The sequence below is a fragment of the Gopherus flavomarginatus genome, chromosome 6, assembly GCF_025201925.1.
Source record: "Gopherus flavomarginatus isolate rGopFla2 chromosome 6, rGopFla2.mat.asm, whole genome shotgun sequence".
NCBI lineage: Eukaryota > Metazoa > Chordata > Testudines > Testudinidae > Gopherus > Gopherus flavomarginatus.
This window is the reverse complement of record NC_066622.1, coordinates 35,317,037-35,605,394: the sequence shown is the minus strand read 5'-3', so window position 1 is coordinate 35,605,394 and position 288,358 is coordinate 35,317,037. Positions and strand designations below refer to the sequence as shown.

General features: G+C 42.1%; 4 protein-coding genes across 11 annotated transcripts; 1 reads left to right on the top strand and 3 right to left on the bottom strand.

Moving 5' to 3' along the window:
* Positions 1–70,993: 70,993 nt before the first annotated feature.
* On the bottom strand, positions 70,994–187,476 carry WNT7A (Wnt family member 7A). Of its 4 annotated transcripts, none has more exons than XM_050957884.1 (4): positions 187,361–187,476; positions 121,485–121,711; positions 104,870–105,141; positions 70,994–71,873 (listed from the first exon to the last, which is right to left on the bottom strand). In XM_050957884.1, the coding sequence occupies exons 2-4, from the start codon at positions 121,579–121,581 to the stop codon at positions 71,394–71,396; spliced, it is 849 nt and encodes a 282-aa protein (XP_050813841.1). In that variant the 5' UTR covers positions 121,582–121,711; positions 187,361–187,476; the 3' UTR covers positions 70,994–71,393. The 4 variants fall into 4 exon arrangements, with proteins under 4 accessions (XP_050813841.1, XP_050813840.1, XP_050813839.1 ...); XM_050957883.1 differs by lacking the exon at positions 187,361–187,476 and adding an exon at positions 174,037–174,105; XM_050957882.1 differs by lacking the exon at positions 187,361–187,476 and adding an exon at positions 123,245–124,238.
* On the top strand, positions 154,267–171,383 carry FBXW12 (F-box and WD repeat domain containing 12). The gene is made up of 11 exons (XM_050957847.1): positions 154,267–155,465; positions 158,492–158,529; positions 160,399–160,562; positions 161,837–161,958; positions 164,011–164,220; positions 165,716–165,880; positions 168,324–168,531; positions 169,460–169,641; positions 169,722–169,849; positions 170,706–170,809; positions 170,844–171,383. Exons 1-10 carry the CDS (start codon positions 155,373–155,375, stop codon positions 170,803–170,805), a joined length of 1,410 nt encoding a protein of 469 aa, XP_050813804.1. The 5' UTR covers positions 154,267–155,372; the 3' UTR covers positions 170,806–170,809; positions 170,844–171,383.
* A 13,648-nt stretch (positions 187,477–201,124) lies between the features above and the next one.
* LOC127053842 (E3 ubiquitin-protein ligase TRIM63-like) lies at positions 201,125–209,064 on the bottom strand. Its single transcript, XM_050959161.1, has 4 exons — positions 208,891–209,064; positions 207,526–207,684; positions 205,058–205,228; positions 201,125–201,718 (listed from the first exon to the last, which is right to left on the bottom strand). The coding sequence occupies exons 1-4, from the start codon at positions 209,062–209,064 to the stop codon at positions 201,125–201,127; spliced, it is 1,098 nt and encodes a 365-aa protein (XP_050815118.1).
* Positions 209,065–242,566: 33,502 nt separating this feature from the next.
* On the bottom strand, positions 242,567–287,483 carry PTPDC1 (protein tyrosine phosphatase domain containing 1). Of its 5 annotated transcripts, XM_050957773.1 has the most exons (11): positions 287,401–287,483; positions 286,418–286,498; positions 263,391–263,483; positions 260,012–260,183; positions 259,128–259,208; positions 258,785–258,903; positions 257,890–258,027; positions 254,583–255,787; positions 252,936–253,121; positions 249,704–249,814; positions 242,567–243,630 (listed from the first exon to the last, which is right to left on the bottom strand). In XM_050957773.1, exons 3-11 carry the CDS (start codon positions 263,473–263,475, stop codon positions 243,514–243,516), a joined length of 2,214 nt encoding a protein of 737 aa, XP_050813730.1. In that variant the 5' UTR covers positions 263,476–263,483; positions 286,418–286,498; positions 287,401–287,483; the 3' UTR covers positions 242,567–243,513. The 5 variants fall into 5 exon arrangements, with proteins under 5 accessions (XP_050813730.1, XP_050813729.1, XP_050813727.1 ...); XM_050957770.1 differs by lacking the exon at positions 242,567–243,630 and having other exon boundaries at positions 246,930–249,814; positions 286,418–286,494; positions 287,401–287,447; XM_050957772.1 differs by lacking the exons at positions 263,391–263,483; positions 286,418–286,498; positions 287,401–287,483 and adding an exon at positions 260,790–261,113.
* Between the last annotated feature and the right edge of the window lie 875 nt (positions 287,484–288,358).

The window sequence follows — 288,358 nt, the reverse complement described above, 5'->3', positions numbered from 1 at the left end:
TCTTTCTCTTGCTCCTAATACATTTATGGAACTTCTTCGTATTTCCCCTTATATCCCATGCTAGGTGTAACTCATTCTGTGCCTTAGCCTTTCTGATCTTATCCCTACATGCTTGTGGCATTCTTTTGTATTCATCCTTAGCAGTTTGTCTAAGTTTCCATATTTTGTAAGATTCCTTTTTGATTTTCAGGTCACTAAAGAGCTCCTTATGGATCCATATTGACCTCTTACTATTCTTCTAATCTTTCTTTTGCTTCAGGATAGTTTGCTGTTGTGCCCTTTAATATTGTCTCTCTAGTAAACTGCCACCTCTCCTGAACTACTTTTTCACTTTAGGGTTGTTCCCCAAGGGACCTTACTTGCCAGTTCTGAGTTTTAGTCTGCTTTTCCTGAAGTCCACTACAGAATTCATACAGTTCAAAACAGCACTTAACTCCCTGCAAATCCCTTTGGCAGCTACTGAACAAGTAGAAAGGGACCCACCCAATGGTATCCTGGGTCTCAATAAAGCCATGGAAGAAGAGAGGAATCAGTGAAGCAAGGATCTTTTATACCAGAGATTTGCAACCTTTGGCATGCAGCCATCAGGGAAATCCGCTGGCGGGCTGAGATGGTTTGTTTACCCAAGGATATAACACCTGCAGCGTCTGCAAGTTCGGCCAATCACAGCTCCCACTGGCTGTAGTTTGCTGTTCCACGCCAATGAGGGCTGTGGGAAGTTGTGTGGGACGAGGGATGTGCTACCTGCCACTTCCTGCAGCCTCCATTGGCCTGGAACAGCGAACCATGGCCAGTGGGAGCTGCAATTAGCTGAACCTGCAGACGCTGCAGGTAAATAAACTGTCCCAGCCAACCAACGGATTTCCCTGATGGGCTGTGTGCCACAGGTTGCCGATCCCTGATTTAAACTATGAAGCCTAAGGGCTAATATCACTTGCAAAACTTCAGCGTCGTTATAACAAGTATTAAAATTATAATGTTCTTATTATCCATGTGAAGTGCCCAATCACTCTTTGACTCATATTAAGTGATTGGTCTCAATAACATCACGTGGCGATAAGTTCCACAGTCTAATTATATGTTGTGTGAAAGTTTTTTGTTTTTTGTTTTCTTTTATTAATGGTTTTGAATCTTCTATCTTTCAGTTTCTTGGCTGTCATCCCCTTGGTTTTGCATTATAAGACTGGGAAAATAGACTGGGAATTTCTGTCATGTCTGTGCTGTTTGTTATTTTATATGCTTTTATCATATCTCCTTTTATATGTCCCCGGTAAAGTAAATTACAATCTTTTCAATCTCCTCTGCATGAGAGTTGTTCCCTGCCCCTAATCATTCTCATTGTCCTTTTCTGAATTCTGTCCAATTTGTGGAGCTATATACCTGCTAGACAGAATCTGAGAGCATCTGCCAAGATTCTCTATAGGGAGAACTACTCAGATGTGTGCTGGCTTCTGATCTGATTAGACCTTGTAAAACTTTGGGACTTGTATTCAGCATGTAATAAAAGTGCAGCATTTTATGTAAGAAATCCAATTTTGGATCTTCTGATTCTTCAACGCATAAGAGGTTCTACCACAAAACATTCCTGGAATTCCTGGTCTCATTCCAGAAATACCACACCCCAAACAGACCTAGCTTTTTATAGGCCATTTTGGGACCCTGTATGAGATAAATATGGGATATAGATCTCCTGTACATCTTTCTAAGAGACACTGCTATGATGAAACCATGCACAAACATAATGGATGCCAAGTGGATGCTCTACTAAGTGTATTAAAAGCCCTAAACTTGTTGTCATTGCAAGTGCTTGACTCCTTAACAGCACAAAAACTGATCCATAACTCTGTGTACATGCAGTAGAATAAGTCTAAATTCTTACTAAACTTCCATCATTGTGCACTATAGAATGGTGTCCAACCTTAACTTTCTTACTCTAGGGGGAAAAAATAGCACTATGGACATTTGAAATAAAAATAATTAATCCCATTAAATACTGTGCAGCCTTGGTAACACCATATAAATGTCCTGTTAAAAATCTCAAAACCTTACACAACTAAGATGTCATCAAAATCATAAAGTAATTTGGATAAGTGACATCAGCATGTGGAAAGGGCTTTGGAGTACATATTAACCAGATGTAAATAAATACCATGTGGCACTTTTGGCACATGATTTCAGCTAGTGATACTATACAACAATGTATGGAAGTTATAACTTGGCTCTATTTCTGACAATCAGTTTTCTGCTACTGCAACTCCTTTACTGGAATGTTACTACAACTACATCTTTTCTGCAAAAAAAGATAAAACACAAGTAATTTTTACCTTGACGTAGCTAATTGAAGTAAACCCCAGGGTGGGTAAAGTTGGGGTCAGACCTTGACCAGCTAAATTGAGGTAAATCTGCCTATGCTTTATCTCTACTAGGATTTTACATCGAGTGACCTATCTATCTCCATGTAAAACCACACCTTTTCTGAAGGGAGATATAGCTTTCAACACCTTTGCTGAAGTGTCATGTCCAGGTGGGTTAGAAGGTATACCTGCTTTGCAGGAGGATGAACCTTATATTGCACTTACACTCTTAAATGAAGTTGTATTAAAATTTTGGAACTTCCTTGACAATTTTGAATGCCCTCCTGTTGTTCTCCATTCAGATGCTCCACTGAATTTTCCAATCCAGAATCTGTCCTTAGATCCATGTAAATTCAGTGGCACCGAGGCTGTGTTATGAGATTGGACTGCCTGCTGAGAAGTGTTGGTAAAATGGCAGCTCCCACTGAGAGTGTCACCAGCACAGCACAGAGCAGTCTATTGAAACAGTGACACTTATCTTTAAAATCTATGTTGAGTTAATGTTGTATTATCATGTCACTGGGTGATGCTCCCCTTTAGGATGGAGCAGGGTCCAGTGCACCTAGACTGCCTGCTGCCAAAGTAGTCTTAAGGGAAGGCAGCTAGGCCTTAAAAAAGGGGAGACAGCTGCATGTGGTTATTAGCAGACTCCTGAGTCAGCAGGGAAGGCCAGTGGACAAAGCCAAACTCCAGGCCAAGCTCCTGGAAGAGCAGTAGACAGATTCTCAGCAGAGAGAGGCCATGCCTAGGTTTTGAATTCTGCAGGGATTCAAACCCTTGGGAGGAGGGGCTGTACCCAGCTTGGGACTCACGTAAAACAAAGAAACTTTAAAGAGAGAACAGACCCTTCAGAAGGAGGGCTGAACCAACCAAAACTGGGGTGAAGACTTTGTCGGTTTGAGTTCTATTTTTAAAAATGGTACGGGACTTAATTAAGTTGGACTCCAGAATGGAAATGTTTTGAATATCTGGACTGTGTGGATTTTTTTAAGGGACTTCCAGTAGAAGGGAAAACTGAGGCTGAGTTTTGCAGGGGCGGCTCTGCAATACCTGGCCAGTTGGTGGTACTACAGAGCAGGCATGCCCTTTTGATATACAGCTACTCAGTAAGTGTGCAGATAGATTCAGTCTATTTTTTAGCTATCTCAGGTAGTATAGATAGATGCTTCAGGCTTCTTTTTTTAAAAAAAAAAAGCTGATACAAAATAGGGCCAATAGGACTAGACATGGAAATTCCTTCTGATAACATGGTAGCATCTCTTATCCTCTGCATGTTTTCAAAGTCTACATTTGAGCCTTTGAAAGAATAATGGAGCCCCTTTCATATCGTCGTCTCTGTGATGATTAGGTATCTTAAGTGAACTAATTAAAGTCAGTGCATGGCAACAGCTTCTTATGATGCTTTTCCTAGTTCTGCTTCAGTAACTGAATGCTCCAGGACAACAGAATCTGTTCTGACTTTTGACATAGTAAAGATGTCTCACCAGAGAAAGATAACTATACACTGCCCTCTTCTTAGCCATATACAAAAAATTGCCAGCAGGTGGCATGCGGAGGGTGCAATTTTTTTTCTTTTTTGAGTGAGATAGAAATCTGAGATCAAAAGACTCTGAAGGGGAAATGCCTCCTTTGCTGACAGACTGATTATCAATAATTCATCGTGAATAAGTAGAATGCTGCTTTCTTACTACTTTCCAACATAGGTTTACATAACATTTTATATTTCAGGAACTCATCACAAAATTCTGGAGAGGCTGTAACTGAAACATACTTGGCTTTGGCCTTTTGGGTGCTTTGCAAATTGTCAGCAGTGTTGATTTCTGTGTAATGGCCAGCAAGAATGACAAAAAGTAAAAGGCACTTTGTTTTGCTGTGCCATTCCAATTTTTTCTGTGACAACAGGTCAACAAGTGGGCCTACTGCCATTGGGAATTATGCTTGACTGAAAAAGAAATAGTATTTTTTTTGTTTGAAGCCTTATTACAAATGTCTGGGTTTAAGAAACCTTTGCTTCTCCCACATTAGCACTCTAGACAAATCTTGAACTACCTTTGTGGCAAGCCCTAACAAACTCTGTCACTTTGACCTAATCCAGTTTTCTGCACAGCTGTGCTAAAGTCACCTTTAGTTTTATCACATTTTAATGCAAACAAGGCCGGAAGGGTGCTTGTTTGGATTGAAGAAGCTGTGACAATTCATCTGAATGGGAGCTTCAGTAACTGGGAAGAAAAATGTGACAGGGAGCTTTATCACTGCATTGTACACAACAATCTGAAAATTATTGCTTCTTTAGGGGCCTATTCTCTTATTGAGGCCTAGCTCAGTCTATGCTAAGCAGCTAGACAGAACTTTGAATGGTTTGCCAGTCCTAAAGAGAGATTTTTAATTCTATTGTTTGTGGGTATTCCTGACTTTCCTAAGAGGATTCAAAGACAGACTGCAGAACAAGGCAGCTAACACAGGACTTCACTAGGTCTGGGATGTACGTTAAAATTCAAAAGGCAAAGTGCACGTCCCTCAGTACTTTGAAATGATCAAACGCATATCGTGTTTGCTTTCAAAATTTGTAGAATTTATTGAGCATAAAATGAACTTTCAAAACATGTTTCTGAGCTGTTTTGAGTGTTCTCACATCACTAACTTCCTGCAAAATTGTATATAAAGCAGATCAGAAAAAAAATTACAGCATTGAAATGACTGTATAAAAGTAGCTCTGTAGCAAAAATATATATAGTAAAATGTAAATTTTATATGTACACAATGTACTTGTCCTAATTCTATATATATTGAACTGTAATTTCCAAATGAAACCCAATAAGTATTTTAAATGTTGAAATTTGACATCATCGCAAAATTGGATGAAGCCATTGGAAACTAATTTAATATTCAAACTATTTGCAATGCACTGTTGAATGGATCCTCCTTCCTGAGGCTGCGCTATAAAATCCAGGTACTGGGAGAATAAGGAATTAAATCTCCTAGGAGACAGCAGTTTAGTGGGATCATGGCATCTCAGCACTGTTTGACTGGCTGACTTTGCTGTCTCATAGCTGTGAGCTGAATCGGCAAAGCAGCACATAATGTGAAGAGTTCACTGTCTAATATACAAGTATAAAGTGCTGTGTAGGCACTGAAATACCTGCTTTGACCTAGAAGGACTTTAAATGACCCTTGGTGTTGAACAGCTCCACCTATCAAATGCATGCAAGAGTTGGGAGCAATGGATGGTAACATTTTTAATATGTATATCAGAACCCTGCTTCTCTGAACCTATTAGGAAGAGCAGCAGTAGGATTACATAAGGGAGTAGCTACCCCTCCTCCCCTCCACCCACACATGGGCATTGTACAATAGAGTATAAACAAATGTAGTATAATAGAGACATAGTAAAATATCTCCCTCTTAAAATGCAAACACACATCAACAAATGAGGGCTTCTAAGTGAAAAGGAAAAGGAGAAGAGTGTCATAGAATCGAGTGGTGGTTCTACCACCATCTTTGAGTGTATTGGAAGGGGTCCCTCACGGTGGTTTTAGGAGAGAGGAGGAACAAAAATGAGATATGTAAGAGGGAGCAAATTCTGCAGCAAAGATCTCACCAGATGTGACCAGAGTTCTAGTGAGGAGCCAGCTGAGGTCACTCAATTAGAGTGAACTGCAAAGCATGGGGCAGACAAACCTCTAAACAGGTGGATAATTTAATACTTAGATTTACCAAGCCAGCACTAAACAGCTTCTGTATTACCTTACTGGTTACTCAGAAGTCCAAACAACACAGTTCCCTTGAAGAAACCCAACCTCTGGTCTCCATCCAGGTACCCAAGTCACATATGATGGAGATTTCTGTAAATCTTATTTCATCACATAAAAGAAAAAGTTCTACCAATCCCAAAGGATTGGGCACATTACCTCCCAGGTTAATGAATATTTCAGATCAGGGATTGGCAACCTTTGGCATGTGGCCCGTCAGGGAAATCTGCTGGCGGGCTGGGAAGGTTTGTTTACCTGCAACGTCTGCAGGTTTGGCTGATCACAGCTCCCACTGGCTGCGGTTCACCGTTCCAGGCCAATGGGGGCTGCTGGAAGTGGCGCGGGATGATGGATGTGCTGGCTGCCACTTCCCGCAGCCCCCATTGGCCTGGAATGGTGAACCATGGCCAGTGGGAGCTGCGATCGGCCAAACCTGTGGACGCTGCAGGTAAACAAACTGTCCCGGCCCACCAGCGGATTTCCCTGATGGGCTGCATGCCAAAGGTTGCCGATCCCTGTTCCAGATCTTACCCAAATAGACGCATATAGCCAATTTTTATTAATTAAACTAAAATTCATTTCAAAAGAAAAGAGAGAGAGTATGGTGTGATGTTCCCCGCTGGTGTTGTATAGACTGGTGATCTGCTAGGTCTCTCCAATCCTTGACTCTGGAAGCCAGCCTTATCCTGCTCTGTTGTGAGAACCCCCACTCTTGGGCTGTTCACGCACAGCTTCTGGCATGTAAACTGCTCCTTAGATTGTGCAACCAAATGACACTAGCCAATATCCCCAATCCCAGACACAACCCTAGGAACCTCTGTCTTGCAGTGTCCAGTTATGCCCATTAGATGCTAAAAACATATGAGTTCATCAATTTAATAAAGAAATTGATATGTACCAGGCTTGTTATCCCAAGGAGAGTTTCTGACATGCTTCAAACCAAAAGCTCTGCTTCAGGTAGAATAAACAAACAAATTTATTAACTATAAAGATAGATTTTAAGTGATTAAAAGTCAAAAGAATAAATCAGATTTGGTCAAATGAAATAAAAGCAAAACACATTCTAAGCTGATCTTAACACTTTCAATGTCCTTACAAATTTAGATGCTTCTCACTGCAGGCTGACTGGTTGCTCTTCAGCCAGGCTCTCCCATTTGATCAGTGTTTCATTCACTTGGTGTGGTGTCTGTAGATGTAGGTGGAAGGGAGAGAGAGAGAGAGCATGGCTAATGTCTCTCCCTTTTATCATGTCCTTTCTTTCCTTTTGGCTTTGCCCTTCCCCTTCAGAGTCAGGTGAGCATTACCTCATCACAGTTCCAAACTGATCAAAGGAAGGGGGGTGACTCCCTCTAGAGTTTAACAGATTCTTTTGTTGCTGCCTAGGCCAGCGTCCTTTGTTCCTGTGACGCTGGGCTGGGTTTGTCTCATACCTGCCCTGATGAGGTGTGAACTGCCTCTCTGTTCTTGGAGAGTTTTTGCCTGGGCTTGCTTTAAGCCATGAGGATACCTTTTCAGCCTCATAACTATATACATGAAATTATAACCTGTAACATTACTGTAACAATTATTATAACAACATTATAACTACCATGCTCAGTGCACCATGAGCCTTCCGAAGACACCTAACATGACAAACTTTGCATTGGATACCATAAAATCATTTTATAAAGATGAACATGGCGGGGGGGGGGAGATGTAGGGTGTTCTTTCAAGGTACAGAGAGTCACATACAGTTAAAAGATCAGTGTACATACACACGAGTTCAGTTCTTGAGGTTCAGATTCATAGCAGAGATGGAGAGATTTGTAGTTGCATAGAGTTCTTTCAGAAATAGTTCATAGGTTATAGTCCAATATTTATATTTCTGTATGATCCAGCTAGAACTGGGATCTCAGTCCTTGTGTCTTAGGCTTCCCCTGCATGAATCCTCAAGCAGATCCGAGATAAAAGTATCAGGATCCAATGGTCTTTTATACATTTTTCTAGCCTTCATTTTACACACCGTCCTGGGTAAACAATAGGTTTTTTGATGTAACCTTCTGTTTTCTAAACATCACCAGTAATTAGTTACACAAATTAACATAGGCTGCCTAATGGAAAAAATTGCCCTATCACAAAATTCAAAGACACATATAGACAATGACATTACTATACCCGAGTTTCATCTAAATGTCAATATTCTCTTTTGATCTCTGAATTAATAGTTACAGTGACAGAGAGAAACTGCCTGTTTACATGGCTAGCAACAAAGATACATACAATTAGTATATCTTCTAACTTCTAACAATATAGAACATTTCAAAGTTCTAGCCTATCTACCATGAATGGCCTTAATTACCATTCGAATACCTTTCTAACATGACTTGAAAGGTAGGCTCTAGGTCATTCAGGCCTGGTCTACACTATGTGTTTAAACCGATTTTAGCAGCGTTAAACCGATTTAACGCTGTACCCGTCCACACAACGAGGCCCTTTAAATCGATATAAAGGGCTCTTTAAATCAGTTTCTGTACTCCTCCCCAACGAGAGGAGTAGCACTAAAATCGGTATTACCATATTGGATTAGGGTTAGTGTGGCCGCAAATCGACGGTATTGGCCTCTGGGCGGTATCCCACAGTGCACCATTGTGACCGCTCTGGACTGCAATCTCAACTTGGATTCACTGGCCAGGTATACAGGAAAAGCCCCACGAACTTTTGAATTTCATTTCCTGTTTGGCCTGCGTGGAGCTCTGATCAGCACAGGTAACTATGCAGAGCTCATCAGCACAGGTAAAAATGCAGTCTCCTGAGAATCGAAAAAGAGCTCCAGCATGGACCGCACGGGAGGTACTGGATCTGATCACTATATGGGGAGAGGATTCTGTGCTAACAGAACTACGTTCCAAAAGATGAAATGAAAAAATATTTGAAAAAATTTCCAAGGCTATGATGGAGAAAGACCACACCAGGGACTCAGTGCAGTGCAGAGTGAAAGTTAAGGAGCTCAGACAAGCCTACCAGAAAACCAAAGAAGCAAACGGAAGGTCCGGGGCAGAGCCGAAAACATGCCGCTTCTACGCTGAGCTGCATGCAATTCTAGGGGGATCCCTCACCACTACCTCACCCCTGTCCCTAGATTCCGAAGTGGGGGTGGTAATCTGAGCCATGGCTGAGGATTCTGTGGATGGGGAAGTGGAGGAGGAGGAAGAAGAGGATGAGCTTGCAGAGGGCACACAGCACTCTGTTAGCCCCAACAGCCAGGAGCTTTTTCTCACCCAGACGGAATTGCCCTCCCAGCCCTCCCAAGCCACTAGCCCAGACAGTGAAGCCATGGAAGCGACCTCTGGTGAGTGCACCTTTGTAAATATAAAACATGATTTAAAAGCAAGCATTTTTTAATGATTGAGTTGCCCTGAGGACTTTGGATGCATTCTCGGCCAGTACAGTTATTGGAAACGTTTGTTAACATGTCTGGGGATGGAGCAGAAATCCTCCAGGGACATCTCCATGAAGCGCTCCTGGAGGTACTCCAAAAGCCTTTGCAGAAGGTTTCTGGGCAAGGCAGCCTTATTCCGTCCACCATGGTAGGACACTTTACCATGCCATGCATGTAGCAAGTAATCGGGTATCATTGCATGACAAAGCATAGCTGCATGTGGTCCCGGTGATTGCTGGCATTCAAGAAACATCAATTCTTTATCTCGCTGTGTTATGCTCAGGAGAGCTATATTGTTCATGGTAACCTGGTTGAAATACGGGAATTTAATTAAGGGGACATTCAAAGGTGGCTGTTCCTACTGGGCTGTTTGCCTGTGGCTTAAAAGAAATCCTTCCTTGCACGTAGCCAAGCAAGGGGAGGGGAATAGCGCTGAGCTTTTTCGCGTTTGGCTATCAGGGATCTTCCCTGCTACCAGCCACGTGGTGCGGGGGGGGGGGGGAAGAGGGGTGATTAGCAGTCATCTTCCATGATCTTCCATGATACCAGCCATGCGACCTTGTAGTGAAATCACATGTGCTATGTAAGGTGAATAGTGTTGTTCACTGTGAAAGAGTATAACCATTGTTCCGAAAATGTATCTTTTTAAATACTTCTCTCCCTTTTTTTCCCTCCCTCATGCAGCTGCACATTTTTCAAGTCTCCCTACTCCATCCCAAAGGCTATCTCAGATAAGGCGGAGGAAAAAGAAGATGCGAGACGAAATGTTCTTGGAAATCATGGAAGTGAACCGCAATGAAAGAGCTCATCTGAATGAGTGGAAGGACGTGGTATCAAATTACAGGAAAGATGTCAGTGAACGTGAGGACAGAAGGGACCAACGTGAGGATAGGAGAGATGCTCGAGATGAGAGGTGGCGGCAGGAAGATCAGCGGTGGCGGGATGCAATGCTGGGGCTGCTGTGTAATCAAACTGATATCCTCCGATGTCTGGTGGAGCTTCAGGAAGAGCAGCGGGGTCGCAGAGTGCCACTGCAGCCCCTGTGTAACCACCCTCACCACTCACCATGTTCCAAATCTTCCTCACCCAGATGTGTAAGAACACGTGGGGGAAGGCTTCGTGCACCCGCCCACTCCACCCCCGTGGACAGCCCAACCAAAAGGCGGTCATTACATTGAAATGTGCTTAATGGCCTTTTCCTTCCCTCCTATCCTCCTCCCAAACCACACCCGGGATACCTTGTCAGTTCTCTCCCTCTTTTTATCATGACTTTTTAATAAAGAATACATGATTTTTAAACTATAGTGACTTTATTTCCTTAAGCAAGCTGTAATCAAAGGGGGAGGGTGGGTTGCTTACAGGGAATGAGTCAATTGGAGGGGGGAGTTCATCCAGGGGAAACAAACACAACAGTTACACTGTACCCTGGCCCGTGATGAAACTCATTTTCAAAGCTTCTCTGATGCGCACCACTTCCTGGTGTGCTCTTTTGATCGCCCTGGTGTCTGGCTGCGCGTAATCAGCGGCCAGGTGATTTGCCTCAGCCTCCCACCCCGCCATAAAGGTCTCCCACTTACTCTCACAGAGATTGTGGAGCACACAGCAAGCAGCAATAACAAAGGGGACATTGGTTTGGCTAAGGTCTGAGCGAGTCAGTAATGAGTGCCAGCGCGCCTTTAAACGGCCAAATGCACATTCTACCACCATTCTGCACTTGCTCAGCCTGTAGTTGAACAGCTCCTGACCACTGTCCAGGCTGCGTGTGTATGGCTTCATGAGCCATGGCATCAAGGGGTAGGTTGGGTCCCCCAGGATAACTACAGGCATTTCAACATCCCCAACTGTTATTTTCTGGGCTGGGAAGTAATTCCCTTGCTGCAGCCGTTTAAACAGAGTAGTGTTCCTGAAGACGCGAGCATCATGAACCCTTCCTGGCCATCCCACGTGGATGTTGGTGAAACGTCCCTTGTGATCCACCAGTGCTTGCAGCACCATTGAAAAGTACCCCTTGCGGCTTATGTACTGGGTGCCCTTGTGCTCCAGTGCCAAGATAGGGATATGGGTTCCATCTATCGCCCCCCCCACAGTTAGGGAATCCCATTGCAGCAAAGCCATCCACAGTGGTCTGCACGTTTCCCAGAGTCACAATCTTTCGTAGCCTACTTGCATCACAGCAGCCCCCACAGTAGATTTTCCCACTCCAAATTGATTCCCGACTGACCAGTAGCTGTCTGGCGTTGCAAGCTTCCAGAAGGCTATTGCCACTCACTTCTCAACTGTGAGGGCTGCTCTCATCTTGGTATTCTGGTGTTTCAGGGCAGGGGAAAGCAAGTCACAAAGTTCCATGAAAGTGCCCTTACACATGAGAAGGTTTCGCAGCCACTGCGAATCGTCCCACACCTGCAAAACTATGCTGTCCGACCAGTCTGTGCTTGTTTCCCGAGCTCAAAATCAGCTTTCAATAGTTAGAACCTGCCCCATTAGCAGCAGGATCTCCAAAGTGCAGGGGCCTGCGGTCTGAGAGAATTCTGTGTCCATGTCCTCATCACTCTTGTCGCTGCGCTGCTGTAGCTGCCTCCTCTTCCTCACCTGGCTTTGCAGGTCCCTGTTCAGCATAGACTGCACAAGAATGCGCGAGGTGTTTATAACGTCCACGATTGCGGTATTGATCTGAGCAGGGTCCATGCTTGCCGTGCTATGGCGTCTGCACAGTTCACCCAGGAAAAAAGGCGTGAAACAGTTGTCTGCTGCTTTCAGGGAGGGAGGGGTGAGGCTGTACCCAGAACCACCTGCGACAATGATTTTTGCCCCATCAGGCACTGGGATCTCAATCCCGAATTCCAAGGGGCGGGGGAGACTGCGGGAACTATGGGATAGCTATGGGATAGCTACCCACAGTGCAATGCTCCAGAAATGGACGCTAGCCTCGGACCATGGACGCACACCGCCGAATTAATGTGCCTAGTGTGGCCATGTGCACTCGACTTTATACAATCTGTTTTACAAAACCGGTTTATGTAAAATCAGAATAATCCCGTAGTGTAGACGTACCCTCAGCCTGCAAACTGCCTAACCCTTTCTGGCTATGTGTTATAATTTGTATATGATTTGCTGCAATTATATAGCCGTGGTAGTAACAATAGTTTGCATAATTATATTTTAATTAGACAACATCGCACTGGAGCAGAAGTGTGATCACCTGCTGATGTCAGATGTAATGATGGGATCTTTAAACAGTGGACAATATGTGATCAAAGATACATGTCAGGGAAAGACTGAAGGAGTAGGTCTCAAATGTAGCCTAGGCCAGCTCCACAAAGAGATTTAAAAAATAGGCAGCCAATGTAAAGAATGTAGAGTAGGCCTAAAATGATTAGAATATTTCAAACGAGCCAACAGATTTAGTACTGTATTCGGAACCAGCTGCAGGTGATAACACTGCTCAGCCAAGAAGGAATTGTATTTAAGCTTCATGGCTGCAAGGCCATTAAGATGTCTCTTTCAGTGCAGCAAATGCAAACTGTGCAACTGAAAGACACTTTAATGCCACAATAGAGGGTATTGCTTGCCACAGAAAGGACAGGATCAGATGTAACATCCACGTTCTCTTACCCTGACTCACCACTTGTGAATGAATATACGTAGGAAACAGGGACGCTGAGGAGGAGGAGGAAGTGTCTCATAGATTAACTCCTGTCTTCTCAGGATTGAGGACCATGTAGCCACTAAGCATTCAGCTGACAATATTGCTTAAGCATTTTTTCAGTGCAGAGACTGAACTTGAAGGTCCATGGAGCAAGATACATGGTTATATATGACCGGCATACTGATGATGATTTGCCTTGTATTTCCAAATTACCTTACTGGAAGGCTTAATGTATACATAGAACAACATGAGATAAAGAATAGAACCACAAGGGACATCAAATTTCAAATCATTTTTGGTAATGACACACAATTACCTAACACCACTGATTGTCTCATATTCTGGATATGGATAGAACCACTGGAGAACAGCATTGCCTCTCAGTGACCAAGTCAGCAAACCATGGTGAATTATATTAAAAGTTCCTGAAAACTCGACCCAGGCAATTCTGGGCCCCAGGCCAGAACAGTCAATGGGTCCCCAGGCCCAGGGTGGCGTCACCACATGAGCGCAGAGCTGGACCATGTGCGGCAGCTGGTGCACACACATACAAGCTACACCTGCACAGACACGGTCTGCCTGACATTTGGGTGGTGCTGCACCTGTGCTGGCTAGTGCCCAGTGAGCTGCCACCAGCTGCACTGCTGTGCGTGCTCTTCCTGCATGGCCAGGGCTTCCACATGTCTGCCCAGCTGGCTTCACCACTGCCAGTACCATCCCACGCGTGCCTTGAGGCCCTGCGGCCTGCCCGGGCTATTTAAAAGGGCCTGGGGCCCCCTTTTAAATTGCCCAGGCCCCGGGGCAATTCCCCCATTTGCCCTCCCTCCCCGCCCCGTCGGCAGGCCTGACTCCACCAACACTAACATGGCCCATTGACCCCCACACTAAACCCATGGAGATCATGCATGACTTTGAGAAGCACAATGTCCGTGTCAAAGGAAGACTGAAACCTGCCTGGTATGTCTGATGCCCAAGTATGCTTTGAAATCAACATTCCCCAGCTGGTCTGTCACTTTTCCCTGAATGGAAAGCTTCAGACTAAGCAGTAACTGGCAGGCATTCCAGTGTGAAGAGATGATTGTTCTTCAAGTGCTGGTTCCTAGGGGTATTCACTGTGGCTGCCCATGCACTTCATGCACATAGGGCTAGAAACTCTTTAACAGTGTCCGTTGGTCTGTGCTCATGCCTTCTGGCTCCTTGTGCTTTCAGCAGAGGACATAAAAGATGGCATGCACTGATCACCTCTCCAGTTCCTTTTCTTCCTCTAGTGGTCTGAGTTGGAACCTTCTGTGTCCATTGTTCTCTTCTTCATTACTCCTGAATAGAATCTGTAAATACTGTGAATAATTTAGTTTTATTGCTAATTATTTAGTTGGAGAATGGCGGTCCCCCTCCCCTTCCTTTTGTTTGGGGTACTTATTATCCCCCACATGTACCAGGCTTTAAGCCTGGCCTGGCCTGCCCCTGGCTCTTCCCAGTGAGTGACACCTGTTTCTAGTGCCTTGGAGAGACCCACATCTCCTTGAGGTGCAGCATCTGCAGTGCTTTCCATCTATGTACCTAGAAGTCTCGTGAACTTAAGCTCCAAAAATACCTTGTGGGTTTCTCCATGAGATTCTGTTTGGATCCTGAGCCCTCCTGCTCCCTTTCCACCCATGTGGAGCCACTGGGCAGCAATACACTGGCATTTGACACCAGCTATTCAGAGTCCTCAACCAAGCACAGAGACTCCTGGAAAAGGAAGCATGAGGAGGACAAGGGCAAACACAAGAAGAGGGACAAGTCTGCACTCAGATCCTTGAAAAAGGATCCTCTCCCCATCTCTGGCACCAGCCAAGACTCCACACTCTGGAATGGGACCACAAAGAGCTCATAGAGGAAAGGTGGCATCAATGGCACCAGGAGCTTCTAGTGTCCTGAAACCACACGCTGAAGGATGGTTAGCACCAGTACTGCATAAGGTCAAAGTGTTCTCTTTGATGGTATGGCCTGTGCTCAGATTTGCCACCTCAGAGATTGCACTGAGGGTCCAGACAAAGCCCAAGACATTGGGCAGTTCATCTCAGAGGGGCCTTGCTATGTTCCTCTGGAGGACTTAGCTATATATGAGGACCTGGAGTCTCTGATTCTCTCAGAATTAATCCTGCTGCAGGAGGTCCCAACCCAATCAAGCCATTATTCATTATTCACTGGTTCTGGAACCCATCAGGGAACTGGAGGACCAGCTTCATCCCTTTTGCTTCCCATCCCTCCACACTCCCAATCAGCTGGATCTAGATCCCGTGTGACTCCTAGCCCCACCATTGGACAATAGTTGTAGCCTTGTCGGTCCCAGGATATTAGAGATATGAGGTGGGCGAGGTAATATATTTTATTGGACCAACTTCTGTTGGTGAGAGAGACAAGCTTTCAAGTCACACAGAGCTCTTCTTCAGGTCAAGGAAAATACAAGGTGGAACAGATTGTTTAGCATTAGTAGGTAGCACCTATTGTAAGGGTCCATTCAAGGTAGAGTGGCCCATTTGCACTTCTGCAGTCATAGGACAAAAAAAGTGTCTGTTCAGTCCATGATTTTTGGTGTCCAGCAGAGTAATAAATTTAAGCTCTCAGGCTCATCTCTTAAAATGTTGTGCAGGTTTCCTCTGAGGATAAGGACTGTCAGGTCAGATATAGAGTAATTGCTTTGTGAAAAGTGCTCACCCACGGGTGATACTCAGTCTTGCCTCTTCCTACAACTACAAAGTTCCTGAAGGGCATTATAAGGATAGTACCTTCAGTTTCAAAACTAGTCCCTGCTTGAGATCTGAACCTCGTCCTCTCCACTCTAATAGGACCACTGTTTGAACACTTGGCTCCTGTTCCTTCCTTCACCATTCTTTGAAAGTCACCTTCTTAACAACAATTACCTCTGCTAGAAGGATTAGAGAGCTAGGGGTCCTTGTGGCACATCTGCTGGGTACAGTTTTTCATGAGGATGAGGTTTTATTATAACTGCATAACTAAAGTGCCTTCTGAGTTTCACCTTAACCAGACTGTTCACCTTCTGGTGTTTTTACCCTAAGCCCCACCACAGCTTGGAGGAAACAAGGCTCCATTCCCTGGGTGTGTGTATGGCTCTAGCCTGCTACCTGCACAGAATGTCACCCTTTTGGAATTATCCAAGGTTGTTTGTCACTATTGGCAAAAGAATGAAGGAGATAGATTGCAATCTCTTCCCAAAGACTACATGGATTTCTTCCTGCATCATCCTTTGCTATGATCTTATTTTGAAAATCCCCTCCTTCTCAAACTGTTGAGGCCTATTCAATGAGAGCCCAGGTGGTGAAACAACATACTTCATCCCACCTTCCTCCTCCAATGAGCACTGCTTGGGAGTCACCCACAGTGAATACCTACAGGGACCAGCACTCGAAGAAGAAAGGAAGGTTACTTACTTTGTAGAAACTAGTGTTCTACGAGATGTATGGTTCCTGTGGGCGTTAACGACCCATCCTCCTTATACTCTGCTCAGATCATCATGTGGTGCTCTGTAGAGTTGGAACTGGAGAGGTGGTCACATACACACCCTTTTGTGCCCTCAGTTGAAAGCATGAGGAGGAGCAAGTGCAAGCCCAGACTAAAGACACTACTATTGAAGAGTTTCCAGTCCTGGCTGCATGGAAAACATTTGCACTCACAATGAATTCCTGTAGGACCACACTGTGATGTTATATGATTAACATATGACCATGTAGGTCATTGTTGCTACTACAGTTATATTATCACAACAAATCTTGTACAAAGTGTGTCAAGTAAAGTGTCAATGGAAAAGTTACGGTTTGCTGAATATGAATATCCTATTTGTATGCAAGTATCATTACCCACAGGGTAATTCGCATCCAGTCTGGCCAGCACATTGTGAATGGAGTATTCAAGTTCATGGCTCATCAATGAACACAGTAGACCTGGAAGAAGCCCATCCACTCCTAATGGACTTTCATGTGAATGTTCTAACTAGAGTATGTGTAATGGCCTCTGCTATGACTCAGCGAAGCATGCAAGGGCATGTGACTGACTCATGTGACCCTAAACTCCATTTTGTTACCTGTATTTTTCCACAAGCTGTGCTGAGGGCTTTGTTTGAAACAATGGGTTTTCCTTCACATGGCAGAAACTATGAATGGCCCCAGAAACATCTCCATTTTGCTTCTTTCCTGCTCTAATCTCTGGACTATGAATTTATACTAATGGGAGCATTCTAACCAAGGAACTGAGGACCTTGCAAATCATTTGGAAGCAACCAGAGACTTAACAAGCCAGCAGTTTATTTTGTCATTGCTTTAAGCCTGATCCAAGAACTTTGCAATTATTGTATGTATTGGTAACAGCATGAGTATTGGGTAAGATCTGAGTTATATATTGACCTTGGTATGTGGCTGGTCCTTTGGGATCAGAAACCCTTTGGTTGATGAAATTGGTTTTAAATAACCACTCATCATTAAGTCTAGTGTTTTGGGGGGGTGATACAAGGACTGGAATACTTAAGAAGCCTGCTTTTCTGACTTCTTGTTAGCCAGTGTGGTGAAACAGAAGTTTACTTTTGTTGCTGGTCTAGTATATCTTATGGGAGAATAACCTACAGTTTTGGGGGGTGTCTGCCCTATTTCTCAGTAGTTTGTCCTGAATTTGGTATTCTCTTTTGTGACCCACTGAGGCACAATGACATACACATCTCAGAGAACTCAAATTACTGTAAGGTAAGTAACCTTTCTTTTCTTGAGGAAGGGTGTACTTTGACGGATGATCGGCATCTTGCCATTGCTAACTGAGGTCTATGGTAATGACTGTCGTAATAACAGCACAGCTACCCTACTTATCTTAAGCAGCCAGGATATAGTAGGGACAGAGCCATAGAGCAGTGGACTTTGGGGACCTCGGAGGACATTTAGCAGCTTCACCTGGAATTCAATCAAATGCAGCCACTGGATGACATTCCAGTGAAAACCTGCAGCTCTTATCATGAAGGCTGGAGAAAAGCAGCCCAGAGTTTATCTTTTTATTTGCAAAGAATGTCACAAGTTCATCACAATAATCAGCTGAAGGAAGTACTGCTGGAACAAGACCGTTCAGAGTGTCAGGCTGTTCATTAGCAGAAAGAGTTCAGGTGGACAGTTCCTTGCAGTACCCTCGGCTGATAGGTGACCAGATAGCAAGTGTGAAAAATCGGGATGGGGATGGGGGATAGTAGGTCCCTATATAAGAAAAATCCCTGAATATCGGGACTGTCTCTATAAAATCAGGACATCTGGTCACCTTGTTGGCTGAGAACAGCAACTTTTTGCCTTAGTCATACCTCTTCAGTACATCTGGACAAATTCCCTGTTAAATCATAATGGCCTCTGCTCATCAAAGGCAAGGAGGGCGTGGTGAAGAGCCCACCTTTAACGGGTGATAACTGTTGGTGAACTGACTGACACGTTGGATGCAAAAAGACAGTTAGATATGTTTCAGAGAATGCGGAGAATACAAAATTTGATTTTTGAAAGTCTCCAAGCCTGTGATCTAATATCCTAGCTCTGTGAGAACACCCAAAGGAAGTGATCATCTGAGCACCCAGTAGGAGTGACCCAAATATCTGAAATAGCTAAACCCAGAGCCACAGACCATGATGGGAATCTGCAGGAGCTCTCTTTGATCCTCTGCCTAAAACCCAGATGGTCCATCAGTTTCAGGAGGCCAAGTGCCAGCCAAGCTGAGCTCATGTTGGAACACACAGTAAAATGCCCTTGAACATTAGTGCCAGCCATCATTTACAGATTTAATGTCAACTGAATGAAATCAACTGAGAGTTTTCACCCTGCTAACGCTGGTGGTCTGTGAATCCTCAGAACCATAAATCTGATTCTGTCCCAGAGTCAAACTCGTGAGCCGCGTGCTTGAATAACTTATCTCCATGGCTATCCAGTTCACACAGGATGAAAAATAAAACCAATTATCTTTCCCTCGTTTGTTATACATGAGGCTGATGGATTGCCATCTGGAACCAACTATACCAAAACTATGCATCATCTGACCAGGTCACAATGATATTTGTCAGATATTGGTGACACCACGTGATAGAATTCAGAAATGGTTCTACCTTAGTCACAACAATCTCTTAACCCAGCTAAAACCTTGTTGTGATGGCATCCATCATATCTGTTTCATCTTGGCCATGTGAATTTTTTTTTCAGGGCAGCCAAAGGAATTTGCCAAAGAAACCTAAAACTTATTGCCTGCTTCTATTCTCAAGGTTCACCTTTATCTATAGAGAATTGTACTGACAGTATTATCAAACCCACTAACTCAGTTTCTTTACCCACCCACCTCACCCTTTCCATAGCTTCCCAACAAGGAGACATCTTCCACCTTTAACAATCATAGATAATACTATAAAAGTGGAAATATGGGAAATAAATAAAATGGGTACACAAATCACAACAGTGGGAAATTCTCACTTTCTCTCACAACTTGTCTAATCACTAAATCTAAATAAATCTAACAGAAGCCAATTGTCAAATAATACAACCTCACTAACCCCACACCTATTTTTTTTAAAAAAGATTGTTTTCAACACAGATGCGCAGAATAAAAATTAACAAAGATTAACCCAATCATACTTGTAGTTGCTTCAAAAACATAAGCACTCTAAAGGAGAGGGAAAAGAATGTAAGGTTGAGTCTTCCTTGCACAATAACTGACTTCAGTTAGGAGATGAGGCTACCACAAATATGAGCTTTCACTGAACCTGTGACATGCAGTTTGCCCACTTGAAGGTGTCTTGTCTCCCCTATACCTGCCTAACATTCTCCCTGTGTAACACACATCACTGCTTTAAATTGGTATTTCCTAAAATCCCACTATGACATTCCATAGTGCAATGCATCAAAGGCAAGGAGGGCGTGGTGAAGTTGTACTCCTTGCCAACATGCATCTGACGAAGTGGGTATTCACCCACGAAAGCTCATGCTCCAAAACATCTGTTAGTCTGTAAGGTGCCACAGGATTCTTTGCTGCTTTTACAAGGAGATAGGATTTTAAGTGAGTATAAGGCATTAAAGTCAGAAATGGTTACAAGAGAAATAAAGATAAAACACTTCCTAGTACTAAATTTACCAAACTAGACTTGATTCAAGGTGAAGGCCCTTACCACATGTTTCCATGACCAATCTCTCAGGTCAGGATCTGCTCCCAGAGTCTAACTGCTGTTTCCTGTGTCATCTTAGGTGTAAAGGAAAAAGTGGCTAGAGAGAATGGAGGGATAGCTCAGTGGTTTGAGCATTGGCCTGCTAAAGCCACGGTTGTGAGTTCAATCCTTGAAGGGGCCATTTGGGAAACTGGGGTAAAAATCTGGGGATTGGTCCTGCTTTGAGCAGGGGGTTGGGCTAGATGACCTCCTGAGGTCCCTTCCATTCTATGAGAAAACTTGAGATATTTTCCCCCTCACTTTCATAATTCAATAGCCCTTTGAAATGTATTTTCCTGAGGGTTACCCCTAGATAAAGTTAATTCCTGCTGTGAGATTGGAGTCAAGGAGTCTAGTGATGAAAGAAGTTGTAGAACTGTTTGTTCCTGCCCCCCTTCCATGCCAAAGAATGGCCACATGACACACGATGGCCCATCAACTTTGATGATACCTGACTTAGAGGCATCAGCATGTCCTTTGTCTTTGAGAAGCAGATTTACCCACTCCCCAGGCTTGTCTGGTAAACACACTTCAGTCATGATTTTGGCTTATGTTCATATCTTTACATATAATGTTACATACATGTCACCATGACATTATTGATAGCAAATTAGTTTTCAAATGATGCCTTACAAAGCATATTTTGTTCAAAGATTATTACACTGGTATGTGGGGAGTGAATACAAAGGTACATTCTGCCATATAGACATTTTCAGAAAACTTCCTTCTCAAAACTCTCAGCTCATCATTTGCAAATTAAAACGATTCACTATATGGAAAATGGACAAACGGTAAGGAGAGATCAATACCTGGGGACAGGTAGGTCTGATGGATTAGGTAAAGGCCCCTAAAATGACCAATCTGCGGAACTGTATCCTTGAAATACAGGAACTTAGGGTTGTTCTAATATTAGCACCATCCATTTACATTTTGATCATTTTCCAGGAGAAAAATGCATCTCTCCCCAAGTTCTGACTAATTATATTGGGTAGATTGGCAGTTACCTAAGCATAGGCTTGTATTCCCATGCTCAGTGAGACCTTAACAAATTTGGTTATAGCCACAATATCGCTTTACAGAAACCACTGTTATGGACACTACAGTGAGATAATTGACCACAAAATGAGTTATGTGTCCCAAGCCAAAAGCATAATGAAAATCAAGGGTCAATTACCTTGCAGTAGGAGACTGGAAGGAGTCTTTTGCAAGGGAGTCTATATTATAAGTCTTACCCTTTTAAAAAGATTTCTATTTTTAATATTGCAGAAGATTAAGTCTTTTTAACAGTATGTTTTATATCAGTTGACTTATTGTTGTGATAGAGGCAAGAAGGGTGAGGTAATATCTTTTATTGGACCAATTTCTATTGGTGGAAGGTACAAGTTTTGAGCTAGACAGACCTCTTCAGATCTGGGAAAGGAAGCAGTCCTATAAGCAGATCTGGGGAAGGACACAGACCTATGGAAATGAGGAGCCTAAATATCTTTGAGGGTCTGGGTCAGGGTCTTACAAGTTGCTGGGCATCTCCTGTGAGTCTAAGTGTGTAAGTATTCACCAGCCTTCTGCAGGAGATGCTCAACACTTCAGAGGATTGGGCTATTAGACAATACCAGATCCCATAGGCCCGACTCGTCAAAACTCTCACCGATTTCAAGGGGACATTTTGTTTGTGTAAAAACAGAGGTTTCTGGCTACAGATCCATAGAGATAAGACTGATCATAATAGTGTGTATTTGTGATTTATAATAATTAATATAATTTATTAATTTAATATTTTATTTAATATAACAGTAGATCAAACAAACTGAGGAGCTGCAGAGGATTATATACACATAAAGATTGCATTTTGAAAAATGTCTTTATTTCAGTAACAGGTCACTGTTTCTCTGAAAATGGACAGTTTATTTTCTTCTTGTGACTTTAGAAATTTTAACTTTTTTTAAAGGAAAGAAAACAAGCTGCTATTTAGATTAAAGACCTAAATATTGTATATGGCTTTGCTTTAATAATATATACATAAATACACTATTTTTCAAAGATACTGGTACTTTAATACTAATCTGTCTATAAGGAGCTACGTAAACTAATGAAAGTGATGCCATATAGTAGGGATTGAAACTCACTCACCTACTGGTGACATTTAGGAAGCTTTCTCTCACATGTGGGACACTGATATATTTAGTCCTCAAATTAAAGGTTGAAATCTTCCCATGGTCTTGTGAACCATGGGCTGCAGAATAGACCCCCAGAAATGTGAGCTAGGAATGTGGAGGGGGAATTTCTTTTAACTTCTGATGGAAAAGGAGAAAGCATTCATACCAGGGGAAAGTTTGCTTGGGCAGTACTTGGGGTTTACTGGGGTTGTGGACAAATAATGGCCACTATGTGGTTAAAACACATATAAATGTTAATATTAGAGAGTGAATTGGGGGGATATAGCAGTAGTGGGTCTTGAGATATTTCTGCAGAGTGATCGATGGTACCATAAATCATTGCTGCATGGGTGTTGTGGCGTTAGAATTGTGGACTGGCTGATGCTTTGTTGGCTTTCTGGGAATTGCTTGTGCATACTGGCCAGTACTGGAAATTCAGTTACAAATGTTCCATGTTCAATGTGTGAGCAGTAACCGAGTTAAGGGGGTCAAAGAGAGAGAGACGCTTCAGATTTAAACTGGGCTCTGACTGGCTAAAGAGGTTTTCATTGTGTGTAATTATCTCCCAATCACCACACGTGCTGGGATTATAAAGCCTCTGCACTCACTAGATCACTATACCTTGTCCAGACAGTTTTCTCTTGAATATTCATATAGGAACCAAAACAAGTTCTGAAATCTTAAGAAATTTCTTCTCTATAGCTCTCCTTTCTTCCCACTATCTCTTTCCCTCATGCACTCTTCCTTCTCTGCAATCCTTCCCTGTAGCAGTGCTTCAAACAACTAGCCTGCTACTGGCCTGAAGTCACTAAGGGTACATCTACACTGTAATGTAAGACTAGGGTTTGAACTCAGGCTGAAGCATAACCCTCCCTCCTTCCATCTACACACAAATCATGCTAACCTAGGCTTAGACCCAGGGTCCCAGAACCCCAGGGGGCTGGAAGGACTGAGCCTGAGACAAGCCAGGATCCAGGGTTCAAGTCTTATTGCTTTGCAGTGTAGATACAGCATCACTGGACTTGTGCTCTGGGAATATTCCACAATCTCATGGGATGACTTAGTTGGTTTGGGATTCGTTAGCCCTGAAAACTCAACCTGAGATCAGAGAGGTGAGCCGTTTCTGATTGCTCCTGCCTTATGCACCACAGTCTAAATAGATTCTTCAGTAAGGATTCAGCCCTCAGTTACACAACTCCATTTTCTTCTGTGGTCCTAAACAGGTTTAACTGAGGGCAGAATTTGGGTCTGCCATTGGAATTTAATTAAACATTTAGTTGATCCTGAGTAAACCAGAATGAAATCTAGATCTTACTCTCTTAGCTCTGGTGACTGTATGGAGTAAAATGCTGTATTTAAAAAACAAAACAAAAAAAACTTTTTTCTCCAGTAAAACAAGCAGATACAACACTGGTTGAACATCAGGAGAAGATCTGTTGAGTAAGGAATTGAAAAGTGACTATGTAAAATGTCAAAGTTGAACCATACATCAGGCTACTGTCTATTCTTTAGGCACCTAAGGGTCAGTTAGGGTGTGAGAGTTATTGAATGAAGCCCTGTAGCAGAAGAAAAGGCTGCAAGAGAGGAGGAGAGGGAAAGCAGAGAAATGTAAGGAAGGTAATTATAAAAAAATGTTAATTAAGTGTAACCGTTGTAAAAATTCTGTGTATTCTAGTTGATTGCACATCCTGGAATATGTTATGGGTTACTACTTTCTATTGCTGAAAATGTCAAGTTGACTATAAATAGGATCCTGAAATACAATTTTTTTTGAAAGAATTTATTTTTCCTTGAGGGATGCAATGAGGATGCATATGAAAAATGAAATGGAATCAAAATGTCTCCCTTGGAAATACATTTGATTAGTCTTTAAAAAAAAATGTAAGGCTGGAAATCAGGAGATGAAGCAGAGGTTAGTTTAGTTATGCATGTGATCTTTGGCCTTTGTATGATATTTACTGCAATATCAGTCAGTGCCTATATAGGAGGATTTTAATACATATGCCAATGGATGTAATAAAGGCTTTATGTTGATAAACCTCCTAACATTATTCTGATATACAACGTGAAAGAGCACGACTCTTCTGGTCATAGTCATAACTGAAATCTATAGCTGTATGAGAAAGCTGACAACACTGAAATAGAAACTGTCAAATATTTTAGAATATGGACACTGGGAATGGGAAGGGTTGGCTAGGTGTTCTAGGAACTTCAACCATAGTGATTTCAACTTCCATGATATCCTTTGCTAGACCAGTGGGGCTGAACCTGGTTGTGGACTTCAGTCACAGCAGCATCATACATATTTAATAATTTATTATTAAACCTTCACTGCCTCTCATTTGCCACTTCACTTGACCTGCAATACTGGACCATGCTCTCCCAAACAGCCACTCACCAAACCTTGTCTTAACTAAGCACTGCTCTGTCTCTGGTGTCTACATCACTGAATTCTAGATCGTTGACCACCAACTTATCTCCTTCAACATTGCCGTCTTCCCAATATCCCACCACCTAGTCTTTCTATGACCTCCAATCCATCAATGTTCACAATTTCTCATCCCTCCCTTCTCTCTCCCTTTTTTTCTGTTGACTGTCTCCACTGTGTACTTCCCACCACTCTCTGCTCCTTTGTCCTTCTCTCCCACTGCAGTCTGTCCCACTAAATCTAGCTTTATCCCCAATATCTACATTCTCTCCACTTCTACTTCAATGCTGTTGAATGAGTGCCTCTAGAAAAAGTCGTGTGGACTTGCTGCACTATACATTTGTTTTCTCTTCCTCTTCCTTGACAAATAGCTGTACTTCTCTATTCTTATTGACTCCTACAGCTGCTGTCCCAGATGCCTATCTGCCACTTTGGACTCTCACTTCAAATCCTCCCCTTCCTTCTCTTCACAGGATCTTGCTGAATTTTTCAAAGACAAGTTCATCAAGATCCAGCATAACCTCCCCTTTCCTACTTACCTCTCTGTTTTACTCCTCTCCTGTCCCTGACTCTGAGACCCCTCACCTGTCCTCCCCCTTATCAAGTGATCCCATCCTTTCCCACTCCTTGACCTCCTTTGCTCCTACTCATACCACTCGCTCATCTTTCTCCTCAATCTCTTGCTTCCTTAGATTTCATACAATATGATCATGCTTTGTTCTCATCCATTTTAAAACAATCCACCCTTGACCTCGGGGGGAAGATAATAAACCTTGAATATTTTGTAACTCACTAGCAAATGGAAAATATAAATATCAATCTTAGCCATTGGACTACTTAAGTCCCACTTCAGTATGGCACCACTTTACTGTATAAAGAACAATTGCGTGCTGTGTGTAACTTCACTGTGAACAAATTGTTCTTGTCCTATACAAAAATGCATTGGGGAAGAGACAAACTAATACAGAAACTCTGGGCATTCTCCCACGCTGTTCAATCATTTATCTCTCACACCATTGCAAACTTGCAGGAAGAAACAGAAGGGCATTTTTAAGTGCAGATGAGATGACTGTGGTTGTGCATATTCCATATTCTGACTGATAGTAAGTATTCAGCTAACATAATTGGGAATGTCCTGGATATTCCTAATGGTAAATAGAACCCAAGGTGGAAATGTTTGAGGACTCTTACACTATAACCAAATAGAATTAATTTTAGCTAAGGTGCTGGAAGCAGCTGATGTTCCAAGGAGCTAAGTATTTGAGAAACTGTGTATGAGCTCTCTACTGGAGGTTAGCCCAGAGTTGTGAAGTTGTGTGTCCTAAAAAGATACTGTGTAGAGTATGTCCACATAGCAACTAGGGCAGATGTATACACACTAGCTCTGCTCAAGCTAATCCACTAAAAATAGCAGTGGACCCATGGTGACTTAGCTTAATTGCTCATCTGGCACCATTAGTATGTACTCAGGTGGCTAGTCCAGGCTTCTATCATGGCCACGCTGTTAGTGCACATATGTCAAGCTGGGAATTGCATCTACCAGCTGCTATGTATATGTACCCTTAGTTACAGGAAATGCAGTTCAGCATAGGATGGAGTATATCAACCCCACAAGGGTTAACAAGCTGCTGTGAGCCTGCTACTCTCACACTCGCTGTCAGGTGATAAAGAGGCAGTTAAAAAGAGAAGTAACTGACTGACTAGGGAGGAGAACAGACCTCCTGTTCCTCACTTCCTGAGGAAAGGACTGGCTCAGAACCTCTGCAGAGACTGCTGATTGCCAGGGCCCCCTGAGAGGAAGGTAGTAGGCCTGGTGCAGGGCTATTACGTTTTTCTTCATGAGATTCTTTCTTTGCCTACTATAAAGAGATTATTGGGTAGTCTGTGCTGGCTGGGAGAGGCCTGAGGGTCTAACAATGCTGTTGCGAGGAACCCTTGCCATAGGTATGAGGGAGAACTGCCTCAATAAATTCTGTGGACTTTTACACCCTACTTGCATCTGCTCTGTGGTTTGTCTTCGACCCTGAATGGCATGGTCATGCAGCACTGTGGTGATTATAAATGAAGTTTTTCCGCAGTTTTGAAACTGGTTCTATTCTGCTTGCTATTTACTAATGCATTACTGATTAGTGTCCTGGTGAAATCAGTCAGGGAAAACTTTTCCCTACACTAGCCAACTGACGTACTCATATCATATGGTATATGCATTTTTTTCAATTCTGCAGTTAGTTTCATGTAACTGTTATCAAACACCTTAACAGACCTAGAACAGTTCAGTTTTAGGAATACGTTGGTCTCTGCAGTTCTATAATGTTGTTTGTGAAACTTTTAACAAATAATTACAATATACATGCAACATGTCAGCCTTCATTTGTCTTCGCTAGTTCTCCAAAAGTAGTCCTTTTGAAATAAAATCAATTAATCTGGTAAGAGACTTTCACTGTCTCACTGTTCATGTAAATATGAGAAGCATTTTAATGGTTTCAAAAACCCAGTTGTACTTGTGTGACTCTGTGATTTTGTGTGTTTTTCATAGATATGAAAATGTTTATTTCAGTCATCTGGTGTAATAGAGATAAAATATCTTTGTGTTTGAGTGCATGTATTGAATTTCATGCAAGCAGTTCAAGTCAATTGAGTATTAAAAGGATTTGGATTGATCTAAACGTGCAAAGTAGTTTTCCATTTGAAGGCCATGTCCTATGATAGATGTGTTCTTTTGTTTTGTATTGGTGCAATGAGAATTTGTTGATGAAAAGTGTTTGTCTGTGATTGGTTTTACAGACCAAATTTAAAGATAGTTTTCAGAGTTAATTTTTCAATATGAAACTTATAAATGAATGGGAATCGGTTCTCATCGGCAACTTCATCTCAGCATTTCTCATAAATAGGGCAGAGGATTTGAGAAACTTGGGCTTTATTCCTTATTCTGCCATTGACTCACTGTATGACTTCTTGGACAAGTCAGTTCAACCTTTTCTTGCCTCAGTTTCCCCACCTGTAGAATGTGGTTTTGTAAAATGCTTTGAGATGTGTGGATGAGAAGTGTTGTGTAAGTCCTAAGTAGTATTATTTTGGCCAAGGACAATTAGCAAAATGTCATTGTATCTTAAATGTTCTTTCTGAACAGACAGAACTTTGGGTTTTAATGTCTTATCAGAAATGCATTGTAAACTGTTTAAACAGCATTGTAGTATATGAGCCAGATCCTGAGTTCTTACTCCATTTTTAATCTGTCCTTATTCTAGGAAAACTCTTGTTGCTATCAGTGGGAGTATAGCCAACGTAAGGACTCTAGCATTTGACCTTATGGGATACAAGCACTAAATGTATGCTGTCCTCTGCAAAGTGAAACTGGTACTGTATTAAACTGTCACTTCTTCTCTGATTTACATGTAAAAAAAAAAACCCTTCTGAAATCTCAAAGTAAAGCAGTAAATTGCAGCAGTTTTATCTAGGGGACTACCTTTATATCTACACTACATGTTTGCATGGTGTAACCAGAGATTAATATTCTGGAAAACCACAATTTATGATAGCTGCGATCGCACAAGTATCAGCTGACGATACTGTGTCACACTTTATTTCAAAGAAGTAGCGGTAACAATGGCTTATAGTAATAACAGTAATGCTCCTTCCCCTTAGGGAAAAGCAGAGAATGCTGTCTTGCCACATGATCTCATTTCTTTTAAGCTTTGCACTAACTGCTGACATATCACATAAATGCCTCCTTTATTACCTGCCAGTGATTGTCTTCTGTATTGAGAATAGCCTCCAGAACCTACGTCCACATGCCAGCAAAGCGCTTCACTTACTCCATGTGAATTTCTCTCTGTCTAGTGTTCCATGAGGCCGCTTTATACACCTGACCATTCTTACTAAGTCAGGTAGCCTAAATTACATTCCCTGTGAAAAGCCTTTGTTCAATTGCCTTAGTAGGCTTGGGACTGGGAGTTGGCACGAGCTTGGGCTATGTTTCTATATTTGCCAAGTAAGTAATTTGCCATTTTAGTTAGTTTTTAGTTGTGTCCAGCTAGTAATGTAGCTTGGCCACATCTCTCTGTAAGGTTTGGTTCTTATCACTTCAAATTCTTTTAAACAAAAGCCACATTCAGTCCCCGCACTCTACTTAGCCCACTGGCAGATAAAATGATGCACAGTTATTTCAGATTGTTCCCCAGTCCCAATTTAAATACAGTCTTGTAAGTATTTTTATTAGTTTCAGACCGGTAGATGTTGTTTATTTGTGCAGGTCCAAAACTTGACATGCTGTTTTACACAGCTGTCATAGTCACATGATAAAGCAAATAAAAGTTCAGCTTTTGCTCAGCTGTGCCCTGGTGCTGCAAACACTTTAGCACGTGCTTAACTTGATGAACAAGTAGTACCTTTGTTTGTGGGATCAGGACCGTCTTTTAAAACCTGCTAATTGCCATTTGTCATGAACAGCTATTTCTCATCCTAATGCTAAATCAGACATATTTAACGATGCCTTTATATTTGCCACATTGACTACATATATAATCATATATATATGGAGGATTACATCACCACACTAGGAAATACCTGTCTGATGTTAAAGACTTTATTTATAGATTGCATATTATTTTTGCGTATTTATCATGCGTGCAAAGACTTGTCTATTTCAGAAATAATGTCTAAATAGACACTCTTGCTCAGAGGTCTATGCTGTCAGGAAATCTTTTAAACCAAAATAGAAATGACAGCATTATAGAAGAAAACTATAAAAGAAATGTGATGTTTCTCCAGTTATGCTTTTCAAATTTGACCTCTGACTTAGCCAATCTTACATATACTAGAATCACAGAATTTATCATACTGGATCATCCTTTTGATCCATCAATCTGATATCACAGAATCAGGACTGGAAGTGTCCTCAATAAATCATCTAGTCCAGTCCCTTTCACTGAGGCAGGATTAGGTGTTATCTAGACTATTCCTGATAGGTGTTTGTCTAACCTGTTCTTAAAAACCTCTAATGACAGATTCCACCATCCCCCTAAGTAATTTGTTCCAGTGCTTAACTACACTGAGTTAGGAAGTTTTTACTAATGCATAACTTAAATCTTCCTTGCTGCAATTTAAGCCCACTACTTCTTCTCTTGTCCTCAGTGGTTAAGGAGAACAATTTATCACCCTTCTCTTTATAATAACCTCTTATGTACTTAAGACTGTTATCATGTCCCCGTCACCCTTTAGTCTTCTCTTCTCCAGACTAAACAAACCAAACTTTTTCAATCTTTCCTCATAGGTCACATTTTCTAGACCTTGAATCATTTTGGTTGATCTCCTCTGGACTTTCTTCAGTTAGTCCACATCTTTCCCAAAGTATGGTGCCCCAAACTGTGGGCACAATACTCCAGTTGAGGCCTTACCAGTACTGAGTAGAGTAGAAGAATTACTTCTTGTGTCTTTCTTACAACACTCCTGCTAATACATCCCAGAATGATGTTCACTTTTTTGCACCAGGGTTACATTGTTGAATCATATTTAGTTTGTGATGCACTATGACCCCCAGATCCTTTTCTGCAGTACTCCTTCCTCAGCAGTCACTCCCCATTTTATATTTGTGCAATTGATTATTCCTTCCAAAATGTAGTATTTTGCATTTGTCCTCCCTGAATTTCATCCTATTTATTTCAGACCATTTCTCCAGTTTGTCGAGATCATTTTGAATTCTAATCCTTTCCTCCACAGTGCTTGCAATTCCGTCCAGCTTGGTGTCATGCACAAACTTTGTAAGTGTTCTCTTTATGCCATTATTCAAATCATTTACAATGATATTGAATAGAACCAGACCCAGTACAGGGCCCCACTCAATATGCCCTTCCAGCTTGACTGTGAACCATTGATAACTGCTCTCTAAATATGCTTTTCCAACCAGTTGGGCACCTACCTTATAGTAGATTCATCTAGACTATATTTCCCTAATTTCTTTATGAGAATGGCATGTAAGACAATATCAAAGCCTTACTAAACCTGAAATATATCACATCTACTGCTTCCCTCCCATCCACAAGGCTTGTTATCCTGTCAAAGAAGGATATGACATTGGTTTGACATTATTTGTTTTTGACAAATCCATGTTGACTGTTACTTATCACCTTATTATCATCTAGGTACTTACAAATTGATTATTTATTTGCTCCTTTATTTTTCTGAGTACTGAAGTTAAGATGACTGGTCTATAATTCCCTGGGCTTTCCTTATTTCCTTTTCATTGCTGCCAGTACCTACTATTTCCAGCTACCTATAAGTGCAGAAGTACAGAGAGATAATGGCTCTTCACAGACTGTTTTACTGACAGCTCATTACACATCAGCCCACCTGCTCTTGATGCCCCCTGGCCCATCTTGGAATTCCCCCTGTTCTGTGGAGAAGGGACAGCAAGAGTGGGACATTCTAGCCCAGTGGTTCTCAAACTGGGGGTCAGGACCCTCAGGGGGTTATTACATGGGAGGTTGCAAGCTGTCAGCCTCCACCCCAAACCCCGCTTTGCCTCCAGCATTTATAATGGTGTTAAACATATTAAAAAGTGTTTTTAATTTATAAGGGGGGATCGCACTAAGAGGCTTGCTATGTGAAAGGGGTCACCAGTACAGAAGTTTGAGAACCACTGTTCTAGCCCTATGCTACCTGGGGATCCTTCTGCACTAAGGAAATCCTCAACTTCTGGCTTACGGCAGTTTTAAGTCCCATTTGTACTGCAGTATTTGACTGAAAGATACTTTCTTGAAGATACCTTATTTGGACCCAAACCCACTGTCCTTTCTTGGGCAAAATTCCCAGTTGAAGACATTGGCAACTTAGTCGCTAGTCCAGGTTTTCCCAAGATTGTCCCCTGTTTTTTGAGTAGCAGTCCCAGGAAATCAGTAACAGTGTTCAGTATATACTGCCAACTGTCCAGTTTTATGAGCTCAATCTGTGCTGGGGGCCCCAGACCCCAACTTCTGCTGCCTACCCACTCCACCCTTCTGCCTGGAGGCAGGATACTGTGGCTCAGTATTGGAGTTAATTTATTCCCTTCCATGCTCACGATGGAAAATCTGCAGAAAAATCTGAGAGCCTCTGGATTAAATTTAGAAGTGTGAGCAACAATGGTGATGTCGTGGTGGGAGTCTGCAATAGACCACCAGACCAGGGGGATGAGTTGGATGAGGCTTTCTTCCGGCAACTAACAGAAGTTACTAGATCTCAGGCCCTGGTTCTCATGGAGGACTTCAATCACCCCAATATATACTGGGAGAGCAATACAGCGGTGCACAGACAATCCAGGACGTTTTTGGAAAGTGTAGGGAACAATTTCCTGGTGCAAGTGCTGGAGGAACCAACTAGGGGCAGAGCTCTTCTTGACCTGCTGCTCACAAACAGGGAAGAATTAGTAGGGGAAGCAAAAGTGGATGGAAACCTAGGAGGCAGTGACCATGAGATGGTTGAGTTCAGGATCCTGACACAAGGATGAGCAGGAGAGCAGCAAAATACAGACCCTGGATTTCAGAAAAGCAGACTTTGACTCCCTCAGTGAACTGATGGGCAGGCTCCCCTGGGAGAATAACATGAGGGGAAAAGGAGTCCAGGAGAACTGGCTGTATTTTAAAGAATCCTTATTGAGGTTGCAGGAACAAACCATCCCGAAGTGTAGAAAGAATAGTAAATAGTAAATATAGCAGGCGGCCAGCTTGGCTTAACACAAAAAAGAAGCTTACAAGAAGTGGAAGATTGGACAAATGACCAGGGAAGAGTATAAAAATATTGCTCAGGCATGCAGGAGTAAAATCAGGAAGGCCAAATCACACTTGGAATTGCAGCTAGCAAGAGATGTTGAGAGTAACAAGAAGGGTTTCTCAGGTATGTTAGCAACAAGAAGAAAATCAAGGGAAGTGTGGGCTCCTTACTAAATGAGGAAAGAAACCTAGTGACAGAGGATGTGGAAAAAGCTAATGTACTCAATACTTTTTTTGCCTTTGTCTTTACAAACAAGGTCAGCTCCCAGACGACTACACTGGGCACCACAGCATGGGAAGGAGGTGACCAGCCCTCTGTGGAGAAAAAAGTGGTTCAGAACTATTTAGAAAAGCTGGATGAGCACAAGTCCATGGGGCCGGATGCGCTGCAGCTGAGGGTGCTAAAGGAGTTAGCGGATGTGATTGCAGAGTCATTGGCCATTATCTTTGAAAACTCGTGGCAATCGGGGAAGGTCCCGGATGACTGAAAAAAGGCTAATGTAGTGCCCATCTTTTAAAAAGAGAAGGAGGAGGATCTGGGGAACTGCAGGCTTGTCAGCCTCACCTCAGTCCCTGGAAAAATCATGGAGCAGGGCATCAAGGAATCAATTCTGATGCATTTAGAGGAGAGAAAAGTGATCAGGAATAGTCAGCATGGATTCACCAAGGGCAAGTCATGCCTGACTAACCTAATTGCCTTCTATGATGAGATAACTGTCTCTGTGGATGAGGGGAAAGAAGTGGATGTGTTATTCCTTGGTTTTAGCAAATCTTTTGATATGTTCTCCCACAGTATTCTTGCCAGCAAATTAAAAAAGTATGGGCTGGATGAATGTACAATAGAGTGGATAGAAATCTGGCTAGATCTTTGGGCTCAATGGATAGTGATCAGTGGCTCCATGTCTAGTTAGCAGCCAGTATCAAGTGGAGTGCCCCAAGGAGTGCCTGAGGCTGGTTTTGTTCAATATCTTCATTAATGATCTGGAGGATGGCATGGACTGCACCCTCAGCAAGTTTGCAGATGATGCTAAACTGAGAGAGGTGGTAGATACGCTAAAGGGTAGGGATAAGATACAAAGGAACCTAGACAAGTTAGAGGATTGGGCCAAAAGAAATCTGATGAGTTTCAACAAGGACAAGTGCAGAGTCCTGTACTTAGGATGGAATAATTCCATGCACTGCTACAGACTAGGGACGGAGTGATTAGGCAGCAGTTCTGCAGAAAAGGAACTAGGGGTCAGAGTGGACGAGAAGCTGGATATGAGTCAACAGTGTGCCCTTGTTGCCAAGAAGGCTAACAGCATTTTGGGCTGTATAAGTAGAGGCATTGCCAGCAGATCGAGGGACGTGATCATTCCCCTCTATTTGGCATTGATGAGGCCTCAGCTGGAGTACTGTGTCCAGTTTTGGGCCCCACCTCACAAGAAGGATGTGAAAAAATTGGACCTAGTCCAATGAAAGGTAACAAAAATGATTAGGGGGCTGGATCATATGACTTATGAGGAGAGGCTGAGGGAACTGAGACTGTTTAGTCTGCAGAAGAGAACAATGAGGGGAAATTTGATAGCTGCTTTCAACTACCTGAAAGGGGATTCCAAAGAGAATGGATCTAGGCAGTTCTCAGTGGTACCAGATGACAGAACAAAGAGTAACGGTCTCAAGTTGCAGTGGGAGAGGTTTAGATTGGATATTAGGAAAAACTTTTTCACTAGGAGGGTGGTGAAGCATTGGAATGGGTTACCTGGGGAGATAGTGGAATCTCCTTCCTTAGATGTTTTTAAGGTCAGGCTTGACAAAGCCCTGGCTGGGATGATTTAGTTGGGGATTGGTCCTGCTTTGAGCAGGGGATTGGACTAGATGACCTCCTGAGGTCCCTTCCAACCCTGATATTCTATGATTCTGTGAAGCACGTAAACCAGAGTCTGACCATAGTTTTTGTCCTTGTGTTGCAATGATGGGCACTGCAGCTTATGTTACTATAAAATACATCTACATTAGAACCTTTATTCTGAATATAACAGGGTTTAAATGAACAATACTTTGTTGTTCTTGAAACAATTACAATAGTTTTCCCCAGAAACACTTAAATTATATTCTTCCTCCCTCTCTCCTCCAAGAACCCTAGAGATGGATTGATGCTCTTCCAATTCTTGCTGTCACTCCCTCTGCCATATAGAACCTATTTCAGCCAGATGCAGCTTCTTCCAGAGCTCTTCAATATAGCTCTTGAAATGGCTGGAAGGAAAGATACAAGGTGTCATGCTTGCCCCTAAGCTTGCTCCCACGGAAGTCCATGACAGTTTCTCTACTGGCTTCCATAATAGTTTGGAGAGGCCCCCTCAGTTCCCCCTCAGGAACTTAGCATGACATCTATGAAACCCACGTGCCCCGAGAGCAATGCACTAGATCCCACATTCTTGCATGGTAGAGCATTGTGTCATCGGCAGAGCAGCACAAATGCTTTTTGACCCCTGAAAACCCCCTTCTTTGCATTCTACTTTAGAATTGAACCATGTATAAGGTATGTATCACACATTAGCCTTTTGTTACCCTTCAGTTATGCACTATAATGTGTATGCTATTGGAACTCACTGTAACAAACTATGCATCTAAACCAAATGAGTTAACAGAACAAAAGTATATAGCTAAAGTACTACTTGCTATGTTGGGACAGAAAATTTGATTAACTTAAAACTGGACATATATATATATAGAGAGAGAGAGAGAGTAAATTCACTTCATAATGCAATCTTTTATAGCAACAGCTTCTTGCTTTAAAAATTGGGACCAAGGATGCACTTCTATGCTGCAGTCCTGACTGCATAAATATCTTCTTTACTTCCGTTGCCACTGCTCAAGCTGTCTAAACAATGGCTGTGAAGAACGGTAACAACTTACATGGAATAGCCCTGGGAAAGTATAATAATGTGAACTTTGAATGGGAATGGGGGAAATTACCTTATTTTCTTTTCTTCAGAAATATGAACTTATTTCTCTCATTTGTTTGCTTTAATTTGCTGATTTGCCAGGTGCAAAGAGCCATTAGGCCAGGATGCACCCAAGGCATTTGCCTGGATGCTTTTCTTTCTGTTTACATTGCTCTTCAAATCCTGTTGCATAAATTAACACGTCATCTTCCCACGCCTGGCAATAAATGGTTAGTGGTTAAACATTTTTTCATTTTCTAACACATTTGTATTGACTCAACAGTGCACAATTTTGGGAGAGCAAAGGAGCTAAATCATGATGAAGTTTACCAATGAATATTCAAGCTTCCACAAGCATTATGCCTAAAGAATATTATTGCTTGCCTCATAAGCACAATGGTAAAGTTGAGATTGGTCAGGTGCTTGCATTCCTATTTTGTTGGATTCCCACAGCTTGAAGTTTTGCTCTGATCAGCTGATGCATTTTGTATTTTGATCAGAGTTCTCCAAAGCATAGTTACCATGAATTAATTTTTTCAGCCTTCTTTCCTTGATGAAATAAAGGTGTGAAAAAGTAAGATAATTTACATTAATTTCAATGGGAACAGAATCAGTCACAGATAGTCTGAGTGATTAAAGCAAGGAACCAAGAGTCAGGCCTCCTAAATTCTATTCCTGATTCTGACTTCTTAGCATATGGTCTGATCTTGGGCAAGTTACTGAACCTTTCTGTGCTCAGTTTTTGTGTCTGTAAAATGTTTATAATAGCTACTTGAGGTTTAATTATTTTTATAAAGTTTTTATGCAATTCTCTCAAAGGCTCCATGCAAAATGGTGACATAAGCATTGTCAACACTGCAACTTAAATCTCTTGCAAAAAGTTCTCCTTCAGAAAAAGTTCACAGCCGCTGTTCCTGAACACCACAGTGGTTTTAGTTTGTCTGCAGTGGAGGATGAAGAGCTAGAAGATTAGAATGTTTGTCCTTTTTTGCTTTCAAAAAGAATTTTCATTCAGCTATTAGCTAAAGCTAGTGAACAGATGGCTTTAAAAATCCCTTTAACTAATACATGTTGTGAGCCCTATGTTCTCTCCTCTGTTAAACATTTCATTCATTATGCAGTCTTGAGAAATGGTGGGAACCAAGTTGTTTTGCCAGTCCCTCTCCCCAGCTTCCCATTTTCAATTCCTTGTAAGTTTGCGCTAAATCCATTCAGCCGTTTCTGAGTTATTTAAAGCTGGGGTTGAGGGAACCTCTTTTCTCCATTTTAAGTAAATTTTAAGACTTTTTATCTCAGATGCAATTTAAAAACCACATTAAATGTTCAGAGTGGCTAGTCCCCAGTGAGAATTAGGCCATTTCGTTGTTCAAAAAAGATTTAATATTAACAAATACCTTCGTTATAAGCATTTTAAAAACTAGGGTTTATGAATGCAGGACAGTAATGTTTGCTAACATTGGGGGCTATGAGACCATTTAGTGTCACTCAGGAGCGGTTCCAGGGTTTTTGGCGCCCTAGGCGGGGGTCCTTCCGCGCTCCCGGTCTTCGGGGCACTTCAGCAGCGGGTCCCGGAGCGAGTGAAGGACCCGCCGCAGAATTGCCACAGAAGACCCGGAGCGTGGAAGACCCCCCCCACCGCCGAAATGCCGCTGAAGAAATGGATCACGGAAGGACCCCCCCGCCGCCGAATTGCCACCGAGGGCCGCAAAATGCCTCCCTCTCAAATACTGGTGCCCTAGGCGACCGCATAGGTTGCCTAAATGGAAGCGCCGGCCCTGGTGTCACTGCTGGTTAGCGCTGTAAAAACGTCTTTCACAGACAGATTTGTAAATGCAGTATCAAAAAACTGAAGCTCACAGTAAAATCAGTGAAAACTTTGGCTTACGTGATGAGCTTAAGATTATATGGGAGCAGCATAATGGAGCGGAAATCAACTTGGATCTTCTGACTCCTAAATCTGTGGTTTAGGCACAAGACCTTCCTTAACCTTTTGCTATTGCTTATATCCACAATGATTGACTCCTCTTCTCAGCCCTTTTCCTCAGGAGTAGTGGTTGTAGTGGAAGCTCTGTAAATCTTAAAATTTCTAAGGCTGCCTTCATTTATATGTGTATGTGTGAAATGTAAGAACATCGTCATTCTCCTTGGAAGAAATTCACATATGCTGACAGGTGACTACAAAAGTAGCTGGAATGAAAAAGAAAGATGAAGTTCATTAAAGCAGAATTAGTGTAATAGTTTGCAGACCTTAAAATTAAAGGGAAAAAGAAACTGTTCATCTCTGATATGCAGGATTATAAAATGACTACATACTAATGTCAGGAAGATTAACAAAAACTATCCATTTGTATAAACTAAACAGCTGGGTTTTTTCCTTATAGAAACCAAAAGATGAGTTTGTTCCAGATTCAAGTAATAAGCCAGCTATGATAAATGGAGAGAAGCTTAATACAATCCATAGGTCTTACTAACCAGAGGAGGTAAAATTGTTGCATTTGCAATACTTTTGAGGTGGTGATTAAATAGGGGATAGCAAGCGACTATTAAAGACAACTATCTTACAGCTGGAAGAAATAGGTAATTAACTTAAAGAATAATGGATTTTGACTTTTTTTTAGGAATATGCAATAGGAAAATCAGGCGGCGTTTAAGGAATTTAATAAAGAGAACAAAATGAATATGGATATCCCATAAAGTTCAAGAGGGAGCGGTTTGTTTCATAACATACTGTGTTTGCCATCTCTGTGTCTGCCATCTCTGTAGTGTTTCAGCCTGAACCATGAAAGGCAATTTTGCAGTGTTATCGGAAATTCTTTGTTCTGTAACTTTGGGCTTGGAGTTTCACAACAGCTTCTGATAACTTCCATTGCCATTCTCAACTAGATTCAAGCAGTACAGATGAAAAGTTAACCAGTCGATTCTGAATTTCAGATACAGGTCAATTTGAGGCATAGATGAGGGTTCAGATAATCCAGTCCTTCATCTAAATCAGTTTGTCCAAACCTCCTCAGAATAGATACCTCTCCCTTAGAAACTCTGACTGTGCCATATTGGTAATATAGGAGATGGAAGAACTGAGCACTGAAGGCTCAAATTACAAGTACTAGAGTGGCTTTGCAAATGAGATGAAGCCATGTTAGTTTGGCAGCAACTAAGCTAATGCAAGGGTTAAGCCAGTGAGCATACTTAGGCCTGGTCTACACTAGCCTATTTTGGAATTAGCTGAGTTATTTCGAAAAAAAAAAAAAGATTCTGTCCACATGACCAAATGTGTGTTTTCTATTTAAAGGGCTCTTTAATTCGATTTCTGTACTCCTCCTTGGCAAGTGGAATAGCACTTAAATCGAGATCACAATCCCAGGTTAAAGGTATTGTGGACGCAATTTGATGTTATTGGCCTCCGGGAGCTATCCCAGGATGCTCCCTTGTGACTGCTCTGGATAACACTCTCAACTCCAATGCACTAGCCAGGTGGGCAGGAAAAGCCCTGGGAACTTTTGAATTTCATTTCCTGTTTGGTCACCAGCAGCACAGTCCACCATCACAGGTAACCATGCAGAGTCCACCATCACAAGAGATCATGCCGTCCTGGATTCACAGACGAGCTCCAGCATGGTCTGAATGGGAGGTACTGGATCTCATCGCATGTTGGGGAGATGAGTCTGTTATGGCAGAATTGCATTCCAAAAAAAGGAACGCAAATATGTATGCTAAAGTCTCCAGGGCCATGATGGAAAAAGGGTACTCCAGGGACACAGAACAGTGTCGTACAAAAATCAAGGAGCTCAGACAAGCATACCAAAAAGCCAGGGAGGCAAACGGGCGCTGTGGGTCACAGCCTCATACATTCCGCTTTTACTGTGAGCTCCATGCAATTATGGGGGGTGATCCCACCACTGTCCGCAAGGGGGGAGTTACACAGAGTGGGGAGGAAGAGAGATTAGAGGACAAAGAGAAGGAGAAGGAGGAGGACAGTGCACAGGCAGTAAGTGGGGAATCCGTTTCCCCCCCTAGCCAGGAACTAATCTTAACACTGGATCCAATAGCCTCCCCTCACTCCCAAGGCGGGCTCCTGTTCCATGACCCTGGAGAAGATACTTCTGGTGAGTGAGAGCCTGATTGGAGCCACGTGGTGAGGGGCGGGGGGGGGGGGAACCCAGCTGAGCAGGTTTGTTCACATTTGGAGTAAATGGCTCATCCCTGCTCTGAGCCTGATTGGAGCCATGTGGTGGTTGTTGTGTGCAGTGATCATCCCAGAGAGCCTGCAGGCCCTCCTTTTATATGGCAAACCCACCAGGCATTGCTTGCTGTGGGAAAGGGGGCCCAGCTGTTTGAAAGCATTGAAATAAATATAGAAGACGCAGAACCCCGTGTGTCCCTAGGGATGCCTGCAAGATGAATTTTGTTGCCCGACCGTGTGTGATGGCTTACTCATACCAAAGTGCCCCCTTTGTTCTCTGCAGTGTATTTTTTAAAATACTACCCTCCCTTTTTCTCCTCCCGCAGGTGCAAATGTTTCAACACGGCCCCTATCTACTCCGTCCCAGAGGCTGGTCCAGATTAGAAGGCAGAAAAAACTAACTCGGAAAGACATGTTCACTGAGCTCATGCGGTCCTCCCACACTTATAGGGCCCAGCTGAATGCATGGAGGCAAACAATTGCAGAGTCTCGTAAAGCATTACAGGAACACGAAGAGAGGAGGGACGCGCGTGATGAGAGCAGGCAGGATGCTATACTCTAGCTCATGGGGGAGCAAACTGATATGCTGTATGGTGGATCTAATGAGGGAAAAGCAGCAAGACCACAGACTTCCACTGCAGCCCCTGTATAATCAAACTCCCTCCTCCCCAAGTTCCACAGCCTCCTCACCCAGATGCCCAAGAACACGATGGGGGAGGCTACGGGGATCCACACACTCAACCCCAGAGGATCTCCCAAGCACCAGAAAGCTGGCATATGCAAACTTTTGATTTGGTTTCTGGACTTTTCCTTCCCTCCTCCTGTAGCCCCCTAACCCTCCCCTCCCCTCAGTCTACCTTCTAATTTCTCTCAATGCATGGTGCATCAAATAATATAAAGAACAGTTTTTAAACAATTTTGACTTTATTTCCTTACATATATATATAGGGTGTGGGTAACTTCAAGAAAAACAAACACAACTGTCACACCGTACTCTGGTCAGTCATGAAACTGGCTTTCAGAGCTTCTTTGATGCTCAGCGCGCCCTGCTGTGCTCTTCTAATCGCCCTGTTGTCTGGCTGTGTGAAACTGGCAGCCAGGCAAGTTGCCTCAACCTCCCACCCTGCCATAAATGTCTCCCCCTTACTCTCACAGATATTGTGGAGCACACAACAAGCAGCAATTATAATTGGAATATAGATTGTGCTGAGATCTAACCGAGTCAGTAAACTGTGCCAGTGCCCTTTCAAATGTCCAAAAGCACATTCTACCACCATTCTGCACTTGCTCAGCCTGTAGTTGAACTGCTCCTTACTACTGTCCAGGGTGCCTGTGTACAGCTTCATGAGCCATGGCATTGAGGGGTAGGTTAGGTCCCCGAGGATAACTATAGGCACTTCAACATCCCCAACAGTAATTTTCTGATCTGGGAAGTAAGTCCTTTCCTGCAGCTGTTCAAACAGACCAGAGTGCCTGAAGATGTGAGCGTCATGCACCTTTCCCGGCCATCCCACATTGATGTTGATGAAACGTCCCTTGCGATCCACCAGTGCTTGCAGCACCATGGAAAAGTAGCCCTTGTGGTTTAGGTACTGGCTGCCACGGTGTGCCAGGGCCAAGATGGGGATATGTGTTCCGTCTATCGCTCCGCCGCAGTTAAGGAACCCCAGCGCATTAAAGCCATCCACAGTGGTCTGCACATTTCCCAAAGTCACTACCCTTGATAGAAGCTGCTCAATCATTGCATTGGCTACTTGCAGCACAGCAGCCCCTACAGTAGATTTGCCCACTCCAAATTAATTCCCGACTGACTGGTAGCTGTCGGGCATTGCAAGCTTCCACAGTGCTATGGCCACCCACTTCTCAACTGTGAGGGCTGCTCCATGAAAGTGGCCCTACGCATACAAAAGTTCGCAGCCACTGGGAATCATCCCAGACCTGCAACACTATGCGTTCCCACCAGTCTGTGCTTGTTTCCTGGGCCCAGAATTGGTGTTCCATTGCATGAACCTGGCCCAATGCCACCATGATCTCCCAATTGCCACATGCTGTGCATCTAGGAACGTCTGTGTCCATGTCCTCATCAGTATAGTAATCGCACTGTCGTCACTTCCTCACTCAGTTTTGCAGGTACTGAACATACTGCTGGATTATGCGCGAGGTATTTACAATGGTCAAAACTGAAGCAGAGATCTGAGCGGGCTCCATGTTTGCCATGCCATGGCGCCTGCATGGGTAATCCTTGAAAAAGGGCAGGAAATGAGCTGTTTGGTTCATGATGGCCAACAAAAGGCGGTAAATGGTTGTCTTCTGTAGCTTCCACAGGAGCCCAGGACAGCTTCCGCCACTTTCTCCAGATTGTCTGTGCGGCTCTGTTCACAGTGAGCAAGAAATAGTAGGGAATTGTTGCCTTCTGTAGCTTCCATGGGAGCCCAGGACCAACAACATAGAAAAAGTGGCGAGAGCAGAGTTTGCAGTGGAAGTGTGAGCAAAGTGTGCTGCGGAAGCTGTGCAGCTCTGTTCATGATGACCGAGAAATGGTGGGGAATTGTTGTCTTCTGTAGCTTCCATGGAAGCCCAGGACAGACAAAATGGAAAAAGCAGTGGAAGCTGTGTGGCTCTGTTCACGATGACTGAGAAATGTCAGGAAATGGTTAGATGAAAGAGTAAATAGAAAGAGGAGAGGACTTTTGAAGTGGATTCAACATACCAAGAGACAGGCAGTGCACCGTGCTGCACCATCTGCTGGCAGCATGATGTCTGCCGTAGCTTTTATGGAGGGAGGAGCGAGTGATGGCACACACCCAGAAAAACTCGTGAGAATGTTTTTGCCCCATCATTCACTGGCAGCTTAACCCAAAATTCCAATGAGAGGCGGAGACTGCGGGAACTGTGGCATAGCTACCACAGTGCAACGCTCTGCCATTCGATGCTAGCCCCAGTACTGTGGATGCACACCACCGAATTCACGCGCTTTAGTGGGGACACATAACATCGAATGTATGAACTCGATTCTGGAAATTCAAATAAAATAACTTCGAATTAATTTCATACTGTAGACATACCCTTAGAGTGAAACATGTTTCTAAAGCATGAGCAAAGTCAGAGCCATCAGCGTGCTTGTGTAGTTAAAGTGCTGTGCTGTCCCTTCTGAGATACCTGCTCCATGAATATTTATCAAAAAGTACATTGGCCACTGGATGTTCTTATATGGGACACTGGTAGTTTTTTAATATCCCACAGAGATTTGTTTTTATAAGAAATATATATTTTTCATGGAAATATATTTTTGTGGGAGTTAAATAACTTTTTTATAAAATGCATATTTAGTAACCTGAATAAATAATATAATAGATTCAGTTGATCTTGGTGTGCATGTTAACATTTCCACTCCTTCCTGCACGGATGTACAGTTCTTCACTTGTGCTTGCTTGCTAGCAAAGTTTTTTTTCACTTCAGAACTAGAAGGCCCTTTTGGCAAATTCCATTTGGACTGCTTTATAGTTTAAAGAAAAAGACAGTGTACTTTAAATCATGAAACTATAAGCCCCTCACAAGCTTTGACTCTAACTAGATGAAGGTATTGTAATTATCATATAACAACATTTTGGCTAAATGCTTGCTGGAAGGACAAACTTCCGGTATAATATATGCATTGAACTTTCCTTTTGTAACTTGTTTTTCCATGCATTCTATTTTGTATGGGTTTTTTTAATTCATTGTAACTTCACACACAATGCAAATGTAGCACAGCACCAGTTGACTGGTTTCTATAACTATTAAAGCTGGTCTGGGATTCAAGTCCATCTTACTTGGTGAGTTGCTTGTGTGTGTGTGTTAAGGGGTGAACAGTTTAATATAAAGGTGGCAGATCTAGATATTCCAAGAATGTAGAGGTGGAATGATTTACTCTTCACTGCTAGGTGTGTAAGGAGGTGAGAGAGAGGAAGAGGGAGATAAGTGGTTGGGAAGCCCCACAGGGATGATAAGTTTTAAGACACTGGATTGGTTCCATAAGAAGGATTACTGGTGCTTCTAGCATCTATCCTCTGTGTCAGACTCATTGGGGCTAGTAAGTTCCACAGCTGCCCCCACAAAGAATCCTTCCCATATTGTGGGTGCAAGCCAACCCCAACACTCGAGGGATTTGGAGGTCAGGAAGGGAGAATTAATAATTTTCAAACTTTCATCCAATTTTTAGGCCATGCCTCATTTATCCTACTGCGTTTCTCATCCCTGCTGGCTTCAAATCTTCCCTTAAATCACAGTTGGAAAAATAGGGTGGGGACAGTTTTCCCCCACCCACATCACCCCCAGTGCTGAATGGCTGTTGCATTCTGAAAACACCGCACACATTTTGCACCACTAGCAGTCTCCACATGGAGAAGCACAGGACTGGAGATACGTTCACCTTACATTGGGTTTCAACTGCACCTGTGCAATCCTGTTAACTGGCAGTATAGTTTGGCCCAGTGTGTTTAAAAGATTATTACTTTTCTAAACTACATTAAGTGCATAATAAAATATTTCCAGGAAACACACAAAGGAGAAGAATCTCACACAACAGAATCACTTGTCTGAGGGAGTGCACATTCTGCAGTGTGTGTCCATTACAGTTTAGATTTGTTTAAATGTTGATTTGGATATATATTGTGCAGAATTTAATAGCAAGAGATCCCTATCATCTGCTAGTGCCTTTTACTTTAGTAATGGGAAGAGAATGCATCACACACACACTGGTAAATCTCTTTTAAAAGACTTAGAGCTATTTGAATACTCGGATTTTTTCTGACATACTAGTTGCAGGGCTTATTTGCTTATAAGATTTATAAGAATGATTATACGGATTGTAATGAAAATTAGCATCATTCTGGACTATGTTTTACTAAGCACAGAACACTGAAATTGGATGCAACCAGTGGTTACCATGCTCCGTTCTTTTTTTGTCCTGTATGGATCTGACAAGCAAGCTTTAGCAAGTTCTGTGCCAGATACTTGGAAATACTTTCAACAGCCTCCTCTAATCTTTGGGTTCTGAATCTACAGGGAATTCAGCTTAAAAAGTCATAAACCTAAAAAAATCATAAACATGTCAATAAATGTATGGGTATCACTCTAGAAAGATCTGTTAACTAAATAACTGAACCTTTTAAAGCAGACCTGGAACAAATCACCTACTAGACCTAGGACTGTCTACACTGAGGCTTAGGTCAGCTTAATTATATTGCTCAGGAGTATGGATTTTTCACACCCCTAAGTGATGTTTCTCGGTCAACCTAATGTTTTAGTATAAGTCAGGCCTTAGGATTTCATCTCCTTCAAACCAGTAACATTTTGCAAAATAGAAAAAAGAAACTCTTTAAGTGCACTGTTGACCATATATATAAATGTGGACTACATGACAGTGTCATTATTGTGTCACTCATGAGTCACTCATGCCAGCCATGCTAAACTCATTCTGACAAATGCATTATGGCACATCAGGCTATAACGTATTCTCTGTATGCCACACACATTATAAAGCAAACAGTTGTGGCAACATTTGAGTTTTTGAAAACTAGACTAGGGATAAAATTTTCAAAACCACCTAAATGGCTTGGAAGCCTATGTCCCATTTTCAAAAGTGAGTTAGGAGCCTACGTCTTATGGCTTTTCAGTGGGACTTAGCTCCTAAGTCACTTTTGAAAATGGGACATAGGATCTCAAGCCACGTAGGTGCTTTGGAAAATTTTACCCTAGGATAAGTTTTTTTGTATCAGCCCTTCCACTCAAAAGTCACATGCCTTAGTTACCTTGGGTATCACTATACAGGGCTCAGGGCCAGCTCCAGGCACCAGCAAAACAAGCAGGTGCTTGGGGCAGCACATTTCTAGGGGCAGCATTCTGGCATTGGCCATCATAGCTGCTGACTCTGGAGCATGGGGAAAAAGTGCCCCCGCCGCCCCAGCTCCCTGCCCCAGCTCGCCTCTGCTCCGCCTCCGCCTGCTCCCCTGAGCGCACTGCCGCCGCTTTGCTTCTCCCCCCTCCCTCCCAGCCTTGCTCTGTGCGAAACAGCTGTTTTGCACAGCAAGTCTGGGAAGGAGGAGAAACCAAGCGGCGGGGCCCTCGGGGGAGGTGGTGGTGGTGAAGCGGAGGTGAGCTGGAGCAGGAAGCGGTTCCTCTACCCTCCATTACTTCCTGTGCCCTACCACCCTAGCTCACTTCTGCTCCACCTGCTCCCCTGAATGCACCGCCGCTCTGCTTTTCCACCCTCCCTCGCCTGAGAGGGAGGGAGGGGAAGTGGAGTGGCAGCACGCCCGGGGGAGCAGGTGGAGCGGAGGTGAGCTAGGGCGGGAGGTTGTGGGAGGCCCCCAGGAAGCAATGGGGGAGGGAAATGCGGCACGCCCAGGGGAGGAGGCGGGGCTGGGGATTTGGGGAAGGGGTTCAGAAGGGATGGAGTTGGGGTGGGGCCTGGGGTTGGGGGGCACAAAAAAAGGTGGGGGAACCAAAATTTTTTTTGCTTGGGGTGGCAAAAATCCTAGAGCTGGCCCTGACAGGGCTCAGAGGGAGTTTAACTCATTTGCTGCCATTATATATTTAAACTTTGGTGCCAGTCCTGCAAACTGATCTATGTGGATGAACCTCTTATTCCATAGACTTTAAGGCCAGAAGGGATCATCGTGATCATCTTATCTGACCTCCTGTGCGTAGCACTATTATTCTTCTGTTCATAGTCCTATAAATTTCAATGAGGCTCTGGGTGGCTATAAAGATCTATGTGCATAGATCAGCTTGTAGGACTTGGCACTGAGATTTTAAGTTTTTTGGGACAGGGACCATATCTTTTCAGCATTCTCTAACTTGCCTAGCACACTTTTGTTTTTATATAAATAATCAATGCATTAGTCAATTTTTTTGATATAACTGGCATTTCTTATATTATTTTAGGTTAGTTTTTGTTTCTCTTCAGTTTCAAGAATAGATTTCCATTTAACATTGAACTTTTCCCTCTTTCTATCAAAGGCATTTGGTCCCTTCTGGCTCCATGTCGACATTAGTTGTCACTGATGTAGACTGTTGTATCCAGAATTGCAGACATGAACAACATCTGTCTGAGGTTTTGAGGAAGTTTGAGTCTGAATCTGAATTTTGCATATCAGCTGTATTTCTATATTGAAGTTGATATATAAGATCATAATTTCAACTGATCCTCTAAATTTGTGTCTGCAGGTTTGAATTTTTGCTATTTGTGTGAGCAAATATGGGTTTTTCAATGCATGTACAAATTATAGGTACAAAGTAGGGGGTAGCTTTTGAAAATTTGTCCCGCAAGATACAAGGATGATGATTCCGTTATTTGAAATGTAATGTTTAACTGCACATGTGTCTCAAATACAAAAGAGCATTGATGCCTAGTGAAAAGGCATACTCTGTATAATTTTGTGGCACATACTGAAAACAAATGAAACAGATAATTAACCACACTAATTAGGAATTACAGTTTCTGTGGCAAATGTTTTGTTTTGAAATAACTAGTTACTTCAGTCACCTTAAACTTCAAAGCTGCAGACATTTACCATTTCCATCAATGGGATAGAGTTCCACCTCTGCAGACCTTACGTGGTTCGGGCAAACTTCCGCTTCGCTGTAAAGAAGAAAAAAGCAATGTTTTAATGTTTTGCAATACTTGCATGTCTTGTAATTAATCTGCTTTCATTTGTTCTCAAGTAATGGGGAAAGGGGACCATAAAGGGTTTGAAGTCTTTTTAAAGGTTGGAACCCTACACAACTCACATCCGAAAATAGTTGAACAGGGAATGAAGTGCTCTTCATGCCTTCACTTAGAAAGGACACAGTGGCACAGCCTTAAAAGGTTAAGAACAGCTCATTTAATTGCAATGTATTTATCTTCCAGCTCAGATCACTTCTGACGGCATTTAACATTCACATCCATTACTTTAAAAAGGAACCTTTCCAAAATTGACCTCAATTCTATTTTCTTGGTAAATTTGTAGTTCTTTTCACTGATCACCATCAGCACCCATGGGGTTGGTATGTATGAATCAATCTGTGGTGCTTCTCTATTCCAGCAAGAGGACAATACTGCCCTTTTCATGTTTTAGTAATTAAATCTTTAAGGCATGATAGTCCTGATCTTGAGGTTTATCAGTCTCTTTAACCCTGCTACTCTTATTTCAGACCAATACATTGCAAGAGCTCATCAGATATTTCACATTTCCAAGTTAATTTTTCGTATAGAGAAGAATTTTGCAGAAGGGAGACTATTTCTAGTGAAAAACACATAGCTAGCTGTAGCAAACAGTGGTGTCACTTGCTGTTGTAAAACTTGCAAAACAGTTACCATTATAACTCTATTGTAATATACACCTAACATTTTGAAGGATTTGCCTTTTGGGTTAAAAATATCCATACTTGCTGAATTTTATCTATTTTCCCTTTCAGGTGTTCTTGAGTTGTCAAACATTTATTTTATAGAAGCCATCAGGATGGGGTCTCTATTGTGCTGGGAACTATACACACAGAGATACAGTCTCTGCAAAGGAGAGATTGAAATGTAAGGTCTTGATCCTGCAACATGCAGTGTGCAGGTGAACTGTCACTCTGATGTGGAGCTTCATTCACTTCAGAGAGATTTGTACTGAACAGAACTTATTTGAGAAACTATTGGCCATTAACTTCAATAGAAGCAGAACGAAGCCCCCCATAGGGAAAGACTGTAAGGAATATTTTTTTTTTAAATCCTGTGATAACATGTCAGTTTCAGAAAAAATACAGCAATATGCCAGGCTGCAAGAAATGAGCTTCATTTGGCCTTCGTGTCAAAGTGGAATTTGCCACAATCATCTAGTGTTATGTATTATGTAATAGTATCTACTTATGGAAATATCTAGTTCAAAGAGATGTATACTGAATTTAACGCTTTTGATAAACAGTTGACCAAAAAAGGTAGTGTGTAACTTAACTGTACTAAATGGACATGTTATTGTACTTGACTTACCAGCTTCTATTTCTGGGATTTTTCCGATTTAGATTATACTCTTTCATTCACCATTTATAAGTACATATCAGAGTGCTAGATGACAGCAGCAATCTGGTGATTCTGAATGTATTGATGCAGTTGGATGTGAACCCAAATATTAGAAATTGAAGCTCATGCTATATAATATGTCAGAGGAAAGGTAACTTCCCCCCGATTCAGCTTCTTGGATTTGACCCATGACCTTAATGTCATGAGGTTATGACAAATCTTAACACAACAGGTTTCTCAAATAGCTATGTCCATTCAGAACTTACGATAGCAGTTGATATTAAAAAAGCAGTTTTGTTCCCACTGATATCTAGAAACAAATATATACCAGAATAGTTTAGTTAAGGAAATAAGTGCTGAATACCCCCACTCACTAGACTGTAAAGCCATTCAATGCAGAAATTACTTTCTAGTTTACCTTTAATGAGATCCCTTTCACTCAACATGTCCCAAAATGCATTATTATGTGATGCCACAAGCCCCATTGTAGCATTCGTTTCACTATACTTACGGGACACGTATTTATGATGTCCCATTGTGGGATATTGTCAAGATACAATGAGGTCTCAAGAGGATTTTAGAGATAGTAAAAAATATTTGTAAGAGGCTATTGGATACCTTCTTTTTGGGCTAAATGCCCTCCAGTTTGGTTAGTAGAAAAATCTGTTTGACTCTATTTATGCTAATGCAGTTCAACTTAACTCCTCTCAGTGTGGTAGGGAAAATCCCAAGCAAATGTAAGCAAGTTGTGATCAGATATTTGCTTATCACATCAGCAGTTTGTCCATTTTTGCCATTTTCAATCCTCCCTTTCTTAGGGAACATGATTGAGAAGGTGATGTTGGAACAACACATTTCTTGGATCACTGTATATTTGGTTTCAGGTCTGGGTATGAAACAAAGGCTATCTTACCCCCAGTGATTGAGTTCCTTCTAGCAGTGGATAAGGATAATATTCCTACACTAACTTTTATCAGATCTTTGTTTTGTTAGATGCTTTATTGGACGGCATTTATTGATCACAAGGTATTGCTGACTTGTCTATGGGATGTTGCAGAGGCAGGTGGAATAGGCTTTCAGGAGGCTAATGCTGAACAATCGCTCATCCCTCCACTCCAAAGCTTTTACATGTGGAGCATTGCAGAATTCTGTCTCATCATCCATCCTGTCCAATGTCCAGTTAAGATTGAGATGTTCCAGGTTGCAGAGCAATTAAATCCACTGATGATACTTGGCTTTTGTTCATCAAAGCTAGGTTCTTCAGTCTCATTACTTCCTTAGTGTCTGACCAGGAAAGGAATTGGGATAAGGTCACAATGGTTTTGACTTAACCCAGTAGGGATGAAGGTGATACTTGCTGGTAGGGGGAAGCATTTGTTGTTTTAAGAGGAAGCACCATGTAATGCCTCTCCAAGTTTTGCTGAAATGTTTTGAAACCTCAGGTTCTTGATGCATCCAACACTATTCCTAGGTTCTCAGATAGCAATGATACCCTTTAATGCCTTTTTTCATCTACAACTAGTCCAAATGGTATAACATTTCCTTTCTAACGCACACGGTGTGAGTCTTTTCATATCTTTGTTACTTCCAGGATAAATTATTGGAATATACTCTAGTGCTACCCTTGAAGCCAATTCAGAAACAGTGAATATGTAACTTTTCTAAAAATTATTTCCTGGCTTCCAACTGCTGGTTTCAGTTTTTAACTGTGTTACCTTTAGAGAATCGCTCACTTTATACTCCAACATGGCAGTCAAGATCAGTGGGGATGCTTTTTTGATTGTTCCTAGGACTGAAGTTTCCAGGGGTTACATCATAGGTTTCTCAGTGTGAGGTGCTGAACTTTGAAACCTGAATGTGTGTAGACTGGTTTGGCGATCTTCAGAGTATGATTGGGGACCTTTGTATACTTAGGTTTTTGTCTAATTTTCCCTCTTCATACTGACAATAAGAGGACAATCTAGCTGCAGGAGGTTGCTTGGTTGCAAGATTCTGAAACTCTTTCATTCTTAAAGATCAGAATCTTGGACCCAATCCTACTAACCCTTAAGTAATAGCCTTTACTCACCCAGCTAGTGCCACTGAGTCAATGCATGAGTAATGGTTCACCACATAAGACTTTGTCACTAGGCCCTCTTCAGCTACCCCATGAGCATCACTACGTGACCTGTTTTCATGGTTTCAGTCACACAGTCTGTTTCTTTTCCACCACATCTACCTTTAATCCTCCATTTCCAAACAGGACAGAATGTAGCACAGGTATATGACAGAAAGAGCCTTTCACACAGCTTCTCTCCTCCACCTGGCTCACACTTTTCTTCGTGTTCTCTCCCCTCCCCCAACCCCGTTATATATCCTCCCAGTTACTGAACCAATTGCCTAATTAGCCCAGCAATTACCACCCATGTGTCAATAATTCCCCTACCGCAACTGGTTAGTTAACTTCATTCAAGTTTGTAGTCCTCAGTGTTGCAGCTATTTCAGCTACAGATAATGCCCTGTCACAGGCCTGTGTTTGTTTTCCATTCTGTGCACAGATCACTTCAGAAGATTCATGAGGGACAGAAAAAATTACTGTTAGGATCACTGTGTAGTGCAACTAATCTGAAAACATTATGCCAAAATGTGCACACCCTGGGAAATGTCCATTTCTCAATCTTCTGAAGATGATCTCAAAGTATTTGCAATGAGTAGACTTGTTAAAGCAGAACAAATACATGAAACTCAGTGCTGAAAACTCAGTTCATGAAAGAGAGAGATTACTGGCCAGATTTCAATAGAAGAAACTCTGAAATGCCTTTGTAACATAACCCTTTATCAAAGATAGAAAGGGGATAAAAGGAAGCTATTGCAAGCCACAGAAGGTAACCAATATGCCACTTAAATACAAATGTAGTTTGTGTTATCTGTAACTGAATAATGTCATGGAATCTATGACTTGCATTGTGAGCTTCCAGTACCAACAATCAAAAACCCTGGCTTGGCATACAGAGAAGAGCAATAACTAGAATCTCTGAAAACGGCTCAACAGAGCTGCAAAGCCCCTTCAAGCTTATGATCTTACTGTCCTTTATTACAGCAGCCTGGCTCCTTGTCACAAGCCTCAATGTTACTAGAAACAGTCACCTCAGCCTTAAAAACAACCACCAAAAATAGTGATGCCCAACCAGTTAGTGGGAAACTGCACCCGTGCAAAGTGCAGACATCGACAGAGCTGCTGAAATGAATGGTAACACGCTGAATGAATTCATGATGGTGTCATTGCATTTAGATTCTCATTTTGTTTTTAGGGGGAGGGAAAGAGTGAAGGGACCCAACGGTCCTTCCTCCTTTTGAGGGAAACTGAAAGGACAGAAAGAGAACCAGCACACAGAGAGCAGCAGCTGTGAGGGCTTTTTTCCCCCCGAGTCGAGGAACTGAGGGGGGGTGAAAAGGAAAGAGTTTGCATGAGCTTTTTGTGTGTGAAACTGAATGAAACAGAGAGGAGAAAAAAGGTGGAGGCTGAGCCCCAAAATGTTCAACTAGTCATCCACCATCCACAAGTAACTGAATGTTTCATATACTAAAGTACAGTTGATGAATCCCAAAGCATGCTATTAAATCTATAGGGTTTTCCCACCTTTGGATAGAATTAAATTTGCCCTAATTAATTAATTAATTGTTTATAATCCTGTTAAATATTGTGCAGTGCTGAGCACAGTGTCAGGATAGAGGGGAAGACCTAGCCCTTCCTCAGGTAGTTCAGTCGTGGAACTTTATTGGCATAATCCACTGAAGGTGGTGCCAAACCACATATGGAGCATTGGGAGGCAGAGACTGGCTACTTACACTTATTATGCGGATCAGTTTACCCCCTGCGCCATCTGGCTGGTGCCTGTGAGACGGAATCATTGCCCCAACTTCTGTCTGCCCCTTTTTGGAGTAGGGGAGGAGCTGTCACCAGAGCTCAATGGACCAGGATTCTGCTTAGTCCTGATGTGTCCTTTAATCTTTATGTACATTCACACACTGTACTCCTATGGAGGTGGAGTCTGGCCCTCAGTCACTTGTTTTTTCATTTGAAGAATTTAAACTATTTCTGTTTTCCTGGCTATTTTCCCCAAGATCAACCAAATCTTAGGGGGGAAAAAAAGCCCTCTATGTGTTTGGTATTCAGATCTGACTTGGAAAGGAAAAAAAAATTAAAAGAGGGATCAGGTCTCAGTGCCATATTTATGTCTGCCACTGTATACTTATCAGGAACCAGATATGAGCTACCTTAATAACAACATTCTATTGCCTATTGACATGCACAGCAGTTCTTTGATGACAGTGCAATTGATACAAGCAGGACCTGTTAAAGTAAATCAAATAAAAACTGGATTTCCATAATCTCATATTGGAATAAAAAGGATTGCTGTAAGTGAGATTCAGTAGTTTCATGAACATGTGAGTCTGACCTAAAAAACACCTCATAAGTTCTGTTATTTTCATATAAATGTAGGATAACATGAAATATTAGAAATTAAGATAATTTTTGAAATTAAGATCATGGAACTAAGTCAGACTACTCAATGACTGATGAGCTATTTAACTTTGTGTATTTAACATACAGGTTCAAAATTATTTTTAGCTATGGGGAAAGGGGTAAATGTATGTTTTGATAGTAATCCCAAATGGTCACTTTGGCCATGGTATCAAATTTACAGTTACTTTCAGACTCTCCATGAACGTTTCTTTTAGTCAGTTTTCAAGAGCACTGTAGTTTACAGCACACATTTGTGTATTTTGCATTTCCATTAATGTTATCTAGTGTATTTTAAACTTGAAATTCATCCCTATGCAGAGGGCTACCACAAGAGCTATACTCTCAAACATCTCACTCATGCTCTCTGCGCTTAGTTACCGCTATCATCATCAAAATATGGCTTCAGTGTGAGTAGAGCGTCGCATTGGTCTTGTGTTGGCATTCCTCACAGGGATGACTTTTACCCTAAGCCAACTATATTTAGAATGTAATGGGCCTGCTCTCATAAAAGACAAATGTGACTTGTGCCATTGATCTCAATTAGAGCAGGGTCTGCTCTTCTGTTGTCTTCTATATTGGGTACAGCTAATGTCTCTGGTGTGCCAAGAATATGGTATTTTGAAAACAGTTTAAAACATATGTGCCACACTGCATGGTTTGTGAATACAGAAATCTAAAATTGTTGACATTGGAGATACTGTTTCATCTTTTGTAAGTCTGTTGAATCAACCACAGAATGGCCTATTGACCATACATTATCTAACTGAAAAAGAGTTTATCTTCATAATGCATTTCTTCATTGTGTATTTCCTCTAAATTATAAATAATGTGAGGCATGAAATCATGCTTGCTCACAGCAATTTATTGGAGTTATCAATATCACTAATCAAATTCTATTATCAAATATAACTTAAAGTGTCATCTGTGACCTGGGGGAGATTTTCACCCTAGAGTCATTTTATGTGAATACAGTGAGAACTTTAATGTAAATTCCATTCCCATGATGTTTCATTTTACATTTACTATGTGGGTTTTGTATATTCTCTCCAGAACTTTTAATTAGCTGGAACACAGGGAAAACGGTTGATAAAATCCATTTTATGGTTCTGGATGGTGATTTTTGCCTTATTTGGGGAAACAAACGGTAACTCAGAATTATGCTTAGTGGATTCATCTGGTCAAGATGTGGTGCACAGGACTACATTTCTGCACTTTACGGTCTGATTGTAAACACTATTAGCTGCTGAAATAGAAACATCAGAATGACATGTGGGGTAATGATGACCCTAGTGAGGTTTCTTTGGGGCTTTGGTGATCCTAAGGAAATTCTTCAGGGTACTGATGAGCTTTAAAAAGTTCAGCAACCTGCTGGTTCAGCTACGCTGCCCCAAAGAATCCATTAAGCTGCACAGTTAAGTCTGCACACCCAAAACACTGATCGTTTCCCAGGCACTGGAGACACCAATCATCCTTCTAAGAGTATGTCTACACTACGGGATTGTTCCGATTTTACATAAACCGGTTTTGTAAAACAGATTGTATAAAGTCAAGTGCACGCGGCCACACTAAGCACATTAATTCGGCGGTGTGCATCCATGTACGGAGGCTAGCGTCGATTTCTGGAGCGTTGCACTGTGGGTAGCTATCCCGTAGCTATCCCATAGTTCCCCCAGTCCCCTCCCCCATTGGAATTCTGGGTTGAGATCTCAATGCAAAAACAGTGTTGCAGGTGATTCTGGGTAAATATCATCACTCAATCCTTCCTCTGTGAAAGCAACGGTAGACAATCATTTCGCACCCTTTTTCCCTGGATTGCCCTGGCAGATGCCATAGCATGGCAACCATGGAACCCGTTTTGCCTTTTGTCACTGTCACCGTATCTGTATTGGATGCTGCTGACAGATGTGGTACTGCAGTGCTACACAGCAGCAGTCATTTGCCTTTGCAAGGTAGCAGATGGTTACCATCCCTACTGCACCGTCTGCCATGCCATTGTAAATTGGCGATGAGATGACGGTTATCAGTTGTTCTGTATCGTCTGCTGCTGTCATGAGTGCTCCTGACTGGCCTCGCTGAGGTCGGCTGGGGGTGCGTGGACAAAAATGGGAATGACTCCATGTGTCATTCCCTTTTTTATGTTTTGTCAAAAAGTAGAGTCAGTCCTGCCTAGAATATGGGGCAAGTGTACTAGAGAACCAGAGACCACAGCCGCTCCGTGTCAGAGTCCCAGAGATCCCACAGAAATGACGAGCTGCATGCCATTCTAGGAGGTACCCCTGCAACAACCTCACCCGTTGCTTCCCTCCTCCCCCAGCCCTCCTGGGCTACCGTGGCAGTGTCCCCCCATTTGTGTGATGAAGTCATAAAGAATGTAGGAATAAGAAACACTGACTTTTTAGTGAGATAAAATGAGGGGAAGGCAGCCTCCAGCAGCTATGATAGTCCAGGCAATACAGAATCTTTTCTTTAGACATGAAAAGGGGGGGCTGATAGAGCTCAGCCTCCAGTTGCTATGATGAGGACTGTTACCAGCCATTCCGTGCCATCTGCTGGGAATGACCGGGAGTCATTCCCATTTTTACCCAGGCGCCCCCGGCCGACCTTACCGAAGCCAGCCAGGAGCACTCATGGGCTGATTATGACAATGGCAGAAGGTACAATATGACTGCTATCCATCGGGAAGGGGATGCTGGTGTTCAGCGCTGCAGCACCCCGTCTACCAGCAGCAAGCAGTAGACCTAGGGTGACACTGAAAAATGCGAGAAACATTTTTTTCCCTTTTCTATTTTTTTGGGGGGAGGGGTGTAAATTGACAACATATACCCTGAAATACCCGGGAAAATGTTTTTGACCCTTCAGGCATTGGGAGCTCAGCCAAGAATGCAAATGCTTTTTGGAGACTGCGGGGACTGTGGGATAGCTGGAGTCCTCAGTACCCCTCCCTTCCTCCATGAGCATCCATTTGATTCTTTGGCTTTTCGTTACACTTGTCACACAGCACTGTGCTGTGGCCTCTGTCTATCATAGCCTGGAGATTTTTTTCAAATGCTTTGTCATTTTGTCTTCTGTAATGGAGCTCTGATAGAACAGATTTGTCTCCCCATACAGCAATCAGATCCAGTATCTCCCATATGGTCCATGCTGGAGCTTTTTTTGGATTTGGGACTGCATCTCCACCCGTGCTGATCAGTTCTCCAAGCTGGGCAAACAGGAAATGAAATTCAAAAGTTCGCAGGCTTTTCCTGTCTACCTGGCCAGTGCATCCGAGTTCAGATTGCTTTCCAGAGCGGTCACAATGGTGCACTGTGGGATACTGCCTGGAGGCCAATACCGTCAATTTGTGACCACACTAATCCTAATCTGACATGGCAATACCGATTTCAGCGCTACTCCTCTCGTCGGGGAGCAGTACAGAAACCAGTTTAAAGAGCCCTTTATAGCGATATAAAGGGCATTGTTGTGTGGACGGGTGCAGGGTTAAATCGGTTTAATGTTGCTAAATTCGGTTTAAACGTGTAGTGTAGACCAGGCCTAAGGCACTGCATACCTTTCCCTCTCATATATCCTTCAGGCAGTGATAACCTCCTTTGCAGGAGTGGACCCCAAACTGATAGAGGAACAAATGGATGTGTCAAGGTCTTTGTTGTTGCATTCAGGCTAGGTAGATTTTCTGGACACACCCCAGAGCAGTGTAAAAGACACAAAGGGCTCTATTATGAACATATTATATAGCCCAGCGTGCAACCTGTGTAATTTTATTTGTGTGTGAAGAACTTGTAGAGGGAGGTAGAGGCATCCTCCTCTATGACACTTTTTGGAAATGCCTGGCATTTGGTCCAAACTGATCCCTTCTTAAAGGGGGAAGAAAATTACTCTTCCAAATGAATTTTATAAGCCCCCTGAAATTAAGATGTCTCTGACAAGTATAAATGAGCAGTATCTGGAGAGGTGTGCCATCCATCTGAGAGAAAAATCACTCCAACACCCCTTTCCTTAGTGTCCCAAATTTAAGTAACAAAGGACCCTGAGAAGCACTCAAAAATTTTCTCTCTAGCTTGTCACTTTCCCCCACTGATGCAAGCCAACTTCCTATTAGTTTAACATCCTATTACTACTACACATTGGACCAATAATTTAAAGTTTGGGTTCATCAGTCTGCCTAGATCTGTTTCCATGACTCTATTAACTAATTAAATGCCATTTAAACTATTCTTAGCTCTGGCATTATTTCTGTTCAAGTGAACTGTGTCCGAGTCTGAACCTATCCTTCTGTTTTTGTATCAAAGGTGATGATCATACTTGTTGTCTGAATTGCTAATACAAGTTTAGAGTATCCAATCTTAAGTACAACTCTGTGGGACTCTGCTTCTCACCAGACTCCATGAAGATCTCTCACTTCTAGATCCCAACTTTCTGCATCACTTCTCTCATATGGAAACATCAAACTCCTCCACTGCTTCAAAACTGGTGTGTAGAGAAAGGTCATGATGTTGAGATCTTATTCTTCACATACCATGAGCAGTATCAAGCTCCGCTGTCTCCAATCCTTGGAGAGATTTAACTTTCCCAGTGGCTGAGCAGTTTGGTTTTTAGCAGATTCATTAGACTCATTTTATATCATGAGTCTAATGGGCAAACCACAACGTCTAGGCTTGGTGGGGCTTGTTCACTAGAATCAGAATTTTGGGGAACAACTACACTGCAGCTTTAATTTAAACCCAGTTAATATTCAGCCTTCCAGAAAAACAAAGAGCATCCCAGACAAGTGATACAAGGGGAACATTGGCTCAAGGAAGTAATTACATATGAGGTGGAAAAAGTAAATTTAAGTGCTCAATAATTTACTTAAGTGGTTTACTTGACTGATGTATTGTCTTGACCCAACAGGGCATAGTAGTAGACACTAAGTTATGGCATAGTTCCAGTAAAAACAGCCGTCATCACTGTCCAACATAAATTATTAACTACTGTCTCGTTCCAGGTGTACACAGGTGCTGTTTTTAAAAAAAGGTGATACAATTTATGTTTGTAAACACAACTCTGTCAAAACTAATCCTGTTCCTTGCAGATTAAGATGTTATCCATACCTCTTTGGTAAGGGCATACACATATTTTCAGGAAATAATATTCCAAGTATATAATTAGGTTTAAAATGGCAAACTGTAAGATAGCAGGGTTAGGTTTTCCTTTTTTAAACTCAGCAGCCATGAAACGAACTACCTGCTGGCTGAAATCCTTACGCTCTGTTCATGCAAATCAGAGATAACACAAGGAACCTATGTTGGTGGAGAGCAAGCAGATACTGATAGAGCATGCTACCCACTGACACTAATCCATAGTGCAAAAAGGCTCTGGGCCTGTGCCAGCTCCACCATATTGACTCTGGGTCACTATCAGATGTTAGTTGCTTCTTACAGATATTATTTCAACTCTTACCAGATTACATGCTGTATACTTGCAAGACAGAGAGATATCAGTTTGTACCCACGATGACAAGGAGCACCCGCCTTCTCCTGCCTACTATACTTGTGATAAACAGAGCCTTTTTGACTTAGTCATAAGAACGGTCAAAGGTCCATCTAGCCCAGTATCCTGTCTTCCAACAGTGGCCAATGCCAAGTGTCCCAGAGGGAAAGAACAGAACAGATAATCATCAAGTGATCCATCCCCCTAGTCCAGGGTTTCTCAAACAGGGGTTGCCGCATGTGTAGGGAAAACCCCTGACAGGCCAGGCCGGTGTGTTTACCTGCCCCATCCACAGGTCCGGCCGATCATGGCTCCCACTGGCCGCAGATCGCTGCTCTGGGCCAATGGCAGCTGCTGGAAGTGGCACGAGCCAAGGGACATACTGGCCGCCACTTCCAGCAGCTCCCATTGGCCCAGAGCAGCGATCCGCGGCCAATGGGAGCTGTGATCGGCCGGACCTGCGGACAGGGCAGGTAAACACACCAGCCCAGCCCGCCGGAGGCTTTTCCTACACAACCGGCAACCCCTGTTTGAGAAATCCTGCCCTAGTCTTTTGTTCTACGTGCCTTTTTAAATTGTGAGTGAATTGCTTCTCAGGAAAGTAAAGCACTGATAGGACATTGGGCCAAATTGTGTTCTCACTTACTGTGGATTTACACCCATGTAACTTAATTAAAGTAAATACTTATTCCAGATTCACACAAGTGTAAAGAGACCAGAATTTAGCCCACTGCATAGTTACCCTAATATATCTGCCAATATTCCTGAATCCTGACCTGCAATAACTCTATATCGTTACCAGCTTTGGCTGAGCTCAGACTTTCAGTTGTAGGAAAGCTCATGGTGGTTTTATTAATTGCCCGAATGTGATCTATGTTGAGAGCTACAAAGTAATAATTCGAACCCAGGAATCTGTAAGTGATAGGCAATAACATAGTAAGCTGCCCATTTCCCTGATCTTATATTTACATATTCTCTTGTAATTGTGATTTGATAGGTGGGTATGGTGTTCTGCCCTTCAAACTTCAAAAATAGATTACAGGTGGAATCTAAATGGGAACTATTTTGAATAGGAATTCCAAATATGGGCATAAGGAGTTTTCTTACAACCATATCTGGCAGGAACAAAAACTTCCACCACTACTTCTGAAACGTGAGCAATATTTTAAGCTCCAAGAAGAGAAAATATTTCCAAGTGTATCTTCCCTCTAGTAAGGGTCAAAGAATAGAATTTATGCTGTGCTAATATCCAAAGTCATGTTCCCATTTTCAGGTGCCTGTACAGTTACAGGGCTAACATTAATACTGGAGAGCATCAAGACAAGTCAAGAAGCCCCTTCCCTTTAAGATGAGATTGAGCAGTCTAAAGCTTTGTGGGCTACAACATGACTTCCCATCCAAACAATGTATGGGGAGTGTAGATCCCCTACCAATCCAGGATGTGATCCATTTTATCCCATCAAGCTTCCAGATGCCCCCTATTCAGATGATGTTGAGGAACTGCCATCATTTCCATTGACCCACTGGCACTTTTCTTAAATACACCTCTACCCCAACACAACTCGATATAACACGAATTCAGATATAACGCAGTAAAGCAGTGCTCCGGGGGCGCGGGGCTGTGCATTCTGGTGGATCACAGCAAGTTTGATATAACGCAGTTTCACCTATAACGCAGTAAGATTTTTTGGCTCCCGAGGACAGCGTTATATCAGGGTAGAGGGGTATCTTTTTACAAATATAAACAATGTGGTGGTGAAAAGGATAATATTAACGTACATTGTCTATTTTTTATTTCAGCAGTGATGGTTGGAAGCTCTGGATTGAAACACCTCTAAGAGATGGAAATCCCAAACTGGGGAAGAAGAGCATATACAGAGAAAACTTCAAAAGATGCCAGGGACAGGGTTGAAAAACAACATAAAAAACCAGGTATGTTCTTCATTGTAGAACGCTTGTTCTGTTAAATACTACAACTGTACTGATTTATCTAGTCAGCTGACCTTGGCGTAAGTAAATTGCTTAATATGTAACTATTTTTGTAGCTGTTTTCTCTATTATTATTTTCTTCTTCCTCAAACAAGGTATTAACACTGTCTCGCTATCTGGTATGTAGGATTTCTGTGACTTCCTGAGCTTCAATGGCTTCTGGCAGTTTTTTGGCCAGATACCACCTCCCCTTTTTTCTTTCTCCCAGTGGTGATGAGTATCATCTCCCATCTGCCCTGATCTCAGATCTTGGAATGAGCTTTAGATCTACTAGTTCAAAACTTCAATGACATACTTTTTTAAAAGTACTATTATATTTATGACTTTTAGAGTTAAGTGTTGAAATTAGTTGCTTAGAAATTATTGGATAATTATGTCAATAAAGCTGTTAAACTTTTTACTTCTGTAACACGAATGTAAATCCTTTCTGGCAGTTCCTTCATACCACATTTGGCCTGTAAATGAACACAGCAGACTTACATTAATATTACCTTAATACTTTTAAAATCCAATAAGGTTAAATTTGAAGAATCATGCAGACCTTGCTGATGGAATAAAACAAGGGGAGGAGAGTGGTTCATGAGTCATTTGGAAGGTGTGCATGATAAAAATAATTAGGAATAAAATTTTATTCTTTGGAAAATACCGAGAATGTATCTGGGTAATAAATATAGCGAAGTTACTTGCTTTTAAACAAGAAGAGTGCTCTGTGCCCTCAATGCCTGTTCTGTGAGTGGTGGGTGCTGTATATTAGTTCTCAGTGGCAATGGGGTGCGGACTAAACCTTATTCCGTGAAGATAAAATGGTGAACAACGTTTTTTCTGGTTTAGGGAAAATCAGATCCAAATTTTGTTGCTCAGGCCCCATCTCCTATGACTGTAGTTGCTGTCCATACTAGATGTATCAGTATATTTGCCCATTGTCCAAACAGTGAGTGAGTTTTCACTAAACTATTCATAGCTGGTTGCCCATTGGATCATTCTCCTACCCCTCAAGCATCACTCCTCTCTCACTGGGCACAGCATTCACCCTCCAGTAGGAGTACCCCTATCCCTCTCAAGCACCACAGCAGCATTCTCTGGCTGGGAGAAAAAGACACCCTCTTCCAGATGCCTGTGAATACTTTTCTATAATTTGGTCCTTTGTAGGGACTGGTATATAGGAAGACAAAAGTTCCCTTACCTCCCATGGGAGCTGGAAGCAAGGGACTTTATCTGGCATCCAAATCAGATTTCCCACGGTGTTTAGCAGCATTTGGCATCTTTTGAAAATGTTAAGTGTTAAATAAATAAATAAAACCCTTATAAGCAAAGAATTGCTGTTAAAATCCAAAACGGTACACGGGAAAGTGGAGGGCAATGTACATGTCTGAATGCTGCAGACACCAAGCTGTTCAGTGGAAAGTGCATTTGTTCTTTCTGTTTAAATCTCATTATTTATTTTCTCTATTCTGTGGACTTAATGGAGGGGTGGAATCATGGTGATATCATGGGTTAAACCCCCTCTCTACTTTTTGAATGTAAATTCTTTTTGACATTCTTACTTATTGCAGAGCGTTGACTTTTTTCCAACAACAAAACCGAACGCTATTTGGTTTTGCATAGTTAACATTTTGCTAATGGGTAGCCAAGATTCTCTCAGCAGCTCAACAACATTTTCTAAAGCACACTGGCGTTGTTGTAGCAACTGGTGGCTGATCTGTGAATAAAGCAGATGTCATTGTAGCAGGATAAAGAAAGAACAATCTATCACCCAGCTACTACCACTCTTTCTGCTCAAACAAGTCATCAAAATGACAACTTTGGTGCCGTAGTCATCAATTCAAGTCGGTGTATCACCTTTACTCATCTTGTTATTAAATAAACTGATGTTATAAGTGCTAAGAATTTCTCAGCTCTCTGCCACTGGCTTTCTCATGTAGGAAGTGAAGATCTGCTAAAGCACTGACTGCCAGCTTCCTTTTAGGCCTTGATTGATTTTGTACTTTCATACAAACTGGTCGGCCTAAATAAACACAATATATGTTCTGAGAAGTTGTTTCTCTTTAGTGTTTAATTTGAATTCAGTTCATTAGAAATGCAATTAGAGATGGGCAAGCGTTGAAATAATCTGACTGGTACCCAAACTTAGTACAAAGAGAGAGACAGAAGCAGATAAATTGCCTTTCTAACTTTTCAAAAAGGCTCCAATCAATTTTTTGTACTTATTCTCCAAGTCTCACCATGCGTACTTAGTATGAGCACAGCTTCTCATCTACATTGAGTCACCTCACATCTCCCTCTTCAGGTGGCAGGCCATACTGTGCAGACTTTAAATATAGAAGTGATAGAATTTACCACTTCCAAACTGTTTCATAGCCCTTTCTTGATTAAGTATCACAGTACTCCTTGAGAGGTGGAATTCCCGTTTTACATATGGAAAACTTGATCTATTATATGTTTGCTTTTGATTTGCCCAAGCTCATTTACTGCTAATACTGGGATTAGAACCCAGGTCTTCTGACTTCTAGGCCTATTCTCTATCACTTTCCTTTTTAAAGCTAGCGTTAAAAATGTATTTAAATGTGAAATTGTTAGACAAACCCCGAGGTCAGGTTTTGTCTAAGTTCCACCTCAATATCACTAATAATTAAGCAATGTGAAGGTTCTATTTATTAATTATTCATTATTATTCAGGAATTGGTGAAGTCACTGTAGCAGAAGAAAGAGGCAATCTCTCTTCTCAGTTATTGACACATACAGTAAGAGGAAAGAGAGCTGATTTTCAAAAGACTTCTTTAAAAAATAAATGTTGTCATTAAATCTCAACATGTATTTTGTTTGTTGTTGTTATCTTTAGAGACCAGACATTAATCTAGTTCTTAAAATAACATCCTGGAAGTCAGGAGACTTGGTTTCTATTCCTGACTTTTCCACAGACTTCCTATGTGCCTTTGGACAGGTCTCTCAACTTCTCCATGCCTCAGTTTCCCTTCATTATATGGGGATAATAATGCTGAATAATCAAACCAGAGTAGCATGATGGTTAATACTATACAGGTTGCAGAACACTTTCACCGCTTGACTGGTAAGTGCTACAAAAGTGCAAAGAATAATTATCCTAACGGGGGAAACCCTACACATTTTAGTTTATTTGTACAAGATATAATTTAAGTAAAATATTTTGGTTCAGTCATTCCCATCACAATTGTACTTCCTTCTCTCACTATATATCTGGTTAAATCCAAAACTTCTGGACAAATGTGCTCTCCGATAGCTTAAGCCAGCATTTAACTTTCCCTGTTGCTTAAACCAGATCTGTCTATCTTTATACCAATGAAAGATTGTAAATGAACAACATATTTGCAGAACAAATTGTCCATATGTGCATGCACATCTATAATCTGATGTGTATATGTGAAGTTATTGGATATAAACTGAAACTGAGGAACCTACTCACAAAAGAGATTTATTGCTGTCTCAATGCAATTGATAAAGGGCTGTTAACAGCTAGAAATGTTTTCCTGCTTGTTCAAGCTTTTCCTCCTTCGTCATGTATCCAATGGGTGCTAGACTCCAGTGCACCACACCAATAAATATTATTTTTAAGTTTGAGAAGAGGACATGGGCCAGATGAAATTATCTTGTGGGCTAATTATGACCCATGGGCCATCAGCTGGACAGCACTAACTTAGGCTACAAAGCAAGTCAGTTTAGTCAAGCTACCAATATCCCTCCCTCCTTTCCCCCAATGAATCCAATAATCTTCTTTCTCTGTCTTCCTTAATGGTTTTCAGTGACCTTCCTTTATTTCTTTCCTCCATTCCAACACATCTCTGGGCTTCATTTTATTAGGTCATTTCTTTCTTTCTCTGTGATGGGCTATAATGTTCTTTTCACTACTTCTTAGGATGTTGCTTGTTTCTTGACCTGCCTTCCCCTGCCTAAAGCCACTTCCCAAACACTCCAACCCCCAGCAGCTCTGGCTGCTTTTCTGCAAAGTCTTGATACCATTGCTTTAAAAAAACCCTTGCAATGATGCCGAGACTACACCAAAGTACTTGAGATTTTAAAGTTACAGCATTGGAGGGCTCCACAAAACTCCCCAACAGATTTTGACTATACAAGGAAGGATGGCCATTTGCAGAATCTTATAAGTCCATCTTATAATCAGTTTGCATTGCAACAGTTTAGACTGTGTGTAGTTGTGGTGAGTTCAAAACTAGCTGCATGAGAATAAGGAAACATACGCATGAAGAAAGGGGTGCAAACAATATGAGTAAATACTTTCAACAGATCTTCTTAGGCACCATCCACTGCATTTTGCTCTTTGTCATACCTATGCGATCTCATTGAAATCAGTGAGTGTGCATGGCTGAGGTCAGAATTTAGCACTATTCTTTCACATTTTTCACTACAACAGAATCCAATAGGCCAGATGGAAGTGGAAATTTGATTACTAGTGAATGTTTAAATTCTTCCTGTATATAACAATTAAAGAAACTGACCTTCTCCATTATGCTGATAATGCTGAAATAACCTTCAAACAGTCTGACTTTTCATCCTAGACCTGAATTGGTCTACTAGCTGGATATCATGCTGTAGGTAAAGACTATGTCCAGACTTCTCATACCATACTATAGAATGATAGGTGCACATCAAGATTGGACAGACATTTTTGTTTTATGCCATATCCCTTTCTGTTTTACTGTATTCCTACATCTAGCTGCTATGATAATTGGCAAACCATCAGTAATTTAGGGAGGTAGACTAGATCGCTAAATGTAAGCTCATCCCCCCCAAAATTAATTTCCCTCCCAGTGCAAGAAGGAAATAAAATACTAGCTAAACTATAGAGCAGGTAGTGCATCCATTCTGCAAACTTGCACATTGGCTCCAAGTAGAGGTGAACATGTGACAGTGAAGGATTTTCATAATAGGATTTTGTGCACAATGCATTGACCCCAAGGTACACTTGTGCATCTCTCTTTTTAAAAAATAAGATTATGACCTGTAACTAGTAGTGTTAGGTTTATGTGGCACATGGCTTGTGAATTGTCAGTTAACCTGGGACTATGAAGTGGTATGTAAGATAAACAGAGCCGATTGAGGGGAAAATGGATGATTGAGTATAGCAGGCATAAAAACTAGGGTTGGGCTTATCCATTTGGAGAAAATTCAGGAGCATCTAAATATGAAGGTGCTCATAGGAGAAGTGAAAATTTTGATTGTATCCTTTCTTACCATCCCACTTACTTTCTGTCTCGTGCATGCAGACATATCAGGAATCCTTTCCCTCAGAAAAAAATAATAGCTTCTTCCAGTGGAGTTGTTTTGCTGAAGAAGGTGGTAATACAGTGGCTTCACTGCCCAAAAAACAGCCATCAGAGGAGATATATAGACAGCCATTGGAGAAAAAAGGCAATGTCGAGTGCCATACTTCACAGAACGAGAAGTGTGATCTCGCTTGTAAGATACGCAAGAGCATTTTGTAGAGCCCACATCCAATATGTTTATTTTGAAACTTTTAACATGTGTCAATAGTTAGGGAGATCGCTCTCTCACACAGCCCCCTTCTATTCAATGTTTTGCCCTAGATCAAATCCAGGAATACACAAGAAACAACTAGTGCTTTCACATAACTCCAAAAACATGATCGGAAGTAGTCTGAATGGTTTAAAAATGTATCTGGAATGATAAGAGTGAGAGAATTGCAAAGCTGAGTGGTTCTGGCACCTTTACTTCAAACACAAGGAGTATTTTAAATCCAGTTGTACCTCTTCATTGATTAACTTACAATATATCATTAACATTTGTTCCCAGAGTTAGAATTCTCTGAATTTTTGTTCAGCGTTAGAAAATATGCCTTTAAGGAGAACTCCCACACACTCTGAATTAATGTTTTCCTGGAGGAAAACATCCCTTGTTAACCAGTTGGGAGGCATCATATTCTGAAAGTTGCACACAACATTACTCAGTTCAGTTTTAGAATTTAGGAGAATTCTGTAGGCTACCGCCGAGAAGTCATCATGCATGATAAAACCCACTATGTTAAATACTGCAAGCTATGTTGTCGTTTGCACTGTATGTAGGTGCATATGCTGGAAAACTTTCTTATTGGCAGCAGAAGCATATGGCAGAACTTGCTACCCCAATTCTGGCAGGTTCATATGCATACATTCTGCAGAATAGTCCTAGCAACAATAGATTTTGGGGTCTTGTGTGCAGCTAACCGTACGGAATATAGGTGCATGTGTGCTGCTGTGTCAGCATACCAACTTGGGTGTCCATTGTGGTCTTTCCAAATGTCTATTATTTAAATGCACAAATGTTATCTGAAGTATTTATACTGAAATTTCATTCATAATGCAACTGAAGCCTGCCCCATTTCTAAATTTAACTATAGAAATAGGCTTTTAAAACTGAGTTTTGCTTAAACAGTGTTATAGTCTGTGAAATATACTATTAAATCCTGTACTCATAAGATGGTTCATATATATCTTTCCCTTTCTCAAGTAACTGTGCAACCTCAGAATAACCTTGCCATTTACGAAATGAGCCAATTAAGTTTACATTTTAGGGAGGTTTTCAGTTTAATTATCACTGTTGAAAGATACGTCTCCATTAGTTTTGTGCAAACATGGCAAAGAAAACTTTAGGTCATTGATGGATTCTTGTTTTATGCAAGCACTTTTCCAAGTATGCAAGCTAACTGTGATCAAGATAGTTGTCAACTTAAAAAAAAATTAGGGCCATGAAGTGAAATAGATCAATGAAAATCCTTTTTAATTTTCTTTAGAATCCCACTTGGAATTTATTTTCAGTTTTACAAAATGAAATTCCAATGTGGAAAAAAAGAGTATAAGTCAAATAAGGTTTTTAAAATTTTCAAACTCATAATTATGCTCATTCAAATGTTTTTCTTAACTTTCTTCCTGTTTTTACAATATTGAACATGTTTGCTTTCTGAACATTAACCAGGTTATTTACGTGAACATCAATCCAGCACTCCACTCATTTAGCAGAAATGAAAAGATGAATTTTCTATGGAAGGCTGTATTCCTCTGCAGTTGTATGCATTTCATTCCCATTGTGTGGTTCTTTACCAAGTACAAACAGAGCTCTTCTATTCCCTGAGGACAAAGAACAAACTGTTTGGGGAAAAAATATCTACAAAATCGTAAATCTTTCCTTCTCCTATTTATTCTTCATGCCATTCAGTCAAATTTAGAGAATGGCTAATTAACTCCAGACTCATGGCTGACTCAGATGGGCCAACTTTCGCTTATCTGGTAAGACGTAGCCAAACTTTCAGACACTTTCTAGTAGACTGCAACTCTACATTTTCCTCATTTCTAAACTTTTAGAGCTACTTGTCAAATGCAGTATTCCTAACTTGAAATTCAACTTCAAAAAAGATAAAAGACACCTTTCCTCATATTTTGACCACCAGAAACACTGCAAATATAGAGACAATGTCAGGTCCAGTGTTGGTTTTTATGTAAATGTTAAACTGATTTCCCAAATGAAAATATTTCCACTGCAAAACATTTAAGAATTGGTAAGCTACTCAATCTTTTCTAGTTCTGCAATAAAATAAATAGATTTTCTTTGTATATCCATCCAGTTCTTTATTATTGTGATTAAAATTCTTTAAAGAAATCTGTTTTTTAAGAGTTAATGTGCTAGTTGTACACTGTGCATCACCAATGTATTGAAATATACAGAAAGCCGCAGTTTTACAGAATGCTTTTCCTATGGTAAAAACATGCTGCAAAAATAACACTTTGTTAGATTACTATAGTCAGTGAAGAACAACAAACTGTTGACTGTGTTGTGTATCTACTTAGTGAAAGCCAGTGCATACTGTAAAAAAAAAATTGCCCCATGATTAACTTTATCAGAGATCTGCCTTATTAAACCATGTTGCATACTTGTAATTAATCTTCATATTGTATATATATTCTTGAAATTTAGGATCCATTTTCAATCTTTAATACACAAAATTTAGAATCCTGAAAAAAATATAAGCTCTATTATAAAAAAAATACTGCTTTTAAATTGTTTCACGTTGACAAATCACAAAGTTGAAAGTAAACTGTGTTAATCTTATCCGACTTCTACTTTGATATCTCATACATTGGTGTCTGAGTTGCTGTAACGTGGTAAATGGCAAATCTGCAAAGAAACACTATATCCTTAATCTTAATTGTACACGGCAAGGAGCAGGTATTTTGTGTGTGTGTATATGTAAACAATATGCTGCATTAAGGGCAATTCTGAAAATACATTATTTTACCCAAATCCTTTAAAATTCTCTTGTACAACTTCCATCATTTCCTTTCTCATGTGGTCCCAATCTTGCAGTCCTAGTACAGGCAGAACGCCTACAAAAATCAATGGATCAGACCTATTACTAATTTGCTTATTGTCTATTTGTTCTAATACTTATTAATATCAATGGGAATCTCTGGAGAGATAACTTGTTTGTTTCCCTTGTTGTCAGTTTTTTCAACCTTTTTGACTGAGTGATCTCACATTTCTCAACTATAGAAGTGTTTGTCATATGTCCCAAACAGTGGAACATGTGATATCAATAAGAGCTCAATCCTGTATTCCTTGCTCATGCAAAACCACCATTGACATTAGAACTATGTGTGAGGCTCTAAATGATTCAGGCAGGAGAAGCAAGCAAAAAGATTCCATCCGGGAGTGGGAATATTTATTTACTCACCCACATCACTTCTGGTTTCCCAGATGAGAAAGGAGATATCAAAAGAAAGTACAAGAAGGACATCTTCACTGTGGAGAAATAGATTGTTTAATGTTTGCCTAAATGTGGTTTGAATTTTTTAACTCAGAACTTTCTGGGGGGAAAGAATAAGGCAAATGCCAAAACCAGTTGGGCAAAAACTGTAAGCTTTGTATCTTATCTATGAGAATCAGGTGATGTGGGTCATGCTAGTTTTTACAGTCATAGTCTATAGTCTTCCACTGATAAAATCAAATTTGACAGTAACACAATATAGAGGTTTAACTGACAGCACACACAGCACATTTGCTAGTCATAACACCACAGTTTAATGACTGATGCATGTGGGAAGCTAATTCAGATTTTTTTTTCTGAATGGGATAAATGAGCATCCAGTTAATACCAATCATGAATTCAAGCCATGTGACAAAATTGATGCTACATACCCTGTTCTTGTTTTGCATATTCTGCAAATTAAACTGCAGGAAGAGAGCCAGTTTGTACACACATCCGGAAAGAAAGTTCATTCTGCATTTTGACACATCTACCAATTGCAGCTAAATGTATCCTGCTTGCTGCTGTTGTGTCCACAAACTAATCAGCCTTTATCTGTTAAATAGCCTAAGAATTACAAATTGTATGCCTGTTTTGAGGGAAAAGTACAGGTTATAGAATTATACAAGCAGACATAGTATAAATAAAATATTCATATAAAAATAGTCTCTTACAAAATATACTCTTATCCTATGGTTCATTTTCCAAAAGGTGGAAGTTTGTCTGGAGTTTCATATTTATTTTTGATGTATTCCAAACTGGATTTTCATAACGCTCCTCTTTAATTGGAAAAAAAAAGTGTATTGTAAAGAGATTATACTCACTACCAGTTTGATTTTTCCAGACAACTAGCAGCAAACAGAAAAAAATTATAAAAGATGCCTGCTTTTGTACTTAAACATCTAGTACAGCAGAAAATATCCTGCAAATCCAACTAGTAGAAATATCCGAGTAAAGAATAATATATACAGCTTCAGTTTTTTCCTTGCCGTAACTACAAAATAATTATTCCACAAAGAAAGCAAGCTATCTACTTTAATTGCAGAATAGTTCCAAAAATGTTGTAGAGTTCTTTTTTATTTAAATAAATTAATATTAGTTTTATCTGAATAAAGTGTTAAATATTGCTATTATTATGCCCAGATGTCCCAAATCCCTGTGCTAAAATCTGCAGCACAAAATAAAGAAAGGCAGATAAACCAGTGTCTATGGAAAATATCAACAGTTCTACTTGCTGTAGCAAATTGTGTGAAATGGGAAGACAGGCAAGACCAGCAGAAGCTTTTCACAAGTGTAGAAACCTAAATCTGCACAATCCACACTTCAGTAGAAATTCACACTGGAGCATTGTCACCCCATCCCGTGCAAAGACCATTTTAAAGTTTTGATTTGTTTCTCCTACCCAACCCACCCCTTATGCACAGTAGCTTGTGTATTTAACCATTTTTTTCCAAACCAAAAGAGTCAGTTGCCAAGCTCTCTGATTGTTTCCACTTGACTGGGTGTTCTTTTCGTAAGGCAGTCATTGCATTAAGCTTTGGAGGTGCAGATTCATTTAGATTATTTTTTTCCTCTGTTTTGTGTGTCAAGTTGCTTGTTTTTTTGTTTTGTTTTGGGTTTTTTGGATAATTTATACAAGTCTTTAATGTGTATCCACATAAGTACTGAAACATGAGAGGAAAAGACAGATCCATTCATTAGCTTTTCTTTTGGAAGAAAGCAGGTCTTTGCTACAGTCTTGAGTAGTTGTGTTGAGCGAATGTGCAAATGTATTCATTCCTAAGGATCTAGAGTCACCTTCCCCAGCCACACTTTCATTTACAGGTGTACACTTCTGTTCTTTCACTGCACGTATTACACTTTACGTAGCAACACCAATGAAATTTACAGTTGCACTGCCACACGCGTGAGTACTGGTGTGTATTGTAACCTCGACCACAACACATCAGATCACAGCCATTGGTTTGCTGGGCTGTTTTGTTGCACATTCTGCCCTGTGTTCCCACACTGCCAGTGACAGGATCTTCTTCACAGTAATTTGGAGATTTTTCTATGTACACTAAATCTGTATCCATGGGTTTGCGGTAGGACAGAGGCTTCTTTATTTTAAGGAAGGTTGGACGCTTGTTGCGACTTGCCCTCACCGGTTCAACCTGAACGGCTTCATTGTATTTATCCTTAAGGATGTAGCCCAGCTCCCGGAATTTAGGAAGGGTTGTCCAGCATGTCTTAGTAGTACAAGATCCTGAAACTCCATGGCACTTGCATTCTAATTTCATGTTTTCTTCAAGAATCTAGATTTGAAAGAACACAGAATGTGTTAAAACATTAAGACTCCATCAAAGAGACATTCGTCTGATGTAATGAAACTATTGTTCTCAGATGTGCTCTTTATAATAATGGCTACTAAACCCAGGTCAAAATTCATGCCTGCCCAGGCTGCAGATCTCACTTGCTGGCTATGTAATTGTCACAGGCATCAAACTTCTATTGATGTCAATTGAGTTCTGTCTCCAGAACATGCACAACTGATTCCATCGCTATTCCATGTTGATCAGAGAGAAGAACTTTATCCAATTTCAAACAAAAGCAAAAATGGTGTCTTTACCAACTAACTGTGATCTTCGCATTGCTTACTATGTGTTTATACCTGTGCCCAGCATGATGTGTCTATTTTGCATTTTTGGCATATGCCAAGAAGATGGAGAGTTGCAGAGAAGCACAAATAACACACCTCAAGTATGGTATTTTCACATGAAATCTCATATGTACCACATTCTGAAAATGCAATGATTTTTGCTACAAATGGATTATGCAAGCCAAACAGGGAAAATAAATTCTATTCCAGTACTTAGACCTGAAAATGGCATGAATAAAGCTAGTGAAAAACGTTGCAGGAAAACTTTCACCCATTTTTCCTCATGGTAAATGCTGCAAATTAATGTTACATCTAAGAAAATCTATACATTACTTTCCTGTGTAGTAGTAGTATGTGCCATGTACTCAAGTCTATTCTCCATGTGGAGAAGAAGACAGGACCCCTGAGTCTGTAAAATTCTCAGCTTCATTGTAGTACAACTGTAGATTTCTCTTCCAATGTAAAGCAGGGATAAGAATGAGAACGTAGAATTCTTTAATATTTTAATTTGTCATCATCAATTATCTTTGAATTTTTTCTATTATCTCTTTTGGTAGCTTAATGCTTCTCTAAGGCACTACCACTAAAGCAGTGCTTGTTCTACCTAGTTTGTGTCTCTTCCCCCTGCTCCCCTCCCACCTCTTCTCTTTTTTTTCTTTTTTCTGTAAATGTCTCTTTTCTACATTTTGTCATCTTCCTTTTTCTTTCAGGGGCAGGAAGCCCCATAGATTCCTTATCCCACTGTTGCCTCCTTTCAACCCCCCAGATCTCTTGTTGGCTTACTCCTGTACTGTTCTGCTGCTGCTGCTGGTTTCCAAATGCTGGCAGAAGACAAACTGACTCATTTAGTGCTAGCTGTATGAACCCTGTAGTTGAGTTTGCATACCACCTGCATTGGGTTAATGTAAAAAATACATGGATTTCATATACTTCATTTTGCGCTGGTATGCCAGATTATGAATTGTGAGATAGCAAAATAATGCTACAGGCAAGATTCGCCTATGCCTTAAGGCAGAGTCTCTATTTGTCGAGCGATTGTAAAGGGTGCAAGAGGCCTAAAACCTTCTTTCTCAAGGACTTGCAGCTGGCCAGCACAACCCCAAAAGTGGGCAGCCTGCCAGGAATAGACATGGCCAGGGTGACCTGGAAACTTGGAGCATCCCTTCAGCTGCCTTTGGCCAATGCATCTCCTGTGGATTCCCAAAATCAGTTTAAAGCTCCCCACCCCTGTGGAGCCCTCATGAAAGGATGACAGTGAAAATACTGTCTATTCTCTTAGGGGCAAAGTGGCCAGGTTGTCATAAGAAGATGCAGACTGCATTAATGGGGACAAAACCCAACTCTACATGTTCAGAGAAATAGAATGCTATGTACTTAGGACAGTCTTAAATCACAACACAAATGGTGGGCTTCTTAAATTGTGTGCTACTTAATCCCAACCACAGAATTTTAGTTAATATCTGGTGCTGACCAGACCAATTCTTGTGCAAGTTGGGATTACTGAAGATGGAAAAAATCAAGCTACTTTAAGCATTGCAAGTATAGGTGTTACACTCATTGCTTTTATATACTGTAGCCTTATAGGCCATATAGTGACTGCTATTGCTTAGCCTTCTGAGGAAAGTTGGAACAATATTGTGTGTCTGCTACAAAAAATAATGTTACTAGGCTTTTCTGTTTTTGTTTGAATTTTCCCAACAATGAAACGTTGGAGTTCAAAAAACATTAGATATGGCCTGATCTCGCTTTTGTTCCGTGTGTTGAACTGTCATGGTAGTCACTGAGGGTGGACTGATGCCAGGATTGGTAACGTATTTAGAGAGTATAATTCTGAACAGATGATAGCAATAATTTTAGGGTACAATAGAGCACATTTTGTGGAATTATGGGAGAGTTTACATCCAGATCCAAATTTAATGATTAGCAGTGATCTATCTAATGGATGGACCAAAATCCAGAACTGGAAAAGTTTAGATTCAGATCTGCATCTGAACAACTTTGCAACTCTGCTTAAATTTAGGCTTACATTATGGATTATTTTGGTTATTTTGAGATACTTCCTCACTCAGTTACTGCATTCAGTTATTGCTCAGTCATTCATAATGCTAGTACATCAAGGAGATAGATGGGGAGACAAAAAAAAAAAGGAGCGATCGCTCAGCAACCTGAAAATAATACAGATTCTTTCAGCCTTATTTGTAATGTATCTGTCTTTTGAGGTGACCTGTGATACATTTCTCATATTAATAACTTATCTTGTTCAAAAGGCTGGTTTTGCAACCTAGTGCAAATGTTCAGAGTGGCAAGAAAAATAATAAAGCCTAACAACCTTGTACTAATTCTCACATGAATCCTCCATCAGAATAGTACAAATTGTCTTGAAATGGATGTTTTATTGTCAATCTACTCATGAGGTCCTCCCCCCCATGTAGGTTACATTATAGATAACCTCAGTTCCCTTTCAGTATATTTCATTAACATCCTGTTTACAGACAGTGATCACTGAGGGAATAAACAGTTTGGTTGGAAAGAGCTGAGTAAGCTGATGCAATGGATCAAAGATTGAAAGGATCCATGCCATGTGTTGAGCTTGCTTTTCTGTGTGATGTATCTTGATGCCAGCTGGAAATAGCTTAGGAAGTTTTCTGGGCTCAGTTAGGACTGGGTGAAAGCAGTTGGGATAAAAAGACCTGACTTCATTTGAACATGATACTTTTGAATAATAGTAAATGAACCCAAACATTATGGGTTCTTTTTAGAAGAATAAAACAACATTTTTTTGTGTTGTGCCATGACTGATGGTGCCCTTTTAGTTGTTTTTAATGTAAGTTTAGACTGAACAGCTAACTCTTTTTGTGATTTTATGCATCATCTAGGTGGGGCAAGTTTAGAGTCACTGTGCCAAATTCACCCCAATATATCTTCATAAGTGGTCCATTGTAACTTGCAAATGCAAGTTCACTTCCCATCCCACCTCTGCCTTTCCTCCTCATCCACTCTTCCTACCTTCAACCCACAAGCCCTTTTATTCTCCTCTATCCCTTTCTTCCTGCTGCTGCTTCCAATCCACTACTAAGTAAGTTCTGCAAAAGACAAATCAAAACCATAACTCTGCATACAGTCTATCCTATACCTGAAGCAATGCAAAACTGCAATATGGTGGTTTGTTACACTGTACTATTGCGATGTCAGAAGCTTGGGTTATTTGTTCTGCATTAAAAGGTACATACATTGGCACCTTAATGCTTCTGGGTTACCTCACTATCCCACCAGTAATTCAGTTGGCTTCATAAATGCAAGGAAGGACCTGGGTGATATGTGGCTACCTAAAGCAGTTGGTTAGGGGGTGTGGAGCTAATATTCTCTTTGGGCCTGGGCATCACACTGCATGCTGCTGCTCAAAGGAAGCAGCTTAGCCTTAAAAGCATCATTCTCCATTACAAAAAAATTAAACATAAAAATGCCAAGTTGCCATATTTCAAGAAAATCAGGTTCTGTTTGTTTGAAGATTTAGTTAGTGGCTCATATTTTTCACATTAGACTAGGAACTAATATATCATAGTTTGATTTGCTTTAAAATACTGGGGTCTGGGGAGTGCATAACTGCAAACCTATGTCCTTTGTTTCTTCACCAACTTACCATACCCAACATTATCAGCCACAGAAGGCACATCTGTTGTATACCAGTGAATGCTCAGGACTGTGCTAATTGCTGACAAAGGGAGTGTCTTTAGTTTTGCCCACTTTTTTTTCAAGTTCCTACAGTAAACTGTCAGTATTTGTTGATCTTTCTCTCACCCCCCATTAGCCTCTGGGAAATAGTTTACAGTAAAAGGGTGTGGAAAGGAAAACCTGCACTAGTACTCTGCGGTGATATTACCAGCAGCTATCCCATCTTTGGGCACTTCCACGAGGAGTTTAAACAATGGACAAAAAAGAAAAAAGTAGGAGGGAAATATACAGGTTGAGAACTAATTTCATGTCTAACTTTTCCATAATATGTTGTCAGATCAGATCTTGTAGTATTTCTGTTACAAAAGTTAGTCAGAATTTCATACTTTCATTTTTTAAAATGGTTTTTTTCACAGTTTCATTTGCTAATCCATTGATATACTCTTCTGGGATGGTTTTACTGCGTCAAGATAGCCTGTCTTTCAATGCAATGGACAATGCAAGGTCCTGAGTTTGGTGTGACACCAGTGCATTGATAATGCTTTACTCTGTCAGCACAAACAAGGACACAGGACCTTGCTGGCAAAAAGTCACCCAAAAAGTGAGTAGGGCAGGCCACAGGATTCATAAAGTCATTACACCTCCTGAGCAGCCTTCACCAACAGGATTTCTGCAGAGTACCCTGCTCTGGGGACTCCTAAATATAACCCCTGAGCTGGAGGGGACCTCTCTACCAGCAGGGATGAATCTGGCCCCATTCTATATATGCAATATGGATCCTCAGTGTTGAAGGAATGTATGTAGCCACTGCAGTCAAAGCATACTCTGATCCCTGCCATAACAGGTGTATAATCTTTTGTAACTTTGGCTGATGTCATGTGATGGACTAGGAAATATACCAGTCTCCTACAAGTATTCCTATATGTACCTTTATTATATGGCAATCAGAAAAAAAAATCCATCATTGGAAAAATGAAGCCACTCTCTATCTGGAAGAGAGCATGGCAGAAAAGTGACGGAGGTGGTTGCAACCCTTACCTGCCATACTGTAGGCAAGTAGTATTAGAGAAGCTGGAGAGGATGAAATCCTTCCCTCACCCTCTGGTTGCCAACTTTCTACGTGCCCAAAACTGAACACCCTTGCCCTGCCCTGCCCCTTCTCTGCAGCTTCAAGACCACTTACTCCATCCCCACTCCCCTCTATTGCTCACCCTCCCCACCCTCACTCACTCACTCATTTTCAGAGGGCTGGCTCAGGGGGTTGGGGAAAGGGGGCGGTGAGGGCTGCAGGTGGGGATGCGGGCTCCTGGGTGGGGTGAGAAATAAGATGTTCAAGGTATGGTAGGGGGCTTCCAGGCTGAGGCAGTGGGTTGGGATGTGAGAGGGGGTGAAGACTCCATCTGGGAGTGTGGGATCTGGAATAGGGCCAGGGATGAGGAGTTTACAGTGCAGGAGGGGGCTCTGGGCTGAGGCAGGGGTTGAAGTGTGGGACTGTGTACGGGCTCTGGGATGGAGGTGCAGATTCTGGCGTGGGGCCAGAAATTAAGTGTTCAGGGTGTGGGAGGGGGCTCTGGGCTGGGGCAGGGGATTGGGGTGCGGGGACTATAGCTGGGAATGCAAATTCTTGGGTGGGGCTGGGGATGAGGAGTTTGGGGTGTAGGATGGTGTTCCAGGCTGAGACTGAGGGGTGGTGGAGGGCAGGAAGGGATCAGGGCTGGGGCAGGAGGTTGGGGTTCAGGAGGAGGTCAGGGGTGCAAGCTCCAGGTGGCACTTACCTGAAACTGCTCCCAGAAGTATCAGCATGACCCCTCTCTGGCTTCTATGCCGAAGCACGGACAGGTGGCTCTGTGCACTGCCCCATCCCCAGAAACCATCCCCACAGTTCCCGGCCAATGGAAACTGCAGAGTCAGCACTTTGGGTGGGGCAGCGTGTGGAGCCCCCTGGCTACCCCTATGCATAGGAGCTGGAGGAGGACATGCCACTGCCTCTGGGAGCTGGACAGAGCCAGGGAAGGCTGGGAGCTTGCATTAGCCCCACTGTGCCACCAACCGGACTTTTAATGGCCTGGTCAGCAGTGCTGACTGGAGCCAGCAGGGTCCCTTTTTGACCAGGTGTTCCAGTTGAAAACAGGGCAGTCCTACCTCACACCCAATTTACATGTGCCAGACCCAGAGATATTGGAGAGCTACATAATTTTCCAGTGGGACCATGAAGGGTAAAGCCAACCGCTAGACAAAATCCTTCAAAAACTTCAAGACAAGTACTTACAAGAATGCCACATGGGAAAGACACAATTTTTTTTACAAGAAACCACATGCCAGATGAGACCATTGACCTTTATAGATATGTCTACACTTCAGCTAGTGTTGTAATTCTCAGTTTGAGGAGACATACCTGCCCTAGCTCTGCTCAAGAACGTGCTAAAAATAGAGTATAGTCATGGTGGCTTGAGTCATGGAAGGGGCTAGGCCTCCCTTCCCCCATATATGTGCCTAGCATCGCAGGTGAGTACCTACTCAGGGTACTCCTGCAGCTCATGCCACCGCAGCTTTTACCCTGCTAGCTCAATAAGAGGGGATATATGTCTTCAAATTGGGAATCACTTCCCATTTCCACGCATAGACATACCCTGTGTTATAGACTGATGATAAAGCTAGGTCATATGAATTTGATCAGTTACCAGATGAACTAATTAAAGACCAAATTATTTGTGCTAAAACTGGTAACCTGAGCAAAGCAAGGTTATTACAAGAAATAGACCTGACTTTGAAAAGAGCAGTGGAGATCTGCAGAGCTAGTGAAAACTGTACTTCACAAATAAAAGTTAGCAAGCAGTGAAAGTACTGAAATGCATCTAATTAAAAAGAACTACCACCACCTAAAGATAAAGGCAAACAACTAGCGGAGACCAGATTTGTTTACTATAAATGTGGAGGCAATCACAAGATGATGCAAAGAGGTCAAGCATAAGGAGTGTGTTGTCATCCATGCAATAAGAGCAATAATTTCAATAGGACCATAGAAATGTAGGGGCTGGAAGGGACCTTGAGAGACTATCTAGTCCATCCCCTCATGATGATGCAGGACCAAGTGTACCTAGACCATCCCTGACAGGTGTTTTGTCTAAGATGTTCTTTAAAAACTCTATTGGGCATTCCACAACTTCCCTAGGTAACTTGTTCCATTGCCTAACTATTCTTCCAGTTGGAAAGGTTTTCCTCATATCTAACTTAAATCTCCCTTGTTGCAGATTAAGCTGATTACGATCTGTCCTATGCTTGGTGAACAATTGATCACGATCCTCTTCATAACAGCCTTTTATATATTTGAAGACAGTTACTAGGTTCCTCCTCATTCTTCTAATCTCTTTAGACTAAAAATGCTAAAATCTTTCAACCTTTCCTCATAGGTCAGATTTTCCAAACCTCTTATCATTTTTGTTGCTCTCACTTGGACTTTCTAATGTGTTCACATCTTTGTTAAAGTGTGGTGCCCAAAACTGGACACAATACTCAACCTGAGGCCTCACCAGGGCTATGTAGAGTGAAAAATTACCTCTTGTGTTTTGTATATGATACTCCTGTTAATATGCCCCAAATATCTTTTTTCGAAACTACATCACATGGTTGGCTCGTATTCAATTTGCAAAAGTGTGATGCTTTAACAGTAAGATAGATTCACAAACATACACTTTGAGGATAAAAAGTTAAGGCAGAAAAAGTGATTTGAGTCTCAGAATACATTTACAAATCAAGTTTCTACAACAGGTTGGGTTTGTGACGTTGGATTAGATATTGGAGCAGGGTGCACTGTAACCCCAGAATGCATATACACAAAAAGATTAGTGACCACCCAATGTTAAAACTAAGCTTGGTTTGCATAGCTGGTATAAAATGAGTCCGGTAGCAAAGCCACACTAGAATGCCTACATAAGGACAGGTTTCACTCAGAGTTTAGAATAATGGAAGGGAAAGACAAGTGTATTTGAGCTGAAGAGCAGAGTGCACATGCCTGTGATCAAACAGGGGTATAACTTACCTGAACAAGAGGCAAAACAATACAGTGGGGGTTGATTACAGATAAAATAAAATACAGATAAAGATAAAATAATTACATTGATATAAATATATTATATATAATATATATATATATATTATATAATGAGAGAGAGAGTTAAATCTGAGCTTAGCCAGATGGTAAAATAAGATCATGTCTCTGCTTCAAAATGCAAGAGTTGTTTAAGTTAGGGATGTATGCCAAGAGTTTTGGCAGGTCCAATTTCATACTGAAAGTATAAAACTGTGTACCTTCAACTCTCCCTTTGGTAGATATGTTTGAGCAACTTCCCTTTGGGATTGCCTTGAACAGGAAGTGTATCAAAGTATCATGCTCAAGACCTTCGAGGATCTGGAAGTAATACCTGAGGATCTGTTGATTTGGGGTAAAAACAATGACAATACCATGAGAGAGTATACTATGTTTGACAATTAGGTTCAGAGGAGTTTGACCGTAACCAAGAAAGGTAGAGGCATTTGTTCAAATTGGACCAGAGAGAGAGAGGAAGAATGACAACTGAGAGAGGTGGAAGACCAAGCTCCCGTCTCCCTGCACCAATGACTCTTTATTTAACCAAAGTGGAACAGTTTCAACAGGAAGGACTGAGGGATCTGAATATCCCATAGCTCTGTGGTTAGAGCACTCCCCCGAGAGGTGTAGGAGATCTCCGTTCAAACCTTTTCTCCCCATCTGCCTGAGGGAGGAATTGAACCTGATCTCCCACATCCCAAGTGAGTGCTCTAACCATTGGGCTAAAAGTTATAAGGTGGGCACCACTACCTACTCCTCCAGCCAGAATTTGAATGGGACCTGATCCACTGGGTGGCCTCTGAGCACACCTACTGGATTAGGCACCATAGGTGAGATAGGCATTCCTGCACCTATCTTTTCCCAGTTTGTGGATTGCACTTGGATTTAGGCATGAGATGGGCATCTGGAAGCCTAGGGTGAGGCAGCAGTGAACATGCCTGGAGACAGAAACTTAGTCACCTAGGGAACTTTGACTCTGAAAATTTAGGCACTGAGTGAATTAGGGGGGAGGGGTCTACAGGATTAGCAGGCAGCCAAGAGGCAATTTTGTGGATCTCAGTGGCACCTACCACTGGGACTTAGGTGTCCAAGTGCTTTTGGGGATCTGAACCATAGAGATTAAACTGTTGCATATTCTGTATGAAGGACATCCTGTTTATAGTACTACACAGCATGATGTCAGAAATGCTAAGCTTTGTATACAAGACCCCTCTATCCATTGAGAAGTGTATGAAGAGAGCCTGAGATGTCCATTTGTGGTCAGGCATGAATGCTACTATCAAAAATAAGTATGGAAAATGCATGAAACAACTTGGAAGAGCACTGAAACTACACGATTATCCTTGCTCCATGATTAACAAAGATCTAGTCCAATTAACCAGGAAAGATTATCTCTGATCAGTGGACTACTACTAAATCTCTCTTTTCTAAAAGGGAGCTGTTGCAAAACAGTGCGTAGTAATGTAGTAACACATTTTAAATTGAAATTCCATGGTAAACTGGGGGGGAAAGGACATCAGCATCTAACCATCTTCTTGAGCTAAAAGCCATTACCCCTGAAGTAGTTGGAAAAGAACTAATATGGCAGCCAACCTGTACAGAAGAAATATTACAACAAGAATTCTGAACAGTCAACCCCATTGATTGCAGGTGAATATTCAGTTTCAAATAGAAAATGGCTGGCAAACTGCCATGTGGCATCATTACCTGCACCACCACCCCTGAGAGCCAGTCTTACTCTAGGACCAGAAGACAGCTAAACAGGCAGGATTGTTGTTCACTTGTACTTCAGGACACCGAGAATACTATTGATAGAAGAAACATATGCCTGGTAGTGACCACGCAAGAGGTGCTTTCTAAGGTGCAGTATTTTCTACTTCGGGACATAACACAAGAATTGCACCCAATAAATAATCCTACCTTGATAATAAATGGTCTGTTTCTGAAGGGCAAATAGAGTTCTTCCTGATTCTAGCTGATGACCTCCATATGAGCCTAAACGTGAAGACTGGTATCCCTTTTAACTTTTTCATGGCTTATGCAGTCATATGATGGCTTTGATTCTTGGCCTTCATGCTGAGTTCCAGAGTTTTCTTACACATAGTTGACTAGGGTTTAAAAAAAACAAAACTCTAATCTTACATTTGCTACCCTTGGATACCAACCATCCCTTTGCTTTTGCATTATGGAAAAGTCACCATTCTATAATAACTGTTTTCCAAACATGCTTTGTATTTACATGAGATAAACAAGTAAAGAAATTAAAATCATTGCACAGTCATGCTACCCCATGTTGCTGTCAGCCCAGGAAAATTGAGTAGGATTCAAATGTTAGTCTGTTTCTCTCTGAGGTCAATGTCATTGGCGAAGAAGAGCCTTGGTATATTTTATTGATCAGCACTGTATAGAAAAAAAGAAAGTGAAAAATACCCAGTGGGACACAGAAGAATTCTGAAGAGCAAAGTTGAGAGGAATGTAGGGAAACAGTTTTTTTTAAGACTATCTTATGTCTGATTTCCCTGTGATGATGATAAATACCACATTGGACTATTATGCTCTAAATCAGAGGTTCTTAACCTTTTTCTTTCTGAGCTCCCTCCCCTTCCCCAACATGCTATAAAAACTCCTCAGCCCACCTGTGCCACAGTAACTGGTTTTCTGCATATAAAAGCCAGGGTGGCATTAGGGGGTAGCAAGCAGGGCAATTGCTTGGGGCCCCATGCCACAGGGACCTCCATGAAGCTACATTGCTCAGGCTTCAGCTTCAGCCCCAGGTAGCAGGGCTCAGAGACCTGGGCTTCGGCTTTCTGCCCTGGCCCCAGCGAGTCTAATTCTGGCCCCTGCTCAAGGACCCTTAGGGGGCCCTGGGCCCCTCGTTGAGAACCACTGCTCTAAATGTTTTTTTTCCCACCTCTGTTGATATCAAAGAAACAAACAGAGGAAGAAAATTCACTTTACAGGACCCATTAATTTGAGTTATTGTTGTAAAGAATAATTTTGAAAAGAGAATAGAACTCTGCAGAAGAATATCACTTTTGAAGAATATGGACAGTAAGTAATACAGATTCTCCCATTCTTCTTAAATACGTGCATGGAATGCCCTCCCTGACTTAATCCACAAGGCATGACCCTCTCCTTCAAATCATAGGAACTGTCATACATGATCAGATCAGGGATCTATCTAGTCCAATGTCCTGTCAGTGACCACAGTTAGCACCAGGAAAAAAACCTGCATTAGCCAGTTGGGTGATAACCCATCCCCCCAAGGTATGATTTCTTCTAGACCTGCTCAGTTCTGAAAAGCGATTATAAAAATAGGTTTCCGTGTATATTTCTCAAAGATTCTGTATCAACCTTGCTCGATCCTTGATTTTTTTTCCCCTGACAACCCTGCAAACCTAATTTTGGACCTCAAGGTCAAACTATATTCCTAAATTCTCAGGTGCCTTCACCAAGATGCGCCCTGCCATATTATGCCCCCAGTTACTTCTATCTCAGCAACCCCTGTAGTTGATAACTGAGCAAATCTGATATAGAATCCAAGGCACAATAAACATAGAATGCTCCATATTTGAGTCCCTTTTCAGAGTAGAACTGTATATTAAGATTCTTACTTCCACTTGCCTTCTTTCTCCCAGTTCTATCATGTTTGATAACACGGTGGTCTCCTGGATAGCTTCCTTTTAGATATCATACGAAGAGACCTCAGATGCCGCCCATTGTCCACCAAAATGTAGATTGAAACTAACAAATTCAGCTTGTTTAGGACCTTTGAAATAAATGATTTTAGTCACCTGGCTCAAGGTTGGATTTCAAACATACTCAGTGACTAAGCTTGCAATGTGAAGCCAAACATTTTAAATCACCCTTTCTTCTATCAGTTGGCACTGGACTCATAACAAAAGTATTTCATGATTATGCATTCAAGCCTTTCTACCAGTATGACTACATAAGTTCCTGTATCAGGAAATGCATTACAAATTACTTATCCCCATTACTTTATTGGCAATCAAGCTTTTAAAGTAAAGTTGCAAATAAAACATCTCTGCACTTACAAGTAGTTTTAGAAAAGAAAATTTGAATTTTGTTTATATCAAACCAGTGGTTAGTGTTGTTCTTGGTGAATATCAAAGACCAGCTACCCCGAAGGCTGTCACCAGTTTCATTTAAATGTCAGAATCTATAGACTGCAAATGCTAATCCAAATATTTTTACAGAGAAAATGGAATTGTGTTTGAAAACATAACTATCATTGTTGATGCTAAACTGCAACCATTTGTTTTTAAAAAAATAACCATAGGAAGACCCATTATCTAGATTAGGTTAGATCAGTGAAGTGCCAAATAAGTGTAATCACATAGGAAATATAAAAATAGAGAACTAAAAAGGTACTTGGAAAAACAGCTTTTGAAAAAAAAAATCTAAATTTTCCAGCTTTTTATTAATTTTAATAGGGAAAAGCAACTATCTGATTATTTATTTCATCTGATTTCTGTGCTGCATTAGGAGGAAACTACCTGTTCTGCCATGGGCTAAAAGTGTTGTCAACAGCAATCACTGGAAGGTAACCAAACCATAGAACGATTCAACACATAGTTACATGTATTATAAAACAACCAGAAGCATGATGTCCTGGGTGAAATGGGACAATGACACTAGGAAAGTTTTATTTCGGATTGTCGCTTACTCTCGTCCAAGCAAAGTTCTGATGCTTTGTGGAGACAATAGATTGCAATATGAAGTTAAACAGCCCTGTTGCCCTAAAGTACTGGCTTCTTCATGAAGTAACGTTGAAACTGATTGGAGAAAGAGCTGCTGTCATGAAATTAGAGGTGTTTGGGGTGTGGGGTGAATATTATATTATCTAGTCCATCTCCCTGTTGATATAGGATTGTCCCCTACTGTGCATTACCTTCATCTCCAAAGAGATAACGGATGGCATGTTCATGCCAAAAATGAAGGAAAAGATGATGGATGTAAAGGCTGTAGAAAAGAAAATAGCAGATTAGGTGAACTCCCCTAACCTAGAGGCAACTTTCATTAACTTGCAAGGAAGACAACAGTAGTGATTTTCTGGAATTAGACCTGACATCACCATAACAATTTATTACCATTTGATCTATCTTCCTTGCTGCATGTTCACAGATAGATCATCTATAAAATAGCTGACTGGTGTTGTACTCTGCAAGATGTTAGAAAAGCAAAGACACTTTTTCAGGGCACACTTTGACCTAGGAGCTCAGTTCTGCAGTCCATGTACAGGCAAAAATCCAGTGGGCCCCAAAAGAGGAATCTTTAGCCTACATTTTGCTTTCAGACTTGCTTCTTCTATTAGTAGTATGTGAAGTTGCCATTATAAGGCAGGATAGTTGCGCTTTTTCACTCAAAGTTGCTGAGTGTATAGTACATGTTTCTGTATGTTATATATGAAGTGCTTTGAGGGAACTTCTGGATAAAATGTGCTGTAATATAAACTAATTTACAGTGATGAGTTTGAGAATAGAATGTATGAAAGTTCTGTCTTATTCAGGTTTAATAACAACCTTACTGTCCTAGGAATGGAATACTCCTGTGTCATTGACACTTGTCACTGACATTTGTCACTGCAATCTTTGTTGCAGGGAATGATTCATTCCTCATTATTGTGGCAAAGTCTGTAATGGAAGCAAGAAATGATACAACTTGAATCCATTCTTGTCGCAGCGAATGTCTACAAAGTGATGTGTTAGATTGTTGACTCATTTCCACTGAACTCCATCTTCCTTGCAACTTTCTCCACCGGGAGTCAAGTACTTTGAGTTAAGAGACGCTGGTGTTCTATATCGAAGAATCATGAGTGACCCAGCTAGATCTCTTCAACAAATGCTTTAGTTATCAAGAAAAAGGCTTCCAAAGAGTGATAGAAACCAAAACAACAGTCTCACCAGTTTCTAGACAGCTCATCAGAAAACATCTCTTTTGTGCTATTTTAGACAGTTGACAAGAAGGTGTGAGTAACAGTAGGAATACATTAGAATTGGGGAAATTAAATTTAGGTTTTGTAATGACCCAACCACTCCCAGTCTTTATTCAGGCCTAATCTGATGGTATCCAGGATCTACAACCTATCCTGAAGGACAATCCCTCACTCTCACCGAACTTGAGAGATGGGCCAGTCCTCGCTTACAGACAGCCCCCCCAACCTGAAGCAAATACTCACCAGCAACCACACACACCAACCCAGGAATCAAACACTACTACAAAACCGGGTGCCAAAACTGTCCACATATCTATTCAAGGGACACCACCATAGGACCTAATCACATCAGCCACACTATCCGGGGCTTGTTCACCTGCACAGCTACCAATATGATATATGCCATCATGTGCCAGCAATGCCCCCCTGCCATGTACATTGGCCAAACCGGACAGTCTCTACGCAAAAGAATAAATGGACACAAATCTGACATCAGGAATCATAACATTCAAAAACCAGTAGGAGAACACTTCAACCTCCTTGGTCACTCAATAACAGACCTCAAAGTGGCAACTCTTCACCAAAAAAACTTCAAAAACAGACTCCAACATGAAGCTGCAGAACTGGAATTTATTTGCAAACTGGATACCATCAGATTAGGACTGAATAAAGACTGGGAGTGGTTGGGTCATTACAAAACCTAAACTTAATTTCCCCAATTCTAATCTCTCCCTACTGTTACTTACACCTTCTTTTCAACTATCTGTAATGGGCCACTCTCTTACCACTTCAAAAGTTACTTTTCCTCCCTTGGTATCCTGCTGTTAATTGATTTATCTCGTTAGACTGACTTGGTAAAGCAACCCCCATCCTTTCATGTATGTAGGAAAATATCGCCTTGCTGTCCTGGAAATTTGCATCAGTGGAGACACTCCCAATTCGAATTCCTGTTAAATTTAGATGGGAGGGATAACTCAGTGGTTTGAGCATTAGCCTACTGAACCTAGGGTTATGAGTTCAGTCCTTGAGGGGGCTATTTAGGGAACTGGGGTTAAAAAATAAATAAATTAAAACTTATCTGGAAATTTGCCCTGCTTTGAGCAGGGGGTTGGACTAGATGATCTCCTGAGGTCCCTTCCAACCCTGAAATTCTATGATTTATACCTGCTCCTGTATTTTTCACTTCATACATCTGATGAAGTGGGTTCTAGCCCATGAAAGCTTATGCCCAAATAAATGTGTTAGTCTCTAAAGTACCACAAGGACTCCTCATTTTTTTTTGCTGATACTGACTAACACAGTTACCACTGAAACCTGTCTAACCAATATAACTCACACAGGCTCATGTAAGTACATGCATGCATTGAGAAAATTAACCCTCCGGTTACTGGATAAATGAAACAGTGAAAAGCATATATATCCAAAAAATGCAGATGGTGTATTTTTTCTTATTATAATTCAAACTTTTCAGGTAATTTCACACTACTTCTATCCAGACCTCTCAGAAAGCACTGCCTCTAACAGTGTCTTGATAAAGGCAAAACCGACAGACTGTCAAGCCTCTGCTTTGCCCATAAAGGGAAATAAATCCTCTGAATCCAGAAAAGGCAGAGTATTTCTTCACATTTCATTCACAGAGATAGTGTTTTTAAGCTTCAGAGTCTAATAACATTTTATACTTCACAGTAAATTACTGATGTATTTAACTCTTAACATTACTTTTACAGTCAGAAGGTATGTCCCTGAACCAATTACTTTTTAAATGGCACCTTTACTCCATTTTCTCCTGTCTCCTCCCCTGCAGTCTCCAAGAGTATTCTTTAGGAAAGAATACCCAGTCAGGCTTAAGTCTTGCTAGTTTACTGATCTTTAAAAGTTGACATGAATTCTATGTCATGGGTTCAAAGCATATTTCCAAAGATATCAGGACCTAGGAATAGGCACGTTATGGGCCTGTTGTGACACGTCATATTGTATACTCACCAACTCAATATCTTGATACAAATTTGGCTTTTAAAAAAATAATTCCAATGACAGCTTTAGCTTTTTTTACTATTCTAGTGTGGCCTTCATGCAATTCTTCCAACAATGTGACTTGCAAGGATTTCATTGTCATTGCACAGAAACCTAACAATATAGAATCACTCTATTGTGAGTTCATCTTTCCACACTGTGTATGCTCACCATACAAAACATTCACATCACCCTCTGAAATATGCAGTTTTAATTAATTTAATTTAAGTACTGGCTCTTTGTTGTTGCTGCATTCTTCTTGCAGAAATAGGAACTTCTTCCAAAAAAATTTTAAAAATCTAAAAATTGGACTTGGCTTTAAAGGATTTGCCACCTCTAATTGCAACTGGGATAATACATCAGCACTTCCATGTTTTCAGATAGATTATACTTATCAGAGATAAGATCCTACCATCAGAGCCTATCTCAGCAGCTGCTAGGTTACAAAGATTAGCATACTCCTCTTCAGGTCAAGAATTTTAACAAGGAGCTTCTGGCCTGCTGTCAATGAAAATTTCCTCCCATGCAGAAGTACCTGGAATTTCCTGATTCCAAGAATAATACCCAGAGATTCTTTTTCTAAACAAAGGTTTGTTTAATATTTTGGTTTTGCTTACAGAATCTTTAATTAATTTGTCTTGGTCCCAACAGGCATTTTATGTGGTATGATGGCATCTATACCTGCAGGTGGGATACCACAGGCTAAAAGTTCTAATCTGGGATTCAAATGTACTGACACCTTGGTACATATTAATAAATTCTTGGTGTGCTCAAATGTCCTATTACCTTCTTCAGTCCAAACCCAGTTACTATTCTTTATTAACAATCGTCTCTCTATTTACTACTGTAGACGTGTTAGATAGCAAAATTCCCAAATAAAATGAATGGCCCCTTTTTATATTAAGGTTCCATTTAGAAATCGCTTATAAGGGGTTAATAAATAATCTTTTAATAAAGGGTTAATCAATTAGAGTTTACCAGGACAATAGATTGCTTGCAATCATGGCTTATAACTACTTATTACATCTTGTAGTGGTGTGCTTATAGCTATCTATAATACATATCACTCATGCCTGTAATATGCTTACAACATCTATTAATCATTTATTAGCCCTGTATAAACCATCTACAAAAGGAACCTTAATATAAAGTGTCACCCAATTAACTAGGGATCTGACTACTGTGGCATGCATAGACATAGTTACCGGGTATTTTGGAAACTGTTCCACTTTTTTTTCCTGGAGGAGGTTTTAATCCTTCTACTTGCATCATTTATCTTAAGTCTCCTGACTAGAAAAAAGGCATGTTTCTCCTTTAAAAAAAACAAAAAAACAAACAAAAAAAACAACCCTGTAATCCAAACTTTTTGGGTTCTTTTAATATGCATTCCAAACTTCTCAAATAAATTTCCATATTGTCACCTTCATTAGTATGCCATCCAAATGGTTGATCACTTAACTTAAACACTTTCATGCTGGATCATTTATATGCCATAATATAGCCAATGTGCTAGCCACTCCAGGGAAAAGCCATATGGAAATAGCTGCATAAGAATATTGATGATCAGATATTTAAAGGCTCTTGATTGTGCTTCTCCTACTAGTATGCTTAAGGGAAATCTAATTTCATTAATATTGCCACCTTCTAGCAGTGGAAAAAGATGCTCTGTTTTTAGCACTGGAAATGGATCCGCATCTACTTCATAGTTTCTGAAAATGTGGACACTGCCATCTTCTTTCTGTATGCCCACAATGGACCAAATTCTAAAGGAGTTTGGTCCCTTGTGCGCTTTGCAGGTTCCAAAAATGTCAGGACACCTTGGCTAACCAGTTCTCCTAAAGATTTTGCAACAGTCCCTGCTTTTGGCATATGGCACTGCTCTGGTCTTGATAAATCTGGCATCTCCTGTGCAGCCATATGTGACTTAGCATTTTACTAAAGCCATTACAGGAGAAAGCACTTCAATATAATTTTCATCTAACCTTTCTAGAATATTAGGTATTTTATATACCTTGGATCAGTTTAGGTGTTAAGTGCTTGTGCTTTTAACCATTTATGACCCAATGATGATAAATCTGAATATGTTTTAAAATGAAGCCCAGAATATGTTTCTACTCAGATCATTTTCCTAAAACCTCAAATCTTTTGTGCACAAGTTTTCAATACATCATTATTGAAAACACAAATGATAGTTCTGGCATTAATTCCCAGTTTAGCTATATAGTCATGTAAAAGTACATGTACCTATTACTCTGTACTCATTAGTAGAGTGCCAGGAAATGTTAGCTACACAGTCATTTAACAGTACTTGTACCTGTTACTCTGTGCTGATTAGTAGAATGCTTGAAAATATAACGGGCATTTCACCTTCAGCTCTGTGTCTGGCAATATGGGTCTTATCTTTTCCTGGCTGTGCAAAGACTGTGCTGCTTCACAAGCTCTTACACAGCACATACTCTTCAGGTTAGCCCTTTAAAGAGCATGTCACTCTCTCATGTTTTCACGATAGACATCTAAGAAACTTTTGCCATTGTTTTCCCAAGATGATATGCTGTTTTTTACTGAATGGGTTTTAAACTGCTTGCTTCCAGATTTCTGGGCACTCCTTTTCATTAAATCAAACCTCTCTAGCCCATCTGAATGGCCAAGGCTAGTTCCAAGTCCTTTCTATGTATGGGTTGCAGTAAGCATTCTCAGAGCTCATGGCTTTGCAGAGAGCAGGGTTGTGGTCTCCATTGTGCTGATCCCAGGATATTAGAGAGATAGGGTAGGTGAGCCTTTCTTCAGATCATCTGTGTAAGCTTGAAAGCTCATCACGCTCACCAACCAATAAAAGATATTGCCTCACCCACCTTGTCACTACAGGCTACTTAGAGAAACTTACATTCATTGGGCTAAACTGTCTGCTGGTTTAAACTGGTGCAACTCCATTGAAGTCAAGTGCCTCTCACACGCATTGCTTCAAACATCTTTATTTAGGCCAGCTGTAAAAGTGGGTTTATAATGCTTACCCACCTTTTCAAGGCTCTTTGAGAGCATGAGTATTTGTCTTCTGAGTTACTGAACTTGTTAGAACTTTCTCGCACTGTTTACCAATGTTTGGAGTAATAGGCATGCATATGTAATACCTTAGCTTTGGGTATTGTGTCGCACACACAGAACACAGTATCTGGACCACATATAGGGTAAGAGTCAAGTACATCAACAGTTCTTTGGCTCAAGTTGTAGAGACTTGTGCTGAAGGCCCCAGGTTCCATTCCTGCTGACATCCCATGATGGGAGGAGCATTAAACGTATCTAACTCATGTAGATGCACAGTGACTGAATATATCTTCTCAGGAATGCACTGCATGAAGCAAGACTGCACAGGATCCTTTGTCTAATTTGTGTTGTAGGTTATGTGTGGTGTAAACACCCATCTCTTTAGGTATGTGGAAAATGACATTCCAGAAGGACCTAGCCAAACAGTTATTAGCTTGTCAATAACTTGCAAAAACATTAGTAACTTGACAAGCACCAATAAATCCTTTAAAATCTGGAGACTCTTCTATTCCATTGATTTAATTTTTAATGGCCAAAAATCCATATTACCATGCCTAGGATAGATGCACAAATCCATATTTAGACACCTAAATAAGAGACTTGAATTTCAGGGGTGCTAGATACCTATAACTCCCAATTAAATTTAATGGAAGTCGAGTCACGTTAAGCACCTAACTCTGAAAATCTTACCAGCTCTTTCAGAAGCCTAACTTTAGGTGCCAATTTTGAAAATGTTGGCCTATGATGTTCTTTTTCCTTTATGTAGGCAAATGAACAATTTCAAAAACACAAACAAAGTCACTGACTCACACACCTACCTACACAGGGAAATTCCAAACACAAGTACAAAGAAAAACATATTTCAACATAACCAGGATCAAGATAACAGAAATTATACAGAAGAAGCCTCTGCCATCCACAGGACAGAGTTAAGGTTGTTGTGATGTGATGTAATGTAATACGCATTTCTTTATCTTGATCACAATAATATGTTTGTGGTTTTTAGTATGTGAATAAGGTAAGATTTATGATGCTCTAAACATTCCATTTCTTTGCTTTTAGTATTTAGGTTTTGTAAGTGATGTGATAAGTAAGTACACTGTTGTCTCTAAACAAGTGTAAAACAAAATGTTTTGGTTTTGGAATATTAGTGAGACACTGACAACTCTTAGAGGGTCTAGTCAAAAGCACATTGAAGTCATAGGGCATCTTTCCATAGACTTCAGTGGGAACTGGATCAGACCTATAGAACAGTGGACTATATAATGTCTAAAATAATCCTTCATTTCTCCTTCAGTACTTATGATGGGGTGTCCACCCCACACAGGATTAGAAGAGGTTTAAGTGGCCACATAGACCAATTAACTCCACAGGCTGCACCTGCAGAGAGAGCCAGGGAGCAGGGAATTGATGGTGAGCAGGCTCAGCTGTACAGAAATAAATGGGGCCTATAAACCCCAGGAGCTAAAAACTGACAGGGTGGCTGGGGAAAAGGGCAGTCACTCCCTTGGAAGAAGGAGGAAGAAGTTGGTTTAGAGCTGGTACTCTCAGAGAAGGAGGGAACAAGACAGAGTAGGAAGCAGTCCAGAGAAGACGCAGTGAGGGCTGAGAGGATAGAGCCCAGAACTACTGAGCTGAGGGTCCTTGGATTAGAATGCAGAGTATAGGGCAGGCCCAGGTTCTCCTACTGGCCACTGGGCAAGTGGCATCATCAGAGCAGCACAGGAGAAGACTGCCTGACACTATTTCTATAGAACAGTGGTTCCCAAACTGGGGTTTGAGAACCCCTGGGGGTTCACAAAATGTTACAGGGAGTTCTCGAGAAAAAATTCCCTAATGGCAGACAGAGCTGTCCCTAGGGACCCTGGGCAGCACAGGGCCAGCAGCCTGGAGCCCCTGGACTTCCAAGAGTTAAGAGGATCAAATCAAGTATATCTATCACACTGAGGAGATTTAAACTTCAAGACTCCTTATAAGAAGGGGAAGTGGATATTTTTTGCTGTTTTTAAAATTAAATAGGCAGCTAGTATTGTTTTTTTTAATTATTATGATGAACAAGTTTAAGCTTTGTTGTCATTTGTCTGGACTGCTCAAGATCTGAATGCTTGTGTAGGAGGAACTCTTTGAGCTGGCTTCTTAAATACCTTCATGTTGTTTCACATCTGATACTCCTTGATGAAACATAGGAGCTTTGTCTTATAACAGGCTTATTCAAATTGATACAAGCTATGAAAGTGAAATCTCGGAAGAGTGTTGCCATTTTCATAATGTAATAAAAATACTGTAATGATAAGTAAGAATATAAGAATGGCCCTACTGGGTCAGACCAAGGGGCCATCTATATCAGTATCCTGTCTTCCAACAGTGGCCAGTGCCAGGTGCCCCAGAGGGAATGAACAGAACAGGTAACCATGAAGTGATCCATCCACTTTCGTTTATTCCCCAGCTTCTGGCAAACAGAGGCCAAGGACATTTAATACGTAGTGTGTAATAAGCATGTCATAAAAACAAATTTTATATTTTCAAGATCACTGCTTTTATAATTTATACGCAGGCAAACGAGAAAATCCCTGGAAATATTCATTTTTAGGAGGGGGTTCGTGAGACTTGACATTTTAGTGAAAGGAGTTCACAGTGTGTTAAAGTTTGGGAACCACTGCTACAGAAGAACTGTAGGTAACCTCAGAAGGGAGAATCATGAAGAGCATGCTGCAGTTCCTAGAGTGAGGCAGGTCTGCAAGGTGAGAGGACAACAGGAGAGGTACCCCCTGAAGAGGGCGCACCAACTGTCAGAGCTAATCCACAGGATGGCCGGCAGGAGGTGCCGCTGCGGTGAGTAGACCCTGTGACAGTCCTGTATCTCAGTGGTCACTAAATGACTTATGCTGCCAACTATCCAAAGAGCAAATGTGAATTAACTTTGGAAACATCTCCCATCTTCCTTGAAAAGTTGGCAACACAGCCAGTGACTTTGTATTATTTAAGCAAATTAATCATTATAGTGACCCTCTAATTGTTTCTGTTATGAAAAATTCATGATTCTAAATGTGGAACTTGAGAAGGTTTTTATTATTTATTAACAAGACTTGGGGCCCTTTCTTACCTATCTTTGTCAGCACTAGTAATCACCCACATGAAATGCCTGTTTTGCTCATAATGCCAGAATCCTCTAAAATTGCGACTGCAGGTAAGTGATAGCATTTATCATTCCCTAATCTTCAGTGTAAATCAGGAATTCAATTTTCAACCACATAAGATATAAGAGGGAGTTGAAAGCCAAAATACAAGTAGGACCATGTATCACAACTTCTGATGAGTTGAAAGTGGAGGACAAGTGGAATGAAAATTCATTCTTGTGGATTACAGCTCTTGTGCAGTCTGATTCCTTCTCATAATTTAGAATAACATTAATGTTCCCTTTATCTTTACTCTGGGCTGTTGAGAAGATGCAGAGCTTGTCTGTCAAGTTTAGTCTTGTTTTAAGACTATTATCTAAAAGCAGTAGGAAAGCCATAAAATAGATCTTTGATCCCTTCAAATGCAAACAAAATACTATGAGAGAGCCCAGGACATGTATTTTTTTCACACCTAGGAAATTACCATGCATAGGCCTGTCAGGTGTAGTGCAAACATTCACCCGGGGGGCGGAGGGGCGTTAAGAGAGGAAAATGGAGGGTGGAGATTCCAAAGTGATCCGCATTTATCTTACTTTAAATGAATGGAAGTTTCACCATTGACCTCACTGGGAGCAATGCATTCAATGCTGGGCCTTCTTGAAAATTCTACCTTACAAACTGCATGTCAAAGGAGTGGTGCATGGGCTTGCCAGAAATGACTTGCTGTGTCCAGTAGATTGCCTGGAACTATGAAATCAGGGCATCATTGTAGTGATGGTTTGTACAGGCCCCATGCAGTGGTTGTCAAGGAGCAAGTTAACACTCTCCCTGAGCAGAATGTCTACAACAGTGCAGGGATTGCAGGGGTGGGATATGTCCAGGCCTCACAAAAACAAACTGCTCTGTCAGGAAAGGACTCTAAATTGGGCTGGCTTGTGCTCTTCCTCTGCATTTGGCTGAACGTAAGAACCACACCAATTGGGAAGTTGGAAGCAGGTTGCTGGGAGCAGCCTTGTTGCCTTTGTTTATGGGTCTCTGGCTGCAACAAGGCATTTGTCTAGGACATTTGGATGAGCCCTGTAAGTCCCCAATGATTTTTGTTTGTTCTTCCCCTGGCTTGAACCAAGCTGACTTGTCACACTTTTAAATCAGTGAGCAAGCCAATGTGTACGGATATTTGGGTGCCTAGAGGAGTATTTTCAAAATGGTACATGCAGTTTTAGCAGTAGAGCTTCCATATATTGAGATCACAGGTTTGAGTGAAACACAGCACGCTACTGTCAACAGTTTATCCTGTAAGATATTTTCATTTGTGTTTTTGGTGAGTTTCCTTTGAAATTCCCTTTATTTCTTCAGCTGTCTGCATCCCTGCCCCCTCTATATCCTCACTCACCCTGCCCCACATTTTTGGACTCCAGTATTGTAATAACCTCCTCTGGCCAGAAGGACTAAATACTGCTGCTAGTGGAGCCTGTCAACATCTCTCCAGCTACCATGTGGAAGGGAAAAAATTGCCAAGGTGAAAAGCATTCCCTCTTCATAAAGGAATGAACACATACTAGGTTTTATCCTGATCTCACACCATTGTAAGTTAGGAGCAAATCCACTGAAGGCAATGAAATTAAACCAGTGAAGTAGTCTGTCTGTCTGTCTCCACAAGGCTCCCAGCCTCTGTTCCTCAGGGGGCTAGGACCCAAACTCTGATCCTTTGTTTTATAGTACAATACAATGTCAGACTCTGAGGCTTAAGGCCAATCTACTTCTTTGTAATCCATGGGAATTTGGCCGTTGTCTTCAGTGGGACAGTTTTACATGACAGATTTAAGTAATAAGTAATAATTTACCATTCATTGTAGAAGCAAACTGGAAGAAAAAAAGTTTGGACCAGTTCAGTACGACATACAAGCACTTTTGGGATTTCTGTGACGAAGTGGCTTTCCACACTCAGAAGCCAGACACATTGGTGTTTTTACGTTACATCCCCTTTTGAAATGGTATGGTGCCACAGCCAGTTCTTCTGGATATATTTGCCTCTCCAAATGTTCCTAACACCCAGTGATATGAGCAACTGAACAGAAGGTGGAGAATAAACTCCTGAGAGACTATTTACAACTTTAAACTATTTTCACTCAGGAATAATTAACAATTGTGATTATTCCATTAATATTTACTGCCTAACTGTAATGCGGAAAGTGGATTGTTAGCTTGACATTTAAAGGGCATGCAAAAAGTTAAACACTGGACATTTCTAAAAGCAAAGATCAGTAGGTTTTTTAAGTAAAGTTAGAAAATAACTAGTGTAACTTTTTAAAGGGCATTAGGAAGTTCTGAGCTTCAAGAAACATGTGGCTGGGCTGCCAATACTTTTGGTATCAGTAATCAAGTGATATTACAATAACAGAGCAGCCTTACCCAGTTTTTAATTATTCCACTGTAAGTTGGTCTCCTAGACCAGTGGTCCCCAGCGCAGTGCCCGCGGGCACAATGGTGCGCACCGGGGCATCTATGTGCGCCTGCGTACTGGCTGGCAGACAAGCATCTGCCAAAATGCCACCGAAAAGCGATATCATCAAGAGACGTGGCCATCAAAATGCCACCAAAAGGCAGCATCGCCAAGAGGCGCCACCACCAAAATGCCACTGATTTTCGGTGGCAACGCCTCTTGATGACACTACTTTGGCGGCATTTCGGCGGCGATGCCTCTTGATGTTGCCGTTTCTCGGCAGCATTTCAGCGGATGCCTGTCCGCTGGCCATGGTCCTCAGTGGCTTGTTGTCCAGTGCCTGCCACCTGGAAAAGGTTGGGGACCACTGTCCTAGACTCTCTGGAGTCTAAGGTAATTTTCTGCAGCTCCAGACACAGTAGAGCATTTATCCTGATGTATAACCCATTTAAGACACTCCTGCTAGTCTGACTGTTGGGATATTTGAATACAAAAGTACATACATTTGCTTATTGTACATTAGTCAGTTGGTCTCTGTTCAAAGCTCTCTAAGAGCCAGATTGCGGCAGGCTCTTTTCCCAATACAAGGGCCATTCTCCCCTTGCCAAGGCCACCCAGAGGATTCAGGGGGCCTGGGGCAAAGCAATTTCAGGGGGCCCCTTCCATAAAAAAAGTTGCAATACTATAGAGTACTATAATCTCATGGGGGCCCCTGTGGGGCCTGGGGCAAATTGCCCCACTTAACCCCCACCCCAGGGCAGCCTTGCCCTTTGCTCACTTCTCATGCTGTCATGGCACTGTGACTGCTCCCTGCCAGCACTCTTGTGACACAGCCATCTCTGATGAGGTGGGGAGGGCAGGCAGGGCCTTAGCTCCATCTCTGCCCACAGTGGCTAGCTCAGGGAGGGCTTTTCACCCTGCTAAAGGATAATACAATTACTGCACTCTCTTTAAGAGACACTGTAAATATATAAAGCTGCAACACAAATAAAGGTGATTGGCAGTCTGTTCAAGAGATTGCCACAGGCTTGATTGCCCCTGGGGTCTACTCAGGCAAGTGTCACCGAGGCCTACTTGGTATGGTGCTGCTGTGTTCCACTCTAGGGGCCCCCAGACAATCTAAAGATTGATGAGTCTGCTACAGCCACGGCTAAGAGCCACGTGGCTTTTAGCCTGTGCATCAGAGGCTCATAAACTGAGCTTCAGAGGTCCTAGATTCAGTCCCTCTGATGACTGGCGTCTGCCAGCGTTACACAAGCTGGCAGAGCCCAAGAAGTAGGTCCCTCAATGCAGAAAATCTGATGAGACAAGAGGTTGTAGCTGTGCAAGACAATCCACAAATGCGTTCTTCCGGAAGGCCTGGAGCCAGCCAGCGTAAATCCTTGACAGTCTCCACTAGGGTGACCAGATGTCCTGATTTTTTAGGGACAGTCCCAATTTTGGGGTCTTTTTCTTATATAGTCTCCTATTACCTCCCATCCCCGTCCCAATTTTTCACACTTGCTGTCTGGTCACCCTAGTCTCCATAGGTGGGGCTTCTATGGCACCCAGATTGTACTTTCAAACTGCCCTCCTCTGGCTGGACCCTCTTGGAAGGGGAGCAATGGAGGTATCCTCCCTCAGATGCAGCTGCTCCATTTGATCAAGATGTTGCCAGCTGCATTCCATCCCTATTCCACACCAGCAGGGGTGAATCAAGCCTCAAGCATTCGCAGGCAGGGGGTGGGGTACAGTGGTAGAACTCTTGGTAGCTTTTACAATACCTGACTGCGTTTTGTCTGGCTCCAGGCAGTGTTGTTAGTTCCTTTAAAGCTCATACATCGATTTGAAATTTTAAAATATCTACATGGCCTTTAATTTCATAGCATTATTTTTTCAAGCTATTTCTTGTTGTTGTTTTAAGTGTCAATAGTGTGCTGGGTGCAGGACCAGTGCAAAGATGTCTCGCGCCGTAGGCGAAACTTCCACCTTGCGCCCTTCCCCGTCCCCGAGGCCCCGCACTGAGGCGCTCCCCTCTCCCTGCAGCAGCTCCCCCCCCTGCCCTGAGGTGCCCCCCCCGCAGCAGCATCCCACCCTCCACCCTGAGGCACCCCCCTCCCAGCTCACCCCTACTCCACCTCCACCCCAAGCACGCCTTCACTGCTTCACTTCTCTCACCTCCGAGGCTTGCAGCACCAAGCAGCTTAGGTTCCAGAAACCTGGGAGGTGGAAGAAGTGAAGCAGCCACAGCATGCTCAGGGAGGAGGTGAGGCAGGGGTGAGCTGGGGCGGGGAGTTCCCCTGTGTGCCCCGCCCCCCTTACTTGCTGCAAGTGGCCCTCCCCACACTCCCCTGCCCCAGCTTCCTCCACCTAAATGCCAGCAGCGACCAGAGTGACCGAAGATCTGGTCACTGCTGAAGAAAATGCTGCCCCCCAAATCCTAGTGCCCTAGGCAACAGCCTAGGTCGCCTAAATGGTTGCACCGGCCCTGGCTGGGTGCTGTATTAAAAAAATAGTCCCCACCCCCAAGAGTTTACACTATTATTTCATGTTCATGTTACCATGTTCGTCAACATGCATGGACTGAATTAAAATATGTTCAGATTGAATTGTGAACTGCTGTCAACTGGAGATTGGCAGTTAACTTCCTTGACCTCACTATGGGGGTCTGGTGATGCCAGCGCTGATACTAGCACCAGAAGAGAGTGGGGAAAGTTACAAGGCAGCATGTCTGAGGAATCAAAACTTATTTCTGAACTTAAACTCTTTGCTAGGCAATAAAAGAGACAAGGACAGGAAAGGGGACTAGAATGTCATGTTAGGCATCACACAATAGTTTTGTGGGAATCCTTTAGTCCTTCATTTCTAAGCACCACTGTTTCATCTCAACTTCCTCATCCCCAAAAAATAGGACAGTCAATATTACAGTAGATTAATTCTCGGTTACTTGATCAATTTGGGATGCACTCCTTATAATTTCTCATAGTCTTGCTTGATAGTTACAGTAACCCTCTGTTATGTTCACTTTGAACCTCTTCTACAATGCATATTTAAACTCAAGAGCCCAAAAAGAATTGGTGCACTACCAATGCATCAGGGCCGGTTCCAGGCACCAGCAAATGAAGCAGGTGCTTGGGGCGGCCAATGGGATGGGGCAGGGGCAGCACATCCAGGTCTTTGGCAGCAATTCAGTGGCGGGTCCCTCAGTCCCCCTCAGAGCAAAGGACCCGCCGCCCAATTGCCACCGAGGAATGAAGTAGCGAGGTTGAGCTGCCGCCGAAGTGCCGCTGCTCACGGCTTTTTTTTTTTCCCCCTTCACTGCTTGGGGTGGCAAAAAAGCCTGAGCTGGCCCTGCAATGCATGATAGAATTACTAAGTTAGCACACCTATGTGTGTCTGCAAAGAGAAACATCAAATAAAAATCCACTTTGATGTGCCCTTGGATTACAAAAGCCTTCTAATGTAGCCTGTGTCATGATTTATAACAATGACTCATAATGTGGCATTATATTTAATATGATGTAACTCTGATGCAAGATGTCATTCACAGAACTGCAATGTCAGAGAGAGAGGGAGAGAGAGAGCAATTTGATAATGTCCTTGCCTCTGACTCAGAATGAAAATCTTTCAGTCAAATCACCAAAATTTCTAGGCCCTTTCATAACTACTTTGCTATTTTAGCAGTTATACTGGTATAAATGTATTTTTTCCCCCTGGGCCATAACTACCTCTCAGCAGTGGGAGTTACCTGCAATCATTTAAGTACCTCTGTATGTGGGAAGTCTAATTTGCTAACTGAGGATTCAGTCCCACAGTTGTTCCATGTATGGGATTCCTATGCAGTTAGTGGAAATTCTAAGTGCAGATCAGTAGTAGGATCATGCCTACAGATTAATAGGAGCTTTATTTCCATTTTCTGATGCAGCTGTTATGATTTCTCCTACAATTCTCCCTATGCTGCTTGCTTCTCACTGTGGTAAATCAGCATTTCAAGACATACTAGTTCACCTGATATGACGTGTCTCTGATATGGGACAGAGCTATAGGAACCATCTTAGCAGAGACAAGACATGCCAGACAAATGAACTATGGCTTCTAACATTGATTGGGACATTTTTCAGGGTGCATGCAAAAATCCCTTCCAGGATTGTATTTTGTAATTTCCAGTTTGGGTAGCTATTCATGCACTAATTTGGATTGAGCTAGTGCACTAAAAATAGCAGTGTATCCTGGGTGGTGCTATGGGCTAGCTTGCAATTACTTAATTAGGAGGGCCTGGAGGGGATTTTACTCAGGTGGCTAACCTGTACCAATGCAGCTATGCTGCAATGTTTAGTGCTAGCTCTAGCAAAGCTAGCATGTGTATATCCACCCACGCTGGAAATTATACTTCCAGCTGCAATGTAGATGTGCCCTAAAAAGAGTTTCTGGGAATTCCAGCACTGCACTACAGGAGCAACTGTTGAAGAAATTAGGAGAACTTCTGCTTGCACAAGTCAGAAGGAAACGCAGAAATACAAATGAAAACTGTTTACCCCTTCACTCAGGCAGATAAATCTTTGTACATACTGTAGATACACGAGACCAGTTGCTGACAGCCATGGTCAGTACTGGGTCTATTTCCTAGCATAGATGGGATTAGAGACCAGGAACTCATTATACAGATTGATTCTACATGGGGGCACTCATTATATTATCCTGGCTCTGAATGTTACTGCTTTATGTGCATCAGAGTTCATTAGCTATTACACTAGTGAGACACTCTCAGGAGAAGGAGGCTGAGAAATTAAAATCAGAAAAAAACAAAAAAAGCATGGTAAAAACCAACAACAACATGTGAAGTACCTACTTATACTTACTAAAGTTCTTCTCTCGTGACTCTTCTTACTAATCAGTCTCAATCATGCTTGCTGAAACCCAGCTGATAACTCTCTTATCCTGTCTGCACTAGCAATTAACCTGTTATCAATAGGCTGTTCCAGAGAACTAATTGCTGACAACTATTGTCAGCAGTAGGTAAGTCTCCTAGAGTAGACCAGGTTATTCCTAGTATTTGGAATCTCTTGGAAAAAGAGCCCCAAAAATATACAGATCTCAGATATTCCTTGAGTGCTGCCTGTTGACACACAACATGCCAATCTTTTCTGCGTCCAAGTTCAGCATTTAAAATCAGCAATCTCTCCCACTTTGATGCAAGCCTTCAATTAGTGCTTGCTGTAGAATGAAACAGGTGATGAAAACATTGTGATCCCTCACAGGTATATGGGAGCAAAGCCTGATTTCTGTACTAAACACAGTCATTAGCTCTTCATTCTCTACTGGTTTGTGGACATACAATAACACCCTCCCAAGCTTGTGTTGGTCTCCACCCCACTAGATCATTAAAGATTTCAAATAAGACCAGTTGTTCGGCACTCTGAGGGTTTCAGTAACAGGTATACAAATATCTCCATATCAGATTAGATTCTGAGCCTGCTGGAGACATGGCAGTTTGCCAAACATAGCACACACCACAGCTCTTCCAGATAGTAACACAAACACAGTGAAACTTCCCAGGTTCCATTTTTTTAGGACACACAAACTTGTGCACACAAATTAGACATACAGTCATTGTGATTGTGTGCACATTGGTGGCAAAGGCAGGAAGAACATTGTGTGTTGCACATCTCAGAGGCACAACACAAAGCTCACAGCCTAGTGAGACAAGAGGCAAGGGCATGATTGGCATGTTACACTGTTCTTCTGCCTTGGCTGGCTCCAGGACCTCTACAACCCCTGTACCCTGCCACAGCAACATACATACAGCTATAGTGGGACCCAAAATCACATTGCAGGACCCAGATGTCTAATACATTTTTAAAAAGCAACAAAGAGTCCTGTGGCACCTTATAGACTAACAGAAGTATTGGAGCATGAGCTTTCGTGGGTGAATACCCACTTCATCAGATGCATGTATTCACCCACGAAAGCTTATGCTCCAATACTTCTGTTAGTCTAAAAGTGCCACAGGACTCTTTATCGCTTTTTACAGATCCAGACTAACACGGCTACCCCTCTGATACTTAATACATTTTTGTCTATATAATTCTGAAAACCTGGGCCCTGTAACTATAATATGCAATGTTTGGGATGCTTTGCCCCATCCTTCAGCTGTGCATTAGTGATGCTTTCCTAAAACAATCCCCAGTGCCAACAAGCTAACAGTCAGCCAGATTTCAGTAAGCCATTTTAAGCTTTTTTTTTTCTGCCAGCCCTGAGCTGCACCCATTACGTGTAAATGAGCCTCTCCATGAACCAGCTCTTGCAAGATACAACAAAAAAGGTGGAAATCCACATATAATGGTCCAATTCCTCTGTTATCATTGACTTCAGTGGAGTTACACTGATGTAACAGAGTAAACGTAACCCTACATGTTAAAAAAGCTGGTGGAATATAAACTGGCTATGCTAACTCATCTGCTGTAAGGAGCCTAGCAGCCAAGATGCTAAGTCTCAGAGCCTAGTGCAGGGATTGTTAAAATCAAGCTCTTTGAACAGTTACTCTCTAAGTTCAGAAAACAGTAATATTTCTGTTGTGATTACAACTTAGTGTTCTGAGAGATCATCTCTGCACTGGAGTGCCAGACCCAGGCATCTGGAACACTGAAAAAAGAAAATGTTAACATAACCTCTCTAGCTTTCAACGGGAATAAGTCTGAGGAAGGCTATGCTGTTGCTTGTGACAGAAACAGTCGTTCCTTCTCAAGGCCCAAATGCTGTGATCTTGTGATCTCTCAGAACCCTAATTATTGTTACTGCAACAGAAATATTAGTGTCTTCAATCCACTTTCCTCTTCAAGCTACTCAAATCCGTGCTAAATCACACCAAGACAAAGACAAAGCCACCACTTACGGGCTGGCTGAAAAATTCCATTGAAGTGCCAACAGTGGAGAAAGTGAAATAAAGAGCTAAGAAAGCATGGGGAATTATTTTAACTCAAGGGGCTGGAGCAGGGGCCAAGATAGGGCTGTAGGACAGTGAATTACTATGTTGAAGAGCCCTTCTACTCTGGAAAGTAACTGTGTATCAATAACAGAACTGTTTGCTGAGTTCCATTCAGTTACACAGTGCAAAGCAAGCAAAGGCCATGGGGCTGCACAGGTGTCACTGAGGCCATTATTTGGGGAACCATTCTGTTGATGATGCACCTGAAGGAACAGAATCCAGCTCACTGTCCTTAGCTCTCTTGCTCTGTAATACTTAACGGTAGTAAAAAAGCAGTAAAAAAATCACTGACCACTAAAGTCATCAGAGAGGAGTCTCAACCACAGGGAGCAGATCTGTTCAATAAGAAGGTGTATTTACATAGTTGCTTTTCAGAGCAGGGCCACACTCGCGCATTGTAATTTAATGTCCTATGGGCCAGAGATCCTGGCCCCTTTGTGCCACTAGCTAATGTAAAGACCCACATTGGGCAATTTCTAGCTAGCACAAGTTAGAGTGCTCTGAGGCTGCTCTCATACACCCTGGGGACCAAACCAGCTCACGAGAATCTAAGGAGCACACTGGTGACCCTCTTCACCAGTCCTGTGCTGAGCACAACTCTGCTGGACAGGAGTGCCAGGGCCTCCGTCTTTGCCGCACAACAATAGGAAATCTGAATACACTGCAGTACTGTATATTGCAAAGGAAGCAAAACCAAGAGATGTCAAGATTCCCAGAATTGTTGTGTAGATTCCACATAAAATGTACATGTTTAAAGCTGCCAGGAAGACAAGAGTTCAAACACTGTTTCTGCATGAATGTGCTTTAAGCTGCCTAGTTCTAAGGAATGGTGGGGGAGCTCTCCATTTAAAATGATAACCCTGCCTTATGTGTGTATATATTATGTTGTATTAAAATGAGTCAGTTTGTGGTCTCTTAGTTCCACTTCACTCAAGTTTTTTTTTTTCCCCCTTTAGCTATAGTCCCCACACAAAGAGCAAGGTTTAGACAGTTGGGTTGAAAGTGATCCCTTTTCAAATGAATGATCAGAAGTTCATGTCTGAACCTGAAGAGAAGCAGATTCAGCCACACAGTAGCAGGCAAGCTTTCTACCTTAAGCACCATTTGACTTCCCAGCTAAACTGTTTGTTTGCATTTTCTGTTTTATGACTGGAAAGAGTAACATTTAGACAAATATTTGACAGATGGATCGTCCAACAAGTTTGTGTAGCTTACAAAAGTGCCTATTTGGCTACTGTAAAATGGCATTAGCCTTAAAGCACATTTAGTTCTGAACATTGTGCTGTATGTGTTGTAATCAGGCCTCTGATTCTAGACAAGGAATTGTCATATGATGGTGGAGAGCAGAGAGATACCTACCTTACGCCCCGCCTCGTTGTTGTGCAAGTTCATGAGAGTCCTTGCGTTCTGTTTAATCTCCCTTGCATCCACAAACACTTTGGCGAATCCTATTCCGTATCTGATGTCAGCAGAACAGCCTCCCCATTTCCATCCTTCGTCTTTATGGTACTGTCCCTGTTTTTCTTTATCACAACCACAGTCACTTAGGTTTCCCTGGGTACAGGCAGCAGTGATCGCATGGGCTACTCCAGCGGCAATGATGGCATATGTGAATGCTGCTTCTCTGCTACCTGAAATTAAAACAGTCCTGTAAATATATGGGACAACATTTGCGATAGGATTATTTAGAAAAATATGTGCAAGTCAGTGCAGTGCAAATGCCATATGGTTATAATTCAAAGTGTTGTAAACACGCAGACATAAGCAGTACTCCACCATTCAATGTTTTGAGTTTTGTTGATGTTCAGGCACTCTCTGAAAAAATAGAGCTCCAGGCTGCAGTATGTTTAAGTTTAGGTATTATCCAGATAACCATATAAATATTTTTCTGGGTTATCATTAGAGCTAGTTGGGAATTTTCCAACTAACTGTTTTTTGGTGAAAAATGTCAGTTCACCAGAAACTGGTGGGAACTGTGGGAAATTGATGAAATTCCTAATTGTGTTTGTGGGAAATTGTGTTTGTGTTTGTGGGAAATTGTGTTTGTGGGAAATTGATGAAATTCCTAATTTGAAAAAAAAGATTTTTTTTCAAAATTATTAAAATTTCCCATTTTAAAGGAAAAGTTTCAAATTTTGGTTTGAAATTACTTTTCATTTAGAATTTTTAGTTCATTGAATTATGCAAAAAAGAGTTAAAAGGTCAAAAACCAGAACAAAACATTTCAAAATTATCAAAACAAAAAATGTCAACTGATCCAATCTGATAGCTTTTTCAGATTGTCAGTTTGTGGATGTTTTCAAGATTTCAACCTTTTGGTCTGATTCAGGATTGGAACAATAATTTAAATTTCAAAAATTCTTGAGACAGGAAAGTCATTTCCTGTCCAGCTGTAATTATATCAAAAATAAAATACTGACATTTTCAATTAGTCAGTCTTTTGATTATGAGATGGTAGAAAGGCTGGTGATCACATTGAAATGCAACTAAGTCAAGTGTAAGGACTAATTGGTGTGTATATGGCTGTTGGTGGATTTTTCATGTGAATTTTGTTGTATTTTCTCTACCTAAAATTTGTGATCTGCTTTTCAGTAAATTAGCTTTTAAAAACATCTATGTATTCCAGATCTGTTATGATATCCAGGGAATGAATCTCAAGTACCTTGTAATATTCTCAGAACTAGCTATGCTCAAAATACTCTGAATGGCAAAGGACCTCCCTAAAATGTGTAGGGTTTGAAAGAGTTGGTTGCTTTTTGATAGATATGCAGAAATAGCCATTGTCACTAAAAATATCATTTTGCACATTTTTGAACAAATTGTTTTTGTTTTGGGGGGAGGTTTGGACAAAGTTGGTGTTGCATAGAAAAATACATGAAACTTAATGTTGCGACATAAGTATGATATGAGAAATAATTTATGTTCCTTATCCTGAAGGCTTCACTCAGACAAAAGTCCCAAATGACTGAGTAAGGACTGCAAGATTTGGCTCTATGAACCTGCCCCTTCTCCCACACCCACTGTAGTTGGTGACAAAATTCTTATTTGCTTCAATAGAATTAGAATCAGGCCTTTTATAAAGAGAGGATGGATGGGAAGATGTAATCCCCTTGTTAAACATCTGCCAACTGAGCCCTGTCATACCTCAAACAACCACTGGTGAGAGCTTATGATTCATGGAACAAGCAAATTTCTGTTATTCATCAGACTCCATGAGAAACATCAATTAAGGAAGGAAATATTATAGGCACTTCATTCTCAGCTGCATCTCTTTTCACATGTGATCTATATTTTTATGTTTGTCTCTAAGTGGTTCATTCTTTAATGAAAAATATCTACTTTCTTACCTCATGACAAGGAAGCATAATGGAGAGAAAAAAATCAACAAAATCTATTAATAAGGAACCTTCTTTGCCAATTATCAACATGAACAGTCTTTCCGCTGATGGTGCTGTGTGCTATGTTTACAAATGAACTAGCAATCAAAGACTTTCTTAAAAGATTTCTTGATTTGTCCTTCGTAAAAGAAGCAATTTATATCAATGTTGAAGTGATTGGATATATATGCCCTTGCAGACTATGTTGATCTATTATTGTTAAGGCTAGTGGTTTGTCATGAAAATTTAAAGGAGAAGGAGAAGTCTCCAGTAGCCTACAGTTCAAGATCCTAGTCTACAACCCCAAAACACTGAGGGTACATCTACCTTGCAATAAAAAACCCGCAGCACCGAGTGTCAGAGCGCAGGTAAACTGATGCCAGGGCACAAGCTGCAGGGCTAAAAATAGTGTAGACATTCTGGCTAAGAATGGAGCCAAAGTTTGGAGACCCTCTCCCCACACGGGATCTCAGAGTCAGGGATCCAGCCCGAACCTGAACATTTACATTTCATTTGCTTAAGAGCCTTTGGTGAGGGACTTTGTCAAAGGTTTTCTTAAAGTCCAAGTATACTATATCCATTGGAGCATCCTTGTCCTCGTTTCTTTGACCCCCTCAAAGAATTCTAATAGATCAGTGAAGTATGATTTGTCTTTATAAAAGCCATGCTCTTCAGCAGGGACATCCCTAGACATTGTGGTGCCCTATGCAGCCCCCCCACGGGGGGGGATGACTGCGCCCAAGGTCTGTGGGGGGCAGGAGCAGGCTTGGGGTAGAGGGGAAACTGCCCCTCAGCATGAGCTGGCAAAGTGAAGCGAGTTGGGGCTGGGTCACTCCACTTCCTCCCTCCTGGTGACTGTAGGGCAGGCTCAACCCTGCACTCACAGGATGGCAGGAAGTGGAGTGACCCAAACCTATCCCGCTCTGCTCTGCTCCCCTGGCTCCCAGACTTGGGGGGCATGGGGGAAGCACCACCCCAACATTCACCGGCGGAGCAGAGCGAGCTGGGGCTGAGTTGCTCCACTTCCTACTGCCCAGTGAATGCAGGGCACATCTGACCCCGGCTGCAGTCCCCCAGGACATAGCTCAGGGGAAGGGGTGGAGTGGGGGCGGGGCTGGGGCAGAGAAGGGGCGGGGCTGTGGGGAAGAGGTGGAGTGGGGTGGGGATGGGGCGGAGCAGGAATGAAAAGAGGCAAAGTGGGGGCAAAGCAGGGGTGGAGGCTATGGGGAAGGGGTGGAGTGGGTGTGGGGCTGGAGTAGGGGCAGCTTTCCTGGCCAGTTCAGACAGCTGGGGGATTGGGCTGGTCATTGGAGCAGCATGCAACTGCGTAGGGCACCAGGAAATTTGGGGCAATTTGGATTTTCTGGAGCCCTACACAGCGGCGTATTTTGTGTATGGGTAAGGACAGCCCTGCTCTTCAGACAATTATGGTAAACTGGGACATCCTAGCTAGTTTACTGAGGAGGTTGTGCTGCCATAAGGAGGCTGTCAAAGTTGGATGCACTGAAATCTCTAGGATTTCCTACAGTTTATGGGGCAGCGCTATAGAAAATGGGTCCTAAAATCCTTTAAGGGATGACTTGGCAACTTTGTGGGGTGAGCATTGCAGAGATACTAAGCAAAATTATTTCTCATTAGATTATTCTATGAAAGGGAGGGGATGCTTTAGGTCTACATTTACATCTGTTTTTATTTTTGCACCATTTCCCATCTACCAAAGGTTGTTTTCAGGAATTGCTTTTCTTCACATAAAAAAAAGACATGGGCCTGACTCTAATCCTACTTAAATCACTGTAAGTCAGAAGTAATGTCAAATTTTTAAAAAATCTCCTTTTTTGTTGAAAAACAGTTGTCAGCTCTTCAGTGCTGAAGGATAGGAGATTGTACTGTAAAGAAGGCAGGTATCCAAAGGAATTCACCACATGGGAAGACTCAGAGACCTCATACAGTATTCATAATGTATCACACACTTGTTTCATCTATTTCAGGCTGCTGTGTTTTGCATAGATGACTCATATTCTGAAGCAGTTACACTTGTTCTGTCCTTAGGAAGATAAATGGTGTGGTGAGACGTTCCAGCATTAGTATATGTCATTTTGTGTTTCTCTAATTTTATTGCTTTTGTGCCAGTTCCATGATTGTGTTTTAAATACTCAAAAGGTGCAACTGGACTTTTACCTTTGTATTCAAGCAAGTAAGTTATGAAGTGCAAGATTTAACCTGCTCTGTAATGTGTGTTTTGCTCAGAACACTGCACATATTATGCTTTTTAAAAGAAAAAAAAGAGAGAGAGATTAACTAAGAGGGGGTGAGACAGTTGTCTTTTTTTCTTTTACCTAATAAAGATTGTTTTTTAAAGTGTTTTGGAGCCAGGTGTTGGCACACTCTGCATTTGGCCAGAAAACAGGTGCACATTAACACATCAAAAGCACTGTTACAGTGTGTTCAATTTCTGCCCAGCTTCTGCCTCACACTCATCCTTACGTGCAGGTATATGTCACAGCAGGACTAATCTATTTTGGAGAGGAAGGGATGAGGCTGGGCACAAATGTCTTAAAATACATTAACTACACCCACTTGCAGTTAGTTTTCACCTTGAAATGTCACTACAGCACCATGTAAGGACAATGTGGGGAACAACCCACTGTGAGTTTTGAGTATTAGAGGGGTAGCCGTGTTAGTCTGGATCTGTAAAAGCAGCAAAGAATCCTGTGGCACCTTATAGACTAACAGACGTTTTGGAGCATGAGCTTTCGTGGGTGAATACCCACTTCGTCGGATGCATGTAGTGGAAATTTCCAGGGGCAGGTATATATATGCAAGCAAGCTAGAGATAACGAGGTTAGTTCAATCAGGGAGGATGAGGCCCTGTTCTAGCAGTTGAACTAGGGCCTCATCCTCCCTGATTGAACTAACCTCGTTATCTCTAGCTTGCTTGCATATATATACCTGCCCCTGGGAATTTCCACTACATGCATCCGACGAAGTGGGTATTCACCCACGAAAGCTCATGCTCCAAAACGTCTGTTAGTCTATAAGGTGCCACAGGATTCTTTGCTGTGAGTTTTGAGAGAGCCAGTACTAAGGTGGAATAATTTCACTTTGCTCTACTTCCTTCATCACTCAGGAATATATGTATATGCATCTCACAGCCAAATTAGCCCCCTTATCTTAACTTTCCTGCAAAAATTTAGCAATATAAAATTCGAGATCTTATTGCTAGAAGTACCACTGTAAGGGCTCAGGCTTTAACCTCAGTCCAGTGCAGTAATTTTAGTAGTAGTAGTATTTTTAAATCCAGAACTACTGATGATTATAGCATTAAAAATGCTTTATAGACAGGACTAGAAACTCTTGTAGAGGGAGAAGAGGTAAAGTGGCTTAAAAAGATTGTTAGAGTCAAAGAAAATAGAGGGCAAAGAAGCGAGTAATTATTCCTGCCAAGTTTTTATTGTGAGGGGATAACAGAGGGATGCTGTAAAGAGGGAAGAGAAATATGAATAGGGCGCAGAGCAATGGTTTCCACACTATGGACTGTGAAGCCCTCTTTGGGGATACCCAGAACACTCACAACACTGTTCCCCAGGGAAGGAGGGTGATTAAGAAAGCTTGAGTCAGTGATCCTCTTTCTTCTGTAGAACCTGAAAGGTTGGAGAACCTCAAACGGCAGTGCTTGGCATTCTGTAAATGCCTAAGAGGGTCAGACATGGGGTGTAAAAGCAAAAGAGCATGTCTTAAGAGAGAACTCTGAAGAGACTATTGGGAGAGAGCGTAGAGAGAATATAGTCATAGAATGAGCTGCCAGACTAAAAATACGTCAACATGAACAATCCTCCAACCCAACAGCTAAAAACATCAGAAAGGGACCCAGAAATAAAAAAAAAATCTTTGCACGATGGTGACATCCATGGCAAATCTTAATAATATTTACTGACAACTCCTCTTGGAGCTGCAATTGAATATAAATGTACACAATGAACAAACTAAGAGAGGGTGACTAGGTTCCATGCAAACCACAGTCCAGAGTGTTGGGTCAGTGTAGGAAATATCATACATCCAAATTATGGTTCTTCCAGCCAATAGAGTGCTGGGATGCAGAATGTCTGGGGCATCTGAGGTGGGGGGTGGAATGACGTGTGGTGCCTACATAAACCTCCTAAGATTGCTGGGGAAGGGTGGAGAGTTTGCTACACTTGTACAAAAGTTGTAGCTTGTACTGACTGGTACTCTAGCTAGAGTGCAACTCACTTTGAAGTGCCTCCGATAGGATATGCAGCACCCCACTAGTAATGCGAGGCTAGCCCCCAATCTTCCCCATGCTCTCCCAAGCAGCTGCATTATATCTGCCTCTTGTTCCCATGAAGTGCCCATGAAGGGGAAGCCATATTTTGGCTTGTATTGCATAAATACTGATAAACAACTTAGCAAAATCCACTTAGGCTAAGAAGTCAATTGATGGACTGGAACACTGCCCTACTCTCCACTCTTTCTGCTTTGCAGAACTTGCTGCAAAGCTAAAGACAGGGATGGGGGAGAAATTCAAGCATAGAGACAAAGTCACAGTGAGGAAATTGTCCTTAAGCCCCCTAACCAGCTAGTAACTTATTCCCTCCTTTTTGTCTCTGGTGAGCAAGGCCTACAATGGATACTAACTTTAGAACACCAGATTTTAGAAACCTGTAGAAAAATATCTATTTGTGCAAGTAAAGGCTGCTCCTATAATTACATGGGAAATGATCAAGTTCTTTCTGACCTTGGCTACATTACAGATACAATCTTTACATTAAGCTGAACTATACTTGAACAAGTGCTTCAATGCTCTAGGAGCACAGGTTCTTCTTCAGTGTTGGACATGAATATCTTCTGCTTTTTCTGCTTTCTTCTGGACTTAACCTATGCACTGTGGCTACTGGAAGAAATTCTTGCTCTCCCATGTACCAGCATGTCATAATACTATTTACTTTGATAGAATATAGTTTGGTATTCATGCCTCTAAAAACCAGTGAGACTTCACTATCACAAAACTGGTAGTGTTTTAACTGTCTTTTGATTCAGTGGAGTTCTGTCTTTGGACAACGGAATAGATCCTTCTCATTGTAGCATGTGATAAACAAAGCTGTCTTCAATCCTGTCACCAAAGACTGCACAGTAACACCAACCACAGGAGATGCTGGGCAAGCTCATTACATGTCATAAATAGAAGCACTGGGTTTATCGTGAATCGACTAAACCATAAATGGCACCAGTTCCATACTGCTCACATTTTATTAATGGAAACTCCCTTTATTGCTGAATATCAGATCAAGTATTTAGTAAGCAGTAAAACACAAAGAATTATTTTGTTTGGGCAGTACAAATCCATAGATAGCCAAGCGCTACTAAGATACCAGTACATGGTCAAATATTAAGTGCTTTTTAGTGAAGAGATCACTTGTTCTGGTGATTATTAAATACATAGAAATAAAGGGTATGTAATATGCCATAAACGGTAGGTAAAAGAAACGTAAGGTGTGGTGTAAAACCTTTTAGCTGCCAAGACACAAATTCAAGCTTTCAGGTTCTTGTGTTTTTCTTGCAACATCTAAAGCAGAGTTACATCCCACGAAAAGAACAACAGCCTAGCCTTACAGGGGATGGGCTTGGTTATCTACTAGGTCTCTTCTATCTCTATCTTCTGTGAGTTTAGCATCAGTTACATCATCAGCTGCTGCAGAGGGAAACTTTGAACTCAGATTTAGCAAATACTTGAATAAGGGAATAATGTTTTGACCCTTTTAGCTTTTAAATGTATTTATTTGTACTTAAACGTGTATGTATGACAGTTGTTTCTTGCACAGAACAGCTACTGAAGTCAAGAACAGAGTGCAGCATCACCTTAACACTTGTTACGTTGGCCACAATGTGGCTCTTCTAACATTTAATGTAACTATGGGAAATGCATACTGAACACTACAGCCCTAATTCTACAAACCTGCACATCCATACTTTACCCCATGAATAAAGTGTTGACGGGACTGGGATCTAGCAAGTCAGTGAGGGATCTGTTTGTGTACTTGGGGCAAACATGGACCCATATTCTGTTACTGATTTGGAATTGCCACTCTTTTCCCCCCTCCCCAAACATTTCTGTTCTTCTTTAAAACAGAATTCTTCATTTTTAATTAATGTAAATTAAACCCTTTTATAAAAATTTCTGTCTATCAGTGCAGTAATAATCAGGGTGCGTTTGGCATTCATAGGAAATTGGGATCTAATCCTGCAAGGTGCTGAGTGCCCTCCACTCCCAAAGAAGTCACTGAGAGCTGATGGTGTTGAGCAGTTCAGTTCTAAGATTCTAAGTATGTTTTTAAAAAGTTTGGTCCCCCTATATCAGCCCAACCATAAATTGACTAATCTGGGAAATAAAAAAGACAAATTTGTATTTATCTCACTGGAAAACATACGTTGTATTTTCTGCTATTTAAAGCCAAGGGGTCAGGGAGGGAGTTATCTGCAGTGACATGAACTGAAATATATGTTGATTGTGAAAATAGAAAGATGGAAAATACAGCGTACCTTGCCAATTATGTGCCATGACTAACATTACTTCACATCTCTATAGAGATCATAATTCATAGCTAGTAAAATGGAGAGCAGAACTCATCCTCTGACTACTTATCTCGGTCTGCCTTTTTGAGAGAGAGAGAGAGAGCGAGCGAGCATGTATGGGCTTGATTCTTAAAACAGCATATGTAATTAATTTTAAAAGGCAGCTTTAAAAATTAAAGTATGACCATTTTTCCATTTAAGGGCCCAAACCTGGGTGCTGAGAGCTCCCAACTCTTCTACTAACTTTAAATGAAGTTGAGGATGCTAAGTTAAAAATTCTTAGCTAACTGATTTAAAGAAATAGGGTGAATTGTATTTTAAAAAGTAAGCAGGAAATATTTCCCATCTTCAGAGGCTTTATTCATGCCCATTTATCAATCTAGATTTTATTATGTTTCATTAACACAGATTAATAAAGTGAAATTCTGAAATGGGATACAAACAGATATATTCAATTTCATAAGCGAATTCTATTTTAAGCATATAAAGTAGTTACTCAAGGCACAAATATTGTAAAATCAGACCCATCATTCTGCATTTCAGAAGATATGGGTCATCCCTTTTATAATCTTCACTTCTTATATGACACTATGTCAAAATGTGTTTTATGTAGTTATATTTTCTTTCAGAAAAACCTATATAGTGACCCTGCAATAGGCATTTAGTTACTCTACGTTCTAATGTAATGTAATCTTTTTGTTTCTCTAAAACATGTACTCACAAGATACATTTGAAGGCAGGTATGAGAGCCTTGTGATGTGAATTCCAACTAATGTGACCTTGGGGCAATGTTTTTATCTTACTGTGACAGTCACAGCCTAGAAAGATTGACTCTTTGGCATAAAGCAACATGCTAGGTTTTAGATATATTGTGCCAGATTTTCAGCCTTACCTCTGTTTTTGAAGGAGCAGTTTTTTGCCTGTGAATAACTAAGCCTGCATTACTGCATATGCAAATACTATGCATATTCTAAAATACAGTGGCAGGAGATGAAAATCCAGCGCATAAACGCAAGTCCTCATCCTACAGAGGAAAATGGTAAAATTCCCATTAATTTCACTGGGACCTGTATTTGGCCCTTTCAGTTTATCTTGGGGGCTCATGAGATCCAGTGGTTCAAAATATATAGTATTTGGTCAATCTCTAATCAATCACTGGCTGCATGTGGAAAAAATAAGGTCTGTATTGTATTAATGGCACAATACCAAACAGAAACCTTTTGCTAAGATGGCAGCCTTGCCTATTTGTTTCCAGGGCAAATATCTTCATTCTGACTATAGAAGCTAGTTTAATTTTAACTTACTTTTCTTCTGCAAATCATTTTAGAGTGATCTCCTAGGCCTGATATTTGCTTTCTGTAATTCAAAAAATCAAAAATTTTAAAGCCTGCCCCATGAAATTACCCTGGAATTGAATACTAAAAAAATGTTGGTCCAAAGATGTGATAGAAAAATAATTCTGATGAAATGATAGCAATGTTGTCAGCTGTAGCGTAAGCAGGACTCAGCTATTTATCAGTCTCTTCTAATCATCCCTGCCTATTAACGCTGAGCTATTGTTGCCTTTGGTGGTGCTGCATTAGTAGTCAATCCCAGGTTCCATTTTTGCTAGCATAGGCAAGGCCAAGAGGATTGTCCATCACGATGGAAGTTATGGACACAATGAGTTAATTTAATAATGTTGTGGCAGATATGTCACTCAGGATATTCTTGCTTTTGTTGTATAATGTACAATGCCTTCATTATTTTTAGGTTTTTTAATATTCAAATCTGCAGTGAAATCCTTTTGTTTAAAGTTGACAATCTGAGTCTCAGGCACATGCATGGCAATAGTGTCTCGTGTGTTTTTTTGTGTAATAGGATCATCATGTCCTCTCTCCAAAGGTTGCATTCAATGTTTTTCACAGGCAATCTCTCAGTGAGGGGAGTCTCCACAGACTTGCCTTGAAATTGCTTTTAGTTTTGCTGTGTTATGTTGTTATGTCAGAGTCATAGGGTCTTAATAGACATGCGTTGAAGTTCTTCCTGTTTAATGTCTGTCATAGGATCTTCAAAGACCTGCACTGAAGTTGGTTCTAGTTTTGCCAGGTTTCCATAGACTTCCATTGAATTTGCTTTCAACTTGTGCCTTTGCAATATGACAAGACAAACTGTATCATAGTATCAGTAAGGTCATCAGAAAGAGAAACATCTTTTTCCTTGTTTTCTTGCACCACCACATCGTCTTGATACTGTCTTATTCTGGGTGCAGTTAATCTCCACAGGAACTAGGAGTCAGGACTCAGTTATTTGAGAGATTAACACTCTGTTTATGTCCTGTCATAGCTGTGGCAATTAGCAGGTTCACCTTTTCTTTGTGCATGGTATTACACCCTCTGGGTTGGTCTGCTGAGTATTCAGTGGAAACCCCTCATGGTTGAATTTGCTCTTTCTGTGTTTCATGAGAGCCCAGATTTGAGCTTCATGTTGTTGTAAAAGACTTATCTGCATCGTCAGGCCTTTGGATCCTTTCTGACACTTCATTTGAATAGATGTGAGCAGAACCCTTGGACTATCTTACTCCAAAGACTTTATGGCTTTGGTAATGGAAAGTCCCAAAATGCTGAAGTGTGGACTCCATTATGCATTTGTTAATTTAAAAAACACTCATAATTGCATCACCACATCATCTACACTGTTATTTACATTATTATTACCAATTATTATGACCAGATATCCATATTTAAATGTCAGTAAAGTCTTGCTCTTGAAGGACAAACTATACTATAAACACTAGAAAAGACATTTATGCAGTAAACTGGATGGAAACTCACTGTGAATATATTTGGGAACCTAGTACCTGAACAGGAATATGCCATGTTGATAGTGAATAAATTTAAGTGGTCACTAGCTATAATCCTTCATCCAAAACTGTCTTTGAAAGACAGATTAGCAAAGTTATATGTGACTGCCCCCAAAAAAGTTTACAAATAATATCTAGCTGTTATGTGGTGCTTTTCATTCATAGATCTCAATGATTTTAACAAAGGAGATCAAAATCTTTATCCCTATTTTACAGATGGGTAAAGTGAGTCTGAGAGAAGGGGACATGACTTGCCTAGTGTTACCCAGCAGATCAGTGGCAGAGTTAGGATTAGAACCCAGCTCTCCTGAGTCATAGTCCAGAATCAACAAAAGAAGGAAAATTAAACTTGTATTGGTTTGATTACACTTGCACAATACCAGAATTCAGACTACCAAGTAAAGACAAAAGTAATAAAACAATGATATCCCAAGATTCAGATTGATAACAAAACTGTATCTGAAGTCATAGAAAGGCAGGGCTAGAGGGGACCCCAAAAGGTCATCTACTCCATCCTCATGCACTGAAGCAGGATCAAATATACCTAGACCATGCCTGACAGGTGTTTGTTTATTCTGTTCTTAAAACCTCCAGTAATGGGGATGCCACAACTTCCCTTAATAGCCCATTACAATACTTAACAGTATCTCCCTTGCTGCAGTTTAAGACTGTCCCACCTATGCACATGAAGGGCAGTTGATTACATCCTCTATAATAGCCCTTAATATATTTGAAGACCTCACGAGGTCCCCTCTTCCTCTTCTTTTCTCAAGATTAAACAGATCCAGGTTTTTTTAAGCTTTCCTTATAGGTAAGGTTTTCTAAACCTCTTATTACTTTTGTTGCTCTCCTCTGGACTGTTTCCAGTTTGTCCACATCTTTCGTAAAGCATGGTACCCAAAACTGAACATAATAATCCATTCGAATCTTATCAGTGCTGAGTAGAGTGGAATAATTACCTCCCATGTCTTACTCCTCTTAATACACCCCAGCATGATATTAGCCTTTTTCACCACTGCATCACATTGTTGACTCTCATTCAATTTATGATTCACTATAATCCCCAGATCCTTCTCAGCAGCACCACTGACTAGCCAGTCATGCACATTTTGTATTGGTGCATTTAATTTTTCCTTCCTAAGTATAGTACTTTACACTTGTCTTTACTGAAGTTCATCTTGTTGATTTCAGACCAATTTGTCAAGGTTATTTTGAATTCTAATCCTTTCCTCCAAAGTGCTTGCAATTCCTCCCTGCATGGTGTCATCCACAAATGTTATAAGCATACTCTCCACCCCATTATTCAAGTCATTTATGAAAATACTGAATAGTAACCATTGATGACTACTCTTTGAGTATGGTCTTTCAACCAGTTGTTCACCCACCTTATAGTATTTTCATTTAGACCAGATTTCCCTAATTTTCTTATGAAAATGTTGTGTGATACTATGTCAAAGGCCTTACTAAATTCAAGATATATCACTGCTTCCCCCCATAAGTTAAGCCGGTAACCCTGTCAAAGAAGGAACTTAGGTTGGTTTGTTATTATTTGTTCTTGACAAATCCATGTTGGCTATTGCCCTGTTATCCTCTAGATGCACAGTAATTGATTGTTCGATAATTTGTTCCAGTATCTTTCCAGATATTGAAGTTAGGGTGACTAGGTCTATCGTTCCCTAGGTCTTCTTTGTTTCCCTTTTTTAAGATAGGTAAGAACAGTGAACATGAATATGCCATTGTCAAGGTAACCTATTATCTTAGATTTACACACACAACTCCAATTAGCATAGGAGTTGTATGGCTGAATCCTCACAAACTGATAGAATTTCTTTTGGGGTACTTAATGTAGTATTAGTATACATATATGCCCATGTTGTAATAATTTAACCATGCAGTGGTATTTCAACAAGTTCCATTACAGTCATTTTGAATTTGCATCCTAATCTTAGCACAGGCACCACAGTGCCACTTTAAAGTCACATGGCAGTCATCTAATAGAGAAAGCAGAATGATGTCATGCGGTCAAATGATTTTATTGCAAATTGCAGCTGTGGCACCAGTGGTATCCTGCCAGCTTCCAAGATAACAATTTTAAAGATTCAGCCATACTGAGAAACATCATCAGTGTTCACACATTAACTAATATTTTGGTACCTTTTACACTTACAGCATTCTAATGGCAATCCAGAGTAATCATGTGAAAGGAATGAGAAAGTAGAGAGCTACAGCTACTACTCATATAGAAAAATATACAAGTGAAAAATATTTTGAAATTAATATTAAATTGCATTGTTATTAGTGCATTGGTTACCATATGGGAGTTATTTTAGGTTTAACATTTCATATTGCATGTATCATTCCTGTCCCCATTCCCAGTATTTATGATAACAAATGTGAGAGTTTCTCTTTTATCTTATCTTAGTTGTGGGCATTAAGTCTGGCCTTTGTCTTTACTAGGTATAGGATTTGCCCTTCTTAACACAGTGAAATATTAGCTTAGATGATTGTGAATTGTAGTTCATACTGGTTCTTTACAGGGCTTAGAGAGATGGAAAGAACAGTTGATAAAGGGGAATGGAAAACTGAGCAGCTTAGGGAAGCCTAGAAACTGAATGTTTTTTTTTCCATCTTCTTATAAAATGATATTGTCTGAATCAAATGTGCAAGGGTTTCCACACATGCTGATACAGACAGGAAACAGAGAAGATCAAAAAGACAATCTGTGGAACACAAATAGTTACACTGTTATTAATATTTAGTGGCATTCAATAGACCCACTATTTTTCAGCGAGTTAACTCAGCCATAACAGTTTACACTGGAATCAGACTTGCCATTAAAGGATCCCAGGGATGTACTCCTGAGCTCCAAAAAAGCTGCTTTTTTGCATGGGATTGATTGTCTTTTTTATGCACCTTGCAAGCAAGATGCATATAGTATAGTTTGAAATGCAAGTGTAAACATTGTTTAAATCTGAACATTGTTGCTTATGCATTTTAAGTGAGTTTTGTTCATTATGGTCCACATTCAATCCTGGTATAAGTTCTGAAGTCAATGAAGCTACGCCAGGGATAAGTTTGGCCTGATATGTTTGAATACACTTATCTATATAAGCATTATAATGGGTAATTAGATAAGGTAACACTTCAAAGATGGATCAAATCCACTTCCTTTAATATCGACTTTCTTTAAAAGTACCTAAATATAGCCTACCAGCTAAATCAATTTTGAAAAACACTGACAGTGTTTACACAACGTACCACAATAACTCTGCATGTTTGTTGCTCTTGGGCACATACAATTTTCTTTTGTACAAATATATATGTAATTGTTAGATTAGAGTGGGCTAATCCTACCAGCCTTCCATGCAGAACTATCATTAAGGTCAGTCAGACACATGCCTGGATAAATCAGTGGCTGGAATTAGTCAACTCTATAGAAGCAGTTATAGTCTTCCAGTGTAACGGACACCTTTTGAGAAGTATGCACTAATGTTGTATGCCTCAGTCTTTGGGTGACCAATCTGAGACATAGGGCCTGATTTTCAGAGGTGTTGAGAACCCATTGGCCTTCAGTAAAAAATCTTTTTATGCCTAAGACTTTTCCCTGGTTTTGTTCTTGCATAAAAACATGGACATTGGAAATCACACACACATACGTTCAAGTAATACTAAAACATTTACTTAAACCTGCCTAAGTGAGGAACTTCAGATATATAGGTGCCAATGCTGCATTTTTGGTGTACCAATCGCAATGACTTTGATGGGCATCTTGGGTGCACAAGGAATGCCGTACTAGTATTATAGTTAGGTCATATCCTGCCCTCGTGCACCTGCCCTGGGTGGATTAAGATAAAGTGGGGCCTGAATCCAATCCAACCAAAGGGCTTCTCAACAAACCAAAGACCCTGCACAAAAAATGAAAGAGCCCAGTACGCCTGATGTAAAAGTGCCCCTGGCACTCTTGGCTCCTTGCCTTGCCAATGCTACATCTTGCTTCCCAAGCGCCATAGAATACCTTCGCTCTCTATTATGACAGTGTTCCCTCTTCCAATAGATCTTTGAATCTAAACTTGTTGGGTCCCTGGGCACTGTCACAGTCCAAGGCATAGAACCCCAGAACTGTGGACTCCACTGTCAGACATGGAACTCATATCGGTATCAGTGACCATTTTTAATTGTGAATTGAAAAGTGACTATGGCCCTTTAGGCTGAAATTTTATCCTTAACTCTTCTCATTGTTCCCAAGTATGGCATGATCAACAAACACAAAGAAGCCCTCAGGTGCCATAAGTGCTGCAATATATAGTTCTGAGGACAGTGTTTCCCCCTTCATTTGAAATTTCCTCGCATCTAAATTTGTATTTTTATTGCTGCAATTTGAGTGCAATTTTAAAATGTTAGTACAAAAAAACCCAGTATGTATGATCAAGAGAGATGACTCGAAATTGGAAATTCAGATTAGAACCCCTTTGACTGCGGATGTGGTTCAGACTTGAATGCCCAGATATTAACTGCACCTAAGGTTTGGGCTGGGTTGAATTCTAAACTGGCAGGTGTGTGTTTTCTGATTCTGTTTTCAAAGGGGCCAGTCTCTCACCGAATAAACAGTTAGTTTTCAAGAGCTTCCTGGTCTAAATAGTGGGAACCTCACATAAGGCACTGACCCTGTAATAGTTCACCCTTTGGGGGCTGATAGCTACAGAGAATGGCTCGTGAGCTTTCTGTGTGTAGAGTCCAGAACTCAGCCTCCCTTCAATACCCTGTCTCCCAACAAAACCTCTAACCAGATCCAAATCTCCAAGTCCTGTTGTGTGTTGTACATGCATGAAAAAAGGTACAGGGCAGAGGCTTTACAAGTGTAGGACGGTGGAATATTTAGAGGAAGATGGCTTTTTATTTGCTTTCTTAGAGTATTTGAGAGGGTTTCACTAGATATCCTATGGAGAAAATGCACAGATATCTATTCTGGTAATCCTAGAGAAAGGGGCAGATGAAAATACACTAAAGAGAATGCACTGGCTAGCACAGAGTGGATGTCCTGGCAGGTCTTTCCCAGCCCTAGCATGTATGATTCTGTGACATTTTGATGTGTACCAAACCCTTTTTGCTAACCTTTTGGTGGACTTCAGGTTCAAACCTTGCAATAACCAGTAAAGAGGTAACATACCCACTTTCAGCTCTTTTCCAAAGACCGTCCTTTCCCCCAAGGCAGAGCAATTCCAGCGTCCATTTCGGAATTGAAATTGACATTCGTTGATTCCCATTTGAGACCCTTCTCCGATCACTATGATAGCATCGGGTCTGCTCTGACAGATTGCCCTCTGTCTAGGAGCTAAACCCGGGATCTTGTTACAGATGATGCTGGCCCCCAGTGCCACCACAGAGGAAAACCCCCTGGAATGAGAGAAAAAGGGGAAAGACTCAGAACAAATAAAATTAGCACAGCAGCTTTCAGAGCCAATCGATTCCTGAGGCGGCAGCGTTCTTAGGCGCTTTCAGAGGGAGGCATGTGCTCACTTCAAAGCATGTTCTCTGCCTTGAAAGCGCTTTCAACCTAGGATCTTCACATTCGCGTTGTGACGCTACCTTAGTAACCTTTTCCCGGAGCAAGCGCTTTTCAGGCTGCTTTGTGTCAGGCTATAGATTAGTGTAAAGGAGGTAAAGTGGCTGAAGCCCAGCAAAGGAGAGCGAGAGCCCCATCCTCTGTAACCCTGCGCAGGTATTCACGTGGCACTGTGCATTTAAAACCCTCCCCCGGCTGTTGGCTAATGCCACGGGTAGGTTGTGGCACATACTCCCGCAAAACAAAAACATCATTTTACTCCACCAGCCGCTGGCCAAGACCAACCCAACTTTTTACTGAGCTTGTTGCCCTCCCCAGCCCGTCCCTTGCGGAACCTGGGAATAATAATAGAATAATGACGTTTAAAGGAAAGATTGGGTCAATTTCACGGACATCGGAGCCTCGCCCTTCCGCCCCCCATCACTTTTTTTTCTGTCTGTAATTAAAAGAGCGATAAAGAGCGCGTGGGCTTTTGCCAAAACGTGACCCAACTTCCTGATTCATAAATTAGAGCGCATGCAACTCCGGCGCCCAGAACAAGCACACGCACACTCCAAGGGCTGGGGTTTTCATTGTTATTATCATTGTCGTTGTTTGATTAAGCTATTCAATTAGTGCAGCTGGGAAAAATAAAGCGGCCCCTCCCCTCTGATCCTGGGCTGCAGCCCACTCCCTGCCCTGGCAGAATAACGCCTCCGATTTGGGTGAGGAGTAATGCTAAAGATGCTGCTGATCTCCAGGTGAGAGGAGAGGGTTTGGCTCTGGATAGCCGGAGCTCTGGCTTTTCCATTGCTTTTAATAAACAAAAGCGCCCACTTTGACCAGTCCGGCAGCAAATGACAGGGTGACCCATGGCTGCCCTGCGAGATCTCTGTTGCGCGCTCAGGAGCCAGTCCTTATCCCCCACAGCAACAGTCCAAGTAGTTTGCACCTGGGAAGAGAGGAGATGGTTTCCCCGGAGGTCCCAGGGTAGGAAGGGGTAAGGAGCCGGCGGCCTCTCTCGCTGGTGCTCGCTCTCCTGAACGGCTGACAAATGTCCTTTCAAATCCCATTGAAGCGATACTCGCCATGCATGTGAAAGCAGAGTTTGGTTTGATTTCAGGGGATACGGTAGGTACAGAAAGAGCATAAAAATAACTCTAGCACATTGCCATTCCAGTCATGCTTCCGGCACATCACCAATGACTTTCCCATTCCCCCGCTCTGCACTACACAACAAGAATTCAGTTAAAGGCAATAGCATTTCTGCTTTGTCTTGTTAAAAAAATAACAACATTCTTCCAAACTTTCCCAGTTACATATTAACAGGTCTGGACAGGATAGGCAGAGAGAAATCGTTTGCGGTTTTTTTTAAAGTTACTTACCCAATTTTGATATATACAATCCCTAGGCTCAGAAAGATATGGAAAATCCAACGCCTTGTTTTCCTGTTCATATTCCTTGTTTGCTGGTTTTCAGATCACCATGCAAAATGATGCCTCTAATGCTATTCGTGCTGGTTAATTTCTCGTTGCCTCAGACAGTGTAGCTCCGGGTCAAGGTAGTGCAGACAAAACAGACAAACCCTCTTGTGATCTGAACAGACAGTGTGTGTTTGTAAATCCCAAGAGACAAACACCATATCCCTCAGCTGGGTCTCTCTCTCTCTCTCTCACTCACCCACCCTGTGTCTGTCTGTCTCTCTCTCTCTTTTTCTTTTTATTCCGGATTTGTATGCCTGTCACACGTAATACTTTAGTGCTGGGAATGTATAGGCTGCAGTGATTGCTCTCTGCACGCAGCAGCTCTGGATCTCCCCTCAGGTTCAATGTTACTATCTATCTCTTCTTTTTTTTCTCTCTCTCTCTCTTCTTCAGCTACTTGGGCGTGTTCTCCAAAGGAGGGAGTTGTCCAGTCGGGAGGTGGGGGGGTGAGGGGGGAGAAGGGAATAAGAAAGCGCAAACAGACCACCTGCTTGTAAAGAAGCGCCACTGATTCTCCTAAGCGGAAGGTGGGTTTCTGCAGTCCCTCCTTAAGTCAAGGATCAGGGAAAGGAGCATAGACTCTACTGAATGACAGTCCCAGCTAGAATGAGTGTAACAGGTTAATTTCCTTATGAGACACCGCAGTAAATATGCTTGTGAAGATATGCAGAAACCCCCAAAGGTGTGCAAACCTCTTGGCGCTTTAGTATGCTAGGCTACCCCGATCTGCGTTGCTTTCATCTCTCTCTAGGATGATCCGTTTTTCCTTCTCTTTTCTCTTCACCAGTTCAGTGTTTAGGGTTTTCCAAGCTTTCTTCCCCCTCCCCCCTCACTCTTCCCTCGTTAATGGGTGGTTCGTGCCCTGTCAGGGAGGGAAGGGGCATCTGAAGTTGTATGTGGGGATAGTTTTCCAGTTTTGCTCTGTGGGGTGAACATACCGGCTGGTTGTATGTGTTTGTCACCAGCCCAAATACTCCTCCCCTCTTTCTGCCTACCCACTTCTTAATTTTTCCAGCTCACTTCCCTGCACCTCCATCCCCTCGCTTTCCGAGTCAGGACTGACAAATGATCGCTGAAATAAAGCCTCTCCCAGCAGCAGCATCCCTGTCAGTCAGGGGCATGGCGGAGGCTGCTTTGGAAAGAGAACTCTTTCTGTGTTCAGCACCACTGAGCGAAGTCCTCAGCCCAGGACAATTTAGATAGTATCTACTTGTATTAAAGGAGGGCTAGACTACCAGACAACAGCCCAGAGAGAAAAAGCTCATTGTTGCCTAAATACTTCGTCGTTTGCCCTTTCCACTTATTTTTTGATTGATGTGTTTAATGACAAAGATGGGGGCATTTAGCTGCTCGCTCGGTGGCAGTCAAGTGTCCTGCTAGGGGCTCTTTGTGTCAAAGCCGAAAGGATGGTTTCGGATCAGGTATCATTGGGCATTAGCCTACTCGCTGTCCCCCATCAGGAGAACGTGTATAGCAAGGAGCTACTGGACATCATCAGTACAATGCTTTTAAGAGAAAGCAATTCTATACAAACCGGCTGAGACATTTACCACTTATACCTAGTCTGCTTTCCTTTCAAGTTCTTAACCTTGTTGGTTGCCTGGTTGCTAGCAAAACTCATCGGTTTTGCAGTATATGTGCCTATTCCCATAGCTGTGGTTCTTGATTACCTCCTTATAGTTGTTTGTCAGGTTTGGGTGGGGGGCTGATTCTGCTGCTTAAAACACAGTGAGCAGGAGCCTTTAACAATGCTCACTTGTTGGAGAGGGTTTTGTGCGGTCATGGGATTGCGGGAATTAACGCGGATATGGTGACTATTTTTTTATCCACTTAAAATATATCAGACAGGGAGGGTTACCTAAATGATAACAGGGGTGTGGTGCTGGAATTGTTCTGCTCATAGTATTTTTCTGAAAACAAAAAACAGTGACAGGACTTCATGATTTGTACTAGAAAATTGATTTGAAATAACTTAGTAAGAACTTAGTAAATTTGAAAAACTAGGACTGGAAAAGCAATTTACAAACTTTTTGTTAATTCACTGATCTTGTAAAACCCAGTTAGTGGCTGGGCACTGGTACTTAAGGCAATATGAGCTGTTTATTACTGCAAAAATCCACACTTAAATCCTAAAGTGTTTGCTTATTGAACTGGATGGCTCTATCCCACGAAGATTCCCCAGACAAGTGTGAGATTTTAACCCTTTGGCGTTAACACAAAAACAAATCACCATTATTCTGAACTGTGTTCACAATCATTTTTGTGTATACGTGTGTACTGTGAGGGTGGTTCTCCTTTCTGTGTGTTTTAATTTAACCAAAGTTTCATTTTTATATCAAGTTTCTTTGGCAACTGTTCCCTTAGGCATATATTTAGTCTGGTTCAGATTGCATGAGGTGGATGACCAGCTCTGCACCTTGTGATCAAAACAAAATAAAATGGGGGTGGGGGAGAACCACACGTGCAACTTTACACACACAGGAGAGAGACAGAGAGAGAGAGAATTTTTGAAGCACAGCTGAACCACAGATTTGTTCTAATAATACCTAGCGAGGAGACAAGGTAAGTTTTCTTTGTAAACGCACCATCTAGTGGAAGAAAATGGGTCCTGCATCTAGCACTAAATGTTAACATCAGTATATGAAAGAAAATTAAGAATAAATCCCACCCGGGGATTTTACTTTAGTCTAAACGAAAATGTTCTGCTTTTAAAAAAATGTGCAGAACCCAGAATTAAGATAATATAGAAACTTTGTGGTTGTGTTTTAAATCACTTATTGAAGTGTTGGCAGTCTAGTTTGCACTGCACAAGACAGCTAAATTTTTCAAAAACAGGAGTCACAATTTAGTACTTTATGGTCAACATCCAGCAGCTCCCATTGAAGTTAGTGGGAGCTTGGCACTTCTGAAAATCAGGCCACTTTTATTTAGATACCTAATTGTGGATTTGGGAGGTTAATTTTGGGCACTTGCGTTTAAACGTTTTGGCTATGTTCCCTGCCCAAGGCATTTACAGTCTCAGATGGAAAATGTTTTAAGGTATGACTACAACCTACACTAGGTCATAAAGTTACCCAACACCATGTCCAGAGCAGTATTACACATGTTCTATATTGCATAAGGTATTTTCCAAGCACCTCAAAGGGCATATTTCTTAGACACAAGGCAGCAAATAAATGTTAATTTTAGATACTAATGATAAAACTATTAATTATAATGATTCCTCATGTAGGAAAAACCATGGAAAAGGGTGAAATCCATGAAAAGGCATGAAGAAAAGTGTTGTTCCTATTTACACTGCATCATTCCCTCAGATCAGCATGGCTTAGCACCTTGTGTTGTTTCTCACAGTGAGCCCCACTTCTGGATATCACGCTGAGAAATACATGTAACACCATCTACTGCCATATGGATCAGTTGTGGAAGAGAGGGACAATAGCATTCTGTAGTAGGCATGCTGAGCACTTTGGAGATCATGGTGTCCTGAACATAGACACCCTCAGAACTGATCACATTTGTGGTCAAATGGGCCCTGGAGAGTACATAAATAGCTTATTTGGACTGTGTAGGACAGTGATGCACAGAGGAACATTTTCATGTGAATGTGTTTCACACCTAAGTTACATTGGTTTGGTAAGGAAGCATATGCATTATCTGTGTTTTCCAAACCCCCAATTTTACACTGTGCAGAAGTTCTGCAGATGTTAGAAAGATAAGTTGTGTTTCCAACCTATCTGCATTTCCAAAGTACCTATCACCATAGCATATGCTTTGCCTGTACCAAATTAGGGCAGGGACCATATTTTTATGTTTTTTTTACAGCACCTAGCACAATGAGGTTCTGATCAATGACTGTGGGGCTTCTAGTCACTACTGCCATAATAATACAGAGAGATCAATGGGATTTGAGGAGTTTCTACCCAGGGATCTTGGCCTTATGAGAGTGGAAGGCCATAAACCTGGCCACTAAGTGCCCTATAAACCTCCCTCAAGGAGGCCAGACTGTGACAGACTTAAACTGCTGCTCCAAGCCTCCAATATAATAATAATCCCTCCACTTCCATGTCAGTGATTCCCAAGAATTTTTTTCACAATACTGTTATTTAACTTTTGGTTTTTGTCTCTTACTACTTTGCTATCATGCAGTGTTGTAGAAATATCGGTCCCAGGATATTGGAGAGAGAATGCAGGTGAGGTAATATCTTTTATTGGACTAGCCTCTGTTGAAGAGAGAGACAAGCTTTTGAACTTACAGAGAGCTCTTCTTCTTCTGTCTTGCTGTCATGTGATTAAATGTTTTTTTTATTCACTTTAATCAGGTGCACAATGTACTCCTGTTTCTGTACTTTTTGGAATTCCAGACCTTGCAGAGTTTTCTGTATATTGTTGCTCCTCAGCCAAGTGGTGGTAGACTTTGGAGCCTTTCAGTTTTGTTTCCCATTGGAAAAGAAATCAGTGATGCAGACCCTGGGGTTTTTTTTAGTGTAACTTGTTTTATTTACACTATATTCAACAGTCATTGAAGAGATCTGATCACAAACGGCAGGCAGCCATTCTCCTCTTTCCAGAATCTCATCCCAAACACCAGTACCTGGTTCTCTGAGCTAATTTCTGCCCCAAGAAATTGACTAGTTTAAGATATTAACTCAGAGAACAAACTCTGTTGCTGCTTGCCACAGCCCTCCTGAAAGAATATACATAACAAAATAAACAACAATGCAGCATTTCATCAAAAATTCAACACTGTTCACATGCTGAGAGAATTCTTGAGACTGTGTAATAGTGCCACCTGGTGAGTCCTGCCTGATAGTTTTTGTTGCATGTATATACTGTATATGACAGTATCATAGCTTTTCTATAGGTTGCTGCTGCCACCCAAAGCAAGTTTTAAATGACATTTCAAATTAAGTGCTGCATTAATAATAATGCTGATGTTTCTAATGATGCTATAAAACAATAGTTCTCTTACCCACACTTTTGCTTGAACTCCACATAAAATGGGAACAGGCTGTGTGGAAGTTTACACCCAGTCAAGAGTGCAGAGATCTTGATGCCTTAGTTATTATAAATTCAGAAATGCACATTGGGTGTTGAGACCAAACTCATCTCTAAACACAGAAGAAATAAGAGTAATTTAAAATGCCCACTCCAGAGTCAATTCATGTTCCCTGCTCTCTTCTAATTTGATATACAAAATAGGATATAATTCAGGAGCTCTTTGGAATTTAATCCATGTTTCTTTCTTTGTTGTCTCTGATCCTGAACCCAGAAACACTTGATTTTCCCAGCTGATCTGAGTAGCATGAGAAACTCTAGGGCAGCTGTTTGATATCTGACAAGGTTACAGTCTAGGTTAAGACTAAGCACACTGTTGTCTCCATATGGTTCAACACCACAGCAAAAGCATGAAGCACAAAGCCCTCCTCAGAAAGTGGAGTCAAATTGCTTAGGCCTTGGCTACTCTGGCACTTTACAGCACTGCAACTTTCTCACTCAGGGGTGTTAAAAAACACCCCCCTGAGCGCAGCAAGTTACAGCGCTGTAAAGCGCCAGTGTAAACAGTGCCCCAGTGCTGAGAGCGCAGTGCTGTAAGATAATCCCTGGGGAGGTGGAGTACCTGCAGCACTGGGAGACAGCTCACACTTCAAAGCGCTGCCGCGGGAGCACTCCCGCGGCAGCGCTGTACAGCTGCAAGTGTAGCCATACCCTTACTGTGCGGTTGACTTTCTCTTATTCTGTTGGTTTACATGATATTTACTTTGTGCTGAGGTGTGTATATAGTGATCCTTTGCAGAGTGTAATGTGTGAGGACAGGGTATCTGGCTTGGTGAGGTGTCTGATAGCATATTAGTCCAAAATTGCACTATAGACTTTCCTAACAGTCTCTGGAGCCTAATCTAGACTTCTCACTTATTTTGCTTAGCCTATAATGTGTCTATATGCACCATTTTCCTTTATCATGTGCCTGTTAGATAGCATTTAAACACTACACACTAAAACCAGTACAACTCATTAAAATAAAAACATTTGCAGCCCTCTCAAATACAACATTGATCACAACAGAAAACTGTGGTACAAGGGCTAAACTTGTGGATGTCAGAAAAATTAACACAAAAACAAGGCAAAAAAGGGACTGGCAAGTATACCAAAGCGATGTGAAAACAAAGGAGGGAGCCTAGAAACCAGCAAGGCCAAATATATAAATGAGCCTTAAAAGTAACCAACAAGGAACCTCAGAACCCATGGTTTACTGGGGGAGCGTTCTAAAGATTAAAATCCTGAACAAAGACTAGTAATCTAAGCATGGTGCAACCCTGATAGAATCTAGAGCCACTGAACCAGCCTGCCTCAGATTGTTGCCTTACACCCTGCTACTATTTCAATCAGTAGCTTTTTTTTAACCAACACTAAGGCTGTAAATTTTGTCATTTGGTCTTCTAGAAACAAGTGGAAATGTCAGAGGAGCCAAACCAGCAGGACTGTGTTCTGCTGATTTGATAATATAGAAAAAAGGCTTCACTATGCCTAGCCCAATGGGGTCCATGATGAGGCCTTCTAGGTGCTATGATAATACAAATAATTAATAATTAATAGTACTGACACGTGCACCTATTCTGTAAAATAATACTTTGCTGGGTATTGGGCTGCATGGTGAGGTAGGTAAACTCCATTTTGCCATTATTCAAAAGTTTGTCTCTCTCACCAACAGAAGTTGGTCCAATGAAAGATATTCCCTCACCCACCTTGTCTCTCCATTATTCTCATATGGCAGAAGAAGAGACGCGATGCTCAGAGAGGCAAAGTGTTCTGTCCAAGGCCATAGGGTGAGCTGACGTGTAGAATTAGGATTGGAACTTGTGAGTTCCTGACTCTCAGCCCTCTCTTCAGACCAACAGCCAGGGCCAATCGAGGGGGCAGGAGGGTCATATGGCCTGGGCCTCAAGCTCAAAGGGGGCCTCATATTTAGATACTTGTTCTTTTTTTGGCATTTGATAAGTTTCGCAACTTGTTTTTATGAGCATCCCTATCGGACCAAAATGTGACACGCTCTCTCAGCTTAGAGCTGCAAATTTAAGCAAATAAGAGATGTGATTTGGTAAAACACATAATTTTGTTTTTGTTAACTGATATAAATTTTGTCATATTGATGAGTTAAAAGTGTTCATGAATATTAATAAAAATATATCGGTTCTGATGGCACAAGATTAGACTGTGATGAATGTGTCCTCTCAGATTAGCTGATTATATAAACAAACCACTACCAGTGACTGGTGCTGGATCAAGTGCGTGTTGAAAGGTAGAGAATTGTTACATTTTAGTGTCTTTATAGTTTTATGTCTAGTTGACTAAGGAATTATTTATGTGTGAGAATTCCTCATTATTATCTTCATATGGTAGCTAAAAGAGGTGACTGGTTGGTTGATTGAGCCCCAGCTTGGTAGCCTGGCCACCATTATAGGCTTTCGTAGTCTATAGGCCCAGAATCAAGATGAAAATTTGTGAGGACAATCCTGTACAGTGAGTTTCATGAGGACACACTTTTGAAATTTTTGGACATTATCCCTCTCTCTGTATTCATGGCTGTGTTTACTATATGTCATGCCTTTGTCTTCAGCTCAGCCTGTTATATTATACCTTGCAGGCTTGAGTTTTGATTCAGTGATAAGGACAATAACATGTCAAAATGAAACAGTCAGTCTTCTTAATTAGTATTCCTTCCTTTTTACGTCTTTTCAACATTTGTGTACCATTCAGCATTCATGTACATGTTACAGTAGAAGATTTCAAGTGTAGATAAGCTATTTATTTACAGCAGAATATTTCAAGAGTGGATAGGCTACATATTGACCAGATAGATCACTATGAAGAGGAGATTTGAAAGTGGTGCAAGCAAGAGATGGCAAAAACAACTGAGTGAAGCAGCAGCTAAGAGCTCAAAGCCAATAACTTCATTTCTCAAGCCACTGGAAAACACACCTTACCCAACAAACAATGCTACCGATAATGAAAACACGGGAACTGCAACAGGTGATATTTCAATGCCAATACCTGAACATGAGGATAGTAGTCAAGAAGGATATTTGCCAACAGTAACAGATGCAGCAGAAGATCCTGTGTACAATCAAGAAATTCAGCAGCAACAGGAAGATGTAGATCTTACGCAGCAAGAGCAATTCATGAGTACTACAAGTTTGACTGTGACTGACATTGGAATTATTGAAAAAAGAAATGCTGCCAAAATGCAATCTTTCCTTCAAATTAGTTGTTTTGAAATTCCAAATAACATTCCACAAGATGCTGTCAAGCTTCCTTCCCCACTCTGGACTTCAGAGTACAGATATGAGGACCTGCATGTGAACCCCTAAACTGAATTACCAGGTTAGATCTGATTTTGCTGCCACCATTCCCAAGTACTAACTCTCTTCCCTGGGTAGTCTTGAGAGACTTCTTCACCAATTTCCTGGTGAACACCAATCCAACCCCTTGGATCTTAACACAAGAAGAATGTAACCATCCCCCGTCCTTTCCCCCACCAATTCCTGGTGAGTCCAGATCCAATCTCCTTGGAATCTAACACAAGGAAAAATCAATCAGATTCTTAAAAAGAAGGCTTTTAATTAAAGAAAGAAAGAAAGGTAAAGATCATCTCTGTAAAATCAGTATGGAAAATACCTTTACAGGGTAATCAGATTCATAGAGCCCAAAGGAACCCCCTCTAGCCTTATGTTCAAAGTTACAGCAAACAGAGGTAAATCCTCTTAGCCAAAAGGAACATTTACAAACCCAGATTTGGAGTGCGTGGATTGATGTCTGGTCCCTCTTAGTCCCAAGAGCAAACAACCCCAAAACAAAGAGCACACAAATAAAAGCCTTCCCCCCACTAAGATTTGAAAGTATCTTGTCCCCTTATTGGTCCTTTGAGTCAGGTGTCAGCCAGGTTACCTGAGTTTCTTAATCCTTTACAGGTAAAAGGATTTTGGTGTCTCTGGCCAGGAGGGATTTTATAGTACACAGGAGGTCTGTTCCCTTCCCTTTATAGTTATGACAGATGCTGATAACCATGCTTTCCCTACTCATCTGCTGACAAAAACTCTTCCAAATGGCGAGATCTGCACAAGAGACTGGTTATGCTGGAGTATGGAAAAACAATCTCTGTACTGTGCACCCTGCTTCATTTTGAACAAAAGTGCTGCAAATGCATCAGTTCTCTCTGATCAATCAGGATGGAGCATCAACAGAGGTTGGAGGAAGTTGAAAGACCAAATACCATCACATGAGAGTTCAACATCACACAAAGAAAACTATGTTGCATGGAAATCAGCCAGTAAGGCAGCATCAGCTGAAAGTTCAGTTGAGAATTTACTCTTGATTGAACTCACTACAGAAACTAATAACTGGAAAAAACTTCTTGAGCGCATCCTGAATGTCATCCTTTTTCTTTCTCAGCCAGGATTGGCTTTCTCTGGTTCCAGTCAACGTATTGGAAATGGAAAATTTCTAGGTATAGTTGAGCTCCTCAACAAATATGATCCACTTTTATCAGAGCAAGTTAAACGTGTTCGAGAACTGAAAGAGAGTCAAAAGCGCATGCAAGTCCATTATCTCTCCACATGCATACAAAACGAGTTTATTGAGCCATGTGGGTCATTCAAACAAACAAAAATTCTCAATGAGATTTGAAATGCCAGGTATTTTTCAATCATTGTTGATGCCACTCCAGATTGTTCTCACAAAGAACAGACTACAGATGGTTATTTGATATGTTATGATTGTAGACAGCTAAATATTTTCAATTGAAGAAAGGTTTATTTTGTTTGATAATTTCACAAGAAAAACTGGGAAAGAAATTGCTGCTCAAGTACTAGCAATTCTAGAAGGTTTTAAGTTAGATTTTCAATTCTGCATTGGCCAAGCCTATAACAATGGGATCTAATATGGCTGGGAAGCAGTGCCGTAACAAGGGCGAGGTGAGTGAGGCACTTGCCTCGGGCGTGCAAACAGAGGGGTGCAGCTCTACCGCGATCGGCGATGCTTCGGTGGCAGTTCTACCACCGCAGCTTCTTCGGCGGCAATTCGGCAGTGGGTCCCTGAGTCCCTGTCAGAGGGAATGACCTGCCACCGAATTGCTGTCACTGCTTCATTCATTCTTCGGCGGCAATTCAGCGGCAGGTCCTTCCCTCCGACAGGGACTCAGGGACCCACTACCGAATTGCCACTGAAGCGCCTGGAGCCAACCCTTGCCTTGGGCGCAAAAATTCCTTGTTATGGCTCTGCTGGGAAGTACAAAGGCGTACAAGCAGTTCTGCTTGAGCATAATTCAAACAGTATTTTCTCCAGCTGTGGAAACCACCCACTGAACCTTGTAGGTATTGACTGTGCTGAATCATGCGAGGAAGCAATTACTTACTTTGGAACTGTTCAGCAAATGTACAATCTCTTCAGTAGCAGTCCACAAAGGTGGAAAATTCTGAAGCAATATCTTCCCATTTCACTGCATGGGACCAAAACTAGATGGTCTGCACGGATTGATGGTGTTCAACCAGTTGTGCAGCATTTGAATTCAGTGAGAAGGGCTTTAAATGAGCTTGCATCTCTCAATCACACTGCACAGGCTTGAACTAAACTTCAATCTATTCAGAAGCACATGTCTAAATTTGAATGCATTCTGATGTCATCTTTGAGGATGAAGCTACTTACAATGAACCACCAAACTAATCTGGTAATCGAAGCATGCAATGCTGCACTTGATGTTGAGAGGGATAACATTGAAAGTTTTATCAATGACATTCAACAGATTCGTGAACAATGGAATGCGATCCTGACTGAGTCCAAATTAGTAGCACAGAATATTGGCATTTCATCACCAGTCGCAACTTACCTACTGAATCCAATGCTGAGCTTCTTCCTTTTCATCGACACTGCAACTAATTTGTACCCTTTTTAGGGTTTTTCTGGCAGTTCAACAGACTGAGTAATGAAGATCTACTTTCTGCAGCTGAACAATTTCAGCAACAGTACAACAAAGAAATCTCAAAAGATCTAAGTGATGTGGTCATCTTCCTCAAACAAATATATTCCACAAACTTTAAATTGGATTGCAAGCCAAAGGAATTGCTTCAAGAAATACTCAAACTTGGACTCTCTGGGGTGTTTCCTAATATCACAATTGCATTGTGTATTTTTGTCAATTTGCCTGAATCAGTGGCTTCAGGTAAATGCACCTTCAACGTGTTGAAACAAATAAAGAACGATCATTGTTGAACTATGGGACAAGAGCATTTGAATGGGTTGGCCATGCTTAATATCAGCTCTGCCATTGCACAAAAGCTAAATTTTCCCTCAATAATTAGTGCATTTGCACAGAAAAAGGCTAGAAAAGCATTTGTTAAAAAAATATTCAAATTATGTCTCACTCTTTTTGGTGCCTTATTTTGTTTTTATGTGTCATCATTTTTTATTTTTATTATGGTTACGGGCCTCAAAAACTGGAAGTGGCCTGGGCCTCTCTGGACCTCTGAGAGAACCTGCCAACAGCCTTCATCTTTCTCGCAAGATTTTCACAATTCTGAGAAACTGTACGTTCTAGGGAAGTGGGAGCAGTTTTTTCCAGATCTGATACATTCACTGTCATCATATGCTAATCAAAGAATGCATTTCCATCTCTTTATTTAGCATTGACAACTTTCTCCTGAACAAAGACAAGGCCCAAGTTAGATCTTTGAATCGTTCATCATTTGTTTCCACAATTGTGTTTTCTATTAATTTTCTGTCTTGAGTTGCTTTTAGGGTTTAGGCAGTGCAGTGAGTTAATACACTAGCAGATCAGCTCTGAAACTGTAGGCTCAAATATGGATTAGATCAGAAGAGCAAGATGAGTCTGGTCACCTCAATATAGTCCTTTTGGATTCCTTCATAAACCCAGAAAACAGGCCAGCAATAGTGACACTCTGCATATCATAGATTCACTGCTGCCTTGGCTAAGCTAAGTAAGGAAGTTTTCACAGTGCTTGGCTCTGGTCAAGTTTATTGATGTCTGATTTTTCATAAGCATAAGATCCAAAGTTACCTGCTGCCTCCCGTTCCCCCCCCGCCCCAAAAAAAAAGCTTTAAAAAGATGGCCTCTTACAACACAAATTAATGGGAAGGAATGTGATTAAAAGCCCATTTTGTAACTAGATCCTAGAAACACATACCATCAATATCCCAAACTCTGGCTCCCTTTTATCAGGTTAATGATAGCTGCACTGTTCTGTTGTCAAAACATCTCCTATAATAGTCAGCCTGGAGAATCTTTTCAGGAGCAGAATTTGAGAGGGTAATACACTTATGTCCTAAATGGTTATTTTTAAAACGATAAATTCAATAAATAAATAACGTTTACAAATTTCCAGGGTACACTGTTGTCTGCTATTGTAATACATCACAAGGTTGACCACCATGATGCCCCTTTTAATATCTCAGTTTTGCAACTTCATTTAGAGATTGCCAAGTGAATAGTAAAACAAATAATAAATAGCAGACTTCAGAAGTACATCCTGGGAGGGGTAAATTATGTAAGCAGCTGCTGCAGGTCAGGATTCAGGAAGAATAAAACAGAGTCGCTTGGCATAGGCAGGGCCGGCTCCAGGCACCAGCAAAGGAAGCAGATGCTGGGGGCGGCCAATAGAAAGGTGTGGCACTCCCTCCGTCATTGGGGCGGCACGTCCAGGTCTTCGGCGGCAATTCAGAGGCGGGTCCTTCACTCCCTCTCCTCTTCGGTGACACTTCAATGGTTTTTTTTCTTTTTCTTCACCACTTGGGGTGGCAAAAATGCTGGAGCCGGCCCTGGGAATAGGTGCTGGGTTTGTAAAATTTTTGCTCAGGGTCAGGGGGCAAAGCCCCCGGTAGGGATGTAAATGACAAAACTCTTATGCTTGAGGGCCTGGGGAGTAAAACCCCCAAGTAGCCATGGATGATGGAGAGGCGGCAGTGCCACCCATGCACCTGCTCACAATGCCACACAAATTTAGCCCAGCTACTCTACCATCTGGCATCCCCATGTACCAGATTGCAATGCCACTCAAATTTAGCCCAGCTACCCTACCATTTGGCATCCCCATGTACCAGACTGCAATGCCACTCAAATTTAGGGGGTGGCTGGGCAGATAACCTGCCCCTCAGCCTTAGCAAAATTCTGGTTGCAACCCAGCTCAAACATTGGCGAGGCTGGGCCTGCTTTCCAGAATGTTGGGAGGTCAGGGGCCCATATAACCCATTGCTTGTGTCCCTCAGTGTCCGGACTCTGGCATTCAGAATGTCAGGACCAATACTGGAGACTTAGATCAGTTTTAGATTTTGAAATGCAGAATTTACAAACCATTGGAAAACTCCGTTGAGAATCTCAAGTAGGGTTGCCAACCCTCCAGGATTGTCCAGGAGTCTCCAGGAATTAAAGATTATGTCATGTGATCAAAGCTCCAGGAATATCTCCAACCAAAATTGGCAACACTAGAAGTGAGCCCAAGACACAATCTTGAGCATGCTGAGAGAGGACATGTGGGATTTTTGTGCCCCCTGGGTGGGGAATCTGCAGTCCTTCCAACTGTCGCCTTAATGGTGTTCCTGAGAGAAAGGCCTGCCAAGCTAGACAGTGACCCTGTGGTTTCAAGGGGTTAATTCTCAGACAGAGTGTAGCATTAGCACAGGGAAGCACATCCAGCTGAAAGCTGATTAGGTACAATTGATCTTGGTAACTAATAATTTCAGTGCCTTATAGGAGTTAAGTTACTCCCCAGGGGAAGAGAGAGACAGGGAGCTGAGCTGAACAGAAGTCAGGATGAAAGCTCTGGGTAAAGCTAAGATTTGTCTTGTTTAGTTTCTGTGGTTTTGGAGTTTGCTGACTGTTAAGCTGCTTGGAAGGAAAGCAACCAGAGACTTCTGCCAAGTTCGTACCATCTTGGTTAAACTCCATATCTTGGAGAGAGTTGTTCATATTAAACATGAGCACCCAGCTACCACTCTGAGGCAACTTTAGCTTGCCATGCGTGTGCTGACTTTTGGTTTTGAGCGTGAACCAAGTACAACTCAGAGGTTCCCACATGAAACCAGGGGGGATTGGTCAAGTTTCTCTTTGAATTTTGGGTGCACTCAAACACTTGACTCCAAGTGGAAATCAAAGAGTGCAAACAAAAGAAAAGGTCTACATGAACCCCTGCAAAACAAGACTGCTGGCCTCTGCACAGTTCTATTACTATTGGTTAATGGAGAGTCTCTTCTAAGTACTTTGTGTGCTTTGGGTTTTGGATGGTGTGGATTCTCCTCAAGTGAGGAAATGTAAAAAGAGAGACCCACATGATTATCCTCTGGGTACTGTATGGACCTGCCATTCTAATGCACCTTGAATAATGGTGAGACTCCAAAAAGAGACTGCAGTGCAGCCTATAACCAAGACATCTAACCACACAGACAAAAAACAAGAGTCATGTTTTCAGGAGAGTTTAAGTTTCTCTGTAAGTAACTTAGGAACCTAAGTGGCAGCAGGGCTGGCTCTAGGTTTTTTGCCACCCCAAGAAAAAAAAAACACCACCTCTGGGAGCGCAACTGCCGAAGCAAATAAAAAAAGGGTGCCCAGAATGCCGCCCCTGAAATTGTGTTGCCCCAGGTACGTGCTTGGTTTTCTGGTGCCTAGAGCTGTCCCTGAGTGACAGAGGCACTTTTGAAATTGTTACTCTTGCCTTTTTTGTGTATGGGGCTAGCTGCACTGCTGACCCCTCTCACAGTCTGAGTACACCCCCACAGGTACCAGGCCTTGGGCCTTTACCTCTCCAGAGGTAGAGTTCTGCAATTCGTCCACACTTAGACCAAGACCTGGTTTACAACCCCTGGTTACCAACCATGACTACTTCAGCTCATCCAGCAGGGGTCTGGACCCTAGACTCTGACTATTGGTTAATACACAGGGACCCCACAGCCTTTTCAGACAGTATTGATTAATATTTACAGTAGGAATGCAGCTTCCAGAGACATAGGTTACAAATAGCACAGGGAGGCTTAACAGCATGCATCTTACTAAACCTTTTAGCTGCTCCTGGCCTACATGCTTAAGCCTTGCTTAGAGAGGGTGGGCCTGCCCGCCTGCATCTCCAGTCTGACATGCTGACCACTTCCTCCCACCTCTTCTTTTTTAGGCCCCTGCTCCTGTAGTGGTTTATTGTTCCCTTTGAGCTTTCTTTTTCCATAAAACCTAGCTATTGTGTTTGAGTGTGTCTATGAATACTCCTTATCTGGGACAATGTCTTATCTTTCCTGCTTGGTTTCTTTAGCAGTCCCTTTTGCTATTACCCCATAGCAAGCAACCCATCATAAACAGCCACACAGAGGCTTGTACCATATTCATAAAAATAAAAAACCCCAGCTCATCACAATATGCACTTAAGCATTTGCTACTTTTGTCTTTAACACTGACATTTCCTTTGCACATTTATAAATGGATGTGGAGGTGAAAAGATGATAGATGAAGATGAAGATGGCTAGATGAAGATCTTGATCACGGTGGACCTGATCCAGAAAATATTTGGCGTGGCCTTGAGTGGTGCAAGAACCAGAAAGCTAGAGATGCTGGCTTGTGTAGAGGAGAGTTTGTTGTGCCTAGGGAACATATAGGGGATGGAGGAGCAAATAATGTGAAAAGAGGAAAAAGTGAACAATGGGGAGAACATCCTCACAGTGAAGAAACACAGCCATGCCACGGCTGTGACTACACTATGAAAATGGGTGTCAAACATGGCTCTTCTAACCCCATTCAACTGGTGCTGAAAACAGTAGTCCTGCTAGTGTGGACATGGTCAGCCCTGTTCAACACCCATAGTAGTAAACCATGCTAGATACAAGAGGTTAATCAGACTTTGTTACAACATATGTTGAACTCAGTTGACTGTTCCCACAATATTCGGAAACCCATTTGAGGAAAGGAAGAGGGAGAGCTGTGCTTGACACCAGCAGTCAAACAAAGCTCACCTTGCTACCATAGACAATGTCAATGTGTGCATGGTGAAGTGCAAAGTAGACAGTGTGTATAGACAGATGGTTGGGGGAAAAGAAACACAGGGGAAAGGGAAATTATCTATTTGCTCTCTGTGAGCAGAGAGGAGTCTCAAAAATTGTGCATGGGGCTGGAGTAACACATGGTGTGAAGAAAGGGAATGCTACATGTGGAGATCATGGGGAAGCAAACTGTTCATTGCAGGCGGTATGCAGGAAGGGGAAGGGTAGAAACAGTGGAGAATGCATGGAAAGGAAGACACAAAGGAATGGGATTTGCATTGAAAAAGACATTGAATACTACTTTATGGTATAATATCTACAATATAACTTACTAATATCCATGAGAAACTTAATTAATAAATGACAGTTACTGAAATTGAAAAAATACATGTTTGTTCTCTGAAAGGAATCTTTCTTTCCTCTCCCCCGAGTGTGACACTTCAGGTATACTTTTACAACACTAGTTTCATAACATGACTAAATAGATACAAGGACCTAGCAAGATCACAATAGTGGGATTGTGAGCGAGGTGTACAGGGCATGCAGGGACTGTGGGCATGGCCAGTGATGTCTGTAAAGTTCCACAACTTTTTCCCCCAACTTCAGCCCTGGCCCATCTTATAACCTAACAACTGTTCTTAAATCAGCAGTGAAGCACAAGGAGGGGAAAGTACTGTACTGGATTTGATTTGTCTTCCAACCAAGATTGTTGTTCGAGTAATCTTTGCTAGTAGCAAATAACTTTAATTGCTAACTGTGAACCCCGGCATTGCAGAAACCAGGATTCCACGGTCCTACAAATAACTTCCTACCACCTCATGAGGGCAGGAAATTCTCTCTATTTACATAAGTGGAGGTGTGTTTTATCTCATGAAGTAAAGCAAAAGAACTTGCATTCAGTATTTTCTTTAAAACTATATAAACAGGGCTAAGTTATCAAAACGTGTTTTCCTGGAAAACACCTGATGAAACTAAAACGCTAACTTGTGTTTATGGGAAGTACTACTTAATGCACAGCTGTTTTCCATGGGGTCAGTTAACCTCTTCATGATGATTTGTACTGCCCTCTAGATATAAATTTCCAAACTGCAACTGTGGAGTAAATAAATGAAAGGTATCAGAAACATAACTGTAAACTGCAGAGGTATAATGGCATAGAAGTTAATTCATCAAGTTCTAACATGACCTTTGTATGACTGAGAAAATATAAAGGTTACCATGTCAGATAGAGGTAGGGTGACCAGACAGCAAGTGTGAAAAATTGGGATGGGGATGGGAGGTTGCCCTGAATATCAGGACTAGTCCTATAAAATTGGGACGTCTGGTCACCCTAGACAGAGGCAAACTAGTATTAGGGCACAAAGGGTTCAGTTATGTTTAGATTTTTAGGAGTGTTGGGACAGATCCTTAGTTGGTGTAAATTTGTATAACCCCATTGTCTTCAACAGAGCTCTGCTGATTTGCACTAGCTGAGAATCCAGCACCGTGGGAATTTGTGAAAGGTGATACATTAAGAATACTAGAATGAAGTTCTTTATCCACAGCACAGGTATAGCCCTACCTGAGGAGACCACATTTTTTTTGTCTCCAGAGCCTAGTCAATGGGATGTAGAAGGGAGCTCAGGATGCTCAGCATCTTGTAGCATCAATCACTCAGTTCTTGGGCCTGTTTGCTCAGAGAGCCAACAACAGTGTCAATTTCTGTGGAGGGTTTTGTATGCACTTATAATTGGTCTGAGGCCACCGAACAGCCATGGAGGGTAAACAAAAGATTTGATCACTGCTCATCCTGCTTTGAGCTGAATCTGTGACAGCGAGATGAAAGCATCGTTAGGTCATGTGAGTTCAAAAGTCGCTTTCTATGAAAGTTCTCTAACATGCAGTTTGTGTGAATGTTCTTGCCATCAGACTGATTCGCCAGACTGTTCACACAAAGCAAATGCAACAGACGCAAGCCCAGGCCCAGTAAACTCTTCCTTTCACTAGAGTGAAGTATTCATGGAAAATGTTCTGAGATATTTGATCATGCTCTCTCTAATGGATGCACATGCAAACACCTTATCTAAACGTAGGTTTTTGTGCAATGATCCTAATGTGGCCCAAGGCATTCAGAATCAACTGAAAGGTGTTACCATTAAATTTGCATTACCATTTAATTTTACCCTACAGCAGAGAGGACAAAGACTGAATGGATGCACAGATTGAACTACTGTGTCTCTGTGACACTTTGTCAGGGCAGTTCTATTGCAAAGCTTGCACTGCTGCTATCTAGACCTGGTTGAAACATTTCTTATTTAGAAAACTTTTTTTTTATTAACTTTTTTCTAGAAAATGTCACAGTTCAGGGCTGCATTTCCCCTCAGTGATCCAGCAAGGACACCTACTCTCAGCCTTCCAGCTCCCCAGCTGTTGCCTTTCTTGGTTGGAGACCCACATCTCACATCTTCTGACAGGCTGCACAGCTTCAGTGTGTCATTCCCAGCAAAGCCAGTCTGCCTAAATAGAACTGCTTGCTTTCTTGTCAGCGACTGATAACAAAGTGGTTGCTACAGCTATACATTATCACTCAGCTCTTTCTAAGTAAGCCTACTTTATTCTGAAGGTTTAAAAGCATTACAGAAGACATATTAAAAACAATGAAAGAACCTACATGCATGCTAATAATTTTATCGGGCATCACCCCCCACCTAATAGTTTCTCTGAGGTCACAAGTTCATCAGAGCTTCAACTCAGAACAAGCACATAGTCTTATGAGGCCTCAGCAGGCCAACTCCTTCCAATCCTCCTGTAAGGATTGGGGCCTTCTGTGGATCGGGGTTCTGTCCATTTGCAGGATCAGGAAGAAGGTCCTGAGTCACATTAAAGCCCAGGCTTTTATCCAGAAGTCTTTTCTTTGTCTGGACTTTGGAGGATCTAGTTTGAACTAGCATATGCAAATGTCACCAGAGGAGTGGCTTCAAAGGAAGATGATGGAGGAAGTATATTAGCATCCTCCCCTCCCCCCAGACCCTAGTAGAGAAGGTACATGCAATGCCACAACAACACAGACACAATTGCATTTTTAATACAAGGTACCCTAAAGCATTCACCCAAACTCATTAAAGTTTGTTAATTCCTAAGGTTTGTTTAGGATACTATGACATAGTGTCAGTCTGTCACATTTCCCCCCACAGAAGTGGGTGCAACTAGGTTGCTGACTGGCACCCATGTGGAACACATTGACTTATTCCCTGGACAGGTTTATTCCCTCCATGGCCATTTTGCCATTACGTTTCACAATTTCATATATCTCCTGTTCAGATACCAAATCTCCTGCTATCAAGCCAGCATATTTCCTTTAGAAATCTGTATGGAGTTATTTGATAATGATCCTTCATAAAATCTCTCTTTGGAATCTATGGAACTGAGCTTTGGCATGCCCATTCTTACTCGTTATCCCAGAACATCTGGGTTTAAACTTAAGACTTGATTCTTCCACTTCCACCTCCCATGTGTTTTAGGGAGTGTGTGTGGTATCCCATGGTTCACCAAGGAGTCCGTTGCCTCAGGTCTGGACTGAGGTTCCCCAGCCCCTGAGAATATTACAAGCAGCTATTCTTTGGAGTGGACCAAAGGGAGAAATCTCCAGGGCTTCCTCCCTGTATAGTGGCTCTCAACCATGCACTGCTTTTAACAGCAAAAAAGTTGAGCCACGGACAGTCTTCACCCCCTCATAGCCAGATTCTGCCCCACCTCCCCTAAGGTCAGGGCCTGGGGACTCCAGCTGCTGACTTCACCTCCATTTCTCTGGACAGAGAGGGGAGTATATTGATTCCCCATTGGGGTGGCCTGTTCCCCACATTCCGAGTAAAGATGAGCAGAACTCTCTCTCTCACCTAGCTCAGGATCCTTTGTTTTTGCAGCCCAACAGGCAAGTAGACTGCAGGAGATTTGCACCCTCTTCCTTCCTGGCTATAGTTACCTTTGTCATCTCCCAAGCAGATGTCTGACTCTCTACTGGGGCATTTCCTTGAGGTGGGTATTATAGATTTGGCAGTGCACCACAGCTGCCTCAGTGTCCCTATTTTGGCTGAAGACACTGCCAGCATCATGCTCTACTGTGCCCTGGCTCCCTGGAAGGGTTGGCAGAGAGCTTAATTGTCTGATCTGGGCTTTAGGGCCCAGCACGTTTCCCTTTGAAGTTAGTAGGTCTGGTCCCTTCTCTGGGGCAGGCAGTGATCTTGTCTCTTCTCTCCTCAGGCAGCTGTCTGCTTTAGCTGGGGATGTAAACTGAATCCTCTTGGACACTTCCTGAGGGAATGTCACACACCCACCTCCCCTTCCCCTGGCAGCTAGTCTAGCTGCATTTTTGCTCTCACTCCCTCCTGCCTGTCTGAGGCTAACTGAGGGAGCCTCATTTACCCTTTCTCTTTTCAGTGATGTGGAACATCATTTCACAGAAGCAGAGAATACAGAATCTCTGACAACACACCTACCCCCAGCACCCCAGGCCTTCCTGGGTCTGTATTGAGAGCTGTGCTGTAGGTTGAATGAGGGCTTTTACACCAGGAACCTGAATCCACATTTCATGCCCTGGGACCATTTAATGGGGTTTCACTACATGGGACTTAACTGTTGTCTTAGCAGGCCCAGTATCTCTCCATCCTGTGATTGTTTCCCCATTAACCACCTCCTTCTGCTCCCACTGGCCATCGGCTGGATCTGCACCTGGAGGGTGCAGTATAACACGTACGCAGTGCAGGGACATGGAGTGGTGGGGGTGAACATTATATGGCATTGGCCAAATGGCTTTGTGACTCCCTCCCTCTGGAGGTTCAGTCACACAGTTAACTCTGTGAGGGGAGGTGCAGCTGGCCTTTCCAGCACTTCATGGGGACTCAGCAAAGTGACCCTGGGGGCCACATCTGGCACACCTCTTCTCCCCACTTTCCCAGGGCTTCATGGAGGTGGTTTCCCAGCCACCGGGTGTGACTCTCGGCTTGGGTCTGATCCTTGTTCTCTGATCCCATTCCTTCCCTATTAGGTTTTCTACCAAACCCAGAACAACTATCCACGTGCTGGTCTTCCAGGTCTCCAGCTATCATAACAAACATCTCCAGGATTTTTGTTTATTAACCATGCTTTCAGGTCTGAGCAGAAGAGTTTATAGAATTCTTTTATCCTCATTAACCCATAGACCTCTCTGATCGTAGTAACCCCCCAACCAGTTCTCCATTTCCTTACATAACTCCTAATTTGAGTTGAAACCTCAACCTAGGTCATATCCCCTTTTTTCTGAACTCCCCAAAAAAAGTCTCCTGTTCACTTCAAGGATCAGTTTAAACATGTTTACAATGATCATAATCATTATAATCCTCCCTTCCCGTTAGGATGAAAACATCCCAGGCCTTTGTCCCAGACTGTAGTGGAGCCAGATACCTTACCATGCCCCCTTTCTCCACCATGTTCAAGTCACACCCCATTTCAAAAGCATGCAGGAACACATCCATGTCATTCCCTCCCTAAAGCAAAGGAGAAATTTGGAGTCTACACCACCTACCAGGACAGGAACCTGGGGACTGGTTCCACCTCCTGGACTATGGTTATGCTTGTGCAATTTCTCCATCTCAATCTGATATTGATGGTCCCTGTCCTTTTCTCTCTCTTCATGCTGATGCTGCTTCTCCTTCTTTTCTCTCTCGTGCTGGCAGCGGCGTTCCTTGTGTGCTGGCATTCCTTGCATTGGTGCTTGTTTCCTTCACTTCTCTCTCATGCTGGCTCTGGCACTCCTGGTGGTTGCAGTGGTGTACCTGGTCTTGCTGGAACATAGCTGCTACATCTGTCCACTTCTTCCCTGCTTCCCTTCAGACATTGGCGCCAAGGTTCTCCCCATCAGCTGGCTCCTCTGTAAGCAGACTGGGAGTTCTTTGCAAATCCAGACCACCATTTCTCAGCTGGTCACTAGAACACAATAACTCAGCTAACTGTGGTTTGGTTCTGTCTTCAGAGCTGACCTCCCTTTGTCCACATAAATCAATCAGTTGAATTTTCTTCAGCTGCTCACCATTCATTTCCCCATCTCTCTTTTTGTTATTCCTTTTCCAAAAAGACTATTGAAACTTTTTTCTGTGTACTTCTACAGTACTCAAGCGATTTATGTTGTTACAGATCCCACAAACACTGCTGTCATATGTCACAGTTCAGGGCAATTGCACCTGTATTTCCAGCAAGAACACCTGTTCTCAAGCTTCCAGTTCCCCAGCTGTTGCCTTTCTTGGGTGGAGATCCACATCTCACCCCTTTGACTAGAATATGTCCAGGCTGCCCAGCTCCCTGCCTTCCCTGGGTATTTCCTAGCAAAGACAGACTGCCTATATAGATCTGCTTGCCTTCCTTCAGAGACTGATACGTGATTGCTACAGATATAAGTTACCACTCAGCTCTTTCTAAGTAAGCCTTTATTCTGAAGTTTAAAAGCATTACAGAGAAGACATATGAAAAACAATGTGCAAGTATGTGCAAATCTCCCTGGAGGAAGTGGGGAGGGGGGCTTCAAAGGCTGATGATGGAGGAAGTACATTAGCATCCCCGCTCCCTACTAGAAAAGGTACATGCAATGCCACAACAACATATATATTATTGCATTTTTAACACAATGTACCCAAAAGGTACTAACCTAAATTTAATGGAATTAACCCTAATTCAACAAGGTCTGTTCCAGATATTATCCATCTCTGACAAATGTATCCATATTTGATTATTTTTTTCAATATTTTCTTTTGATATTTTTCTTCTTTTTTTGTTTTTCCTCTTTTTTTCCCCGTCTTTTTTCTTTGCCCACTTGTTGTTGAAAATTCCTTCCCCAGCCATCGCTTTAAAAAAAAATCCAAATCAGGCAAAGAAAGAAAGCAATTTTTTTAAAAAAACAAGAATCACTTTAAAATGTTATCAATGTATTTCTCCATTTTCTGACCAGCCTTCTGCTGCCCACAAAATCATAGAAAAATAGGGCTAGAAGAGCTCTCCAGAGGTCATCTAGGCCATCCGGCTGGACCAAGCATACCTAGACCATTCCTGCCAGATGTTTGTCTAACCTGTTCTTAAAAGCCTCCAATGGTGCAGATTCCACAACCTCTGTAGGCAACCTGTTCCAATACTTAATTACTCATAGAGTTAGTTTACATATTAGAAAAAATGTTCTAAATCTCCCTAACTGAATGTCAGAATGACAAACAGAGACATCTGTCACCCGCCCTCAGGCGCACACACACTTTTCCTTGGTTGGTGCTATTGCCATCCTCCGGGCCACGGAGGCCCATGCTGGATCTGTGCTGTAGGAAGAGTTAGTCTCCCTGGAATCCTTCCTTACTCCTATATTCACTGCAGGGGAGTTTCTGCAACTTTTTTTTTAATGAACAATTTTTAAAATGCTGATTTTCCCCTCCCCCCTCCAACTCCCTCAGTTGCAGTTTGTTTTGCTTCAGTGCAGGAAATGTGGGCCAGATGCTGGCCCTTGCTGCAGGTGCTTTCTGTTTGGTGATACTAGGCCGGCGTGGCCGGCTAGCCACCCAAGGATTCCTTGGCATAGGGCCAGCATAGCTAGCTTTGCACCACTCCAGCCTGACCCTCCTTGGTTAGGTGTATCCAGCGTGCCCGCATGTTCTCCCAATCCCCAGCTGCCAGAAAGGCCTAGGAAACTACTCTCGCTTATACCTGGGACTGAACTAGCCCCAGGATTGCGGGGGAGGGCATAAAGATGACACACAGTGACCTTTTGCCTCCACGCCTCGTGTCCTGAGATAGATTAAATGGTATCCTTTAATGAACTAAAACCCAAAGCACGGATTTTAATCTACACCATCACTTGATCCCAGAAATCAATTTGCCCAAAGGAAGGAAGGTGTAAATGCACTTAGTGACAACTGTCTCCAATTCAAAATTGGTTGTTGAGTTCTTATTGTGTATATGTAAAGTGGAAGACAAGCAGGGACACCTGTCCCCTCTCCACACACACACCTCACCACCTGTGCTGGTGCCACCCACCAGGTTCTGGAGGTGGTGGGGAGGTGGCACTGAAGCTAGCATCCTCCACCTGAAAGTGCTACTACTGCTGCTTTCTATGGGGTCTGGGGCGAATGGCTTTCTAAGCCTGCAGCAGAGCCCCCTGCTGGAAAGGAGGAATGAGGGGTTGCTACTGAGCACAGAAGGACACCAAAGTATCCTATTTTAAGTCTCCAAATGTCCAGGAAAGACTGTTGGAAAAATAGGACCTAATAAAATATTACAAACAAATATCCAGCAACCAGGTGAATGCTGCCCAGCAATCCGAGCAGAGAGGACAAGGACTGAAAGGGCACAGGGGCTAAACCTCTCCTACTGCCCTGCTGATCAGAAGTGAGACAGGTTGGCAAGGGACAGTTTGGGGAAGCTTGCATTACCCCTGTCCAGGCTGTACCTGGCCTGTAGATTAACATTGGACCTGAATCTCCAGGTCTGTTAAGCAAGCAGCACTGAATTAAAACAACTTTTATTTTAAAACCATTACATTGGCCTGTGTGTCTCGCCATTTTTTGCTACCCTCCAGCCGCGTTCTTCTGTCCATTTAAGAAATAGTAATCTAACCCCACCGCAGATGGTACTAGAAACTGCTTCACCGAAGAAGCACAGACGCATATGTTACATTGGCGCTCTAATAAAGCACTTTATTGTCTAATACCATTGTACTTCACAGACCAAGGCCCATGGAGGCAGCTCATGCATACGTATTAGGCACAGTCTTTGGCTGACTAGCATCCTAAATATATTCACTGTAGAATTAGACTCCATGCCACTATTTGTAGCCTTAGAAATGTGAATATTTCTTTAAACACAGTGAGGATGTGAGGGGGGAAAAGTCAAAAAAACGTTTCCCAACATTTGTAATTGTACCACTCCTCCCATCAGTCATCAGGCTAATATTAAACTGGCAGCACGCTTCCTGTTTCAGTGTAGTGACTTTTCAGAGGCAAAGTGCACTATTGTTTTCCTGGCATTGATAAACAGGCTGTGGGTTTTCTCAGTCTCACTGCTGATTACTTACTCTCACAATTTAGACATGAGGAAAAACGAATACTACCTTCTAGTTCATCACTTTTTAACTAGAGCTTATATAGTACGTATAGGAAAGCCCTAAAAACAAAAAGCTCATAGTAAAGGGAAACTGATCTGTTCCAAGATACATTACATTTTCTTCTAGTGACAGTACTAGTGACAACGGAGTCAAAGCTGGGAAGCAGTGGTGTTTTACACTCTTTTAAAACTTTTTGGGGTTGTAGTTGAAAAATATTAAAGGTCATAAATAAAATGATAACCACTTAGGGGAAAAGACCAAGATGTCATTGTAGGCAGCTCGGAAAATATCTCCTCAATATGCAACCAAAAAAGCAAATAAAATTTATGTTTGTTTATTTACACACACACACACACACACACACTCTCTCTCTCTCTCTCTTTTGGACTGTTGCTGGGGATTGAATTGAATGAACTATAGAATAATTCTGAATATTGTAATGTCAGTTGTACACCCTCATCACATGGAATACCATATTAAGGTCTGGTCATTACCTTGTAAAATAATTTGGGGGAAGTCGGAGTCCAAAGACAGGCAATGAAAATTATTCTTGACATGGAGAGACTTTGTGTGAGGAGAGACCGAAATGATCAGGACTGCTTAATTTAGAAGAGAGACATGACAGACGTATATAAAATACTGACTGGTCTAGAGATAGTCAAATGGAAGGTCCTTATTTACTCTCAAACTCAGTGAAATTGAAAAGCATCCATATAAAATTGGTACAAAGAAATGCGTATGTGGGTTGGGGTTTTTTTTAACACAATACGTAATTAGCCTGTAAAACTCATTGCCACTAGGCCTGATTGAATTTAGTTGGATTCAGAAAAGGACTAGACTCTTGAATACATAATGAGAGCATACACAGTTAGGCTAAAATATATAAAGGATATAAACATTTATGCTTCGGGGCATAAGCCACTAACCACTTGGGGTTAGGAGAAATATTCTCTATGATCACCTACTGTGCAATTGCCCATTATGGGGGCTTACACCTTTCTCTGAAGCATCTGGTATTGATCACTCTGAGACTGGATACTGGAGTGGATGGACAACTGCTCTGATTGAGTATTTCAGTGTAAATAATGTAAGTAGTTAACTACACAGCAGTAGATTTTAGAGTGTTATATTGGTGGCGGTTTGTGTTCAGAACAGTCTGTGGCTATGAAATTTAAGCCCTCACAACCAGAGTGAGAAAGAAGTGCCTGAGAAGCAACCAGTCCAGACTTTCCAATCCCCTCTCCCAAATTCATATTTATTCTGGGAAGTCTATATCTGCTTATACTTTTCATAACTATCTTAAACTTGTGTGTTTCTGGCAGATGCTGAGCTTGTTTCTAAATACTGCAGGAAAAGCGTTTATTTAAAACATATCACTATGAGTCTGATACTGCATTTCTCAGGTGCAAAATGTGTAATTTTTTTACCTTTGTGTCTGCACGGAGAGAGGAGAAGATGCTGCACATCAAAGTAAGAAATTGTTCGCCACTGCTTTGTATCTTTCTCGTTCTGGCTTATTTGACAAATGGTGCTAGTGCAAATTTGACAGTGATTTTTTCTGATCAGATGCAATACAGAGAATGAGTGACACAAGATATTTTACACTACATTTTTTTTTAACCAAGAAGTAACTCTGTCAGGCCAAGTCTACACAAGGCAATTTTAGCAAAAGTGCTGTCATCAGGTTAGCCATACTGATGGGATCCTTAGTGTAGCGAAGGCTCTGGCAGCAACCAGTGTTTAAAATATCATAAGCAGATTTAATTCACCCAGTGGTGAAAACACAGGAAGGCACTGGGGTCTTGTCTATATAAGCATAGGTGCTGACTCCATGGGTGCTCCAGGGCTGGCTCCTCCGCACTCCTCCAGGGCCTCCCATCTGCCAGTGGCCCCATTGATTCTCCCCCTCCCTCCCAATGCCCCCCGCCCACAGTGATCAGGGTGACCAGACATCCCAATTTTATAGGGTTGTCTCTATATGTACCTATTACTCCCCATTCCATCCCAATTTTTCACACATGCTGTCTGATCACCCTAGCCATGATGATCTGGTGTTCCACAGCTTGCAGGAGGTGCTGAGAGGGGCAGAGGGAGGAATGGGGATGGGGTGCACTTGGAAGAGGGGACGGAACTGGGCAGGAAGAGCGGAGGCAGAGGTGGAGCAGGGGTTGAGCACCCCCAGGGCCTGGAGGAAGCTGGCACCTGTGAACATTAGGGCTCCCACCAATAGCAGCAAAGCTGGGAATATTTTGCTAAAATTCTCCTGTTGTAGCTAAGACCACAGTGACCTGGAGGGTGTAAACAGGGAGCTTGATCCGTCAATGGAAGTTTTGCTATCATCTTCAGTGGCAGCAGAGTCAGGCCCATGACTTGTCTGCCCACACAATGTGGCTAATGCTTGATTGGTAACAATGCTTACCTATCAGCCTTGTTGGTGGCCTGGACTGGCCCTCTTGTTTTCGTTTGTTTGGGGGTTGTTGTTTTTTTTTTTGTATTTTAGACAGTAGCCCATAAACAAACATAGCTGAGTAACAAGTCTGGGTGCTGCTCCTTCCTTCTAGCTCTGGGCAGGAGGACAGCTCTGGGTGCATTGCCTGACTTGCGGCTGGTCCTATTCTGTGTGCATGCCCCCTGGACATTCTAGCTCCTGCTGAAGCACTATGGGGCCACTGCCCAGATTTCCCCAGCCTGCACTGATACAAACATGCTTAGCCACAATGGTAGATGCAGACACACACACACGATTGTGTTGTGGAGCAAAAAATGCTGATGTGTGAACATGACTCAGCCACATTTGTTCTAACCAGGTCAGGTAGTAAACAAGTTATAAAACCACTGCTGGCCCACAGGACCTTAAGATTCAAGTGTGGTGGACTTCAAAAGTGCTGATTGTTACTTTACAGCTTGGAGTTGAAAGAGAAAATGATGGTCTGGAGTTCACCTTATCAGAGACTATCATGCACACTCAGGAATGCTGTAGCTCAATTGCCTTGCTTAGCCAAAAGCTAAATAGTTTCAAAAGTTTATTTCCTGGCTTTATGGCAACTCTGTCTTTTTATTTATTTTCACTATATGTGTGGTGTGCTAAAAATAGTTTTGGAAGCAGTTACTGTTGCATAGTGTGTAACAATTACAAGCTTCAATCCTATCAGTTTGGAATTGAAGGGTGCCTCTCTGGCCAGATCACTTTTTATGCTCTTCCAATTTTTTTTTCTTTTTCTCTTTTTGTGCTAAAGTGTTTCTAACAGTTCAGGAGAGTTGACAGTTCACGTTGTTACCTTGAAAGGGCAGTTATCACAGTTAATCCACCCTCCAAGGTTTTTCCTCAGGATAATTATTGTTTCGGTGATTCATCTTGCAGTCCCTGCCCTTCCTTATTCGCACAAAATATCCTCCTCCCTGCAATATTTCTGGGTCAGGCTTGTGCCATGCATGTGATTTCCTCTTGGGCATGCAAACAAAAAAAGAGTGAGTGGGTTAAAGGTCAGACTTGGCCTACCTAACTGCAGCACATAGGTCATTCCAAGTGTTGCTAGTGGGATATTCTCAGATCGGTGAATATTTGCAGGTTTGCAGTAGAGTATCTTGCTTTGAGCAGGGGGTTGGACTAGATGACCTCCTGAGGTCTATTCCAACCCTAATCTTCTGTGATTCTATGATTTGTGTGAGGTGGAGTTCATTTTTTTGTCTTGCTGGGAGGTAGGGGAAATAGTGCTTCTGTTGTTGTGCTGGAAAATTTCACTGCTTCTGTCCTCAGTGGAAAACAGTTATCACCAGCACATCCTGACATGTAATTTGCCTCATTAATTACTGTCTAACATTGGCTTAGTGCTTATGGTGCATTTCTAAGGTACTTTAAGAGGGCTGTGGTTCTTTAAGGAAACATAATTCACAGATGGAAAACAAAACCCAAAACCTGGAAGTTTCTGGCACAAATTGAGTCAAGTTTTACAGTATATGAAAAAATACAATCTGAATGGGGTGTAAAACCAGTTTGAAAGTGCCCATTGGGGAGGCAGTGCTTCTAGCAGGTAGAACACAGGATTGCAAGTCAGGAGCTCTGGGGTTTGTTGCGGTCTCTGATTCACTCTGTGCTATCTCTCTTCTGCAGTGTAATGCGCATTATCTTTGGATGGCAAGTTCTGCATGTTGGCAAATACAACATACTGCAATATAGTTTTGTAGAGTGTACAATGGATGTTTCTTCATAGGATAAAGTGTCAGCAGAAACTTGGTGACTCAGTCAAGGAAGCAATTCTGCTCACTTAGGAAACCGACAAAGCCTTGGGGCTTGCCTAGATGTCAAGTTACTGTGTTCCAAGCTAGGGTGTGACTCTACAGTACACCCCCTTGCCTTGCAGTCACATCCCGTGTGGACCCTGCTACAACGCAGTAAGGTTGCTGCGCTGCAGATTCACACCCTGGCTTGTAGCACAGTAACTTGCCATACAGACAAGCTGTAGACTTTAAGAAAACCAGCCTTTTGAAAGTGTATCTGATAACCCAAGACAGAGAACTCTGAACTCCACCCATATAGTAAATTAGAAGAATTCAATGAGCTTGTTACTCTTTTCATACATGACATCACAAAATCCACCAGACTATATTATGTATGGAAAACAATATATTTTTGTTCAAATAACAGGAAGCACAGAGTTAACAAAACTAACCAGCAAAGGTTTTGTATTACTCATGTATCATGAAAATCTAATTTATTTAAATATTTATTGCAGCAATCAACCCTTTTGCTGAAAAGAGAGAACTTGTGTGGTTTATTTTCTCTCCTGCAAACTGCAGAGGTTAAAAGAACAAGTTTAGAGCCTGTGTTTTAGCAAAGATGTCTCAGCTGGACATTAAATTTAGAAGTTTTATTCCAGCTAGGTCCTTATATGTGAATCTCTTTCGTGCTGGTTAAACTTACTCTTTGCAGGTGTGCATAACTGGCACAAGATGTATGGCAGATGGGTGGAGACACAGGGCTACCTGCTTCTTTTCTCCTTCTTGATGTATGTTCAGTCTATCTTCATGGTTTGTTCTGGTCCTCATGTATTTTCAGACAATTCCACAGTTGGATTTGGTCACTGGAACCAGCAGGAATCCATGGACAACAGTCAGGTGTCCAAATAATCCTCTTGGGGTGCAGAGATGCCTTCTTCTCCACCAAAAGGGTAATTCTACCTCTCTAATAGACTGATTTACCAGCTCTCAGCTCTTGCTAACTAGACTTTGGGAGGAATTTGTGTTTCCTAGACTAGGTTTTTTCACTTTGCATTTACCTGTGTAGTTAAGTACAATCTAATTTTGCTGGGCCATCGGGCTGCAGCTTTCCCTTCACCTCCCATCTTCACTTTCACAGTTTCTCTTCTTCTTTTCTCCCTCTGCCAAAGTCCTGTTTCTGCTGCTTTCTGACCTGCTTTATCTTAATTCTTTACCCTTTCTTGAACCTGAGACCTCTTTAAGCTGCTTTCTTCTTAAAAAACAAACAAAAACCCAAGTCCCCCAAAATCCTGTAGCTAATGAATGCATAAATGATAAGGTCTCTCTTTCTTTCTCTTCTATGGGAAGTTTCAGTAAATAGCCTTGTTATTTCATATAGAGGATTCTTCTAGTCACATCTAAGACTCCTCATTTAATATACTCCTTATTCTGTCAAAAACAGACTGCCCTTTACTCCCTACTTTGTCCAGGTATGAATTAATTTCAGCTAAAATCACATTAAAACTTATTTCACCAGTTTTAAAGACATGATCCTACAGCAAAAAGTATTTCCCTCCCCCTCATCAAACCAATACTCCCATCGTTACCTTGTGTGTGTGTGTGTCCTAAGCAATGGGCTCTTGCACTTACTTACCTAACTTTTTCTCTAGGTTTCCACCATGCTCGCTTTCTTCTTTCACACAATCTAGCTGTAGATCACAGTAAAACTTGTAGAAAAGCATTAAGGCAAAACTGCAGCCTAAACCCATACAAACTTTGCCCTCAGGCTTTTAACCTTCCCTCACCATAAAGACCCTTCCACTAGCTACCCTAACTCTTCTTGCTCGGCTCCTATCATATATCATGGTCCCGTCTCTAGAAGAAAGAATCTTTCTCTGGTGCTTTTAGATGAGACAACACCAAGGTCATGACCAAGGATGGTCATTAATTGTTCCATGGCACTTTCAGTAAGAGGGCAAGGATGTCTTTAATCTCTTTGTCCTATTTCAACTGACATAACTGCATTCTGGCTATAAATAGTCCCCCTGCCATTTCAGCCATATCAAGCGTTCATAGGGTGACCAGACAGCAAGTGTGAAAAATCAGGCCAGGGGTGTGTATGTGTAATAGGAGCCTATATTAGAAAAAGCCCCAAATATCGGGACTTCACTATAAAATCAGGACATCTGGTCACCCTAAGCCTTCACCTTCACTGCTCGCCCTAAGTAGAAATGTGAGGTTATTGTATGGTAGTGAAGCTGCCATGTGCCACTATAGAAGTAGCTGCATCTCAACACTGGGTGATCCAATCTGCTCTCACACCTAAGGGTAAGAGGATGGAGTCTTGACACAGGGAGGGGGGCTGAGGGCTTAGAAAGAGGATTACAAATGGGCACAGAGGACAAGCTTCAAACAAAGTATTTAGTCCTGTCCTGAGCAGATTGTCCCCGCCACCGGAGCGCTCTATTACACGTTAGCAGCCCTTGTGCAAGGAGCTGGCCGTGCCAATGAAGTACCCTGGCCGGCAGGGGCCAGGCGCGCCGAGCCTAGGGGAATGGGCTGCGGCGGTGTGATCAGCACGGCCAGCTGACTGCCAGCCGCGCTAGCTCCGCCTCTGAGCAGCCGCTGCAGCTGAAGCAGGAAACCGGGTCCGGAAGCAGAAAGACGCGAGGCGCAGGCGTGGAAGCGGCCGGGCTCTTCCCGGCGGGGTGAGGGCTGGAGATGAGCTGCGAGCTGCTCACGCTAGACTGCCTCGTCCACGTCTTCTCCTACCTGGAGGCACCGGATCTGCTCCGCGCCGCGCGGGTGAACCAGGTACCCAGCCGGGGCTGGCCACCCCTGGGGCACGGGGGGCGCCTCGCCTCTGCTCCGCTCCAGCGCCCGCAGCCGCGTGTGTAGCGCAGGGGGATGAGGGCTCGCGTCGGTCGCACCCCGTTGGTAGGACACGGGTGGAGTCTGCCCAGCTCTGCGGGCCGCCTTGGGGACCGCTGCACAGCCCGGGCCCCTGGGATGGGGGCTTCTCCCTTTCCCCAGACACACTGCACCAGGCTGGGCGTGCCCTGGCGCTGGAGGAATGAACGGGCCTTTGCAAGCCTATTTCCTAGAGCTGCTTTAGCGCTTCTCGCCACTCCCTGCCGGGGGTGCCTTTCCCCACTGAAATAACACAGGTTCGTGCCCCAGCCTCCCACCCAAGGGAATTCCCTGCCACTGCCCCTGAGCACACCCCGCTGTGCTGTAGGGAGAGCCTGCTTCACAAATTAACTCCCCGCCTGGCCCTGAGCCTGTGTGTTTTGCCTTGGCGTTTAGAAACTCCCGCAGAGCGGCCCTGGCACCAGCTGTCTGAGCTATGAAATTGACAGCAGGCTGGGGCAGGGGTGCTGTAACCCTGTATTTAATGGAAATCACTTCAAGCTAGGGGGTGCACCCCCATTCTAGCACCTGGAGCACACACAGGTCTGGAGACAACCATCAGGCCTGCAATAAGCGTTCCCTTACACCCTTCAAGACCACTAGTAATGAGCCTCTCCCTTGAGCCTTTCTTTCACCTCCATTATCACCCCACTCTGATCCATGTTCGGTGCGGCAGCCTCAGCCCCTCTGAGAGATCACACACCCACCAACCTGCAGGTGTTTGCTTCTCTAGTCTCTGCCATGGCAGAAGGATTGTGTATAGCACACTACTGCATCCAAACTCCCCATATTCCCTGTGCTTGCATCCAAGCCATCATGGGGGAGGCAACTGTGGCCAGAGGGGTGGGAGGGTCAGGATAGAGAATGAGGCAGGGGAGGATAAAAAATGGAGGGCAGTGACAGAGGCTGCTGCAGGATCTAACCTTTCCTAGCAAACACCATCCTGTTTCTGCAGTGTGGAAGCACATAGTGTATGGTCTAGCCCCATGCCTGCTCCTACTGTGTGGGGATGAGCAGACCTTGAAGTGGGAAATAAGAACTTGTTCTTAGGGTACGTCTACACTATGAAATTAGGTCGAATTTATAGAAGTCATTTTTTTAGAAATCATTTTTATGCAGTTGTGTGTGTCCCCACACAAAATGCTGTAAGTGCATTAAGTTGGCGGACTGTGTCTGGGGCTACCAAGTACCAGTCCTGCGAGGTGCTGCGTCCGAGGCTACCGTCGACTTCCGGAGCGTGGCACTGTGGGTAGCTGTGAGTAGCTATCCCACAGTTGCCGCAGTCTCCGCCGCCCCTTGGGATTCTGGGTTGTGATCCCAATGCCTGATGGGACAAAAACAGTGTCATGGGTAGTTCTGGGTACATGTCATCAGGCCCCCATCTCCCTCCCTCCAAACAATGGCAGACAATCGTTTCGTGCCTTTTTTCCTGGGTTACCTGTGCAGACGTCATACCATGGCAAGCATGGAGCCTGCTCAGCTCACCGTCACCGTATTTCTCCTGGGTGCTGGCAGATGTGGGACTGCTTTGCTACATAGCAGCAGCTCATTGCCTTTTGGCAGCAGACGGTGCATTACGATTGGTAGCCATCGTTGTCGTACTCCTGAGTGCTCTTTTAGCTGACCTCAGTGAGAGCGGTCAGGGGCGCTTGGGCAGACATGGGAGTGACTCAACCAGGTCATACTGCACTGTCTGCTACGAGCCTAAGATGTAAAAGATAGATGGATACTCATATATCAAATTTATATATTTGAGGCCTCCTGGAGGAACCTGACAGGTACCTATGTCAAGATGTCACACATCTCTTGAGAATCCAGTTGCCATGTTTTAGGTTTGACTTGAGATCAAAACTTTGCTTTGGTTGGCCCCCGAGTGTGGAATACTCATTACACAATATATAAGGGTGGGTGAGTTGGTTTTGTTTTTCCCCAGAGGCATGTGTTTGTTATGACCACGACTGGCCCCATAGTTTATAATCTTTGTTCCTCTATTTTTGCCCTTGTGTTATAGCTCCTCATTCTGTTCTTTTCATCTGCAGGTGGCAATAACCCATTTTAACATTACATTATTAACCTGCTTTTCTGTTTTAGATTGCTTTTACTGTGCTACTGGACTCAGCACCTTAAGTAAATAGATGGTGCAGGGTGGCTGTCTTTAAATAGTTATATAGCTTTTAGTATGGAGAAGTAAACACACATGCAGATAAAGCGTGTGTACACAAACACTGACGGAAATGTCAACAAAATACAATCTTGAACAGTTATCTAGCACATTTCTGAATCAGTAGTAATACTCTATATTACTGTGTTCTGTATGACTTTAATATCCTACACTGAATGTGCAGTGGGTGGTATAAACTGACTGAATTGTTAACAATCCTTTAAGGTCTATAAATTATATATATCTGATCACATACATTCAGCTTAATGGTTCTTGTAAAAATGAGGTTTTACTCTCCATCTGATGTTATTTCCGCTAGTAGCAAGTTAGTTGGGCGTTCTAAGCGTAGATGTTTATTGATCTTTCCTGTCACAATGATTATTTCAAATTTTGTGATCGACCCTGAACTACTTAACTAAAAAGCTTGCTAGGCCAGTCCTTGTACGTATGTCCAAATTTACAAAACTTTGTTCATGATTTTAATCACATAATTCCTACAAAAATCAATGTAAAACTATAACCAATTGATTTGAAAATTCCCCCTTACTGTGTTGTGCTAAACATTCATACAAAAAGTAAACTTAAAAAGAGTGATGATTCAAAGAAATTGGGGTGCAGCACAGACCTAGAAAGATTTCCTGGTCCCCTTCCCTCTTCATTGACTGGTGTTATCTTCTCTTTTCTGTCGCTCACAGTAACTCTGAAAAGTTTGAAACGCAGCTTTCTTCATTCTAAAATGTCTCATCTTTCTCCCTTTCCTTTGTAATAGGCATGGAACGAAGCCGCAGGCACAACTTCCCTATGGCGGTGAGTGCCCCTTTCAGTGTTTCAGGGAGTCCAGGCTAGGTATTGTTGACAAGCTGCAAGTTGACCTTTTTGGGGTAGAGTGGGCACTCTCTGGGGTTCCCTGCTCAGTGTCCCTCACTGGCATTCTTTTATAGACACTTGCCTGGTACTTTTGCTTTACCTTTTTTAGTAGCCCTTGGTTCCCATTTTGGCACCTCCTTTCTTCAGAGGGTAGTCATTGGTCTTCCTGTGGGTGGGCTCTTTCCGGGGCTTCACGGCTACCAAGTACCAGTCCTGCGAGGTGCTGAACATCAACCTGGGTGCCCTCACCCCCACTGACTCTGATGGAGACTGAGACAACCCCGTCTCTCTTGAGGCATCCACAGAATCAGAACCTGGAAATACTTGTGAGCCAGGAATTTTAACTACATAAAGTCAAAGAGCATACATCATGGTGGACAAAGGGCTCACAGGGTTGATTGTAAGGCATGTATATGGGTGTGCGCACACTGTTTTTCACCTTACCTTAGTGTTTGGAATCCATTCCCTTTGGCTGATATGAAACAATAGCCACGTCATACAAATACCAGCTTATTTAAATAACTTAGATTGTTATTGCTCTACATTAAGGGCACCCCTCCAGTGTTCTGGGCACCCTGGATAATCTTTTAAAAATACAGTAATGACTAAGGCAGATCCATCTGTTACCCCAGAAGCAACGCAGTTAACTTATAACTGAACTGGCATCCTTGTTAGCACAGCCTCAGTGTAGCCTATGGCCTCACTGCTATCTTCTAACTCTTATAGAGGTTTTCTTTCTAAGTGAAGTGCATGGGCAGGGTGGGGAACAGGGTGACCTGATAGCAGGTGTGACAAATTGAGACAGGGATGTGGAGTAATCAGCACCTATATAAGAAAAAGCCCCAAATATCAGAACTGTCTCCTACAATATCAGGACATCTGGTCACCCTAGTGGGGAAGCTTCTGCTGCCACCAAGTGGGCTGTATCTATTCAGCAGACAAATACAGGCCTTTGGTCTGCAGGCTGGCACCATTTATTAGCACATTTATTTTTAAATAAATGAAAAGAAAATGAATAAATTCCAGGACTAGGAAAGAACAGATCAGTTCAGGTTCCGGGAGAGTTTACCACTACTGGTTGGGAGCACTGGTGGGTGTGTGTTTACTATCACAGGGACATTTTAATTTTAGGTGGGCCATATTTTGAGCTTACAAACCTTGTTTTTGTACAGTCAAATTCTTCAAAGGCCAGGCACTCCCTTGTAGAGGTGGGTGATATCTTAGAGGAAAAACTGATTCTGAGTCACATCTTTCCACAAGTGCCTTTATGGGGAGTAGAAATTGTGCTTTCTGGGCCTGATCTTCTGCCTAATAAAGTCAGTAGAAAAACACACACTGACTCAAGTACTGCTGAATCACACTCACTCTGGGGATTGCTGTAAGTGTCTCACGGACTGTACTTCAGGAAGTTACACTTTCACTCAGTTCTAGAATGCTTTCTTCAATGCATTATATGCAATCAGGCTTCAAAAAAACCCAAAACATTTTCAGCATGTTGCAGTGAGCAGAATAGTGGAGGCAGACAAATCGATGTTTGTACTCTCATTCCATGATGGCGGTTCCTTATTTCCATCTCTTCCTTTTTCACGATGGTGACTGCAGTGTCTTATTTTGTGACTGGGGAGGAATTCCCTTTCTCTACTGATGCATCTTAAATTCCTCAAGTAAAAAAAAAACAAAATCATGCTTTTATCCATGACAAATCTTTGGATGTACATGACATCCACCAAATGTGAATATTTAAGAAAAGTGTTGCAGAATAACCATCCTCTACTTTTAACTGAATAGTGTCACCTTTATGCTTCATAGAAGGCTGTGCCTAGATCGATGGACCTTTTGCAATATTTCCAACCTGACTCCAGGTATGCAGACATGGAAACAGTACTATCTCCACCGCTCCAAACTTGAGCATGAAATGGCATCAGGTCGGCCATCAGCTGATTATATATGTTGCCCCATGAGAGGGCATAAAGGTATGTGAGAAAACGATAAAAAAGAATGGTTACTTCTGTTGTTGTAAGGTGTTTTGTACAAATGGATCCAATCCCTCATGGGATCTGGGTAGACAAATGCTTTATACGTTAGCAATAAACACTTCAGCAGCCTGCAAAATTGTTGTTCCTACTTTGAACATGGATTTTTTTTTTACATGCAAATTCCACAAATCCAAAAGCTGGAAAGCTTTACTGGTACAAAACCATGAGGAAAATCTTCAGATTCAGTTGAAGAACCTTGGAAAATTGGCCTTATGGTATGATGGGGTGTGTACATTCTCAGAACAGGGCCCTGAACGTTTTTAAATTACCAGCTTCATCCCATAACATTTTGCAGAAAATGTTTTCTTCAAAGATGGTGACATAAAACTAAATAAGAATCTCATCTGTTATTCCAGGCTGGTTAAATAAATTCTCTCTTCACTGATAACTATGGCCAGATATTTAAAGGGACTTATGTATCTAAAGATAGGCACCTATAACATTTAAAAATCTGGCCCTATATCTTCTGAGTTGCATGTCATCTTCAGTAAAGTCCAAATTAAATAGCACCCACATAGAAAAATTTAAGACTGGACTCTGAATTCCACATATAAATAAAAGTAGACTCTAATTTACTATATTCCCTTCAGATAGCAAGAAATTAAAGGCTAAATTGCACTAACTCAAGCCATGAAGGCTATGTTCATGCATCATATTGTAAAACCAACTAGAATGCAAGTTTTGGAATACATCATATTTTCATTCAAACAGTAAGATCGTCAACAGTTAACAGCTTTAACTAAGGCAATTTTTATTGCTACCCAGGTATTATGTGGAAGAGCTATTTGCTGAAATAAAGGTTGTTTAATCACCTTGTCAGTATAGGGGATAATTTGTGATTTATTTTTTCTCCTGCAGATGCTTTTTTCTGTTTTTGTATGAAAAGTTTTTTTTGTTTTTTTTTATTGGCTGAACATGTTTTGGATAATAGCTTGGGCTACACTAATAAGTGAGAGTCATCACACTCATGAAAAATGGAACACTGTATCTACCATTACTCTATCAGGAATAAACGACTAGGCCGTGTTTGAAAGTGCAGAATGACGATGTGCCAGGAAGCAATCCAGACCTCCCCAGATTTGTATCCCCATTCTGCTTAATGCCATTAGTCTTCTATTTAATGCTTTGCTGATAGGGGCCTTGCTGTTCCTGGTGAGCATGAAATCAGTTGATGGTCATAGTGATATTTTTGTTGTATTTTATTATTGTAGGTAAAATAGTTGGCATGGCTTATCTCTCAGACAACGAGCACGTGTTTGGTGGTGGAAAGCTGAGATCTGTGGTTTGCACTGCATCTACTGATGGTACTATCCGAGCATGGCAGGTCCAAGAGGTGGGATGCACGCTCTTTACAAGTCCAGTGTCACAATCAAGAATATTTATACTATCATTTAAAAAACAATGATGTATCCTACTCCTCTTACATGATTTGCTGTTCTAGAATAGCTCTAAATCATCAGAAGGCAGTAGTTAAAATACAGGCCAAACTTTGCCCATGCTTTTTAATTCAAACTGAGTGAACTATTCCAAAAATACAGATGCCATAAGATGGCTAGTATGCAAATAAGGAAGGGGGACTACAGATAACTCAGTTTTTGTTCCTAGTGTCATCTCTCTAAAGTTATGCAGGGGGAAATCGTGGCATTTTTTAAAGTATAGAAGAGAACACCCACTAGTTTGAGTTTTTTGGGCCATACCTAGATCTTGAATCTTTTTCCCATCCACACTCCATAATGGCCCAACCTCATCCATCCTTTTTATTTATATAAAAAAATACCCCTCCTATTATTTAATTTCATTTCCTTGGCAAGAGCTAGTTCAGCTTGACTTTTAGCAATTCTCACTTTATTCCTCCATTTTTTTCTCTCTCCTACAATATAGCTTTGTTTGCTGACCAGCCCCTTTTTCCATTCCCTATAAGCTCTCTGCTTCCTCCTATTAATCTTTTTTTGAGGTGGCTATTCCTCTGGAGCCTTTCCCTTCAAGTTTCACAAATTTCAGATTGTTTTTGTATAGTTGATCTGAAGAAGTTCCAAGCCTCTTTTGTATTTAAGTCCTTGAGCTCTTCTCTCCAACTGACTTTAACGAAATACCTTACTTTCCCAAAGTCATAGAATCATAGAATGTCAGGGTTGGAAGGGACCTCAGGAGGTCATCTAGTCCAACCCCCTGCTCACAGCAGGACCAATCCCCAACTAAATTCCCAAATTGCCCCTCAAGGATTGAACTCACAACCCTGGGTTTAGCAGGCCAATGCTCAAACCACAATTATGAGAGCCGGAGCATTGTAAACATGGTTGGGGAAATTAGTGCAATAATATGGCGAACTTTTAAGTTAGCTGCTGCCAGTATTGGTAGCATTCCCCCCCTACAAACCTTTGGCATGCAGTATTACACATTTTGCATGCCTATTAAATTGTAAATCAATGGACAGTGACCCCTAACATCAATCATCTGACATGCACACCCATTTTCTGATTGATTTACAATACTGTTTGTCACTGTTGAGTTCAGCCCAGGACTTGAGAGCAAGCAGGTGCAACTCTGCTTGTGTCAGCTGACCTGAACAGAATTATGCCAAGGATGAACTGGGCCACGAGAATCAAATCTTGCAATAGATGACTTGTGGAAGTGTGCTCGGTCTCAATTTAATTCTTGTGATCATTAGACCACTTCAGAAACCACCATCCATTTTGGCAGACTGAAATGCAATTGGCAGTTCCTGCTCAGGAGAGACCCAGGACTTGAGTAGTAAAGGGTATTGTATTGTAGGTCCAAACTGAGATGAATTTGCGTAGCAGATGTTTCTGTGTAGTCTGCCTGCATGTACATGTGGCTCTAAAATGTGCTTTTAATTCTCAATGCAGCCCAGTTTGTGATGGTACCCTAAAGATGGTAGGGACAATAAAAGAGAATAGGGGAGAAGGAAGATTTAAAAACTATTGCAGATTCTTGCTATCAAGCGGTGGTGAAGGAGTTGAATTTTCCAGTACTGTGGTCTGCAGTGTCATTGGGTGTGGGGAGAAGTGAGATTTGTGGTGCAAAGGAAACATCCAATTATTTAAAATGTCATCTTTGGGAAGAGCTGCTTGGCTGCAATTTAGGATTTTTGAAATACAATCGAGTAAGCTGAGTCACTACTAGAATCCAGTGTGGGAGGAGAGTTCCAACAAAGAGGAAAATAATGGCTATCTTGTTAAAGGAAAACTATTTCAACCCAAACACTGGAAAATACCAAGCAAAATGTTATTCAAATAGGTATTATCTTGAATGGTATATACATACAAAAACAAGCAATGGGGAAAAAGGGGGTGCATTATTGATAACAATTTAAATCTATTTAAAATGCCCATAAGCTGGCCCCTAACTGCATATTTTTGTTCAGGGTACACAGATATGGTCAAGTCCATCCCAGGAAGTGCCATTTATAAAGGTTATTACTGTCCCAGAGTACAAACTAGCAATCAGCACAGACGCCCGTGGAACCATCAAAGTCTGGCATGGAGAAAGTGGGGAAGAGCTTGCTGCATTCTCCACATCATCATCCTCGTCCAGTTTGGTTACCTACTCAGTGAACAACAAGCCCTTCCTCACTGTAAGTAAACGAAGGCGACTGTAAATTAATGACCACTCATTTAACAAGATCAGCTACACCTAGATACATGCTCATTTAAAATAATGAGGAACACGCTTCTGATATGGTGCATTTTAAGCACTGGGAGATAGGAATTAAAGGTGCATAAAATTTATTTAGAGAGACTTCATGTGAAATCTTGGATGCATTGGGAATCAATGGCAGAACTTCAAGTAACTTCACTGAGGCCAGGATTTCATCCTTGAACAGTCTGTGAAGAATGGATTATTCTGCACTGGATAATCTATGTTCCAGGGCTTCGTCCAATCTCATTTCAAAAGTCTTCAGGGATGGAACTTTAACCACTACACTGTGTGGATGTGTCTCTTCCCAGGGCTTTAGTTCTCATAGCCTGGAGTTCTGATTTTTAGCTTAAAATTGATTATTTTACTAACTTCATTCTTTTTCTGTTGATTATAGCACAGTCATGCTCCCTTGTGTTTATACCCTTTTGGAGACTATGAGGTCCCCTTCGAGTTGCTCCTTACCCATATTCTATTTAGTTCTTCTGATCTTTCCTCCAGGCCCTTTAATCATTTTTGGTTTCTCCTTGGACTCCTTTGAGTTTGTCTACATGGTTTTGGAACAAAGTATCTAGAACACAGGAAAATGCCACATACTAAGCGTTTATACAAATGGTTGTAATGTACATCTTCTGCCTTGCTATTACAATGGAGCAAGTACAGGCATGTGTTGTGGAAGTATGTCAGAGCAGGACAATAGACTTTGTGCTTATTTTGGCTAGGAATAGAAAAAGGCTTTAACTATAGTTGTCTTTGTGGGGTTTGTTTGGGAAGTGACTGTTTCAGCCCTCTGTGGAGTTATCCCCTCGCTAGCAGCACTGAGTACTGCACAGTCTTGTATTCGTCATAACTGCGGGCAGTAGGGTTAATAAGACTGAATGTGTATTATAATAGTTCAAAGCTACAGCATAGTGGCATTGTGCTACTGCACCAGCACTTGATGGGAGACTGGAATCAAAGACGCTGAATCATTAGGAAATATCTCTCCACTGCCTTTTGCTTCTGCTGCTCCTGATACACAATACATGGAAGGTGTCTGATTCACCACACTACATATAATGAGGTGGTTCTACCTCCACAGGGTTGCGTTTATCCTGTATGCCAACTGCTGTAAGAGCATCAGGAGAGCAGCTGTGATGACCCCTAAAAATGGACTCAGCTTTTTTTTTTTTTTTTTTAAAGCTCAGTCAACAGTAGGAAGTTTTCCTTTTCTTTTGAATGGACCATGTAGGAGACTCTGTGCTATGCGCACCTTGATGTGAGATACACTTTAGCCTTCAGGCAGGTGCTGATAGTATCACTCAAAGTTTAAATTCAAATGAGACAAAAATGCTTGATGCCATGAGCACTAAACCTTCGGATTCATATAATTTTAACAGAAGCTGGGATGTTGTAACCATGTTTCTTTCTTACTCATCTTTTCTTTATTGTAGGCAGCCACTGCAGGAGGTGTTATCTATACGCTAGAAGTTCCTAATCTAAATCAGGTTTCATGTATTACAGCATTTCAAAACTCTAGCATTGATTTATTACTTTGTTCACCAGACGAGCAATGGCTAGTTGCTGGATCTACTGAGAATGCAGATACATCTTCAAAGGTACAGTATGCTGTTAAACCCTCATAAAACTGGAAGCTGCATTTAAATATAGGGTCTCTACGTTTTAATATAGTCTCTCACCTTCCTCTTGATCTATTGGCACATCTTACTGAGTGACTAATGGACTCAGCAGCATTTATGTAGAACAATCTCTACCTCAAAGTAGGTAAACATTTATTCTTTCTTTGTTATAACAGTTTCCTAATTAACTTAAAGAATTTGCCCTTCCTCAACGAAGTGCCCAATTTATTTTATCCCATAAATCTTAATAACATTACACAAAATTTATAATGCAGCTTTCTGTTACGAAACACTCTGCTTGTAATGCAACAGGCTGAATTTGAATATCTAAAATGTTGCATTTTATATTTTTTATGGTGCAAGTAAAGCAGTGGTCCCCAACCTTTTCGTCTGGTGGGCGCCAGATGAAGGACCACTGCAGCGGTGGAGCACCTGCAAAAATGCTGCCAAAATTCAGCGGCATTTCGGCGGCAAAGCCTCTTGATGATGCCACTTGCTGTCGACAAATGATGTCAGAGAGGCATCCCTCCCCCGAAATTCGGGAGCGACACCTCTCGATTGTCACTTGTTGGTGACAGGCGTCGTCATCGAGAGGGGTCCCCGCCGAAATGCTGCTGAAATTCGGCGGCATTTTGGCAGGTGCTCTCCTGGGGCCCAGGACGCGGGTGCATTAAGATGCGCCACGGGTGCTGCGTTGGGGACCACTGAAGTAGAGCCACCAATGTAGCAATTTTCCATATCTGCTAATAACTAATGTGAAAATTAGAAAAATTTAAATACCATAGAAACTTTGCTGGAAGAGTGAACAAATAACTTGTTCTCAGTGCTGGGCATCTGATGCACCTAGTGGTTATCATCAGGCTCCTCACCTTTACAGAATGAGAAACCTTACAACTGATTTTCCTTGCTAATGGCTAGGTTCAACTAAATTCCAGGAAGACGCTTTTTTCATCCGAATTTCTTGATTGGTCAAAACCTAAATATTTTTTTTGGACTTTGACAAACTTACATTGGACTCCTGCCTGGTTTTCTGCCAGCTTGCCTATGTGGACTGCCCTGGATTCAGGACCCCATATCTTCCAAGCCAGTTACTTCCCTCCGTTGCCCAACTTCTGAGAGCCCTGGCTGCAACAGGAGCTTGAGAGTCAATGCTCCCAGTCATTTCGCCAGGTAGGCTACAGAGGACCCAGGGTGCATCTGGCAGATGCAGACTTACTGACCATTCTTTTTCAGTTTCACTGCTGCCCATCACTAAATAGCAGCAGTGAAACTGACAAGATGCTTAACTTGACCAGTCTGGTCAATTTCACAACTGCTATTCAGTGATGGGCAGCAGTGAGACAATCATTACTTTCATTAGCAGCTGTCAGGGTTTCCAGTGTCCCCATCTCCACTGCAGCCTACCAGACGGGCAGCCAGGGATCACATTTTATTTTGGAAACACCATGTTTCAGTGTTTCTGAAACAAAATAATGTGGGATTTCAGTTCTGTGAAAACTTGAGGTTTTGGCATTTGTCCTAATTCAAGATACATTTTTTTCCCAAAAAATACATTTTGGCAGAAAATGTTTCCCAATCAGCTTTGAACTCATCCTAGATTCATATTTGCTTAAGAGATATTCTACCATAAATTAGATAACTTGAGCAACAAATTTTCAACCATCCTTGACAGGTTAGATTGTTTTAGAATGGACACTGAAAAGTTTACTAGAAACACCTCACAAAATAATAAACCAAGCCACAAGTCATTTGTGATCCTTCTTTGTGCAAAAAGTGCCACTTTCAGCAGTACTCTGCTAGTGTCCTTTTAGTCAACACCCCATACACACTTTCTACATGCACATTTTAGCACAGCTGCCTGATGGACAAAAGGAAAGTGGACTGGAATAGCAGAGAATGCTGTCATTAAACATTCAGATACACTGGCAGAGCTGTGTAAGGAATGGGCAGGTCTACACTGCTGGGCTAAATGGACCTAAGTTATGCGACTATGTGACTCAGTCTTAGGTCAACTTAATGCGGTGTCTATACTGGGCTGGGTCGATGGGAGAAACTCTCATTGACTTACCTTACACTTCTTGTTCCAGTGGGGTACCAGAGTCTAGAGGAGAGCAAGCAGGTCAATTTAGCAGCTCTTCACTAGACCCACTAAATCGACCCGACTCCCCCCTCCCCCAAGTGGAGACAAGCTCTATGGCTCAGCTATGCCAGGTCCTATGCCATACTTTCACAAGCATCAAACTCTCACTTTTCATTAAGACAGTGTCGACTTTCATTGAAAGATAAACTTCAATAAATCTGATTCAGCAAGAAGCTTTTCTTAATGGAAAAAATCCTTAGCAAGAATTATGAAGTCTAAGGTTTTTCATAGGTGGCACTGGAGTCTGAATAGTATATTTGTCTTTATTTTTCCCTACACCAGATATTTTATACAAATTGCTTGATTAACCCAGCAGATGAATCACCTGCATCTGGTTCGCTGCCTGTCAACAATTGTGCTGTAGGCTGCTGGTTACCAAAAGCACCAGCAAGAATAGCAGTAATGCACCAAGATCACATGTCAGTTCAAAGGAACATCACAGTGTTTGATCTAGCGGTCAAAAAGTCTAAATATAAAACGGAAGTTCTAGGTATGTTTATTGCCTATTAACACTTCATAGCAGAGAAATAATTTTATTCTATTTGTGGTTTTTTGGTAGTAATCACAGGTGTCTACTATTATAGTTCAGGATACAAAATATTTTATTTTAGGGATGGAATTTTCTATAGTTGGTCTCACCCAAAGGTGATTTTTTTTTTAAAAAATATAGGTAAAATCCAGTTACTTGTTATAGGAGACTGGAAAAAACAGTTGCATGTGTTGCAGCTGTTCTTCAGGAACTATGCTAGTTTCCTATTGGCTTCTGGTTGCAGTTTGAGGTGTTTGAAATTGATCTGTAAAGCTGTCCAACATAGCTTGTGTCCTTACTGAAGCCAACAATTTCCCCATCTACTGTCCCAGCACTCAAGCTCAGCTAGGGCACGCGGACATGTATGTGTCCAGAGGTACTCAACTCTGGAAACAATCACTACCCCTGCACCAACAGAACCCATTGACCATTAGGGTATAGTAGCAGACCCCCCCCCCCCGCCTTTGTTCTCAAGAAGTTACTTAAGGGGTAGGGAGAGATTTCCCCCCCCCCCCCCGTAGTCATTATGCAGAATGCAAAAGGATAAGAGGCTAAATTAAAATATACACATGGTCCCTGGTTGGCAGAAAGTGATTTCAAAAGTAAAGGGGCCCTCATGCAGAACACAGCCTGCAGCCCCTTCTGTAAAAACAGGGCTCCTGTCAACTGCTTTTCCTAACACTGTAGCACTATCACAAAGGGAGAGAGAGACTCATCATGGGATGTTGTAGATCCATCTTACCACCTTCGATATCTCTTCCCCCCCTCCCCGCCCCCCCAAAAAAAAAAGCACCAGAGAAGGAGTTTCTTTATAACTCTTTACTGCAGATTTTGGTAGAAGTGATTTTAGAGTTGAAATACAATCTTTGAAGTATTTTCTTTATAAAAGCTCAACAGGTTGCAAGTTTCACACTACCAGGAAGAACTTGGACCACACCAATTCTCATGAAAGGACATGGAACAGAAACAATTCTTCTAGGATGTGGATCAAATTTGGAACTATATTCAATTTTTGGGACTCAGTTAGAAGCTTTCCAGCATCACAACAATACAATCACTTCGATCTGGGTGGTATGTCTCTCAACTGTTTAGTGTTTTTTTTTGCATTGTTTACTGTACTCTAACTACAGTATTTTATTTTAAATTGGAAGGATGCTTTTCGTGTTATCACATCATCTTTGGATCTCTCACTCCGTGTGTACACATGGAAAAAAGTAAACGAAATCTCTTCACTGACAAGTCGCTATTACTTACTAGGGGGAACCCACAGATGGTCAAGGTAAGACAGCTCAGGTGGTAACTCGATAAAGCTAGCAAGTTGTGCTATAAATCAAACCTTTATTATGATTAACTTGCTTCCATTTACAAAAAGATGAGGATAACTCAGTACATTGAAAGTTTAAGTGACATTGGCAATAGGTAGGGCAGATTGTCACTACTGCTGTCTCCAATGGGAAAGTCAAATGTAAGTGAACTTTTTTGGATACTTTTTCTGTGCATCCAAAGAACTGAGCTATAACCCAGGAAAGCTTATGCTGAAATAAATCTGTTAGTTTCTAAGGTGCCACAAGTACTCCTGTTCTTTTTTTGGGAATAGATTACCCTACTGTTCAAACAACTGTAGAATATAAATGGCTGAAGGTCATGTCAGCCTTCCTTTTATATGTAAAATATTTCTAGCGAACTGAGCATATGGTTCTTGTATTTTAATAGTATTTTTATATAAAGTCAATTTCTGCTGTAAGCCATCCTTCAAAAAGAGTCATACCTTTATTTTTCAATTAGCTGGGCCCTTGCTAGTCTTGATGCTGTGTTTAACTATGTGTGAGAAGCTGCAGCGTAGTGTAGTTTAAACTCCAGGAGGAGCTTATGCAACATGCAGCAAAGGCAATGTTCAGGCTCTCCTCCCTCCAGACTCAAAGTTTAGGGTGCCTGTCTGGACTTTTTGACAGATTAGGTCACAGGGGGGTTTCTGCTTAGGTGCATCTGGCTGCTAGATTAAAATATGGATCTAATGTATGTGTTTAAACTTTAAATTGTAAAAGATCCTAACTAAAAGGAGACATGACTACAACTAGCTGCCAGTTAAAAGGTTTTCAGTTTAACATATTTTGTTCACAATTTTTTCACAACAGGGGCTTTACGGATGTGGCGTGTGACAACATCAGCATCGTAGGTGTGGTGGCTGAAAGTGATGGAACAAGTATTTTAAGAGCATATTCCTTTAACCTGTAAACAGAGAAACATTTAATGATCCTTCATTTTAGCTGCAGTTTTGGGTGTTTGCTTAGCAAAGCTTTCTTTTAAGTACAGGGCACTATGTAGGGAAAACATAACATACTGCTAGTTCACCATAAAGCCTTTAAGGATGAACAAAGAGCTGTTCCCTTGGAGCACCCCCATTTTAATAGAAGAGATGCTGATGAGCACCATGAAGCTAGGTCCCCTCAGTTGTGGGGGGTGAAGTAAAAGTCTGTAGTAGCCATAAAAAAATGCTACCACCTCCCTGGCATATAAACTTCAGTATATCAACCAAAATGTTTACTAGAGGTCATACCTAAGCTGTATTTTATCTAGTCTAATTATGGAATTAAAATATTCCTTTAAAAAACACCCTTTAATCTCAGTAATGCCACCACTATTTATATTATAGCCTTTAGAATGCAGTACCTCAATAAGTAAGCCTCGATTTCCATTATGAAAATTGAGGTGCTCTTACCCTAAATAAAAAGTCATACAACAGTTTAAAATTTATTGGATCTGCAACAAAAAGTACAATTAGTCACATGGAAAATACTCAAATTAAAAAAATATAAGGAGGAAACAATTCTTGAACCTGGTTCTGTCAACATCTCCTGACATGGTGTTTTATCCAGAAGATGTATGATATTCTGCAAAGTACAGAATTAAGTACTGACTACCCCTAAGTAACATAGCAAGGGACATTGTTTCCACACCTGCAAGATTTAGACCCGTGTGAAGTCTTGCAAAAAGTATGTAACTCAGCTATAAATTTACATTGCAAGGGTGTAATCATGGAAGTATTTGTACTTTCACACATCTCCAGGAAAGGACCACTATTTCCTTCCACTGCTTGTGATTCATTCAACATTATTTGTTTAAGCTGGTTGCAAGTCTTCCCTTAAAAATATCCCACATATCCATGATCAATAAAATCAAGCTTTAAAACTCAACCATTTTAGATGTTTACTCCTCTAGAAAAATAGGGAATTTGAGTTGTCATTAGGAACCTAAGCACTGAGTACTTTGAGAGAAGAGGTACATCCCTCACTTCTAATAAGATCATTAAAAATCACCTGAACTAACAATATACTTTATCCTTATTCAGTGCTGGAAAATCTTAGCCTAATCTTGAAAGGAAGGTGAGAGACTATCACACCCCTCACTTTTACTAAAGGAGCAAATAGTGTGTTCTGTTTGTCCTCAAAAGCAGCACTATACTGCTGCAACCTTGAGGTTAGTACTGTACATGGGTTGTCAGAAGGAGTCTGTTGCTGCCACGCTTAGTATCATTAAATACTGGTCTGGCTTATACCAGTTTTTTCTTCACATATCAAAGCTGCAGAAGTTTAGACTGAGCCAAAATGGTCCTGTTGCAATAATAAAGCCCTAAGAAAGGCAGCAGGTTGTATAGTTAACTCCTTGTGAGCAAAATCCCTGCCCTAAAACTATGCAACCTACTACCTCTTCCTAGAAGCCCAGTTTCTTCTGCAGTTCTTCTATTTAGCAGCTGCACTGCGAAATCAGCTGTTAACTTTTATTGCAGTTTCTATTGACTTTTTCAGATATGCATATACTGTGACATTTTACATCCATTTATATTTCCAGGTAACTTCAGCTTTATTTGGTAATATTGTTTAAGTGAGGAATGGTAGATCAGTTACAAAAAGTTGTGTCTAGCCTAAAAAGCTTCATGACTGATATACTGCTTCAGTTTCACCTTAATTAAGCCCACTAGGGGCTGTTCTTACTGAACAAGTGGTAAAATTATTACTTATCAGGTAGCTCCTTCAACACAATAAACTAGTCAGGGTTTAACCATTGTAGGCAGTGAGAAAACAAGTTTGAGCCTATGCCATTTAAAAAAATAAATAAGATGTACCCAGCTGAGTTTTACTGGGCAAAGAAAACCTTCTAGGGCTCATAACCCCCAGGAAAGGTTAAAATAGGCATCAGGGGATCATAAATCCTACACTGTTTGGGATTACCCTCCTGTTTAGTAAGGTGCAAAGAAAAAGTGGAGAACCACTAACAATCTCACGTCCTAGCATTAGGGGGAGGAGATGTGGAGGAAGACAGAAGTGTTTACACAAGGTAGTACTACTGAAGTCATTTTCTTCCCAATCAGTTTACTGGCTACTTGGGCTACATGCTGTCAGAGCAGCCATGAATTTCAAAACTTGTGTAGTTATCTGACCAATTTAAGTTAAGATTAGTAATGCAACAGAACGCATTTGAAAGACCATTTGTATATAAAATCAGCAACACATAACTCACCTTTGAAAAAAATTCAGCACAGAAGCCAAATGCAATGTTAGTGTGTGCCATATTAGCATTTAGTGCTGTAAATCCAGCCAATCAATCACCTGATATTTTACAGGCTTGAGTGAAAGTCCACTCACCAACTGCAAATTCAGGATGCTCAACTAGCATGCAAAGGAACTGCAGATTTTTTTTACTCCTCGGGGAAGGCAATAGATTGTATAGTTATCTCCTGAACAGGGTAAAATAACTACCCTACAACTATACAATCTACTACCTCACTCCGCTAGAGAAATTTGTACGTAACAGTCCTAGTTTCAGGAAATATAGCTTAGCTGCACAGCTATCCAACTTCAAATGAGTTATCTTATGGCACCAATTACCACCACTAGTATTTTGCTTAATTAAAAATTCAACAGCTTTAGTTTTTAATTACCCCATACAATATACAGTTAGGATGAAATCTATTCTTCCATACCTGTGCTGCTCCCCTAAAGAGAATTTTAAAAAAATCTAACTTGAAAATCAGAATGGTAAAGAAACTGACCTTCCAGGGATAAACAAATCCAGACATTACGTATCAACTCTGCTATGCTACAGAAATGTATTTTCTCTGCCCACAAGCCCTTTGAACTAGAGAAGTTCTGAATAACTGGACAATAAGTTTAAAGTGAAAGATCTGACATTGCTGATTTTCTGCTGCTTTAGGAAAGACAGTAGATTGTATAGTTATCTCCCAGTTGCGGGTATGACCCTAAAACTATACAACCTACTACCTCATCCCACAGTGCAGGCATCTTCTTAGTTCAGATGTAGAGGAAATGTTGTTTTACCAGAGACAAGTTAGCTGCAAGACAGCATCTATATTATACATAACAGTTTATCACAGAGAAAGCTTCCCCTTGCCTCATGCAACAAGTCACTTAGAAAGATTTTGACCTCAGACTTTAAAATTATACCAACCGTTAGGGGCTCTCAAGATGTCACCTCTGGATAGACAGCAAGATGCAGAGCAAGAAAGGTATCTAAAACTCAATTCTCTTTTAAAAATGTGAGTTAAATTACAATCTTCTTCCAGAGATGTAATCTCAAATCTGAAAGTAGAAGAAAGACAGTTTATCAGAAATCTTACATACAGACCTACACATCACTTATTCCTCAAGAATTATTAGTAACAGTGGAACCTAAAAACCCTGGGCTTTCTTCAGCCATTCTTCCTAGTTGTACCAGCATAAGGGCCTAATGCCTATAATCTAGACCAAATACAAAATGTAATACCATGAATTACCAATGTTTTAAACTGATTTAGCGTATGGCAGTTAAATACTAACTTTAAATCCGACAGCACAAAAGTAAGACTTTGCAGTATCTCAGTGAGCAAATTGTTAAATTAAGTTCTTGGGGGCCAGAAACTCTCTTAATGTACAGCATGCAGCACAATATAGCTTTGATTCTGACTGGACCCCTCTAGGCACTACAATATTAGTTCAACTTGTTTCTCCAAAAGCAACTTAAATGTATTTAACTTTTAAAAAAGGCAGACGATGTCCTAATTCATTCATGATAAACTTAAAGCCAGTTTCCACACTAGCACTTCATTTGACCATGATCGTGAACAAGTTTGGGGGGAGGAAAAAAACCCAGTCAAAATGTGTGCCAGGCAGATGTGTCTGCTTTAGAATCCACTGCTTGGCAAAGGTACCTTGAAAACAAGGAATTGGGAGGAAAGCTAGTTTATAGTTGGAAAAACATACAACAGCCTGAACAAGTATTTAGCAGTGCAGCTTTCCAAACAGTTCAAATACTATGCATTTGCTAGATTTTCCTCACAATTCTAATTTAAGGCTTTGTTTGAAGACTTGTCTGAGAATCTTAATAGAAGAGCTCTCAACATGTTAGTGTCCTTGCCAAAAAAATACAGCCCATGATCCAGTGCTTTTATATACAAATGGATGGCATTATTCCTCCATGAACAGCAAACATAAAAGCAAACAATGTTTCCAAAATTCTTCAATGCTGTACCTTCATTTGTACAAATACTGACAATGAATTTTAGTGGACTGCTTTTAAGATTCGACCATAGATTAACAAACCCCAGACCTGCTTTCATGAACCTTATTCCCATCATAATTTCAGTATTTCATTGCACAGATGGGCACATACCCTGTTGGTCCTAATTCCCAAAATGGAAATAAATTTGAACAGTAGCACTGGGAGAAGATCAGAAGCTATTATGCAGCTCTGGCACAACCTTATTTAGATTAGCTCAGGGTTGGCAAAGATCCTGCAGTCAGATGTGAAATAAAATATGTGCAGAAAGACTAACAAAATCATGAGATTTTGTCTTTCCATACAAGTTTACCAACAAACGGAGAGCTGCAGAAAGGTAACTCGTATCCAAGATACACAGTCTGCTGATGCCTTCTCAGTGCAGTGAGGTGAACCACATCAAACTGAGCCAAACAGGTGTAGCCTGAAGCTGTCCCTCTATCACAGGGATCAGCAACCTCTGGCACATGGCCCACCAGGGTCAGCCCCCTGGCGAGCTGGGCTAGTTTGTTTATCTGCTGTGTCCACAGGTTCCGCCGATCGCAGCTCCCACTGGCCGCGGTTCGCCACTCCAGGCCAACAGGGGCTGCGGGAAGCAATGGCCAGCACATTCCTGCAGCCCCCATTGGCCTGGGACAGCAGAACTGCAACCAGCCAGAGCCGCAATCAGCCAAACCTGCAGACACAGCAGGTAAACAAACCAGTCCAGCTGCCACATGCCAAAGGTTGCCGATCCCTGCTCTATCACTCCCTGAGACAGCGACTCCAGTGGGTTTAATGAAATCCAAGATGCATAACAAATCTGCAAAAGCACGTCTAAATTTCTACACTACATCCTTAAAATCCAAAGCTGTATAGAGAATTTTAAATGCTTCTAAAATTGTTCGCAACAAGTGTTTACATGGCAACATAGCTACCAAAAACATGAACTATAAGAGTAAAACTGCATTACTGGAAGCCCATTGCTTAAACTCTTATACACGAAGTAGACACTTATTGGAAATTTACATTGTAAATGTTGTTGAAACCAGTGTGGCATTTTGATAATTTTGAATTACAGTAGTTAAGACAACATATTGGCAACCACAAAAAGCATGCAAGGCTCTGCCTTAGTTTTATTTCTCTAGCTACAAAATTCCCATATTAACTTGTAACAAGAAATTGGGAGGTTGCAAATCATTTCCCCTCTCCGTCATCTTTTCCATCACTAGACTAGCTTGCTGTTCCTCAATATACAAGTGTCTGTAGTTGCTTTCAACTCAGTATAAGAAAAAACAACATTTTCCCCATACAGGCACTTTTTGGTACAGTAACTCCTCACTTAAAGTCAGCCCATTTAATGTTGTTTCATTGCTGATCAATTAGGGAACGTGCTCGTTTAAAGTTGTGCAATACTCCCTTCTAGCATTGTTTGGCAGCCACCTGCTTTGTCTACTGCTTGCAGGAAGAGCAGCCCATTGCAGCTAGCTGGTGAGGGCTTGGAACCAGGGTGGACCAGCAGCCCACTATCAGCTCCCTGCTCCCCTATGTGGCGGCTGCCCCTTCCCCCAGTGCCATGTGCTGCTCCTGCCCTGTCTTGGAGCAGCTCCCCAAGACTCCTGCTTGCTGTGGAGGCGGGGGGGAGGGAAGGAAGAGGGGGGCTAATGTCAGGGTGTCTCCCTCCCCCCTGCTCCTGCACCCAACTTACCCCATCTTCCATAGAGCAGGGGGGGACACACCAGGGCTCAGGACAGAGGAAGCTTGCAGCAGCTGGGGTCTGAGCAAGCTGATCTAATTAACAAGGCAGTGTCCTTAAAGCAGAAATGCACATATCTCCCTCCATTCCTGCTGCCTTGTAGAGTGAGAGAGAGTTAACTCTTGAGGGCTCAGCTAATTGCTAGTTCATCATTTAACAGTAAGGGAAATATCCCACCCTCTGATTCCTCCACCTCAGCCAAGCTTCACAATTATCATCACTATGTACTAGTATTAAATTGTTTATTTAAAACGTGTGTGTGGACACTTGTCTGGAGAAACAAACGTCCCTGGAACCTAACCCCCTCATTTACATTCATTCTTATGGGGAAATTGGATTTGCTTAAAGTTGCATTTTTCAGGAACTTAATTACAACGTTAAGTGAGGAGTTACTGTATTAAGTTTAAGGTCAGACAAACTATACCTGAACAAGGATGTAATGAAATTTAACTCTTTCTAATATACTACTTTAATAGTGCATTCTGTCCTAGTGTCTTAAAGCACTTTAAAGAAATCTCAAATACCAGCATGAGTACGTTCATTCCTCATTTTACCAATAAGGAAGATGCCATTGGTCATCATACAGCAAGCCAGAGTGGGAAGTAGACTCAGTGCAACTCTGAGTCTTACAGTCTATCCATCAGATTATACTTCAAGATAATAGCTATTGATTACCTGCTAAAATAACTGGCCAGACGATGGCAGAGCAACCACCACTCATTTCCTTCGCTCTTTTGAGCTATACATTCAATCCAACATATCACTGCTAACTTCCATTTGAATGGCAAAAGCATCCTATGTTTGTTATATTATTCAGTTGTGAAAATAAATATGCATCACTCAAGATACTGAAGTCAAGTCCATTTTTTAAAAATGATTGTAAATGGGTTTCAGTGGGCCTTTAATTCTTAATGAATAATACTCTTTTGGACTATAATTTAAACACCGGTATCTGAAATTATTTAAAAGTCTTCTCCGCTTTCTAGAAGTCCAGCACCTTTTAATCCTCTGATGGGTGAAGTTGTGGATTAATTCTCATTGTTTTTATTCCAGAAAAGTTCCTATAAATTCCAATTTCCTTTTCCTAGGGAGAGACTTAGAATTTATTGTTCCTGACTGGAACTATTGTGGCATTTTTAAAAAGCAGTGCAATATAGAATTGATGACTTCCTCTTCCCCAAACCATATGAAAGAATTAAATAGAGAATTTTTGTATTTTGGAAGTTTAGCAAATATAACTTCCAGAAAATGACAACCACATTTTAAAATATCTCAAAGTTTTATAGCAAATGTCTTTATGTATGTTTATGAAATGCAAGCAGACTAAGAACAAAATTCAAGTTCTAAAAGAACAACAAGGTGTTTGGACTTTCAATTTGTATTTGTACAGTTATTTACCTGAACTTGAGATGCACAAGTAGTAAATACCTACAGTATAAGCGGTCACACCTGTAAGTTTTGCATTCTATAGTCAACTTGTGATTGTCACATTTAATTATAGTATATTTTAAATTCACTAAAATAAGTGAAATGCAAGTTCCACAGGTCTTAATCTTCACAACTATAGAAGTGAACAAGCATGGTACTGTACTGAATAAGCAAGATAAAATGGATTAATTTATATTTTTATGTAGGGCCAACAGGGTGCAATGGGCAAGTTTACTGCTCATTACTCTGCTCCAATGAGAGTTGCCTGTGGTCATCAGGTGCTGCTACTCCCCTGCATATAACTTCACCAGGTGACGATCCAGGACAATACACCAAAATCCCAGACCTCCCCATTCCAGCTGCAGTAGTCAGCAGAAGTGAATTCAGGGCATCCTAGTCTCCACCAGACCAGCAAGATTCCCTCTAGAACAGAGTTCTAAGCTTCCAATCTGAGCTTTAATTTCAGTCCCAGATCTCCTCTAGAGCAGCAGCTCTACAATACATTAAAACCTCAGAGTTAAACACCAGAGTTAAACTAACCAGTCACCCACACCCCTCATTTGCAGTGTTCTGGTTCCAATCAGGCAGCAGCAGGGGGGGAGGAAAGCAAATACAGTGCAGTACTGTGTTAAATAACTAACAAAAATAAAGAGAAAACAGCATTTTTCTTCGGCATAGTCAATGTTCAGTTGCAAACTTTTGAAGGAACAACCCTAACATTTTGTTCCATTACGAACCTTTCAGAGTTATGAACAACCTCCATTCCGGAGGTGTTCATAGCTACAGTAGAACCTGAGTTAAGCTACCCACAAATCCAGCCATTCTTCACAGAGCCACTGGGACTCATTTGCACATCAGGTCCCACCTGACTACCTTCAGATTGCTTCTGCTATTATTGGGACTTTTTTTTTTTTTTTTTAACTTGAAAGATGGATAAGGAACTGGTTAAAGGGGAGACAACAACAGGTCATACTGAAAGGTGAACTGTCAGCCTGGAGAGAGGTTAGTAGTGAAGTTCCTCAGAGATCGGTTTTGGGACCAATCTTATTTAACCTTTTTATTACTGACCTTGGCACAAAAAATGGGAATGTGCTAATAAAGCTTGCGGATGACACAAAACTGGGAGGTATTGCCAATACAGAGAAGGCCCGGGATGTCATACAGGAAGATCTGGATGATGTTGTAAACTGGAGTAATAGTAATAGGATGAAATTTAATAGTGAAAAGTGCAAGGTCATGCATTTAGGGATTAATAACAAGAATTTTTGTTATGAGCTGGGGACGCACCAGTTGGAAGCAACAGAGGAGAAGGACCTTGGAGTATTGGTTGATCACAGGATGAATATGAGCCACCAATGTGATATGGCCATGAAAAAAGCTAATGCAGTCCTGGGATGCATCAGGCAAGGTATTTCTAGTAGAGATAAAGAGGCGTTAGTACTATTTTACAAGGCACTGGTGAGACCTCATCTGGAATATTGTGTGCAGTTCTGGTCTCCCATGTTTAAGAAGGATGAATTCAAACTGGAACAGGTACGTCCGAGGAATGGAAAACCTATCTTATGAAAGGAGACTCAAAGAGCTTGGTTTGTTTAGCCTAACCAAAAGAAGGCTGAGGGGAGATATGATTGCTCTCTATAAATATATCAGAGGGATAAATACCAGGGAGGGAGAGGATTTATTTAAGCTCAGTACCAATGTGGATACAAGAACAAATGGATATAAACTGGCCATCAGGAAGTTTAGACTTGAAATTAGACGAAGGTTTGTAACCATCAAAGGAGTGAAGTTCTGGAACAGCCTTCCAAGGGGAGCAGTGCAGGACAAAAGACATATCTAGCTTCAAGACTAAGCTTGATAAGTTTATAGAGGGGATGGTATGACGGGATAGCCTTATTTTGGCAATTAATTGATCTTCGACTATTAGCAGTAAATATGCCCAATGGCTTGTGATGGGATGCTAGATGGGGTGGCATCTGAGTTACTACAGAGAATTCTTTCCTGGGTGTTTGACTGGTGAGTCTTGCCCACATGCTCAGGGTTTAGCCGATTGCCATATTTGGGGTTGGGAAGGAATTTTCCTCTAGGGCAGATTGGCAGAGGCCCTGGGGGTGTTTCGGCTTCCTCTGCAGCGTGGGGCACAGGTCACTTGCCGGAGAATTCTCTGCACCTTGAAGTCTTTAATCCACAATTTGAGGACTTCAGTAGCTCAGACATAGGTTAGGGGTTTGATACAGGAGTGGGTGGGTGAGATTCTGTGGCCTGCATTGTGTGGGAGGTCAGACTAGACGATCATAAGGGTCCCTTCTGACCTTAATGTGTATGATTCTACAACTAATTTTTCACTGAGCTTTCAGAATACATTTAAAATTCTAATATAATTCTAAAAAGCTAAATTATTTGCTTGTTATTTATCTTTTGTTTAATCTGTGTCTTCCTACATTACAACCTAAGACACTAATAGCTCATGCCCATCAATATAGTCTCCCAATTGTGAAAGAAAGGAAACTGGACCCAGGAAATGGTTGCTAGTATATTTTCATCTATTACAACTCTGGAGATGACAAGGTATAGAAATTTAAGAAAAGTTCCAGTGAGGTTCCATTTCTTCTTATCTAGGTCCTTGGAATGGTGACACTTCTGTTTCCATATCCAATTTTCAACTCAGGAGTAGCAGTTACTAAAGATGATGGAGCACTCCTTGTAGGAGCTTACCAGCAAACTATAAAAACTGGTTAGCTGTGAGAGTGATAGTTTGAGTACACTACAAAATGACAGACAATTCTGATCCGGAGCCACAGGATGGCCACCCCTGCCATAAACGATTGAAGGTAGGTTATGTATATAGCAAAAAGAACCAATTAGATACCAGGCTGAACATGCAGTGCTGATGCTGGAACAAACATGTTAATTTGCAAACAAACGTTTTATTTCAGTTATGTCAAAGTATAGAATGCACTGTTTTTTTCTAACTACAACCATTCCAAATTATTGCCCAATTTTTACATAAACCACGGACATTGCTTTTAGAATCAACTGCTATAATAATTGTGTTCCACTGGAAAGAAGTTTGCCATTTCCCTTTTTAGCTAGCCAAAGAACTACAGCATTCTGAACCACTGTCTTTCACAGAACAATTAGAGTGCCAGTTATTTATTCCCCCTGAAATGTCTGTTTCATTATGCAAGTGTTTCCATTTTATGATATTATGTACTCCCTTGATGGGGAATGTTTACTTCATCATATCAAATATCAATTGTTTATTTCTGATATTTAATCCCCCACCTAATATGCTTTCCAGGGGGTGGCTTAAGAGAGAAATTTAATCAAGGGATAAGCATGAGTTGGACTTATGCCTGAATCAAAATTACGGTGTTATTCTTTTAAAAGACATTGTAACAAGATGTCCACATGCATCCTTATGTTTTCCTACTTCCTTCCCTTTGTTCTTCTGTGAGGATTAACACCTGAGAAAAATAGTTAATTTGTTCCCATTAACAGAGTAATTGTCTCACATGTATTCCTAGGTCAATGGCAATAATTATTCAGTCCTCTAATCAGTTTTAAAAGGTTTAACAGACAAACAGACCCACAACTATTTTACATTTGGGGACAATATATACCTTCAAGTCAGCAGCACTGCTATGGGTACCCGATATGGCCCCACAGTATGCCAAAATTTTTATGGCTGACTTAGAACACCCCATCTCTATTTGCACTACATTGATGACATCATCATCTGGACCCATGGGAAAAAAAAGCCCTTGAGGAATTCTACCATGATTTCATCAATTTCCATCCCAACATCAACCGCAGCCTACACCAATCCACACAAGCGGTCCATTTCCTGGACACTACTGGGCTAATAAGTGATGGTCACATAATCACCACCCTATACCGGAAACCTACTGACTGCTGTACTTACCTACATGCCTCCAGCTTCCACCCAGGACACACCACATGATCCATTATATACAGTCAAGCTCTAAGATACAACCGCATTTGCCTGAATCCCTCAGACAGAGACAAACACCTACAAGATCTCTATCAAGCATTCTTAAAACTACAATACCCACCCACTGAAGTGAAAAAAACAGATTGACAGAGCCACAAGAGTACCCAGAAGTTACCTACTACAGGACAGGCCCAACAAAGAAAACAACAGAACGCCACTAGCCATCACTTTCAGCACCCAACTAAAACCTCTCCAGCGCATCATCAAAGATCTACAACCTATCATGAAAGATGATCCCTCACTCTCACAGATCTTGTGAGACAGACTAGTCCTCACTTACAGACAGCCCCCCCAACCTGAAGAAAATACTCACCAGCAACCACACACCACAGAACAAAAACACTAACCAAGGAGCCTATCCTTGCAACAAAGCCCAGTGCCAACTCTGTCCACATATTTATTCAAATGACACCATCATAGGACCTAATCACATGAGCCACACCATCAGGGGCTTGTTCACCTGCACATCTACCAATGTGATATATGCCATCATGTGCCAGCAATGCCCCTCAGCCATGTACATTGGCCAAACCGGACAGTCTCTACACAAAAGAATAAATGGACACAAATCTGACATCAGGGATCATAACATTCAAAAACCAGTAGGAGAACACTTCAACCTCCCTGGTCACTCAGTAACAGACTTAAAGGTGGCAATTTTGCAACAGAAAAGCTTCAAAAACAAACAGACTCCAATGAGAAACTGCTGAGCTTGAATTAATATGCAAACTATCAGAGGGGTAGCCGTGTTAGTCTGGATCTGTAAAAGCAGCAAAGAATCCTGTGGCACCTTATAGACTAACAGACGTTTTGGAGCATGAGCTTTCGTGGGTGAATACCCACTTCGTCAGATGGCATCTGACAAAGTGGGTATTCACCCACGAAAGCTCATGCTCCAAAACGTCTGTTAGTCTATAAGGTGCCACAGGATTCTTTGCTGCTTATGCAAACTAGATACCATTAACTTGAGTTTGAATAGAGACTGGGAGTGGCTGGGTCATTACACATATTGAATCTATTTCCCTGTGTTAAGTATCCTCACATCTTCTTGTCAATTGTCTAAAATGGGCTATCTTGATTATCACTACAGAAGTCCCCCCCACCCCAACAGCTCATCTTAATTAATTACCCGCTTTCAGTTGGTATGGCTACTTCCACTTTTTCATGTTCTCTGTATACATCTTCTTACTATATGTTCCATTCTATACATCTGATGAAGTGAGCTTTAGCCCAAGAAAGCTTATGCTCAAATAAATTTGTTGGTCTCTATGGTGCCTCAAGTACTCCTGTTCTTTTTGCAGACATTTAAGTGGGATTTGCAAAGGTTCTCAGGTGCTTAACTCTCACTGATTTCAGTTTTTAGATAAAGGTGCAGTAATCCATAACACAGTTTAACTTTTCTATTGATCTTTACAGCTCCTGGAATGTCTCTCTTAAATTTTCTAAGGTATTTCATATCCAAAGGGATCTTCCAACTACTAGATAAAATTTAAGGGGAAATTAAAAAGCATTTGTCAAATGGAACCTAATACAAGAATGATTTCTACTGCTCTGAAAAGTCGTGTAAGTACTCAATTATTGTACCAACCCTCTCCAATCTTCCTATGCAACATAATTACATTTTAGTCTTTTAAAGTAACCTATGCAACCTCTTAGTTTGTATGCTCTTCATATAGATAGCAGGCTAACACCCAATACAAAAAATGTGCTGATTAGCCGATTATAAATCAAAATACTATAAAATGAAGTCCTAAAGAATTTAGAAGTTCCCTTTAATTCTAACCAGTGTTTCAAGATAAGGGCTAGAATAGAATGAGAAAACAGTTGAAGTATAATCTTTAGCAAACTTGATAAATTTTCAGTAATAAATTACAAGACCTTCACTATGACAACTTTAAATGGTTGTTTAGTAACCGCCCTTCCAGTAATCCTTATTGTAAACAGATTTGAATAATTGAGAACTTGAGATGATAATTTGTGAATGTCATTCTCTGGAGACTATACCTAAACAAGCCTATACCAAAATTAAATGTAACCATCAATAAATAAAATGTTATGACAAACAGATCAAGCCAAATTTGACTATAGGAACCATTTATTAGAGATCTGATAAAGTGAAGTCGCAATTACTGGATTTTTTCCTAGATCTTGGGATTTTAAGATACATTCACCTCTACTGTAAAGAATTAAAAGTTCAATAAAAATAAAATTAAATGCTTTTTGAAGTACAAAAAGATCATAATTCTGCTCAACAAATGCTATCTCAACCCCCCAGCAGAATTTGATCCAATTTTTCATGATCAATTTTATTCTTTAGGCACTAAATATACATTTATACCCTGTTGGATTCTTTTAAAAAAAGATCAAGCTAGCATATTTTTAGCATTTTATTTATTTCTCATGACACTTTCAAGGTAGGAGCAAATCTTTTTAATAGATCTGCTTTCCCAAGAATATAATTTTTATAGAGAAATTAGTTATAAATGGGGGCAACGGGCTATGATGACCTTGAGTCAGAGGGAATTAGTTTACATTTACAATAGATTAAAAAACCTTAAAGAGGTTTGAAGATTAAGCAGTGCAAGAAAATCATTAGTAGTATGTTAATAGCTTACATCAAATTTAAGGATTTTATGTTAAGCTAATACAAGGTATTGGCAAGACCTACTTGGTACAATGTTGTTTTGCGCTCCAGCCTTTAACAGACTAAAAATGTAACTGACAATTATTAGCTAGGAAGAAAGTTATCCTGCACCACTGCAACTCCTGCAACAGCTACATACTATTTATGTATTTAAATATGAATCAGTCAACTTCTTTTTTAACAATACAACTTAATCTCTCACTAGCTCCACAGATGCATAGAGTCCTAGATCCAAAGGGACTCTGTGCTCATCTAGTCTGACCTCCTGTTAGTTGCAGGCTATAGAACTTCCTCCAAAAAATTCCTAAAGCATTTTTTTTAAATCCAGTCTTGATTTAAAAATTGCCAGTGATGGAGAATCCACCACCACCACCATTGGTAAATATTTTCAACTCTTAAATTACCCTCACTGTCATTTCCAATCAGAATGTATCTAGCTTCAACTTCCAGCCATCGGATCGCATAAAACTTTTTCTGTAGACTGAAAAGTCCATTATAAAGTATTTATTCCCGATGTAGATATTTACAGATCAATCAAGTCATGCCACTCTCCTTCCTCCCTCCTTTTATTTCCTCATATATAGTAATTTGCTCTATGTTTATCTGTTCCAATTCCACACTACCCTAACCCCGTTTAAAAATAAATACATAAATACATAAATAAATCCTCTATTTGCCTCTCTGAACTTCTCCTCAGCAGCATTTCCACCAACCTATTCACACATTTACCAGACACCTATTTACCAGAAGACAATGAAAATGAAGAGTCCCATTTTCAAGTACAATATCCAGGTGAAGAACCAAGCTCCCACTAACTGGTCCTTGAATTCCCACCAGTGTACTTCCTCAGTACCCTGCTCCTGGGCTCAATCATTTGTAGCCTCTTGGCAATAAGTGTCTGATAAATTTGAAACACTGCCTTCCCCCAGCTGCAGGAAAGGAAAAAGGAGCATTAGTTCATTTCATCAGTCTTAAAATTGCAGCATCACACCTGTCACTGTTATCAGTTAACACTTGTTCTTGAATAAATCAGAATTACATTGGCAGCTCTTCTCTCTACAGCTGAACATAATCCAAATGTTTCTTTTATGAAAGTTACAGCAGCCAGTATAAATAGTAGACTGTATGATAAACACTGGTAACTACATTGCAGCAGTACATAATGCAACAGAGAACTTCCCAATCTAGAATTTATCATTCAAATCGGTATGAGATACAAGTAACTATACATAATAGCTGCATCGAGACATACTTCAAAATGCTAGTGCTTAAATATGCAGCACAATAAAGCCAACCCAAGGTGCTTAAGCATGGAATTCACGGTGCAAGCAGAAACACCTTTTTTATTTCAAGGAGCTTTTACTTACTCCCCCAGGTCTGTTTTAAATCCGAGGCACAGCTGTCAATACCTGCATGTCGTAGCAGCAGTGTCAAAGCCTCAAACGTTTTTGGTCAAATCTGCTGAAGCCTAACCAAGAGATAAAGCGCATGAACAGTTCGTTACCTGCTCAAAGGGCGCTGCAGTGTAACGCACCTCACCGAAGGTTTTCACCAGCACTTCCCCAGCCACTCCACCCCATCGGGCCTTGTCAGCTGCTAACTGCCCTTCGCAGCAACAGCATCCGCCTGCCCACCACGGCCGCCTGACGCTGGCGACTTCGGCCAAGGGCACTGGGGATGCTGGGTTTCCCGGCGGTCCCCGCAGATAGGCGGGAGCCGGGGCTCACCTGCCTCCCCGCGCCAGGAAGGAGGCAGAGCTGAGTCCCCCCGAGCAGGGCCAGGGGCAAAGCGGGGGTGGGCGGCTCAAGCCACCGATCGCTCCCGCCCGGCCGCCGCGGAATCGGCGCCTGTTGTTGTCCGGAGGGTTTCGGGGGAAGAGATCACCCCCTCCTCGCCAAGGTCTCCCCTGCCCACAAACATGATAGCGGAAGTGACGTTCAAGCAGCTAGCAGCCCTCACAGCCTATCGCTCATGGGAACGGACACCACATAGCCAATCAGCAGCGCCCGGGGGCGGCACTTCCGAGGCTTCACGTTAGTCTGAGAAGGGGGGGTTAAAAAGCCTTAAATGCATAAACACGTGAACGGAGGGAGATGGTTGAGAGCCCCCACCCGCGCCGGCGGCACCATGGAAGAGCGCGGCCCTGCCCCCCCGGGAAGAAGCGATGGTTCAGCCCGGCCCACGCACGCGGTCGCTGCTGCTTCCTGCCGGGCAGGCAGCCGCTAGAGCGAGCCCGGCGTGTAGCCAGCAGGAACCCGCACGGTGTCCCCCTCAGGCCTGCTTCCGCGCGGCGCCCCGCTCCCTGCGGCCGGGCCTCTGGCCGCCGGGAAGCCCGCAGTCTCCCTAGGCCCGCCCGCCCCGGAAGCCTCGGCCCGGGCGCTGCCCCCGAGCAATGGCGGCGCCGCAGCCCCATTACCTGCTGCACGCTGACCCGGAGCGGCGCCCAGGACCCGGATGGAGTCGCTCATCGCGGCGGCGGCCACAGGGCAGCCGCGATGCATCACGGGCAAGGGGGGCAATCTCGCGTCGCCCCGCTTACTGGAGAAGGGGTAGGCAGGCTCCGCCCCGTCACGTTTCCGGGGGAGGTAGAGCGAGCCGTCCCTCACCGGAGGTTCTCCACTCTCATTGGATCGAAGAGGGGGTGACCCCGCCTCTTTAGAGTAGCCTGGTCTCTCATTGGAGGAGAGCCCCCCGCACACTTGCCCACCACCTAACTGGAGGAGAAGCTAGGGTGGTGCCAACCCCCGCACCCATCGCCATAACTTGGGGGAGGAGATGAGATACCGAACCGCGACACGTGGCCTCCCCTCTGACCCCAGCCCCCGCCCCGGAGCGAAAGGGGCTGGAGTTCAGACTCTTCCCTCCGGGGAGCGGCGGGGGAGGGATTCACACACAGACCGCCTGCTGGAGGCGGAGCAAATCCAGAGTGGGCAGCTGCCCTTTTCAGGGATGGGGGCGGAGTTTGTATAGTGGGGGTGCTGCTGATCGCCCTTGAACCAATTAAACCGTGTCTGTAATGGAAACCACTTCAAGCCCCGCAGCCCTAGGTCCTGTGTATCCATCCCAGTTTTCCCAGGACAGTCGGTTTGCTGTCCCTCATCACGATAAGAGCCCAGTAACTGGGAGTGTCAGGAAAGCTGTCAGTGTCCGAGAACACCTTGTATTCACTTGGAGAACCACTAAGCACGGCGTTAGCAATCACAATTCTAAGAATAATAGGACGGTATTTTCATTGTCTAGCATGAATGTCCTGGGATCTACTGTTCTGTAAATTCTGTGACCCTGAATTCCTGCACCTCTGTATGTTCAGAACATGTATTCATAATCAGAATGGCAGGATTTGTCCCTGGGAGTTTTGGTCCAACCGACAGAGCTGCCTCCCAATAATCCATAGAACTCACTCCTATGTGGTGATGCTGTGTTGCATCATTCTGTGTGATGTCAAGAAGGGGAAAATGGGGTCAAGAGAAGAAATATATTCTGAGAGGTGTTAATGTCTCCAGCAGCCTAGCCAACGTACATGTGCACGGGCATGTACACCCATGTAGTGTATAAAGCTAGGTAGGACCATATGCCTCATCCACCACAACTCCATTCTATATATGTAGGGCCCTACCAGATTCACAGCCATGAAAAACACATAAAGAACTGTGAAATCTGGTCTCCCCCCATGAAATCTGTATTTTTGGTACGTTTACTTTATACTACACAGATTTCACAGGGAGACCAGTGTTTCTCAAATTACAGGTCCTGATCTAAAAGGAAGTTGCAGGGAGGGACAAGGTTATTTTAGGGGAGATCGTGGTATTGCCACCCTTACTTCTGTGCTGCCTTCAGAGCTGGGCGGCCTGAGCGCAGTGGCTGCTGGCCAAGGGCCCAACTCTGAAGTCAGCGCTCTGTCATCAGCAGCACAGAAGTAAGGGTGGAAATATCATACCATGCCACCTTGACTTTTGTGTTGCTGCTGGCAGTGGTTCTGCTGTCATACTTCCCCTCTCACAAGCACAGAGTCTGAATGTAGCAAAAACTTTTAATAAAAGGAGGGAAGTAACTCATTAATTTGGGAGAACACCACAACTAGGGTTCATAAACATAAACCATGAGCAACAGACCCAACCCCAAGTAAGCTGGGCAGTGTCTATTTCCCCTCAGGTTCTTAAGTCCAGCAACCCAAAAGTCCCTTTAATGTTCCTGTCCCTTCTCTATACCCCACTCACAGTTGCTGTCCTTAGCCAGTGCAGCCCCAGAGTTCAGAGGTTCATCCACAGAGTTCACCTCCTACCCTGTGCAGAAGGGGTGGTAAGGAGGCACCTTACATGCTCGGGCACTTGCTCATCATCCCAACAGCTGATTGCCATGCCTCTCAGCAGGGCTCTGCTCCGGCTCTCTCCAGCAGCCTCCCTGCTGGCCACTTACCACGCCTCTCTGCTAGCCACCAAGCTGGCCACACACCAAGATGTCTTCAGGGCCCCCCACTTAACACACCTCTCAGTAATTTCAGCTTAGTCAGGAAGCCTCACTGCTGGTGCACACTGGCAATAAACTTGCAATAAACACACTGTCCCAAAGTAGGTCTAATCCTTAAATCTAGGTATCAGTGATTTCACTTCTGAACCGTACAAAAATACTCTCAATTGATTCTAAATTAGCTCATTTATTAGATCATAGAAAATGAACAAGTCAACTCACATCCATCACCCTTGAACATATAGCCTGTCAGCCAGACATATAGCCTGTCAGCCAGTTAATGGAGCAGCTGATATGGGACTTGATTAATAAAGAAGTAAAGAAGAGTAATATAATTAATGCCAACAGGATTTTATGGAAAATAAATGCGTTCAAACTAGATTTTTTATGAGATTACCGGTTTGGTTGATAAAGGTAATATTGTTGATGTAATATACTTGGACTTCTGCAAGGCTTTTGACTTCATACCACCTGACATTTTGATTGAAAAACTAGAATGATATAAAATGCATACAGCATACATTAAAGGGATTAAAAGCTTGCTAATTGATAGTTCTTAAAATGTAATTGTTAAGTGGAGAATCATCATCAAGCAGGTGTGGTTCTAATGGGGTCCTCCAGGGATTGTTCTTGGCCCTATGCAATTTAAAAATTTTACCAATGACCTGGAAGAACATAAAATCATCACTGTTCAAGTCTGCAGATGACACAAACATTTGGGGAGTGGTAAATAAGGAAGATGACCGGTCATTAATACAAAGCTATCTAGATTGCTTGGTAAACTAAGTGCAAACAAATAATATGAGTTTTGATACAGCTAAATGTATGCATCTAAAGATAAAGTAGGCCATACTTACAGGACAGTGGACTCTGTCCTAGGAAGCAGTGACTCTGAAAAGGATTTGGGGGTTAGGGTGGACAATCAGCTGAATTCCTGCATCTCTGTATGTTCAGAACATGTATTCATAACCAGAATGGCAGGATTTGTCCCTGGGAGTCTTGGTCCAACCGACAGAGCTGCCTCCCAATAATCCAAGCCTTTAATCCAAAAACCAGTTTGAGAAACTGGAATGATTGTATTTTAAATTGGTTTGTGCAAAGAGTAACCTGTATGGGCTGATGGGCAGCACTGCCATAAAAGAAGTTCAAACAGGAAGAGGAGCTGACATCACAGGTCTATAAGTACTTACATGAGGAACAAATATTTAAGTACCGCCCCTTTAATCTAACAGAGAAAGGTATAACATGATCCAATGGCTGGAAGTTGAAGCTAGACACATTCAGACTAGAAATAAGGTGTAATTTTTTAACTGTGAGAGTAATTAAGCCTCGGAACAATTACCAAGAGCTGTGGTGGATTCTCCATCACTAACAATTTTTAAATCAAGATGGGATGTTTTTCTAAAGATCTGCTCTAGGAATTATTTTGGGTGAGTTCTATGACCTGTATAATATAGGAAGTCAGTCTAGATTATCACATGGGTCCCTTCTGGCCTTGGAATCTATGATGTCTGAGGTAGTCACCAGAAAGTGTTGGGAGTATGTTAAGGATAGAGCTCTGTGAAAGCAGATCTTCTCAGACTGGGAACTTTTCTGGTCTCCCCACTCATATTATTATTTATTTATTTAAGTGTATCTGAAAACAAGGGTCTCTTCTGGACCAGCCATGAAGGTAAATGCTATAATTATGTGTAACACATATATTAAGCAGTGTCATGGTGTCTATGTTCTGTGCCCCTCAATTTTCTGTAAGATCATTAGGCCCAACAAAGGCAGTCCCTGGAAAAACATGCAGATGCAGCTGGCGTCTCGTGAATCTTTGTAAGTGTTTTTCCTGCTTTTAGAACATTAGGAAAGAAATCAATGATCAGTTTTTGGGAGATCAACTTAATCAGACTTGTTCCTAGGAATATTATAATATTCCATACTCTGTATGTTGTATCCCTTTTATTTAGCTAAGGAATCTCACCCTGTTTTGACTGTTTGCTGAGTGAAAGAGGAGAGGAATGCTTACATTCAATTTAACTGGTAGAGGGCAAATGTTTCCCTTTCTTTCTGTTTTTAGAGTACTTTTTATCATTTGATCTTGTCCTTTGACCTTTCTAACTCATTTAATAAAATTTCCCTCGGAAAAGGTGGCCTGGGTCTCATTGTCTGAGCTTTCTGATTCACCTTCTTTTCTGAGGAAAATGAGTCAGAAAGTGTGGAGGAGAAAGAGCAGTGATAGCAGATCTTGGGCTGTCAGTTTTATCATTCTCTTTTATTGGGCTCTGTGCATGAGAGAAGAGAGGCACTAGAACTGAGGTACCACTGGGATTTTTGTGTGTCTGTCTCTTTGTTTGGGTACAAGTAGAGAAGCTGACAATATATTTGTCAGCCAGAGAAAGGGAAAAGCAGGTCTTTGCCTGGATTTTAATGAGCAAAGTAATAATTTGCCTAGGAAATTATTTGTACGATAAGTGGTCTGTGGGAGAGGACACAGGCCTGTGGGGTTGCTGTCCTCTCCATGGGGATGGGAGGCATTGCTCTGCATGCAGCTGGAAGGCTGCTCCCAGTCCTGCCTCTCACTGAGCTTCAGCCCCAATGTCATTGGAACTGGTATCCCCAACTCCACTCCTACCCCCAAGCTCTCAGCCTGATGGGTTGCCTAGGGCCCAGTACAATAGACTCATAGACTCATAGGTCAGAAGGGACCAATATGATCATCTAGTCTGACCTCCTGCACAAGGCAGGCCACAGAACCCTACCCATCCACTTTTATAACAACTCCTAACCCAGGACTGAGATTGAAATCCTCAAAATTGGTTTGAAGACCTCAAGCTGCAGAGAATCCACCAGCAAGCGATCCATGCCCCACGCTGCAGGGGAAGGCGAAAAACCTCCAGGGCCCCTGCCAATCTGCCCTGGAGGAAAATTCCTTCCCGACCCCAAATGTGGCGATCAGCTAAACCCTGAGCATGTGGGCAAGACTCACCAGCCAGCACCCAAGAAGAAATTCTCTGCAGTAACTCAGTTCCCATCCCATCCAACATCTCCCCGCAGACCATTGAGCAGACTTATCTGGTGATAATCCAGGATCAATTGCCCAAATTAAACTATCCTATCATAACATCCCCTCCATATACTTATTGAGCTTAGTCTTAAAGCCAGATAAGTCTTTTGCCCCCACTACTTCCCTCGGAAGACTGTTCCAGAACTTCACTCCCCTAATGGTTAGAAACCTTCGTCTAATTTCAAGTCTAAACTTCCTAATATCCAGTTTGTACCCATTCGTCCTCGTGCCTACATTAGTACTAAACTTAAATAATTCCTCTCCCTCCCTAACGTTAACCCCCCTGATATATTTATATAAAGCAAGCATATCCCCCCGTAGCCTTCTTTTGGCCAGGCTAAACATGCCAAGCTCTTTGAGTCTCCTTTCATAAGGCAGGTTTTCCATTCCTCGGATCATCCTAGTAGCCCGTCTCTGGACCTGTTCCAGTTTGAATTCATCCTTCTTGAACATGGGACACCAGAACTGCACACAATATTCCAGATGGGGTCTCACCAGCGCCTTATATAACGGTACTAACACCTCCTTATCCTTGCTGGAAATACCTCGCCTGATGCATCCTAAAATCGCATTTGCTTTTTTAACAGCTGTATCACATTGGCGGCTCATAGTCATCCTGCTATCAACCAATACCCCAAGGTCCTTCTCCTCCTCTGTCGCTTCCAACTGATGCGTCCCCAACGTATATCTAAAATTCTTATTATTAATCCCTAAGTGCATGACCTTGCACTTTTCACTATTGTATTTCATCCTATTACTATTACTCCAGTTTACAAGGTGGTCCAGATCTTCCTGAATAGTATCCCTGTCCTTCTCCGTGTTAGCAATACCCCCCAGCTTTGTGTCATCTGCAAACTTTATTAGCACATTCCCGCTCTTTGTGCCAAGGTCAGTAATAAAAAGGCTAAATAAGATCGGTCCCAAAACCAATCCTTGAGGGACTACACTAGTAACCTCCTTCCAGCCTGACAGTTCACCCTTCAATACGACCCGCTGGAGTCTCCCCTTTAACCAGTTCCTTATCCACCTTACAACTTTCATATTCATCCCCATCTTTTCCAATTTAACTAACAGTTCCCCATGTGGAACCATGTCAAACGCCTTACTGAAATCGAGGTAAATTAGATCTACCGCATTTCCTTTATCTAAGTAATCTGTCACCTTCTCAAAGAAGGAGATCAGATTGGTTTGGCACGATCTACCTTTAGTAAATCCATGTTGCAATTCGACCCAATTACCATTGACCTCTATGTCCCTAACTACTTTCTCCCTTAAAATTTTTTCCAAGACCTTACATACTACAGACGTCAAGCTAACAGGCCTATAATTACCCGGATCACTTTTATTCCCTTTCTTAAAAATAGGAACTACGTTAGCAATTCTCCAGTCGTACGGCACATCCCCCGAGTTTATCAATTGCTTAAAAATTCTCGCTAACGAGCTCGCAATTTCACGCGCCAGTTCCTTTAATATCCTCGGATGGAGATTGTCCGGGCCCTCCGATTTTGTCCCATTAAGCTGTTCAAGTTTGGCCTCTACCTCAGTTGCGGTAATATCCACCTCCATATCCACATTCCCGTTTATCATCCCTCCATCATCGCTAAACTCCTCACTAGTCTTATTAAAAACTGAGGCAAAATACTTATTTAGATATTGGGCCATGCCTAGGTTATCCTTAACCTCCATTCCTTCCTCAGTGTATAGCGGCCCCACTTCTTCTTTCTTTGTTTTCTTCTTATTTATGTGGCTGTAGAACCTTTTACTATTGGTTTTGATTCCCTTTGCAAGGTCCAGTTCAATGCGGCTTTTAGCCTTCCTCACTTTATCCCTACATGTTCTGACCTCACCAAGGTAGCTTCCCTTGCTAATCCCGCCTTTCTTCCACTCCCTGTAAGCTTTCTGCTTTTTCCTAATCCCCTCTCTGAGTTGCTTGCTCATCCAGCTTGGCCTACAACTCCTGCTCATGGTTTTTTTCCCCTTTCTTGGGATGCAGGCTTCCCACAATTTCCGCAGCTGCGACTTAAAGTAATTCCAGGCCTCCTCCGCATTTAAATCCACAAGTTCCTCCGTCCAATCCACTTCCCTAACTAATTGGGATCTGGACCCAGCCGAGCAGAGTGAGTTGCTCCCTGCAGTGTGGATGGCGGGCACCAGGCCTGAGTGGTGCTGTGACCCTGTGTGCCAGGTTGCAATGCCACCCACTCAAATTTGGTCCAGCCACCCCTTCATCATTTTGGGTGCCCTCACAAACAGGAGGCCTGGGGCAAACTGCCCCTGCCCCAGGCAGCCCTGTGTTCAGTATGAGAAATAATAAGAACATAAGAATAACCATACGGGGTCAGACCAATGGTCCATCTAGCTCAGAATTTTGTCCTCTGACAGTGGTCAGTTGATCAGTGCCTGATTCTTCAGCAGGAATGAACAGAACAGGACAATCTGAGCGACAAAGAGTCCTGTGGCACCTTATAGACTAACAGACATATTGGAACATAAGCTTTCGTGGATGAATACCCACTTCGTCAGACGCATGTATTCACCCACGAACCCTTATGCTCCAATACGTCTGTTAGTCTATAAGGTGCCACAGGACTCTTAGTTGCTGTTTACAGATCCAGACTAACACGGCTACCCCTCTGATACAGGACAGTTTGAGTGATCCATCCCCAGTCATCCAGTCCCAGGTTCTGGCAGTCAGAGGTTTAGGTACACCAGGAGCATGGAAGAGGAATTTTTAAGGTTGTCCCCCCGACCCTCCAGATGAAGGAAGTGGTTGAAAAATGATTCATCCATGAAGCTGAGTGTCTGTCAGGGCTGTCTTGGTGAGCACTTGCAGATGACTGTCCATCATGCCCTCTGATATCATTTTCACCAGGCCCTGCTGCTTAGGGATAAGATAGCTTTCATTCTGGTGTCTGTCCTGCTGCCTGTGTGAGCCATTTGGTTTAGCCTTAAATTAGGGATGTGTTCATCGTGTTTATTAGGCTGACTTGACATCTCCCTGGGTGAGGCTGCCATCTTGAAAGTAGAACAAATTAAGATCTGATGCCTCGGTTGAGTGCCAAAAGCCAAGCCAAGCGAAAATTTAGTCTCTCTCTCATGGCAGGCAAAGCTGTGTCCCAAACAGATTGCCTGTTGCGAAGATACCTTTTGTCTTTACACTTGTTGTAAATTGATACATTTTGCCCTGCATACAGAGGCAGTGGTTCTGCTGCAGTGCCAGAAACTTCGGTTTGGGTTGGATTAAGGCTCTGCTCTATGACTAACATATCCTGCAGTTCTGCCTTTGATCAAAAGATGGAGTGTGAGTACACAGTAGAGAGATTTGCCAACAGTAGCATTCAGTGGTGAAATACAGCCCATCAGAACTAGTATCCTTACTTCTTGACCCATGTGCCTTCCCCCAGCCTACAATAACTTATTACTGACTTGGAAACAAGAACTGACTCACTGAAGAAAAATAGTTGTTACATTTTATATTATTTTGCATGAGTCACAGTGAGCAAGAATTCAGTTAAAAGTGATGTATCTCCCTCGAGGGATTCCTAACCAAATTTCTGACAGCTAATGTGTCACGCAGTCCAATGCCATATATTGGATATTTCTGATGGGCCCTGTGGGATGTTTAATGTGCCAGGCTGATGTCAATGGAACAGAATGCTCCAAAGGAAACAGATCTCCTTCTGCTAGATGAACGATGGAGGGGACCTACAGTATTTCTCAAAAATGAAGAGTTCCATAGCTGAAGCATTCTTTCTAAAGCAGGAAATATTTATTCAATGACTGTATTCTATTGAGGCTGTCACTTTGACTGATGGCCATGGCTTCATCACCGACAATTGCTCACTATGTCATAATTAGAAAGTTTCATTTCTATTGTCTTAGGGAACAGAACTTGTCTGCACTTCATTCAGTCATAAACTGTCCTGCTGCTGAAGTGTTTGTTTTTCCCTTAGAGAGTGAATCATTTTTTATCAATTTCTGGTTGGCTGAAGTTCTTGTTTGTTTGTCTGTTTTTAAATAAGGGACAGCTGTTCATCAATCCTGTTGATCAGCCTGAATTTAATTTTGAAGAGAAATTTAATGTATAGCACCAATATTTTTAAGATGCTAGTGATGGAGAGACCAAGAAATTACAGTTTAAGTGTAAAATACTAGGAAAGACTCCCTATCATGGGTTCTGAACTTGGGGATCACAATCCAAGGGGAGGTTACCAACAAGTCCCTTTCTTTATGGTGTGGGTGCCTAAAACTTTTTCCTTTTGTTAAATAGGGAGGTTGGAAAGGGTCGACTACACTAAAATTAAGCTGGGTACTGAGAAAATCAGTGGATTCATAGGGATGATGAAGAAAACATAGAGTCTGATGCTCATCTGGTGTAAAATTGGCACATTGCCATTAACTGCTGTGGATTCATCAATTTATACCATCAATTTATACCATCTGAGGATCTGGCTGACAATCTACTTATACTGCAGTATTAAAGAGTATGCAAGATTAGAAATTATGATTAAATTATTATTAAAAATTGGCCTAATAACCATTGTGAGAGAGCAGTAGTAAGTGGACACAGACAGCGCTCTCAGTGTTCTGAAATTCCGATCACCTATTGAACACAATTTCCATTAGGAATAAAAGCAGCAAAGAGTCCTGTGGCACCTTATAGACTAACAGACATATTGGAGCATGAGCTTTCGTGGATGAATACCCACTTCGTTGGACGCATGTAGTGGAAATTTCCAGAGGCAGTATAAATATGCAAGCAAGAATCATGCTAGAGATAACAAGATCAGTTCAATCAGGGAGGATGAGGCCCTCCCTACGCTAACACCAGAACAAATTAGCATGCCCTTAGAGCCCCAACCGGGGTTATTCTATCTACTACCCATGATCCACAAACCCGGAAATCCTGGATGCCCCATCATCTCGGGCACTGGCACTCTCACTGAAGGAGAGTCTGGATATGTGGACTCTCTACTTAGACCCTATGCCACCAGCACTCCCAGCTATCTCCGTGACACCACTGATTTCCTGAGAAAACTACAATGCATTGGTGACCTTCCAGAAAACACCATCCTAGCCACCATGGATATAGAGGTTCTCTACACAAACATTCCACACACAGATGGAAAACAAGCTGTCAGGAACAGTATCCATGATGATGCCACAGCACAGCTGGTTGCTGAGCTCTGTGACTTTATCCTCACACACAATTATTTCAAATTTGATGACAATATATACCTCCAGACCAGTGGCACCGCTGTGGGCACCCGCATGGCCCCACAATATGCCAACATTTTTATGGCTGACCTGGAACAACTCCCTCAGCTCTTGCTCGCTCATGCCGCTTCTCTACTTATGCTACATTGATGACATCTTCATCATCTGGACCTGTGGGAAGGAGACTCTGGAAAAATTCCACCACGATTTCAACAGCTTCCACCCCACCATCAGCCTCAGCCTGGACCAATCTACACGGGAGGTCCACTTCCTAGACACCATAGTGCAAATAAGTGACGGTCACATTAACACCACCCCTATACCGAAACCCACTGACCACTATGCCTACCTTCATGCCTCCAGCTTCCATCCCAGACACACCACACAATCCATTGTCTACAGCCAAGCACTGAGGTACAACCGCATCTGCTCCAGCCCTGCAGACAGAGACCAACACTTACAAAATCTTCACCAAGCATTCTCAAAACTACGATACCCGCACGAGGAAATAAGGAAACAGATCAACGGAGCCAGATGTGTATCCAGAAGCCTCCTACTACAAGACAAGCCCAAGAAAGAAACCAACAGAACTCCACTGGCCATCACATACAGTCCCCAGCTAAAACCTCTCCAACGCATCATCAGGGATCTACAACCCATCCTGGACAATGATCCCTCACTTTCACAGGCCTTGGGTGGCAGGCCAGTCCTCGCCCACAGACAACCCGACAACCTGAAGCATATTCTCACCAGTAACTACACACCGCACCATAGTAACTCTAGCTCAGGAACCAATCCGTGCAACAAACCTTGATGCCAACTCTACCCACATATCTACACCAGCGACTCCATCACAGGACATAACCAGGTCAGCCACACCATCAACGGTTCATTCACCTGCACGTCCACCAATGTAATATTTGCCATCATATGCCAGCAATGCCCCTCTGCTATGTACATCGGCCAAACTGGACAGTCCCTACGTAAAAGGATAAATGGACACAAATCAGGTATTAGGAATGGCAATATACAAAAACCTGTAGGAGAATACTTCAATCTCCCTGAACACACAATAGCAGATTTAAAGGTAGCCATCCTGCAGCAAAAACACTTCAGGACCAGACTTCAAAGAGAAACTGCTGAGCTTCAGTTCATCTGCAAATTGACACCATCAGCTCAGGATTAAACAAAGACTGTGAATGGCTAGCCAGCTACAACAGTTTGGCTAGCCAACAGTTTCTCGTCCCTTGGAGTTCACACCTCATCTTCTAGAAGAGGGCCTTATCCTCCCTGATTGAACTAACCTCATTATCTCTAGCCTGATCCTTGCTTGCATATGTATACCTGCCTCTGGAAATTTCCACTACATGCATCCAACAAAGTGGGTATTCACCCCTGGAAGCTCATGCTCCAATATGTCCGTTAGTCTATAAGGTGCCACAGGACTCTTTGCTGCTTTTACAGAGCCAGACTAACACGGCTACCTCTCTGATATTAGGAATAAAGAGTGCTCAGTCCTTTAACAGCTTCTGTGTAAGAAAAAAGTGACTGATGAAAAGACCACCAGAATTGGTGTTAGTCCTAGTCTTGTTCACTCTACATGATAATGACCTGCAGGAGGAAGGTGTACAACTTGTAGATGATACAAAACTCAGAGCTTTGGTCAAAATACCAAGAGGAGGAAGAGTGGTACGAAGGAGACCTAGACAGGGTAGACATGGGAGGCAAAGCAGCTCAAACTAATGAATTTGGAGAAGATGTAAATTGGTGACTTGGAAAATGGCTCTGTTGTCATTGGTGACACTCAAGATAGTGATTGAAGAAGAAAAGGTGGTAGTGTGTATGAACTTGAAATAATCTGTGGCAGCAGTAAGGAAACCAAGTGCAATAACTTTGAGATAATTGTATACAAAATAGGTCCATGTTCATAAATCCCTCTCCTTAGAATCCATTCCACCCTTTTCTGCCACTCCCTACCTATGCCCATTCACTCATTTCACATAGAACTATAAAAGGGTAACAACTTTTGGACCCAGATCTTGCAAACTGCTCTACATAGGTGGCACACCTAAGCCCACAGGAAGATCCATGGATTGCTTGTGGACACAGAGGTCTGACCATACAGAACAGCATGCAGGAGCGAGGCCTTGGTCATTGCCAGTTCTGGGCCTGATCTGAAATGGCATGTTACAGGGGAAGCCTTTATATACTACTATCAACTCTCTGACTCCTCCAGGCCTCTGCCCACACCAAATAGTGTTGTTTGAGCTTATCCTTTACTTGTTATAATTCTTTCGTGAATATCAACTGGTATTCATGGGATGGTTGTCTACAACTCTTGAAACCAAAGTGTGGGGAGGAGAAGGATTTTTACAAATTACTCATATGAAGTTCTGAGACTTGTAGCCATATTTCAAAAGCATGTTTAGTGCAACAAGTGTCTGGGGACAAAATTCATGAGCCAATGGAAACCCAAGCTGATAAGTTCAATAATGTTTTGCTCACAGAAGACCCACGTAGACAGCAAGCAGGCATTACCTTGTCTATGAGGAATGTATATAGTCTGATTTATTAATTAATGTAAGGAAAAAAGGGGGGGAGGGATATGGCTAACAAGACTCCATAATGCTACAAATACACAAGCTAAATCAAACTCCCATGAGTTCACTGTGTCTGCTTCATTTATTTGTGGGTCAAGTAGCAGAGATTCTCCCTCCCACTGTTTGAGTGTAAATGTAAAAGCACACATGTTCAGAATGATATACGTGTGGCTCTTGTATGCTCCAGCAGTGGAAAAGGATGATCAGAGAGAAATACACACTGCAGACTGCCATATATACAGTGGGCTAGTCTCTTTCTTTCTTTCCTGAGGCATACATTTTAAATAATGTGGACACTTCCTTCATGGAACACATTCATTTGCATGATTAGGTAAATTTATGAGGAATTCATTGTGCTTGGCCAAATATGGCTAGTCAGAATAAGTTTCCTACGACTCAAACACAAGCATTAGACTTCTGTTTTTTTCTGATCATCTGCAGTTCCCATTGTTTGCAGCTTGAGTTGTGATTGCTCAGCACTTACAAAAATCAGGCCACAGTGCGAAGTGTTATACACACTACAGTTTGCTGCACAGAATCTGTTTCTTCTGCTTAATTTTTCTAAATTACTCTTGTAACTTGTTCCACCTTCTTTTGGGTTGCTTTCCTACCACTGCCTTCCAAACAACGTTATTCTGTGAAATAATGATGAAGCAGTAAGGCACGCAAGAGGGTATGTGTCAATTCAACCTGTTTACATTTACAACTATTTTATTTTTTGGTTTGTAGGAAACAGAGCATATATGATCGGCAAATTCCACCAAGTAAATTGCAGGAGATCAATTTTTTAAATATTTTACATTTTTGACTAATCTTTCAAGAATGAAGAATCAGTGCTAGTACCTCATGTACTGCTACAGTCAGGGCAACATGCGTTTGTGAAAAGATCTTGCTCCCTGCTACCTGATTTCTCAAATAAGCCTAATACCCTTTTGCAGAAGGACTGATCAGGACTTTCACCTGAAAAAGCAAAAGCAGGGCATTCTGGCCTGCATGCTTCATACAGGTCACTAGTACTTGCAAGCATGTCATCTGATGTAGTAGAGACATAATCCTTGATGTTGATTCCTCTGATCAATTCTTCAAAATATTGTCGCACAGAAATTTTATACTTTGTTGGATCCTGATGCAATGACCTTCCTTCTATAAGTTTTTTCATCTTGCTCCTGAGTTTTTTATCCTCTTGAAGAAATTGTACTGAATTTGAATGTTGTTCCAAAAGAGTTTTCATTTGCTGATAAAGCTGCCTGGGGGCTTCAGTTTCACTCTCTACTAGGTGCAGTTTTTCTAATTTTGTTGAATAGTCCTTGTGTAATTTTGTCTTCAGTTCTGCAATTCTGCACCTTATCCCTTTAAGTAAACTGATCCCAACTGTGTCAATCATCACCTTGGTGTCTGTAGTGCTGGATAGGAGTTCAGTGATCAGCTTCTCTGTTTCCTGTTTAAAAAAAAGTTTATGCAGGGCTTCTTAGTAATGTCCACAAGTAGTTTTCAAAATAGTTAAAAGTGTGAGAAGTTATTTTAACTTTCAAAAATAATTTTGGATCTAGATATATGTTTTAGGCCTTATATTTTAAAGTGGCTTCAACTTTGCCTCCCATTTATGCTCAAAAGCTATTGCAGTTGTAAATAACTGCAATTACATTTTATAGCACTTTGCGTTCAGAGTTCTGCTAAGGTCGGGCAGGCCTTTAGGCCTTTTGTAGGGCAGGAAGAGTTTGCGGGCAAATAGTTTCCTGATTGTATTGTGTACAACTCATACTCTTTAAGGCCAGAAGGGGACCATCATGATCATCTACTCTATCCTCCTGCACATTGGAGACCACAGTACCTCACCCATCCACTCCTGCAGTAGGTCCATAACCTGGTTGAGTTACTGAAGTCTCAAATCTTGATTTAAAGACTGCAAGTTTCAGAGCATCTAGTTCAAACCAGCAAGTGATATGTGCCCCATGCTGCAGAGGAAGGCAAAAGAAAAAATCCCAGAGTCTCTGACAATCTGACCTGGGGGGAAAATTCTTCCTGACCCCATATATGGCAATCCATAGACTCTGAACATGTGGGTAAGACCTGCCAGCCAGACACCAGGAAAAGAATTCTTTACAGTAACTCAGAGCCCTCCCCATCTAGAGTCCCATCTGTGGCCATTGGAGATATTTGCTAAAAGCAGTCACCAATGGTTCGTATGCCATCGTAGGTGACCTCATAAACCTCCCCCCCTAAGCCTTATCAAGCTCAGTCTTGAAACAAGCTTGGTTTTTTGCCTGTAGTACTCCTTTTGGGAGCCTGTTCCAGAACTTTACTTCTCTGAGAGTTAGAAATCTTTGTCGAATTTCAAGCCTAAACTTGTTGATACCCAGTTTATATCCATTCTTGTGCCAGCGTTGGCCATTAACTTAAATCCCTGTGCTTCATCTTCATCCCTTGTGCTTATCCCTGTGATGTATTTATAGAGAATAATCATATCATATCTCCCCTCAGCCTTCATTTTGTTAGGCTAAACAAGTCAAGCACCATACATTTCCCCTCTTAAGGCAGGTTCTCCATTCCTCTGATCATCCTAGTAGCCCTCCTTTCCCTCGCTCTACTGGAAATATCTTGCCTAATGCATCCTAGGATTGCATAAAACTTTTTCACTGCTGCATTGCATTGGTGGCTCATAGTCATCCTGTGGTCGATCAATACACCCAGTCTTTCTTTTCCTCTGTCACTTCCAATTGGTAAGTCCCCATCTTCTAGCAAAAAACTCTTCTTGTTAGTCCCTAAGTGGATGACCTTGCACTTTGTATTTTAATTTCATCCCATTTCTATTACTCAAGTTTTCAAGGTCATCCAAATGTTCTTGTGTGACTCTCTATAACCCAGCCAAGTGGAGGTCAGGCATCCACAGAAGATTGAGAGCCTGGGACGGAATAGAGTTAGCAAGCTCACATGACCCCAAATAACAAGGGACAATGTAAAGTCATCAGGGAAGCCTCCCATGCTATTAACTTCTGGAAAATTGTCATCAAACTTTGCCAAGTCACATACAATCTACATGCCTACCCTTCTCATGCTGACAATGAAAAAGCTAAAGATATTTTAGTCATTCTTTCACTGGCCCTTCAAGAAGGTTGGGGATCAGCTACACCAGTGCCAGATTTAGCTTGTGAGTGAAGTCACATGACAAATGGTCAGGTGACTAAGGGAATTTTTAGGAAAATAAGAGCAGCCTGCAGTTCAGTAAGAGGGAGCCAACTGTGAGGGACTCCAGGGAATAAAGCCTTTGGAGTTTGTGATTTATAAAAGACCAGGCGGGCTAAGGAGTACAGGAAGTGTCCCTGGGAAGAAGCCGGGTAGGTTGAAGCTACTTGGGGACAGACAGACTAATTGTTTAGCCCTCCCAGGGCCAGGAACCCAAAAGCTTGTGTCCAGTCAAGCAAGGAAGTATAAATGTAAAAGGCTGGCTTGGTTTCAGTTGAATGCAGTGTTACCTTTGTTCAGCCTAAGGAGAGGCTGGCCAGGCAAACAAGAAGAGTTCCAGACTACCAGATCCTGGAGCTAGTGATTCTATGCATCCTGCAAATAACTAGGCTCAGAAAATGAAAGCACACTCTACTGTGTGCACCAGCCAGGACTGCATATCCTCTTGGACCTGTAAATAAATCCCTTGCTTCAAGGTGCCACAGGTATCAGGTAGTATTTCCTGCCCCATACAGCATTATACAGTTGGACGGGTGCCTTATGGCTCTTTTGCCTTTCTCTGAAATGTCAGATATTCATCATTGCTGAAGTTAGGATACTGGGCTCAATAGTAGTGGTGTACAAACTGCAGGGTTAACTGTGGGCCACACAAACTGAACCCTGCAGGGTCCATTCAGAGAATTTCCAACCCCTCCCTCAGAGTGTGCCCTGCCAACTCTCCAGAGCCACTCACTCTTTCCAGACATGTGATCTATTGAATCTTGGGTGATTTTGGGTGGGAGGATGGCTCCTATTTTCGCCTCCCAAGGGCCTTCAGGTGGACCGCGTTGCCTCCCCCAAATCTGCCCCACCAGGTAAAGACCATGGCCTCCGCTACCCCACTGAGATTATTCTGGAGGACAGGGTTGCATGTTCTCCCTTTGCAAGTAGCATCAGCCAAGCTGTGTGACTGTTCATGTGTCTGAGTTCTATGATAATACTTAAAACTTTTCATCATCAAAGTGTTTGATAAGCATTGACTAATTAATCCTCCTCACACTCCTGTGAGGTAAGCTTTATTAACCCAATTTTACCTATGGGGGAACTAAAGGCAAAGAGGTTATGTGATTTGGCAACATCACAGAAGAAGTCAAGAGTCAGAAATACAACTTAGTCTCACACTCACACCACTAAACCACATCATTTTATATAACTTAATCCTTTCCTAAGGGCTACTTGCCTAAACTTGTATCAAACATCAGGTCATGCATGTCATTCTGTTAATAAAACTGAGGTACATCTTCACTACCCGCCGTATCGGCGGGTAGCAATCGATTGCTCGGGGATCGATATATTGCATCTCATCTAGACGCGATATATCGATCCCCAAATGCGCTTATATCGATTCCGTAACTCCACCAACCCGAACGGAGTTGCAGACTCGATAGGGGGAGCCGCGGACATTGATCCCGCACCGTGAGCACAGTGAGTAATTCGATCTTAGATACTTCAACTTCAGCTACGTTAGTCACGTAGCTCAAGTTGCGTATCTAAGATCGATTTTCCCCCGTAGTGTAGACCAGCCCTGAAAGAAAGCGAGTCACTTGTACTATACCTTCCTAGCTTGTACTGTGCCTTCAGATTTCTGAAGCAACGAGTCTATATCTTTAATAAAAGTCATTTTTCTTGCTGTGTAAGCTTCAGACATTTTTGCAACACTGTGATGCTCGTGGTTTCCAAAGATCTTGCAGATTGCACAAATTGGTTCATCATCAGTCAGACACATCTGAGAAAAGAGTACAGTCATTTTCTAGTACAGCCAAGTATGCTTACACGTTGTCAGCTACGTGGCACACTGACCCGGAACATTAGGCTTAGTCTGCTAAGTAAATACTGGTGCAATTGTTGAAAACATGTTAAGAGTGAAGTTGAGACTGTTGTCTTCAAAAGGGCGAAATTCATGCTACAGCAACCTTCAGTTCCAATGGCATTCTCCACTGGAACCTTAGTAATCCAAACTCTTCCATGCAACACACATTAGATTTTCTACCCCAAAAGAAATACTCTCTCCTCACTTCTTAAGAACAGATGCTGAAAGGAGGTTAATTGTTACTCAAGCTACCTTGCACTTTACATTCAACAGGCATTTAGCAAGTACTATGTGTATATATATATTATTATTTAATATTTATATCACAGTAGTATCCACCCATAATTAGGGATTGTAGTAAGTGTTGCACAAGCATATATGAAATCATAATCACTGCCCTGAAGACCTTATTGTCTAAGAAGACAAGTAATGTATAAAGTTTGGAGGGGGGAGATGCATACCATTTTGTACACATTAGGTTTATAATTGTCAGGAAACAAAATTACAGTAGGAGATAAAGTTGAACTGTTCTCATTTGTCCAGTGAGTCTTTATTAATTGGTTGATTTCTTATATGCATCATGGCAGAAATAGGTCTTACAGTTGGAAGAAAACAGTGATTTACAGATTTGTTCATGAAGAGTATTCCATGCCTGGAGGAAGGCACAGAACTGTCTGTGTGAGAAGTGGTTGAGCGGGTGGATGAGAGTGGCTTCACTGGTGCAGTGACTTAGACTCATAGACTCAAGGTCAGAAGGGACCATTATGATCATCTAGTCTGACCTCCTGCACAATGCAGGCCACAGAATCTCACCCACCCACTCCTGTAACAAACCCCTAACCTATATCTGAGTTATTGAAGTCCTCAAATCATGGTTTAAAGACCTCAAGGTGCAAGGAATCCTCCAGCAAGTGACCCGTGCCCCATGCTGCAGAGGAAGGCGAAAAACCAGCAGACAAGCAGGGAGAGGCAGATTTATAAAGGGCTTAGAGTATGAGGATAAGAAACTTGAATTAGATGCTGTGAAATAGGAAGCCAGTGGAAGGTTTCAAAGTGGTGGTGTGGCTCTTTAAAATTAAATGGACAATGTACCTCTGCTGAAGAGTTTTTCCTTGTTTTTCAGGTTCATTCAGTTACTCATTCTCAAATTACAGTAATTTTTAGTGGGTCCCCCAGATGTTGGAGTGAGTGAGGTTTTAGTGTCTCTTGAACTAAATGATTTAGTAATGTCTTGATGCCTTTTTCTCTAATGTTGTTGCAGGAGTGACAGTTGTTATTTGTTGTTGGGCCATTGAGAAGAGGTGAGAGGTCTAGTGGTCTGACCACCAGAATGAGAGCTAGGAAACCCTGAGACATTGACTTCAGTGTGACTACTCATGTGCTTCTAGCTAGGCACATTTATGTAACCAGGGGCGGCTCCAGACACCAGCATGCCACACACGTGCCTGGGGCGGCAAGCCACGGGGGGGCGCTCTGCTGGTCGCTGCAAGGGCGGCAGGCAGGTTGCCTTCGGCAGCATGCCTGTGGAGGGTCCATTGGTCCCGCGCTTCAGCGGACCTCCTGCAGGCATGCCACCGAATCCAGGGGACCAGGGACCTCCTGCAGGCAAGCCGCTGAAGGCAGCCTGTCTTCCATGCTTAGGGTGGCAAAATACCTAGAGCCGCCCCTGTATGTAACATTCTGAGTTGTGGCCTCTGTGAATAGCAATCAATATGACTGCCTGTGGAATAAAGCACTACTCAATGTGACTACAGGTAGCAAAACTCTGGCCCTAATTAGTCAATCACTTAATCTTTGTGCAGTGCTTTGAAAATGTAAAGCACTAATTAATAATGACCTTTTCTATAATTATGTTTTTTTTTTGCAGGGTGAATCTGATTTTATGAATTTAATTAGGAGGCTGGTAGTTCTTCCAACTGCAAACCACCAACTAGACTCCTCATCTTGGTGGAAGTAATCCATTTGGGAAAGAAGCAATTCAAATGGTAGGATTTGCCCTTTACATATGTTTTTATAGTCTAAAATTCAAATGATGTGGTGTATTTGTCGCTGAACATGATATAAAGGACCAGCTTGTCTAGAATATGACCACTCCACTACAATACCCAACCAATAGAATTCATTTTGAGTAAATGAATACTGAACACTTACAGGACAGATTTGGTGTGCAAATAACTAAATAAAGAAAAAATAAGAAATATGTAAATGTATACCAAATTCATATTTTCCCCATGTTCTTCACATATTTGGGACAGCTGGTTTTGCTTCTGGGCACGAATGTTTTCAAGTTCATCCTTAAATTTTTCCAATATACTTTCAACCAGAATATTTCTCGGTAATCCAATTATTCCTCTGCCCCTCAAATATATGACCTAAAAGTGAGAAAAACTGTTACATACTATTTGAGAGACACAGGAGATACTTTGTTTCTTTGATGGTTTCATAGCTGTGTAATGTAGAAACAGTGCATCGACATTCTTCACTTGTGGTGTATATTAATTTGATCTTGTACTGAAATACAGTACCGCAGCTAAGTGATCTAGACAGCAATTTCCTCCTAATGTATAACTTACAAATCTAAGGCTCATCAGTATCAGTGGTCCAAATTCTGCCTTTGAATAAGTGTGTGCAAAACCCACATTTGGAACCAAAAGGAACTGAATGTGTGATCTCACATACAGAATTTAGCCCCTTGTATTGAAGCAGAGACCCTCACATGGCTTCTGTTAATAGTTGAAGAAAAAAACCCTCATTCAGAGCTAAATCCTGAGGTTCCAGTCCAGGAGCTCTTACTCATTTAAATCAATTGGATTCATTCATATGAATAAGAGCTCCAGGACAGACTCCTCCATTCATACTTGGGCAAAACATCATTGAAGTCAATGGGAGTTTTGCTCCAGTAAAAACTATGTAAAAACCTAGGACCAGATTTTGTCACCATTTCTCACATCGTGTAGCACCACTTGAGAAGTAAAGTATTGCTCCATGTGAATAATGGTAGCAGATCCTGACTCTAAAAGAAGGACTTCAATTAACTTGCTAAAGTCTATAAAACCACAGGAGTATTATGCTAGTTACATTCTAAATTAATGCAAGAGAAGGAATTAATTTACATGTGATATAAGCACAAGTCCTGTAGATTTTGAAAAAACAGTCAAGGAAACATGCTGTTTGATTAAAATCCATGGAGATGTTTAGTTTAAGACTGATATTTTATAGCAAGTGTTCCAGAGTATCCTTGTTCCATGTCTTTCCTTTTAAAACATGTTTGCCAACAATTTAAGCGACGTTTTCTGAAAGAATTTAAGAATTGTCCTGCCAGATTCTTGTGATTGGATCAGGATAGAACATTACATGCTTGGACCTATAGTCTCCATGGGCTGCACCATTTTTAATAGATGTCAGGGAAGTCACAACCATCTGTTCTATTTTATTAAATTAAATTAGGTATGGCCTCAGGCTCCTTGCAAGCTGGAAATGTGCCCCTTCAGTTGGGAAAAGTTTGGGCAGACCCTTGTCTTGCAAATAAAGAGAAGAGCTCTGACTACAGAGAAGATTAAATGTGCGTCTCTACTTACTTTCCTGCACATAGGACAGCAGAACTGTCCATTAACATGACTGCAGTTTTGGCGGATGAGGATCTTTTCCAGGCATTGCTTGCAGAAGTTATGAGCACAAGTTAGGACCAGCACTGGTGGAGTGAACAGCTCCAAGCACACTGGGCAGGAAAGCGCCTCTCCCAAAGCCTCCATGGTGCTGCTGCACCTCATGAGGAAAGCCTTCTAAGATACCAGCTTCAGCTACCTCTTTCTTCGAGTAGCTGGTCACCATCCAGGTTCTAGAACCACTCTGAAACCTCTGTGACAGCAGCTCCATGGTGACAAGCATCAACAATCTGTGCAACCATTGCAGGATCATGCTCCTCCAGGCTTGTGGAACAGTTGAGGGGGCAGATAACCAGTCCCAGATGTCTCCTTTGGGACAGTGATGTTTAGCTGAGACTCTTAGATCTTTGATTACCCCAAGCACACATATTGTCACTGAAGCACCCCTCATGTTCTCATTTCTCTTGGAATGCTCAAGTCTGTCATGATTTAAGTCTACAGGTGGTGAAGCAGGGTAGGGGAGGACAGCACACAATACTCCAAATTTAACAGATTTGCATCCAGGTGTTTCTATTAAAACAAGTTCCTTCTGATTTTCAATTCAGATTTCTCTCCCCTTTCCTTTCTTTGATCCATCTCTGTTAAATTTTCCTTTAGCTAACATTAGAAGCTGTCATAGTATAATTCCCAAATTTGAACCTTAGCGTCCAAACTATGGGTACCAGCATGAAATCCTCTAAGCTTAATTACCAGCTTAGATCTGATAGGCTGCCACCAATCAGGATTCTGAGTACCTGATAAACTCTGGTCTCCACAAACCTTCCCTGGGGACCCCAAGACCCAAATTCCTTGAGTCTCACAACAAGGGGAAATAAACCATTCCCCCCCCATCTTTACCTCCTCCCAGATCTTTCCTGCCTGGGTACACCAGGAGATTACCATGTTTTAACGCCTTGAAACACAACACAGAGAGATCAGGTTTCTCTCCCCCTTCTCCCCCTCACCCAGAGGCAATACAGATTCAAGCTCCGTGAATCTAACACAAAGAGGAAATTTACCTTTCCCTCCCACCAAGTCCTTGGGGAATACAGACTCAATACCTTAGCATTAACAAGGAGTAAAAAATCAACTAGGTCTTTAAAAGAAGAAAGTTTTAATAAAAGGCAAAAAGAGTAAAAATAAACTCTGTAAATTTAAGATGAAATATTACAGGGTCATTCAGCTTATAGAAAATGGATAAACAGCCTTATCCAGAAAAAATACAATTTAAAATATTTCCAGCAAACTACACATTTGCAAATACAGAAAAACAATGTAAAAGCCTATATTGTCTTTCTACCTTTGTACTTACAAATTGGAAACAGAAGATTAGAGAGCCTGGAGATTCATGTGGTCACTCTCAGAGCCCAGAGAGAGAACAGACCAAGAACAAAGGACCCACACCCAAACTTCCCTCCACCCAGATTTGAAAGTATCTTGTTTCCTGATTGGTCCTCTGGTCAGGTGTTGTTTGTTAACCCTTTCCAGGTGAAAGAGACATTAACCCTTAGCTATCTGTTTATGACAGAAGCTGCTTGGTGAGTCTCCAACTTTCATTTCACCTAGCTTACTTTGTAATAGTGAACTTATTTAAAATGCATTTTTAAGAAAATTGAATAATTTATAATACTGAAAGCTAGCAACCTCTTTTTAAGGAACATGCATATTGCAATAGTCCCTGTTGTGTGGTCGTATACTGGCAGATCTTGGACTTTAATTGAAGCCTTTATGGGCATAATCATGTTGGCCTCTAACAGACAAAACTTTTGCTACAGAAATCTTTCACATACAGTACTGTAGTTAGGAAATTAGAGTGAATTGAAAAATGACCAAAGGAACTTAAGGTAGTTGTACCATCCTCTTTATTACAGTTTTCGATATCTGTGTATGTGCTGAGACTGCATCCATGGAGCAGTTTTGTTTCTAAACATAAAGTCAGTTAACCTGCCATAATACAAAATGCCTTAATAGCTTATCAATGTTTTCTAGAAAATGGAACAGGGGTGTGAAAGTCAGGACTTGGGTTCAATTCCCACCTGTAACGGTCTTCCTGTAGGTCCCTTTCAATTACTCCACCACCGTTAAATTGGGGACAATAGTAGTTACTCCTTCAGAAAGGTGTTGTGTGGCTTGTTTAATGTTTGGCACTCTGAGATCCCTGGATGAAGGTATCAGAAAGTGTTAACTACAAGTGTTGCTTTAATGTCTGACGTTCAGCGCTTTTCACAGATTTTGCTATAGCAAAGTCTTCATATGTCTGTACAGTATGTAGTTGGGTAAGAAAGATGTATAGGACCAGATTTTTAATGGTATAGAGGTTCCTAAAGATGCAGATAGTCACCTAGGTACTTTTGAAAATCCCACTAGGTGCCTAAGTGCATCTTTATATACCTGAACGCTAAAAATCTGACCTATAATGCCTTTCTTCAGAGGGTGTCAAAGTACTTCACCTACAAACAACAGAGTAGGTGGCTTAAAATATTAGCCCCAGTCTATCACTGAGGCAGAAATTTTAAGTAATTTATCAACATCATAATCAATCAGTGGCAGAACCACAAAAGGAACCTAATTCTGCTGACTCTCAATCTCCTCCTATAACCGTTCCCTTAGTAGTACATATTATTCCTTACACAATAAACCACCTCCATGGCTGAATGCAGATGGACACAACAGAAACCAGGAGTCAGTGTGGTCTGAGAAGCAGAACTGAGAATTCTCAGTGTATTTAAAAAAAAAAGGCCTCTGCCACTTGAGCTAAAGGAGAATTACCTTCAGCTATCTCTGATGTTTGGGCTTTTATTCTCTTCTGAGCTAGTCCCTAGAGAGGGCAAAATAATCACAAACACTTGGGCAGACCAGGCCAGGTAGGGACGTACACATACATAACAGCCAGCGCATTGCCCTTTAAGGGAGTTAACATGGCAAATGTGCCACACCTTTTATTGTGACATTTCCTAGGCCAAGCCCAGCTATTGGGTCACTGAGCTCAAGACAGTGCTCAACCTGGCCTCAGAGACAGCTGCCTGGTACTATGCTGTATTGCAGCTATTCTGGAAATTCCTGCTCTCTTGGACTTGAGATCTGGCTTTCAGGCCTCAGGGAGAAGTGCATTTTCTCATGTAACCAACATCATAGAATTGTGTAAGTTCAATATGAATTGACCATAATGGGGGTCTCAGTCTAGTTAATGTGTGTTTCAAGTGTTTTTTCCCTGCCTTTCTGAAACAAGACTATTCCCCTGGGAAATAAAAGGAATAAATAAAAGGTGGCAGGTTAGGAAATGGAGAATGTGCACTGGGATGTTAAGTCCGATTGTAGTATAGCTGGAATTTTCTAGTCACTTATTCCCAAACTTTGTTAAATACAAAATCCCCTGTCTTGAATTAAAGCCCTTCTCTTTGGCTTTAAGGCAGGGCCCATGTGATGGGGCTGTGCTGCAACTGGAATCCCAGGGGGAATTTTGGCTAACTCAGATTTTGTGGGTTAAATTAGAGAGACAGGACTCCTAGGTTCCATTCTCACTTCAACTATTAATTTGCTGTGGTTCTTGGACAAGCCTCTTACATTAATTGTGCCTCAGTTTATTCACCTTTAAAATGCAGGTTATGCTAATCTACCTGACCAGGGTTTGGATAACTGAATTATTGTTTGGAACCTTGAGATACTTGGTGCGATGGGGGGGGGTGGTCACATAAACCCTCTTGGGACTGCCACCCTATGTGCTGAGATTACCTTGGAGGTTATTTTCCCTGGCAGCTTGGGACTTCAGTACAACATAACATATAGCGATATACCTATCTCATAGAGCTGGAAGGGACCTTGAAAGGTCATCAAGTCCAACCCCCTGCCTTCACTAGCAGGGACCAAGTACTGATTTTGCCCCAGATCCCTAAGTGGCCTTCTCAAGGATTGATCTTATAATCTTGGGTTTAACAGGCCAATGCTCAAACCACTGAGTTATCCCTCAGTACCTTGCCTAGTTTGAGCCAGACACACTTGCCTGCTGCCAACACAGATCCAACTCTGAACCACGTCCCCCACAAGCTGCAGGCTTAACTGAAAACAGCTTAAAAAGTGCTCCTGTCTCCAGCACTCAGATGCCCAGCTCCCAATGGGTCCAAACCCCAAATAAATCCATTTTACCCTGTATAAAGCTTAAACAGGGTAAACTCATAAATTGTTCACCCTCTATAACACTGATAGAGAAAGATGCACAGCTGTTCCCCACCTCCACCCCCATCCCAGGTATTAATACATACTCTGGGTTAATTAATAAGTAAAAAGTGATTTTATTAAATACAAAAAGTAGGATTTAAGTGGTTCCAAGTAATAACAGGCAGAACAAAGTAAATTACCAAGGAAAATAAAATTTAACATGCAAGTCTAAGTCTGATACAGTAGAAACTAAATGCAAGTAAATTTCACCCTCAGAGATGTTCCAATAAGCATCTTTTACAGACTAGACTTCCGCCTAGTCTGCGCCCAGCAATCACTCACACCCCTGTAGTTATTGTCCTTTTTTCCAGTTTCTTTCAGGCATCTCCTTGTGGTGGAGAGGCTATCTTTTGCACCAGCTGAAGACAAAATGGAGGGGTTTCCATGGGGGCTTATATAGTCTTTCCCTTGTGGGTGGAAACCCTTTCCCCTCTCCTATGTAGAAACCAGCCTCAAGATGGAGGTTTGGAGTCACATGGACAAGTCACATGTCCATGCATGACTCTGTTCCTTACAGGCCAACGCCACATTCCCAGGAAAGCTCAGGTGTGGATTGGCATCTCTCAAAGTTCATTGTTAGCTTAAGTGTTTCTTGACTGGGCACTTACTGAGAATAGTCTTTTCTCAAGAAGCTGACCAACTGCTTCACTGAGGCTACTTAAAATCATAGCCAATATTCATAACTTTGAATACAAAAATGATATATGCATACAAATAGGATGAATATATCCAGTAGATCATAACCTTTGCAGAGATATGTTACTTGGCATATCTAGCATAAAACACATTCCAGTTATGTCATATTTACACTCATAATCATATTTCTATAAAACATTATTGGGTGCAACGTCACACTTAGACACAAGTTGTTATGTCATGGCCTAATGCAAGTCCTACTGCAATCAATGGAGAGACCCTGCAGCAGGGGTGGGCAAACTACGGCCTGCGGGCCGCATCTGGCCCACCAGCAGCTTTAATTCAACCTTTGAGCTCCCTTTGGGGAGTGGGCTCTGGGGCTTGCCCCCCTCCAGCTCTTCAGCCAGGGAGCAGGTTTCGGAGCTGCTCCACACAGCTCCTGGAAACAGCAGCATGTCCTCCCTCTGGCTCCTAAGCATAAGGGCAGCCAAGCACTGCCCCTGCAGCTCCCATTGGCTGGGAACTGTGGCTAATGGGAGCTGCAGGGGTGGCACCTGCAGATGGGGCAGCGCACCGCAGAGCCGCCTGGCCACACCTCTGTGTAGGAGCTGGAGGGGGAACATGCCGCTGCTTCCAGGAGCTGCTTGAGGTAAGCACTTCCCAGAGCCTGAACTCTTGAGCCATTCCCCCATGCCTCAAACCCCCGGCCCCAGCCCTGATTCCCTTCCCGACCCCTGAACCCTTCAGTCCCAGCCCGGAGCACCCTCCTGCACCCTGAACTCCTCATTTCTGGCCCCATCGCAGAGCCTGCAACCCCAGCCAGAGCTGTCACCCCCTCCCTGCAACCCAGTCCCAATTTTGTGAGTATTCATGGCCTGCCATACAATTTCTATACCCAGATGTGGCCCTCGGGCGAAAAAGTTGGCCCATCCCTGCCCTATGGGCTATGTTGGACTTTCAATGAGATAATAAATGCAAACCATGTTACTCATATAAATAAGTGATGCAATCAATGTTTCATCGTTAACAGGATATTTGTGAATATTAATTCTCACTTCCCCTGAGTTTATCCATCTTTAAAATGAAGAATACCTGCTCCCGGTGGTTTGTTTTGTGGCTTACTTGTTGTTTTTCACTTATTGATCTTTGGAAGCCAGGTGCTATCTTAGTGCAGACACTATTACTATTATAAATAAATATGATGCTTTAAAAATTCAATATGTATAAGGATATTTATCAATCTTTTTAAAATGTATCAACATATTGATGTTTATATTAGGCTTTGATAGACCTTGTGGGCTAGTCTCAAACACTTGAGCAAGAGAGGCAGAAATGTGCACATAATTAACAGTCAGTGCACTGCCCTTTTATGGAGCTAACACCTGGTTGTCATGGCATTTGTACCTCCCCTCATTATGACATCATCTGACCCAAGCGCAGCTATCTATGCATTCGACTCAAGTCAGTACTCAGCTGGACATTGGGAAGAGCTGGTTGATGCTGTGCTGTATGGCAGCTATTCTGGAAATTCCTACTATATTGGATTCAAGATTTGGCATTCAAGGTTTGGCTAGAAGTGGGTGATTCTTTTCTCGCTTTTCCAGTATAATAGAACTGTGTGCGTTATTTATGAATTGAGTTGTGGGACAACACAGGTTTCACACCAGTTCTTTGTGGGTACAAGCCTTGTTTTGAACTTGTCCTAAAAGAACTACCACATTGCCACCTTAGCTTACTGGGTGCTTCCACTGGAATTCCCTTAATTATGACTCTTACATGAGATAGGGAAGCAGTTTTACTGCCATAGCCAACCGCAGAGATCACAGCATTGTCTGAAAAATTCCTTTCCTTTGTCATTAATGAGCTCATGACCAACCAGGAAAATAGTCTTCTATTCCAATGTCAATTATAATCCTCTCTTTAGCTAGTGATACTAGGTATTTATATAGAACCAATCACCATAGTATCTATATATCTTGCTTCTGCAAAGGATGGTGATAATGAGACAATATGATGGTCATGATGAGAAACCTAAACTTTCAGCACTGGACTCCTGGATGGTTAGGATTTAGTTGAATTTAGTAGATCATCCACTCCAACCCCTTGCATCATTTAGGATTCTTTACTGTATTAATCCCACTATAAATCTGTCTACCCTAGTGCATCTCTGCCTATATGGCCCATCAGGGATCTACAGAGACCTTGTCTGGTTGTTTGCAGAGTGAAACTGTTTGAGAACCAATAATAGCTGTATTGAGGAGGTACGTGCATGGAAAAGGATCTCTCTTAAAAATAATCTGCAGCATGAAAAGATGGAGACTACACTGATCTAATCGATTGCTAAATGTCTCCAGTGCTGGAACCTCAATTACTTCTTTAGGCAGTTTACTCTCATTGTTAAGTCATCTCTCTTTAACTGCATAGAAGATAGCCCAAATGTGAATGTCTCTTTTTTTATCCATTTAAGGTACAAGGATCCTGGACTATATGGAATAAATGATGGCTTGTTGGTAAGAAAAGAGTTCTGCACTGCAGATATTGTACTGTGTGTGTGACGTTGGGGGAGAATGGTGAGTGTTCAGGACACCACAGTTAACCTGAAGAACCTCAGTTGTCCACGTAGGCCACTTAAAACTTTCAGAGAGAGACCTGTAAGTAGTTCTGGTTAAATTTATAGTGTATCATATCTCCTCCTTAACCCCTTGACTGTTTTGTAATTGAATGCCTAGGCTCCTCTGAGAAATCCCTTCTTTGTCTACTATTTTTTCTAGGTGCCTCAGAGACTCATTAAGACCCTATTTTACATGGAGTTTGCAGCTAACTGCTAGAGTCATCATTTGTATCTGCATTGCTCACAGCCTTCCTTGCTTTACTTACTGGTACAATATTATTTTCAGGCACTCTCAGAGCTGTTGTCTGTGATTTTACACAGTGATACGGAATAACAAACATACTGTACATTTCCAGCATACATGGATGTACACTGACTCCTTTCAATGTCCCATTCTGGGCAAATTGGCTTCCAGTTTTCTGCTGATAAAATACAATGTTTAAATGAAGAGGGAAGAAGGATTAATGCTGATGTTTCTGATAGGTGGAGTTAATGGGGAAGGAGGTGTTCGTACACATCGTAACAGCAAAGGAAAATTGTGCAGCTGTAACTAATATTTTGTTTCTATTTCATTTAGGATGGAGACTCCATTTAGGGCTAGTCCATGTATCTGCAGCAAATTTGCTGCTTCTTTTTGGTCTCTCATCTACTTCTTCCTTCCAAAGGAAGCATCTTCATCGGTTACAAAGGCAGGTCAGTCCTCATTCAGCAGGTAATTCTGGGACCAGCACACTTTCCTGGGGGTACAGTACTTGGAGCATGTGGCTATAGAACAGGGTTCCCACCTTTCTGAGAATGTAGATGCAGTCCTGTAGGGGAAAAAAAAACCAACAACACCTCTTCCACAGCCAGAGGTCTGCGTCCTCACTATACCCCAGTAAAGTGCAGGTTTAAGAGACTCTGAACAGTCTTGGACCCATTTTTCTAGGTTTTGAGGCCCCTCTCTAGAGAAAAAGAAGGGAGTTGTGAATATAATATGCAGCAATCATATCTCTAGTGTGAATACAGCATCTATCTCTGTATTTCACTGAAACCGTAGGGCAGGCTGGGGTGAGGAACACTTCTAATATGATGAGAAAGGATTGATAAAGGCATTTCACTGTCCACTGTGAGAAAAAGGGCCTGACAACTCCTCCAAAGATCCCTATATAATGTTCTCCCTTGTAAGGAGAACATTGCCTAAAATTCATTGCCTATGTAATGCTCCATCGCTGATCAGATGGAATTTCTTTTCTCCTGTAATGACCAAGGCCAAGAACAATATCTGATGGAACAAAGCACTTGGTAAGGTGGCTGAAAGTCAGATAGTGATTAGGTTGCCATGGAGCTCACTTGTTCCTCTCTCTCACCCAGTTAGGTGGTGTGAGAACATAGGAACATGCTGGAGCCCAGTTTCCCAAATCAGTTGTGAAATTCTGCTAATAAAACAGTGCAGATTTTGCTGGAAGATAGAAGGGAGATGAATTAATAATCTTACTGGGATATGGGGTCATGGGACATTATTAATATAGATTATGGCTAAGGTTAAGCTTTTGTCATGGCTATTTTTAGTAAAAGTCACAGACAAGTCATGGGCAATAAACAAAAATTCACAGAAGCCTGTGAGCTGTCTGTGATTTTTACTAAAAATAAGGGGGTGGGGGATGAGAACCCAAGCCCCACTGCAGGAGTGGGGAGTCCAGCACCTGCTGCCACCCATGGCAGTTGACAGCTGGCGACTCAGAGCTGTGGGTCCCCCCGCTGGCTGACCACTCCAGTCCCACTGCTCTGGCACTGAAGTGGAAAATGTCACGCAAGTCTCTGAAAGTCACGGAATCCATGACCTCTTTGACATAATCATATCCTTAATTATGGCTTATGCACAGGAAGGTACAGGAGAAGATGCTCAGCTGATGATAATATTTCTTTTCATTCATCTCGCTTTAGGATGAGTGCTCCATCATGGTCCAGTTTAATGGGTGACCACCCATTGATTTCCCCTATATTGTCTGATGCTCACCTCCTATAGTTGTATGAGGCTTTCCTAGGACAGAATGGATGATCTATCATTGAGTGAGTATTAGCATTCCTTCAGTTTTTGCCTGAGTATGTTGGGGAAGATGTATGTGTTTGTGTGTATATATACAGGACTCTGGATGCAGACATGGAATTCATTTCCCAATTTTAAAATATAAATGCAAGACAATTAATTCTCTGCAGTCATTGTGAGAAGAACCTGTCTCACTCAGGGCACTGTCTGACCAACAATAGGCCCCAATAATTCCTGCTCATGTTAACATTGTCTTGCAGTGCAAACAGTCTGTTCCGTCCCGTTTAGCTTCGCCCTGTAATATCTATGAAATATTTGTCATATTCTCCCCATCCCTGCCTTTGGATGATGGCAGTTATGGGGAATGTCTTGTCTATTTTTTAGTTATAGTTTTTGTACGGAGGATCTAAGCCTCAGTCATATCTATGGTAGATGGAGTTCACAGCTATTTCATAGAGTTGAAACTTGGATCTGTTATGTATCATCCTGAATCCCATGACCTAGCACCTATTACATTTATTTTCAGCTACTTGTTTCGATGTTTCATGTGAACTCTGTCGCCACACTGAGAGCACATTTTTTTGGATACATTGGCTTTTGTTGTTCCCCTAGCCACCATTCTTTACTTGCTTAAACAGCCGTAGCCAGGACAGAGATGCTTTGAACTTACCCCTTTTAAAACCATGAATGTTTTTAGAAGTCTCAGAGAAGGAAGCATACAGATGTTACTGACAGATGGGTTTAGGTGTGTGTTATTAGAGACCATAATAGCATAATAATTGGGTAGAGGTGGAAATGAAAAATGTTCAGCTGCGAATAATATTTTGTATCTATATTTCTTATTTTAGGACACCGTCTACACGATCAGAGAACTTGGAAACTCACAGCCAGTCACTGGCCCTTTAAGACTCAGTCTGGCCATGTAATCCCAGCCCTTTCCTCCATTCAGTGAGTATTAAAGTTCTTCTTAGGTCAAGCTACATTACAGATGGTGGGTAGAGGCGTCTCTAAAGGCTCAAGTGCATACAAGGAATAGTGCTGCCACCTTTCAGAAAATATAGGCTGATCCTCTTATTTCAAGCATTGTCAGGAGGCACCAAATTCTCTCTCACCTGGAGCACTGTCTGACCAACAAATATCCCTGATTCTTTCTCCTCCTCTTAACAGTCATATCTACTGCAAATAGCCCTCTTCCTTTCCTATGTATAGTTCCAACAGTGCCTTACACAGAAGGATGAAGACCCAGGTCTCTACCTTGGAGATTCTACAATGTACTGGTGAAAGATATAAAGCCTGTTGCTCCTCTTACTGCAGTCCTTTGCTCACTGCTTCTGCCTCAGCAGTGGGGCCCTCTTTGCCTCCCTTAAAACAATGCCTATTTTAGTAGGGAAGGGAGGAGGATCAATACAGATAAGGATCAGTTACAGATTGGCAGAGCTGAAAAAGGGGATTGCTTTGCAGCTGCCAACATTTCAACTCCTTTTCTCTAAGACTTAGCTCTTTAGTAACACATGGAGGCAGCTGAAGACCCCTGTTATGCCCCACACCTGCCTCAGAGGTCTGGGCTGGGGCTTCCCTGAATAAGAGTTGTCCCTCCTTTTCCACTCAGTGAGTACTGGGAGTCTCATCCATTCTGTCCTGAGTGAATTTCAGAGATGGGAGTGTTATGTGTGTGCTTGTATGGGGCTTTGCATGCAGATGTAATCGGGGGAATGGTCCCACTATTGTGGGGAACTTTCCTGGCTTATACACCACTCCGGTGAAATGGACTAGTGAACGGATCTGAGTCCTCACTCCCACTTTCTTTACCCAGAGGCCTGCCTGACCTCGAGGGCTCCCTTTCCACTCTTCTGTGTGGCAGAGTCCTTGTAACTCCAACAGGGGCTGGGTCTAGGATTCCTTGGGGTGGGGGGAGGCTCGACCCCCAACCTTGTCATGATCACTTAGGGCAGGGACTAGGGTGTCCCCACTCTGGGGTGCTCTCTCTGCACTGGGCACTTTCCTGACCCACTGATCATTACATACAGTTCAAAGCAAATACAATTTATTAAACAGCAATCAATTTTAGAAAATAAGTAAAAAAATGGGAAAGGAAAACACATAACACTGCTCTGGCACAGGGACACCACAACCAGTGTCTCTGGAATGTAAGGGAAGTTCAGTTTGTTCTTCACAAGTCCCAGACCTCCTTTTCAGGCCCTGGCTGTGCTGCAGGGATGCTGCATGTCGGACACTTGCTCTGGCGGTGGCCACGTGTCCTCAGGCTTTAGGTGGCAGAGCCCTTCTTCGCAGCATCGCCCCCACCCCACTGGGGTTACGATCCCTTCCAAGTCTGGTCTGCAGGGCCTCTGGCCTGGAGGCGCCTCCCTGTGCTGGGCCCGCTGCCCAGGGTCCCCCTCATTCTCCCCAGCTGCTTACCGCACCCAGCTCCTGACAGTTCCAGCCCCAGCCCCAGCTCCAGCTCCAGCTCCACCACTCTGCCTCAGCTCCAGCTCCCCCATTCTGCCTCAGCACTCTGCCTCCAGCTCTCTGGGCTGCTTCTCTGGCCCCTCTGGCTCTGGTTGCCGCAGTTCTCCTCCCAGCACAGGTCTGCTCTCTGGGCTGCTTCTGTGGCTCTGCTCCCAGCACCGACCTGCTTCTCTGGCCCCTCTGGCTGGCATGTCTCTGGGTGCTCCCCAGCTCAGCTTGGGCCCCTGCTCTCTCCTTACCTTGGCCTCACTCTGTCTGACCCAGCCAATTCCAGCTCACACAGAGGACGGAACCCCCCCAACCTCCTGACTCCCTCATTAGCCTGCCCGCCCTGTCAATCAGACTGACCTGGAGCACTGGCCTCTCCCCTTTGTTCCTGGGGACTGGTCAGTCTCAGGGTCCTAATTTCCTATTGACCCTTCCTCTTTCTTTTGGTACTGGGAGCCAGCCAACCAAAACACCCCCACTGAGTTTTAGTAAGGGGACAATAGTCCCCTTACACTAGCATGCAATGAGGTAGCCTTCTTCCTCAAAATGAAAATTCAGAACAACTAGACCCTACAGGAATTGGGAGGAGGCACCAAACTCTGGATCACTCAAGGCATTGTCTGACCTATGCCTAGACTCGACCATTCTCATGTAATGGGACTAAATACTTTGCCTGCCTGCTATTGCCACACTATTAATATCTCTGCAATGTTTATACATGTTCCCTTACTCCTTAGCTGTGGTATGGGAGACTGCTGCCTTTCTTTTATTATTGACTAGTCAACTCTAGATGAAATGTATTGTTAAGTCAGAGAATTGGAATTGTGTGCCCAATTCCTCCTCCTTTCCAAACACATCTGGTCTGTGACTGTTCATTCTTTGAGGTTGGGATTAGAGTTTTATGCCACAGGTTCCTTTGATTGTCCCCTGTGGGTTTCTGTAGAAGGAAAGACAAGCATGTCATTGGTCTTCACTCATTGCCCTGCAAGAATGCCAGCACTGCAAAATACATTGGCATCTACTGCTGCCTACCCATTACTCCTTTGCTTGCTTGCTTCTGCCCCACTGTAGGCAGAGACTGTTCATTTTTCTCCTGTAATTTATTAAGAGGGAGGATTCATTAAGATCTAGCTTATATGACGGGTTCCAGGCATATATAGTGTATGGAATGAGCTTCTACTGAATATTTTATTTCTTTTTATCTTCTTTTAGGTTGAGGTTTCCAGCTTCTGGCAGTTTATCAGCTCTCGGCTTCTTGACTGGCCCTGTGATGCCTGAGTACGATCTTTTAATCCAGAAAGAGGCTTAAAGTGAGTATTGCAGTTCTCTTTAGTGCTTCCTTCCTTTAGAAGCTGTTTTTGTGGTGAGAAGGAAATGCTGGGCCAGGACACTATAATTATTTTCTGCTGGGTTTTAAAAAGTGCAGTGGATCATTAACTTCCACTGCACAATCCAGAGAGCTAGTGCGAAAGAGGTGGGTTTCAAGATGATTTTTCTCAATCATAATATCATCAATGTGGTGGGAAAAGACAGTTGCCTTTTCCGTAACTGGCGTTCTTCGAGATGTGTTGCTCCTGTCTATTCCACAATAGGTGTGCGTGCTCACCATGTGCAGGGCCGGTGCAACCATTTAGGCAAACTAGGCGGCCGCCTAGGGCGCCTCGTGGCTGGGGGCACCTAAAAGTCCCCTCAGGCAAGGAGGTGGAGTGGAGGAGAGCTGGGTGGGGGGGTGCGGGGGGAGGGCTGCCTATAGTAACGGGGGAGGGGGCACGCAGGGGAACAGCTCCCCGCCCCAGCTTACCGCCACTTTGCCTCCTCCGCTGAGCACACAGCCCAGCTCTAAGTCTCCTCCAATCAGCGCCGCAAGCCTGGGCGGGGAGGAGAATTAGAGCAGCACTGGCATGCTCAGTGGAGGTGGAGCTGAGGTGAGCTGGGGCGGGCTACCCAGGCAGGGTTAGCTTCCGCGGGGGGAGGTCTCCCCAGGCAGGGTTAGTTGCCGTGGCGGGGGGCGGAGAGGGGGGTGGTCTCCCCAGGCAGGGTTAGCTGCCGTGGCTGGGGGGGGGAGAGGGGAGAAGTCTCCCCAGGCAGGGTTAGCTGCTGTGGGGAGACAGGGGGAGTCTCCCTGGGCGGGGTTAGTTGCCGTGGGAGGACAGGGGGGAGAGGGGTTAGCTGTCACGGTGGGGGGTAGCTGCTACGGTGGGGCTCCCCAGGTTGGGGGATGAGGTAGCTGCTGTGGGGGGGGGCGGGGTTAGCTGAGTGGGGAGTGCAAGGTGGAAGTTTCACCTAGGGCGCGAAACTTCCTTGCACCAGCCCTGACCATGTGCACTGGTGCCGGAAGTTTTTCCTCTAGCAGTATCTGTAGGGGAGCGCCTCAGCGACCCCTGGAGTGGCACCTCCATGGCGCGGTATAAAGGGTGCTGTGCACTCCCCACCCTCTGTTTCTTCTTGCCAGACAACTCCGACAGAGGGGAAGGAGGGCGGCATGGGGAATAGACATGAGCAACACATCTCGAAGAACACCAGTTACAGAAAAGGTAACTGTCTTTACTTCTTTGAGTGATTGCTCATGTGTATTCCACAATAGGTGATTCCAAACTGTATCTGTTGGCAGTGGGTAGGAGCAGGACCGGCTCTACAATTTTTGTCGCCCCAAGCAGCACACCGAATTGCCACCACGGATGGCAGGAGCAGTCCGTGTGCCCTTAGGGCAGCAGGCGCGTTTCCACGTCGGCGGCAATTCGGCGGCAGCTTCTACGTTTAGCTGAAGCCGCCGTGGACAGCTAAACATCAAAGCTGCTGCCAAATTGCTGCCACCGTGGAAACGCACATGCTGCCCTTAGGGCACACAGACTGCCCCCACCGTCCGCGGCGGCAATTCGGCACGCTGGTGGGGGCAAAACAACAGGGACTGCCGCCCCTTGAAGATTGCCACCCCAAGCACCATCTTGGAATGCTGGTGCCTGGAGCCGGCCCTGGGTAGGAGTTTATAAACTCTCAGGACGGAGCACAGCCCTGTCGAACCCTGCATCCTCCCTGTTCTGGAAGAGGATCACATAGTGCGAGGTGAACGTGTGAACTGAAGACCACGTGGCAGCCCTATAAATGTCCTGAATGGGGACATAGGCCAAAAAGGCAACTGACAAAGCCTACACCCAAGTCAAAGGTGCCTTCACAATTGATGGTAGAGGGATTCCCGCCAGGTCATAACACGTACAGATGCACGATCCAGTTGGAGAGCTGCTGAGTGGAGATCGGCCGACCTTTCATGCACTCGGCCAGGGTGATGAACAGTTGCGAGGACTTTCTAAATAGCTTAGTCTGCTCCAGGTAGAAAGCCAGAGCCCGTCTCACATCCAGCTGCTCATCGGATGCATGTGGCTTGGTGCAGAGAACTGGCAGAAAAATGTCCTGACCCATGTGATAGGTAGAGACCACCTTTGGGATGAACGAAAGCTGTGGGCGGAGCTGGCTCTTATCTTTATGAAATACCGTGTATGGAGGCTTGGAGGTCAGGGCCCTGAGTTCCGAGACCCATTCTGCCAACGTGATTGCAACCTCACCTTCCACGAGAGGTGTGACCAGGAGCACATGGCTTGCAGCTCAAACAGGGGCCCCGTGAGAAGGGCCAACACCAGGTTTAGGATCCACTGCGGGACAGGGGCCCCAACATACGGGAAGAGGCAATCTAATCCCTTAAGGAATCGGCCAGTCATAGCATGGGAGAATACCGTGTGGCCCTGCACCAGCAGATGGAAGGCCGATATGGCCGCCAGGTGCACCTTGACTGATGAGGGTGCTAGGCCCTGGGCTCTAAGGTGGTGGAGGTAGTCCAGAATAAACTTGGTCAGGGCGGCCACTGGGGAAACGCCCCACACATCCGCCCATCTGGAGAGCCAAGACCACTTTGCCAAGTGGGCTCGGCGCGTGGAGGGGGCGCCTGCTTTCTAGGAGGACATGCTGAACCTCTTCCGAGCATGTCCTTTCCTCCCTACCTAACCATTGAGCAGCCACGCTGAGAGGTGGAGTGTCGCTAGGTTGGGGTGGAGGAGGCAACTCTGGTCCTGTGAGAGCAGGTCTGGGTGGGACAGCAACAGACACGGAGGGGCAACTGCCAGGCCCATGAGGGTCCCGTACCAATGCTGCCTGGGCCATGCTGGGGCAATCAGAAGGATCCAGGAATTGTCCCTCTTTATTTTTTCCAGGACCTTGCCGATCAGCGGGAATGGGGGAAAGGCATAGAGAAACTGGCCTGACCAGGGCAGGAGGAAGGCATCGGAAATAGTGCCCTGTCCCAGCCCTCTCCTCCCCCAGAGCAGAATCGGGGGCAGCGACGGTTCTGCCGAATCATGAACAGGTCTATCCGGGGAGTTCCCCACACTTGGAAAAGTCTGTGCATCACCTCTGGGTGGAGAGACCACTCGTGCTGAGAGGAGAAGTCTGACTGCGATCCGACTGTGCATTCTGGGCACCCGGCAGATGGAAGGCCTGTAGGTGGATGTTGTGGGCTATACAAAAATCCCACAGCCTGAGAACTTCGTGGCAGAGGGAAGATGTTGCCTGTTGATGTAGAACATTGAGGCCGTGTTGTCTGTGAGGACCCTGACCACCCAGCCCTCCAGGTGTGAGTGGAAGGCCATGCACACCAGCCGTACTGCCCTGAGCTCCTTGACGTTTATGTAGAAGGTCAGATCCTGAGCTGACCACAGACCTTGGGTCTGAACATTCCCCACATGGGCCCCCCCCAATCCCAGGTCCGATGCGTCAGAGACCAGCTCCAGCGATGGGGCCTTGCCCCGAACGAGATCCCTTGGAGCATGCTTCTCAGGGAGGACCACCACCATAGGGGGGTGATCACTGGCTCGGGTACCTTGAGGACTTTGTCCATCCTGTCCCTGACCTGGGAGAACTCGAGGCCAACCAGATATGGAGGGGCCTCATCCTGAGTCTGGTGTGACGGACCACATACGTGCACGCCGACATGTGACCCAAGAGCTGGAGGTATGCTCTGGCTGTTGTCACCACAAACCTTGTGACCATGTCGATGAGCCTCTTCACGGTCTCGAACCTGTCTGGTGGGAGGGAGGCTCTGGCCAACAGGGCATCCAGGACTGCCCCAATAAACTCTATACGTTGAACTGGGACTAATGTGGATTTGGTGTCATTTACCAACAGGCGCAAAGTTGTGCACGTGGACAGAAGCAGCACCATGTGATCCCACACCTGCGACTAGGAACTGCCCTTGACCAACCAGTCATCCACACTGGGGAAGATCTGGACCCCTCGGCACCTGAGGTAGGCCACCACCACAGACATACATTTTGTGAATACCCTGGGGGCAGTGGACAGGCCAAACAGGAGGACCATAAAGTGGAAGTGTTCCTACCCCACTGTGAAACAGCAGAAGCGTCTGTGCCCCTCAAATATATGAATGTGGAAGTACGCGTTCTGTGGATCAAGGGCAGAATACCAGTCCCCGGATCCAGGGAGGGGATGATGGAGGCCACGGAGACCATGCGGAACTTAAGCTTCACCATGTATTGGTTCAGATAGGCCCGAGCCCCGCTTTGGCCTTTGGGATAAGGAAACAGCGGGAGTAGTACCCCTTGCCCTTGAACTCCCTAGGTACCACTTCCACCACTCCTAGGCCCAGGAGCTGCTCTACCTCTTGCTCAAGCAGAGCCTTGTGCATGGGGTCCCCCAGGAGGGACGGGGACGGGAGGCAGTTGGGCGGGGAGGAAGTAAACTGGAGGGTGTAGCCCTGGGAGATGATATTGAGGACCCATCGGTTTGAGGTCAGCCACAACCAGTTGGAGAAGGGAAGCTTTATTGAGGGTGGATCCCTGATGAGAACTGGCAGGGTGCCCCCAGGTGTCCCATAAAAACTTCCTTTCCCCTGCTTGCTTGCCCTTGGAGGACCCAGATTGGGGGGCAGGCCGAGACTGCCTCTGTGGGCGTCTCTTATAGTCCCGTGACTTCTTATAAGCAGTCTCAGTTTAGGGTGGGTGGCCTGAGCAGGAGTCTGCTGTGGCTTCAACTTAGGTTTAGCCGGAGCCGGAGAGCCAGAGTCTGCAGAGTCATATGGAAGTCTTACAGGCCATGCAGCTTTGTATCTTTTTGTTCCACAAACAGAGCTTTGCCATCAAATGGGAGGTCCTGCAGGGAGGTCTGTGCCTCCCTGGACAGCCCAGAGAGCAGGGGCCATGACGCCCGTCTCATGGACACCGTGAAGGCCATGAACCATACAGCCATGTCTGCTGCATCTGAAGCTGCCTGCAGGGTTACCATGGCAGTTGCTGTGTCCTCCTCCACCAGTGCTTTGAACTCCTTCCTATTGCGCTTCTGGAGGGAGTCGTCAAACTTGGGCAGGGAGCTCCACAAATTGAACTCATACTGGCTCAGGAGAGCCTGGTGGTTCACCACCCATAATTGGAAGCTTGAGGACAAATAAATTTTTCTTCCAAAAGAGTCCAGCCTCCTTGAATCTTTATTTTTTGGGGTAGGGGCTGGCTGGCCCTGCCGTTCTCTTTGGTTGACCAACTCGACCACCAGGGAGTTAGGAGCAGGGTGGGTGTATAAGTATTCATGCCCCTTGGCAGGTACAAAATATGTGCGTTCTGCTTTCTTAGAGATGGGAACCAATGAAGCTGGGGTTTGCCACAGGGCATTTGAAATTTTCACTACCTCTTCATGGAGAGGCTACCCTGCCCAGTGCCGAGGAGGACAGCACATTAAACAGAGAGTCTGAGGGCTCCATCTCCTCTGCTTGAAGGTGGAGGCTAGATGCCACCCTTTTTAAGAATTCTTGGTGGGCCCTACAGTCCTCCTGCAGGATGGAGGGAGGAGGGGCCGTAATCGCCTCATCTAGGGAGGGTGAGGAGGCTGGCGCGGTACTTTGGGTGTCCACCGGCACTGGAGGGTTCACCACCTGGTCGGTCTCCGGGCATGGTGCTGAGGATGTATGTCCCACCGACTCCTTCCTTGGAGGTCTGGAGAGGGAGGCTGATGGTCCTTCTCAGGCTCCAGCCACCGAGTGAGTCCCCACTGGGGACTGTGTTGGGGGCTACAGTGCCTACTGGTACCATTGGGCCAGTCATGGGGCCCACTGCCACTGCACCTGCTGTGGCACCAGCGGAGCCAGCTGTTCGGCCTGGCTGGCCTGACCCATCGATGGACGACTATGAAGGGAGGCCGGGTTGACATATGACCTGCCGCTGTCCCTGGACCGGGAGGAGCGGTGGCACCGGGAGTGATGCCAACCACAGGACCGCGATCCCAATGTGGAGGTCTAATACCGTCAGTAACAGCTACTCCGCAATAGGCTCTGGTTGGTGGACCCATGACGGTGAGACCAGCAATCAACACCTGGGGCTGCAGAAGTGGAGCTGTGGCAGGGTCCTGGAGCAGGACGCTGAATGGGGACGACATTGACGTTTGTGCTGTGACTGGCGGCGATAGCCCCTCCGAGATGAGGACCTTTGGCAACGTCTGCCTTGGTCCTGATGGTGTTTGCCCCCCAAGGCAGAGCAGTGCTGAGAGTCTCAGTCAGACAGAACCCAACCAGACAGCCTGGTGGGCATCAAGGGCAATCCATGTGGACTTTGCCCTGAAAGGTCACCAGGCAGCGAATGGCATCGGGAACATTCCCTTGACTGAGACTGGTATCAAGCCTGGGGTGACTGCAGAGATCCCAGTGGTAGCTTGCCTCTCAAGCGCAGAGCCGACATCGACAGTGCTCATGGTACCAGCATGGACATAACATCCCAGGCCACCTGTAGGGCCTCCGGTGTGGAGCGCATCCGGACATCCGTGGAGGCCTGCTCCAAATGGGCCAGGCTGCTCCGCTCGACTTGAGTCGGAGGCCTAGAGGCCAGTGGAGATTGAGGACTGCCCAACGTGGGTCTAGCCTGTGTCCCGGGTTTACTCTGGTGCCATGGTGAAGAAGGCCTCTTCATAGCCTTCTTGGCATGCCCCGTGGATGGGGAGCAGTGCTGACTAGTCAATGGCACTGAAGGGTCGCCGCGCACTGACACTGCGGTGCCCGGTGCTGACTCGGAGCGGCGTGCCTGAGGCGGGGTCAGCACCGACTCCATCAGGATAGCCTAATGTCCCTTTCGCACTTGGTCCAAGGCTTAAATGACTTGCAAATCTTGCAGCGATCGCTTAGATGGGCTTCCTCTGAACAACATAGACAGTCCGCGTGCGGATCACTCAGTGGCATAAATCGCCTACAAGTGTCGCACAGCTTAAAACCCAGTGCATGGGGCATGGCCCGGCCTGGGCACTCTACTAAACTAAATAACTAACTAACTACAGGTACCATACACTGAAAGGACAAGCAGTTTCAGGGATAAGCTACAGCAAAGCTGGAGCAGAGCAGTTCTGAAGCACCTTCACTGGCAGCAAGAAGGAACTGGGGGTGGGGAGAGCATGCAGAGCCCCTTATACTGCGACATGGAGGCCCCACTCCAGGAGTCGCTGGGGCGCTCCCCCCTACCAGTACTACTAGGGTAAAAACTTCTGGCACTGGTGCACGTGGTGTGCACGCACCCCTATTGTGGAATACACGAGCAATCACTTGAAGAAGCTATTTGTCTCTCAAAGGGCCATGTGTCTATTTGTTCTGGCTTCTGCCATTGTTGTCTGTAGTTAAAAGAAAAGAATATTATTATCCTTGTGGCTGTTATCCTCTAGGACACAGTCTGAAAAGGTGAGAGGTATTTAGGCTTTTCCCCAGTGCCTCTGCCTTAGTCCATTCCTAGTTACTTCTGTAAGAGATGGTGGAAAAGTGAGATATTGGGAGGTGTCTCTATTTATTTCCCATCAGTGATTTCCTAAGCAATTTTGTTTAGCGTCTGATTTCCCATGTTCCCAGATGTATCTTGTCCATACTGAGTCTGGCAGAGGAGAGAGGTGAACAGGCATTTTCTGATGGCAAGACTGCAAGTTAGAGCCAGGATATGACTGAACTGAGAAAATCTAGTTTGAGGTGGAAGGGTAGGAAAATCTTGTGCCTGAGAATTAGTCTACACTACAAAGTTTTGCTGGCATAGCTATGTCAGCTAGGAGTGTAACCCCCCTCCCCCATCTCTCCTGGGGACTAATCCTGCATTCAGATTGGAAGGATTTTGTGATATAAACAGTGTATCTGCCTTTCTTCTAGTTCCCTGGATAGTGAGCAGACACCCAGAGATAGACTTCAGAGCCCTCAGCATAGCAACCAGGTAACAGCACAAACACTGTAATAGAAAAATATTTGTTTTACATCTCTAGACTCAGGCATTCTAGTAGCAGGAAACTAGTGAGGATGAAAGTTTTATGTATGTATGAATGTATATATACAGACATGGAATAGGTTAGCACTTTGCTGAACGTGTAAACACTGATTGCACAAATTGTAAGGAGACACCAAATTGTGTCTCACCAACAGGTACTATTGATTACTCATCATTCTCATTGAACAGGGGTTCTTTCCTAATTAGTATTATTTATATGGTACCAACATTGCACTAGACAGTTAGCAGACAAGTATGTGGGTCAAGTAGTTAAAGTTATATGTTCCCCAGACAGCTTACACAATCTATATACCCAAAGTACAAAAGGATAGGGCGCTTCCTCTCTCTTGTCCACAGTTTTTTTGGGGGGTTTGGGGCGTGGGGAGCTTTCCTGCCTCTGCTGCTGCACTCTGGCCAAAGAGACTTTAAAATTTCTCCTCCAAAATGGTATCACTGGATTTTATTAAAAGTTGGAGGGAAAGTGCAAGGATTCCTACAGATCCGATATCTATGGGGTTTGGGTTGGTAGTGATGATCTTGACAGACATGAAGGATTTTCAGCAGCAGCAATATGTCGATTCCACATCTCTTCTTTTAGGACAAGGATTGTGTCCATGGACAGTTTATTGGTCACAGATTATTGGTTATGAACCAGACCAATGTCATAATCCAGCAGGGGGCTTTCTTGAATCAGAGTGGAGCGACTTTCATAGAATCATAGAATATCAGGGTTGGAAGGGACCTCAGGAGGCATCTAGTCCAACCCCCTGCTCAAAGCAGGACCAATCCCCAACTAAATCATCCCCACCAGGGTTTTGTCAAGCCTGACCTTAAAAACCTCTAAGGAAGGAGATTCCACCACCGCCCTAGGTAACCCATTCCAGTGCTTCACCTTCATTCTAGTGAAAAAGTTTTTCCTAATATCCAACCTAAACCACCCTCACTGCAACTTGAGACCATTACTCCTTGTTCTGTCATCTGGTACCACTGAGAACAGTCTAGATCCATCCTATTTGGTAGTTGAAAGCAGCTATCAAATCCCCCCTCATTATTCTCTTCTGCAGGGTGAGAATGGGTATCACATCAGTTATTGCCTCTGTGTAGATAAAGGGTATGTGTAGGGGAGAGGAGCTGTGTGTACCAGGATGGACCTGGGCTGCCATAGTCATGGGAGTGCAGGATGATTCCAAGACTTCAGGATCTATGAAAAGCAGCAAGTTCTGCCTCAGCCAAAATTGTCTGGCCAACACGCCACCCCGGCCATGACTTCTCATCACGTCACCCTCCTCTAATGTGGATAGTCTTTCCCTACTCCTATCTTTTGAGATTTTATCACATTCTCCTTTTCCCTTGACATGTGCAGGACTACCTCAGTTCCCTGCTTTTTCATGTATGGGCTCCAATACCGCGTTGGCTCTTATTTTAGATGGAGATTACTGCCAGAGTCTGTTGCCATCTATGTCCAGTATTTGTTAGATGCCAATCTCCATACTCTCTGAACATCTTGAAAATGACATTATTTGAAAAGGCCTGGAAATTGATTCTGTTCTTCCCATTCTGAGACTGGCCGTTTACTTAAATCTCTCTCTGCCTTTTTCCTAATCAACATATTTTTCTTGTTTCTTTTGCTCCCTCCTGGACCAAGAGGCTTTTCATTTGCTCCTTTAAAACAATGTGGAGGTTTGCAGGAAGGAAGGCAGATTAATACAGGTTTGGCTGGTGGATATTAGGGGCATACTAATAGAGATTATAATGTTTTCCATTTCTCTTCTTTTGGGATGAGGACAATCGACTTTACCATTCCTGTCCTAGGATCTGCCACTTTCAGGATTCAGGGCCACAACATTGGCAGATATAGCTTCTGTCCTCTATCTTCACATAGTAGGTAAGGTCATCTCCCTATTTCTGGCATGTGAGAATTTAAGAGGTTGGGTTTTGGGGGCATACACAGAAGGATTCTGTCTCCAAGTGGAGTTTGTTTCCTTTGTTATAAGAAAAGAGGTTAGGAGTCAATTACAAGAGTGGATAGGTGAGGTTCTGTGGCCTGCAATATGCAGGAGGTCAGACTAGATGATCATGGTGGTCCCTTCTGACCTTAAAGTCTATGAGTTTAAGACCTTAAAGACAGAAGTTTAAGGCTCTACCACATAATTGAGGGATTCTCAACCTTTGTCCTTGTGAGCCCCACCCCCCAACATGCAGTAAAAACTCCACGGACCACTCCTGCCACAACAATTGTCTTTCAGTAGATTAAAAACCAGAGCAGGTGTTAGGGGGATAGCAAGCACAGCAATTGTTGTGGGCCCCACAAAGCTAGGTTGCTCAGGCTTTGGTTTCATCCTGAGGCGGAGGGACTCAGGCTTCAGCTTCAGCCTCAAGGAGTGGGACTCATGATTCGAATTTTTGCCCTGGGCCGCAGTGAGTCTAATGCAGGCCCTGCTCTCTGGTTTATTTTGGCAGACCCCCTGAAACCTGCTTGCGGCCCCCTCAGGAGGCCCCAGTCCCCTGGTTGAGATCCACTGACTTAATTATTATTATATGCATTCAGTTTTGTTGTTTGGAGAGTCCAGCTCATGGGATTCCTCCATCTGATCTGTTGCATTTCAGCAGGAGGGTGTTGGGGACATTCCTTCCAGTTTCAAAAGGCAGAACATTGATGGTACAGCTTAATGGAATAAAGCAGCCATCTCCTGATTGCATTACAGGCCAGGTTCATGTGCTCATCAGATTATCCTTGAGACTGGGGATAACATGCAGGCATGCAGCCCAGTGCCCACCACATCAGTAAGAAAACAGGCTGCTGACTGAAGAAGAATCAGGTGTTTAAATACAATAGACAGCGGTAGCTCTATATAGACCCTTCGTTGTATTATTTTCTCAAATAACTTAAAAATGAGTAAGATGTTACTAGCGCCGTGAGTGCATGTGCACATTGCAGCCACTATCCCCCCCAGTAATGGCTCACACAAAGCCCAGTGGAAGCTTTTATGTAAGTAGGAAATGCTGCGCCAGGACACCAGGATTATTTTCTACTGGCTTTCGAAAGTGCAGTGGATCTTTAACTTCCTCTTTACGGCCAAGGGCGCCAGTACAAAGGAGCTGGGGCTTGTGATGATTTTTCTCCATCAGAATACTGTCAGTGTGGTGAGAAACTGATCCTCTCTCAAAGGACCATGTGTCTATTTGTTCAGGCTTCTGGCATTGTCTTGGTTAGCTAAAAGAAGAGAATGATGCTCTCCCAAAGGTCATTATCCTCTGGGCACATTCTAGCAAGGTGAGAGGTGTTTGAGCTTTTGCCCAGTGCCTCTCCCCTGCTCCACTCCTACTTAGTTTTGTAAGAGACTGTGGAAGACAGGGATTGGGGAACTGTGTTTGTTCTCAGTCGGTGATTTCCTAAACAATTTCTTTCCGTGTGCAATTCCAAACAAATAAAGAAGTTATCTCTCTTAGGAAATGGGATCCAGGTACGGTACATTTCCTGCTGACAGCTGGGAAATCTCCATAGTTACTCTATACATGCCAGCTACTAAGTCGATAAGAGAACCACAGTCCTCAGGGTACCATCAGTTTGCTCTTTCATAAGCACATCATGCCGGGGGTGAGAAGACTCAAACTGCAAGTCAATCACTGAATGGAATCCCCACTCCAAACCACTTCCTGACTCCATTGTCTCCCCTGGGTGTGCAGGGGGAAGAGAGGGGAAAACTCTTTCCCCTGTAAGGCAAAGCTGGCCTTCACAGAAAAGTGGTATAGTGGATTATGAGCCCCAGCTGAGTACATATCCCTTTTGTCACTTCCAGTCTTGAGAATGCAATTGTATATGAAGGACATCAGGTGTATCGTTGCCTTTGCTGAGTCTGGCAGAGGAGAGAGCTGAGGTGTCATTTTCGGATGGTAAGAAACTGGTGGTCTGTGTTTATTCTCCATCGGTGATTTCCTAAGCAGTTTTGTTCAGTGTCCTCTTCAAGGGAACTCAAATAATAAACAAATAATCTGAAATCAGATCAAAGGGATTCTACCATACATAAAATTCTAAACAGTGTGTGTGTGTGTTTCTTCTGGTTCCCTGGATGGTTGGGAGATGCCCAGTGATTGAATCCAGAGCACTTATCGGTGGCAGTCAGTAACAGCACAAACACTAACATAAAACTGTATCTTATTTCTCTACACGCAGTGAGGACAAAAGTTGGGAATCACAATTCAGAGCTGATAATTAGTTATACTGATCCAGTAACTAATAGCTGGAAAAGAAAGGAAAGTGAAGAAGCCAAGACTCCAGAAGTACTACTGAATATTGCAGTTGAAGACCAATCTCTGCAGAGTTCTGTGAGTACAGAGGCTGGCTTCAATGGGGCAGAGGATTAAAATGCAGAGGGGTTAGTCCAGTGCCTTATATTGTATGTGGAAATTTTGCAAGTGCTGCAGCTTTACAGTATTCTGCAACAAGGGTCTATCACAACAGCAAGAGGGGAACACATGTACTGTCATCTCTATTAACATGATAAGGAAAGATTAACAAGGCAAAGTAAGTTGCTGGAGTTTTACTCTCCTCCGTGAAGGGATGTTTCTACCTCCACACCCAATAAATTATTGAAGCGTGTTTCATTCTCCCCCTATGGACACTGGGCAGTTAGGTTTAGCATCCCCAGCAAGACATTGATTGGAGGTTTATTCTGTCCCAGCAGATGTGGAGTGGGATTTTCCAGCCCAGAGGTATGGCCACAACTGTAGAAGCTTTCACAGTGTCTGTCAGTGCAGTGCAGGAGCTGCAGGAAAAGCTTCAGTGCTGTTCCAAATGTAACTTCAGTACAACAAAGACCCTCAGGAGTCAAAGGGTTAGATAACACGGGGAGGCATCTTCTATACTTCAGCTGCATGAATGCCCTGTGTGCTGCCCATCCATGCTTGCTATCATTAAACACACGACTCGTACTGAAGCATTAATGAAGAAGGTACAAATTCCCTCCTTGGCACAAAGGCGGAACCTGGAGCTATTTACACCTATAAACAGACTGAGCCGGGTTTATCATCCCCTGCAGGCGTTTGTGCAAAACAGAGAACTCAGGGGCTCTCTTTTGGCCCCTAAAGGAGTGGTATCATGGGTCACAATGCTATGGAGAGGAGGACTCAGGAACTGCATGGGGCAGCGCCAACAAAAACAGTATTAGAGCAACAACTGTCTGAATCTTTCAGCTAATATCTCTGCTGGACAATATTATAGGATTGTCCCTATTAAAGTATGTGAGTCTGTAGCAAAAGGCCAGGGAGGTTGGAGGGGAGCTTCACATTGGCATTCACATTTTATTGAGCTCCACCTTCTTATGCCATACTCACACTGCAGATGTGTACCTCCTCCTTATGCAACAACCATTACAGATTGCTGTGAGATCATTATACATTCTGTAATGAAAGTAAGTTACCCTCCTTACCCTCCTCCCCGCTCACAGCTTAACACACAATGTCAGGGTGGTATTATCTAGTGTTATATCTCATGCTGCAGATGGTGTCCTATCTGATAAAGATGACGACAGCTGTCAGACAGGCTTCAGCTATAGATAGTTATAGGCTAAAGTCTAGAAAAGGTCAGTGACCACCCCATGTCTGATGTGTTTTCTTCACACTGCCCCATGCATTTTAAAATTTCAAGGAAATATTAAATAACAGTGCCTGGCTACAAGAGTCATCATTCCTATGGGAGGATTATAATATTACACGTGCCTTTCCATTTCTTTTTTTAAGGTGCAGAACCGCTGAAGACTGATTTCCTCATCACCAGCTGTTTTGATCTGGGTTTATGCTAGAACAGCTGCATCTCAGATCCCAGGTAGCAGTAAGATCAATTTTAGAAAATTCTCTCTCCCCACTTTCCTCATCATCTGCTCCTATCTTCTACTGTAAGGATTAACCCCACAGCTTCCCTCACCTAGATGACGTCTCCCATGTCCTCCTCCACATTCTCTCTGTACTTTTTCCTCAGTCCCAATTAAGCTCCTGTAAGTCCCCGTACAACCAGTCATAGCTTCATCTACTGAAAACATTTCCTGTGAGATCTTGTACCATTGGGCTGCATGTCCATCAAAAAGGAATCTCTCCTGTGAGACCCCATATAATTGGTGACAGGATCTGCAATGGAAAAGTTTTATTTATAGCTGATATACTGTGAGCTTCCTGGTGCAATTAGTGTCTTGCGTCTTGTACTGTACTGGAATATAATAGAACTTGTTTTCCTCCGTCTCTGGCTTTTCTGTGTTTTGCTCGGCTACTGGAGAGTTTGCCCTTTTCATCATACACCCTCCCTACATACGTGTGCTGAATTTGTAAGGATGCCTGAGCTCATTCACTCCCCATGGTTCCCACTGCATTACAACTGTGAACGTTGCAGTAAACTGGGGAAGTTGGGGCATCAGCAGATCCATCTGTACTTCATTCCCTTTTTTTGTGCTCTTGCTGAGCTGCTGGTAACAACAAAGCACAAGGAAAAAGCACATATCACAACAATGTTCACCTTCGAAGGGCTTCATAAACATCGGCTAACTAAATCTCACAACACACCTCAGAATTATACATGAGACCTAAGCAAAATCATTCTTCTCCCGCCCAAGAGGCACGTAGACACACACGTAGCATTTTGACAGGTCCAGGGTGTGAACAAGCAGACTTCATATCTGAGGCATAGTGCAGGCTCAGCTTTGCATTCACATGCTATTTTGTAGGTAGGGGGATGGACATCTTGGAAAAGACAAGTGTAAAAATTCAACAATATTCCCTAGAGCAGCACTCTGCTCACAAGAGACATGTGGAGCTGAATAAAGGAAGTAGCAAGGGAAATGTGTTCTTCAAATAAGGTTCGCTTTTGCTGCCTTCTTCATAAGTAAAGGCTCATCACTTGTGCTCCTGAATGATCCATTTTGTACTTTTTCTCAAGTGCAGAGGTGTTATCTTAGGTGTCTTAGCCAAGTTCCAATGTAGGTTTTTACAAGCTGCCTTCCTAAAGGAAATCAGCTCCAACATCACCATTCTCCCATATTGAAAATCCATATATAAAATAAATTGAGAAATTGAAATCTAAATATTTTTCTGTCACTTTCTCCTCAACATCCTAAATTGCCTTAGTATGTGATAGTTATTAAGAACCAGTGGTTCTACATCAAACAAGAAAAGCATCTCCCAGGAGGGCAACAGTAACTATTTTTCTCCCCTCCTCCAACCAACAATATAACCATCAATACAGGCCTCAAATAGGGTGACCACACAGCAAATGTGAAAAATTGGGACAGGGGTGGGGGGTAATAGGTGCCTATATAAGAAAAAAAACCCAAAATCAGGACTGTCCCTATAAAATTGGGACATCTGGTCACCCTAACCTGAAACACACAAAAAGTTTAAAGATGGATTGGCTGCTTTATGGCCATGACATCAGCATGCGTCAGTTCTAGCTTTCTTGGGCACCTCAATTCCTGTACAGAATCCCAGCTGTCTTGTCAGAGACTACTTGGTTTGGCTGGATCTCCCAAATCCTCATCCACACCATGCACACACATCTTGGCAAGAGAACATCATCACATTCCCATATCCCTCTCTGAGTGCTGGGGGGTGGGGAGCATGAAGAACTTCCCAGTAGGCACATTGAGATGGAGGGAATGTGTGTTAACTACCTCCCAGCACACTAGCATGAGAAAAGGGAGACTGTGAAAAACCTCCTGGAAGCTGCCCTACCAGGCACCCAAACCAATTCAACCTCCTGCCCACTGACCAAAATCACCTCAGCGCTCCCACACAGCTGCACTCAAGTGACCAAAATCACCTCAGCTGTGCCCCCCACAACCTCCCTCCAACCAAAATCAGCTCAGTTCCTCCCACAGTGCACCGGAGTGACCAAATCATGTCAGTGCTTCCCGGCAACCAAAAGCAATTCAATTGCCCTCCCCTCTGCAACCCTTGTGACCAAGAGCAATTCAGCGCCCCGGCATGCACCTCAGTAACTAAATCAATTCACCGTCTCTTGTCAATGCATCCCAGCAACCCAAACCCATTCACCTCCCGCAAAACCTCTTGCCCCCAATACACATCAGCAATCAAAAATCCAATCAGCTCCCAGGAAGCCAGGTGACTGGAAGCAATGCTACTTCTTCCTCCCACAATCCACCCGAGACACCATAAACTAGTCAACTCTCCCCGCCTCAAGCTCATTCCAGGACCCCAAAACATATTCAACTGCACCATGCATGCCCAGACTCACTCCCGGAGACCCAACTCTCTCTCTCTCTCTCACACACAGATGACCCTCTGCACCTCAGTGCCCAAAGCCAACACGCACACAAAAACTCCCAGCAACCAAAACCAATTCACTTTGACCTCCCTTGTACCTATTTGTAGTCTCATCTTCATAGCCGCATACTGACTGTGTGATACTTTGGGCCCCTTCCCTTCAGCCCCTCATCAGGGCTGAGGGAGCCATTAGGGGCTTGTCTCTCTTTCTCTCTCTCTTTCTCTCTCTCACTCACACTCACACACACACACACACACACACAGAGCCAGGAGAGGGGAGGGAGCTGCCCAGCCCAACCCCCTCTCAAGGTCTTCACATTTCCCCAGCCTCAACCCAGGACTCAGGGAAGGGGGTGGGTGGTCCTTCACCACAATGCTTCTCAGGCTGCTGGGAAGATCCACACTGGGTAGGGCTTAGGCAACTTCCCTTGCTGGCTCCAGGCCCTGTTGTGCATTCTGGGGCACTCTGAGCTGAGGGCACCTCAAAGCGAAGCAGGGTAGCACGTGCCTGCTTTCCTGCATATGTCCCCTGGGGAGGGCGACCCCAAAGGGGCCCACGCTGCTATAAGGTTTAAAGAGCCAGGCATCTCCTTTATCACACAGGTGAAAACTAAGATGATCTCATTGGCTGACTGGGGTCAGGAGATTTCCTAGTAGCTAGTTTTAAAATCACAACTTTGCAAGCCCTAAACCTGTCCCACTTAGCAGTCACTTCCACTGCATTATGGAGTGTTGCAGCCATTTAGCATCTGATTATACCTCATATTTCAAGCCACCTTGTAAATAAGCCCCCCCACCACCACACAGACGTGCTTTGTAGCCTTGTGGCCTGATGCGGGAGTAAGTCAGTCTCTGTGCCCATCTGCTAATGAACAGGAGGAAGGATAGCTACAGAGCAAGACCTTCATTTGCATATGGTTTCTACCCAGCATACCTCTAGTAACATTTTGAGAGTGACCATCACTGTAAACAAAGTCAGAATTGTTAGGGTAATGGAACTGATTTCAAAAGGAAAATAGAAATCTTTTTAAAAAAAATTATTATTGTTGTAAGTTGGGGGAACAAAAAGTTTAGCCATGATCAAGGCTTCTGTTCAGAAGTCCTATGTGCTTCTGCTTTTCCTTTCTAGAGAATTCTGTTTTTAGAGAGGAATTTTTTAGGTAAAACATGATGTAGACTGAGGATTTCATTACAAGAGCCATTACAGAGAGCTTTGTAACTGGAGATAATGCAAAGGTGGCTCCTTGACTGAGTACAAGTTAGAGAAGGCTTTTTGAACTCCAGTGAGGTCCCTTCAACCCACCACTAACTAAAACTGAAATCAGTCTATGTGGATGAGCCTCAGGACCAGGCAACACTTCCCAAGAGACTGGAGACAAGTCCGCTCAGATGCACCTCAGGACTCTGCAACTATGATATCCACTGACACCAAACCATGAGTGGCATTTAACATATGGGGGAAGGGGAGGTAACATTTAACAGATAGAGTAAATGTTAGTTGGTCATCTTTCCTCACCCAGTGTGAGTGTCCAATAGACAGAGTTACCATTGGGAAGTGCTTCATTTGTCATTTAGTTACATGTAGTGTTGCTGTGTTTTCCCAAGTTGATGCTGTGTCCTCTTTCCCACTAATAACATTTTCCTTGTTTCATCTTAGACTCAGTGCTTGTAAATGGGAAAGTACTGCCTGTTAAGAGCACAGAGGGACGGTAGTTAGTGATTCTAAAAATTGTGGGTAAGGGCTCAAGCCGGTGGTGTTTGTTCATTTTACGAAGGACTCCTAGCTATTTGAACCTGGCCCTCATTGCTGCCTCATTGCTAGCAGAAGGGTTATACTTTCTACGTTTTCACTGTTGTCTTATTGGGCAACTATGATCAGTTCTGAAAATTAAGGACCTAAAAATTGGATCATTTTAATATATTTGTCTAATAATCTCATGTTTGTCTCCCTCCACCTGACCAACAAAATCTCCTATCACCACAAAGCTTCACCTCAAGGCAGGTATTGAAATTGGGTTCCACAAAATGGGCTGTAAAATGGTCAGTAAATTAACCTTTTAGAAAATGCTGCATGATTCTGCTACCTCCTTGAAGTCACAGGGAAAGGGATAGGATTGAGGATGGCCCAATACTAGAACAGGAGATGCAACACAGGCTGAGCTGCTCCCTGGGCTAATTAGCTGACAAGCCTCTTAGCAGCTCTGTTCTAGGGCTGGCTGGCTGCGTAGCTCAGAAGCAGAGCTTTGGTCAGTGAACTAGCTGTACTCCTATTAGCTCATGACCCCTTGGTCGTCTCAAATCCCACCACTGTCCCAAGCCTTCCCCCCACACGCCAATTCTGCTACTTCATAATCTCCAATGCACCATCAAATGATGTCAATTCTTCTACAGCTCCCACCCCCCACCTTAATCTCTGCCACTGTCCATCTGCAGCTGCCCTTTCCCCCATTATTCCTACTGTATCATGTTCCCACCCCTACATTCTGCCTGCCTCCCTTCTCCCCAACAGCAGAGTCCACATAACATTCAGGGCAAGCACACATTTTCAAACAGGTAAACATTTAGAAATGTAACCCGCTTGTACTCATACAGGTCTTTGCTCAGTCTGAGATTTGCATGGGCTTGTGCTGGTGCACAGTATGCCCTCTCTCTTCAGAACTATGCTCCCCTCAACCCAAAGGCTCACCTACCAGAGCCATGCTCGCTGCATATCCTTCCTGACACAGTGTCACTCTTACTGTGCTCATGGTACGGGGCCCTAACGCTCCCTCATCAGTTACCCTGTTATGCCACATTACTAAAGCCCCCTCCCCTTCTCCTCCTGTCAGGGCTGGCTCCAGGGTTTTTGCTGCCCCAAGCAGCAAAAAGAAAAAAAAAGCCACACTTGCTATCTGCAGTTCTACCGCCGCCGCTTCAGTCTTCGGCAGCAATTCGGTGGCAGGTCCTTTGCTCCGAGAGGGAATGAGGGACTCACCACCGAAATGCCACCGAAGACCTGGACGTGCCGCCCCTCACTGTTGGCTGCCCCAAGCAGCTGCTTGCTGGGCTGGTGCCTGGAGCCGCCCTGCCTCCTGTGCCAACTGACTGAACCTTGCTTCCCAGCACCTGTCCTCCCTCTTGTTCCACCCGATTCCTGCTCCTGTATGATTCCCTCCCCATGTCCCCAAAGAGAGCCCTACTTCCCCAAAATGTGTCCTCCATCTCATCTCTTCCATTTCTGCCATGGGCAGACAATAACCATACTTGCACTTCCTCCATCCACAGCCTCTACAATTCACTCCTGGGGCCTTCAGTAGGGGGCACAGTGGTAATTAGCCACACTCCTCCAACCATCCTCTGGGTGTGGCCAGCAAGCCTGCATCCACCATACAGTTAATCACAGTGCACACATCTGGTTCCTCAAACACGTGCCTAACCTTAACCTTAATCTTAGAAAGGTTAATATAGCTAATGAACAGACTAACACAGCTACTCCTCTGATAGTAATGAACATAAGTTGAATAGACTTATTTAAACTTAAACTTAATAGACATTTAAGTTTAAATAACTAATTTGTTACTACAACCTAAACCATTCTGAGTCTGGAATGAAGGCTAGGCATGTGATACTGAGGAATTGGATCTGTACTTTATAGGTTTTTGAATGCTGGAAGTTGAAATGAATTTCTTGTGGAGCTGTGAAACCTGTGAATGCACTTGGGTATTATATATGGATGATAAAGGCATATGAACTGAGCGTAATCTGGATGTTAGTGTTGCCTTAACTGGTGATTTTCTAGAGTTTTAGTTTACAACGTTTTTTGGGTGTGATTCATATACACTATTTTACTTTCACATGTACACATTTTAAGATCATTCTATAAAGTCAGGAACTGATTTGCTTGGCTTTGAATTTGGTTTATGGAGTTATCATGCAGTTACCATTTATAAATTATGAACATAGCAAACACTCCTATTTTTAACTGAATATATGCAATCACTGATGGTGTTGTATAGCTAAATATTTTAGAACAGGAAAGGATTTTTTTAAGCTTATCTTACCATATGAGCTGTAACCCTGCAAATTGGGGAACCAGCCTGAATCCTAATCCATAAACAGAAATTGTTCTTTGGAGTATACATAGATGTCTTTAATGAAATAAATAGACAAAAAAGCAACATAATACTTTAGCATCTGCAATACACTTTTTACATTTAAGGTTTTCACTGGTTTAATTTTTATAGGTTACTCATGTAAGTTATGACTCAGCGTGAATAAAAAATGAGGCCTTTGAATAAAGTTTCAAATTTAAATAACTTTTCAAACATCTGCAGGTTTCTCTAGCCAGTTGGAAAAGATTACTCTTTCCTTTCAAGCACCTTCACATACATTCAACTTTCCATTAAAAATAAAATAATTTCAGAAATCTTTTATATTAAAATACCTAAAAATATATAAAAGTTGGTAAATAAGCAACATACACTGAAAAGTTAAATGCTTGTTAGGGTTGGTTGTTTTTTTTTTGACACAAGAAAACAACATTAAGACATGTGGTGATTTACTACAGCCTATTTATAAAGAATTTTTTTCCTACAAATTTGTTTACTACTACAACTACTCTTATTTTAAGATTTCCAAAGAACCCAATAAATCAGAATGCTGTCAGTATTTATGCACTGTAAAGTAAAATGAAATATTAATGTAAACATTAATACATAAATATTAATACATTAAATAACTGTATAACATGGCACTGACTTTGTGGCAACTGTTTAACATAAAAAAATATAGCTTATTGATGAGACTTCTAAATCAATAAATACAGTTTTAAAACAGAGTTCACAATATAAAAGCATATTGCTTCAAACCAAATGCTACAGTACAATCACACAGTAGCAGCTCATTAAAATATCAACTTTTTAAATCTGTAAATGGAATAAGGCTCACTACAGCTCCCTTTTTTAAAAAAAAGTTCTTTAACTAAAACTAAAATTTGGTCAATACATGCCAATTAGCACAAAATACTGTAGCTGGTAAATGAAAGATAATTTGACAGGACCACTGAAGTCCCCAGCATAACTGTGTAAACATCAAGAGAGGTTATCTGTTTCTTTTTTGGCCTCCTTTCTTTTTGCTTCCAGTATTTGTTTAAATATTTTTCTCAGAGTGTTGTAAACCTGTGGTCCATTTTCAGAATCCAAACGCATCTGGGAAAAGGGAGAAATTAATTTTAATGTTTTACAGTACTGTATGACGTGGCACAATACAGACAGAAAACACTAAATAATACATATTTTAAAATACAAAGTACCAGATGCATTTTCATATACTTATTTTAAACCAGGAAATAGGTATTTTTCATAAATCCCCACAGGTCTGAACAAAACTATTGCAGAGTACTTCAGTTCTACCTACTGAAAGGTTAAAACAAAATGGCGGTTAGAAATAAAAGAGGTAGGAGGAGAGATGTCACGCTGATGTCTACAGTCTGAATGGCTACTAGTGGAAGCATGGTTGTGCGTTAGATATGATCCTTCTTTTCAAATTATTTCAAATACTTTATCAGAGGAAAGATGCTCTGAGTTCACCATCACCAGAACCCACCATATGACTAAATTTAACCTTGACAAAGCTTTACGTCTGCTTTTATAATCACTTGTTTATATGTATATATCCCATGCTCCCCACCACCTGTGTATGTGGATGAAGACCATGCATCCATGGAACAGGGGAGGGGACTTCACTTCTGCTACATGTTCCCCTTTGTGTCCCTACCCAGCAGAATTCTAGTTCCATGGACATGGAAGATTGGGAGAAATTGTTAGGCTCTGGATTCTTTCACTCCACCCAAACCTGCAAGAGAACATTGCACAAACGAACACAATTTGAGGTTCTATTAATTGGCACGACTTTCTCCTTCATGTGAGGGGAGTTCAGATGGCTGTTGCAGCACATGGAGTGTTTGAGAGCATGGGTTATGAAACCATACTATCCAGGGTCTAGTTCAGGGATCAGCAACCTTTCAGAAGGGGTGTGCCGAGGCTTCATTTATTCACTCTGATTTAAGGTTTCGCATGCCAGTAATATATTTTAACATTTTTAGAAGGTCTCTTTCTATAAGTCTGCAATATATACCTAAATTATTGTTGTATGTAAAGTTTTTAAAATGTTTAAGAAGCTTCATTTAAAATTAAATTAAAATGCAGAGCCACCCAGCCCAGTGGCCAGGACCCGGGCAGCATGAGTGACACTGAAAACCAGCTTGCACGTGCCATAGGTTGCCTACCCCTGGTCTAGTTGAAAATGGTGAATCTGGGAGGCAGATCGGAGACAAGATAAATCTATGTGCACAGTTCTTGGATGACCTACAGGTAATGGTGTGCAAGCCTTAGTTCCTGGCCAAGGGGACAAAACAGTAATATTTATAGATTTCACATGTTGCACATGTTTCCTCTGCCCTCCATGATAACTAGCATAGGAAGGATGGGCCCTACAAAAAATAACCAGTATTTGACAATGGAGATACATCAAGTTACCCCAGCTGAGGATCTGACCCACTAAATGCAGAGTTCTGTGCACACTGCTAGCTTTACTGTTCATGGTGTGTGGGCTTAACAAATGTACATTGTTACTCCTTTTCTAATCTTATTTCACCTAAACCATATTTTGATCTGACCAGAACAGGTTTCTATTCTATATATTATACACACTGAGGCTCGGAAATACTGGGGCTATAGTTTCTATAGTTAGTGCAAATGACTTTCATTTGTAAAACTACAATATTACCAAATATTCCTTCAGAGATACTTAGATAATTTGCAGGCACTGCCCTAATTGATGACAGGAACAACATACACAACTCTTCCATAATCACTAGGTCATGGCCGGAAAAAAGCATCTTAGTTAGTTTAGATAAAGTTGAGGACAATGTTAATCTTAATTACTAAAACGGGAAGACTTATCGGGGAGGGGGGGGATCCAAACCAAATCAAACAGTGATGCCAGCCTTATTAGTGAAGCTTAACTTCCCCTAAGGGAGACTGACATACGACCAAGGAAAAAGTAAGAGCAGAAAATGAATATTCTACCTGGTTTTTGCTTGAGGCCTGCCAAAACACAATGAGAGGTGACTTAACATTACAGTAACTGAAATTTACTATGCTTTTGTCTGTACAGATCTCATTGTAGATTTGCATGCCCCATGCATACAAGCCAAGAATCTTTTAGCCAGAAGTTTCAGTTGTGCCCCTCTGAGAGTATAAAGAGCAAAGCAGCCCTAACCACCACTCAGTTCCTTCACTAATAGACACTATCTGGGGGGAAAGTGAGTGGGTTGTGGGAACTATGGGGGGAAAAACGCACTTTAAACTCCAGTTACTGTCAGTTAAGTAACCTCCTTCTTCAAGCATTTGTCCACATAGTTCCCACTATAGGTGAGTGGCTAACAGTTACCTCTCAAAGAAGGTGAGGGATAGTCCTATTTAAAATATCTGTAGGATAGCCTTGCCAAATTGAGTATCTGATTTAGAGGCTACCACAATGAAGCACTGATTGGTAAATGTATGAACAGAACTCCAAGCAGCTGCCCTACAAATCTCAGAAACAGGGATTCCCCTGAAACAAGTTACAGATGTAGACTGAGCTCTAATAAAAGTATGCCTCGTAACTCTAGAAGGAAGGGGTAGTTTATTCAACGCATAGGATATCTTCATATAGTCTGAAATCCACTTCAGGAGCCTCAGAGGAAACAGCATGACCTTTAGATTTGCTACCAAAAGCCATAAAAAGTCAATGAGATAGGGATACATGTGAATGTCTTGTCTCCTCTGGCCAGCTGCTCCCACTGAAAAGCATTTGGCAAACACACTCAGAGCTGCTGAGAGACTGAAAGGGAGGACTCTGATCCAGCAATAATGTCCACTGACCATGAAATGAAGAAGCTTCCTGAGAGCTGGATGGATTGCCACATGGGAGTAAGAATCCTGCAGGTCAGGAGTTGCAAACCAGTTCATGGGATCCAGAGAAGGAATTACTGAAGAAAAAGGTGGTCATCTGAGATTTGAAGCTCCCGATGAGTTTGTTGGGCCCTCTGAGATCTAATATAGAATACCACTCTCCTTTCTTTGTTGGAATGAGGAAGCAGTGAGAATAGAATCCCTTGCCACACAACCCTAAAGGCATCATCTCAATCACACCTTGAAGAGTATCCATCTCCTCCTGCACCAGACTATTGTGTTAAGTGTCCCTGAAAAGAGACAGGGAAGAGAGTGCAGAGTTGGCACAGACTGGGGCTGAATTGAATACTCTTGCTAGATAACTTCTAAGACCCACTGGTTGGTATTAATTGAAGCCCATCCATCTGCAAACAAGGCAATTGCCAAAGAAAAAGAGGGGAGAAAGGGCATAGATCCTCAACAAACTAGCCCACAACTCTTGACCCAGGCATCAAACCTGTAGCCTTTGGTCATATGATGAATGCACATTAATAGGAGATGGAGGGCTTTTCTTTTCTTATAAGAGTTTTTTTTCCTTGTACAATTCAGAAATTCTTTGCTGATATGAATAAGACAATGGAAATCTCTGTTTTGAGAAGGTCAGAGGTTTTGTTTGCTTCTTCCTCTGGTATGCAACACAGAGGCCAAAAATCAAAAGGTTGCTCTCAAGTTCTTCAGTGCATGAAGCACCTAATCAGTCTTCAGGATGAAAAGATTGTGGCCCTCAAAAGGAAAGTCCTCAATCACCCACAACCCAATGCTCCGAGTGTCCTTAAACTTCCAACTGCCAGAAGCTGGTATTGGACAACATGGGACCAATCACTCGAAACTGCCCTGTTCTGTTCATTCCCTCTGAAGCATCTAGCGCTGGGCTAGACGGACCATTGGTCTGATCTAGTATGGCTGTTCTTATGTTCCTATGATGTGAAACTCTTTTGGAATTTCTTACTGTTGCAGCCAGAATGTTCTGCATATAGTTACTGCAGTAGTCATTGTCCTAGCTGCAGTGTCAGAAGCCTCCAAAGACACTTGTCAGCTGTCGTCCTTCCAAAGCTACTGCTTTTGATTTGTCCCTGATGTCCTGAAGAAGTTTTTTGTTCAACTGTGAGAGATTATGCTCTCAACCCTAGATGCAGTTTTAGGAAGACCAGGCTGCTTGAAGTTTTCATGAGCACTACTACTACTACTAAAGACCCGGGGCCAGGGGTTGAGAAATATTCAAACCCCTAGGGCAACTTGATATTTAAGATCTGCTCTTTTAGATGCAGGAGCCTGCCACATATCTTTAACTGACTCAAGGATAGCCTCATCATTTTCCCAAACCAATCAACCCTGGGAAACCAGATGCAAATTGCTGGATAACTTGTGAGACGTTTCCTGAACAACTTCAAGGAGTATCTAAGATCTCTGCTATCTTTTAAGAAGGTTGTGAAAGACCTTGAAATTGACTGTGGAAAGAGCAGATCGTGGTACAGCTTCATCTGATGAGGAAGATGAAAAGCCAAAGGAATCAGCTGATACTCATGTTCCTCCATAAGATCTTACTCCTCAGTATGAGGTTTTTGTTCAAATTGCTAGACAAGCTCCTGGTTACATATTTGGGCTATCTTAGATGGTTCGTCAGGAGATGGTGATCTAATTCTAGACCCAGATCTGGATGAATAAAGAGCAGGAAAATGGTGATGCTTCCACCCTGACTACTATGGCCAAGACTGCATCTCATATGAGAAAGGCATACAATGCCACAATATGGGATGAAATACCAAAAGTATGGGATCCATGATGAGAAGGACTCCTTCTTGAGTCTCATTCAGGAGCCAGCCTAGGAAAAAGAGATAAGAATCTAGAAGAAGGGCTTCTACTGTAATGAGACAAAGAGGCAGAGAAGTAGAACTCCTCCAGAAGTGGTATGGATCTCTGAGGAGTTTTAACAGGCTGCAGAGATCCAGACCCCAATCTCTGAGAAGTAGATATTGGTACCACAGATGATGGTCACAGGGAGGTTTTCATAATCAGTATCTTTGGTTCCAGTAGCATAAAGGACGTAGATTCTGTTGATACTGGAGAAATATCTAAGTGAGGAGATTGTGGTTCTGCAGTGATCGCTGTGGTTGGAGAATTCGTGAAAGCCACCTGCATTAAGAGAGGAATGGGTACCAAGGTGGGAAGAACCAATCTCAACAGTATCAGTATGGAAGTCTCAATACATGGGATCTTCTTAATATGCAATACTAAAAAAATCTGTGGCAGATGGTACCAATCACGTTAGTACTAAGAAAGAGGTATCGGTTGCCAGAGAGAGACAACATGATACCGAAGAAGCAGAGTAATATTCCGCAGCCCTTGAAGATTCATGGCACCAATTAGTTTTGGAAGGAGGCAGTTTGAAAACATCAGCGTGATGAATCTCAGATCTCTTCTTGGCCAATACTGAGGAGTTGAACACAGTTGGAAGATCTATGCTTTCTCCTACCAAGGGCAACAGCAGTTGCTGAATGACACAGAAAGAACCGAAGAGACGGCTTAGCATATTTCTGAGAAGCACAAGATCTCTTAGAACCAGAAGTCCTGTTAGGTCCCAAAATAGTGTTTCTGATAACAGAAACACTAACATACACTGATTTTAAAGCAGCAGATTGCTTTCAAGAAGAACCTCGAGAGTACAAAAAGCTCTTCGTTGATTTGACTTTTGCATCAAACATTTTTAAACAAACATGGCATAAGCTCTCTGCATGTGCTCAGAAAAGGATTTGTAAATTGAACATTTGTCTGTAATATGTGACTCTCCTAAACAAAAAATATATTTAACATGTCCATCCTTCACAGCTATAGCTGCCTCAAAAGCAGGGCAGATTTTAAAGTCCGGAGATAGTCTTAGCCATGTAAACCTCCACCCTAGTACTGAGGGAGACTCAAACAAAAGAAGGCGAATTATCTTCACAGTTAAAAGTGTGCGCTTTATTTCCAGTTTGAAATAGTCTAACTTCAACTTCTATCCAGTGGAAGTGGCCTAGCAAGACATAAAAACGAAGCCAGAGAATAACAAAATAGTGATTGAAGGCACTATTTTCACTCCATTCAATACTCAACACCCACAGTTGACCTGTGTGGAATATTTTTCTGTGCTTTGGGAAGGATTTGCTACAACAACACTTTTACACCTTGAAGCAGATAAGTGTCAGTATAATAACTATTAATGAATTACTAAAATTTTTGACTAAGACTATTACTTCATCCTCAATAATCTACAACACAATCACAATTTTGTGGGCGAGTTGCTACTTGCCTTAGTGAAAGCTTTAATGGCCCGGGTAAGTAAGGCTTCCTCCACATCAGCTGGTATTGTCTGCAAATTCACTACACAATGGAAAATACAAAGAATAGTCTGATATTGTTCCTAATGGGTAAAAGAAATATAAAGTTATTAAAAAGGAAACATTTTCAAGGAAAACATTTAAATAATTGTTAAAAGTACGCCAAGAACTGTAGACCACATTAACCGCACTTGCAATAAAATCCAGGGGAATAAATTCCACAAGGATTCTCCTGCAGAGTTCTTACATAATTGTTCAGTAATGGGAAGCGAGGTTCTGTTGTGTTAATTTTGATGAAATATATGGGACAAAGATGTCAATATACCCTGAAACAGTCCAATATTAAACAGTTTCAGGCAAGGTTCAGGGTTTGGTATACAGAGACCTAAGCCTGCTTAGTACCATGGCAAATACACCATTAAAGATACACACACACACACAAAAAAAAGGGAGGGAGGACTGTTAACAACATTTGGAATGTAAAGTATTAAAGCTTTCATTTAATGACCTCTCTTGTTCCCTTTAACTGTAGAGAATTTTTAGAAAGAAAAACCCATGTTGAAAGTCTTCAGGATGATAGAAATCGTAACTGTCCTTTTGCAGAAAAAAAGAAGTTACTTCAGAGTGGCTGGAACTGTTGTTGTTGCTGTTAAAGTCTGATCCCATTTTCTAAAAAACAAAACAAGACAAACACACACAAGAGGGAAGAGAGAGGAATAGCAAAGATAGAAAATTCAACTTCTGTCCCTGATGTCAATTTTTGCTTGTAATCTCACTGCTGGAAAAAACAAAGGCCACAGCACATGGCCTTACCAGCCACTCTGAGACCTGATAAACTTTTACTAGCATTGGGATGTTCAGGAAATTGCTTTTAGCTGCCTCTTTCTGGCCACAGGCTTACAGGAGTGTTGTGAAATACAGTCTTGACCAGCTAATCCAGCTCTTATTAAACAGAAGGAAAAAGGAGAGAGAGAGGAAAAAGATGAAATAAGGAGGAGAAGGAAAAGGACACACAACGGGAGTGAGGGAGGTTGACAGTCTCGCATCCCAGGTAACATTCGGGCTTTAGCCAGAGTTACTGGAGGTGGCAATGTCATCTGGCTCCCTTTCTCTGGGCCAGTTTGATCAGAACCTCTCTCAGGATTAGGATGAAGGAGGCACAACGGTGTCATGCTGGTTCCTGATATTTCAGGACAGGGTGGGAATGGCAGCCATCATCATGATGAAACTCACTCTTCTTCTTACTTTCTCTCAGTCATCCAGCGTTTATGTCCATCCCAACTTTCCTATAAAATCTTTTGAGGACTCCAAAAGGGAGCGATAAGTAGACTAATCCATCCTCCTATTTTTTTGCCCACCAATTAGGCCTAATTTCCAACAATTTTGGTTCACTGATATCTGGTCCCATGCATCTCTTGTTTATGAGACATGATCTTAACAATTCTTGATCTGTTTTGGTAGGCCTTTTTGTTTGGACTAATTCAGTCTGTCTCCCTTTTGCACCTTTTCTCCATCAATGTTTATTGTTACAGGTTATTGTGACATTTTATGAACTTTCACTCACTTCTTACAACTGAGCCCACAATTGGGGTAAAACTTGTAGGCGCAACTATTACAACAATTCTCCTGCAGAATGTGAGTAGCCCCATGACACAAACCCCAGGGATCCTCTGAAACTTCTAGGAGTCAGGTCTATACATGCACAGGCTTCCCCTTCCCCCCACCCCAGGTTTCCCAAGCCCCACTCTTCGACAGTACCGTTCCAATAGATACATGGTCCAATGCACTCTCCTACCCATGGCTGTCCACTTAGACTCCACCCCCTAACTTGGGGAATCCATATTGTGAAAGGGCACAAAAAAATTATACAGCTCCAGATTGTATTATCTTTTCCTAGGAAAGACTATAGGGCTCAGGGAAGTATATACTCGTAAGCCTATCTCACTCCCACCCCTGGCCTGCCCAACTCCCTTTCCAGTGTGGATCACAACCCCACAGAAGGGTCTCTAAGGGGTACCAAAAAAAGTGTCTGGGTGGATGAGGGAAATGGTGTTCTGAAGGAAGCTGATTTCCTCTTCCACATTAGGCTCACCACCAGATCTTGGGGGGAGATAATCTCCACTTGGGCAGGCAACTTTTAAGGGCAAACATACATTACAACAACAAATGTAGGAAGATAAACAACAAATGGGTAAGATCAAATAATTAATTTTCATGGTTAGTTTACCTTCAAGTATCAAGTGGTTACTTTATCTTTTATTCAGCCAAAATAATAAAACCCTGATGAACTGAGTTCAGGAAGAAGCATGACATTTCAAAACCCTGAACTGAGAGAAACTGAATGTCATGGAAGTAGACTGCAGAGAAGGCAATTACCACCTGCTGCTCGAGGAAATGTGTAACTGTGAGCAGAGGGGGGTATTAGAATGTGTCCTACTTTCTACACAAATAATCCAGAAACAAAAAGAGCACCCAAAGAACTGGAAGATTTGTCATGTGACTGAGAATTCTAGAACACAAACTCTCTTTATAAGGAAATGTTCTGAAAAGGTAGAATAGCCAGAAGGATTTATTTATCCCTTTATAGAAAACATAATGCAAATGTTTCAGAGCAGAATGACTTATTCCCCATCATGATTTGAGAATACGGAAGTCCAGAGCTTTGATTTATGTAATGAAACTTCGCCAGACTACTGAAGCATTTACTACTTGGATCTGTCAGTTCCTCACACTCTCTGCACCAACCCTCTCAGTGCTACAGGATTAGATGTTTGCACAGTACTTTGAAGGTGCATAGGACTATAATATGGTCAATATTAAGCACTGTTGCCAGACCTGGTGTTAGGGAAAGCTAAAGGGAAAGAGTTTCTTGCCTTCTGTCTCTCTGAATTTCAAGTTGCAGCAGGCTGTGGTACCTCCAGCCAGCACACATGGAAATCAAGTTTCTATTGACTACAGCTCTAAGATTTTATCTATCTTGGATTTTTCTAAAGCACCCATCACCAGAGCATCTAAGCATTGATTAAAACTTACTGTGAATTATCAAGATACATTTTCATTTGATTTTTATGGAGCTTGAAATTTGTTTTACTGCAAGTTACCTTTAAAAATGTAAATTCCTTGTTTAAGGGCCACTGATGCAAAGCTTGAGTTAATAAACTGTACTTTTCAGTAAAATAATGAATTGACATATATAGTGTTTACCTTTGCTAGTAAGTTAAGAGTTTCTGGTGATTCTGTGCATTTTTTTGACAACATGTCAATATCCTCTTTGGTTATAACAGGTTCTTTTAGTTGCTCTATCCAGGACCACATCAAGCTGCAAAGGACAAAAGGATCTCTCTCGGCACAAATTCTATCCCAAGCTCCATCTCGAGAATTCAGTTCTTTCTAACAAAAATAAAAATGCACCATCTATTTACTTCTGCTAAGATTTTCTTTGCTTTTAGCAGCACTTGTTAGACTTGTGCACAAAGGAGACAGTTATCAGCCCCAGAAATAGATTTCCTCCTGTAATGGGGTTCCCATTCGTTGCTAGCGTACCTTCTCCTGCCTAGAACTGGGAAAGTAGATCTCACAGCATTAGGTCACCCCTTCTGTTCACTCTGCAATAGTCTTTATTCTGGTCAGTTGGCCCTCCAGCGAGGTCACTGTTTAGTCCACCCCTTTCCAGGATTACAAAGTCCAACAGGACCACTTCCACATGCCTTCTTAAGATGGTGTCCAACCACAGCGTGGGGCTCAAGAGCCACTAAACCAGCAGCTGGCAGGAGAACCCAGGCCCATGAATTACACCGGATTCCAGCCCAGAGAGACCTTAAAACCAGCAATCCAGGTCTAATCAGTCCCTGTCCCAGTTGCTGGCTCCCTCTTACCCAGCCTTTTGCCTTCCCTTGCCTGTTTCTGGTTTTACCACGGGAGCTGACTCTGCTCCTGGTGCTACTCCACCCTCTTCTAGCCTCTTGCTAGACTTCTTACTCCAGGGCAGAATCTCAGGGCTTACTCTCCTCCTGGTCTCTGACAACTTCCCTCATCCCAGGGAGTGACTGCAGTACCCTTCTAATATCCCTCCTGGCTTTACAGTGCTATCCCAGCCCTTCCCCAGTTGGGTTTCATTCTTAATCTTGGTCCTCCCTCTTGCAGGTGATGCCAGGTAACCCACTTGACCTCTCAGACCCTTGTTAACCCTATCAGGGCTGGTACAGTTTTACAAAACTGTCAACATTAAACAGCTGCAATGCAAGTGGCTCTTTAGACCAGAACGGCAACACGGCATTGTACAGTCCAGTGCCCTCCAGTTATACATGGAATATATGAAACAACTTCTGATTCCTGTTTCAAATCAAATGGGTTCCGGAGGATATGGTTCTGATGATTTTAAGCAGTTAAATTTCTACTAAATTCTCTTATTTATTTACACACAAAATCCTGTGACTAGCTGTGAGAAAGCTCTGACCTGGCTCTAACCTAAAATCTTGAGGAACTTTTATGTTACTAAATGTTATGACTATAGCTATCAACTGATTTTAAATTGACTGAATAAACAAACAGAATTAATTTTTCTACCTTTCTGTTAGATGCTAACAGTAAATTGAAATTTTGCTTAGGTTTTTTTTTTTTAGTTGTTTTTGTCAAACTTCAGACCTCTGACCACATATTTCCATTGAAGCAAGAGCCTTTTATTTAGGTGATTGGCAATTTCAATATCAGAGCCTGTCTAATGTGTATAATTTATATGGGTGTCAGAGACTTCTCTCACAAGCTAGCAGTGGAATTTTTGCTGCTGTTTATACTTTAAATATACATGTAATAAATACACAATATTGAATAATGTTTTAGAAAAAGCAGTACCTGCCACATTTCTACCTTCTGTTTCACTTCCTCCTCGCTCATAAATTCATTAAGATTTGCAAGGGCTTTAGCTGCCAAAATTCTTCGTGCGTCCAGACTTAATTCTGATTGCAAAACAATGCATGGAACTGCTTCCAATAGATCTTTACTATCTTGACTTTCATATCCAATAGATGATTCTTCTTCTAAAGTAGAATTATCAGAGTCCTCAGATGCACAAACTCTTCTGCCATATACATTAGTCTCTCGCTTCTTTCTGTGACCAATGTCCTTTGCAGAACTACATTTTGATGTTCTTGCTTCCCTGTCATTGTGTACACGTTCAAAACCTGAGGAAAAGGTTTTACTACGCTGCACTTCTTTTGGCGATTTTTTTGTATAGAAATTGTTTTGTCCATCTAAACTGAATTTACCTTGACTCCAGAAAATAAACGTACTACGAACTAAGGCCTCTTTGTTTAAATCCAGCTGAGGAGATTGAATGCCTGAAGAGAGAAAATGTTCCCTAGTGTTCTGCTGCTTAAGTTGGTCAAAGAATGGTACTTGTGCAGGCACTGTCCATGGAGTTTCTCCTTGTTCCAGGAGAAATGCAGTTCTCCTTAAATCTGAGTCACTATAGCTTAGACGTCTTTTTGAATGAGTCAAAGGCTGAAGGCATTCAACATTCCGCCTCTTCCAAAGAGGATCATATTTGTGTTCATGGGAGAAAACAGAATCCTGGGTCTCAAAAGTGACATTTCCCACTACTGAGTGGGAGAATGGCTCTGATGTGTCACTGTTCTGTCTTGTTAACTCTTTATCTAGCTGTGTAGAGTCCAACTGAGAAACAGCCTCTTCAATTTCAGAAGAGAGATCTGGTATATCTAACAATTCTTCCTCTATCACTTGCCTGTTTTCAGCCAAGTCCAACAGCAGCTTGCAAACTAGATGAATAAGTTTTGGCACATACTTGAGATGTCTACTCTCATAACCGTGGAGCAGATGCCTCTGACGGATCAGATACTGGGACAGAGTAACTGCATGTGCTTTGGGCTCGCAGCAAGCAAACACATTTCTTAGAGGGATCAAAAATTGAGTGAATTCTCTTACACACACTAACTGTCCTCTGGTTTGAATAGAATTAGGCCTTTTTGCCCTAACAAAAAGAATTGCTTGATCTGCAGTCATTCTTGTTGCAAAAACTAAGTAACAAGCTATCAAAACACCTAGAAAATTTAAAGACAAATGGTTAACATGTTAATACATTATAAAATAAAAATTAATACACACACATAAGGATGTAATTTTTATGTTCAATTCATAGTGTGCTATTGTCTAACTAAGTGTATATGCAACTTTTGCATCATAATACAAACATCAGAGTGCAATAAGAACTAGATAAACACTTGTCTCGATAAGACAGATGAACTGCTTTAGTACTAGGTTACTGGTAATACCCTAGATGGCCAACACTGACCATTCTTGTGCCATCTTCTTTTTCTTTTGCTGCTTCTTTCTCCCTGAATCTCAACCACTTTCCAGTCTCTTATGTTTCCCCTGTTGCTGCTAGCTGCCCAAGTTGATCCTGTACCTGGTAAGTACAGTGGGAAATAATTAAACTTCCCACTGTTAGTTTATCCACCAGTAAAAGGATACTCATGAAAATCATTTGGGAACTCAGAACGTAAGACTGTCTTTCTTTCCATGTGATATCATGGAAGCAGTAATAAGAAGAGGCATGTTACATGGTCTAATTGCAAAGGAGCTAGAGGCAGTGCATTTTCGGTGAAGTGTTTTCTGGAACTCACATCCACTCTTGGTCCACCAGAACCAGAATGTTAGCCTTCAAATCATACTCTAAAACTAGTCTTCTGTTTCAAGCTTTTGTGGGACAGAAGGATCAGTAGGTAGCACTAGGTGGTAGGAGGGAGCCACTAACATGTGGATTTGGGATGTCATGTTTCTGACTTTTTATGTTCTCTTTTATAAGTTACGTCAATGTTGTACATGCACCCAAAAGTATATGTGGAAATCTTCTCAAATGAATTAAGAAATTAACATAAGAATAGCCTTGACAGAGTATGTGCCTGTCAGACAACATGGGGCCTCATTTACCTCCCAATGAAGTAGAGACTCCCATTGATTTCAAGGGTAGTTCTTATAGGGGAAGTTCTATATGCATAAATCGGGGGATACCTTGTGCTATAAGCATACCTGAGAAAAGCCCATTTTCTCTAATAGCTGCACACTGGTGCTAATTCATTAATCTAAAATATATTCAAAATGTAGAACATCATTATTACAAAGGAGATTGGTGAGCCATACCTGGCTTTTTGCTCTCCCTGTTCCCTGAGAGGCTCCTGCAGCCTCAGGTGGATTTTTTTTTCTTTCTAAGCCTACCTATTTTATTATTTCTTACATATACAGCTGTTTGTATCTCAGATCTCCAAAATGGGAATTTTTCTTCTGGCTGCAAAGATTTGAGGCCTGCAGCTGTTTCACTGATCTCCTTCCTAGCCATTTTCCCTTACTTTGATATAGGTCAGCCATTGCTGTCATTCTGTGGATGTAAGAGAATTTGAAATTGAGGTGGCTACTCAGTGGAAGACTAAGGTTTAGGGCTTTTTCCCTCCTTTTAAATAAGAAATTAAATCTCCCCCTAGCTTGTATTAACTTTGTTAAATGCCATCTCTGAGTGCTTAAAGGTTTTTCCCAGCTTCCCTCCACATTTTAAAAAATGCCAGTTTCTCTCTCAACTGTGTTTGCAGCACAGTTGCATCATTTTCAAACTCCTCACACCCACAGAGAGCAATGGTGGCTATTGCAGAGATGGGGCCAGGCAACGAGACCTATTTGGGGAGGGGTCAGAAGAAAGTGCAATCTTTAACAGCTTCAAATCCAAAAGAAACCCTCAAGCTCCAAAGACCAAAGGTCTGAGTTGGGAGGGTAACCACAGATAACTGTATTCAAGACCAGAAAAGCATGAGATGAATTATTTTCTTAATTGGAGACTATGTGGAGTAGCAGCCGCCTAGGTGAGGAGGCTGTACAGTTTCAATATTGCTGGGAGATTGTTATGTGGATTCAAAGTTTCTCTAACCCTTTGGTTCACAGCTCATATCTGTTAACTTTGTTCTCTTGCTGCCTCTGCCAGAATGACTCTTTATTTTTTACAAATAAATTTTGTTTCCAAGTTTAATCACTTTACGGTATACCTCCTCAGAGTGATAAATATACAATTTAAACAAACCTATAATTATTTATATCTGCCATTATTTTCTACCTATAGAAAATAAGTTCACATTAATTTTTGAAGTTGAACACATACCTGTTCGGCCAAGTCCTGCATGACAATGAACAGCTACCCTTCCTTCCTGCAAGGCAAAAGCCATCACTTTTACCATATCCAGTATAGTAGTGAGAGATGCCACGCCATAATCCTTCCATCCAAAATTATAAAAATAAACTAAAAAGAGAGAGAATTATTTTCTTTAGTACACAATGTTAAATCTTTTGTTCCATATGCAGAAGATAAATGACTAGTCATAAATGAAAGTACTGAAAAAATAAAAATAATCTTAATAGGACTGACTATATATATTTGTTTGAAACAGATTATTTTCACATTTCAGAGAGAGCTTGCTGCGAGAATTTCATGGACATGCTGAGGTAGTTAAGATGTTTCAGACTAAAGCTCAGCTGGAATGGAAAAGGTATAACAAAACGAGTGATTCATACTAAAATTACTGAGCTATATATAGGAAAAGTGTAACATTCTGTTTGGGCATAAAAGTACATCTTAACTCAATGTCTCTTAACTTCCTTAAGCAGATACACTCAGTGCAGTAGGAAAATAACGGTATTGATACAAACCTCTTCAAATCAAAGAAACAGACATTTTGAAAAGTGCAACATTACTCACAAACATGTCTGAAACACAGTTAATATGCTCTATATCTTTTTACCAGGCATAGTCTTCTATCTACTCTAGCTGCTCATTCTACTGAAATTTAACACACCAACCACATACCTCAGCCAACAGTAGCAGGAGAGAGGGAGCAATGTACTATCCAAGGTTGGACTTTGCTAAACTTAATTTTTTATATTTTGTGTATAGTATTCCTTATATAACTGCTCTTAATCCAAAAGCTGTGTGTCAGAAAATCTGCATGTACTGTACTGTACATGTAATTAATGAGGAAAAGCAGCAGGAGGGAACTTACTTCCATCCTCCATGAAAGCTTCAGGAAGGTAGGTAAAGCCACTTTCTTGTTCCAGCGGATTCCCACAGCTAGCATGCTCCCCAGGACGCTGAAGGTTAATTACTGTTTTTATGTCACACCTTAAGCAAGGACCAGAATAGTCACATTATATACAGCCATAATTTCATTGACCATTATTTTCTAAAACATACACTTCTCCTAAATGCAGAATGGATGCTTACTTACATATTACTAAAATGAAAGGACCTTTATCAACAATCCAAATCTAAGTAGGAGGAAAAAAATGGATCGGGGATTATATCAGTAAGATCTAGAGCAATTCATTATCAATAAAATTCATTACCTTTGAAACTGCTCAATAATGTTATACTTCTCAATAATTTCTGTTGAGGGTCGAGCCATGGCCAATATATTATCTGTTATCCTGAAAAAATAAATTAATAATTTGGATGGATGTTTCATTGTGATGATAATTTCATGGGTAATCTACCAAAATATATAGCTTCCTGAAAATGATAAAAAGGTATCTATAATTAGCAATGTGCATTTATACCCTTTTTGAAAATTCTTTCATCAGATTACATGCTTTATAAATCCCACTGAAACAATTAAGTTATATAACAAAATACCATTATGAGAGGTGCTCAAATACCATGGTGATGAGCATGATACAAAACTTAAGCAGATAATGGCTACCCAGATCACAATTTCTGTATTCCTATTCAGAGACATTTTACATGTTTCTTCTTAACTCATTTTTATAAAATGTCAATATTAATTTAAAAATACATTCCAGTGACCATACAGATGGAAAAAATTCTTTCAATATTATTATTGATATAATATTTTATCTTCAATAACATGTTTTCATTCATTTTAATCTAAACCAATGAGCATATTTTAACAATTGTATTTAAATTTCAAGGGAAAATGTCTGTAGTTGAGAACATTCATGTAATCTGTAAACAGGTATTTATTATTTTGGATCTGAGCCAGAACCAATCGAAGACAATGTGTGTCTTTCATTGACTTTGATGGGCTTTGTATGAAGGCCTTTATGACTTACTGCTAAGTATTAATTTTTAACTAACCTTTTATTCCAGTACATACTGTACTTAACTTGGCAGTTTATATTTGGTAGAAAAATGCAATATAAATTTATTACCCTAAATTCTCTAATGGAGCTAATATAATTAAGCTTAGTGAAACTGGAGTACTGCATATTACCAGGAAGAGTAAAGTCCTTTAATAGCTTGCTCTTGGTCACTCCATCGAGCTGGGTTTTCATACTTGCAAGCACGTCCACCACATGCCATCGAACACTGCATATGACCAGGAATGACATGGCGAAGGCGTTCCCCTACCTTAGTATATTTTGCAGTTGGACGCCTTGAATTTCCTACAACAGAAAGAAAAACAGAATACATAAGGTTAGCAAACTATCATCACTACCCTAAAACATAATACAGCAAACTTTTAAACGATTAAATTACAAAAATATAGTATATTAAAGATTTTTCAAGGATTTAAGCAGCAAGGATTCACAATAAAAATACCATTCTTTGCTTATATTAGCGCTGAAGGTTATTTTAATGCTGTTATTCATGATATCAACTTAGTTTCCTTCTTCATGAAATTATAGATATGTGATATCCTCCACGATGAAGCAAATATCATGGTCACCTTTTATCTAGAAATTACAGCATGCCTGCACAAACACAGATTAAGCTATCTTTTGCTTTAATTATTTTCTGAAACCAAGGTGTTAAATTGAAATGCTCTACAAGTTAAAAATAAATCACAGATTAAGCCCTGAGTAAGATATCAGTAAATACAATTATATATAATAAAACAATAAACACTATAAAATGATTTTGAAATATTTCATACGTATTTATATACATCTAAACATCTGAATAAGATTATACACCTTTAGTACACGTTATATAATACATAGCTGTAAAACCAAAGTATGATTTTTGGCAATAATCTAAAAATACTTCACTTTTTTTCTCAGGAAAAGTTGCATTCAGCTCTGCAGGGCTTACAGATGATATGGCCACCATAACACGGTGCGTGGATGATGAGAGGACCTCTACAACTGAGCTCCGGCGCCTTTGGAGTATGCGGAGAAAGGGATCAGAGGAAGAATGCCTCCGACCCTGAAAAAAGTTGCTAAAAATATTCACAGCTGAGCGCCTCCTGGGTGAACCCTCCATGATCGATCACCCCCTTGCAACACTTTACGAATGCCGTAGAAAACAAACTGGATCTGAAATCCAACTTGCTCAATGCTGAAGTTACACAGAGATGTGTATCTTTCTGTATGATCTAACAGCTATTCAGGATAGGCTGAGCAGTCTCCATAGTAACAAACAATGAAGTCACTGATGCCAGCTACCCTTGTGGCAGCTAAATTCTATATGAATTGATTCTGCTTGGGACAAACTGTTCCACTGCTGATGAGAATAGTTGCATTTCAAGTAGATATTTCTGCAACTGGACTGAGACAATTTTCCGAAACAAAATGAGTATTTTAGTAAATTGCAGTTATTGTACATTCAGAACTTACTACATAGTATATTATATACCAAAATACAATCAAAATGTAGTTTGGGGCACTGCTTTTCTATAAATCTGTAAGTAAATATGCTGTACTCCCCCACTGATTAGTTTGACAGTCCACTGCCATCTTTTGTCCTCCACTTAGCTGCCCCAAAATGCATTGTTAGTTCTGTAATGATGGGGATTACTGTGTTGCTAATGAAATTGTTCAGTGATGAATTGCAGACTGCTCACTCATGGACCATTCATAGCCACTAACAAAACACAATTTGTTATTGAAAACAAAAGGTTTATTTTTTCAGAGCAGAGCTTTTTATTAACCAAAGTTCTTGGATCTACTGGGTTGAGGTAAAGCAGACTACTGGGAAAAGCAGCCATATAATTTGATTGCTCCAAGTTTCAAGCAGTAGGTATCAGGCTATGAGCTGCGTCCCTCTTTGCCTCCATGCTAAAGAGGGAGATGGTCCTGGCCAGAAAGATTTCAGCACTCTCAAAATCACAGGGCCAAACCGTCACTTGCATGGCATAAGGACTGTAAAAAACATTAAAATAATAGTCATCTTGTCAGTTCTCTGTTAGAGTGCAATTTATAGATCTTGACGTGCAGGGTAGAGAAAATAAAAGACAGAAGAAAAGTCAGTATAACCTGACCCAATAAGCATGTTACTCCTGTTGCCCTCTCTTAGGGCCATGTTCTACTCTCAATCTGGATATGCAGTTACCATATGATGTCATTGGGACTTGCACACGTACACCAATGGAAGTCGATACCTCTTGAAGTGGAACTTGCATGACAAAACTGGGCAGGTAAAAAGTGTTTTTTCCCAGTTTAAAAAACCTCAGGCAATAATCTCTTTCTTCTAGGTGCAGACAGGAAGGACGTTACTAGACTTTGAACAGATGTGCCACTTGCCTAGTAAGGGCACACAGAGAGGTTTGGTGCTGCTCCCAGCCCTACCACTTGCCAGTGATGGCAGGAGGGAAGAGGAACATCTAAAATCTGCTCCTTTGGGTGCTACTGTTGCCCAAGAGCCTTTGGTACCCTGTTCCAACCCTAATGCTGATGTCAGGAGGTAGAGGAAGTATTAAAGCCTGCTCTGTGGCTGTTGCCCATGTCTTTCTCAACCAATCACATGCTAACTGAGGATTAGAAAATAGCACTCGCCTCGTCCCACTGTGCTACTGCTATCTACAAACCCTTTTTAAAAACCTGACATGTCGCTATCAATTTCAAAAAAGAAACACTAGCACTTTGAATTAAGTGGATTTCTAGACTCGAAGGCCTGCTAAGGCAAGTTTTTGGGGTGTCTGTTATGGGGTGATTATAGGCTTTTTTAGTTTAACTTCTGAATCTGTTTCCAAGGCCTTACAACTGTCTTAACGTTTGGAATTTTAGGAGTTATTTTTGTTTGGATAATAATTGGTTTAAGTATCATTTGTGATTAAGGGGATTTTTTTTAGAGATGGTTCAAATGCTGGCTACATCCATTGACTATACCAAACTTTCAGCTCATCAGTTATTTTGCCTCCTTAGATGTAATTCTGTATGGATCTTCATAAATCAGTAACATTTTTCTTCTATATATGTCAAATTCAAGGAAGTTATAGTACAGTCAGCAGTTGGCGAGACTGAGGAAGACAAAATGCCATTATTCTCTCATTGACTTCAGTGCCATTTGGAGGTATTCAGCCAAAGTGGTGAATCATAATTATTGCCTGTAAAAACTGTTACTATTTATTATTTGTTTTTGTGGCACCCCACAATGTCCTGAACACAAAAGATGACACAGTCCTTGTACATAAGAAGTTATAACCTAATAGAAACAGAAAGCGAAATGGAAGGGAAACATGTCAAGATAGTTACTGGTCATAGTGATTTTTGAGTAACACACTGAATTATTTGTACTGCGCGCACACACACACACTATCCCCACAACCGAGCCATAACAGATGTATATGGCTTTTATCTTTTAGAGATGATTCCTTTTCAAAAAACTCATCTAAACTTCCTTTTAAAGGGCATATTAAAGAAAATGATTACCTGAACTCATAGTTGAAAGATATGCACTGCTTTTTACCAACGAACAATAAGGCAATTCATTTCGCAGCAAGACCCCTGCAGCCATGGCAGTACCTGTTGAAACAGCAACATGTTGATTGTATATATATCAGGGAAGAGTTAAAAAAAAATCACTGGAGGATAGCTACACATTATAAAAATATAGCTGAGCAAGTTACATGCAGTATAGAGTGAGACAGAGGCCTTGGGCAGTTAGATGTTGGCCGTAATATTCATTGTTACACAGTGGATTTAAATGCAGGAAGTGACACGTTGTCCCAGAAAATTCAAGCTCATACATCCTGCAGTTTTAGTTTTGGAGTTCTGCTGAATATGGACTTCAGGGCTGGACCCTTTATACAAATGAGTCATTTGTCGGAGAAAAACTTAGTTTTCACTTTTTGGTTGGGTGCAGCAGAGTCAGATACTTTATTCTGTTTAGCAGCTACAGCAGGGAAAGAGTGCACTAGGACATAGGGTCTCCCCTTCCTAGACAGGTCTCTCAACAGGTAAACAATTACAGCAGCATTTTACTTTTGTTACAGACAATAATAAGCAACAGCTGCATTTTGTTTATACACAGGTCATCCTGATATCTTGTTTTCCTCACTTAAGAGACTCCAGTCTACATTTCGTATTATCTACACATTATTTACACCAGGTCGAAACAACTTCTCGCACAGTTCTTTTCCACTCGCCTCACACAATCCTCGCTTCTACAAATCTCGCATTATTAGGGTTACAGCTAGCCTGACTCTTGCTAACAGAGACTGTCATGCATTAAGATCACCTACAAATCCCTGTCAGTTCTTTCTCTACTTTCACTCATTCAACAAAGGTCCTAGAATATTCAATGCATTGCCATCTCTAGAGTAAACACAAGACTGTAGAACAGAAATCTTGCAAGAATGCTTTTTTCCCAAGAGAAGCTAATGAAATCATTGTAGCAGCGCTGTTTCTGGATCAGAAACTTCATATTTACAATTTTAGATTACTTTGTATTTTTCAAGAGACACCCATTAATGTGTGCATTTATCTACAATAGCATGTGTAATCACCATAATTAAGCATATGAATCAGGTGATGAGCCTCAAAACCTCATGTTGGCAATTACGGATACCATATTTTGAGGGACATTGCTCCACTTAGAAGTCTGGTGGAGAAGGGCCTTTTGGTATAACCTAAGCTGTGAATTTAAACGGATAGTTATACCAGTATAAACTCCCATAGGGACACTCTTATCCCCGTGTTGGAGTATCTTTTTCTCATTTAGCTTATGTGTGCTAGGAAGTGGTTTAAACAAATAAAAAGGCACTTTTAAACAAGAATAAGAGCATCCACAGAGGAGGGTATATCAGTAGAATAGGTAAAACTTTCCCATGCAGACAAGCCTGAGTACCAAATTCTGCAACAATGTTTTTGGGATTCAACAGCGCTAAGCAAGCTGCCTCAATGTACAGGAAATTTACTAAGAAGGTGTTGTGGGGGTGAAAAGGCTGTGTGTTTGTAAGGTGTTAATTGCTTGTTTTTCCTTGCCCACTGTTTAATTTATACATATTTTTGTATAATTGTTTTTTAAAAATTCAAAGGACTTAAAACATCCTCACTGCGCATTTATCAAAATGAAGCACTGTCTGATTTCATGATGGAGTAAATCAGAAGTATCTCCAATGAAGACAATGGGCCTGGTTCTCATTTATACTAAAGCCACTTTACACTGCTCTGGCATTGTTAAGGGTCTTTAGAGTGGGCATAAGTTACATTTACACCCATTTTAAGGTCCCTTTAATGACAGAGCAGTGTAAAATGGCTTCAGTGCAAATGCAACCCCTGCAATCTCAAGGTGGCTGTGCTTTGTCTGGACACATGGAAAAAGAAGGGTAGTAAATCCTTTAAGAGGGGAATGGGGAGGATTGGTAATTACGCACGAAAATATATTGGTTACGTCTGTTATTCAGTGACAATGGGGTAGACCTGCCAGATGAGGACAGAAATATTTCTGGCCAACATGAGAGAGGAAATTACCATTCATCTGGGAATCGGGTTGGTGGGGAGGAGGCAGTCATGCTAATTGCTGGTGCCTATGTGTGGCAGGAGTCCAGTGCAGGTACTCATTCCACAGGGGGTCTGGTTCCCTGATAAACAAGAACTGGAAGTGGACCTAATGGGGAAGCATCCCCTAAGAAAGCTAGGGAACAAAGATGGGGCTCCTAATGTCAACTCCAGCAAGGAGACAATCTCTTTCCCCAGCCCCTTTACTCTCATACAAAGGGAGGGCAGTGGGGTGCCAGCAATGACCAGCTGTGGAGGGCTGATGGCAACCCTCTACCAGGTGGAAGTGACTAAGGAAGGAAATATTGCATGGATTACTGCCAGTTACTTCCCAGATGGGTTAATACAGTTGCAGTCTACTTAAGCCACATCTTCTCTTTTTTTCTGTTTCCAGGACAATAAGAATCAGGCACAGTGTACTTTCATGTAAGTGAAAGCACCTTAAGAAACAAAGAGCATTTAGAATCTTCAAGGATGCCAAGAAGTGCATTGCATTATAAGGAAGAAAAAAAGTTAGGGTTACCTGTATATGAAATGTTTTCTATGCTGACCTTTGACTTTGTTGTTTTAGCAGCAAATTCCTTCATCATATGGGTAGCTGACAGCTATATTTAGGTAGCCCAGCATTTTTTATTTTAAGAGTTACTTGTGCCTTTTTCAGAAGTGCTAACATTTTCACTGTTTGCAATGGGTCTCTGGAATTCAGCAAGGGGAAAGCCCACAGGCTAAAGAAATGCCTTTTATTTGGCTCATGAAGTTCCATTCAGGTTCAGTTGAGTTGTAAACTATTTAAAAAAAAAAAATCACTCTCTCCCTTCTCACTTGCATTCCTCAGGAAAACTCTGGCAGCCTGCCAAAACTATAACTGAACACACAAACATTCTAAAGATTTAGGTCCATGCTATCCATTGTTTAAAGCAGCAGCATCACCACCATCCCATGCTGCACTCAGAATGCCTGGGAGCTGCCAGCGCAGCTGTAGTGGCAGGACGGAGGGAAGGGGGAAAAGAGCTGAGTCAAGCCAGGCTGGGCTCCACTGATCCAGCACAAGACCAAGACATCCCATTTCCCATCCCCAGGGAATGACCTAGGGGCAAGAGTCCCACAATCTCCCCATAGGGGAAAAGACACAGCCAGATTGGACTCCTCTTGTTATCTCCTCTGGCCATCCCATTCTCCACTCTGGAGGTACCACTGTGGTGGGAGGAAGGAATGATTGTTGGACTGGGTCAGACTCTCCCCCATCACCCCTGGACCCAGCATATGGAGCCAGCCAACCACCTCTCCCCTCCTCCTGCTGCCACCTACTACAATCAGTCCTGTAACTCAAGTGGCCAAAGTCTGCACTGCAGTGCTGATGGTCAGGGTTCACACCAGATGATGGCGCATGTTGGTTGAATTGTACATATTAGAATTTTATTTTTACCTTTTTCCTCTAACAAAACCACCATCCCTGGAAATTACATCCAAAAAACTGTTAGAAGAACGTGATTAGTTGTTAAGTCAAGCACTCGAAAATTTGGAAAATGGCTGATCTCCTTTCTGAGTATGCATTCTCCAGCTATGCCAGAGGAAAGACAGGAGGAAACGGACATGGTTTAATTAGGCTGCAACTTTATTCACTTAAAATGTCCGGCATATCCGGCAAGAAGTTGTACAGTGCAGCTGGTCATCATTTCACCTAATTTTGAGGGCTGCTGTCAGCCCTGTCCCTTCCCAACCTGATCCCAGGCATCCCATTGCTGGGCCCCCACTGCCCTCCCATCACATGAGGATTAAGGGGGCTAGAAAAGGAGGGGAGTTGACTTCTCATTGGACCAGATGTCAGAGCCCCAAATCCTTTTCCTCAGCTCCCCTACAGGCTGCATTCCTCTAAATCCCCTTCCAATCCATTTGATCCAATGACCATAGCCTTTCCACAACAAGTACCTGCACTGGATATTTGTCCCAAATATTACATAGTAAGTTACGATATTGTAACCTAACCCCATGTCCTACCCTACCGGGTCCTGCTGTGGGAAGGTGGAAAAAAATATCCTATCTCGGTCAATCTGGCAGCGAGGGAAAAATTAGTTCCCACCCCCAAGAAAAAGGGCAACTAGCATAATGGCCACGATGGATCAAGAAGAAACCCAGTCCTTTTTCAGATTCCATGGGTGGCATGATGGATACTGCCAGACCAATCCCAGTGAAAGGAGGATTCTCTAGACTCTCCAGGGTAATAAATACTCACCCTACTCTTCCAGTCACCTGGAAGTGCAGTTACTCCACACGTCTGGTCCAGCCACTTCCTGCTCCATCAGATACATCTTCCCTTTTCCTCCTTCTCCAGTACTAGTTGCAGAAGAAGCCCCAAAATGGGCAACAACCCCTTTACTTCCTGCCAGCAAGACAAGGACCCACTGCATACAGCTGTGGTGAGCCCATTACAATCCAGTTTTAACTACACGATCATATACTGTTTTTTCCACAGGACCTTTGCCTTACTCAGTGCACAGAATGGAAGAACAAGGCTGCAGGGGCAACCATAAATCTGGCATTTCTGAACTTCAAATGCTTGACTTCACAACCTACAAAATTTTCTTTTAACCTAGTGTTTGGATACTTAATTGTCAGAGACAAAATAAATGTGTGTGTCAAATTCTAATGACAATCTGATCACTTTATTCTTGTGCCTTTACTAAACACATTAATTTTTTTTTAATATTATTTCCATTGGGATTGGATTCATTTAAGACTTACTAAATCTTAGTTCTTCAACACATTTTGATTCTTTAGAACTCTTTTGTTCATAGTCCATAATGGGAACATCTAGCTGTGATGCAGGCACTGAAACTGCTTATCACAATAGGAGATCTTACTATTAGAGCTATTTAACCACAAGCTAGAAGGCTACTTAACTCAAGCTACTGATTCACACAGATTATTTCTGCTGCAGCCGATTGAACAATACATTTAACAATTAAAATAACTCTCTAGATGTTGGATAAATGGCACAAATGTGCATACAAAAATAGTTTCTAAATTCGTCCATATACAAAAGGAGAATGGAAAACAAACAGTATATTTTCCAGATGCTCGCTACAGGGACACTGTCAAGTTAATCGTACTTTGGAAAGTTTTCTGTCTGAAAATTTGTACTTGCTTTTGTTACTATTAACATATGCGAGTACAGCAACTGAGGTTAAAGGAAAATCTGTTTTTTGTTTGTTTGAGGGGAGTGCCTATAACAGTACTTTGCACATTTACCATACAATCAATTTTGTGTGGATCATTTAGATAATACGGTAAAATCAAGTCATAAAAAACAAACGTGGTGGTAAAACTGCAAAAATTGGCAGAATACTCACGAGAAGGTGTGTTTCCCAAAACTATTTCATATTTTTTTAAGAATTGACTTCAGTTACGTTTGATGGGATCTCTTTTATTTTAAGAAAAGATCAGTATTGCAGAAAATTATGTAGCTACAGAATTGCAGAAGGCTAATGAACTCTTTCTAACTAAGAAAGCAATAAGAGTTGGTTGATTTGCCCAGAAATTTTTTTAACTAGGAACTGGACATCCCTGAAATTCCTTTCCAGAAACCAGACCAATCCTACTGCTCTTTCCCATTTGAGGAGTGCCATGGACTTCAATATTTTCTTTATTTTAGGAGTGCTGTAGTATTTCATTTCAAACACGAGTATGCTGAATTTACTACACGACAGTTATTCTGAATTCAGTAATGTGAGCAATACTCAGTCTGCATTTATTTTTTTTAAAACAAGCTAAGTGGGATTGTGCTTACTTTAAATGGGAAAATAGCTCTTTTTGGAACAAGGGCAAAATGTGGCTCACAGTGAGGAAATGTGTTGTGATTTGGAACAGGAAGTACTATTTAACATTGCAGTATTGTAAGTATATACAGTAAACTGATTCAGGCGACGGATTTTGTTTTGCATTGCTACACAAACAAGCACAGTGCTAAAGTAAAACTAGTGCTTGAGTAACAACTGCTCACTTGATTCTTATAAATGGCACGAGAGTGGAAAGAGAATTAGGGACCTATGATTCTCTGTTTAGCTGCTGCAGTTTTCTTTAAGCAGTTAGGATCAAAATTGAAGGCGTTTTCTGGAAAGAGATTAGCATTTTCTGTTTCTTTCATTTAAAATATAGTTTTATTCTTTAAAGTCCTTATTCACCAGTTTGTTCATTATATTTTACACTCAATCCTGGAACATGCTAGAGAAAAAAAACAAACAAACAAACAGCCAGCATGTTATTTTAGGCCATGTTCCTAATTCTCTTGCAGAACTAATAAAGTCAGGTCTTGAGGCAATCATGCTATGACAGTAATCAGATTATCTACATTATCCATGTGACATACACCTCTATTGCCATGACAGCAAAGCAGGAGGTCTTTAATCTCAGATACATGGTTTTATTTATAGACAGACAGGGAACAGCATCTTAGGCGATCTACCATCTTCATATATTTAACCACATATCGACCACAGATTAACAGTGCCATTAAGTTTGCATAAATAACATAGCTAATGGAACTATAGTACAGTAATAGCATATACCTATTGACTAACTGAAGGAAACAGCAATATAGTATTGCCCAAGGACACAATGGCTCCTGAATTGTGGTACACTGTCTGATACCAAAGACTGAGGGAAATATTGCACCAAAGACAATTATTTTATTGCTCGTACCATGTTGCCAGTCAGTATAGATTTTGCAGATATTTTCTCCCCTTCCTGAAGAAAACTGATCCTCAAATAAAAAGGACCCATAAGTTTTGGCTGGCTGGCTTTGGTCACTATGCTGATCTACACTTTTGTTGACTGAACTGAACCAAAATCCCATTATGCTCTATAGGGCTAGACCAAAGGTGAAGTGGAAAAGTATTCCTTGAGAAATTAGGGATATGCCTACACTGCATCAAGGAGTGAACTTCCCAGCCCAGGTCCAGACCAGACTTGTGTTTGTGGAGGTCACACTAGCATGCTAAAAATTGCTGCATAGAAGTTGCAACTCAAGCTGGAGCTTGGGTTGTCAGGCCCGCCTGCTCACCCACCCAAGCTTGGGAACCTGAGCTGTATCATCTACCCAGCTATTTTTAGTACACTAGCATGAGCCCCCACTAACACAAGTCTGGGCATCAGGACTGGGAGGCTTGCTCCCAGATACAGTGTAGATGTATCCTATAGAGCTGAGACTGCAGGTGGTAGTTTCACTACATAAGGAATAGAATTTTACTTTAGACTGTGAAATCAACTCTCACAAACAAATGTATTAATTAAAATATGTAAACTGCAAGGGTAATTGCAAGGGTAATTGGATAAGGTGTGTAATGCAACTAAACTAAGTAGCTAACACTAAACAAGTAAAATGTATCATTACTGGAATGCTTTGTGTTTGTACTCATTAAGTTTACAGTGGAAAATTACTAGTAGTTAAACTGTTAAAATCTCTGTTTTTGTACATGTAGAATCTGTCACAAAATAAAATGTACGCTCGGAGGCTTGCAAAATATGCACCATCTACCAGGTATGGATGATTATCTGTACGAGATTTGGTTGGTATAGATGTCTCTATGTCTCGCAAAACATGGACGGGGCTAAATAGAAGATGTGTAAGGTCTGGTAATACAGTGAAATTTGTGGAATGTTTTATTTGTTATAAACAAGGGTATGTGTGTATATGTATAAGTAGAATTTTGTTCAGACTTTGGAACAGACACAGACTGGAGAAGTAAGCTGTGATTACTACAAAGCTGTTCCCCTGACTGGGTAATGTACATTCCTTTCTGTATTGTGCTGATTTATCTTTGATTAATAAACTGGCAGAGTATGGGTTATATGATATTTTGCAATATGTATTTGATAACAGATGAGTAGCAGTCATCTGGAATTGAACTAGAATAGTTGAGAGTGAAATAACTATCAGATTCATTTAAATTTACATCGTGCATTTTGCAGACCTAATTCTACCACTCACTAATGCCTTATTGAACCAGTTCTTAAATATGTGCCCTGATGACATTCAGCCACCTTCCTGGCAAGTCTTTTTCACTGCCCAGTGTCTCTTGCTGTTAAGACTTTTCTTACTACTTAGCCAAAAGGAATAAGTTTTTAGCTTCATGTCACTGCGCCATATATTATTAACTTGTGAAACTCCCTCTTTTCATTTATACCATTACTCTGAAATCAGTTATTCAATGTGTTCCTGCCTACAGTCTTTTTAAAAAAAACTACAAAACGTAGTTCTTTATCCTTCAGTTATTTTTGTTATAGAACTGGATTAACAACAAATGAAATGTTGAAGAAACTAAAAACAACTTGAGTAGAACTTCAGGTATTCTTTTAGACACTATTTTTTGTGAGCAGCATTTTTTTTTCCATTTTATAGCACCACGGCTTTCATTAGGCGTTGACGAAGCATCTCTTAAAGCTCCTCAATGCTATTTCTCAGTAATAGCCACAAAATGTTGCATGTTCCAAACATATGAATCTAGATACTCTAAAGCACTGATCCATTTAGGATAATGATCCAATAAGATGCTGCCTGTCATTCTCCCATTCCATGCTCTTCAGTACTTCTAAGTCTCTGAAATTTGCAACAGCAAACCATGTAGCACAAGAAGTCTGGCTTACACATCATAGGACAAAACCTGTCTAGTACTCCACTAGTGCAGAGAGACAATTCTGTTCTCCTCCGGTGGCACAAAGTAATCACACCACTTCCTCTGCAAGAGAAGGGGGACCCAAGATTGAGAGATACTGCACAGGGGGACAAGAGGACTTCCTATTTACAATTATCAGTCTGCAGGAACAATACATGTGGCTAAAGAAAGAGGTTGGTGGTTCCACCTCTATGTCTGTTGGGTGGAAGGAAGGACCACACAGGCAATGGAAGTTACTCCTCTAGGTCTCATGACTGGCTTTGCTGTCACTCTGCCCTTGAGTGGAAGAAGATTCCTTTCCCCCTCATCTCTGCTACCTGGGAGGTCTGCCTGGCGCCCAGATGTTGTTTAAGCTGGGTGTTGTGCAGAGTATTTGCCCGAGAATGAAGGAGAGAAAAATGGATAAAGTTTGACATTCTGGCTGCCAGAAAAGAATTGCACTGACTAAAAGAAATGAGAGAACAAGACTATGTCTCAAGTAATTAATATGGTTGTTTAACATAAAAATACAAATAATTGTTGCCTTTTCTTACAGAACCAATTTCCAAAACTTGTAGACAAGTTTCTCTTTTCTAGAATAGAAGGGCTCCAGTTCTTCCAACTCAGCTGCCACCATGAACAGTAACCCCAAGGTAAGGCTCACTACCATATTTTTGTTGAACTAAATAAATACATAAAGGCTTCTGTCTTGCAAACTCTTATGCCTGTGAGTAACTCTGTACATGTGAGTAAATCCATGGAGTTCAGTGAGACTACTCATGTACTTACAATATCAGGGCCATAGTTAGTAGCCAATTTTAAAATCTCTATGTATTAGAAAGTCAGTATTTTCAACCTCAATATAAAAGGGACATAATGAACTTGAAGTCTAATCAACTTTATGAGTGAACAGTAGTATCAGACACTACACATCTCCCACAGTCTCTCTGTTGGTTTTTGTGGATACGTCCATATCTTCCTGCTTTTGTTTTTTTAAGATGGTTGTGTTTTTCCCTGTCATCTTTCATACATAAACAATAGGAAAAAACCATCTAAGGGCCAGATTTTAAAAGTAGGTGCCTAAAGATGCCGATAGGTGCCTAGTATCAGAGGGGTATCCATGTTAGTCTGGATCTGTAAAAAGCAACAAAGAGTCCTGTGGCACCTTATAGACTTACAGACATATTGGACGAAGTGGGTATTCACCCACAAAATCTTATGCTCCAATACGTCCGTTAGTCTATAAGGTGCCACAGGACTCTTCGTTGCTTTTTATAGGTGCCTAGTCCCTTTTGAAAATCCCATTAGGCATGTTTTTATGTCTTTAGGCACTGAATACTTTCAAAAATCTAGCCCGTTCCTGCCAACAATATCTTACATGAGTAATTACTCTGGCCCTACTGAAGTCAATGGGACTGCTCCCCCGACTAGTTAGTCAGTTGGATAAGTAAGTGTTTTCAGGATCAGGTCCTTACCTGCCAAAACACAGGAAGGAATGAAAGCAACAACACAAAGTTCTGTAAACTGCACAAAGTTTTCTTCTCAAATCTCTAAATGTTGTTTTCTCTAATCTCTTTCACTTACAGCAGCAGTTCTCAACCAGGGGTCTGAGGCCCGAGCAGGTTTCAGGGGGTCTGCCAAGAAGGGCCAAAATTAGACTCACTGGGGCCCAGGACAGAAAGCTGAAGCCCCTGCCACCCAGGGCTGAAGCTGAAGCCTGAGCAGCTTAGCTTTGTGGGGCCCCCTGTGGCATAGGGCTCTGGGCAATTGCTCCCCTTGCTCTCCCTAATGCTGGTCCTGCCTTTTATATGCAGAAAAAAACAGCTGTTGTGGCACAGGTGGGCCATGGAGTTTTTATAACATGTTGAGGGGGCCTCAGAAAGAAAAAGGTTGAGAAAGCCTGAGTTATAGTAACCTTAGATGATACTTTTTACCAGTGTAGGTTAAAGAAAGTCACAGTAATGTGATCATAAAAAAAAATCCTTTTACCCTATTTCTCCAACATATGAGAAACAATTAAACTTGTCAAAATTCAGTTTTTTTAATCAGGTATTTTAAAATATGCAATCAAGAGTTTTTGACATTAAAACATTTTTAAATATGCTAACAAGTAGTCAATCAGAAGACTTTTCAGCCAGAAGTACAGGTCACTAAAAAAAAAAAAAAAAAGGCGGCAAATTTTATAATAGAATTGCTAACTCTAGAATTGCTAGCTCAACATAACATCATGGTCAGAAATAATACAAATTAGTACAAATTTGTAAAGATGCTCAGAGAAGTAATGTTTTTATTTCCATACTGCATTATTACTAGTGATGACAACTTTAAAAGGGAAAATATTATTCCCTACGGAGTTTTCAAACTAGCTTAGCAACAAGACACAAGAGGTGGATGAAAAACAGATGGGTGGTGAGGGGGAGAAATGGAGGTCAAGGTAACAACATCACACATGTTTTCATATAGACTAGCCATATGACAGTTACACAGTGGGGTGATCCTACACCTGTGGCAAAACACCCAATGATTTAAATGGGAACAGGACTAGGACCAGTATGTTACTTCTGTATCTCCCTCCATGGACTTTTTTTTTTTTAATGGAAAAACAATATTCACCATCTGTTTCAGTAAGAACTGAATGTGACTTAATCACTAAGCACAGTGTTTACACAGGACTGTGGCTGCTTATGGTATATCATAGACATATACAAGGAACAAAAGCATATAATTAGGTTTGGAAGGTTTAGATTTTTATGGGTAAATGTTGATAAATGCCAACTTCACTGCACAAACACTGTCAAAAAATATTTCTACTGATGACAACTGAAATTTGCAAACAGGCAAAGTAAAAAACAATACTGTTTGAGAACTTAAGAGTTAGAATCCAGTGATTCAGTCTTTTGAATTAGGCTTATTACAAATAGACTAGTAAATGAATAGTAAAAACATGTATAAGTTGTTGATTTAATTACAGATATTTACTTTGCATATTTTGACATGTGATATTGACCATGTGTCTTCATTATTCATAAAGCTTTAACTTTTTGAATCTCAATATCTGTCATTAAATAATTTTCTGATGCCCTCCTCATAGTTTTCCACAAGCATGAAAATTTAAATCAATAAAATATATAAAAATCTTTAAAAATAAATATCAATAATATCCAATAAAATTATATAAAATAAAAGTCAAATTCTGCCGAGCCTACATACAAGTCAGCAGAACACTGCGTAGGTGTCGCAGCCCTGGGTATTAATTGAAGGTGGGCATAAATTAAATAGCAAGAAATTTCATGCTAAGCTGATGGACAGGTCTAACAATTGATGTAATTAGTATTATTTAATTCACTATCAGAGTTCTTCAGTAAACGCTAGCACGATAGTTTACAGACCTTATTTTAAACTACCTTGAACAGGCTGGCAGCCAATAATTACTACTGGGAATTATAAAGGAACAGGGTAAAAGTGAATACATTAACTGTTCTACAAACAAAACTGGTGACTCAGATATTATTAATCTTGCATCTCATGTTTAGTAAGACTATTCTTTTTCTGATTTACATGGTGAACTACATACAGAAGAGTGAATTGGATTGTCATTATAGCTTGGAATGCTATACACAATTGAATTTTAATATAACTATGCTCACAAGTGCACATGCTTTAAAATTGGACTTTAGCAATGTCAAATGAATATAAAGTTCTGTCCTTTGCAAATTTCAAACACTCAGAACCGGAGAGAGTTAGCTTCTCATTTTAAATTAGTTTTAACAAGCAATTTCAATATTTTCAGTTAACGCCTTACCTGTTACGCAGAAAAAAGATTGGGTGACTGTTGATCCCTTCATTACTGCAGATTTGACAAAGCACAAATAGTGTGTTGTATGAAAATACTCGTTTATAGAAATGAATCCTAAATGTTGTTGCAGTTTTTACTAGAATTAATTGGATTTGTAAGGGTAATGTGGGAGGAGCCAATAAGAATCAATTTTTTTCCCCTAAGACTATATGTGCAATACCTAAGGGATTATGCAGATAATCATTCCATAAACTGCTTTCTGTGTCTGGTTTAGATTTTAAAGGGATTGAGGCAAACAGGCTACATTAAACCTGATATTTTAATAAGAGAATCCTTTTCCTCTTCTTTTCATTCATCTCGCTCCCATTACTGTCCAGCAAAACCTGTTTGTCGTTTCTGGTAGGTATTTATAAGATGTGCTTGTTAACCACTGAAAGCACACAGAGCTGGCAATGTAGAGATAATTTCAGATGAAGTTACATTAAACGAGGACTCTGTAATAAATCAATTTTGAAACACAATTAATAATGTCATGCTCAAATCTCTGGTATCTCATCTGGTCTTTTAATATTTTCTTTCTTATTTTAACATAGGAGCCTAGCATATAACTAATGTAGGTATAGCTAGTGTAAATTAATGGGATTAAATATTATATGTTTACAACAACATGAAAAAAGTGCTTTTGAAGACAGCATACCTAATCAAAGCAGGAAGAGCCTAACTATACGGATTGGGGGGGGGAGAGGGTGAGTGAATCAGCAAACAACTAGCGAATATATAGTATGGGAAATATTTTGCTCTATTTTACAAAGTTTATTTCAACCATTGAACATTAGTTGACAATACAAAAGGTTTCCACTGATACTTGCAGCTCTTATTAAAAAGCTGGCAGTGCAAGTAACAGTTGTTGAAAGTTCACCATAACATGACACCCCTTTCTGCCTCCTCCTCTTTACTTAGAAACACAGCAGCCTATTTTCACACAAGCTTCTTGGAGATAGGGAGATCTGTTTTATTTACGAAAGCAAAGTGATCCGGATACAACTGTTCTAAGGGTTAAGCCTACAACCCAATTAAGCTTGAAAAATATTGTGTCAGCTAAGGACCCGTCTTCATTTGGCCAGAGGAGACACTGAGTTGGTAACAGAGCTAAATTGTTAGGTCTGTTTTTAGAAACATTCTTCTGATCAGATTTAACTGTTTATGATGGCTAACATCCGTGGAATTAGTAAAATTCAGAGATGAAAAAAATTCAGCTGCTCCTATATGCAAAGCTTTATATAAGGAGAGCGACAGGGCCAAACTTTAAATTGCAGATGCTATTTTTCACAGATGTTATTTTTGCAAACACAAAAACTGATGTGTACACAAACTGAATTTGCATTCAAGTTGTGTTTTTTCATGGCTAATTACAATATCCAATTTGTACAAATCCAGGCACAATTGTGCAAAAAGCCCAGCCATGGAAATAAAAATTTGGTCATGGAAAGTTGCATCCACAATTTAGAGGCCCCACTGAGGTCGCTTTAAAAATATGGCCCATTGTTATTCACAAGTTTGCTTTTTCTTCTTTAGATTTTCCAGTTAAATATTATTTTCTTTAAAAATGACATGGTAAAAATATTACTGTTTACAAAAATGATTGGTTTGATAGTGTAGTCCTTGGAGAAGGTGAAGTAAGGAAAAGGTTACATGACAATTAAAACCACCCTCTGTGAAAAGTAAGTTTGGTGCACTCCATTATGTTATCAGACCAAACAACTTTGACTCACAAATGTTTCATTTGTTAATTACAGAGGGAGAAAAGAAATCCATTAAATCTACTGTTTCCACACCTCAGGGATTTTGTGTCTCATGAAGAAACTATAATTTTGTATGTCCAGTCAATTTTTTTATTTTAGAAATATCAATGGCAAATATTCATTGCTCAAATAAGCAACAGATATTTACCAGGAGGGAAAAAGTTATTTTAATTGTATTTTTTAAACCTCTTGGCTATGTCATTGCAATTCCTTTCCCTTTTGTAGCTGAAAAATATTAAGTGAAATGATCCATAACTCAAAAATAAATGTCGATGTTTTTAACCATATGGCAAATTGTTGCTATCACTTTCGATATTGTACCTAAAATTTCTGCAGACAAAAGAAGAATGAAGTATATTAATAGACTATGAGGGATACCCTAATAATTGTCCTAATCATACTTGTAATTTATTTGTAACTGACAGATTCTGGAGGACATATAATTTCATTCTGCTCCCTTGTAATGTTCCCTGTAATTAACATGCATATTAAAATATATTTTTAGGACTGAAGGTGCTATAGACAGTAGTGACAAATCAGATGATAGAATAAATTGCTGAGAGGCAAAATCATAAGGCCTTTAACTAGGGAAGTTAAAAGTGCTCATTTTCATATTTTCTACGTTCTATAATACAGTTAAAGAGTAAACTCTAATTCCTTTAAAAAACTATTTGAAGAGGCTCATTATTTCAAACTTTAAAGGTCAGAAACTTGGTAAGTTAATTGAGATGCCATATATATAAATAATAAAAATAGTATTAACTATTTGAGTGGCAAAATTGTGTTTGTGGCTCTTTCAAATGTGTGCTTAATTCTAGCTACAAAACAGTTTCTAAAAATTAAAAGTTGTAGATAGTTAATATATAAGAAAAGTTCTTTTGTTGTTTAGAAATCTGATCAGATCAGATTTTCACATTTCAAAAATAATCGCTTTAGAAAGTATTAATAACGTCCCCTTGCTTTTTTAGTATGTCACTTCGGGATTCATCTTCTAGAAATACTGAGCACCTCCAGTTCCCATTGACTTCAGGTGGAACTGTGGGAGCTCAGCACATCTGAAAAATCAGTCTCTATGGGTCCTATCCTGCAAACACTTAACCATGTAAGAAACTTCATTTACTTGAGTGGTCCCTTAGAAGTCAATGAAGCTATTTAGGTAAGTAAAATTATTCATGTACTTAAGTGTTTGCAAGATCAGGACCCTAGCTGTAACTAACAAGACTGTCACTACTTCATGGATCCAAATTTGCCAGGTTCTGAGCATCCTCAGTCACCCCTTTGACTTCATTGGGAATTGAAGGTGCTCAGCAGGATTAGGCTTGAAAACAGTAAAAACTGAAGACACACAAATAACGCTACCACCTCTTGTTTTAAGTACACATGGTTCAAAATTGTTACAGAAGTGGCTCCACACATGACTGTTTGACACCTGCTAGCATAGTATGTATGTCAGATATTTCAAATCTCAGCACCCACAACCTTGGTAAATAAATTACATATCTTTACGGAGTGTTTTGTGGGGGGGAAACGATGGAAGTTAAGCTGATTTTTTTAGCTGAATACAGAAGAAACAGAATAAGTAGTCTGAGATTTTTTTAAAATTGAATTTAAGGCAAAGAAAGGTAATTTCTAAACATTTAGATGAGCTTCTTAGTGAGAACTGATGCATTCTGGAAACTTTGAAATTTTAATATTTGAATGACAGCTAATGAGCACTTCAGTAATTACTTTTCCTAATGATAACATAACTTAGTGCTGGCTGCCTGTTGATTTCCAAGTACAGTTCAAGAGTTGGCGGTCTAGAGCCCAGTTGAGAGCTTGCCTTTTTGCTCTGTCCACTTGCCAAAGTTATGACCTACTAGATTGCTCTAGCATTTCCTAGATTTGTATTCCTCATTACCAAAGGTAGGTTACTAGAACCATCTGCCCTAGTAACCTGCCAGAGTTTAGCTAGCTCCATGGTTCAATGTCGCGCCTATTTGTTCAAACCAATTATTACTTCATTTCTATTTTCATTAGGGCTACGAGGTTTTGAGCCAGCTGAGGAGTTATTTTTTTGGGTTTGCTGTCATTTGCTGTTTTCAAAGAATTAATGCACAGCCACAGGCAAATGAATTAATACTCCTGAAGCCTTTAGAACTCAGCAGTTACTATTTAAAAAAACACGAACAAAATAAGAATCCTAAGCACTTTGGAAAATTCTACCGAACTATCCCAACCATGTAGCCACATTAACAGGCTTTTTAGGTAAGTAGAACAGGACCTGGTCACTAGATGTCTGGCAACTAGTGTGACTAGAACCGTCTATGCTGTCTTAGGGCTGCATTACAGAAGGCTTAACATTCACCTGTCCATGACCCCCAGACAACTAATTTATCTCCTTAGACCAATGGAAAACTGCAAGTTTAAAAATTTTGACTACAGTTAACACCACAGTTAACGCACTTTCATAATACAATTAAACAGGCAGAATCAAAGCTTCAAACTGTCCTGAAAATGCAAATATATACTAAGGTAAGGAGAACTGAACAAATGTGAATGTCTGATTTATTTTAATGTCCTGTTGTCTCCAGTATATCCCTGGCACGTATAAGATATGTATCCCCCACAGTTCCTAGGTGTCACTCTGATATAATAATATAACTCATTGAAAATAAATCTATTTTTGGTGCCATACTGTGGTACTTACAGGATCTTTCAAGTTATCTTGTGTTAAAGCATAAGATATGAACCACTGAACTGGAACTGCACTGCATTTAATATTATGTTCTCACATTGTACCTTTATTTAAGAATGTCAAAATGCTTTATAAGAGGGAGAAAGTCAAAGAGAGAGGATTAAGGGACACTGGGAACTTAAAATTATCAGGCATTATAAACACACGTTATCTATTACTAACACTAAAGATCCAATCTACTTATCACTTTAGATTTGAGATTTTCAAAGCTAATATTAATTTTAATGGGACTTGTGTGTCTAAATCTCCGAGTCAGCTTTGGAAATTTAATCTATGCTCTTCATTTACATTTTGCTTCTCTCTGTTTGGTCAATGAAAAGCAATGAAGCCAACTTTGCTTTCAGCTTCCTAATGTTGAGATGTTTAGCAGTGTTTGTTTATAAACAAGTGTTTTTATTATAATTTCAAATATTGGGGAAACATTTTTATTTGTTTTAGGATTTATAAAAGCTTGTTTACAGCTTCTAATTTGGATCCAGTTTATGTTGGCACAGCAAGTCATGGGCAGAGTCAGGACTCAGGAAAGAGAACCCAGCTTGGACTCTCAGTCCTGTACTCTAAAAAACACACACAACACCCAATAAAATGCAGTTGTAAGCTAAAAAGCTAAAAAACATGCATTAGTGTGACCGAAGATCAAAGGCCATGCCAACCACTCCGTCTGAAATGTATTATTCCGCTCAGAAATTGCATGTATTCTTAGTGATAACGGATAAACGTATAATCTGAAACAATACAAATACAGTTTCAAGTTTTCTATCAAGTGCAATCTTTTTTTAAAGAGTCTCCTTGTCCCTCTACAGACAGTCCTATTTTCCCATATTCCCTCCTCTTGTTTCTCCTTTCCTTCACTATTAATTAAAGCTGTCACCAAAGAGGAAGTTGTAAATATGAGATGGTGTAGCACAATAGCAAGAGGATTTAAATTCAAAGGATATTTCTAAAGATGGAGAGTTGTACTGAGTGACTACATAATGAGTATACAATGGTTTAAACTTGTGATTGGTAAGGGTGACTAAACCACTCTTGTAAGAGAAACACCTTCTAGGAAATCTGTTCTTAGCTATGAGGACTGAACCACAAGGAAAGTCGCAACTAAAACCTCCCCATTTAATCAAAAATTCAGTCTCTGTACCAGGTCCTGGGATGGGGACGGGAGAAAGAGATACCTCCCTCCTCCACCTGCTCCCATTGCAGTTCCACACTCTTCCCTCAGCCGTGCACCACAGTCACCTTGCCCTAGAACTGAGTACAGTGCAAGAGGAGTCCCATTTTGGGTATGTCTACATTATGCTTTTTTTCAGCAGAGTATAGTATACATATCTCTGTAGCCCCCCAGGACAGGTGTAAACAGCAGTGTCGAATCTGAAGCACAGCTCAGGTGAGTAATGACTCCAGCAGCAGGGAAAGGCTGTGGCAGTGGGGAAGCAGGCTCAGCCTTCCCCCCCTGCATCCCCTCTGCCAGAGCCTTTCACTTACATGTAGCTACACAATGCAGTGCGGATGCAGCTTGCTTTTCACTGCAGCATGTAGCTGCTAATGATGTGTAGTGTAGACATAGCCTTTGAAAGCCAGGAACTTCCACATTTTAATCCTTGCATTGACATTAACTGACTCCGTGGCCTTGGGCAAATCAGTTGACCTCTCTGCCTCAATTTCCCCCATCCCTAAAAGGGGGTAATAATATTTAAGTGACAGGAATACTTTAAGATTAATTACAACACTGACTTCCTAGGTCTCTGTTTGGCAACTTGAAATTTCTAAAACATTTAGCATTTAACTGTCCCTCACTTAGATCACAACTCTGCCATCTGACACTTACATAATCAACTCAGAGAGCAAGTAGAAATTAGAGTACAATAGCTACTGTCTTAGCAGCAGCAACAACACATTCAGTGTGATAGTACAAATATAATAATCATTCAAGTATTCTTGAAATAAAATTTGGAGATTTTTCTAATAAAAAGTTCCAAAATTTTCATTTGATGTTGTTTAGAAGATATATTATTAAAATATGGAAGAAATCAAACTCAGTGAAAATGTCTCAGTTGTGAAAAATGCATTGCTTTTATTCTATTTTCAATTATACTTATTTCAACACTGTAATAAACGGGCTCTGTTCTTCTGTTACAATCCATAATCTTGTCCTGAATGTGTCAGTTCTCAGACTCATAGCAAGTTAACTTATTAGGCAGAAAAGCTGGTCAGCCTGCAAAAGCCTTTAATTTTTAATTTTTCGATAATAAGCATGTGTTGTGCGGGCTGCCTCTCAGTATCTATCTGATTTATGTGAGGCTAATCCCTAGAACATACTTTCAGCCTGAGCTATCTCAACAGCATAGTGGTGGATGAGGACTGTGACTAGGGACTCAGGTTAATATTAACAAATTCTCAAATTTATGGATAGCCAAAAAAGGATTCATGATAGGTAAAAGATTAGGAACCCCCACTATAGAGCCTCAGCTGGACTGAAAGTACCATCACAAAGACCTGGGCTGGAGATTTGCTGATGAGTAACAGCTGGAAGAGGGTGAGACTCAAACATCTGTAAGTCATGGAGAACTGAATGGGTTTCTTATTTCTGTATCTAGAATTTTAGATTTAAGATTGTATCTGCTAAACCATTTTGGATATATCCCTAGGGACCTAAATTAAAGCTGTCTTCTTGAGCTGTTCTGTTAGTCAAAACACTTTGTGCTGTGGGCTCTGACACACTGCTCTTGACCCTGCCTCTCACCCTCATGCCATGATTTGCAAGAGAAGCCTCAGAAGACAGCCTTACAGCTATCTTCCACAATACCTGCACCAGGGGAATCCTCCCCCCATCCTCCAACCAGATACAAGGCTTTTAGAGCCCCATTATGCCACTTCGACCTTTTGTACCTGGCCAGAAAAAGTTTAATGATCTGCAAGTATCAAAGTATTAAGAGGACACAAAGTGATTTGGTCCCCCTTCAAGACATACTACACTAATGAGGCACAGGAAAAATATTAGGGGAATTTCTGTCCTTGAAGCAGGTTTCCCCCCACCCACCAAAGTTAATTTGCACGGGGTTTAGTTGCCCAATTAACTTTCCGTTGATTTTATATGTTAATTGCCTAGTAAAATCCCCTTCCTTCCTTCCATTTTAAAAATATATATAAAATGTGTATCATATGTGGCCTCCAATGTACACTTGGTCTCAATCCAGCTTGAGAAGTGACATCCTGGGAATAATATTTATCTTACGAGTTTAAACTCTCATGAGTTTACAAATCTCAATTTTATTAGCAAACCTATTCTGCAATTGCATGAATTTTAATATTCTGATTTACAAAATGCCATAAACATCACAATTTTTTTTAATGTTACGTGAATGGTTTAAAGAAGTGTGATTACAATCCTAGGCAGTTAAATCAACTGAGCACTACACATTTCTCATCCCACTTTCTGGACCTACTTACTGATGTCTATCACCAACTGAGTCATCTCTCTCTAAACAGATGTTAGCAGTTCAGCATACTATATATAGCTTAGAGGACAAACAAGCCTGTGAACCAATAACCTGATGGCTTAGCGTCCAGTTTTTAGCTGGCACAAAGTAAACAAGTTCAACTACATTTTCTTGCCTCACTGTATTACTATAGCTTAGAATGTGTTATACAGAAATATTTTTAGATCTGTAAAGAATCAAACGGCTAATATTAAAAACTTAAAAATTTATTCACTATCAAAAAAGTTGAACAGTTTCAGGTATTACACATGCCCCTAAATTCCCCTGCCAAGTTTTTGTGGTTTTACAATTACAGTTTCCAATCTGTACAGCTTCCAGTCATGATCAAGCCTTCATTATTTGTAGCCTTCACCATATTTTGCGATTATATAAAGTCACCAATACAGTATAATAAACCTGTTTCACAATTGTTAGACATTGCACTAAAACAGATGTTAAGAAATATTATCCAAGTGGTTTTATGCTGCCAACCAAGAAATCCAATTATAGGAAAGGACCAACTAGTTAATTATATCTTAAATTGACAGTGCCTGACCCTGAAGACTCAAGTATTATCTCTCTCATTTACTTTTCCCATGCTGTCTAACACATGGAGCCACCATATAGGTTTTACAGAAACTCTTGATGCAAAAACTAGATGGAGAAAATTGCTTCAAAATAAAGAGCAACTGCAGACACTTGGCTTACTTCATATGTATTACTTTGGGATTAATTACTCCACAGACTTGGTGCCCAATTTCACTGACTGAGGTGCAGGCCTCCTGAAAACAGATGGTTCCTTCTAAGAAATAATAATCAAGGGAGCTGTTCAAAAGAAAAACAATTAACTCTACATCATAAACATGCAAGCTAATCACTCTGTTATTTATTTGTTCATCCAATAAATGAAGTGTTAAGATCAGCCTATTGGCAAAACAGAAACAGAGTCTAACAACTAGGTATACAAAATTACTATCAGGAGTGAGTTAAAATGAAAAGAAAAACATGTTGGCAAATTCTTCATCTCAAATTCAACTGGGGAAGGGACTAAAGGTTGTTTCTCTAAAAAGAGTTGAGTAAAATAAGTATTGGTTAACTCTAGGAACTAACTGCCAAGAGAAGGAATGAAAATGTCAGAGGGCTTGGCTACACTGGAGAGTTGCAGCACTGGTGGTGGGTTTACAGTGCTGCAACTTAGTAACTGTCCACACCTGCAAGGCACATCCAGCGCTGCAACTCCCTGGCTGCAGCGCTGGCTGTACACCTGGTCTGCTTGGGGTGTAATGACTGCAGCACTGCTCATCAAGTGTGGCCACCGCAAGCGCTGTTATTGGCCTCCAGGGTATTAGGAGGTATCCCAGAATGCCTGCTCACAACAAACCAGAAGAATGGCGGAACTCCGAGCTCCCCCCCCGCAGCTGCTTATCTAAAAAACAAACACAGCTGCTGTTTGCTCCAGCAAGCGAGTGGAGGCAGGCTGGGGAATTGCTTTGGAAGGTTCACAGCTGTTTGCTTGAAGAGAGAAGTCACATGGCAGAGGGGGAGGGGAGAGTCCATGTTGAGCAGCTGCTTATGTGGTCTGAAGGCTATTTAGGAGTGCATAATTTGCATTTAGTGAATAAGAGAGGGGTGGGGGAAGGGGTCAAAACTTTTAAAATGATTGAAGGTAGGTGCTGTGTATCTTCCAGTCCTTAGAACTTGCAAGGCAGGGAGCTGAGAACAGTGTCAGCTCCAAAAATCCACTCTGTCTGTCTCCCGCACGCTCCCTATCACACTCCACCCCACCCCTCTTTTGAAAAGCACGTTGCAGCCACTTGAACGCTGGGATAGCTACAATGCACCAATCCCAACAGCGCTGCAAATGTGGCCACACTGCAGTGCTTTCCCTACACAGCTGTACGAAGACAGCTGTAACTCCCAGCGCTGTACAAATGTAAGTGTAGTCATACCCAGAGTTTGAAGAGGACAGCCTGTTTCAATTTAAAGTACAGATATAGACTGAAAAGTAATCATACAAAAGTGGTGCTGCCTTATCCAAGAGATCTGCTCAGTGTGTGTCTAATTCGCTACAGCATTGTGTGTGCTAACTTGAATGACAAACAAATGTTTGTGTTCCTATTAAACCCCACAGAGCCAGCCAGTACTCTATGGGCCTCGGGAGAATAAGCAGGATCCTACTATGACTCTTGCCTCATCAACAAAATTGTCAGCCACTTTCAGAAAAGTCAGCTGAAAAATGGTTATTCCTGGTAATGAGTTGCCAGCCACAAAGTAGAGTTTGTTTTCAGAAGCCCAGGTGGAATTAACAGTGCCAGAAGTCAAAATAAATCTTTTAACATAGCCACTGAGTACATTTGCTCTTGATGTCACTGAGATAAGCACAGAGCTGCACAATGGCACATCTAAAGTCACTTTCCTGGGTGTAACTGCTCTTTAATGCTTTTTGCTGGTGCTGAATACCCTTCACCAACCAAAATGCTCTTGAACCCATCTCCTTACCTCAGCTATGAAGAGCAAAGCCCAGCAGCTTCCCTAGGAAGTGGACTATCAAGCACATTCTTCTTGCTGATCTCTGCCTTCCTGGGCACAGAACAAAACCTCAAATTACACTTATACACACACAGGCACACATTTAGGATGTTTAAAACTAGACTGTCCAAAGCAGTCAAAGTTTAATTAGATGGGCTCTAACAGATCTTTTTTATCTGTCACTTCTGTGAATCCTTAAATCTAGAAATGGGGGAAAAAAATTATTATATTGCCTTCTACTACCAGACTTTCCACAGCTTGGCCCAATAAAGCAACTGGTCAATGACTGGCTAATTTATCAGACTCCATCTATGTGAGTGCGTCTGCATGAGTGTGCACACAGGTCCGTGTGCTCATACACCACGCCTAGGCAGGCAAGTATGTACGTGCATGCACCTGTGCGCTTGTTCGATTCCAGCCCCCACAAACTCTGTCAGGGCAGGCTGGGGGGCTGATGGACTAGCTGGGTGAATCCTTCCCACTGCCTGTCTGAAGAGGAACCACCCCCCGCCCCGGGAGGCGGATGTACAGGGAATGATTTGACAAGTCAGGCTTGAGGTAAGTACCCTGCCTGCCAGGCTGGGCTCCTAGCACCAGGGGAAGGCAGATGGCTTGGCCCTGGCTTTTTATCACCAAACCCTTTGGATGCCCTGCGCGCCCCTGTGTACACACCTCCCTGCCCACACAGGCTGGGGCTTCCCTGGGCATAAGGACACCTTGCCCCTGCCCAGCCTGGGGCAGAGGGTGGGGGGCTGGTTCTGCCGGCTGAGCGCTGGCCGGGGGCGGGGAGCAGCCACAAGATGCTGCCCCCGCTGCCGGGGAGCTGGCGCTAGGCCTGGGATGAGGGGAGCCGCGGGGGGCGGCGTTAGAGAGCAGAGGGGCTGGAGCAGCTGCGGGGGGCTGGATCCCGCTGGCGGCCGACGGGGAGGGGGTGGCGAGGGCGACAGACCCACCTTGCTGCTGCTCCGCTGCGAGGCGGGCCCGGGCAGCCCGGCTTGGGGCTGGGCAGGGGGCGCGGCCCCGCCTTCGGGCCGTGGGGGGTGGGCCGCTAGCCGGCCGGAGGCGGGAAATGCGCATGCGCCAAACAGGGACACCTACGCATGGGACTAGTGAGATACCACGGGGCAGGGCTGGGGGTGACGGGGCGGTGATGGAGCATGGGGGGCAGGCAGGACTGGGGTGAAGGGGGGAAGCGGTGGTGGAGGATATGAGGTAGGCGGGATTGAGGTGAAGGGGCAGAAGCGGTAGTGGAGGATGGGGGGCAGGCAGGACTGGTGTGAAGGGGGGAAGCGGTGGTGCAGGATGGGGGGCAGATGGGACTAGGGTGAAGGTGTGGATACAGGGGTCAAGGATGGGGGCAGGACTGGCACCATGGGTTTTTCTACATCCAAAGGCAAGAGAACCAGAGTTTTCCCTGACACACTTAATTGCTCACTGTTCTGAACTTCCCATTTAATCGAAAAGCAACATTATTCACATAAGGGTTATTCCTACATCCTGCACTTCACTGCTGGGGCCAGTTTGCACAAGATTTATGTTTGCAGTCCACTCGCTTTCTCCCACACTGTCTATAACAAAAGAAGATGCGGTAGCCAGAATTTTTTGATGTATTCACACACCATCCACAAACATACCATCTTTGCATAAAATACTGCCCCAACGACAGGTAGTTCTAATAATTAATCTGAAAATGTATTGATTTACTAAACAGTTTATGTTTGTTTCTTTTGCTTTAATTTTTGCCCTACAGCCTTTATACTTTCAATCAGCATGATTTTGAAGGTGGTTATTCATTCATAGACTCTAGGACTGGAAGGGACCTCAAGAGGTCATCGAGTGCACCTAGCTTCAATAGAATACTTTTTTAAGAGTAGATCTCAGAAGTGTTTCATAACATTTATCCTTACAACA

Bases quoted from the DNA above. Each gene is read 5' to 3' on its own strand.
- WNT7A (XM_050957882.1), bottom strand. From the start codon at position 123,315: ATGAACAGGAAAACAAGGCGTTGGATTTTCCATATCTTTCTGAGCCTA. The intron at 121,712-123,244 runs GTAAGTAACTTT...CTCTCATTCCAG, and splicing joins ATTGTATATATCAAAATTGG to GGGGTTTTCCTCTGTGGTGG. The intron at 71,874-104,869 runs GTAGGTATCTCT...TTTCAAATCTAG, and splicing joins ACAACGAGGCGGGGCGTAAG to ATTCTTGAAGAAAACATGAA.
- FBXW12 (XM_050957847.1), top strand. From the start codon at position 155,373: ATGAGCTGCGAGCTGCTCACGCTAGACTGCCTCGTCCACGTCTTCTCC. The intron at 169,642-169,721 runs GTATGTCTCTCA...TTAAATTGGAAG, and splicing joins CAATCACTTCGATCTGGGTG to GATGCTTTTCGTGTTATCAC. The intron at 169,850-170,705 runs GTAAGACAGCTC...TTTTCACAACAG, and splicing joins GGAACCCACAGATGGTCAAG to GGGCTTTACGGATGTGGCGT.
- LOC127053842 (XM_050959161.1), bottom strand. From the start codon at position 209,064: ATGGAGGCTTTGGGAGAGGCGCTTTCCTGCCCAGTGTGCTTGGAGCTG. The intron at 207,685-208,890 runs GTAAGTAGAGAC...TCTCACTTTTAG, and splicing joins GCTGTCCTATGTGCAGGAAA to GTCATATATTTGAGGGGCAG. The intron at 201,719-205,057 runs GTATAGTACAAG...TTTTTTAAACAG, and splicing joins GCACAGTACAAGCTAGGAAG to GAAACAGAGAAGCTGATCAC.
- PTPDC1 (XM_050957772.1), bottom strand. From the start codon at position 261,003: ATGGAGGGTTCACCCAGGAGGCGCTCAGCTGTGAATATTTTTAGCAAC. The intron at 253,122-254,582 runs GTACTGCTTTTT...TATTTTTGTTAG, and splicing joins AGAAGGTAGAAATGTGGCAG to AAAGAACTGAATTCTCGAGA. The intron at 243,631-249,703 runs GCAAGTAGCAAC...CCCTTTTCCCAG, and splicing joins CCATTAAAGCTTTCACTAAG to ATGCGTTTGGATTCTGAAAA.